This window comes from Diplotaxodon limnothrissa, linkage group LG1 (genome assembly GCF_057381915.1).
Source record: "Diplotaxodon limnothrissa isolate DT_005_m linkage group LG1, D_limnothrissa_male_GT1.1, whole genome shotgun sequence".
In the NCBI taxonomy this organism is placed as follows: Eukaryota; Metazoa; Chordata; class Actinopteri; order Cichliformes; family Cichlidae; genus Diplotaxodon; species Diplotaxodon limnothrissa.
The window spans coordinates 20,758,338-21,046,695 of record NC_140596.1 but is presented as its reverse complement, the minus strand read 5'-3'; the positions used below and the strand labels follow the sequence as shown (position 1 = coordinate 21,046,695).

The 288,358-nt window shown below is 40.1% G+C and overlaps 11 protein-coding genes across 25 annotated transcripts; 4 read left to right on the top strand and 7 right to left on the bottom strand.

Moving 5' to 3' along the window:
- The first annotated feature begins 7,843 nt into the window (after positions 1-7,843).
- btbd10b (BTB (POZ) domain containing 10b) lies at positions 7,844-18,065 on the top strand. 2 transcript variants are annotated; one of them, XM_085354866.1, is made up of 9 exons: positions 7,844-7,912; positions 8,277-8,424; positions 12,056-12,249; positions 12,662-12,977; positions 13,120-13,222; positions 14,923-15,043; positions 15,944-16,141; positions 16,227-16,337; positions 16,984-18,065. In XM_085354866.1, exons 2-9 carry the CDS (start codon positions 8,324-8,326, stop codon positions 17,313-17,315), a joined length of 1,476 nt encoding a protein of 491 aa, XP_085210992.1. In that variant the 5' UTR covers positions 7,844-7,912; positions 8,277-8,323; the 3' UTR covers positions 17,316-18,065. The 2 variants fall into 2 exon arrangements, with proteins under 2 accessions (XP_085210992.1, XP_085210991.1); XM_085354865.1 differs by having other exon boundaries at positions 12,053-12,249.
- A 56,915-nt stretch (positions 18,066-74,980) lies between these two features.
- LOC146639731 (uncharacterized) lies at positions 74,981-76,566 on the top strand. The gene is made up of 3 exons (XM_085354864.1): positions 74,981-75,668; positions 75,786-75,954; positions 76,467-76,566. Exons 1-3 carry the CDS (start codon positions 74,981-74,983, stop codon positions 76,564-76,566), a joined length of 957 nt encoding a protein of 318 aa, XP_085210990.1.
- A 2,611-nt stretch (positions 76,567-79,177) lies between these two features.
- Positions 79,178-80,509, bottom strand: rassf10b (Ras association domain family member 10b). The gene has a single exon (XM_085354861.1). The coding sequence runs from the start codon at positions 80,507-80,509 to the stop codon at positions 79,178-79,180; it is 1,332 nt and encodes a 443-aa protein (XP_085210987.1).
- Positions 80,510-83,976: 3,467 nt separating this feature from the next.
- Positions 83,977-120,145, bottom strand: tead1b (TEA domain family member 1b). 3 transcript variants are annotated; one of them, XM_085378608.1, is made up of 12 exons: positions 119,950-120,125; positions 100,048-100,112; positions 98,134-98,196; positions 97,966-98,043; positions 94,244-94,372; positions 93,907-93,953; positions 93,740-93,801; positions 93,164-93,288; positions 91,779-91,952; positions 89,194-89,334; positions 88,938-89,090; positions 83,977-86,292 (listed from the first exon to the last, which is right to left on the bottom strand). In XM_085378608.1, the coding sequence occupies exons 1-12, from the start codon at positions 120,104-120,106 to the stop codon at positions 86,179-86,181; spliced, it is 1,308 nt and encodes a 435-aa protein (XP_085234734.1). In that variant the 5' UTR covers positions 120,107-120,125; the 3' UTR covers positions 83,977-86,178. The 3 variants fall into 3 exon arrangements, with proteins under 3 accessions (XP_085234734.1, XP_085234788.1, XP_085234677.1); XM_085378662.1 differs by lacking the exon at positions 98,134-98,196 and having other exon boundaries at positions 119,950-120,145; XM_085378551.1 differs by having other exon boundaries at positions 97,966-98,196.
- On the bottom strand, positions 120,141-203,038 carry mical2a (microtubule associated monooxygenase, calponin and LIM domain containing 2a). 8 transcript variants are annotated; one of them, XM_085378356.1, is made up of 24 exons: positions 202,935-203,038; positions 190,945-191,313; positions 184,816-185,023; positions 183,317-183,424; positions 182,089-182,190; positions 180,607-180,762; positions 178,930-179,030; positions 178,169-178,426; positions 177,361-177,476; positions 175,891-176,017; positions 175,709-175,799; positions 174,851-174,998; positions 172,861-173,060; positions 172,253-172,356; positions 172,065-172,130; positions 171,846-171,980; positions 171,407-171,511; positions 169,947-170,201; positions 162,102-162,209; positions 160,980-161,160; positions 160,803-160,888; positions 160,635-160,725; positions 158,735-158,795; positions 120,141-120,202 (listed from the first exon to the last, which is right to left on the bottom strand). In XM_085378356.1, exons 2-23 carry the CDS (start codon positions 191,203-191,205, stop codon positions 158,737-158,739), a joined length of 3,066 nt encoding a protein of 1,021 aa, XP_085234482.1. In that variant the 5' UTR covers positions 191,206-191,313; positions 202,935-203,038; the 3' UTR covers positions 120,141-120,202; positions 158,735-158,736. The 8 variants fall into 8 exon arrangements, with proteins under 8 accessions (XP_085234482.1, XP_085234329.1, XP_085234254.1 ...); XM_085378203.1 differs by lacking the exon at positions 120,141-120,202 and adding an exon at positions 133,973-134,034; XM_085378128.1 differs by lacking the exon at positions 120,141-120,202 and adding an exon at positions 139,734-139,791.
- A 106-nt stretch (positions 203,039-203,144) lies between these two features.
- On the top strand, positions 203,145-213,897 carry dkk3a (dickkopf WNT signaling pathway inhibitor 3a). The gene is made up of 8 exons (XM_085354852.1): positions 203,145-203,180; positions 209,595-209,844; positions 210,071-210,142; positions 210,229-210,288; positions 211,064-211,156; positions 212,916-213,060; positions 213,146-213,302; positions 213,416-213,897. Exons 2-8 carry the CDS (start codon positions 209,647-209,649, stop codon positions 213,501-213,503), a joined length of 813 nt encoding a protein of 270 aa, XP_085210978.1. The 5' UTR covers positions 203,145-203,180; positions 209,595-209,646; the 3' UTR covers positions 213,504-213,897.
- Positions 213,898-216,180: 2,283 nt separating this feature from the next.
- On the bottom strand, positions 216,181-238,636 carry usp47 (ubiquitin specific peptidase 47). 2 transcript variants are annotated; one of them, XM_085377708.1, is made up of 29 exons: positions 238,392-238,636; positions 235,261-235,317; positions 233,292-233,486; positions 231,358-231,474; positions 229,334-229,487; positions 229,145-229,241; positions 228,907-229,052; positions 228,700-228,779; positions 226,466-226,615; positions 226,138-226,233; positions 225,894-226,046; positions 225,241-225,399; positions 224,765-224,896; positions 224,487-224,563; positions 223,954-224,009; positions 223,356-223,468; positions 223,153-223,254; positions 222,757-222,964; positions 222,438-222,553; positions 222,199-222,318; positions 221,249-222,050; positions 220,849-221,024; positions 220,683-220,763; positions 220,476-220,591; positions 220,247-220,365; positions 219,772-219,902; positions 219,618-219,665; positions 219,403-219,533; positions 216,181-217,775 (listed from the first exon to the last, which is right to left on the bottom strand). In XM_085377708.1, exons 1-29 carry the CDS (start codon positions 238,434-238,436, stop codon positions 217,601-217,603), a joined length of 4,152 nt encoding a protein of 1,383 aa, XP_085233834.1. In that variant the 5' UTR covers positions 238,437-238,636; the 3' UTR covers positions 216,181-217,600. The 2 variants fall into 2 exon arrangements, with proteins under 2 accessions (XP_085233834.1, XP_085233907.1); XM_085377781.1 differs by lacking the exon at positions 235,261-235,317.
- A 2,742-nt stretch (positions 238,637-241,378) lies between these two features.
- clec3a (C-type lectin domain family 3, member A) lies at positions 241,379-243,031 on the bottom strand. Of its 3 annotated transcripts, none has more exons than XM_085354832.1 (3): positions 242,905-243,031; positions 242,734-242,820; positions 241,379-241,776 (listed from the first exon to the last, which is right to left on the bottom strand). In XM_085354832.1, the coding sequence occupies exons 1-3, from the start codon at positions 243,029-243,031 to the stop codon at positions 241,379-241,381; spliced, it is 612 nt and encodes a 203-aa protein (XP_085210958.1). The 3 variants fall into 3 exon arrangements, with proteins under 3 accessions (XP_085210958.1, XP_085210964.1, XP_085210970.1); XM_085354838.1 differs by having other exon boundaries at positions 242,899-243,016; XM_085354844.1 differs by having other exon boundaries at positions 242,734-242,814; positions 242,905-243,016.
- A 2,079-nt stretch (positions 243,032-245,110) lies between these two features.
- vat1l (vesicle amine transport 1-like) lies at positions 245,111-259,991 on the bottom strand. Of its 2 annotated transcripts, none has more exons than XM_085354819.1 (9): positions 259,777-259,991; positions 259,095-259,224; positions 258,653-258,868; positions 258,325-258,467; positions 256,238-256,341; positions 255,526-255,581; positions 255,192-255,386; positions 251,175-251,258; positions 245,111-245,266 (listed from the first exon to the last, which is right to left on the bottom strand). In XM_085354819.1, the coding sequence occupies exons 1-9, from the start codon at positions 259,989-259,991 to the stop codon at positions 245,111-245,113; spliced, it is 1,299 nt and encodes a 432-aa protein (XP_085210945.1). The 2 variants fall into 2 exon arrangements, with proteins under 2 accessions (XP_085210945.1, XP_085210951.1); XM_085354825.1 differs by lacking the exon at positions 245,111-245,266 and adding an exon at positions 248,779-248,877.
- A 2,203-nt stretch (positions 259,992-262,194) lies between these two features.
- On the bottom strand, positions 262,195-265,189 carry bola3 (bolA family member 3). The gene is made up of 4 exons (XM_085354813.1): positions 265,052-265,189; positions 264,810-264,933; positions 263,469-263,557; positions 262,195-262,832 (listed from the first exon to the last, which is right to left on the bottom strand). Exons 1-4 carry the CDS (start codon positions 265,118-265,120, stop codon positions 262,767-262,769), a joined length of 348 nt encoding a protein of 115 aa, XP_085210939.1. The 5' UTR covers positions 265,121-265,189; the 3' UTR covers positions 262,195-262,766.
- A 1,283-nt stretch (positions 265,190-266,472) lies between these two features.
- LOC146639722 (polycystin-1-like protein 2) lies at positions 266,473-284,939 on the top strand. The gene is made up of 41 exons (XM_085346005.1): positions 266,473-266,794; positions 267,376-267,534; positions 267,626-267,814; positions 268,924-269,034; positions 269,218-269,365; positions 269,451-269,680; positions 269,769-270,179; positions 270,279-270,406; positions 270,512-270,659; positions 271,078-271,276; positions 271,374-271,485; positions 271,566-271,707; positions 271,815-272,042; positions 272,920-273,062; positions 273,168-273,347; positions 273,461-273,598; positions 274,053-274,199; positions 274,290-274,414; positions 274,490-274,610; positions 275,006-275,134; positions 275,214-275,439; positions 276,326-276,516; positions 276,615-276,845; positions 277,017-277,118; positions 277,266-277,444; positions 277,530-277,676; positions 277,780-277,979; positions 278,994-279,217; positions 279,310-279,526; positions 279,607-280,073; positions 280,320-280,416; positions 280,539-280,679; positions 280,762-280,947; positions 281,228-281,558; positions 282,222-282,355; positions 282,449-282,576; positions 282,681-282,841; positions 283,961-284,171; positions 284,306-284,407; positions 284,494-284,625; positions 284,772-284,939. The coding sequence occupies exons 1-41, from the start codon at positions 266,473-266,475 to the stop codon at positions 284,937-284,939; spliced, it is 7,485 nt and encodes a 2,494-aa protein (XP_085202131.1).
- The last annotated feature ends 3,419 nt before the right edge of the window (positions 284,940-288,358 follow it).

The window sequence follows — 288,358 nt, the reverse complement described above, 5'->3', positions numbered from 1 at the left end:
ATATTGTTTTTCCTTTTATGTGGAAGTGGAGCTGTCTTCATGTATTCATAGCCTCGCTGACAAAAAGATGCATTAGTGTTATTGGTCACCTGTAACTCACAGAAGAGGCGTTTTTATGTAATTGCACGTTCATACTGAATTTACACTAGAAACCTTCATAGTCTTAACAAGAAAAGTGGTGCATCTTGCTGTTATGATGCAATTTGTCCCTTTTTCCACTAAACTACTAAGGAAAGAAAATAAATTTTAAGGTACAAACATAAATTTTAATGCAAGCAGTTTCCACAATGTATGCTGTGAAAACAAAGCTACAGGAAGCACTATGTAGCACAAAATGTAAGAAGCCCAAAGGAGTGTGTACGGGGAAACAAAGTGAGACCAACAAGGGCGCATATAATAAAATACACACTGTGGCACTGTGAAATCACTCATATATTTATGCACTTTACACAGAGTTTCTAATACATTCTCACTTCCACAATCGTCTCATACCGACGAATGTTCAGACAACAAATTGTTGGAAACAACCAGGTAATCCCAGCAGGAGGCTTCTTTCTTTTGGACTCATAGTGGGTGGGAATAACAATGTTTTGTGCTTTAAATTCTTTGCACCTTTTTACCACAGACAACATTGCTGATATACACAGTACACACAGCAGCACACTCTGCTTAACCCACATGACAGTCTCTTCTGAAATTTATCTCGTTTTTCTCACCTGCCTCATTTCCCTCATCATGTCCCAGAAGGACCTGTTTGTGTATTTAAGATGAAAAGGCTGATAAAAGCATTTTATTGGTTAGATTAAACAAAACTGTCGGTTTTGCATGTTATTAGACAGGCTTATCAATAAACTCAGAGAAATTAATTTCATGTAAATTCTGCACAAAATGCCAATGAAGGTTGGGCAGGTATTTTACCAAAAGTTGAGAAAGTCACACTAATATAAACTTTAGATAATTGGAAAACAAGCAATGAAGTGTAAGGCGTGTTTTCACAAGGTAATTGCAGCTGACTACATTAGGGTCATTTCTTATTTTGTGGTATTTGTGCTGTTGTTGTTTTTTTCTTTGTTAATATCAGACTGAACCCTCCTGTTTTCATATTTTTATCACCCCTTTCACTGCTTTCAAATATTGTGCATCAAAAACTGTTTTTTCAATCTCATACTTAACTACAAACTATAAACTTGGTGATAATACTGGTTATCAAAGCTGTTACAGAAAGCTCTTTGGTCTGCCTGACTGAACTGCTGGATCACAGTGACCTCTTGTGGAAGAAATCTAAACTTATAATGAGCAGCTGTGAGGAAACCACTGTTTTCATAGTAACTTTCACAACCAAAATAACATTGCAGCAACTGAGGCTACTATGACACGACTTGCATACTGCTTTGATATTAAATAACAACAAATCCAAGACAAAATACTGAATGGTTAAATATTTTTTTTACTTTAGGTTAAACTGCACATATAATACCCAGAAATTTAAAAAAAAAAAAAAAAAAAGTACTGTGATTGTTAAGAAGTCGACTCCTCTGAAGCTGCTTTATATAAAGTTCTACTGTTTGGAAACCTCCCAGGTTTGAAAGTATTACTGTGTGAATAACCAGCAGAGCATAAGCAAAACAGAATCAGATTTCCTCTGGATACATAAAAGTCTTACAAAAAATGATCACTGAGCAGAATCAGACTCTGCTTTCTGTGCCTCTTGTCGTTTGTCCTTTTCTATCTAAATTTCTTTTGATTAATATCTTTTTTAATCAGTTATTTTAATTTGGTATTAACATGGTATTACCCTGAATCGTCATGATGTTTAGTGCACAAAGCATAAACTTCTAAACTTTATTTAAATTCAAGCTGAACGCAAAGACTTTCCAAAACATTTCCAGGTAGAGTTTGGATTATCATAATCATATACACACGGATTTAGTATTTGTATTAAATGGAATAGTACAGCCAACTAAAACTGTTTCAAAATATATTGTTATAAGCTAATGTGAAATTTTCTACTTATCATAACTTTGCTTGCTGTGACAAAAACATCAATGATAATGATAATAACAGGGGAAAAAAACTGACCAGTTTGCTGCCAACCTGATCCAGGTGGGCTCTTTCTTTGTAGGCCATACTGTGTGTTCAGTCGGTTAGGAGATACTGACTACTAATTTGACACCACCACCACCTGTGCTGAGTAGTCAAATGGACATTGCAAAGCTCTGTGATTGATTGATGTGAGTGGGGGAATCCACATAAAATGGCACTGACACGACTGGCGTATCCCTGCAAACCTGCTTCATGAAGGGAAAAAACATTTGGTTTGGCAAATAAACTGCTGAGCTGCTCCAGAAAGACTTGGATGGACACGCATCTGAAAGATTTATTGCAGCATTAGACTCTGCCCACTTCATAGGCTATAAATTGTTATCCAATCGGTATGAATAAAATATGCATTCTATGCATTTGTTTGGCTTCAAAAGCAAAGCTGGGATGATGTCAAGCATCTAAATATATCCTGTTTCGTTACATGATATCGTTGAGTGAGGTGACCTCATTTCATGAAAAAAGTAGGTCCATTTATAGAAGTCAGGGAGCGCTTATATGGCCTGGGTGTCCTTCCATACCTTTAAACACACAATATAGAGGCCAGTGAAATGAATCTGCCCTCTGCTAGGTCTATCAAAAATCAATATACCCTGTGCACTGGCTTGTGTTATTTTAATTAATTGTATTTCCTTCTTAAATATCACCAACTTCCACCTGAACTCAGGGTATGACAAATATAGCCTCTTAAAATTCAATGAAAGTTTGTTAAGAACCAAAATGTTAGGCCTATTTACGGCCAACATGGCTAAATATACTGTAGTTCAAAGAGATGAGTCATTTTATGTATGTTGCTTTCTTTGTCACATGGGGGTGACCCAAGTTAATGATTTGCATGCAATTCTTCCCATCAATCCCTGTCTCGTCTTCTTGCACCCTGGCAGCATACCATAACTTAGATGGCTCACATTGTGACCACATGAAGTAATGGGGGAAGCTTGGTTGAGTATACTACACGTGTGCAAAAAATCTAGCCCAGTTGAAAGCACAGGTGGTTCTTAGTGCTGTTTTACAGCATGTTGCAGAGAGCTGACAGAGATGTATATGGCAAAACATGTACTTGAGCCAGGTATACTGGCCTGTTGTAAATTCACTTTTTAATTTCTGTGATATGTCAGTTTTGTCTCTAGTCAGTCTTTGAGACTTTGCAGTACATCTGACACTTTATTAATTAGGCTGTAGTAATATGTGCTACGATTGCAATTCTGATCATTCTAGTGTAATACAACCAAACCAACCTTCGGCTTTAGAATGTGGCACTATTGCCACATTATACAAGTCAATTAATCATTAATGCTTTTTGAAGGAAAGGAATTCCTTTAAATTGTAAGAAATGCAGCCTGTCACTCCAGAAAATAATATCATTTAAAAGTGTTCAGATTGGTTAATACACCCTGTATAGATTAAATTTTGCTGGAAAATTAAATGACAGAAAGCTATAGGTCCTTTTGCAACACCTATTCTGTCAGTCATGACATTGCCATTCCTTTGCCACATTTAGAAAACATCTTTCACGGTTACCTAATGCAGCTTGTGACACCATGACAAGGTTATCCATAACCCATACCTCACAAAGTGTGATGCTACATATTTAACAGGATGTTAATTGTATGTTTTTCAAATGTCCGGTCCACTTTGATATCATGAGTAAAGCTTTATATGCAACCACTGTAGAATCTACACTCCTACAGCAGCTTTATACAAGCATCTGCAACAAATTTCTTTCATTAAAGAACATTTTGAGAACTCATAATTCTCAAAAATAAATTTTACAGATATGGGGGGGGGGGGGGGGGGGTTCTCACATAAAATGCAAAAAATAAATAAATAAATAAATAAATAAAAAATCAGTGGTTCTATACTCTTGATGAAGATGAAAATATATGATCTCCTTAGCTGATGCAAGCTACTTTTAACATGTTCTATTGCTACTAGCAAGTCTTGAAAGAACAGAAGAACTAGATCTGTAGGTATTCAGTCAATCCGTCACGTCAGAGAGCTCAGAGATTATATTAACATTATATTAATCGGCAACACTGAATGCTTTATGTCTGCGGCCTGATGCAGTTACACCTTTCTGCAAACTTTAGAGCTTGCATGAGATGAACCATAAAATAAGTTGCACTGCTAATAAATTAAGCTTGACAGTTATTGCCATTTTAGAGAGTATATGTTTTCACTGCAGTCCTGCTGCATGAGGCATATACTGTTAGAGATATACTAACCAATAAAGAGATTTGCTTGCTAAAGTGTATGCACATAGCCTGTATGTCATAACAAAAATGATTCGGGATGAAGGGTGAAAATGGAGCATGTTCAAAACCAGTGTGACAAGCAGGCCCCTTTACAGAGGTGTTGAAAGATGTGTTAGTAGTGAATTGTGGTGGAGGTGGTGTCATGCAGATGCCTGTTCGCATTGATGCACTGGAAAAGTGACATCAACATCAACAGTGAAAATGGCTCATTGATGACCAGGGGAGGGCTACACTGTATATAAAGGAGAGCGCCTTCCTAACACGAAAGACTGATCAACAAGTTTGACTTCTTTCCCAGACGGATAGAGTCCTCTAACTACCAGCTCTGACGCACTATTTCTTGGATAGAAGGACACCAGACCTGGTAAGAACGACCAATGAATATGTCTTTAAATAGATGGCTGTAATATACATATATATTTTTGAAAATATACGTAGAAAATACCTCGTCTAACTAATAGTTTAATTTGCTTCAGTTAATCGACATGTTTTCACTGAGGTTCTTGGAAATGTTGGTTCTGGTAATCCTCCTCTGGAGCATCCACACAGAGGCTAAACCACTGAGGTAAACTCTTAAACTTTCTACAGTGAAATATCATCTTTGGAATGAAAATTAATAATGCACAATTAGCTTAAATAATTAACTGATCCTGTAATTCTTCCTTGAGTTGACTGTGTGTGTTTTCTGTTTGTGCAGAAAGAGGACTGTCAGTGAGGTGCAGCTTATGCACAATGTTCGAGAACACAAACAAGTAGGAGAAAGGCAAGACTGGCTCCAGGAAAAGTTGAAGGGAATTATTGTGGCCAGCTCTAAACCACTACATGGAAAAGCAAGAACTATAAAAAATATTTTTCAATATGATGTTTTTGGATCAAAAATTTAAAAAAGTTATACAAAATATGCAAATTCAAGTGATTTAATGTTCAGTATATCTTATGAAACAAAATCCCCATGCATTACTGAAGAATCTGACTATTTTTCCAAGAGTTATTTTAGATGTTTTTTTCTTATTGTTCTTAACTTATTTTAAAATTTTGTCAGATTATTTATTGATTTATTTATGCTTTTATTGTGTTTTTTATTTTATTTTTAATTCTATTTTATTTTTTATTTTTTTCTTGTCTGATAAATGTTTTCCCTCTTTTTTTCCCTTTTTTTACATTCTGTTTTAATGTCATATCAGTAGGATTACAAGTACTACAGTCAATATCTCAGGCCGTCTGGGGAAGAAAAGGTTTTAAAATGTCCTCCTACTCTCCACACCATACACATCACTATTTACAAATGTTGTTTACTGCATATTGTAAAGGACCAATAAGATGGCTAGTCTTACATTTCTTGTGTGTGCTTCTTACATGCGCATCATATGTATGCCTTTATGTAATGACTTTCAGGAGTTATACTGTATGTTTTTCAGTCAGTCCTCTTATAGTCACTAACATGATCTCCTGAGGACTGAGTCAGATTTTCTGCTGGTGATTTTTACCCCTGCTTTAACTTTCTACAACAAATTTCTCTAAAGTGCTCTGCAGAACCTCTCTGATCTCTCTTTGAACTGCTGTACTTCATTCTTACTGTCAGGTATTGATCACTTTTACTGGGTAACTTTGTGAGATGTAACCTATACGACAACTCAACCTACATGCCTTTTGTGTCAGCAATTTCTGGATTGCGTTCGCTAGCTTGACTTTACATAGATTACATACATGGCTTTACATACAATACATTACACAATGTTTAACATATTCTTGGCGCAGGAATAACTCACACTAAGTAATGTTCTTTAAAATTTGCAAAAAATTGTAATATATCTGTCAGATTACAGAATTGATTGATGTTTTGAGTGGCCATACACGAAAATTATTCTAGAAATACTTGATAAAAAGTCATAAGACAAGATCATCAATTTTCAGTCCTAAAGATTAGAATTCAGTTGATGTCTAGTCCCACTTTAATTTTTTTAAGGTGATTTTACTGACTGATGGCTGCACACATTGCATCATATCATCATATTCAGACTTTTCCAGCCTTGTATACTGTGTGTATGTGTGTGTGTGTGTGTGTGTGTGTGTGTGTGTGTGTGTGTGTGTGTGTGTGTGTGTGTATTGTTTGCAAATCATAACAGGCTGTTTGACTTGTGTCGAATAAAGGCAAAGCAGAGAGATGTTATGATTGATGGATAAGACATAGATAAGCTCTGATATGTATCCTGTTCGGCTGTTGTGTTGCTCTGTCCTCCAGTCATGTCCTAAAGAGTTGATCTGGCTAATTGACAAGCACCCTTGCTATGACCCTGCATTTACTTTGAATAAGCAACTTTGCTACTACTATAACTATTATCTATATATTAATACTTTAAAATAAAAATGTCTTCTGCAAAGATTTGCTAGTGTGCGGTGTTTTTTTCACATCCAGTTAGAGGCCTTTAAATTAATTGGACAAAGCACCACTATGATATGAGACTACCTACAACTTAACCTAATTTTGTTATTTATTTAACATTGTTTGTTACCATAGCATAACTGTAGGCTGAACTGATACCTGGTTAGATTTATCAACACTTTGTGTTTACTCCTAGTTTTAATTAATCTTTAATCATTTTTTTTGTTATATTCTGCAGTTTTACCTCAAACTGTGCACAATGGAATATGGAAGCTTCTTTCCACCACTAAAGTTGAATAAATAAAAAATAATTAAAAACAAAATCTGCCAGGCAGAGCAAAGTTGAAAGTAAGTAATTATCTCAAAATTTCAAGTCTGGGGAGGTTAAAATTCTGTATTATGTAATTCAAAATTTCGAGATACTAACTTGAAATTTTGACTTATGGATAGAAAAAAATCATTAGTTGAAGAAATAAGCTTCCATAGTAGACAGATCAGTTCAGTGCTAATCAGTGGGAACTGCTGATTATAGAGTCTAAAATAGTGCTATATTTATTATATAATAAATTAATGCACATGTTAATGGGTGTTTTAATTATAAATGCAATTACATTCTTCAATATCTGCTGTCAGTTCTCCACATAAGCTGAGTTACATGTACATGAAAACATATATTTATTTATTTACTTTTATTTATTTATTTTGTACCTTATTTCATATTTCTTTTTCTTTCCTTTTCTCCACGGTTTATTTTGTCTTTTATAGGCTTACAAATATCGGTACTAGTATCTTCACATTTTGGATTTTTTTTCATGAATAAAGGAAACTTTAAAAAAAAAAAAAGCAATCGCACACGCAACATATCGCGACACTTGAGGGACTCGGTCATCTTTCTTTTGACTTTTTTGAAGAAAAAGAAAAACTTCTTCTATTACCTACTGAAAACAGGTCAGTCACCTGTAGTACATTTAATTTTTCAACTCTTTAACTTTTGAGACACGTTTGATCGGCGAGCGTAGCAATGACTTTGAAATGTAGTTTTAAGTGCGTCAGCACGTCGAGCCGTTAACGGTCGTCACGTCGTACGTCAGCTGGGTGAGTGTTTTGAAAGGAAATGACTGGTTAGCTGGCGAGCAAGTGGGATTATACTGCAGCGGAAACCGTAGCCAGCTAGGTAGCTGTTTTTTCCTGTATCTTTCCTGTATCAAATCATGTCTATGGACACTCTTGGAGCATGTTTACTAGCCATTCTGCGTCTCGGAAGTTTGTTCTGATATTGTTGTAACGTACCGCTGGTAATACTGCTAATGCTAGTTAGCTAACTAGCTAGCTATGCTAAAATAGCAAAGTCGTCTCACAGCAACGTCGACAACGTTTAATTTGATAACAGCGATAAACCTGACAATCAATCTTTGTTCAACTCAAGCTTGGCTGCACAACCTAGCTTTTTTGTTAACCGACAGCAGCTACCTGTGGATTTTACACTAGGCTGACCAGGGAATTAAACTGACTTGTTGATTTCGCCATTTGTCGAACAGATTATGAACGGTGAAAGATCCAGACCGGGCTACCCCCTGTCCGGGTGATGGCAGCTCGTCTGCCGTCATATGACAGCAACTCCAGTGATACAGAAAACTGGGAACGAAAAACAGCGAGCCGACCGCGCAAACTCTGCAGGCATTCAAGGTGAGCCAGGTGAAAATATATGGAGTTGTAAAGTTCACAGCAACAGTCACATACGCCCTGTTCTAGGGATATCACAAGAGAAAGTATCGGTTTGCTTATGTGTATCTTTTGCATCCGTCCTGCTTTGTATTAACTCATAGGCGTAACCCCTATGAATATAAATTTGGCCTAGCACTTTCCCTGTAACTCAATGATTGCGTGATACTGGATACTGGTGTTAGTCCACTGAGAAAATTTTTGAAAATCAAATAATATTGCCTGTTTATGGCAGTATTTAACGTTTTCAATATATGGAAATGTGATGGAGTTGACTTCCCATGGGTTTGAGATTGCCCAAAGGCTCAAACTTACTTTTCACTTATCTTTCACATATTTATCTGTGATGTTAAGTGAATAACACCAGAGGTGAGGGGAGCCACCAGGCTGAAGAAGGAGATCTATCGCTCTTGGTAAGCCTGTGGGACTCCGGAGACAGCCGACAGGTATCGACAGGCCAAGCGGAATGCGGCTCGGGCAGTGGCTGAAGCAAAACTCGGGTGTGGGAGGAGTTCGGAGAGGCCATGAAAAAAGACTTTTGGACTGCCTCGAAGAGATTCTAGTGCTCTACCTGCACTGTGTATAGTGCTGGCGGAGCGCTGCTGACTTCGACTGAGAAAATTGTCAGGCGGTGGAAGGAATACTTTGAGGACCTCCTTAATCCCACTGACACGTCTTCCGAGGAGGAAGCAGAGTCTGGGGATGAGGGGAATGACCCGCCAATTTCCGGAGGCGAGGACACTGAGGCAGTTAAACAACTCCTTGGTGGCAGAGCCCCTGGCGTTGATGAGGTCCGCCCCAAATTCCTGAAGGCTCTGGACGTTGTAGGGCTGTCCTGGTTGACACGCCTCTACAATGTTGCGTGGAGATCAGGGGCAGTACCCCTGGACTGGCAGACCGGGGTGGTGGTCCCCATCTTTAAGAAGGGGGACCGGAGGGTGTGTTCAAACTACAGTGGGATCACATTCCTCAGCCTCCCTGGGAAAGTCTATGCCAGGGTGCTGGAAAGGAGAGTTTGTCTGCTAGTTGAACCTCTGATACAGGAGGAACAATGCGGTTTTTGTCCTGGTCGCGGAACACTGGACCAGCTCTTTATCCTCTCAAGGATACTTGAGGGTGCATGGGAGTTTGCCCAACCAGTCTACATGTGTTTTGTGGACTTGGAGGAGGCATTCGACCGTGTCCTGTGGGAGGTTCTGCGGGAGTATGGGGTGTCTGGCCCGTTGCTACGGGCCATTCGATCCCTATACAACCGTTGCAAGAGCTTGGTTCGCATTGCCGGCAATAAGTCGGACTCGTTCCCGGTGGGTGATGGGCTCCGCCAGGGCTGCCCTTTGTCACCGATTCTGTTCATAATTTTTATGGACAGGAATTCTAGGCGCAGCCAAGTGGCGGAGGGCTTTCACTACGGTGGCCTCAGAATCTCGTCTCTGCTTTTCGCGGATGATGTGGTTCTGTTGGCTTCATCGGGTGAAGGCCTCCAGCTCGCACTGGAACGGTTCCCAGCCAAGTGTGAAGCAGCGGGAATGAGGATCAGCACCTCCAAATCTGAGGCCATGGTTCTCAGCCGGAAAAGGGTGGAGTGCCCACTCCGGGTGGGTCGGGAATGAGTTCCCTCTCCCTGCCAGGTCTGGGCTTCTCTCCTTAGGCTGCTGCCCTGTCCCGGCCCCGGATGAAGATGGATTGATGGATGTTAATAGGGCTGCCACAAACGATTATTTTGATAGTCGACTAGTCACCGATTATTTTTGCGATTAGTCGACTAATCAGATCATCATCCATTAGCTTATTGCACCAGCAGCATCTGCTCTTATATAACTATCATTAGCTTACAGCTTTAAGTGTTTAAGGTCTGTGCTAACTAAAAATAAAGACAAGATGATAGTTTATTAAATTTTAATGAAATTTGCAGATTGTTTCGGTGAAGTTTAATAAACTCCTTGCTATCTAAAATATAACAGGACACTGGAGTATATTCTGGAGCATCTCACACTTCTGATAATCAGCTGTCTGCTTGACGTTTATTCAGCTGTGTAAAAACTATAACTTTAATCTCAGACAAACTGATTTACTCAGGAACAAATAAAATACTAAAAAAAAAAAAGCCAAACAATAACATTTTAAGTTATCTAAGTGACTCATATATATTTAACCTGAGTAGCGAAAGACGGCGGTGGGTTTGAAAACGATTTGCGGGGAGTCCGGTGTTCTCACGGCGCTAGTGAGCCTAGCCCCCGGCTCGCTAACGAGCTAGTGGGTAACAGATGTCTCCGAAAACGTCGGAGCGCTTTTGAAAATATGTGGTGTCCTGATAAACTGAGCAGATATTTGAGGTTTACACAGCTACATTCTCGCCTGAAAATATGTTAAACGTTTATTTTGTGACCCAGAAAGAATAATAAGAGTAACATTAAAACTAACTAGCTGCCGCCATTGTTGGAAACTGCGCTGGGCCGCGCTATGAATTCTGGGACACAGCTGCTTCTTCTTCTTCTTCTTCGGGGTTTAACGGTAGCTGACATCCTTGTACATGCAATGCTGCCATCTTCTGTTTCAGTCCGTTATTACACTCTTAAATCCTGCCACTTATTCCTGCGTCTTTTGTGATCTTACAAAGTTTCAAACGACGCGTCGACTATTAAATCAGTCGTCGACGATTTTGATAGTCAACGTAATCGTGACTAGTCGACAAATCGTGGCAGCCCTAGATGTTAAGTGAATATTTACTGAAGTAATAACGTGTTCGTGATGACCACATGGAGCTCTGTGTAGCCTTTCCTTACTTTCTTGTTAACTCATCTGCCAGCCTTATCTTTATCTGCTTTATAATTTAGTCTCCTACCTTTTGAAGGCATGTTTCCTGTAGCACTTTAGGTATATAGTTATGACAGTGACTTGGTATTAACTAGCTTAATACATGCCTATGAATTTCTTGGTTATTTCTGGAAATTTGGTGAGCAAAATGAAACTCAAGCTTGAGTATCTGTGAATGGCTAAAAGGTTAAACAAAACTTTTTTTTTTTTTCCTTTTTCCCTTTCCTTTTTTTTTTTTACCCTGTAGCTCTGCTTCTAATTGTGAATTTTATTCTTTCTCTGATTGTTGTTTTTTTTTTAAACACTAAGAAGATTTGGTCTTTGATAAATTAATGGTTAGCTCTATTGTGTCTTTTTCCCATTTGAATTTTAATCTACTTTTATTTATAACTGCTCATACTGTTTATTTAGAAATGAAATTTCTAAATAAACATAAAATAAGCATGTCAAAACTCTGATATGATTTTCTTTCAAATTAAATATCAAAGGTAATAGTATCTATATTTGACTGCAATACACAATGTGCGGCTTGTTACTGTTTTATTAAAGTAGAATCTGGTTGGTCTGGTTGGTCTGGTGGTTAGTTTTAAATGTCTTTATGAAGCTTGTTGGCACTACTACAGTTGTTTGTAGGGCAAATGACCTAAGCCAAAAGCTGTGACAGCCATGTTGAGTGAAATGTGTTCCACATTGTGCGTCATAAAACTATGAAATACCAATATCCTCTGGCCTTGAGAAAGGGAGGAGGTGCATTACACATGCTTTTGTGTTTCAAAAGCAGCAGCCAAGCCCGTACGTCTCAAGTGAAGGAAGAACATAGGAAGATGAGCTTACATGGTGCCAGCGGGGGCTGTGACCGCTCACGTGACCGCCGCCGCTCCAGCGATCGCTCCAGGGACTCCTCGCATGAGAGAGAAGGCCAGCTTACCCCTTGCATTCGCAACGTCACATCACCCACCCGCCAGCACAACAGTGGTGAGTGTGCGTGGAAAGAATAGACGGCTTATATGGGTGTCATGTTGGAGTTCTGCAGCTTTTGGCAAGCTCTGTTAAACAGCTGACCAAATTTATCAACTTGCAGCTCAGACATGGTTTAGGTCTCCTGCTTTTGGCTGTGAGCAGATCAAGGCAATGCTTATCCACCTGTGTTTAGACCAAGACCGAGAAGTTTGACTGCCTACATGTCAAATGTTATGAGTGGGACCTTGTGTATATATACAATGTGTATATTGCAAAGAAATACAAAATTCTTTTACAAATCTTAGCTGCAAACTAAAATGTTACTACAAACTAGGCACTTTTTTTCTATCTGGATTTTGATCTTTGATTTGGACATTAAAACCAAAGATGATTTCTCCATGGTGATTCATTCCGCCCGCCCGTCTAGATCGTGATCGAGATGGCGGCTCGTCATCGAGGCCCAGTAGTCCGCGGCCTCAGAGAGTCTCACCCAGCGGTTCCAGCAGCAGTGGGGTGGTGAGCAGTCGCAACAGTAGCTTGTCCAGCACCGAGGGCACTTTCAAAAGCTTGGCAGCTGGAGAAATGGTTTTTGTCTATGAGAATCCTAAGGAAGGGGGAGCCGGTGGCACAGTTGGAAACCGAAACATTCGGACCTCAGAGAGAGTCACTCTGATTGTTGACAACACACGCTTTGTAGTGGATCCTTCTATCTTCACTGCACAGCCCAATACCATGTTGGGCAGGTAAAGTATATTTTAATCCTCGTTATCCTTGTCTTTAGTCATCATAGCTGTAACAACTGAAACTTAAATAAAAATTAAATATTCACGCATATAAGTATAGATCTGTGAGTTGGGGGAATAAATCAAAGTTTCTTTTGCACAGAATGTTTGGATCTGGAAGAGAACATAATTTCACACGGCCCAACGAGAAAGGGGAGTACGAAGTGGCTGAGGGGATTAGCTCAACAGTTTTCAGAGCAATTCTGGTTAGTTTCTCTTTTACATAATCCTTGTATGCATAAATAATTGTGAGGTAAATGTTGGATACACACTTATGCTGAATGATTTTTATCTGTGTCGCATTATTATTAAAAGATATTAAGCTATCGTGGGATCATTTTAGCTCACTGGGTAGAGTAGGCAACCCAAACAATCTGCCCTAAGGCCATCTACTTCCCCTGGTCTTTCTAATCTTCTCTTTACTGTCGAATCACAACGGAGGCTTAAAAAGCTCTGAAAATGTATCATAAATAAATAAAATAACACAATCAAGTCAACAAAAATCTACTTCCTTGCTCTTTTAACCAAACTTAAATATTTTACACAGGGCTATAAAGTCAGTTCTTAACAGGCTGCCTTTATTGCTTTTGTATAAGATGTAACACCAATCTCTGATGTCACAATTTTTAAATATATCAGCATTTGCTCATTAATGCTTCCACAGCAGAATGTAGAAGGAAATTGTGAATAAAACTCCCACTGGGATGTGTTCTTCCAATCTTTGTGGGACATATAACACCTGTTAGCCTTGAGCGACACACTATATTTTCCTTACCTGGATCCCCGTGTGTGTGAGGAGTTGTCTGAGCCTCTGCTGTGAAAGTCTATCAAAGTTCAATGCGGCCAGAGATGACACAAAACAAATGTGCAGTTATTAGTGTTGAATATTTTTTTTGTTTTTGTTTTTTCTACATTGATATTGACTTGTGAATTTTTAATTTTTTCAATTATTTGCGCTGTATGATCAGGATGTTGAATTAATACAGCCCCCACCCCATCCGCATGACCATTACGGATGGGGTCATGTTTAAATTACTTAATTTACTGGTATAGCAGTGTTATTGAAAAATGCATATAATGCCTGAAATTTAGAGTAGTGTACTGGTTCCTATGGTTTACTATCAAGCAGTAATATAAACAGTAGATCATAATACAGATGGTGCTGAAATAAAACTAGTTTTAAACTAAAGTAGTTTTAAATTAAAAAAATAAATAAATAAACATTATATAATACCCATAATTCAGGTAGAATATTACTCAGCATGGGCTGTTTTGTACTGTCTACATTACATCTAATTAGCGACTGATTGCTCATGTTGAAACTCTTAAGTAGATATATGTTGGAAAATTGAATTTACTTTGCGATATGGTGAGTGAGTAGTACGCAGTTTACTGAGAAAGCTGCAGTTGGTGAGTTCTAAGAAACGTACGATTAGATTAGGCTGCATTTTTGTTGTCTGATTCATCTAAAATGCACCAGAAACCAACCCTGCAGAAAACACTGCTGCAGCTATAACACAGTGCGTACCTGCTACAGCCCATTCAGGTATCTGAAGTGTATATGAGGCTGGAATGACAAAGCAAATCTGACTGATCTGAATCTGAGCTTTAATTCACAGTTTGACATTTGCATGGTGTTATCTGCTGCATCTAATTTCCTGCCAAACTGCATGTTACCTTTGGCCTACTAAAAACCCACCTCATAACAGTTCAACAGGCTCAGTAATGGAAGTCTCCTTTAACATGTGTAACTCTGAAACTGCTGTTAGAAAGCAAACTGAGATTCTGTTACCGGGTTCATTTTTATCAAAAGGGTTTTGATTTTGTTTGTAATTGTATGATTTAAGTTGATGGATAAATGGTGTTTTTAATGATTTCCTCTTTGTGATTTCTCTCTAATTGGCAGGATTACTACAAATCTGGGATAATCCGTTGTCCTGATGGAATCTCTATCCCTGAGTTGCGTGAGGCGTGTGACTATCTATGCATCTCTTTCGACTACAGCACCATCAAATGCAGAGACCTCAGTGAGTATTTCTTCTGGGACACTGAAGCTGTTAGTGTTGCATTAACAGTAGCAGCGCTGAGTATCATTGATCAGGGAGACTGCTCAGTGCCTCGTCACTTTGCAAGGCTTAACAAGATTGCAGCTAATTGATCATAATCACCAACCTGTGAGGATTTCAGATTTTTGGCTTTAAAGAAAAATACAGCTTTTAAGAACAAGCAATTTTCCCTGTACGTGTGTCTAAAACGTAGGATGTTTTATTATTATTTTTTTTTTAAGTCAGCAGGTAATTCTGGTTAATTACTATTTTCTTGTTTGTTTGTTTTTTCTTTTAGAGTTTTAGCCTATAATGAATAGAAAAACAAAATTTCTCAAATCCATATAGTCCTTATTCATGTGAAAGTGAGTTCAGGGCCACAACTTGTTGCATATCATCTATGACATTTCGTCTCCTTTCCTCCTCAACTTTTTGGGGTAAATATGTCTACAAATTTGATTCACGGTCATCTTGAGTGGGTTCTTTAAGGCTTTTCGGTGCACTGCAACACAATAGTGCCTGAAACTGATGGTTGCGAGACTGGACAGACCTTTTCTTCATTAGCACTGAAGATTTTGTAGCGGTACTTTGCTGGAATGGAGGCAAGGAAATGGTTGTTTGCTTACCTGTAAATTATTTGTTTGAATTTAAAACTACAAGTAGTATCCTGATCTGAAAGAAGCATTTTAATTAGGAATTCAGTTTTTATGAAGGCACCTCTGAAATAGCTCTGTGGTGAAAGATAAAGGCTACTTGCATGACAGTAGAGCAGAGGGCCTGTTTTTAGTTGTTTCAGGAGTTACTTGCTTACCTTTGTGCACTTTATAAAGTTTATGCTTATGATGGAAATTTTGAATTTAAAGTCTCACTCTTTGTTAACAGGTGCCCTGATGCATGAGCTGTCCAATGATGGAGCTCGGCGTCAATTTGAGTTTTACCTCGAGGAAATGGTTCTGCCTCTGATGGTGGCCAGCGCCCAGAGCGGAGAGAGGGAATGTCACATTGTAGTCCTTACCGATGATGATGTGGTTGACTGGGATGAAGAATATCCACCACAAATGGGGGAAGAGTATTCACAGAGTGAGTACCCACTAATTCAGAGCGTAGGCACACATCTCGGAGCACAGACGCACAATAAACCACCTTGTTTGTTTTCTCCTTGTAGTTATTTACAGCACAAAACTGTACAGATTCTTCAAGTATATCGAAAACCGAGACGTTGCCAAATCAGTTTTAAAAGAGCGGGGACTGAAGAAAATAAGGCTGGGCATTGAAGGTGAGCTGAATTTTTCAGTATTAAATATTGATGTCCTCTCTTTTTTTCTTTTTTTTTTTCCATTCTCATGAGTGGGAGAGAGATGTCTGACCTATATGAACAGTACAGAATATAACGACTCACTGCATACTGCAGATTTATAATTACAGATTTGTTTGGCAGCAAGCAAATTAATGCATAAAATAGCTAACAGCAGATGCCTCTTTGCAATCTGGATGTTATTAGAGTCAGAATCAAACAAATCAACTGTGGTCGGCGTGAGACAAAATATATTTTATTTAATAAAATGATATAATGGTTTTGTACCCAAACTGCTTTGTTCACTCAGTTTAACATCTGCCCAAGTTAATATGCAGTTGGAGTGCAGTATTATGTTCACATACCAGATGTAGACAATAGACATGCTGCTACCTGAATGTTTTTGTATGCTGTGACTGAAAAGACACGCCTAAAGTGGGAAGTCGATCAAACTAGAATAAGGTCATTTAGAGCCCAACACTTGGTAATGCATTGATTCCTTTTAAACAAATGGTCAGTCACATCACGTTCAGGGTGAGCCCCTCGCTTCTGGTGTTTGCTTTTTTGTATTCTGTGTTAACAAAAGTTAGCATAAACTGAGCCACTAGTGTTGTTGTCTCTCTGACAGGTTACCCTACGTATAAAGAGAAAGTCAAGAAAAGACCAGGAGGTCGTCCAGAGGTCATTTACAACTACGTCCAGAGGCCCTTCATCCGCATGTCCTGGGAAAAGGAGGAGGGTAAAAGCCGCCATGTTGATTTCCAGTGCGTAAAGTCCAAGTCGATCACCAACCTAGCAGCAGCAGCAGCTGACATCCCCCAAGATCAGCTGGTGGTGATGCACCCTGGCCCCCAAGTGGATGAACTGGATATCCTGCCTAATCACCCACCTAGTGGGAACCACTACAGCAACAACTACAGCAATGAGCCTGATCCTGATGCACCTTCACCTGCTGTCTGAGGACACGTTGGTCTTCTTTCAATGCCTCTGCCCCTCTCCTACTCTTCTAGTCCTACTCCCAGCATGCTGCAGCATGGAGCGCTAGGGGCACCATAACCATATTGCCTTGACACCTCCTTTGCAGCCTTAGAGCCTCAAGAACCTGGATGACTGTAGGAAAAAAAACACGAGGAACATAAGACTGGTGAAAATAACATTTCACTATTGTTTTCATTTTGGGGTTTTTGTTTTGTTTTTTACTTGACCAAAGGAAGGAATCTATTTTTGTTTGTGGGAAAAAATCTGTAAAAAAATATTATTAGCATTATTATTTACAATATTATTGTATCTTAATTTGATGGTTTTGACTGAGCACTCTTGTGGTGTCACTGTTTTTTCACAGGTTTTATTTCACTGATATCTTAGATTTTGATTCTCTCGGGTGGCCTAACTGCTAAATGGCTTTGATGGGGAAGGATACACAACTAGCTAAGGAGAGATTACATCTTTCTGGTCATGGAGAAAATCTGTTCTCACCACTTAGTCTCATGATCTCCAGTTGAACTCCTCTCAGATGTCTTTGATTCTTGTCATGGGATATGTAGTCATTGGCTGGATCTGATATGTGATGTTTTGCTCCTCCTGCAGCCAAGATATTAAGCAGAACACAGGCTGTTGTGGTCAGAATCTTTTATGTGCAAAGCTTGAAATTGTTGTTTAAAAATAAAACAAAATCATGAAATAAAGATGAACATTTAAAAAATATATATATATACACACAGTACAAAAATATGTGTGTATGTGTGTGTGCGTGCGTGTATCTATCTGTATATCTATCTATAGATCTAGATCTATATAGATATATAGATATAGGCAGGTATGTATATTGCATGCCTTATTGTAAAAGCCTAACAGGACCCAGGAGATGTTGCCCTCCAGAGGTAAGACTGACCAGATATGGTTAAATGCTAATGACCATTAAGAAGAAACATTTCTGCTCTATACAATTGGGTCGGAAACACTAAAAATAAATTCAGATTAATAATATAAATTTTTGTAATTATTACATTAAACCACTGATAATTCCAAATTAGATTCAATGTGATACCACAGACTGGTAACAGCAAACTGAACCACATTTAAAAAGCTTGAAGGGCTAAATATAATTTTTGTACTTACTTAAAAAATAAAATGACCTTTCTTCACACTGATATTTTTACTGCAGTTCATATACATATACATTTCCTATTTCATTTCTCCCTGAGTAGAAATGATAGCAAATAGAACCTGATAAGCTATTTAAAAGGAACCCCAACTATTATGACAAGTTACTCTAAATATGTTGCAAATTATCTCCACTACATAAAAACATACTTGAGAATAACTAAAAAAAAAAAAAATTGTTATTCATTAAATCTTTGTTGTTTAAAACTATTTTGGAGTCGCGGGAGCGGCCATGTTTTTTCGCACAATGCATTCAGGGATGATGACATGTAGCAGGGGAGATGCAGCAGATTGACCCGGAATTTATACAGAGTTCATTCCCGCCACAATGAAGGGATTTTCCGGAAGTGTTGTCAGATGTTACCTTGGTTACATAGGCCTAATGTAGAGTGGATTTTTTTTGGAAAACTTTATACAATCTGGCAATCTGAGAACAAAGCATGATGTATAGTGCAGCAAAGTCATGCTACATGTAATTAGCAACCACTTTATTAGGTACATCTGTTCCACTATTCATTGCAGTAATCCACAAATCTTATCCTTTTACATCAGCAGCAACTCAAAGCACTTAGGCATGTAAACATCCTCAAGGAAGCCTGCTGAAACCAAACCAAGCCTCAGATGAAGGAATGTGTATTGCTGTTGTTGTCAGATGGCCTGGTGGGAATATTTCATAGGAGTGGGTTTAAAAAAGAATTATAAGATTATACCTTGAATAATGTGATACTGATTCATTAAATGCTGAATTGATTTTTGAATAAATGTGTATTTTGTAAGAATCGCCAGAATCTCAGGTTAAAGCTATTTCAACAACCACTAAACAGCTAAAACAGCAAATGAAAGCAGGTAAACTTTCTTCCACACAAAGATGTAAACACAAAGTGCGGCCCGACACTTCAAAATCTGTGAGTTGTCGGCTCCACACCAGACACGCTGCCAGGGCTGAAAGCCAACATCTCACAGACTCTGAAGCTGCAGGTTTTTTTGTTTTGTTTTTCAAAAATGACCTCCCACAAGAAAGCTTAATTTCTGCCGTTTAATACAGAAAAAATTTAAACGTTTTAAATCATGCCAAATTGCAAAACGCTTAGCTGTGTCGTACAGATGATATTCAGTTGTACATCTCCTTTAAGCCCCAAGATGTTTCCAAACTACAGATTAGACTACATTAGAGGTTGGATGGCTGATAACTTTCTTCAACTTAATGAGGAGAAAATCAAAGTCCTTGTTTGTGCTCCCGATAAATTTGTGCCCAAGATTATGAAAAATTTAGGTCCTCTTGCTACATTTGGCAAATCCTCTATGGGATCTTGGAGTAAACTTTGACTCAGTTGACTTTGGATGCTCATGTTAAATCTCTGGTTTGCTCCTGTTATTATCATTTAAGAAACAGTGTTGTGTCCACTGTGTCATGCTCAGACCTCGAAATTGTCATACATGCATTTCTTTCATCTCATTTGGACTATTGTAATTCTTTGTTCACTTGTTTATGTAATGCCTCGTTGGAACGTCTGCAGGGTGTTCAGAATGCTGCTGCAAGGCTTCTGACCTAGTCTTCCAAGTACTCTCATGTCACACCCCTGCTGATCCAGCTGCAGTGGCTCCCCATTAAATTCAGTCTGCTTTAAGAATATGACTTTGACATTAGGGGCTCTGCATGAACAGGCACCGACATATATCAGAGATCGTTAATATCCATGCATCTCAAACAGGTCCCTAGGATAATGTGATCAGGGCTTGCTTGCTGGTTGTCCATCATACGAGGCTGAAAACAAAAGGTGACAGAGCTTTTGAAACTGTGGCCCCCAGAGTCTGGAACTCTCTCCATTTGAGCTTGGGATCTAGGGACTGACTGGTCTCTTTTAAAAAACAGCTAAAAACTCATCTGTTAAAACTTGCTTGTGGTTATTTTTTTGTGTGTGTGTTTTAGTTTCTCTGTAATTTTTATCTTGAAAAGTGCTATACAAATAAAATTTTACTTACTTTGTACTTACTTATTTTGCTATGTATAACGTTAGTTTTTCTGAAAATTCTAAGAAATTTCTTTATTAACAAAGTAAACTAAAAATAGTCTTTATTCTATTTTATAGTTTTAAAATTGGATTACAACATACTTGAACATGATATGATTGTGTTTTCACTGTCGGAGCTGTGGATCCATTGATAGCTTTAGTAATCTGAAAATTATTTATATTTTGATTTTTGTCGTTTTTCATTTGCATTAAGATAGGCCGATGCATGGTGATTCTCTGATGTGTATCTGTTTCTACCTGTGTTGATGCTAGCATGACTAAAGCTAGCCAAGAAGCAGTAAATATGTGAAGCAAAGGAGAAAGATATACTCATCAAATGAACAAAATCATAAGAATATAACACCAGCACTGCAAAATGTAACAAACATATGTTGATATCAAATAGTGTGTTATTTGAACTCTACATGAAACAATGACGCATCTTTTTCTTATAGATTTGTTATTTATTTTTCCCCCAATTGTACAAATTAGTCTGTGTTTGGCCTTAGTGTCCCAGAAATCATATTTATACAAAACTAAATACAACTCGTGAATATGTTTTAAATGGATGTTTCCTCACTTGATGACGAATCATCCATTTACATATTTGCTGAGAACTAAATCTGATGGCACTGAACTTATCAGTGGTTGTTTTAACAAAGCCCCCAAATCCCCTATGAGCAAGCACTTGGCGACAGTGGGGAGGAAAAACTCCCTTTTAACAGGAAGAAACCTCCGACAACACCAGGCTCAGAAAGGGGTGGCCATCTGTCGCGACCGAGTGGGGTTCAAATCTTCACTGAAATATCAGTTTTATATAAATATGATGTTGAGGCCAAAATACTAATAGGTTCATAGCTCTCACAACTCCTCTGCAAAGGATTTCCCTAAGAGAGAGAAACAGTGGTTATCAAGAACTTGAGCACATTACCTACATATAAATATATGAATAATTATAAATTTGTTGGGTTTTGTTTAACAATGTCAGAAGGAGAGAGGCACTGAGGCACAGTCTTCCGCCCCCCGACGCTCCTGCTGTGCCTCCTCCTTCTGACAGGAACACAGACAACTCACAACTTCCTGGCCCTGTCGGCTCCTCTGCAGAGGGTTTCCCTAAGAAGGTGGACCTAGCAGGGTCACCGGGGGACGGGGAGCTGTGCCTCACGGCCCTCACTTCGTCGGAGAAACCCTCATGCAGAGTTCAGAAACTTGTGTGTTGAGTATGTCGCTGTGAGCCTCCACCATTTACTGGTGGGTGCAGCCTGAACTGTCTAGAGACAGACCAGACCAGCTGCACAACACAGACACTTCAAACCTGAGGACAAAAACTAAGAGAACAGAAAAAGGAAAGGAAACTTAGCTTACAACCATGCAGCGCTACAGGAGACGGCAGCACTGCAGAGATGAGGACCGGCACCTGTTTGAAAGAGACAAATACACACAAACACACACAACAACAGACGAGAAACAAACACAGAGAGAGGAAAAAGTGGTTATACAGAACTTGAGGACATTACCTACATGTAAATATAGAAATAATTATAAATTTGTTGTGTTTTCTTTAACAATGTCAGAAGGAGAGAGGCACTGAGGCACCGTCTTCCACCCCCCGACGCTCCTGCTGCGCCTCCTCCTTCTGACAGGAACTGCCTACAGAACAAGCATGAATGATGCCTGAGTGGACAAACACAACTCACAAGTTCCTGGCTCTGTCGGCTCCTCTGCAGAGGGTTTCCCTAAGAAGGTGGACCTAGCAGGGTCACCGGGGGATGGGGAGCTGTGCCTCACGGCCCTCACTTCGTCGGAGAAACCCTCATGCAGAGTTCAGAAACTTGTGTGTTGAGTATGTCGCTGTGAGCCTCCACCATTTACTGGTGGGTGCAGCCTGAACTGTCTAGAGACAGACCAGACCAGCTGCACAACACAGACACTTCAAACCTGAGGACAAAAACTAAGAGAACAGAAAAATAAAGGAAACTTAGCTTACAACCATGCAACGCTACAGGAGACGGCAGCACTGCAGAGATGAGGACTGGCACCTGTTTGAAAGAGACAAATACACACAAACACACACAACAACAGACGAGAAACAAACACAGAGAGAGGAAAAAGTGGTTATACAGAACTTGAGGACATTACCTACATGTAAATATAGAAATAATTATAAATTTGTTGTTTAACAATGTCAGAAGGAGAGAGGCACTGAGGCACCGTCTTCCGCCCCCCGACGCTCCTGCTGTGCTTCCTCCTTCTGACAGGAACTGCCTACAGAACAAGCATGAATGATGCCTGAGTGGACAAACACAACTCACAAGTTCCTGGCTCTGTCGGCTCCTCTGCAGAGGGTTTCCCTAAGAAGGTGGACCTAGCAGGGTCACCGGGGGACGGGGAGCTGTGCCTCACGGCCCTCACTTCGTCGGAAAAACCCTCATGCAGAGTTCAGAAACTTGTGTGTTGAGTATGTCGCTGTGAGCCTCCACCATTTACTGGTGGGTGCAGCCTGAACTGTCTAGAGACAGACCAGACCAGCTGCACAACACAGACACTTCAAACCTGAGGACAAAAACTAAGAGAACAGAAAAATAAAGGAAACTTAGCTTACAACCATGCAGCGCTACAGGAGACGGCAGCACTGCAGAGGTGAGGACCGGCACCTGTTTGAAAGAGACAAATGCACACAAACACACACAACAACAGATGAGAAACAAACACAGAGAGAGGAAAAAGTGGTTATACAGAACTTGAGGACATTACCTACATGTAAATGTATAAATAATTATAAATCTGTTGTGTTTTCTTTAACAATGTCAGAAGGAGAGAGGCACTGAGGCACCGTCTTCCGCCCCCCGACGCTCCTGCTGTGCTTCCTCCTTCTGACAGGAACTGCCTACAGAACAAGCATGAATGATGCCTGAGTGGACAAACACAACTCACAAGTTCCTGGCTCTGTCGGCTCCTCTGCAGAGGGTTTCCCTAAGAAGGTGGACCTAGCAGGGTCACCGGGGGACGGGGAGCTGTGCCTCACGGCCCTCACTTCGTCGGAAAAACCCTCATGCAGAGTTCAGAAACTTGTGTGTTGAGTATGTCGCTGTGAGCCTCCACCATTTGCTGGTGGGTGCAGCCTGAACTGTCTAGAGACAGACCAGACCAGCTGCACAACACAGACACTTCAAACCTGAGGACAAAAACTAAGAGAACAGAAAAATAAAGGAAACTTAGCTTACAACCATGCAGCGCTACTGGAGACGGCAGCACTGCAGAGGTGAGGACCGGCACCTGTTTGAAAGAGACAAATACACACAAACACACACAACAACAGACGAGAAACAAACACAGAGAGAGGAAAAAGTGGTTATACAGAACTTGAGGACATTACCTACATGTAAATATAGAAATAATTATAAATTTGTTGTTTAACAATGTCAGAAGGAGAGAGGCACTGAGGCACCGTCTTCCGCCCCCCGACGCTCCTGCTGTGCTTCCTCCTCCTTCTGACAGGAACTGCCTACAGAACAAGCATGAATGATGCCTGAGTGGACAAACACAACTCACAAGTTCCTGGCTCTGTCGGCTCCTCTGCAGAGGGTTTCCCTAAGAAGGTGGACCTAGCAGGGTCACCGGGGGACGGGGAGCTGTGCCTCACGGCCCTCACTTCGTCGGAAAAACCCTCATGCAGAGTTCAGAAACTTGTGTGTTGAGTATGTCGCTGTGAGCCTCCACCATTTGCTGGTGGGTGCAGCCTGAACTGTCTAGAGACAGACCAGACCAGCTGCACAACACAGACACTTCAAACCTGAGAACAAAAACTAAGAGAACAGAAAAAGGAAAGGAAACTTAGCTTACAACCATGCAGCGCTACAGGAGACGGCAGCACTGCAGAGATGAGGACCGGCACCTGTTTGAAAGAGACAAATACACACAAACACACACAACAACAGACAAGAAACAAACACAGAGAGAGGAAAAAGTGGTTATACAGAACTTGAGGACATTACCTACATGTAAATATAGAAATAATTATAAATTTGTTGTTTAACAATGTCAGAAGGAGAGAGGCACTGAGGCACCGTCTTCCGCCCCCCGACGCTCCTGCTGTGCTTCCTCCTCCTTCTGACAGGAACTGCCTACAGAACAAGCATGAATGATGCCTGAGTGGACAAACACAACTCACAAGTTCCTGGCTCTGTCGGCTCCTCTGCAGAGGGTTTCCCTAAGAAGGTGGACCTAGCAGGGTCACCGGGGGACGGGGAGCTGTGCCTCACGGCCCTCACTTCGTCGGAAAAACCCTCATGCAGAGTTCAGAAACTTGTGTGTTGAGTATGTCGCTGTGAGCCTCCACCATTTACTGGTGGGTGCAGCCTGAACTGTCTAGAGACAGACCAGACCAGCTGCACAACACAGACACTTCAAACCTGAGGACAAAAACTAAGAGAACAGAAAAATAAAGGAAACTTAGCTTACAACCATGCAGCGCTACAGGAGACGGCAGCACTGCAGAGGTGAGGACCGGCACCTGTTTGAAAGAGACAAATACACACAAACACACACAACAACAGACGAGAAACAAACACAGAGAGAGGAAAAAGTGGTTATACAGAACTTGAGGACATTACCTACATGTAAATGTATAAATAATTATAAATCTGTTGTGTTTTCTTTAACAATGTCAGAAGGAGAGAGGCACTGAGGCACCGTCTTCCGCCCCCCGACGCTCCTGCTGTGCCTCCTCCTTCTGACAGGAACTGCCTACAGAACAAGCATGAATGATGCCTGAGTGGACAAACACAACTCACAAGTTCCTGGCTCTGTCGGCTCCTCTGCAGAGGGTTTCCCTAAGAAGGTGGACCTAGCAGGGTCACCGGGGGACGGGGAGCTGTGCCTCACGGCCCTCACTTCGTCGGAGAAACCCTCATGCAGAGTTCAGAAACTTGTGTGTTGAGTATGTCGCTGTGAGCCTCCACCATTTACTGGTGGGTGCAGCCTGAACTGTCTAGAGACAGACCAGACCAGCTGCACAACACAGACACTTCAAACCTGAGGACAAAAACTAAGAGAACAGAAAAATAAAGGAAACTTAGCTTACAACCATGCAGCGCTACAGGAGACGGCAGCACTGCAGAGGTGAGGACCGGCACCTGTTTGAAAGAGACAAATACACACAAACACACACAACAACAGACGAGAAACAAACACAGAGAGAGGAAAAAGTGGTTATACAGAACTTGAGGACATTACCTACATGTAAATATATAAATAATTATAAATTTGTTGTTTAACAATGTCAGAAGGAGAGAGGCACTGAGGCACCGTCTTCCGCCCCCCGACGCTCCTGCTGTGCCTCCTCCTTCTGACAGGAACTGCCTACAGAACAAGCATGAATGATGCCTGAGTGGACACACACAACTCACAAGTTCCTGGCTCTGTCGGCTCCTCTGCAGAGGGTTTCCCTAAGAAGGTGGACCTAGCAGGGTCACCGGGGGACGGGGAGCTGTGCCTCACGGCCCTCACTTCGTCGGAGAAACCCTCATGCAGAGTTCAGAAACTTGTGTGTTGAGTATGTCGCTGTGAGCCTCCACCATTTACTGGTGGGTGCAGCCTGAACTGTCTAGAGACAGACCAGACCAGCTGCACAACACAGACACTTCAAACCTGAGGACAAAAACTAAGAGAACAGAAAAATAAAGGAAACTTAGCTTACAACCATGCAGCGCTACAGGAGACGGCAGCACTGCAGAGATGAGGACCGGCACCTGTTTGAAAGAGACAAATACACACAAACACACACAACAACAGATGAGAAACAAACACAGAGAGAGGAAAAAGTGGTTATACAGAACTTGAGGACATTACCTACATGTAAATATATAAATAATTATAAATTTGTTGTTTAACAATGTCAGAAGGAGAGAGGCACTGAGGCACCGTCTTCCGCCCCCCGACGCTCCTGCTGTGCTTCCTCCTTCTGACAGGAACTGCCTACAGAACAAGCATGAATGATGCCTGAGTGGACAAACACAACTCACAAGTTCCTGGCTCTGTCGGCTCCTCTGCAGAGGGTTTCCCTAAGAAGGTGGACCTAGCAGGGTCACCGGGGGACGGGGAGCTGTGCCTCACGGCCCTCACTTCGTCGGAGAAACCCTCATGCAGAGTTCAGAAACTTGTGTGTTGAGTATGTCGCTGTGAGCCTCCACCATTTGCTGGTGGGTGCAGCCTGAACTGTCTAGAGACAGACCAGACCAGCTGCACAACACAGACACTTCAAACCTGAGGACAAAAACTAAGAGAACAGAAAAAGGAAAGGAAACTTAGCTTACAACCATGCAGCGCTACAGGAGACGGCAGCACTGCAGAGATGAGGACCGGCACCTGTTTGAAAGAGACAAATACACACAAACACACACAACAACAGACAAGAAACAAACACAGAGAGAGGAAAAAGTGGTTATACAGAACTTGAGGACATTACCTACATGTAAATATAGAAATAATTATAAATTTGTTGTTTAACAATGTCAGAAGGAGAGAGGCACTGAGGCACCGTCTTCCGCCCCCCGACGCTCCTGCTGTGCTTCCTCCTCCTTCTGACAGGAACTGCCTACAGAACAAGCATGAATGATGCCTGAGTGGACAAACACAACTCACAAGTTCCTGGCTCTGTCGGCTCCTCTGCAGAGGGTTTCCCTAAGAAGGTGGACCTAGCAGGGTCACCGGGGGACGGGGAGCTGTGCCTCACGGCCCTCACTTCGTCGGAAAAACCCTCATGCAGAGTTCAGAAACTTGTGTGTTGAGTATGTCGCTGTGAGCCTCCACCATTTACTGGTGGGTGCAGCCTGAACTGTCTAGAGACAGACCAGACCAGCTGCACAACACAGACACTTCAAACCTGAGGACAAAAACTAAGAGAACAGAAAAATAAAGGAAACTTAGCTTACAACCATGCAGCGCTACAGGAGACGGCAGCACTGCAGAGGTGAGGACCGGCACCTGTTTGAAAGAGACAAATACACACAAACACACACAACAACAGACGAGAAACAAACACAGAGAGAGGAAAAAGTGGTTATACAGAACTTGAGGACATTACCTACATGTAAATGTATAAATAATTATAAATCTGTTGTGTTTTCTTTAACAATGTCAGAAGGAGAGAGGCACTGAGGCACCGTCTTCCGCCCCCCGACGCTCCTGCTGTGCCTCCTCCTTCTGACAGGAACTGCCTACAGAACAAGCATGAATGATGCCTGAGTGGACAAACACAACTCACAAGTTCCTGGCTCTGTCGGCTCCTCTGCAGAGGGTTTCCCTAAGAAGGTGGACCTAGCAGGGTCACCGGGGGACGGGGAGCTGTGCCTCACGGCCCTCACTTCGTCGGAGAAACCCTCATGCAGAGTTCAGAAACTTGTGTGTTGAGTATGTCGCTGTGAGCCTCCACCATTTACTGGTGGGTGCAGCCTGAACTGTCTAGAGACAGACCAGACCAGCTGCACAACACAGACACTTCAAACCTGAGGACAAAAACTAAGAGAACAGAAAAATAAAGGAAACTTAGCTTACAACCATGCAGCGCTACAGGAGACGGCAGCACTGCAGAGGTGAGGACCGGCACCTGTTTGAAAGAGACAAATACACACAAACACACACAACAACAGACGAGAAACAAACACAGAGAGAGGAAAAAGTGGTTATACAGAACTTGAGGACATTACCTACATGTAAATATAGAAATAATTATAAATTTGTTGTTTAACAATGTCAGAAGGAGAGAGGCACTGAGGCACCGTCTTCCGCCCCCCGACGCTCCTGCTGTGCCTCCTCCTTCTGACAGGAACTGCCTACAGAACAAGCATGAATGATGCCTGAGTGGACACACACAACTCACAAGTTCCTGGCTCTGTCGGCTCCTCTGCAGAGGGTTTCCCTAAGAAGGTGGACCTAGCAGGGTCACCGGGGGACGGGGAGCTGTGCCTCACGGCCCTCACTTCGTCGGAGAAACCCTCATGCAGAGTTCAGAAACTTGTGTGTTGAGTATGTCGCTGTGAGCCTCCACCATTTACTGGTGGGTGCAGCCTGAACTGTCTAGAGACAGACCAGACCAGCTGCACAACACAGACACTTCAAACCTGAGGACAAAAACTAAGAGAACAGAAAAATAAAGGAAACTTAGCTTACAACCATGCAGCGCTACAGGAGACGGCAGCACTGCAGAGATGAGGACCGGCACCTGTTTGAAAGAGACAAATACACACAAACACACACAACAACAGATGAGAAACAAACACAGAGAGAGGAAAAAGTGGTTATACAGAACTTGAGGACATTACCTACATGTAAATATATAAATAATTATAAATTTGTTGTTTAACAATGTCAGAAGGAGAGAGGCACTGAGGCACCGTCTTCCGCCCCCCGACGCTCCTGCTGTGCTTCCTCCTTCTGACAGGAACTGCCTACAGAACAAGCATGAATGATGCCTGAGTGGACAAACACAACTCACAAGTTCCTGGCTCTGTCGGCTCCTCTGCAGAGGGTTTCCCTAAGAAGGTGGACCTAGCAGGGTCACCGGGGGACGGGGAGCTGTGCCTCACGGCCCTCACTTCGTCGGAGAAACCCTCATGCAGAGTTCAGAAACTTGTGTGTTGAGTATGTCGCTGTGAGCCTCCACCATTTACTGGTGGGTGCAGCCTGAACTGTCTAGAGACAGACCAGACCAGCTGCACAACACAGACACTTCAAACCTGAGGACAAAAACTAAGAGAACAGAAAAATAAAGGAAACTTAGCTTACAACCATGCAGCGCTACAGGAGACGGCAGCACTGCAGAGGTGAGGACCGGCACCTGTTTGAAAGAGACAAATACACACAAACACACACAACAACAGACGAGAAACAAACACAGAGAGAGGAAAAAGTGGTTATACAGAACTTGAGGACATTACCTACATGTAAATATAGAAATAATTATAAATTTGTTGTTTAACAATGTCAGAAGGAGAGAGGCACTGAGGCACCGTCTTCCGCCCCCCGACGCTCCTGCTGTGCCTCCTCCTTCTGACAGGAACTGCCTACAGAACAAGCATGAATGATGCCTGAGTGGACAAACACAACTCACAAGTTCCTGGCTCTGTCGGCTCCTCTGCAGAGGGTTTCCCTAAGAAGGTGGACCTAGCAGGGTCACCGGGGGACGGGGAGCTGTGCCTCACGGCCCTCACTTCGTCGGAGAAACCCTCATGCAGAGTTCAGAAACTTGTGTGTTGAGTATGTCGCTGTGAGCCTCCACCATTTACTGGTGGGTGCAGCCTGAACTGTCTAGAGACAGACCAGACCAGCTGCACAACACAGACACTTCAAACCTGAGGACAAAAACTAAGAGAACAGAAAAAGGAAAGGAAACTTAGCTTACAACCATGCAGCGCTACAGGAGACGGCAGCACTGCAGAGATGAGGACCGGCACCTGTTTGAAAGAGACAAATACACACAAACACACACAACAACAGACGAGAAACAAACACAGAGAGAGGAAAAAGTGGTTATACAGAACTTGAGGACATTACCTACATGTAAATATAGAAATAATTATAAATTTGTTGTTTAACAATGTCAGAAGGAGAGAGGCACTGAGGCACCGTCTTCCGCCCCCCGACGCTCCTGCTGTGCCTCCTCCTTCTGACAGGAACTGCCTACAGAACAAGCATGAATGATGCCTGAGTGGACAAACACAACTCACAAGTTCCTGGCTCTGTCGGCTCCTCTGCAGAGGGTTTCCCTAAGAAGGTGGACCTAGCAGGGTCACCGGGGGACGGGGAGCTGTGCCTCACGGCCCTCACTTCGTCGGAGAAACCCTCATGCAGAGTTCAGAAACTTGTGTGTTGAGTATGTCGCTGTGAGCCTCCACCATTTACTGGTGGGTGCAGCCTGAACTGTCTAGAGACAGACCAGACCAGCTGCACAACACAGACACTTCAAACCTGAGGACAAAAACTAAGAGAACAGAAAAAGGAAAGGAAACTTAGCTTACAACCATGCAGCGCTACAGGAGACGGCAGCACTGCAGAGATGAGGACCGGCACCTGTTTGAAAGAGACAAATACACACAAACACACACAACAACAGACGAGAAACAAACACAGAGAGAGGAAAAAGTGGTTATACAGAACTTGAGGACATTACCTACATGTAAATATAGAAATAATTATAAATTTGTTGTTTAACAATGTCAGAAGGAGAGAGGCACTGAGGCACCGTCTTCCGCCCCCCGACGCTCCTGCTGTGCCTCCTCCTTCTGACAGGAACTGCCTACAGAACAAGCATGAATGATGCCTGAGTGGACAAACACAACTCACAAGTTCCTGGCTCTGTCGGCTCCTCTGCAGAGGGTTTCCCTAAGAAGGTGGACCTAGCAGGGTCACCGGGGGACGGGGAGCTGTGCCTCACGGCCCTCACTTCGTCGGAAAAACCCTCATGCAGAGTTCAGAAACTTGTGTGTTGAGTATGTCGCTGTGAGCCTCCACCATTTACTGGTGGGTGCAGCCTGAACTGTCTAGAGACAGACCAGACCAGCTGCACAACACAGACACTTCAAACCTGAGGACAAAAACTAAGAGAACAGAAAAATAAAGGAAACTTAGCTTACAACCATGCAGCGCTACAGGAGACGGCAGCACTGCAGAGATGAGGACCGGCACCTGTTTGAAAGAGACAAATACACACAAACACACACAACAACAGACGAGAAACAAACACAGAGAGAGGAAAAAGTGGTTATACAGAACTTGAGGACATTACCTACATGTAAATGTATAAATAATTATAAATTTGTTGTTTAACAATGTCAGAAGGAGAGAGGCACTGAGGCACCGTCTTCCGCCCCCCGACGCTCCTGCTGTGCCTCCTCCTTCTGACAGGAACTGCCTACAGAACAAGCATGAATGATGCCTGAGTGGACAAACACAACTCACAAGTTCCTGGCTCTGTCGGCTCCTCTGCAGAGGGTTTCCCTAAGAAGGTGGACCTAGCAGGGTCACCGGGGGACGGGGAGCTGTGCCTCACGGCCCTCACTTCGTCGGAGAAACCCTCATGCAGAGTTCAGAAACTTGTGTGTTGAGTATGTCGCTGTGAGCCTCCACCATTTACTGGTGGGTGCAGCCTGAACTGTCTAGAGACAGACCAGACCAGCTGCACAACACAGACACTTCAAACCTGAGGACAAAAACTAAGAGAACAGAAAAAGGAAAGGAAACTTAGCTTACAACCATGCAGCGCTACAGGAGACGGCAGCACTGCAGAGATGAGGACCGGCACCTGTTTGAAAGAGACAAATACACACAAACACACACAACAACAGACGAGAAACAAACACAGAGAGAGGAAAAAGTGGTTATACAGAACTTGAGGACATTACCTACATGTAAATATAGAAATAATTATAAATTTGTTGTTTAACAATGTCAGAAGGAGAGAGGCACTGAGGCACCGTCTTCCGCCCCCCGACGCTCCTGCTGTGCCTCCTCCTTCTGACAGGAACTGCCTACAGAACAAGCATGAATGATGCCTGAGTGGACAAACACAACTCACAAGTTCCTGGCTCTGTCGGCTCCTCTGCAGAGGGTTTCCCTAAGAAGGTGGACCTAGCAGGGTCACCGGGGGACGGGGAGCTGTGCCTCACGGCCCTCACTTCGTCGGAGAAACCCTCATGCAGAGTTCAGAAACTTGTGTGTTGAGTATGTCGCTGTGAGCCTCCACCATTTACTGGTGGGTGCAGCCTGAACTGTCTAGAGACAGACCAGACCAGCTGCACAACACAGACACTTCAAACCTGAGGACAAAAACTAAGAGAACAGAAAAATAAAGGAAACTTAGCTTACAACCATGCAGCGCTACAGGAGACGGCAGCACTGCAGAGATGAGGACCGGCACCTGTTTGAAAGAGACAAATACACACAAACACACACAACAACAGACGAGAAACAAACACAGAGAGAGGAAAAAGTGGTTATACAGAACTTGAGGACATTACCTACATGTAAATATAGAAATAATTATAAATTTGTTGTTTAACAATGTCAGAAGGAGAGAGGCACTGAGGCACCGTCTTCCGCCCCCCGACGCTCCTGCTGTGCCTCCTCCTTCTGACAGGAACTGCCTACAGAACAAGCATGAATGATGCCTGAGTGGACAAACACAACTCACAAGTTCCTGGCTCTGTCGGCTCCTCTGCAGAGGGTTTCCCTAAGAAGGTGGACCTAGCAGGGTCACCGGGGGACGGGGAGCTGTGCCTCACGGCCCTCACTTCGTCGGAGAAACCCTCATGCAGAGTTCAGAAACTTGTGTGTTGAGTATGTCGCTGTGAGCCTCCACCATTTACTGGTGGGTGCAGCCTGAACTGTCTAGAGACAGACCAGACCAGCTGCACAACACAGACACTTCAAACCTGAGGACAAAAACTAAGAGAACAGAAAAAGGAAAGGAAACTTAGCTTACAACCATGCAGCGCTACAGGAGACGGCAGCACTGCAGAGATGAGGACCGGCACCTGTTTGAAAGAGACAAATACACACAAACACACACAACAACAGACGAGAAACAAACACAGAGAGAGGAAAAAGTGGTTATACAGAACTTGAGGACATTACCTACATGTAAATATAGAAATAATTATAAATTTGTTGTTTAACAATGTCAGAAGGAGAGAGGCACTGAGGCACCGTCTTCCGCCCCCCGACGCTCCTGCTGTGCCTCCTCCTTCTGACAGGAACTGCCTACAGAACAAGCATGAATGATGCCTGAGTGGACAAACACAACTCACAAGTTCCTGGCTCTGTCGGCTCCTCTGCAGAGGGTTTCCCTAAGAAGGTGGACCTAGCAGGGTCACCGGGGGACGGGGAGCTGTGCCTCACGGCCCTCACTTCGTCGGAGAAACCCTCATGCAGAGTTCAGAAACTTGTGTGTTGAGTATGTCGCTGTGAGCCTCCACCATTTACTGGTGGGTGCAGCCTGAACTGTCTAGAGACAGACCAGACCAGCTGCACAACACAGACACTTCAAACCTGAGGACAAAAACTAAGAGAACAGAAAAAGGAAAGGAAACTTAGCTTACAACCATGCAGCGCTACAGGAGACGGCAGCACTGCAGAGATGAGGACCGGCACCTGTTTGAAAGAGACAAATACACACAAACACACACAACAACAGACGAGAAACAAACACAGAGAGAGGAAAAAGTGGTTATACAGAACTTGAGGACATTACCTACATGTAAATATAGAAATAATTATAAATTTGTTGTTTAACAATGTCAGAAGGAGAGAGGCACTGAGGCACCGTCTTCCGCCCCCCGACGCTCCTGCTGTGCTTCCTCCTTCTGACAGGAACTCCCTACAGAACAAGCATGAATGATGCCTGAGTGGACAAACACAACTCACAAGTTCCTGGCTCTGTCGGCTCCTCTGCAGAGGGTTTCCCTAAGAAGGTGGACCTAGCAGGGTCACCGGGGGACGGGGAGCTGTGCCTCACGGCCCTCACTTCGTCGGAGAAACCCTCATGCAGAGTTCAGAAACTTGTGTGTTGAGTATGTCGCTGTGAGCCTCCACCATTTACTGGTGGGTGCAGCCTGAACTGTCTAGAGACAGACCAGACCAGCTGCACAACACAGACACTTCAAACCTGAGGACAAAAACTAAGAGAACAGAAAAAGGAAAGGAAACTTAGCTTACAACCATGCAGCGCTACAGGAGACGGCAGCACTGCAGAGATGAGGACCGGCACCTGTTTGAAAGAGACAAATACACACAAACACACACAACAACAGACGAGAATCAAACACAGAGAGAGGAAAAAGTGGTTATACAGAACTTGAGGACATTACCTACATGTAAATATAGAAATAATTATAAATTTGTTGTTTAACAATGTCAGAAGGAGAGAGGCACTGAGGCACCGTCTTCCGCCCCCCGACGCTCCTGCTGTGCCTCCTCCTTCTGACAGGAACTGCCTACAGAACAAGCATGAATGATGCCTGAGTGGACAAACACAACTCACAAGTTCCTGGCTCTGTCGGCTCCTCTGCAGAGGGTTTCCCTAAGAAGGTGGACCTAGCAGGGTCACCGGGGGACGGGGAGCTGTGCCTCACGGCCCTCACTTCGTCGGAAAAACCCTCATGCAGAGTTCAGAAACTTGTGTGTTGAGTATGTCGCTGTGAGCCTCCACCATTTGCTGGTGGGTGCAGCCTGAACTGTCTAGAGACAGACCAGACCAGCTGCACAACACAGACACTTCAAACCTGAGAACAAAAACTAAGAGAACAGAAAAAGGAAAGGAAACTTAGCTTACAACCATGCAACGCTACAGGAGACGGCAGCACTGCAGAGGTGAGGACCGGCACCTGTTTGAAAGAGACAAATACACACAAACACACACAACAACAGACGAGAAACAAACACAGAGAGAGGAAAAAGTGGTTATACAGAACTTGAGGACATTACCTACATGAAAATATATAAATAATTATAAATATAAGAAAGAAATAAGAAAGAAAACGTTGCTTCAAACCATGCAGGATTACAGGAGACGGCAGCTGTCTAGAGGTGAGCTTGTGTGATTCTTTTTCTGTCAGTGAACAACCTAAAAACAGGAAAAAAGAAAGAAAACGTACCTTCGAAATCTGTAGGGTTGTTTCTTCTGAGACATGTTGGAGTCTGTAAACAGCTACTCCAAAAAGGATCCAGGTGTTTCAAAATACTTCTTTGGTGAACGTTTCAATTCTGCTAACATAAATGCTGCAACTAATGAACTAAAATTCATTGCTTTTCACCCCTATTTATAGACTTTTGCGGATCAACGGATCAAAGCATCAAAGGACCAAATTTGTTGTAAGATTCTAAATATATGTGAGGCCATCATCCTGTAAGCTTTGGAGCGTGATGTCACAGGGGCGGGCCACGCCCCCCGCCACCATGACAGTAGGCCAGACTAAGGATACAGCTGCAGCTACGGTTCGTATGTGTTGTGTAGTTGGTTGCAACGTTAGATCTCACGATCGTGAAGGCAAGAAACTGGATAATGGGCTATCTTTTCATCGTTTTCCATCCTGGCGGCAACCTGAGGGATCCCATGTATCCGATATCACCAAACAAAGACGCCAGGCATGTATTGCAGCAGTGAGACGAGCGGATATCGAGTTCCGTGCAATCCCCAGCTTTTTGTTGGTTTGCTCGCGGCATTTTCTCTCCGGTGAGTTCTAAATTAATTCATATCACTATCCGATTGTTCAGTCTGACGTCACTAGCCGTGTCTGGGTCTAAACTCCGCTGCAGGTCCATATATCAAACGATCACTATGGCATTACTGAGAGTTGAAAAACTGTCTAAAGTCTTTCATCTTTAATAAAATGATCAGCGTTTTGCTCTACCAAGTGTAACAATTGAGTTTAACATCCAGGCATCCATGAAAACGGAATTTATGACATTTAACGGAGTTAGAAGTTAGCAGGGAGTTAGCTCGCTAGCTTCTATCTAAATACAATATAGCATGTCCTGACTGCGGGTTTTGGAAACAAATTAAAACGTACAGCTGTGCTATCACTTCCAGCATAAATGAAGACAGAAAACTAAACAGCAGTGACGTTTGTAGGGTTACTGAAGTTGGGCTAGCTGGTATATAATGATGTGCTATGTGACCGCTAGCGACACAGCTATGTTAGCATAATATAAACAAGCTAACTTTTTTTCCACTCGATAAAAATTAACGTGAGTGTTCTCAGTGGTCAGGAACAAATATGGCAGGATGACATTTTTAAAAAAAAGTAATTCAGAGTTGAATTTGCAGGACGGATGTGACTCAGCTTTCACTGAAACATGAATGGTAACCAACTAACTTAGAGGCTGCCAGAGTGGTTTTGATGCCCCAAATCATTATTGTCTCTTCATTAACAGAAATAAGAATGGCAGGATGCTGTAAAAGGACCAAACTTCAGCCAGCTGAACAACTGAGATAATCCATCCACAATACGAGGTTAGTCATTCATATACTGCTGCATGGGCTGGGCTGTAGTTACATCCTAAGGTTTTAAAAACTGAGCTTAAATAAATGATTAGCGGTAATAAAAGCCGAGGGAGGTCAACAGGGATCACTGACTGTTTTAGGAGCTTTTTGAGATCAAATAGAAGAAAATACATAACATTAAACATGTTAACAGCACAAAAGCCATATTAAACGCAGACTACTTTAGACCCGGAAGTAGGATTCGTCGCGTCATCACTGAACAACCGGATTAAAAGGCTTTTAGTGTTTGTTTTTTTTCCCAATGCGCTGCAGTCATAGATAATGAGATAAAACATGCTAATGTGTGATGCTGCTGCTGTAATTTATGCACATTTCTGCTGCCAAACAATAATTCCAGCAAAAATTTAAGTAGGTATGACGGTTTGCCACTTAACTTTGCCCATCAGAGTATGTTTGTAGCTGATATTCATAAAGCCAGTACGGTTTGACACTTCTTTTTACCCACTAAAGTGTGCTTGTAGGTCACATTCACAAAGGTAGCATGTTTTGGCACACAATTCTTCCTGTCAGAGTATGCTTCTAGTTATCAGAATCAGAATCGTGTTTATTGGCCAAGTATATGTGCAGACACATACAGGGAATTTGGTTCCGGTAGATGGTGGCTCTCAAGCACAGCAATGTAAATCACTCTCTCACACACACACACACACACACACACACACACACACACACACACACACACACACACGTCTATATATACACATTACACATACATACACAAAGCTGTGTAAACCAACTATAAATAACGGATCTAAACTTATATACATAAAATACAGAAATGAATGAGGTGGAATGAATACTACAAAATGTACATAAGGTGCAGCTGCAGTCTGGCAGTGGGAGCAGTGTGACAGGTCAACTGTTAAGAAGGGAGATGGCGAGGGGAAAGAAACTGTTCCTGTGTCGGGTGGTCCTGGTCTGCAGGCTTCTGTACTGTCTGCCAGAGGGCAGCAGATCAAAAAGTCTGTGTCCAGGGTGTGAGGGGTCTGTGATGATTTTCCCTGCCCATTTCCTGGTTCTTGAGAGGTACAGATCCTGGATGGAGGGCAGGGGGGTGCCGATGATCCTTTCTGCTGCCCGTACAGTCCGCTGCAGTCTGCTCCTGTCCTGTTTAGTGGCTGCTCCATACCAGACTGTGATGGAGGAGCACAGGACAGACTCAATGACCGCAGTGTAGAACTGGATCAGCAGCTCCTGTACTTCCCCAGTTGTCTCAGGAAGTACATCCTCTGCTGGGTCTTTTTGAGGATGGCGTTGATGTTGGTCTCCCACTTCAGGTCCTGGGAGATGGTTGTACCCAGGAACTTGAAGGTCTTCACAGTCGACACAGGGCTGTCTGATATGGTGAGGGGGAGCAGAGTTGAGGGATGTCTCCTGAAGTCCACTGTCATCTCTACAGTCTTAAGAGTGTTCAGCTCCAGATTGTGCTGACTGCACCAGATTACCAGCCGCTCAACTTCCTGCCGGTATGCAGACTCATCACCATCTTGAATGAGGCCAATGACAGTGGTGTCATATGCAAACTTTAGGAGTTTGACAGCCGAGTTCTTGGAGGTGCAGTCGTTAGTGTAGAGGGAGAACAGTAGTGGTGAGAGGACACATCCTTGAGGGGCACCAATACTGAGGGACCGGGTTTCAGAGGTGATCTCCCCCAGCCTCACTTGTTGCTTTCTGTCTGTCAGGAAGCTGGTGATCCACTGACAGGTAGCTGGTGACACGCTGAGCTGGGAGAGTTTGGAGGAAAGAAGTTCAGGCACAATGGTGTTAAAAGCTGAACTAAAGTCCACAAACAGGACCCTGGCATAAGTTCCCGGGTGGTCAAGGTGTTGCAGGATGTAATGCAGCCCCATGTTCACTGCATCATCCACCGACCTGTTTGCCCGGTAGGCAAACTGCAGAGGGTCCAGCTGGTGGCCTGTAATGTCTTTCAGATGGGCTAACACCAGTCGTTCGAAGGATTTTATGACCACAGACGTCAAGGCGACAGGTCTGTAGTCATTCAAGTCCTGTGATGGTGGGTAGGGCTGCTCAATTAATCGAATTTTAATCACGATTACGATCTGGGCTTTCAACGATCATTAAAAATGACTGAGCCGATTATTAGCCCCTCCCTAATTTATCCGCGACACCTTAAAGGCCGGTCCGTGAAAATATTGTCGGGCATAAACCGGTCCGTGGCGCAAAAAAGGTTGGAGACCGCTGATTAAGAGGACCCGAGGGAAGCTCGGAAAGCTAAGCAGAAGTTATTTGGAGAGTGACTGCCGTTGGTTGAAAAGAGAGTTTAAAAAAAAAAAAACTTCAGTGGTGTTGCACACTATTTTATATTATTTTTTTAAAGTCATTGTTAACCCTTTAAAGCCGGTCAGAGCAGCACGCTCCGTTTTGCGTAACTATTTTTAAATCCCTGTAGAACCTGGACCGTGTAAGCTAGCGCAATAATTTGTTTTGCATATGAAACCGGAGGAGTTGTACTTACATCTGATGCCATCAGCTTGTCCTCGGTCACGGTTTCGTTCCACATATAGCTTTGCAAAAATTGCATAAAAAGCGCTTGCAGGAACAAAAACATAATATTCCAGAAACACGCTTCGCCGTTCCTATCAGCTGTTCGTAACACTTCCCACAGTGAAATGATGCACATGCTGTTTTCTTTGCAAATCTGCATCATAGGATTGTTTTTTGTTTTTCCTGCAGTATATAAAAATTGCTGTATCTCCAAAATAAAACTATGAAGACACTCAAAATAAATTTCCTGTTGTTGTAAACTATTTTTTGCAACTTTATTGTATTTAAAGTTTTGAGGGATAAGCCTCTTAAATTTCTCCAAGTAGAAATATATGTAAACAAAACAAAAGCGATTTTCAATTTTTTTTGTAGTTTATTGCACTTTTTTGCAATTTATGTAATTACTATGGACTTAATGCATACATATTATTAAAATATGGGCTATAACAGTTGTATTGATGTATAGCAACTTGAAATGCTCCCACAAATGGCACTACAGCATGTAAAAAAAATAATATAAGCTCTGGTGGACTTGGTTTTATGGTAGGTCTTAAAGGGTTAAATAAATATCGTCAAATAATCGTGATCTCAATTTCAGTGAAAATAATCGTGATTATCATTTTTGCCATAATCGAGCAGCCCTAATGGTGGGTTTCTTGGGAACAGGGATGATGGTGGAGTGTTTGAAGCAGGAGGGAACTTCACACAGCTCCAGGGATCTGTTGAAGTTGTGAGTAAAGATGGGAGCCAGCTGTTCAGCACAGGTTTTGAGGCAGGAGGGTGAGACGCCGTCTGGTCCGGGGGCTTTCCTGGGCTTCTGTTTCTGGAATAGTCGGCTCACATCCTCAGTGTGTATTCTGAGTTTCAGGGAGGAGGAAAGTCAAGTCAAGTCAAGTTTATTTATAGAGCACATTTAAAAACAACCAAGGCTGACCAAAGTGCTGTACAGTAAATACAGATAAAATACAATAGAACACAATTTCGTAATAACACCTCGCTGATAAAAATAAAATAAAAATATATAAAACAAATAAATTAAACCTTTCTAAAAGCCAATGAAAAGAGGTGAGTTTTAAGAGCGGTTTTAAAAGTTTCTAGGCTTTTGGAGAGTCTGACGTGAGGAGGTAAACTGTTCCACAGTCTGGGTGCAGCCACAGCAAACGCCCTCTCTCCCTTTGTCTTTAATTTATACCTGGGAACATCTAAAAGCATCAGGTCGGCTGACCTCAAAGATCTCCTGGGGCGATAAGTACTAAGGAGTTCTGACAGGTAAGAAGGTGCAGTGCCATTTAAAACCTTAAAAGCCAGCAATAAGATTTTAAAATCAACCCTAAAGGCAACTGGGAGCCAGTGGAGAGAGCAGAGAACCGGAGTGATGTGGTCTCTTTTTTTTGAACCGGTCAACAGGCGAGCGGCAGCGTTCTGCACCAGTTGAAGGCGATGTAGACAGGAAAGGGGGGTGAGAGGTTTGGTGGAGGTCGTTGAGTCTGGATTGGGGAGGGTGGGGGTGGTCGTTGAGACTGGATTGGGGAGGGTGAAGGGGGGAGAGGTGGAAGGTGTGTTGGGGGTCAATGTCTGAAGCAATAATAATATATAATAACAAAGGTAGCATGTTTTGGCACGTAATTCTTCCCGTCAGAATTATGCTTCTAGTTTATAATAACAACGGTAGCATGTTTTGGCACGTAATTCTTCCCTATAATAATTATATTTCTTGCTCTTATTAACAACGGTAGCATGTTTTGGCACGTAATTCTTCCCTATAATAATTATATTTCTTTCTCTTATTAACAAAGGTAGCATGTTTTGGCACGTAATTCTTCCCGTCAGAATTATGCTTCTAGTTTATAATAACAACAGTAGCATGGTTTGGCACTTGTTTGTAGAAGGAGTCTGCATGCCAAGGTGCTTAAGTTATACAGCTGTCACCATTGAAGTGATTGGAACACCTGACTATATAAACTTTGACAATGAATTCACTCCATTATAGTTACAGTATATATTTACTGAATATATTTACAGATACATATATTTGACATTTATAGATCCAACAGAACACAGGGAGAAAGAACTGAAAAAGAAACGGTGTACAAATTATGCACATTTGTCGCACAGGTACTTGACCAGGCTGCTCTCATATTGAGCACATCCAAAATGTGCCCATCTGGAACAAAACTCGCACTGCACCTGAAGAGGGAGAAGGGGGGGGGGGTGTGTAAGTGTGCTAACCAACATTATGAATTTGATGAGAAAATAATTACTACAGTGGCTTGCAAAAGTATTCGGCCCCTGTGAACTTTTCCACATTTTGTCAGATTGCATTCACAAACATGAATCAATTTTATTGGAATTCCACGTGAAAGACCAATGTCTCTACCAGTCTCTAGCTGGTAGAGACAAACCCTAAAAGACTTGCAGCTGTAATTGCAGATAAAGGTGGTTCTACAAAGTATTGACTCAGGGGGCTGAATAATTACGCACACCCCACTTTTCAATTATTCATTTGTAAAAATTGTTTGGAATCATGTATGATTGTTGTTCCACTTCTCATGTGTACACCACTTTGTACTGGTCTTTCATGTGGAATTCCAATTAAAATTGATTTGTGTTTGTGGCTGTAATGTGACAAAATGTGGAAAAGTTCAAGGGGGCCAAATACTATTGCAAGCCACTGTATATTGCATTTGTGGTTTATTTGTTTTACCATTTCAATCATACTGGAGTCAGGATCGGCTTCCAGCATGGAACAAACGACACAGTAGTCATCAGCATTACCTAGAAACACACTGACGTTCAACCTAACAGTTTTAAACAAAACTGAAAGTGCTATTGCAATACAAAAGCACATGACTCAACTTACTTCGATGTTCTAGCAGTTCGCAAGCAATTTCAGTGCGGTGCAGCCCAATGGCTTCTGGAGTGGACAGCACCCTAGTAACCTCTCCACTCAGAAGGTAGTGTTCGGCAAACTGTAAAATATGTTACAGTAATTGCAATTGATTAACTTAATTCTAGTTAAATACATTAAATACAATTGCTTATTAAATACCTTCAACACTAAAACTGCACAACTGAAGGAGTCCATCTGCTTGTTGTGTGGCAGAGTCTCCATTTTCCAATCCACTCGGGACTCTTCCTTTCCTTTCATCTTCAGAAAATTAAGTTTTTCAGACTAACACATTTTCCACTGAAGTCATCAATTGTGCAGGGACCTGAAAAATCCGGTTCAAGTCTTCCTCCTTTTCGCCCACGTTTCCTCATATTTAGAAGCAGAATTTGATCCCCTACATTGTACACAACATTTTTGCACTTTTTCAGGGCCCGCTTGGCGTATGCAACCTTTTGCTTGTCTTGTGACTTCGCAATGTTTTCTTGTGCATTTTCTTTAACTGCATGTTGTGCTTCACTTTCAGACTGTACATAGTCACTGTACCTTTTGCCGTCTGGCAGAATGATGTTGGAAATCTAAAATTTTGTAGATATTAGCGATTAAAACAAGATGATATCATATTCATAAAGACATTACTGGGTTTTTTTCTTAAATGGTTTCAATTCTTAGTTCTAACATAGAAAGAATTTGACAAACACTCACCGGCACTTCAGCAGGCACTTCTGATGGAAATACTGCCTCTCTTCCATACATCAGAAAAAAAGGTGTGAATTTTGTTGTGGTGTGTACTTTTGACCGAAGTGAAAACAGGGTGGGCTCTAGATACAGATCCCAGTTATTCTGCTGGTCATTCACCAGTTTTCAGAGGGCTCTAAATGCAGGCATAGAAATATGTAAAGACAGTAATGAAAGTTTAATTAGAAGTAAAGAAATTAATAAATTATTAAGTAACAATTAAGTTTGAATAACATAAGTAATGTTATTAAAAACTGTTAGATAAAAATTAGGCATACCTTTTTATGTTGTCATTGGTCTTTTCATCTAGACCATTGGTCTGTGGATGGTATGCTGCTGTGACACTTCTTTCAATTTGCAATAACTTGCAAAGATCAGAGTTGAGCTTCAACAGATAAGGAATTATACTTCTTATACAAGCACACAAGAAAAAAATCTTTGACCCCAGTGAAGTAAAGTTAAAAAATGTAACTGAAAATTATTTAACACTTACTTCATTCACAAACTCTCTGCCTTGATCTGACAAAATCCTTTCGGGGCAGCCATGTCTATATATAATGGAGCACAAGTGCTGGGCTACCTCAGATGCAGATTTTGTTTTTAATGGGAAAGCTTCAACCCATTTTGAAAAGTAGTCAGTTGCAGTAAGTATATACTGGAAGCCGCTTGAAGTTTTAGGAAGAGGTCCAGTAAGATCTATACCAATAAGTTCCCACACTTCAGACACCTATCAAGGACAAATTAATAATTTGAATAACAATTTGTATAATGTACACATTAACATTGATGGTTAAAATTAGTTGGCAAACCCTCCTGCCTTTATGAATATGAGCTACAAGCATAGTTTGATGGGTAAACGGGGCATAATATTTACCTGAATACACTGCAACGGTAGCACAGCAGTCAGTGGTTTCCCAACTTTTTGACACTGGTCCCATTCCTGAATCTTTAAGGTAAAAATATTTATGGAGTTCACGTAAATGTTCAACATTCTCATTTGTAAAAAACAAAAAACAAAAACACTTAATGACATATTCTCTAACGAACAAACTATTTAGCAACAATAGTTTGTGTGCGTGTCTTCAAATCTCTGCCAGGCCTACAGGTTATTACTGTAATATCACTAATTAACCATATTTATTTTTATTTTGCAAGTGTACAGTTTCTCTTTTAACTGATATCAAAAAATTTGCTTATTTTAAACGCTATTTAACAACAGTACAAACAGTTAATACATACCCATGTTTTAATGTCAACTGTCATACCAAACCAGTAAAATCTGGAACACACTGCATTTAGCGTTTTGTGTGTGCCAGTGTGTCCTCCAATTGGAGATGAATGAAACTCATGAAATATCTTCCTGGCATCATCCATGGTTTTTACTACTCTTCTGGTTCCAACAAAGAGTTCTACATCTGCAGTAAAACAATATATATTTAGAAATTAATTTAACCACATATATGAGTTGTTAGTATTAACAATAAATTACTGACCCTTTTGTTTGAATTTTGAGGCATATCTTCTGAGGTTTTGCCTCTGAGCCTTGTCATATCCTGAAGGGTAGGAGCCCGCAGAAATGAACGCGTAAATCTCTTCCCACTTCTCCATATTTACGAATGTCAGTAAACATTTTCTTATGAGCTTCAATATGTGCAGTTAACAATGCAAATAATTTAACTTATTAAATAACGACATTACCGAAACAGCCTTAAAACACCGAAGCTGCGGACTCAAAAGTGTTGTGCAAATACCACGTGTCCAGTAACTTGACAGCAGACTTCACCAAATCTGCAAATTCGACAGTTTTGTGCAGAAAGCAGATAGCGACTTCACTTTAATATTGACAAACAATCACAAAGGCTTAAAAAATCAAGTATCAACGTCAATAAAAAGTACTAATACTTACTACTTACCTATTCTCCTGCAAATATGACAACGGAGTAGCGTGAAATCACAGCCGGATGCGCTTAGCTTCCCTTTTTGTGTTGTGCGCATGCGCGCACATGCTCAGGAACAACGGGTAGGACGGTTTACGGGGTAGGAGAAATTCCCAGAACACCGGCACGCAAGGCGTATGCAACAGAAGCGAAAAAGAGCACTCATTGCAGGTTAACACCCCCCCCTCTAAAAACAAAAACTAAATTGCTCTTATGGAACACTAATCCGCACATAACTTAAAGATGAATCACACACCTGTCATTGGATCATTGGTGTACATTAACCTTATGTCTATGCACTATTTTTATCTTACAGGCTTGATGTTCGATGAAGGTCTGACAGAAGAACAACAACAAAATAACCATGTCATGGAGGCAGTGGACAGCAGTTGTGTTGGACAAGTGGAGGTTGACGTACCAGCTGCAAATGTGGACAGTGGTGATGGGAGTGACAGTGTCATGGAAGCTGAAGGGCAGACGAAGGATTGTGTGTGCCGTCAACAGGGCAGAGCAGAAATAAACCGACTGTCTGCAGGCGACAATGCCTCCACAGTTTACTGAAACTTTTGGAAAACGAGTAGCCATCATTGTTGACTGTTTTGAGATTCGAACAGAAAGACCATCTAATTTAAAGGCACGCGCACAAACATACTCTCATTACAAGGGTACACACACCATAAAATACCTCATCAGGATTACACCCCATGGAGCTATTTCTTTCATTTCCAGGGGATGGGGAGGTCGTGCATCAGATAAACACATCACAAAGAGATGTGGCATTCTTCAAAAGCTGTTACCAGGGGACGTAGTATTGGCTGACAGAGGCTTTGACATCAGAGATGCTGTAGGAATGATGTGTGCCGAGGTCAAGATTCCAGCTTTCACAAAAGGCTACTGTCAACTTGATGCAAGGGACGTTGAACAAACGAGAGCAATTGCCCACCTGAGAATTCATGTTGAGCGAGTAATAGGTGGTTTGCGCAACAAGTTCAAAATGTTACACACTACAATGCCAATCCGATTACTCTTATCATGTGAGGCTGAAGGCACAACACTTCTTGATAAGATCGTTAAGGTTTGCTGTGTTTTTGTTAATATGTGCCCCAGTGTTGTTGTCAAACCAGGGCCAAATGACACTTGCTCCTGTTGAGTATTCTTAAAGCTGTTTTTTTGGATGTACAATACATTGTAAATAGTTGTACTTTGTGTGAAGTTGTTTTTAAAAAACAAAAAAGAATAGTATATTTGTTTGTTTTTCTTTATTATAGATCTATTCACATGTACACAGCAATCACATAAAAATGAAATGCAAACTATTTACATCGCACCACACAGCTGTCATCAATCTTTAACCACAACATGAAACATTACAGGCTATTTAGAGCAGCACGTTGTTTCGAGAAGTATTTCCCAACAAGTTCAGGAAGGCACACTTTACGAAAGAAGTCTTGTGCGTGCTTTAAGCGCGGTTTCCAGAAATCCACAGCAGGGAAGACGCGAATCACAGCAAGGTCTCTCTGTGTCCACACAACGAGGTCACAGTGGTTGGCGCCCGTAACAAAGATGCACGCATTTTTTTTTCAAAGTACCGTCTCTTGGCGTCTGGGCACAATCGGTCGCGATACAGCCCTTTGTCTTTTGCGCTGATTTTGAGCATGGTTCTGGCAGTCCCGAATCTAACACTCCAACACTGTGTGCTTGTTTTGCTTTCTGGCCTACTGACATGGCGCTGCGATCCCACAATGCACTGCGGCGTGACGTCAAGGGAGGGGGCGTGGCTGGCGAGGCGCCATTTTAGCAGGCCAAACAAACTGTTGTAATCAATGGCTGTGTCCCAATTCAGGGTCTGCACGCTTGAAGTACGTGCACTACGCGTACTATAAGTACGAGAAGTGCGGAAGTGAGAGGCTTGTGAAATGGGACGGTCTAGCCGTCGTCGTGCTGCTCAGGTTGCCTAGCAACCATGATACTAACCGCGAGAAATGTTACATACAGCTTTGTTTGACAGAAATGAAGGAGAAATGTTTTGTTGGTCATTCATTTTTGTCATGACATCACTTTGATTAGTTGAGTATCTGAGGCTGAGACCACAGGACTGTAAAACATGATTGTTGGGCTTCATTTCTGTACTGAACAGTCATTTTAAGATTAGCTAGTAAATAACAATTAGCTAATGTTGTTCATGAGACTAAAACCATCTAACTGTGGTAATGTAAATATAATATGGCCAATATTATATGTATTTGTAACGGAGGGAAGTTGATTTTTGCACAGTGTTATTAAAGGAGGAAACCTTCCTCAAAACGGACAGAGCAGTGGAGCAGCCAAGGGAATCCACACGAATTAAAAACTGTATGTCTAAAATATAATTTATTATATTTAAACAGTTAAAAATGTAAAATGAATTAAAACAACCCTGGCAAGGGAACAACACAATAGAAATCAATAAAACACAACATTAAAAATCCAGTGGCGTCCGCCACAATATAAAAGTCACTAAAAATTAAAAATCCAGGCAAGCGGTGCAGAAGGGGGAAACCCAGCGACGTCCTCGCCTTCCTGTTCGTGTTCTCCGCTCCAGCGCGCTAAACACACACACACACACACAAAAAAAAAGGGCAGCGACAGTAACTACTCTTTTAGCGGCTACCGTTCATTAAAGTGGGATAAGTCAGAAGACTTACCCCGGGTGGGCAGAGCTAATATAAATATAATATAATTATAATTATAATATAAATTCATGCTCCACCGTATCGAAGGCCTTGTAGAAGTCTAAAAATAATATGAAACCATTGCAATTTAAGAGGTCAGAATAATCCAGAATATCTAAAACCAATCTGATATTGTTAGTTATGTGTCTTTTGGGCATAAAGCCAGATTGTGTTTCATCAATAACAGAGTCAAGAACCATCTTAAGTCTGTTAGCTATAATTAGAGCAAATACTTTATAATCATTATTTAGCAAGCTAATTGGTCTCCAATTATCAATCGGTCCGGAATCAGCGTAGTCAAACCTTGATTCATCTTAGTGGGAAGCTGTTGGTTTCCTATGCTTTCTGCAAATACCTCAAGAAGAAAGGGAGACAACTCTTCAGAAAAAGTTTTATATAATTCACCAGTAAGACCATCCGTACCTGGAGATTTATTATTTTTCAATAGCCCAACTGCATCTTTGACTTCTTCTAATGAGATGGGTTGATCACATAATATAGAATCTTCTTGGCTTATAGATTTAACATTCAGCGATTCTAAGAGATGATTTGCAGCTTCCTGAGAAAATGTAGAGCTATAAAGTTCCTTATAGAAATGACTACAATATTTAGAGATTAATCTGTAATCCTCTGTTATAACCCCATTTATCATTAATTTGCTAATATTATTTATGCTTGAGTGTTTCTTTTATAAACTGAAGAAATAATGGGAATTACGCTCACCTTCTTCAAGCCATTTAGATCTTGATCTGATAAAAGCTCCTTTTGCTTTGTCTGTGTATAAACGATCTAATTTATCTTGTAATTTAGCAAGGTTCAATTTATCCTCTTCAGTTAAAGTGTCAATTTGTTTATTAGATAACTGTGTGATTTGAGAGATTATATTTTCTTCCTCTAATCTTTTGGATTTTGCATTAAGGCTGCCAACCTTCCTTAAATATTTGCCAATTTCAAATTTTAATAATTCCCAATTATTTCCATACTTTAAATCTTCTTGAGCTATAGACCAAAAGTTTGAGATCAGTTCTTTAAGCTCCTTTTTCACATCGTCTTTTTGTAATAATGAGCTGTTGAGTTTCCAGTATGTAAATTTAACAAAAGAAGAATTAGATAGAGAAGTTAGATTTATTTTAATATATATGGCTTTATGATCTGTTGCTGGAGAAGGCCAAGCACCTACATCTATGCTATTGCTGTCAAAGCTCTCTGAAACTAACCAAAAGTCTATCCTTGAATGTCTCAAGTTAGAATTGTTGCACCAAGTAAACATTTTGGACTGAGGATATTTGAATCTCCAAATGTCTGTAAGTTTCAGGCGTACCATAACAGCCTTCAATGTGGTATTAATTCTGTTCGAATGTCCTGGAGGAAATTTATCTAATTCAGCATCCATAATACAGTTAAAGTCTCCACCTAGTAATAATTTTGCATTTGGAAATTTATTTAACCAGCTAGATTTTTTTTTTTCAATCGCCAAAAATAAATGATCATTTTCTAGCTTCGTGTTAAACCCGTATATGTTAGTTACAATTAAGACTAAATCATTAAGGGACAGGGGTGGGATTAAGGGACAGGGGTGGGATTAAATAAGTGTATACTTCTTCCCACTCCCTTTCAACATGTAAATTAATCAGAATGTTTTTTTGTATGTAATTTGTATAGTATATTTTTTTTCTCTCATTTCTTTTCTAAATGTACTTGTATATTGTTCACATGTTGAAATAAATTACCAATCAATCAATCAATCAATCAATTATATTTTATGACTTGACATATGTAATGACCTGCAGAATCACATTCTGTATGTAAAACATCCCCATTATATCTGTTTTTTAGGATTGATACCCCAGCTGGTCGCTCAGTTCCATGAGATAACCATATAGAATTTCCCCATTGAGATCGCCAAAAACTAACATCATTGATAGTAGAGTGAGATTCTTATAGAAATACAAAGTCAGATTTAAGTTGCTTTGCATAAAGAAAAGTGGCTTTACATTTTAAGTTGTTACGAAGACCCCTAGCATTAATAGAAACAAAAAACAAAGAACACAAATTGACAAAGAAAAGATATGTATTAAAATGTAAATCGAAGTTAAACTTTTTAACCTAACACTGAGATCAGCACTAGAATATGAAAATGTTCACAGTATAGAGTATACGTATAAATAAAACTTTAGACGCCTAATAAAAGCGTAACAAAAAAGTTTTACTTATTTAACAGTAAGTTTGCTTTTTGCTAACATCAAAGAGCAATTTAGACAGCCAAACATTAATATCTATAAATATCAGGAACATCAACACCTTGTAAACAAACCCGAGAAGAACTAAGGGTCAGGGAATATTGAAGAGTTTGTGTGAATTTCAGCACCATTTACAAAGCCGCAACCTCCAACAAAGTAAGCAGATTTCCCTTCTTCACGTGCTTTCTTTATAATGGGCCACAGCTTCAGTCTGTTTTCTTTTTCCTCTCTCGTTAGGTCTTCAGTGAACCGCAGATGATTATTTTGAAGGAAAGTATTGTTCTTGGCAGCTTTCCACACCGCATCACGAATTCTCCTTGAGATGAACCGGATGATGATCCCTCTGGGTCTCGGGTCATTTTGTTTTGGTTTCCCCACTCGATGAGCGATGTCTAAGACCTCTGAAAACTTTTCCTTTTCCGCAGGCAGAACCGTTTGGCATATCCCAATCGCCTTTGCACGCACATCTTCTTTCTCCAACTCCGGTACCCCATACAGTCTCAGATTCCAACGGCGGTTGTAGCGTTCAACTTCAGAGATGCGTTCGTCACATTTCTGTGTAAGCGTTTCATTTTTCTCAACCCTCTTCTCAATGACCATAATCTTATCTCTTATGTCCTTTAAATCTGTACGAACTGTTCCTACCGTTTCTTCAATGGCGTCACTTCTGGTGTTGATCAGATTAATCAAAGTGTTGACCGCATCAGCTTTCAGGGAGTCGCCATCAGAGTGTTGGTTTTTTAGCCACTGGAGGCTTGGAAGGCGTAACTGGTAGAGGTGGAAATTCTTCTTCAACCATCTGCTGACACTCCATTTCTTTCATGTAGCTATGGTCGCTAGCTAGCATGCTAGTTGCATGTGGTTTGTCCGAGTTACTCAGCCTTTTCTGAGCAGATTTCGACATGTTGTTGTTATAGAATTTGGTTTCAGATTTAGCAGGTTTAGTGCGCTGATCTTCAAAAAAGTGTTGAAAGTTAGAAAGACATCAAATAGGTGTTGTAAAAATGCTTTATATCTTTCTAGTGCTGAGTAGGGCTGGGTATCGTCACTGATTTCTAGAATCGATTCAATTCCGATTCACAAGGTCCCGAATCGATTCGATCCACGATTCGATTTAATTCGATTCGATTTAAATCTGGGAAATTTTGACAGTCAGAAATATTATAATTCAGATCAGTACATTTACATATTTTTGTATCAATAAAAAGGAAGCTGACACACGCAAGACTTTATCACAGGTGTAAGCATCACAGCAGATGCCTTTGTGTCAAAGTAGCTGAAGATAAAACACAGAAAAACATGAAGGTTTTCCTGGCCTGGGATTTATAAAAATATTCTGCAGTACATCAAAAACGAAAGAAAACCATTAATCAACATATGAACATCACCTCTGAAGTTACAGCAGTTTTATTAGAGACACGTTAAACGTTTTGCATTTTGAATAATTTTAAAAAGTTTAAATTTGTTCAGTATTGAACAGCAGAAATGAGGTTTTCTTTTCGGAAGAATGTAAAAGGGAAAAAAACAGCGGCCGACAGCGCTGTAAACAACAGTAGACTTGTGCGTAACAAGCAAGCGAATAATGAAGAAAGGGAAACTGTTCTTGAAGTACAGAGAGAGAGAGAGAGGGGGAGAGAGAGAGAGAGAGAGCTGTGCATCGCGGTGGAAGCAAAACAGTAAAAGTCAGAGTAAATTCATGACGATTTTATGTGAAGCGTTTGGATCTTCTTTTGCTGCTGGTTTGGTCAATATTGTTTGGAGAGAGATCAAACTAACAGCTTTAGAATCGGCGCATAAAGGGCGTGAACACAAAACGCGGACCCGCCGACAGATCAGAATCAGCGAGCTGTCGGCTTTCAGCCCCGACTGTGAGAAAGGCGACATCTAACTGATTCTGATCCGCGGGTTGCGCTGTGTGTTTAAGTCTATGTGCAGAATCCGTGTTCCTGCTCTCATTTACTGTCTTAACTGTTTGGTGGTTCTTGAAATTTTGTGAGATGTCACCAGAGATTCTGGCATTTTGGACAAAATAAATTTATATTAAAAAATCGATTCAGGATTTTAATGAATCGATTTTACGTTATCCAAGCCAGAATCGATTTTAATCGATGAATCGATTATAAAAACCCGCCCCTAGTGCTGAGAGCTCGAAAAAACACTCCTCTTCACGTCGCCATCTTGCTCGGCCCCCACCAACGGTTGTAATGTTAGATAGCACAACCGGGAAGGGAATAAGCTGGAAAATGGGCTCTCTTTTTATTCGTTCCCCTCCTGGAAGCAACGTGAGCGAGCTCATGTATCGGATGTTACCAAAAGAAGGCGTCTAGATTGGATAGCAGCTGTGAGACGAGTTGATATCCAGTTTTCTACCATCCCCAGATATCTGTTGGTGTGCTCCGTACATTTTCATTCAGGTAAGTTCTAAATAAGTTCATATTACTCTTTATAGCCTATTAGTTTTATTTGCGACGCGCTCTGAGGTCATAGCAAATTAGAACAACAAACGCTCTCATGCCATTGGCAACCAGTAGCCGCATAAACACCAGTAGTTTTCCCTCATTCTCATGTCCTCGTGTGACGGATTGTTTTCATCTTCATGTAAACTAAGTACTGGTTGACTATTTTCATCCTCTCTCTCGGTTTGCTCTGGTTCAAACTGGAAAAGTTGAACAGAAGCCATTTCCAGTGCGCTGCTAACTGTGAACTCCATGCGGCGCAACCGTATGACGTCACTACCCAGAGTGCATTTAAAAGTAAATAACAATGGCGACCTAATGGTAAATCGGTTTTATATAAAATGTGCTTAAAAGGAAAACATTTGGCGTATTTTAATACCACACATATATATTATTGAAAGCACAGTACATATTTTAGCGCAAACATGTCTTAATAGCCGGGGTTCCTTTTAAGACAGACGCATGTCTCCTGATTAGGGCTGCCACAAACGATTATTTTGATAGTCGACTAGTCACCGATTATTTTTGCGATTAGTCGACTAATCAGATCATCATCCATTGGACATACAGCTTATTGCACCAGCAGCATCTGCTCTTATATAACTATCATTAGCTTACAGCTTTAATAAGGTATGTGCTAACTAAAAATAAAGACAAGATGATAGTTTATTAAATTTTAATGAAATCTGCAGATTGTTGTGGTTTAATAAACTCCTTGCTATCTAAAATATAACAGGACACCGGAGTAAATTCTTGAGCATCTCACACTTCTGATAATCAGCTGTCTGCTTGACGTTTATTCAGCTGTGTAAAAACTTTAATCTCAGCCAAACCGATTTACTCAGGAACAAATAAAATACTAAAAAAAGCCAAACAATAACATTTTGAAGTTATCTAAGTGACTTATATATATATTTAACCTGAGTAGCGAAAGACGGCGGTCGGTTTGAAAACGATTTGCCGGGAGTCCGGTGTTCTCACGGCTCTAGTTAGCCTAGCCTAGCCTCCGGCTAGCTATCGAGCTAGTGGGTAACAGACGTCTCTGAAAACGTCGGAGCACTTTTGAAAATATGTGGTGTCTTGATAAACTGAGCAGATATTTGAGGTTTACACAGCTACATTCTCGCCTGAAAATATGTTAAACATTTATTTTGTGACGCAGAAAGAATAATAAGAGTAAAACCAACTAGCTGCCACCATTGTTGGAAACTGAGCTGGGCCGCGCTATGAATTCTGGGACACAGCTTCTTCTTCTTCGGGGTTTAACGGCAGTTGGCATCCTTGTACATGCAGTGCTGCCATCTTCTGTTTCAGTCTGTTATTACACTCTTAAATCCTGCTACTTATTCCTGCGTCTTTCAGGATCTTACAAAGCTTCAAACGACACGTCGACTATTAAATCAGTCGTCGACGATTTTGATAGTCGACGTAATCGTGACTAGTCGACTAATCGTGGCAGCCCTACTCCTGATATTGATGTGATTTGTTGAAATAAAGTCATGAGTAGCAGAAAAGAAAATATCACTTTCAAATGTTGTCAGTGTAGACCAAATTCTTAGATATCAGCTTCAGCAGATGAGCAGCTGTCAAAATCACCTGCTAACAGATGTTGGTTTTCTTCCATCTGATAAAGCCTCAGAGCGTCTCTGAATGATCACGTGGCTCATTAATAGACGCTCTTCTGCAAATCCTACCTAATGAGTGATTATTTGACTATTATTTACTGTTGCTTTCCTGTTAGCTTGAAGCAGGCTGGCCATTCTATGTCTGGTATCAATGACGTTTACCATCAGAGAACTGCTGCTCACTGGATTTTTTTTTTTCTCTTTTTTTGGGCAAGTATTTGTAAATCCTAGAAATGGTTGTGTCGGAAAATCCCAGAAGATGAGCCATTTCTGAAGTAGTCACTTAGATAACTCTTATTCTGATGCGGTGACCCTAATAAAGTGGCTCATATGTAGGGATGGGTATCGAAAACCGGTTCTTGTTGAGAACCGGTTCCCACTGTTTCAATTCCTTGGAATTGTTTGCCATTTTTGCAAACGATTCCCTTATCGATTCCAGTCGCCCCGAATGACGTCACCACGTTGCGGAGCGTCATTTACCTGGCAGGAAACACGGCGCGAAAGCGGCTCAAACGCTCAAAAGTTTGGTTATACTTTATGAGAACGGATGACAACAGGGCAACTTGCAGTACTTGCAAAGTAGATACTTCATTTAAGGGAGGAAACACTGCGAATATGCAAAAGCATTTGCTCACAAAACACGCGATGACCTTAAATGAATGTCGTGTTTTTAATTCCGCTCCAGACTCATGAATCTCAACCCAGCAGCAGCGGTAACGTTTGCACGTCCTCTTCCTTTAATGCGGCAGGTAAATAATCAACTAACAGTGCATATTATGTTAGCGCGATCTGTCTTATTACAAAACCTGCCATTACTGTGCATTTAGGTGACCATGATGAGAGAGACAGAGTCTGTCTGGCTCAGATGCTGGCAGTTCTCGCTGCAGTCTACCGTTAGCGTCTCCTTTCAGGCCGGATAGACGAATGTCACCGAGCAGAGACTAAGTTTGTGGTAAAAGGCTGCCACAGCAGATGCCCCCGATTTTCGGTAAGTGAATGTGTTTAATTGTAGGCAGGGACATTACTGGATATTCTTGTGTAATTGCTACAGAATAATTTATGTTATACTTTGTTATTGCTACAGAAGAATATTTATTTTATTATTTTACATTTACAATTTTTTTTCCTGGGGACCCTGTGACACCCCATTGAAGAGCCGTAGGCTGGATCTCTTAAGATCTCACTGCTGGGTTTGTAAGGCCATGTTACTTGTAAATTTCTATCTTGTTCAAAGAGAAGATATAAAACAAAGTTCTAAGCTAATCGAACTTGGTGTTCTCCTTTTTTAAAAAGAATCGATAAGAGAATTGATAAAGAATCGAATCGAAAATGGAATCGGAATCGTGAAAATCTTATCAATACCCATCCCTACTCATATGTATATAGAAATATATAATAAATAACACAAGTCTTTCTGTGTCTAATAAAATAACGCAGTATAAAGTATAACCACAGGAACTGCAAGCAGAGAGAGAATTTCCTATAACAGCCTGGTAATTATCAGCTGAAAAGAGCCGTTTTTACTCACCTGACTATTGAGAGTAGAGACAATGAAAGATACAATGTTCTCCACCTCTTTGCTCCAGTGATTCATAAAACACAACCAGTAGCTTCTCGGTGTGATGAATGGCCCATGTTTTATTTTTAACTTGTAGCACTTTGTATTGATCTTTTCTTTCATTTGGAGCACTTAGAGCAGAGGGGAACAAGGACAGATAACCAATGAACTATCAGCAATAAAGATGAACTACAGCACCGTTTTCAGCCACTGCTCCATTCTATTTTCAGAAATTCAACAAAGCAGATTTGTCTACAGAATGTATGCACAGGAAGAGCCGATCATGTAGTTGGGGCAGTCTATTATGTTGTAGATATGTGCAATAATAAGGATTTTGGTAAGATGCATACCTTGCCTGTGGCATTCTGTTCATAAAAGAGTTCATAAAATAAACCCCAGCAGTTTTTTAGGAAGATAAGTCAAAACAGAAGGAGGCTAAACAGATAAAAATGATGTATGTATCTACACAAAATTGTTTCTTGTAGGGTTCTGGAGAGTTTTATATGTAGGTGTGAGTTTGTAGTGTGACATTAGAGCTACCAGATATACTCAGTCATCTTTGCTCATTGAAGACAAACTTCCCATCGATAAGATGATGTGAAACAACATCTGTAGGCTTGATCTTGATGGGATTCTGTACTATCTGGGAAACACTGTGTGGATACAACTTGTCAATAGCTATTCTAACTCACAAAACAAAATACAAGGATCCGAATTAGCTAATGTGTATGTTTACTAAAAGACCAGCACGACTGTGCCTCAGTATACAAAGGAAAGTCCATAAAGGCATGGGTGGGTGAGTTTAGTGTGAAAGAAACCGACTGGTCTGTGCAGAGCCCTGACCTCAACCTCATCAAACACCGTTGGGATGAATTGGAGCAGAGATTACAAGGCACCTCAAAATGCTCTCCTGGATGAATAGACAAAATCACAGACACAGACCAAAATCTTGCTGAAAGCTTCCTCAGAAAAGTGGAAGCCGTAAAAGTAGGCCCAGGACCATATTACTACCTATGGATTCAGAGTTGCACTCCTGTAGGTATAAAGTATTAGTGGCCCAGTACTTTTGTCCATTTAGTGTATTTCTTTAGCAGAGAGTCTATCGCCTCTTCTCACCACATGCTGGCAGTAGTGCACAGCAAAAAGATTAAAAAATCTTCACAGTTTAACAAGTGGGGAAACTGATTGACCTGTAATGTTAATTTCCCATACACCATTATAAGTTGTGATAAATTATTAAGTACTCAAAGTTATTAGCTTCCTGGCTAATCTTTACTGAATAGACTGTTAGATGTTTGATTTGTATTAGGATCCAGAGATACTCATGATTTCAAATGAAATAATATATGGTAAAATGGACTGGTTCTTATACATCACTTTATGCAACATGTCTCATTTACACTTCAGTTAACACATTGGGACCTTGCCCAAAAGACAGACTGGGGCAGGCAGGGATATAACGACCAACCTCCTGAGCTGCAGCCAACTTTCAATAGTTCTATTGATATAAGCGATTTTCTTTTGAATGTTGTACTTGAATTTCACAGATAAACAAGGACAAAGGTTGTTAATCTCTTCCTCACTATCATTTACTTTGTCTGTCGCAAGAACCTGTGGTTTTTGTTCTTTGTGGCCAAGCCAAACTTTATGAATATAACTTTCATCAAAAGCTCAACCCAAGTCTGAAATTAATACCAACAGCATGAGTGTTACAGTAGCTCCTAGATACAAGAATACCTCGCAGTTACTCAATCTAGGAAGGTTTGTGCATTCTCAAAGATGTTAACTAACGTCTTAACAACAATACCAGTGCCATTGTAATAGGATCACATGCTATAAATCCTCAAATGGTTATTGTCTCCAGCAACAGCGTCACTTCAGTCACTGAGTTCACACCCCGTCCCTTTTATTAGTGGCCCTTAGACGCCACCAGATTTGTATGGTCAAATTAAGCAAATGTGATATTCTCGAAGTGTTACATTTCACTAGATTGAATTGATTTGGCAGATGCTCTTGTTTAGCTGGGGGAAAAAACATTTTGCGTTATGGCAACCACTTCCAGGCAACATTTTAATGTTACTCAGTCTAAAAAAGGCAGCAGATTTTAGACAAGACAACCTGCTTGGATTTTATCAAACAACAAAAACAAGCAGTTATCCTAGGAACGTCTGACAAGATTTTTGAAACAAATTGGAGGTGGTCGTATAGCTCAAGCAGCACAGCTGTACAAAATGAAATGACAACTGCTACTTGAAAAATCTCAAGAAGAGCCAAATCAAAATAACTCTATTTTCAACACAAGCGACAGATTCACAAGTGTATTGCACATGTAACTGGATTATGGGTAGCTCTTATTTTTAACAGCTCGGTGAGGATAAGCTCTGGTGGCTTCTAATTTAATATAATTGAGACAGAGTGATGTGAACATGGAACATTATACTTTATTTAACTCCAACCATCTGCTCTTTTTCAGGGTAGAGTGTCAGGGCACCGTATATGGTGACATATGTGGAATAAAATGAGAAAAGAGCGGCTCATTTTAAAAGCAGCAATCCTAAATCAAATGAAGAGCCGAGTCCCTTAAGAACATTTGCACAGCTGTATTATTATTTTTTTTTTTTAATTTATGTTTGACAAGGAGCATCTCATCTTTTTTTAGATTTTCTCACTGAAGAAGAGGAGGAAGAAGAAACAGTGTTGCCCTACAATGTGAAACAAGAGACGAGGCAACAACACAGTGTGTCAAAGTTGGCTGTTGACTGCAACACGGCACAACACCCTTCAAAATAAAGCCTTGTTTCTTTATAGGTTTATAAGTCAGGGTGAAAATCTAATTCAGTGGCTTGAGTTGCATAACATTCAAAACATGCAGAAGCAATAGTGCACATTGTTTCTCTGTAAGTCCTTAAAAAGACTCAACCATGGACCACTTCAGTGTTATTTGGTGGCTGGCATGGGGGTTGCGATGTTTGGATTTCACGGTGAGATTCAGCTCAGAAGGATTAGAGATGACTACACTTTGTTATGGTTAAAATACTTTCAATGTTCAGTAACAGCCAGTGAATCACATAGTTATCTGTTCAAAAACCAGTCAAAACAGTCTCATGACTAAGTGATTTTACCCACATAAGTTCTTTGCAGTATTTCTTTTTACAGTAAACTGCATTTGGATATTTATTATTTCCACAAGCTTTTATCATCTTTACCAGGTAACAGTGTCAGGTGACAGGTATCAGTATCTGTGAGACTATCAGGAAGATAATTTCCAAATGCAAGCTTGCTTGATTAGACAAAGAATTTGCTTTGCTTATTTTGGTATGAAATTGGGTGACTGAGACAAGCCATGGACACCTCATTCATTCTGGCGGGTGTGTGTCCAAAACCTCAGAGCGTCGACTAACATGAAGAAAAAAAAGCTTGGGTTTTGATTTTTCAGTAGTATGGATGGAGCCACAGAATCACTTTGATGACTGCTACTTCTATCTAGTCAATCTTTCTGGATATCGTAACAAAACTAAACACATGAACATATGAAACCTTCCATTTGTACTGGCTTGTTTAATGACAGAGAAGAGTGTAATGGTGTGTTGTCTCCAGATGCACAACATTCTAGTGATAAGAACTTTGAAGATCAATCTTCTAGTAGCTAATTTGTTTCCCTGTTATTCACACACCCAGAGCTGAATAACTTAGTATGAGATTTGTATCTGCCAAGGGAATCAGCTGAGCTACTTGAGTCTAGGCACAGTGAGATTAACCTCCTGGATCCAGGAACCAAATTTCCTTTTTATAAGCATCGTGAGAAGGATCTTATTCCATTCTTTGAAATGGACGATCACTTTATCTGTTGTGTTGATGTTGAAGGTCTTTTGGCTGCAATGGGTTGTAAGTATGATGCAGATAAGTGTAGGCTGTTCATTAACAGCTCAAAAGCCAGGCTAAAATGTGTTCTGCATAATGGCAGTTAACCTCACCCTAACATAAATTACAAAAAAAGGCTATTAAGATTAGGTTTGCAATCGGATCCATTGATCACTATTTGTTGCAGAGGGTCACTGATGCGCTAACGCACAGGGCAGTACATTTCACTGTTAGAGACCCCCAACTGTGTGTCACTCATTGGTATAGAAAGTATCTAACAAAATGTCTGACTGTTGATGTGTTGGAGCAAGCTCAAAAGTACTTTTAGTTGGAGTCCAGCATGCCTATTCGTAACCCTTTAAAAATTCCCTGGTTAGATTTAGGCAATTGTGTGGCTCTCCTGGGAGCCACACAGGTCAGTCCATTGTTTTCAAAAAATATATGGAGTTGGTAATAGAGAAAAGTGGTTAAGGTTAGAAAAGCTGGCAGGGCTGGGTGTCTGAAAGTCTTTGTTGCCAGGACTGGAAGTGGCTGTTCAGGTCACTTCACCAGATTAGACATACCCCGGCTTTCCCCCCTCCAAACTCCCCAGGGAAAAGAGGAATTCCAGAGGGAGACTGGCAATGCAGCTCCCAGGAGAGCCTCAGTCATCTTCTGTTCCTGTGTTGCCTAAACCTGAAAAGGTCATAAAAGGTTGCAGATGACCACACAGCTCCCAGGGGAAAGGCCCCAGTATGTCTGCCGCAATGGTCACTTCGCTTGCCTCCACAACCTCGCCTTACAGTCGCTTGCATTTATACCCGCTGTTAAGGCACAGGAAGCTACTGTAGTATTCTCCTGAACAACAAGTGTCACCACTTAGAAAATATTGTGACATAAGCTCTTACATAGGAGAATAAAAAGTCAAACCTGGGGGCCAAGACTTTTTTAGTATTCTTCTGCAAAGTTCTTTTGCAGTGTTGTTCTCCTCAAACTTTCAAGTTTTCAAACTGTTCCAACATCTCCCTTTATATGTCTGTATGTCTCTGAGCTTCTGTACTGGAATATAATTAAAATGGGGATAAAAACTGACACTATCATACACTCGTATGTTCAACCGACTTACAGCGTCCACGGTTCAAGGTTACAAAAACGAAGATGTGCATGACCGGCTGAAGTGTACCAAAGACATGCGCAACACATGATGTGACATCAAAATTGCCAAGCGACACCTACGACACAGTGAGCATAATGGCCCATAAGACAACTGCACAAATCGGCACAAGCGCTACATGTTAACTTATACCTAGAAGTGTGGATTTCAGGACACAACAACATTAATACGTTTAAGGGGTTAATGTTGTGTTGATGTTGACGGTCTCTGGGGTTCAATGGGTCGTGAGTATGATGAGTGAAAGATGTTCACTGACATCTCAAAAGCCAACCTAAAATGTGTCTTACTGCATACTGACAGTTACTTTGTATCTGTGCTAACTGATCATTCTGTCCACTTACCATTTCATCGTTTTTTCTGTCCCATAACAAATCAGGGCCACAATTTTTCATCAGTTAATCAAAAAATGAAGTCACATGGTTTATTTCTTGGTTTATCCAACCCAAAGTTTAACAATTAAAAAAAAAAAAAAACAAAGACACAAGCAATTTAAAAAGGAAAAAAAAAACCCCAAAAAAACCAACCCTGCTATGATTTCCTTTATGCGGTCTGTGAATGTTAGCATTTCGCTTTTTGCGTTGCTCTGCTGTGATATTACAGCCTTTATTGTCCCCACCAAAGTTGATGCACTTCCTTCCAGCACTAATATGAATACCACTAGATTTTTAGTAACAGTATAATGTCAGTAAATGTGTCAGTAATGTGAGTAAAATGTCAGTGAACCCACAGACATTAGTCACCCTCCATATGGTTTTACTTCCAAAATACTCTTGATGAAAGCTGAAATCCTTTGGAATCTCATACAAATGTAACATTCTGGTGTGAGACAAAAACCCCACTATCATAAAGAAACCATGAAGGCAAAGTGAATGTAAAAGTTTTTGTTACTGAAGTTTCGTTTTTGCCTTTCCTTTGGGAACACGAGGCGGGTCTGGGCCCGCGCTGGAGAGTCGGCGCAGTGGCAGGATGGCTGCTGTGTTGCCTGGGATTACTCCTTATCCCCTACCCAACCTTGTTGCTGGTCACGTGCTCTATAATGTTGTACTGTGGACATTTATGTGCTTTCTGTGCAGAGGAGTTTTTTTGTTTCCTGTTCTCATGCTGTCCTCCTGTAGCTCAGCATGAGTAGAGGTCTCTTTTTTTCCTCTTGTACTTTTCCCATTGTAGTGTACATTTCAGTGGTTTTTCTGTAATGCAACCGTTCTCTGACTTGTATCCCCATGTGATGTCTGTGTTGTGTGTGTAAGGTCGGGGGGCGGGTTTATTTCACTGCAGGGCAACCTGCATGTGGCAAATAAAATTTGAACTTATAGACTGGCTTTCCCATGACTGGTCCTGGATGACTGATTTCCATGGCAACACCCCTTTTTCACCTCAAAATAGGCCCCACCTTTTATCGTATTATGGAGGTTTGCACTTGAGTGTTAAGAGGGCTCTCCTGCCTTCACATATTGATCCAGCACAAATTCCTCATTTGAGTGGATGTTTTATTTTTTCTGAATGGCTAGTGGTCTCTATGCATTTCTTTGGCTTTCATGGATGAAACTTTATTTCTAAGTCATATTATTTTCTTCCTCTGATGAGTACATTTCTAATTCCTTTTATTTCTATAGTCAAACAAAAAATAAAATACAAAATCCATTGAAAAAAAAATTAAGAAAATTGCTCTTTCCACATCTGTGTTTAAACTGCTGAGTGAGAGCAGAGTGCTAGCAGAATCCTTACTTCAGAGTCTGGACATGAGATTGTTGATGATGCGTCTTTGATCAGCACCATCTCTGCAGTTTTTTTGCTGAGTGACCAAAAATGGGGAAAGCCAAAATGTAGCTCTGTTGCTCCTAGGCTGTAATTAGGTCTGCAAGTCTGACTTCTCTATATTTGGAAAGTGTCCAACATAAAACTCACCTGGGAAAGAGTTGTGTTAGGAACAGAGATGAAGAAGACACTTTGAAATTTTATTCACACTGAAGCTCCCTTTCTTCTTTTTTTTTTTTATTTATACTTTAAGTCATCATGTGACTTTTTTTCTCTATAGAGGCTCAATCTTGAAATATGTACAATGTGTGTGGGGTTTTTTTTTCTGTTTTTTTTTTTTAATTCGACATTTCTCAAAATATCAGTTGTCTGATTGGATGGGATATCCAGATTCACTCATTTGTTCTGCCCTCTGATCTGACGAGACAGAGACAGGGCTGGACTAGTAATCTGGCATATTGTGCATTTTCCCAGTAGGTTGCCGCACTTTTCGGCCGATGGAGCTGTGCACCAGCTGTACAAGAACGGGCGGCAGCTTATTTGTTCATTCTCATTACTGACATTGGAGTGCCCAGTCAAATCTCTTTCTGTGATCAGCCCCTACATTCACTGTGCCCTCAGGCAACTTGCAGAAAAAGTTAACTGTGGATGAAGTCGTGAAAACTTGGAGCTTGAAAGTGCCATTGTGTCTGACCAGTCCAGCCCTGGTCTGAAACAACGGTGCTCAGGACTGAGAAGTTATAATGTCATGTGGCTTTGTGCATGCCAAGTAGGAATATAACCTGTGGGTAGTAAAAATGCTTTTTAAACAAAGTCACAAACAAACTTTATAAGCAGTTGTTGTCAGATTTAACAAGTGATTGTATACATGTACATACATTTTATACATTTTATGCTACAGTGACCATTGACATCAAAGTTATGGCTCTTGCACTATTCATTAAATAGAAGGTGCTGCATAGGTGCCTAAATTGCTCCCTGGAGGTGTTGCCCAATTTTGGGCATGCCTAAAAAAGATTTTTCTCTTAATTAAAATTTGCATGATTAAACCAACTTGGCTTCTTTGAGTGATAAGAACAAAGATATTTTAAATACAGGTGCTAAAACCATTTGCCATTATGGACCTAGGAGCTTGACGTTGAGGCCAGCTAAAGAGGAAAAGGGAGAAAATGTGAGACCAAAAACAAAGAAAATAAAGGTATGTTGGGAAGTTACATGAAAGAGTGATGGCATTACCTGTGTGTACATGAGAAGGAGAGTTAATGGAGGTTCCCTTCACATGGTATCATGATTAGTAGACACTATGAAAACGTCTTTCCAGACAGCCCAAATACAAGTTGTTTTTCTTTTAAGAAAATTTGTAAATTTTAAAGGCAAGTCAATCCTTTTCTCCATTGTGACTTGAACAGACAGTAATGATGACTAAGGAAAACAACATCAAACATATTTGGACTTGAACCTTCAGAGATTTAGAACAGTCAGTGTGCTTGAGTAAAAATGATCTGAGGCTGATATCACCAAGCGGTGTCTGGTCTGAGTTATTCCCCCAGTGAGTTCGGGGTAGGTATAGTGGTTGCCCCATGATCAGAAGGTTGGTTGTTCGAATCCACTGAACGGCTACCCTGAGGTACCCCTGAACAAGGGGGAAAAAACTAGTTGGAGAGAGGTTGGTCAGAGGTGTGTATAAATGTTTATATTAGGACATGCATGTATGTTTAAACTACTTACACCAAAACTAGAAGAGACCAAATTGGTTACACTGCCAGCACATTGAATTAGTTTTAATCTACACCTCGTTGTCCTATTAATGAACTACTTCTAGCTGCATAGTTTCCACTAGTTCATCTAAGCACAGCTGGGTTCCACGATTGTGAGGAAAGGCTTAGCATGTGTTGTTATACCCAGCAATAATAGACAAGAGGCTCCCACCCTCTAAGATATGCAACATGTCAGAGGTTGGGTTAACCCTCCCTTCTAATGAAAGAGTGGGCTCTGTTGAAAGTTGCTTCTAAATGCTAATCAAACCATGGGTAAAACCATCTGTGGCCATCTGAGCACAAATAATCACAGCATGAATGCTTTCTCTTCTGCCTGCTATTTTACATTTTACTAAGGTAGTGTGCATAAAATAAAAATTAAAAAAAACCTTCAAGAAACATTTTTGGCTGCAGCACTGAAGCAAAATTTTTACCTTAAAAGCAAAGTCACATTGTTTGGTACAGCTCACTCTTTGTAAACTATTTCAACCAGTGAGAGTCAGCACCTTCCACCTCTTATATGGTGACCCATAAGCACAAGTGTACATATCATCATCTAGTCGACTGGTTACGTATTTTCAATATAATTTTTTTTTCTTTTTGGGGGTTTAGTATCGCTTCTGTCAGTCTGCCCCAGGGCAGCTGTGGCTACAACTGTAGCTTTCCTTCACCAGTGTGTGAATGTGAGAGTGAATGAATAGTGGAATTGTAAAGCACTTTGAGGGCCCCGAAAAGCGCTATATAAATGCAATCCATTATTATTATTAATAAAATCCACATTCTAAAAGTTGCACCCGAAACTTTATAACGTTCAACTGTTTGGTCCCTCACAAGTCCTTCAATGAATTGGAACACTTGTCATTGTCTTATATTTCATGAAAGTTGACATTGTTCACTGCATTCCCTGCACTTAATCTTGTGTAATGTAATTATTAATGCACATATAATAATAATAATAATAATAATAATAATGGATTGCATTTATATAGCGCTTTTTGAGACCCTCAAAGCGCTTTACAATTCCACTATTCGTTCACTCTCACATTCACACACTGGTGGAGGCAAGCTACAGTTGTAGCCACAGCTGCCCTGGGGCAGACTGACAGAAGCGAGGCTGCCATATCGCGCCATCGGGCCAGTAGGCGGTAGGTGAAGTGTCTTGCCCAAGGACACAACTACCGAGACTGTCCGAGCCGGGGCTCGAACCGGCAACCTTCCGATTACAAGACGAACTGCCAACTCTGGAGCCACGATATATAAAGGTATAGGTTTTTACCTTTATATATTTCAAAACCTTCAATTTCTCTTTTACAGACAACATTTTATTTCAGTGGGGTTTTTTGTGTTAAAGGGTTCAAAACAATGAGGAACTTGCCGTTTCTTCTTCTTGCTGTTTTGATCCTATTTCAGTCTCTCACTGTATAGTGCATGATATGTGTGTTATACTGCAACACAATCCCATCTTTTTGTTTGTGAAACCAAACTTTCCCATTAGGTGATAAGGTGGAGGGATACTTCACAATTGTTCTGCTGAGAAGATCTTATAATATTTGCCTAGAGCAGAATCCATTCTCTTATATGGAGAGGACAAGGACTCATCTAGATGTCTTCAAGTTTTCCTGTAACCGATACACCAATCACACCCATGAAAAGCTGTGTTAAGCTTGATAAAAGAGGAGGTAACTATGCCTTCAGAAGAGAAGTACATAAAACAAGCTCTTTTCTTCTCTATAGGTGTGGCACTGTTTGCTGCCAACAACTTGAAGCTCTTGAGCAGCTGTAAGATTTGCCATTGTGTTTACTTTGATTAAAACTGAACAGTCCCCACCAAGGTAAGTCAGACAGAGATGCCAGGAGTTAGCATGTGCAGCAGAGATTTAATAGGGGACAGATCTTGCTTGCTGTGTTTGAGCAGCCAGCTAAAAATTATGGGTGGGCAACTTAGGACAAAGACCGAAGCTTAGAGCCCTGCAGCATTTAGAAAAACAAAACAAAACAAGAAATCAGATTTAACAGAAGTAAAGACAGTTTTTACAGACAAAAGCACAACAGTAATGATCATTACATTGCATTACGTGATTACACTTAATCTGTTAGCTAAACTGATAGGGAGAAAGATCACAACAGATGACATCAAGACATGTCAAACCAGTAGAAAAGCAGCTCCAAAATCACAGTTCACAATTGCAGAGATATTTATTTGTCATTTTTTAAAACTGTTCATCCTGGATAACAATCATCCTTCCAATAGCCCGAATGGCATGTTGTAAAAATCTTGGATGTAATAGCCAGTTAGCTTGGTAGGCCAGAATGTAGTAACAATGATAAGGTTGCAGTGCATAGTATTGAGTTTCTTATTATTTCCACTTACCTGAATGATTTCAGGTAAACAAGGCTATTGTTGCTATTGTGTTGCTATTTAGTACTTAATGATTACTAATGAGAATTATTGTTCGTAATGAGTTTCATAGTTAAAGATTATGGTAGCACTTTCTAATACAGCTCAGTAATAAAGGGGTAAAAGTAGGGTAACAAGGAGGAAACAAAAACGTAATAATGTGGTAATTTCTAAGTTATTACCACTCACTTACCTGTTGTAGTTTCTGCGTAATAAGCTGGAAACAGAGCTGCAAAATGCAAAAATGCCTATTTCTCTTTAACAACATATAAATAACCTGTTAAAGCTAAATTAAAGAAGTGTGGTTATTACCTTGAAATATCGCTTATCATGTCTGTGTAATAAGCAGGAAAGATGCAAATCCAAAACTGCTTGTTTCTATTTAATAGCATAATAATAACCAGGTAATAATGGTTTAAAACAAACTTAAAGAATAGTAATGACTGCCAGGAAACACCTGTGGTAATTTCTGTGTAATAAGCAGCAATTTTAATACCATGGTCATGATAGCTGAATAAAACAAGCATCAGGAAATCTATAATGAACTGGAAACACTTATGCAAAATGCTAATAATAAAGTTTAAACAAGTAACACAAATGAATGCATTAGAATGCATTGGAGTGTAGAGGACACTCCCTCACAGCATAGTTTATACATGGATGACAACACATAAGAAATAAATGTATTATATATATTATATTTCAGGTAGAAAAAAACGTGGAGCACATTTTTAAAATTTGCAAAACTGTCTTTTAGCCTGGTAAGATCCCTTATTTTCCGATTACATAAGTTTCAGGGTAATATTACTCAGCTGTAAACACTGTTGCTACCATGATATTACTTGGATATTACATGGTTACTCCTTTGGTAATTGCATAGTAATAACTTTACCACATTATTATTCTGTTTCCCCTTTGTTACCCTGCTATTACCCTTTTATTACCGAGCTGTAATAGAAAGTGCCACCAAAATTATATAAATAAATAGCTGACTCTTTTTACATTATTATGTACACTTTTTGCAAATTGATCTGAGACAATGGACTTCTGGAACAATCTGGAAAACCAGATATCAGAGGTTTGAGTTAAATTTATGCGAAATCATACACTCACTTACTTGGTCTTGGTACAATAATTCACTTCCTGTTACAATGCAATGGTGTTTTGTGTAGATTGTCTGTGCAGCCCATTTAATTAAAAACTCTCTCCAAAAGTTGATTCTGTTCATCTGGATGTAGTGTTTTCAGTGGGAGAAACGTTTTGTCACTCATCAGAGTGACTTCTTCAGTCTGAGCTGACTGCAGGTTTCCCCAAATCTTATAAACAGTACATTTGCATAATGACTGAAACCAGCCCACTGAAGGAACAATGGGCTGGGAGGTCAGTTCCTTCATCATAATTATGCAAATTCTCATGACCACTGATCAACAACCACTGATCAAAGAGCAATGATCAATGGCCATGGGTACCATTCACAGAGAGTTGGGGAATGGCTGCAATCACAGCATTGTAAGATGGTGAAAGATGTACCCTTAGGCCCCCTCCTCGATTCAGAGATGGTCTTTCCCTTTTCACGTAAATGGCCTCCTTGACTCCGCGCTCAAACCAGCGTTCCCCCAGGATGTGTACATCCTCATCACTGAAAGAGTGTCCACTGGCCTGTAGGTGTAAATAGACTGCAGAGTCCCGGCCTGACGAGGTGGCTCTTCTGTGTTGTGCCATCCGCTTCGCCAGAGGTTGTTTGATTTCCCTGATGTATCCTCCTGGCACTTAACAGCGTACACTATGTTACTCTGTTTGTGTCGGGGACCCGATCCTTGGGGTGAACCAATTTTTGGCGCAGCGTGTTTAGGGGTTTAAAAGCCACAGAGACCCGGTGTTTAGAAAAAATGCATCTCAACTGTTCCGATACTCCTGACACGTACGGGATCACTACAGGTTTTTGCTTATGCAGCGGTTGTCCTTCTCTCCTGGATCGGCTGGAGCTTTCTTTTGGCGCCTTCCCAGCTTTGACAAAAGTCCAGCTGGGATAACCACATTTACTCAGGGCCTTCTCTAGTCAAGTCAAGTCAAGTTGGCTTTATTGTCACTTCAACCATATACAGTTTAACAGTACACAGTGAGGCGAAACAACGTTCCTCCAGGAACCAAGGTGCTACATGCAACATAAATTTACAACATAAATTAACAGAAAACACTAAACTAGCTAACTAAGAGGCCTAGTTAGCTGGCTAGCAGAGACAAGACAGACTGACCTAACATAAATTACAACATAAATTAACAAAAAAAAAACAAAAAACTATCTAACTATCTAAGGAAGACTTTTTTTTTTGTTATCAGACAGCAGACAACAAAGTGCACGTGCAAATGTGCAAACAAGAGCAGCAAAGTGACAGAATGATAGAAAAACACAACGTAACATAATAATAAGGTTTTGTGATGATGAGGTGAGGTAGTGGAGGAACAGTAAACATTCCTTAGTGTAGCAGCAAAAATTAGGAAGTGCAGAAGAGCATTTACAGGTTGGTGTGTACGATGGTTTAGTGGTGTAGGTCAGTGTGTTTGCGCTTGTGTTGATTAGTCAGTCCAGTCTCAATGTTTTGAGGTAGTTGAGTTAAGCTGAGTGATAATGTGTGTGTGTGTGTGTGTGTGTGTGTGTGTGTGTGTGTGTGTGTGTGTGTGTGTGTGTGTGTGTGTGTGTGTGTGTGTGTGTGTGTGTGTGCGTGCGTGTGCGTGTGCGTGTTTATCAGTCAGTCCCTTTTTGCTGAGGAGACGGATGGCTTATGGAAAAAAGCTGTTGCACAGTCTGGATGTGTGTGCCCGAATGCTTCGGTACCTTTTTCCAGATGACAGGAGTGTGAAGAGTGTGTGAGAGGGGTGTGTCCGATCAGCCACAATGCTGGTGGCTTTGCGAATGCATCGTATGGTGTAGATGTGTGATGTTCTTCTGCTTCCCTGGCCGCTGTGTCTGTGGGGATGGTGCTGGCTCTGTGTTGTAGCGTCCTAATGACACCCAGTTTATGCTCCAGTGGATGATGAGAGTCAACCTTAAATGCTGATCCGTATGCGTAGGTTTCCGGTACACATCGGCTCTTGGAAAACTTGTGTACTTCAATGTGCATTTTAAACAAATATGTTCTTCTCACATACATGGTCTTGAATAATCAGGCCCCATCTTATCTTAAAGACCTCATAGTACCATATCACCCCACTAGAGCACTTCACTTTCAGGTAGCTGGCTTACTTGTGGTCCCTAGGGTATTTAAATGTAGTATGAGAGCCAGAGCCTTCAGCTTTCAGACCCCTCTTCTGTGGAACCAGCTTGGATTTGAGAGACAGACCCTCGCTACTTTTAAGATTAGGCTTAAAACTTTCATTTTTGACAAAACTAGGGTTGGATCAGGTGACCCTGAATCCACTATAGCTATGCTTTAATAGACTTAGGCTGCTGGTGGCTTCCCATGATGCACGGAGTGTTTCTCCTTCTCTCACCTCTTTTTACTCACCATATGTTTATACACCAACCTGCATTTAATTAGGAGTTAATTCATAATTTCTGGCTCTCTACCACAGCATGTTGTGTGATTTGGCGCTATATCAATTTAATTGAAGTGAATTGAATTGAACAGTATTAAAATTAATTATTATAAATGTAGACCAGCCTTTAAATTTGTACCACAAAAACGCTGATACTGTCGAGAATGATGATGCAAATAATACATCTTCTGCTGGAAAAGTTTTCCAGGACAGGGTCCCAGCTAGAACTAAACAAATATTTGAGTCAATCTTTATTTAAAGTGTTAAAATAAATCTTCTGTCCAGGCAAAGCAATAGTTTGCTAAGAGATGAGAGAATATCTGTGTGCCTCTGTGATGAATCGCTTATGGATTAATCACAAAATTAGAATTATACCAAAAAAGGCTGATTCTTTTTCAAAGAATGGGCATTCTTCAGATGGCCATGAGATCTTCATGATACCAGTTAATGTATTTTAGGTTGGTAAGCAAATAATATCAGGAAATTTCCCTACAATATTTGCCCCTGCATTGGCCCTGATTTAGGTAAGTGGAGGGTAATGAACCTGTTGGTGACAGATCTGGGCTACGTCTTCTTCTACAGGAGGTGACAGGCCTTGGAAAGGGACTGTACAGTATCCCACAGACAAGGTCCCGGGGTCACCGACCAGCTTTGCAGGACTAACACACCTGCCAGCAGCACAATGAGGTCTAATGAGCGCACACTGACAGCCCCAGTCTGTAAGCAGCAGGCCCAGTGCCCTGAATGGCTCACACCTCAACGCTCATATTGAAGTCCTGGCTGTCAAGTCAATACCTTCATTAGTGACTTCATAGCAGTTCACTCTGTGAGACTGTACAAAGGCTGCCAGGAACACAAAGGGGCACATTCCAGGGATTATGGGACATTGGCAGGTTTGTGTCATTAAAAGGAGTTCACTTTTTCCTTGAATGCAAGGAATTTAGTTTAGGAAGTAGGAATTACTATATTTCTATATAATTAATGTAACAAGGTGCTTTATCTTTCACAGTTTGATGTAGTTTAATATATTGTTGACCTGTCAAAAATACTATAGGCATAAAAAATTATGTTCTCAGACCCTAACCTCAATTAGGTTTCAAGGGAACTTTATTTTCTCCTGTGTTACATTTGCAACATTTGTGGAGTAACACAGAAAACTGATTATAAGCTTCTAATGTTTGTAAGGTTTAAGGGTCCATTGTAGCCCATACCAGTGATCTGATGTGGTCAGATTTCTATAGTTTAAGATCAATGAAAGTTGACCAGTAACCTCTGTCTTTTCTACAGTCTTCTAATATAACTTATCTCAGGTAGTAAAAAGACATTTCTAATAATCAGAGCTGCCCAGGCTAAGTCTTGACATATCAGCACTTAGGTCAATACACCACCTGCTGACATCTGAAGAGGAAATTCTTCAGGATGTCATGTTCTCTGATGCATGAAGAGTGTCCCGTACTTTTTTGTAGACTTAATTAAAGTGACATAATGATTTAGTGGCTTTGCAGAGACCTCTGTCCCCTGCTGCCTACCCCAGGAAACATTTCTCTTTAGGCATAAAGAGCCTCTGATTCCTGGTGTTTAAGCAGAAAGAGCCAGACTGCCACCATGCTTCAGGGACTTTAACCTCTGATCATGCGACCTGTGATCCCTGTGATGACCCAGAACAAAGACTACAACATTTTTCTTTTCATAAAGCTTGGCAGGTTTTGTTAGAAGTCACAGGTTTGTAAGTTGCACGTGTTTATGTACATGTCAAGAAACACACTGAAAACGCCACATCTTGGACATACAAGACAAAAAGACAGGCACTGTCTACATACAAGAGAGAAAAATAGTGTCCACAGCATTTCTCACAAACCTTCTGGCTGTTTAATTAGACTACCTCTGCAAAAAGAGAAGACGAGAACTCTTAAGATTCCTGCATTTCTTTTCAAAAGACTCCAGGGATTAGGAGACACTCAGCATAATCAAAACTTGACATTTATGCAGCTCCATTGAGTCGTGTGGGAAACAGTGCACACAGACTTTGCCCCTGACACAAAAGCCTAGGAATGAGCTTCTGTTTTCCTCTGACAATGCCACATGCACTGTTACACCCTCGCCTGTGAAAATAAGGTGTTTTTGTTTTTTTCCTTTCCCTTGATAGGTCAGACCAATATATGTTTAGTTTAGTGTAACAAAGTGGAAGCAGAAAACAGAACCATGGGAGAGTGTTGAGGATGGGGGGGGGGGGCTGCTGCGTGTTAAGAGGCAGGAAGGCTGCCACTCAGATAGCATGTAATACAGTACTTCCCCTTGTTTAACAATAATGTTGGCCTAAATTCAAAGAACAAAGGTGTGTGTGTGTGTGTGTGTGTGTGTGTGTGTGTGTGTGTGTGTGTGTTTTTCAGGATATTAACTGATATGATAATGTGTCGGGTTTGTTAAATATTTGTTTATTACCAGTGAAAAATAGGACCCAGTGATGATATTAGTATCACTTTATAATACAGCTCGAGACGAAAGGTCTAAGTTGAATTTCCAACGTATTTGACCTGAAGTAACACTGTAAATACATTTATTGACAAATACATGAATTAATTAAAATTACTTACTTAAAATTACTTAATTTTATATGTATAGCATCAAATCACAACAACATTTGCCTCAAGGGGCTTTATATTCTAAGGTAAAGGTAGTGCAATGTGCATATCACCTGAAACTGCCTTAAAGGCGGTTGTTTTTAGTAGGTAGTGCTCTGTCACGCCAGCCTGAGGGCAGCAGTTTGAACAGATTATGTCTGGGGTGTGAGGGGTCTGCAGAGATGTTGTCTGCCCGTTTCCTACAGGTCCTGCATGGAGGGAAGAATGGCACCGACGATCCTCTCTCAAGACCTGGTCGTCCATTACAATCTGTCCTGCTTCGTGACTGAGCTGAAGCAGGCTTACATTATAATTTGTTTCACAATAGGCTTTATTTTTCTTAGACCCACTGTGACAGAATAAATATATCAGACTGTAAAATTGATGCTGTTCTTTTAATAACTTTGAGTGCCTCGATCTTATCGTAACTAAGGCATATTAGTGAATTCTCAGTAAACTAAAACACATTTAAAATACATTTTTGCATGAGTATATTGTGTTTGGTTTAATAGCTCAGCACTGAAATGTCCAGTTTTGCTGATGATATCATCTTGTTGTCATTAATCCAGGTCTTCTTTTAAAATGATCATGCTTCAGCACTTGTAAGAGTCATGGCAGAGAATCGTTATATTTTCAGATTATTTATCTGTCCCGTCTTCATGACTACACTGTAAAAAAGGGCAGTGAAATTGACATAAAAACCATGTAAAATCCCTACAGAAATGTATAGTAAACCCCAAAACACAACTTTCCTGTTTCGATCACAGTGAATTATTGTAAACCTTTAAACAGAATGTTCCTGTTATATTTACAACATGAATGTGTGATTATAATCAAATTTATTGGTTAAAACTACAAATACTGTGAATAAAAACAGTGAAACACCGTAATACTCATAACCAAACAATCATGTTAATTTGACATGCAAATACTGTAAAAATCACAGTTTTAGTCAGTTTTTCTTAAAAACACATGACGTATATGTAAGTCACTTTACAACTGCATGGATGTACTGGGCCTACTTTTAACATGATTCATGAAATGATGCAAAGTCATGGATTGGACTAATAAAAATGTTTTCACAGAAGATGTCATTGTGAACCTGAGAGGTTGCCTCTCCATTTATAGGCTATATAAAAATATACAATTAAAATTGTTTACATCATGTTTTTTTCTTAAATCATTTGCAGCCTATTGTAGGGTAACCAATAAGAAATTATTATTTAACGACTAAGTAATGCTTCTGTCATAATGCTTGTATTCTTTATGTTTCTTTTAATTGCAATGTGATACTTAGACTAGAATACTTTTTTGGGTTAGGTCAGCAATGTCTCATTATTAAAGGCTAAACAAACTTACAGTGCCTCCCATAGGATCTCTATAGTGCCTCATCTCCACAGAGCTGTAAGCTACTTCAGGCCACTCACAGTTGCACTGAGCGCGCCTAATTTTGAATGTGCATCTGAAGCTCGTCTCTGATTGGATAATGACGTGAGGGCGGGAGGAGAAGAGCGCCTAGTTCACGACTATCCGGTTGTTCAGTCTGACGTCACTAGCCGTGTCTGGGTCTAAACTCCGCTGCAGGTCCATATATCAAACGATCACTATGGCATTACTGAGAGTTAAAAACTGTCTAAAGTCTTTCATCTTTAATAAAATGATCAGCGTTCTGCTCTACCAGGTGTAACAATTGAGTTTAACATCCAGGCATCCATGAAAACGGAATTTATGACATTTAACGGAGTTAGAAGTTAGCAGGGAGTTAGCTCGCTAGCTTCTATCTAAATACAATATAGCATGTCCTGACTGCGGGGTTTTGGAAACAAATTCAAACGTACAGCTCTGCTATCACTTCCAGCATAAATGAAGACAGAAAACTAAACAGCAGTGACATTTGTAGGGTTACTGAAGTTGGGCTAGCTGGTATATAATGATGTGCTACGTGACCGCTAGCGACACAGCTATGTTAGCATAATATAAACAAGCTAACTTTTTTTCCACTCGATAAAAGTTAATGTGAGTGTTCTCGGTGGTCAGGAACAAATGTAATCGCATGGCAGGATGCTGTAAAAGGACCAAACTTCAGCCAGGAGAACAACTGAGATAATCCATCCACAATACGAGGTTAGTCATTCATATACTGCTGCATGGGCTGGGCTGTAGTTACATCCTAAGGTTTTAAAAACTGAGCTTAAATAAATGATTAGCGGTAATAAAAGCCGAGGGAGGTCAACAGGGATCACTGACTGTTTTAGGAGCTTTTTGAGATCAAATAGAAGAAAATACAAAACATTAAACATGTTAACAACACAAATGCCATATTAAACGCAGACTACTTTAGACCCGGAAGTAGGATTCGTCGCGTCATCACTGAACAACCGGATAGCTAACGAGCCAGCACGAGAGAGAAGACGGGAGAAGAAAACATCGAACTTTCAGCAACTACCTTGTTAGGACAAATTACAAACATACGATTTCAAGTGTTTTTTGAGGATCTGTGTTTATTCGTCAGAAAGTCTGCACGGTAAGTTCAATATCTTGGCGACGTTTTTTCGAGATAAAAGCACCAGTTGATATTTAGACCAAGGCTCATAACCTAGCGCTAGCATGCTAGTTCAGCTGAAAAGCACAGGCAAACTTTAGAAATACTAAAAATGATCATCTGCGTCTTTTGTAAAAAGGTATTGGTCACATTAAGAGGCTATGTACTACATTGCAGAGTGCATAAGAATGAGCCTTGTTGTATTTTTAAATGTGTTGGCGCCAATTGCAGCCAAACATTCACCACGTACTCTGCTTTCAAGGGGCATTTTTATCGTGTGCACAATGCACCTGCACTTCAAGCTACTCCTAAAGCTCTTGTTGCAGATTTAAAATGTGCAGTTTCATTATGTGCCCGCCATTTTCAAACAGTGAAAGAGCTAGTGTCTCACTTAAATGATCATATTGCAGGGGGCAGGTCTGTGTCATGTCCAGTAAGTGGTTGTAAGCATATGTTTACAAAAAAGTCATCATTTACTTCTCACATGTGTAGGAAGCATAAAGCTTGTTCCCCAGATGGTATTGATGACATGTACAAGGAATCTCGTCCTCAGCCCCCAAATGACAGTACAGAATATTCAGAAAACACACATGAAACCATGGCATCTGCTAGTTCAGCCAGTGATATGCCAGAGAAGGATAGTCATTCTTATCTCAGAAACATGTGTCTCTTTTACCTTAAACAGCTACTCAGCTACTTTGAAGAGAAGGAGTCCATGCTTCTCTGTGTTGAAGATACATGTCTGGCAGATGAGGTACAACTGGAGCAAGTGCCTCTGACACCCACTATTATCATGTGTGGTAAGTCTGTTTCATAGCTCTCTCTCTCTCTCTTTTTTTTTTTTAAGTGCATTTTTTATAGAATGTCATGTGACTGCCGTGTTTATTGATATAACCTGTTAAATAATTTCTTCACAGGACAGTCCTGCTATTCCTCAAGAAGATACATGCTGAGTGTTGATCGGCACCTCGTCAGCACAAACATATCCTCCTTCATTTCTGCACTGTGCCTCATGTTCGGGAGCTACTACAATTTCAACATCCATTATCCATCTGAGCTGGCTTCCACTTTAGAGTTTCTTCAGAGGTGAACAAATATGGCTTTGTTATTTCTCATAACTGAGACTCTGGGATCTGGAGTCTGGCTTTGATGTGGTTCGAGTCCAGGTCTGGCTCTGAGTCTCGGTCGGCTTTGGAGCCGGTTTCAGTTGTTTTTTCTGTTTTTTGTTGTTGTTGTTTTTTGTTTGTTTGTTTTTTTTAAATACATTAACAGTCTGAATCCGGGTCCAAGCCTGGCCGAGACTCAGGGCTAGACCAAGCGTCAACTGACGTCTGACTACCTATAACCTTTGCTTTGGATTTTAACAATGCTAAAGTGTGACATATCACTGCAGAAGACACTCGTGAAGGGTGCCAATACTTTTGACCATGCATTGTTCACTTCCCCACAGCATTTTGGTTATACTTTGTCTTGAACGTGGTCATGGCCATGACTGTATATATATGTATATACTTAATTTTTACTTACTTTGTATGTGTATTTTAACTGATCAATTATAAAAATGCTTAATAAACTTTTATATGATTGTTATTCTACAGGTGTTTCTTCTCCATAAACCCAGAAAAAGGAACCAAAGTAGAGAACAAAAACTCAAAGCGTCGTCTCAGTGTGAACCCTCGAGTCCTCACCCTGATTTAGGATCTCGCCGACCACGAGTGGCGCTAAGCCTAAATCTTGACTCTCTGTGGACTGTTAGTTTTACTTTGTTAATTTTGTTCCACAATGTGTACTGGAACCTTTTACTGGTCGAATGCATGAAGCCAATTCATGAAGATGTTCTTTCTTTGTAGGAATGTTCTTTATTTACATAAGAAAAGAAAAAAAACAACATGCTGCTACTGCAGTGTTTCTAGACCACATGTGTAGGTTTGTTTCACCACGTGGTTTTGCTGATGTTTTCTGACCAGGGCCATGGTTGTGGTGACAGCAGGGTGCGTGTTGCGTTGCACGGTGATTATGATCATTTTTGGCACAATATGTGTTTTTTGTTTTAAAGTCTTAACAGGTTATTTAACTTTTTCTGGTGGAGGGTCTAACAAATGCTTGTTTCATGAACATGGTTCTTGCTTTGCAGGAATGTTCCACAGCTTTTATAGCCTATATTTTGATTGAATTGTGTAGTTGCTGTGTGCCTTGCATATTGTGTTAGTTGGAAAAATGGATCCATTTGCTGTCATTTTGCTAATGTGGCTGCAAAATAAATTTCCCAAAAGTGATATTTTCCTCTCTTGTGTTTTCTCATGTGTATTTTTGCATGTTTGGGTGTAGGCGTAGCAGTAAGAAATTTGCTGGGTTATGGTTAAAATTTTACATTAAAACATATAATATTCAGCATAGATTTTATGTATAATTTACAGAGCAGCTCCATTTAATATGCACAGTTTCACCGTAGTTCTACCATTTTAAATTAGTTCTTTGTACGATATTTCCCTGTTAATTTTGCAGTTTATGGATCCACAAAAAGCATTTATTACTTGTAAAAGATACAGGAAATAGTGTATTTATATATCACATCTATGTGTGAAATTAACTTCTTTTTCCTGTAGATTTAACAGTTTTAATCTGAGATTCATTCACTGTAAATCAATTTACAAGTTGCATCTGTAAAGCCTTTTTACAGGAAGTCCCTGGTAACCCCAGCTGCCAGGGTTTTCCTGTAAAAACAGCACGTTTTTTTTTACAGTGTATCACTCGAACTCTTAGAGGGACTTCCTTCAAATTTAGCAAAAAGTTTAACTTCAGCTCAAAGATCATCTCAATTGTAATTGTTGGACACCTGTTCAACTGCTTGTTAATGCAAATATATAATTTGTCAATCACATGGCGACAGTTCAGTGCATTAAGGCATGCAGACATGGTCAAGATGAGCCACTGAAGTTCAAACCAAGCATCACCCTGTGAGCAGCAGTTCTCTAGTTGAGAGTTACTTGTTCGCACCAAATGTTAGAGGAAAATTTCCAGATTGCTTTTATGCTGATAGGAAGACAACAGAAGCTCAAATAACCACTCATTGTGACCAAGGTATGCAGAAGATCACACACAATGATACACAAAGATATAGACCGTGGAGTCTCTCTTGGTAAAGGAATCTTAAAAATCTAATTTCCTAAATACATTTTAAAAAACTTATCCAGCTAACTTGAGGCTGTTAAATAAATAATTAATCATTGAGAAAGGAGATTAACAGCTTATTACATGCTGGGATGCAATGGACTGAGGAAGATTGTCAGACTATCAGATTAAAAGCAAATCTAGTTTGACGGCTCCCCGGATGTCAGGGAAAAAAGAAAAAGTAAGCAGTTATTGAAAATGTGACAAGAGCTGCTCTTGACCTCATGAAATTACAGTCTGTATATCGTATCATTTTGATTATTCTCACAGTAAAAAGGTTGTCAAGTGATCTGATAAAATTGCCACATAACCTCTAAATCTTTAAATCAGGGTTCCTCCTTAAGGGTTTCATTTTCACACACAAAAAAACAAACATGCTTGTCAGGGATTCATAAAAGATTAAAAAAGATGCTATTTTATTTTAGGGAAATAAAACCCAAAGCCTCTTTTTTTTTTTTTTTTTTAGCAGCTGGGAGATATAAACTGTGGGAGGGGGTTGTGTGCTGCCGAAAAGCAGCCAGTGTCGATGTAAGACTTGTGTCGTTCATGTCTGTGTGCAAAATGCCATCGTCGATCTGAGAGGAAAAGGTCAGCTGTGCTCAGTGAGCTGTCAGGATGTAGATCAGACCTCCCGTTTGAGCTCTGCGCCTCAGTTTTGACTTCAGATATTTTTACGTCTGACTGATTTACCAAAAAGGCTTTTTTCTTTTCTTTCTCTTAGAGTCTGAGAAAGCTACTGCTGATACTGCTGTTTTTAAACATCTTCAGAATCATCCAAAAGCCTTTGACTTTGTTTTTTCGGTCTGGTGCCCTGCTGACTCTGAGGCGAACATTATGGCAGGGGTTGGAGAAATCTGCTGCTATCCTAACTGCTACTCAAGGCTCCAAAAAACCTTAAACTATTTTTTTAAACATAAAGAAGAAAATCAAATAGAACCATGTTTGTATTGTTTATTAAAGTTTTTTTTATTGATTTTTGCGGCTTTCTTGTAAACAGAAAAAAAAGATTAAGAAAATACATTTAAAAAAGCAATACGTATATGTTGAAAGTGGGGAAAAACATTCATTTGTTTATGTCAGAGTACTTATGACCCCTGAGAATTAGAAACATAGATAAGCCAGTTTTCCAAGGAAAATATTAAACTAATGATTCCCACACAGGGAGGCTGTCGGAGTCCTGACTGTGCAGAGAACTTAAGCCAGTGTCTGAATCGTCGTCGTTCACATTGTGAGTTTTTGACAACCCCCTTGCTTGCTCCACCCACCCGTTTTTTCTCTGCAAAGTGCTCATCATCCCCGTCTTAACGTCTGCCCCGTGGCTATATCTCTTCTTAGTGTCTGTCCCCTCCTCCATGCCCAAAGTATTCACTTTCTCCAGCAAATCCCTTATCTCCCTCTCCCTCTCCCCGCAAATCTGCTCGGTCAGCTCTAAATCGCTCCTAATAGCTTCTAAATCCGCGTTGAGGCGCAGGCCGATGTATAAACTGGCATTTAACTGCGTTTTGATCCTCTCTTCTTCCAAAAGCTGCTCATTTTCTGGTGATGTTTCCACTTCGGTGGAGGGAAGGAATAGCGAGTCATCCCCAGACTCCAAGTTTTTACGTTGCAGCTCCTCCTTCCTCCGCTGCATCCAGCGGTGGTTCAGCTCATCCTGGATCTCCCCTGTGATCACGTCTATAAGGGTTTCATGCTCCCACAACTCCTCCTGTAGTCTAACTACCTCCTCACGGTGTCGGAAATACTTTTCAAGCTTGGCCAAAGTGTCAGACGAACGCAGGTTTTCCACTTCGTGGCTGGAAGCCGCAGCGACATCAACCAAATACGTATTTTGAACGTAATTGGCCCCGTGCCTTTTAATTCTGTCCATGTGCACCTTCGCCTCGCACCTTTCGATCTCTGCGTCCAGCTCTGTAATCCTCTGAATTTGCTGTCGGATTGTATGATCCTGAGAAACCACAGAATGAACCAAAGTTTCCATCTTCTCCGCGCAAGACGCGTCTCTGCGCGCCGCCTTCGATCTCTTTTTATTGATCTTCTCCAACTTTCTAAAAGCTTTCCTGACTATGCGACGCTGTTTCTCAGGTGAGATGGAACTCACGGTACACCGCGCAGTCCCTTTCATAATACAGGGGCTCTCTTTGCTGAGCACCACGCGAGCCTCTGCGCTTCGGGCTCCGTGGCTGTCCAAAGACACTTCGCTCTTCACCAGCACGAACTTGACGTTTCTCTGCTCGTCTCCCCAGGCGACCCAAAGCCGCAAAACCCTAGTTTTGTTTGGCAAAATCCTCTCGCATCCCCTCCATTTCTCCACGATGCAGTAGGACTGTGCTGCGCAAAGCCCTTGTTGGGAGTTTTGGTCTTCAAGAAGCACTTTGATAACATCAGCGCAAGTTGTGCGCGTTGACAAGCCGAGGACGAGCTTTTCCTCTCGGCAGACCCACACTGATATCTTATTCTCCTCAGACTCCATCTCGCATTTCTGCTAAACTCTATCTCTTCTAAACAATAGTAGATTTAAAAATTTAAATCCGCTCGTCGAAAGAAAAGCTCCTCAGTGTCCATACCCGAGTCCAGTGCATGCGCGCTGCGTCCTAGACGCATCTGCAAAGTTGCAGTCGGGACTGGAGGTGTCTCTGTCTGTGTCCACGGAGCGCATAAGTTAAGGAAAACACTTTGCGCGCCGGTATTCCCAGTCCTGACTGCCACTGCTGTGATCACATGACCACACACACACACACACACACACACACACACACACACACACACACACACACACACACACACACACACACACACCTTTTTTTGGTGGGATGAGCTCCACCTGAGCCTCGATGCTTTTAAGAACAACGACCAGCCATGAATTCTTTGATGGAGCAGCTTGGAGGCTCGCTGTGTTCTTCTGGTTTCTGTATCCATAATGCATCAAATAGGACATGAGTACCTACATATATAGGAATGAGTACTTTATATGGATTATGTTTTTATCTTATTTTTTTAATGACTTTGTATTTCAGATCTGGTTCATTATTAAGGTTATGTTGTTAACTTTTTCTGTAGATCCAGTTAAAACAGCGTTAAAAGACAAAAAATATGAATAAATAAATATTGGAGCTGAAAGAAAATTTCACTAACTGGCTTCAACAGGCTTTGAGGATTCTAAGGCATCTAATCATGGTAATGGACTGATTCTTATATAGCGCTTTTCTACAATGACCTTGTGCATAATTTATGTATTTTGTGTAACACCTGAAAGAATAAGTTTTACCTGCAGGTTTTCTGAGGGGTATTTTCTTCTTCAAGGATTAAATTCAGTTTATTTCCTGCTTCTTAAGTGTCAGTACTTTCAATATCTTACTTCTAATTATAGTCATCTTTCATCTGATAGAGCCACATATCACAATTCTGTGAACTGTACTCACATGTCAAACACATAAGTGAAACAAGAGGAAAAAGGTAGGAAGGCAGAAACACAAATGCTCCTTCCTGCAGTTCAGAGCAATGAGCAGACTGTTACCTGCTGCTGATGGATCACGCTTTGCATTCAGTGATCTGAATGTTCAGAGTCAGTTTGCCTGTGTTGATATGAGTGAGGGAGCATAGATATGGAACACTTCAGTTGCTTTACTTGAATTCATAATGTTGACCCTGTTAGCTTTTCCTTCGTTATGCTTATTCTTCTGATTCACTGCTTTCAAGTATTAGTGTTAGCAGAGCTGCTCTGGGCAGCGTTATGGCACGATAATCTTAAGGGAGAATAAAAAGTCGACACACATATCTCATTCCTGACGGAGGACTCTACCACTACACTTCTCCAGTGCATTCACAGAGTCGTTGCATGGTAAGACCTGGATGGGAAGTGGGCGGAGCCTTTTACCGTCATTTTATTACGGCGCAAAGTACAAACACCTGTGGACACACAATCCAACAATTAGCCTTGCTCAGTCTTGAACTCAGGGACTTTACAAAGAAAGAGAATAAATGAGTATTCAGCTATTCTGTCAGGAGATCTCTGACAGATGTATTTACCTCTAGCTTTGCTGGTTTGCTAGTGCTCATGTGACAGCATGTGCCTGGTCTTGATGGATTAGGACGTTTGTGTGTTAGTGGGTGGAAATTTTACTTTCCACATTACAATGCAAAGTCATATACATACTTACCAGCATGCAGTCCCCCAAATTAGTTCCAGTCCACATATCAGGAAAGATTACCTTCACATAAAGATAAATTTCACTTGAGTCAAACCCATGAGAACTGATTCATCATGTTATTATTGTACCAATCAAATGGAAACAAAAACATGTGCATCACTCAGGTGACATTTAAGTAGTACAAAAGTGTAAAGCTCCCATGTAGAGGTGTATTACTTTACACACTTAAACTACTAGTTTTATTGAGCCTCTCTTAAGGAGCACTAATCTTTATTCAGCTGTTCAGCAGTAGTTGGTTGGTTTCCACATGTAGGATTTATAGCAGCACCTTATTTGAGCCCCTCCATCTCAGGTGCAACATTCAAAACGTTTTGGTTTGTGTTAGTAATAATATAAAGACTGGTTACTGAAATAGTGCTTTTCTGACTGAGGGGTTATCACTGCTGGGTACAGAACCACTAAAGGCCAGCCAGGAAACCAGGGGAAAATATGGATGGACGAATAAATATGATTTTTGGAGGGAAAATAAACAAAACGCACTTTACTAATGCAGAAATCTGAATCCTTTTTATTTACATTGTTGTGTGTTGACAGTTTGTGGGGAGTGGGGCTGAACTGTAATTGGTTTCTGAAGCTGGTGTGCTGGAAATAGCTTGAGAACCTCTGATTTAAAAAGGTTGAGCAAGAAAACAGAAATCTGTAGCACTTTGATTAAATGGTGTCTCCCTCTTGTGGCGAGTCCTGCCATTACAGCGATGCACATTCAATTATGTTCTCTCACATGCTCCATCTACTGTTGATGTGAGGCCTTTGCAGTCAAGGAGTTAACAGACTCATCCACACAGCAAAGATTCAAGTGAGAAAAATAAAAGGAAGCAATCTTTTTCAGATTTATTTAACTTCAATATTGCGTACATACAAAGTATCTAGAAAGCTACAAAATATCTACTATTGTCAAGAAGGCATCATAATGTTACGGAGCAAAGACAAGACCATATGCAGAACACAAACAGAGCAGAGCTTCTTTTCTCTCCTTTGCTCCAACACTTTACAGTGATGGATATGAAAAGAGATCACACATCTGTACCAAGAAAAGCCAAGATATAATTTTATAGAAAGCACCTTTTTACAAAGGGGGTGCTGAAAAAAATCTGCACACAAAACCCAAATATGTAAATGACAGTTTACATTTCATGAGCTATATGTCAAGAATCACTTTAAAGCCAGGTACCAGTACCTACTCTTAGCAAAAGCTGATATGCTTGTAGCTGCGATTCCTTGACTTGGCGCGTCCACTTTCCGGGGCAAAGAGTCCACCAGACATCCGTGCCATCAAAGGCGTCAGTCCTGCTGTTTTAGTGTTAAAATGTAAAAATGTACCAGCAGTGCAGCAGTAACATCATTACCATCTCACTGGGCTCGCAATATTACAGATAATGTCATCACAAAACCGGGTACGACTGTATACAAGTACAATAAGAAAACAGGAACATCTAACTGTAATCGATAAATGTGAACAGATACACAAGGTAAGCATAAAAGAAAAATAAAGTCCACAGTGTTCACAGAACTGCGGCAAAAATACTGAATCATTTAACTTTATCTGCACCCCACCCCCCACCCCAAGACATTGTCTGCAATTATTTAGAGCTTTGTTGATTAAACTACTTTAAGATGATTATAATTTCTGTAAGAAATAGTAAATGTTTTGAGTAATTATGATCCTTACAATGAAAGTATACAGATTTAAACACGTAAAACAATCTTAAGTTTCATTTTTAGAGTCTGTACTGTAGAATTAATATTAAATAAACATTATTTTTTCTTTTTTGTTCTAATGGATAAAAGCTCGTGTCGGTCCCTGCCTTTTCGCCATCACAGCTGTGACATTGTGAAACCATAATGCTTCCAAAAAAAGCCTCGTTTCAAAAAAAAACTAACAAACAAAAAAAAAAACAAAAACACTTGAGCCTGCAAGTGTGCACGAAGCAGACAGCTTCAGTGTTTTTCTGTTGACATCCTGCATGCAGTCAGTGGCCGTTCAATATTAGACAAAATCTTTAACCTTAAGCGAAGAAATAGTTGGGTTTGAGAAATCAATTTACAATGTAATAAAAATGAATATCATTTATTTCTTCTCCTTAGTAACCATGTTCCCCTGCTGTCATTACAGTCCTTTGAAAGGCAATGTGGTGATTTGTTTCACTTATGTCTTATTTTTTTTCTTCTTCTTCTTCTTTTTTTGGTCTGGCAACATTAAATTTATAATTTCTGTTTGATCTTTTTTTTTAAGCTGGAAAATCTGAACCAAAGGCACTTCCTTGCTACCATGCAGGACACAACAATAATTGACTGCATCTCTGTATTTTTGGTCTTCTGTGACAGGAAAGGCAGTCAGTCTTTTTATAGTACACTCTTAGAGAAGGAAGGAAAAAAAGAAAGGCTGATATTTTAGGAACATATTACAGCGTTACAGGAAAAATAACCTGTTTCTGAGCTTAAATTTGCAAACATAATTGAATATAAGTGTACTGCCTCTTTAAAAAAAAAAAACCCAAAAAAACCCCAGCAACAACAAAAACTGTATTTCTAGGAGTGTACCAATTTCGAGAACCGTGATTTCTGAGATGTGAAGATGAACCAAATAATACATCTGTAAGTTATTTCTGCCCGTCTCACACAAAACTAATTTTAGACTTAGAAAACAGGGTAAATGCAGGATAATGAGTATACTCTAAGGCACTGTACACTTAGGCTTTGGCAGATTTGAATTGTGATTTTTTTTGTTGTTGTTGTTGTCATTCATTTATTTTACACAACACAAACACAATGTAGAGATCACAGTTTTAGTGGCATCTTTTGGAGTTCACATACAGTTTGTACGTGTTTAAGGCTCGGCAATCAGCGTAGGCCACAGAAACATGTGAACATAGTGTGACCATGAAGGCAGCAACACTCTGGCTTGGAGTTATCACACGGCGATCCCAGAGTGTTGGGTGGGGGGCAAAACCACAGCATGCTGAACGACGCATTGCTGTCTATGATTTTGTAGTGTCTCGATAGGTTAAACAGTTTTTTAGTTTTTCTTTTTTTTAAAGCGCAGAATTAACAGAATAGACGCAAGCATCACTAAGGCAAGCACAGGAAGGGAAACAAAGTGCTTTCTGACCAGATACGAGTCCGATTAGAGTCATTTTAGCAGGACTCACATATTTAAAAAAAATAAAAATAAAAAATTATCATGGCCATTGTCAGAGAAAAGATTTGTTTGCAGCGCTGAAATGCTTAGCAGGCGGTGAGACTTCCTACATTTACGGAGCGGATGCAGGCAAACTGTAGTGTTTTCACAGTGCATTCATTCTGGTGTCTAAAACTTGGGAGTGCTTCAACAGGGATAAATATTACCGAAAGCTCAGTTGTTGGCGTTCTTATGTAGTAATTTCGCAACCACCTGCTTTCGGCCACTGCACGTATAGTGTTGTTCTGTTTCTTTGGAAAGTTTAACAGCTGTGTGTGTTTTCATGTCTGCGTATCTACAGTATGTATGCTCACAAATCATGAAGTACAGACATACAAAACAGCCTCAAACATATTACACAGAACGCAACCATGCCGCTGATAGAAAAACAAAAAAAGGCCCGTGTCCTTTTGTCTTTTTTTTTTTTCCTTAGTCTACATTAACAAAGCAGAAAAAACCGACACACACATTTTCATTTACCAAACACATCCAGGAAATTCTTTAAGGATGGCCACATTTATACCCGACAGAGACCAACATATTTAAAATTCCCATATTCAAACATTAAAACAACTGTACCGCAATTCACAGCTGCAGTCAAATAACAAACACTTATATTAAAACAGATTTATAACAACGACTCCACCTGATACCTTGACCAAAGAGCGTTGTAGGTATGACTTTCGTGTAGAGGCACTGCCACTTTTGTTTTGAGGTTGGTAAGTCTATGAAAAGGAGGAGCTCCAAGCGGATTCATTCCTTCACCAGTCTGTAGATGTGATGCTGCGCGCCGTGCTCACTGTTCGAAACTTCAAACACGCACGCCATACATAGCAACGTCTCCTGGGTGTCCCTGTTTGTCACCACCTGCAAGAAAGAGCACTTACTTTAGAGGAGAAGCGCTGCACAGCGGGAAATAAACAGAGAAATGGATGCAGCAAAGGATGGTTACCGAGTTTGAAGACGTGGACGGGAAACTGAGCGAAAAGACAGACGCATGCATTGTTAGAGTTCTGAAACTGTGTGTGCGCGCACGGTTAAATGTTCAGTACCAGTTTAAAATTGGCCAGGAGAGCCACATTTTTTACTCTTTTATTTACAGGAGGTTTTAAGTGCAATTTAGACTCTCTATCGAGGGAATATGTTTTATATATACAACTTGTTAACTCCTGTTTGTTAGGCTGTGGGAAAGTGAGTTGTGTTTTTGTTTTGTTTTTTCCAAAGTAACTTTTCGTCTTTAATTTGATCCAGTCTGAAGTTTCAGAGCTCTAATGTGAAGCTGTCACCTTACAAATAAACAGCATCACTGAGAGCGCACACTCAGCAACAAAAATAATCAACTCGAATTAAAACGTTTATTCTACCGCTCTCTATGCTAAATCCCAAGATTAATGATTTTAGCAGCGTTCATTTTTTTTGTCTCATTGGCAGCTGTGCTGGATTTTACTGTTATTTATAGATTTTTATCGCCATTTTATCAGGATCATCATCTGTTAATGTCTCACTGTAACTCATAGGAATCATTTTGGGTTGAAAAGTCATATGATGCATGGAACCAACTTCATCTCCGATTATAGTTTTAGGTTTTGTCAAGCCAACGAATGCAAAAAAAAAAAAAAAGCCTTCAAAGTATCCATTGGATAATTACTGCAGTGATTAATATGTTTCAGCTGGGAGCAGATTATTTAAGTCTGATGCAGTGAACAGCTTCTCACTTCTTAAACAATCATACTGGAAAAGATATTAAGTGATCAGCAAAAAGATGTTACTGCCTTTCAGAAGGGTCGAATGACTGAGCTGAATCAAGCAAAACCACTGAGGAGATTGCTGTTACTTCTTAAATTTAGTATAAGCACGATTAAAACCTGGAAGGGCAACAGTGGGGAACAATCATCTCTGAGGAGGAAATGTGGCTGGAAAAAAAAAATCTTGAATGATCAGAGATCATTTACATGTTTGGTGACATGAAATGATTAAAAAAATATATAAATCAACAGTAGACTTCACAGCTACTGTATGTTTAAAACCACTTCCCAGTTGGAAAGGTCACATTCCAAGATAACAATAACATCGGGCTCAAATTGTGAACAAAGTGGTTCAGGGAACATTAGACATGATTTTCACACATGGATCGGACCGCCACAGAGCCCAGACCTCGAACCCGTTGAGAATCTTTGTGCACATACTGGGAGGAGACTTTTCACAGAGAACCAATTCTCCCGTCATCAGTACAAGACCTGGAAGAATTAATGCAATTCTGCATGGAAATAAATGGCATGACACTACATAGGCTTTGCATAAGGAGGTAAATGTGTCGAATCACCAAACCTACAGGTGGGTCCAATCAAATATAGAGAGTGATTTCAGAGCATCCTCGTCTTTATCATCCAAAAAAACCCAAAAAACCCCCCCAAAACATTAAAGCAGAGTTGAAAAATTCTGACAGAAATTGACTAACAAGTAATGTTTCATGATGTCTCTCTCACGTTTTTCCATTTCCATCTTACTGTACAGAAAACTTTCTACAACTGGTGTTGAAATGGAGGGAACTTTGGATGCCTCAGCACATACGCTACATTCTTTAAATACCAGCTTATGAAAGGGAATTCATTTATGCACGTCTTTTGTGCACAGGCATACTTTATACACTAAACTCTTGGACCTTGATTCCTGATATCAACTAATCTTTGAATATAAACATGTTATTTAAGGGGGAAAATGTGCAGAGCAGAATTTAATAATATCTAGTAGCATAAATTGAAACATCATGTTTCAGTAAAACCTGAGCATAGTGTTGAGCCATCCCTTGTTCTGCACAGGCCAAAATGGAACAAGAAACCAACTAACCCTATGTTTTAGGGAGAAATACACAAAATTTGCTGCAGCTACCATTTTCCCTCTATTAGGGTTACTTTGTATTCATACTGGGCACAATGGAAAAATCTGAGAAATGAAAACACAACATTAGGATTCAGCAAGAAGCAGAAGAGACAAATGTGCTTAGAAAATTATATCAATCTGTGAAACATATTTTCGGATCCTTCTTCCAGTCTTGTGCTACTTATATGTCTTAAAAGAACTGCCACACTTTTAAAAATAATCATGTATTAAGTCTGACATGAATCATGAGTTTATTTAATGATTAACACACTAAGATGGGTTTTTTGGGGGAGGGGGGCTGCTTGCACACCCCTTGGCCTGGGTGCTTTCTCTGCAGTGGTGAATGACACTTTAAGACCCCATGTGATGCCAATAACAGGGTTTCCTGCCCTCTCTTATCCTCCCTTTCCCCTGCAGATAATGAGGGTCCTCACACTGTGTTTCATCCCCTGTGGAATGAGAGGAATGTGAATCCAGGCAGAGGAACACATCTCAAGGCCCAGTGAAGTCCCCCCACCGCCCCCACTCAGATTTTTTTTAAAGCCAGCTGGAGCCACCAGCACATCCTGACAGCAGCAAGAAAAACACTCCCAGAGAGGGACGTCGCCCACTCAGGTCAGTGAGGTGATTACCAATAAGATAGTGAAGTTCTCCAGCACACTGTTCATCATATACTTCTCCGGCAGATGTTTTAGCTTATGGATGAAGTTGATCATGTATTCACACATGGGGGATCGACTTATCCGGTAGACAAAACGTCCATTTTCAAAGCGTGCATATTCAGTCTGAGGGGAAAGAAGAACAAGCAGTGCACATAAGAAATGTAAAACACACAAACAAACCCCAGGAGGTACAGTAAAAAATCCTGCTTCTCATTTTAGTTCATACCTCGACTTTCTCCACAACCTGCTTGCCAAAGGAGCAAACTTTTGTCGAACATGTGATGGTCATGTTCTCTGGACTCTCATACTGACTGGTGACGCCATAGAAAGATCCGGTATCATCTTGAATGTTGCAGTTTAAGTCAGCCTGAGGCAAAGAAAAACAACAAACACTGAGCTTCAGAGAACATTTTCTTTTTGTTACAATGTCTTTTTGTACAAGTCATTTAAAAGAAAAGAGATGAACAGTTTTAAATGTGTTTTCTACTGAAATGAAAGGCTTGGAAGAATACTTGTACTGACAGAAAGTCCAAAGGGTTGCTGCTTTTGCATAAGATTAAAAAAATCCTCATAGAAAAATAAGGCTGAGAAGCAACATTTAGAAGAAGGCAACCGTGTTTGTGCCCCGATCAAAATCAATAGGGAAAAGGAACAAACATTAAAATATTTAATGCATCCAAACCCTTAAAGAATTGTGCCATTTAATGACATTTTAATACCAAAATGGAAAGTTTAGTAGTTTAAAAATACTGGATCTCTAAATACTATTAAAATTAAAATAAAACACACCTATAAGATTTTAAAAACATTTTTTTTTACCAATACCTTTTTCATTTTAAAGGATTAAAAGCCAAGATGGTGCATATGAAATTGAAAAATGCCACTTTCCAAGTAATCTTAAAGCCAGTTTTGGCATTTCTGTGAAATTATTAACTGTATTAGAGATGTGGTTCAAGGACTCATGTGAGCATGCCAAACACATACCAATTCTAAATAGGTTACCATTTAGAACTAAAGATAATAAAGTAAGTGTTTGGAGCGCTTCAGTGACAAAATAAAGAGCGCTGTACTCCAGGACGACATGGACATAAGAAATGGAAGAACTATTCAGAGGTGAATGAAATAAAAACTACTTGCATCACTGGGAAAATTAAATTAAAATAATAACAACAATAAAAAAAATATAATAATACATTTTAAATATGTTAAGTTATCTGGATTTAAACTATAACTGCTCTTCTTAAGCAGTAAAAAAGTGGATTACAATTCAATAATTACTTTTTTTTTTACATACACCACTTCCAGGAGTTAGAGAGAAGCAGAAAGCTCTTCGTGTTTTTCCTCCATTGTGCATTTTCAACATGCACATTCAATCGACTGCCCAGAAACCAGAATGTCTCATTTTGTTAAGTGCCTCGTCTTTTCTTCTTCCCTCTTACCCTGACTGCACACACGAGAAAATGAGAAGAGGGGTCCAACATTTGTGCTTTTAGCTCCATTTTTGGTCTCTACCAACTGCTGAAAGAAGTATTTAGCTTTTTTGTTACAAGACGATTGAATACGTTTACCAGCTGCTGATAAATATCTCATACGAGATACGGATGATTTTTATCCATAGGTTTATCTTTACATCCATCCATTTCCTTATGATTTTCCAATTCAGGGTCTTTTGGGGGGGGGCTGGGGCAACCATTCACACATGGAGCCAATTTAGATTAACTAATTAACGCAACACGCATGTCTTTGGACTGTGGGGAGAAGCCGGATTACCCAAAGAGAACATGCACACTCTACACAGCTGGCCAATGGATTCAAACTCAGGACCTTCGTGTTGTGAGGCAACAGTGCTTCCCCAACGGCACCACCACGCCACTCTGTATTTGTCACTTGAATAAAAACATCTCTTTAACCATTACTAGAAATATTATGATGGTGTTCAGATATTAATTCAAACATTTTGACATCATTTTATACTGTAAGATGTGCACAGTCGGTCATGTAGCTTTCTGAAACGGCAAACATCTGTCTGATCAGGGCTGCTGAGCCCAGCCGTGCATATCGCATAAAAAATGAGAAGATCCCGGCCACATCTGAATAAGCATGTTAATGTGCCCATATTGGAAGAAAGATTCTAAAGAGGATTAAATGAAGTTACGTTAAAAGACTGATTTACAAGGTTGAGCGGGTCTGCTCCTGGAGGGCAGCCTCTCTGTGCCCTGAACATCCTGTTCATTACGGACACAAAAAGGGGAGACGTCCTCCTACAACATTCTCCTCCTTCATTAAGCAAAGCAGTTATACATTCATTATTGTGCAGATTCTGCCTTTCATTTGAAATTTAAATTTGTCGGTCACTTCAAAAGGAATTTGAGGGGACTTGGTCCAAGTGCATACGGCCCTACTTTGTTTGCTGCCGCTAGTTAGCATTTTGCATCAGGGAGGAAATGCATGCAATGTTTAAACAGCCATTAGGAGCACAACCAGGTCACTCCATTGTTTGGAGATATTACACTGAATTAGTGGGTGCTTTGATCAAAAGCTCTCCTGCTATGCAAGTCCAAATATAGCAGAGTGCATTCTGCAAACATTGAGAGCAATCTTCTCTGTGTAGACTGATTACACCCAATCACTAAGCACGAAGCAGAACACACTGTTACTAAACAGGATTGTTTGATCAAATTTTTCACAATGCGCAAAAGGTTACAGTGAAATTAATACTTATGTATGGAGAGCCTAATCAAGCTGCAACAAAGCATTTTTTTTTATCAGATACTCATCTTCTCATCAGCATTGCTTATAAATTACACTCACCCAGAATTTTATAAGGAAGAAGGAATTCTGGGGGCCTTTTGCATACAGCTCCTTCAGTCCGCCTTTCTTTTCTGGAAATTTATCGTAGATCTGACGAATGTCCACCGACTCCAGCAGGGCGTCACTGTAGGAATGATTCGTCTGCCCGATGTGCACAAACAGGTGTTTGTTGTACTGCAAGAGTAAAATGAAAAATGAATACAGATGGAAACTTGTATTAAAAAATAAAAAAGATGAAACTATTTAAAGTCGGATTCTTTTGTTTTGCAGCGTGAACTCAATAATAGCGTGCGAAAAAACCCATGCAAAAGGAGCGCGTATCAATATTCACAAAGTCATCAGCACAGAAGAGTTTACTGAAGCAAAATAAGCCAGATCTGATGTGCCAGTCCTGAAGTAATCATCGCAATAAGCAACTGGTAGCCAGGATTAGACTGATAATGCACTGGGATGAGAAACAACTCTCTGCAACATCGCTTTTTTATTAGTCACTCGAAATAGTTTTGAGCAACTTTCCTGTTTTATGACATACAAATGAGGTAATAACATTTATGTTTCACTAACCCTCAAAATAAACTGATCCCCTCATTTGTATTAAACAAAGCTGCTTCAGCCACAAATTATGATTGAGCAACTGTGCAAAACGATGTATTTTCTAAACAAAAACATTTTTCGTAGACAATCTTACCACCTTTCCTCACATGAAAATCTAAAAATGTTTCTACCTCAGCCAAGTTAAAATGATAATACAAAACAAAAGTGCTTTGGTCATTTCTTCCCTATTTGATTTGGTCAATTTTTTAAACTTTTAAATGAAAATATCTGAATTTGGTTTGACAATGTGAATAAAAATTAGGGCCAGTTAAACCTCAAACCTGTGATGGAGAGCCAAAAGTAGATGAAAGAGGAGCAGCGAATCACAGAAAAAACATTTTGTTTTCAAAGGTTTGTTGCCCTCTTTGTGACCGTCTGAAACTCTGCTGCACTTCAGTGTAAAAGCTCACAGAATGGCGTCTCCGGCACACAGCCCCGAGTGCAAATGCAATATTTTTAAGCCTCAAGTTGCATTTAAGATTAAAGGCTGTTCCTGTGTTATCAATGCAAAAGACTATTCACTAAAATGAAAAACAAACATATTGTTAAAGAAATCAAAACATACAAGGAACTGATTAATATGCATTCATTCATTATTTCTGCAGGTCTCCGTGCCTTGCATCAAGCCAGCCTTTTGCCCCTCTCAGCTTGTTTTGGCCTCTTCTCAGCTGACTCTCTGCCTGGGAAAATGTCCCAGTGTATTCATAGAGGAAAGGACTGGGTGATAAGAGGTGGGAATGAACACCAAGAGATAGTGAAATTTCATGCTTTGGTATAATGCTTTCACTCACAGAGTCTGGGTCTCTCTGCTGCTCTAGGAAGGCAGAGAACTCCACCAGTCTGAGTTTAGATGTACCGATGGAGCGGCCCTGCCATGCTGGCGCCGTGGGTGCTGGAGCTGCTGTGGGCTCGAAACCTGCAGAAACACCAGAACAACAAAATATTCATCTGTTCTGCTGGTTGTTTTCCCAGCAGAGCATGTGCATGTTCTTTCTGAAACACTAGTTCACATTAACCTCATTTCATCAGGTTTGTTTATGACAAGAAAATTAATTTAATATCTTAGTGCAGATTCACAGAAATCTGACGTGCTTGATTTGGAAGGAAATGCATGCTCTATAATATTTCATTCATCTCTAAGGAGACATCTCCCAATTTAATTTTTTTTATAGACAAAAAAAATTCTGTGGTGAATTTAAAAGATATTTCAAAATATTTCAAAACAGAAATAATGACAGTGTACCACAGATATTACATTTTTATTGGATTAAGAAATTAGGGTCGAGATATCTGAAAAGACATTTGAAAAACAAGTTACAAAGTTCATCTTTGAATGTTGCATGTTTTATAATTAGGTAAAGTCTCACTTGAAATTGCTGTCGTGACTGCTGGCTGGATGGGATAGGGTTGCTGGGTGAAAGGCTTAATACTGGAACAAAAAAACCAACAGTCATTAGGCAAAAAATGGTTTCCTTTTTGTTTAAAGAGCATTTATTTATTTCCTGAAAAAGTTGGTTCAAGGTTTAAAACTTACTCTTGCGATGATCCTGGCTGACCAGCCGAAATCATACCCTGCCATAACTACAGAATTAGATGTATAAATAGACAAGAAAGAACAAGCAACAAAGAACATCCAATTGTGAGCAGCTGTTAGTGACAAGATCAGAATGGCTCTGAGCTCCATGTTCAGTGTATGTAGTTATCTTGACTACCACTCCTTTTGATCATGTGCTTATCTGATAGGGGCAGTTGTGCAAAGCTGTGGTGTGTAATGTGATTTGGCCTGGGTTTTTGGTGTGGTTGGCCCTATCGGTGCCCTGGGTGAAGCTGGACAGGATGGATCAATAGCGGGGTGCCGGCAAGGCTCTTACCCCTGCTCCAGGGAAGGCTGGGCGAGGGATGCCTGGCAGGCCGAGCTTGTTGTGAATAGCCGTGGCAGAGACGATCTGAGCCGAGGACATGGAGGCCATGCTCTGGAGGGCTTTGTCCTTCACGGCTTGGTCCTTTAACAGCAGTCACAAAAGGCTTAGCACTCGCACAGAAGGGAGAGGAGGGGTGTGTTGCAGAGGTAGCACAAACGAGACTCTAAACAACACACTGAAAGCACGGCTGACCTCTCTCACAACAGCGAAAAGCAAGCAGGTTAAAAGAAGCAGCACTGGCATTTCTATGCTACATGCAGGCTTTATTTCATTATTTTTTTAAAGTTATGTGCTGACTGAATTCCAATATACCGTAGCTAGCAGTGGTATGCACTTAAATGAAAGTTTGCCTGTTGACTAATCTAGTTTTTTAAAAACTCATTCAGAAGTGCTTTCCATCAAGGCTGCATTTGTGTGCATGTCAAAACACATCACGTCTAAACACAAAGAATTTTTCAACTAAAACTGAAGGACACAAATCCCACTTGGTTAATAGTTTTTTTTTTGTTGTTGTTTGTTGTTTTTTTCACAACTCTAGTCAGTTCCTTTTGTTTAATCTTTGTAAAAGATTTTTTTGAAATTATAGGGATTTTAATGTGAAATACAGGGAAAACCTGTATTACATACTACATACTTTCCGCTACTTTGGCCGAAGTGTTTTCATCAAATAATGCTAAACGTCTCATACTGCAGCAGACTGCACCCATACACACTGGCAAACCCATGCAGACTCACTGGTGGCAGAAGCTACAGGTAAGCATGCTGGCAGTACATGCTGACGGAGCAGAGTCAAGCTACAGTATGCTCGTAGCATGATGACACACGGACACCAATGAACACTGCCAGCCGGTGTTGTGTTACTGTGGCAGGAGCGGAAATGCAAAACTAGAAGCTGAAGGGCAAGGCAGGTCCTAACTGAAGCAGACACGGTGTCACAAGCAGAAAACAAAATACTCACCATATTTGTAACCTAAATGCAAACAAACAAGGTTTTATTGGAAAATTGCAATTCAAACACTGCAGTTAATTCAAGAGCTATGTGTGAAAAAATATATCAGCAATACACCTTTAAATATCAGTAAAACACAACAAAGTAAATATCTGCTCTTCTTTACACAATACATGCACAGATGTGTAACTAACACTTAATCACAAAGAATTATGAAATTTGTATTTACAAATCATGTGGAGAAAGTCTTACGCTCTATAATTTTCACAATCTGATCAGTAGTCATCACTCAAGACAAAACAAGGGAACACTAACGTAATGATTGCAATTATACTAAAATGCCATAGACAGGACGAGAAGCAGCAGGTTTTGATGCCCCCCAGAATGAAGGGCACACTTGTATTTCTCTTCACGAATGAACTCTAATTTGCTTTAAATGAGAAAAGACAGGGATTCATACAAAAGCTGTCTGTTTTTCTTCAGACAGCCGCCTGTGCCCCTGAAAGAACAGGCATTCATGTGGCTAGCTGCCTGTCTGACTCTGTCTCTCAGTGTAAACGCGCGCGCATACACACACTTACACACACACACACTTACACACACACACACTTACACACACACACACTTACACACACACACACACACACATTAATGAGGGGTCATTAATTCGTGTTGAATACTGGGAGTGGAGCAAAGTGTGAAAGTCAAAACGTATAGTCGGCTCCCCAAGAAAAGAAGAAAATGGCACATGGGTGGAGTGTCCTTTGATATACAAGCATTACTTCATAAAATACCTTAAATTACAGGTCAGTATTATTCAAGATTACTTCTTTCACAATGCTCTTCTCCCATTTTAATGTGCCATTCTGAAAAGCTTTCTTCAGCGATTTTAACAGATTTCACTATTTCTGAAATAACTGACGAGAACGTTCTGAAATGACGACATCTGAACTGGGAGGAAGGAAAGCGACTGACAGCCATGGCATTGTGAGAGCCTGGAGTTATCAACAGATTGAAGGGAGAACAAGAAAGCAGGGGGGGGATATTTCAGAAACAGCCAGCTTCACTGCCATTCTCTGCTCTGAATGTGCACCACTGAGTCTTTGACGGTGAGGAAAAGTTGGGTTACATTGTCAAAGGAAGCAGAGGTGTAATCTCTTCTTCATTTTTTAAAACACGGACTCCCGCCCCCTTTGCCATGCTGCCTTTTTTTAAAAATAAAGTCTGCTTAGTAAGAGATGTAAGCAGACCCATTTCCCCGCACCTTCAGCTTCCAGCCACTCACCAAAACAGCCAATGCCAGCATGCTTCCCAACATGCACACACTTTGATTTAGACTTTAATAGAGGAAAATTTGAGCCTGACCAGCCCCCCATCAAAAAAAAAAAAGAAAAAAAAAGGGCAGACCATTGTTATTATGACCTAGTACGGAGTATGTGTTGTTGCACTACTACAGAATTTGTCATTACATAAAGACACAGTAACACATCGGCTCTTTGAACAAAATATTAATCAATCTACAAACGTTGATGCAGGATGGATTTCCACAGATTTTATGTAGTTTTCTATAGACTGCGCTGCAGATTTTGAATCCTTTTCATTTCACCACATTTTCATTTACATCCAAAATCACTCAAATTTAATCAAATTTGGTACATATGTTAATGATTACCCGGACTACCTTATACATGCGGCGACAAGTTTGAAATTCCTAGTTTGAAATTCCAGACGGTAAACATTTCCACTGTTTGTTTGTTAGCTTTTAGCTCAAAGCTAGGCTCTAGTCACACAGGCCTAGACACTAGTCACTAAGAAAACATGTATATTCCTCAACTGCTAGCAAGTGGTTGATGGAAGTTGCTGGCAGCTAGTACAAATTGGCTGCAAATAGCTATATAGTGTTGCACCAAAAATCTCCTTGTAATTGCTTTGATTGCTAGAAGGCATTGCTGCAGTCACCTGCAGGCTGTATGGTCAACTTTTCTATAAACGCTTGCCACCTACTCCCCAAGTCGTAGTGAAACTGTAACAAGTGCGATGCAGACTAGACATGAAGAAAGTTCGCCTTCATTTTAAAAGTTGTGCCTGTTTAAATGTATTGGTTGCAGCAGAATGGTGCAACTCTTTACTTTAAAGGCAAATCTTCGTTATCCGGTTGATGTCCCACTCTAGTGTTTCACACCAGTGGAACTGTAAAGTACTTACGAGTGTTTGGAGACAAGTCTGTGTTTCTTTGTGTATTTTATGCTTTGTATGTACTGGCTAAGAAATGTAGTTTTAATTAATTTTATTTATTTATTTTTAAAAACTTTTTCAATTTCAGCAAAATTACCTAGAAAAATCCAGTTCTGGTCAGGCTCATGACTAATAAAAGATTAAACATGTAGGATCCATATGTCGGACTATTTTTTGTTAATTTAAATCGCAAAAGCATGTCTTTATATATTTATACAAGATCACGGTTATTTTGTGCAGCTGCTCTCAAAGCAAAGGCTGGTGATGAAAGAATTAATGTCATTGAAACCAAGCAGACAGGACAGTGACAGCATGTTTGGGTTAGAACGAGTGAGAGATGGTCAAGAAAGTGAGTAAGTGAGATTAGAAGGGCTGAACAGAAAAGCAGAGGATTTGGGTTATGGGGGGAATCAGAGGATCAAGCATTCACTCTGTCTCTACAGGAAACAGAAAGTTAAGATGCACAGCAACCAAACAAGCCCAAAAGCAGAAAAGCGCATACCTTTAGCTTGGACTGAAACTCACGAGATTTCCTTCTGGCAAGAACCTGAATGTGACTAGACACCTGCGGAGTAGGGGAGGGGAGGAAAACAAAGGAAGAGCCTGTAACCATGGCAATGAAAAGCCCCCTGCAACTGGGCAAAGCCAGACGTACCTTAATGGCAGCTTGGATTTCTCGAACTTTCTTTCTTGCTAAGACCTGTATGTGACTAGACACCTCCATTTAAAAAAAAAGAGAAAAAGGAAAATAAAAAAACAGGAAAACCCAAAAAAGTACAAAGTGGATCACACATGTCTTTGTTTAAAAACACTTCAAGAAGATAAGGTGTATAACAGAAGCATCTTCAAACCACACACCAAGCTAACAGCCAATAAAGCGTTATGCTGTGTTGTCGTCACTTAAGTGAACTGATTAAGGAGGATGCAGGCCCCTTTAGCACACATTAAGAGCACACAGATGTGATCTGCTGTGTGCTGAATGAAAATCGGCTAGTCTAGTATCCTTGTGGGAGCTGCGAAAGGCATTTCACCGGCCAAGTTTATCTACGATGTCTATACAGTTCAAAATGATTTTATACTCTCAAATGAAACATTCATCAGTAGCCGTCTGAAAGAGACCTAATGTGAGCTGATGACAGGTTTGAGAGGTAGATTTACATTCTCCTCTGGCACTTTTCATGCAAATGAAACCCAAGCTGAGTACCCCAACAAGGGAGTGATTTAACAGGAAAGTGTTTGGTTAGCTGAGAAGTCTTTACATTATTCACAATCTTTTACATGAGTTGGTGCTTAAACTGGAGCTGTAAATGTTAGTCAATCAGTTGATCACAGTCATCCCTCATTTTTTATAATTTCTGAAGCAAAAGAGCTAAACCTTCAGGGGTTTTAGTTCCTTCGATGGAAGAATTACATTCACATCAATTAGTCCATATATATTCAATTTAGTTGCAATAAAACAAGCTGGAGCTGGTGAGAAAAATGATCAATATTGCTGTTGGTGCCATGTTAATAACTAAATCAATTACTTTCATGCTGTACATGATATTTAAAGTAACATCATGCGTGTTTATTGGTATTGCTCGGCGCAAACAACCCTCTTTTTGTCCAATTCTGTGCCAAGAAGATGAGACACAGGAGACAAACCACACCTTTCTGGTCCAGACTGATCAATTCATACACAGTGATCGAATGTCATTGTAAACACTGACTTGTTTATCACTGTCATTCAAGTCAGTAGTCATGCAGGGAAGTTCCTGTTTAGAGGGAAGATCAGGGGCTTCGTAGAGTCACTAAAGCACCATTAAAACTATTCAATATCGTGTAGAGATTGGTAGAAATAAGGCCACTAGTACTACTACTAAGTTACTTTTAGCACAAGTGCTCACCACAGTGGTTAAGTCTGCTTATTTGACTGGGCAGAGTTTTTACAACAGACGCTCTGATGAAACCTCAAATGGAATTTGACAGTACTACTACATTTTCAATTGCCAAGCAAATGTGTTAACCCAATAACCAAAAAATAAGAAGCACAGTGGTGAAATAGTTAGCAGACAATCGCATAAAAACGGTTCAGTTTGGGCCTTTTTTTGTTGTGATTTTGAGTTTGCATGTGGTTGGTTTCTGCTGATTATTCCAGCTTGATCCCACAGCCCAGAGCCATGCATGGTGAGTTAATTGGTGATCTTGAATTGACTTTATGGATCTGAAAGTGTGTGGTTGTCTGTCTCTATGATAAACTGGCAACTCCTCCAGGGTGTACCCCTGCCTCTCCTCCTGTGACAGCTCAGATAATACCTGCTTCCACAACCCATAAGCAGTGTAGAAAACCTATATATTATTTATATATTTGCCTACATTTAGATGCATAGTGTGAAAACGTAATAATCTCTTCTTGCAACACAGCAGTGACAGGGAGACGGGATCTTTGTCAGCCCTAGAAATCTTATTGACAGTTAGCATAGCCTTATTCTCTGTCTTACTTTGTTCCTCTAAAACAAAGGCAGCAGTGTGCGCACATTCAGATTTGACAGCCCTCTGACACTTATGTAACAGAGACGTCTCGTCTAACCTGCTTTCTCGTCCTCGTCTTGCCGGTCCGGAGCTTGATGTATCTCGCTATCAGCTCATTTCGACCTGGAGAAACCAGAAAATGAAGAGCAATGTAGATAAAAACCAACAAGAAGTATAAATTTCTGCAGTCTGAACACTTATCTGTAGAATTTGGTTGCTTCTGATTTTAGTTTTTCAACAATCAAACACAAACATGCTTATTAAAAAATAGATTTGAATTTAGGTTTTGGCAAAAACCAAACACTCAGATCAATCACAAGCAAAAAAAAAAAAAAAAAAGTAGCAGTTTATAATTAAAACTACCTCTTTAGGAAACACACACTTCCCCGGGCTTTCTTTAATTTATTTTTTTTATAGTGGGGTGGATTGGAGATTTCTGTACTTCACACAGTTGTTCAAATCTATCCTCTGTATCTGCATAATTACTGAAGAATACGTGCCACTGTTTAATAAATGCAGCTAATACTCTTAAAAACCACGGTATTGTACTTCTGAAAATAGAAAAATTTATGAAAATGTCAATCTGATGGATGTATACCTAAATTCATAGATAAGAATAAAATAACTTATGGTTGTAACTCTAAATATAAGAGTATGTGTACCTCCTAAACAAACCCCATCCAGTTTTTCTATGGCAACATCGTATGACATTAGCATGAATAAAGAAAACTCACAGCGGCAGCACCAAGGCCTTTAAAATTAATCTAATTCAATCTCATTCTCTTCAAAGCCTCATGCTTTGAAAGGAAACAGGCCTGGCTGTTCATACTATTACAGAAAATAATGGCAACTGAATACATTGGGCTTAAAACAGTGCTGCTCTGACTAAATTATAATTGAAGCATAGCTTTGTAGAGATTTCCAATTAACAACAGCCCCAAACATTCTTCTGCCCTCAGCTCTGCTCTAATTGCTGTCGCAATGCACATGACCCCTGCTTAGCCCTTTCATATGGTAATAACATGCCGCCAACCAAAACTATTACACAAATTATAGGTAAGGAGGCACTCTAATTATGTGTCCAGCTGTAACTAACCAATGCCATGGATTTGCTGTAGTTCTCTATGAAATTCAACGAACCCTCAATATAATGAAACATTTTTCTACCTTTCTTCCATTATCAATTAAAGGTCTTACTTTTGTTATGACACAATAGACCGCAGCATTCTGCAGATGTGCTAATCAGCCGTATCTAAGCGAATTAGGGAGGGAAGCCAATTTGTTAAGAGCAACGCACAGGAGGCTTCAAAATGTGATGGCGCACAAGTGTCAATCTTAGAGGTTTAAAGTTGAGACAAAGCCACATCGTGAAGGTTAGTGAAAGATATTTTTCTACCTATCTGTAATGACAAAGCGAAAGTCTTATTTTGAAAGGCATCAACAATTAAGTAACAATAATAACAATTAATTCATTTGGAAAGTTTGAATTACAAGACTAAGAATGACTAACTGGTTTTACAAATTAATTAATTTATGCTTGATACAGAAGATCTTTTTTTTTTTTAAATCACAACTTCACACAACTAATTTAAAAGTTTTGTTCTGTTGTCTTGTATTGCCATTTCATTTCCATATCTTAATATTTAATATGGTTCTTTAACTTGTTGCTATCATTCTTTCTGTCACGGAGCAACTGTGACGATGTGATTTTCTCTGAGAATAATTAAGTAGTCTGATTCTGATTGATTAAAAACTTCTTAGATAAAATATTTTGTGATTTTTTTTAAAAACCATTTTGGCTAAAAAGAAAACTAATTAAATCATTTAACAACTGCTTTTGCTATAGTTTAATATGTAATAATAGACTAATCACTAATGTTTTAGCTCCACCATTTAGTTATCAATTATTATCAATCATACCTTTTTAAACTAAAAGTTTATATATGAATTAATCGGAAGTTGAAATGAATGACTAAAACTGGCTTATCATATAGCATTGTATAGCCTCTTGAATAATACAGTAAGAGACCCAGCTTTGTAAGTTTAAATAGAAAGAAAAACATACTATTCAGCAACCAGAGCTCTTTAACACTTTAAAATACCCATCTCTGTGCCACACCTTCACATTTTGGTGCAAAGAGAAGCTTGTGATGTCAACCTGTAGTTTGTTGCTTGACCCTGAAGTTCTTTTCACACTGAACACTTTTGCAGCAGAGGCCCAAATAACCCTTGCTGTGTGACCTCACTCTACACATTAACAACATCTAGGGATTTACACATCCATCGTGTCTATCCAGTGTGCCTGCCGTGTAAACTTTATCAGATAAAGCAGGGACCTGCACTATTTTCAATAATTCACGCACTGTGGCAGCACAACATGACAATACAGGCATTCATGCAAACTCCTGATTCCCAGATCAAAGCACACAAATGACCAGCTGAAAGCTTGCTTACTGTTGAATTATTCATTCTTTTCACCAGGCTGGAAAAAAAGCTCAGTGGGCCCTGGCTAGTCTGCGTTCTTTTTTTTTTTCTTGCTTGTGTTTGTGCTGCAAAACAATTGTTAAAAAAAAAAAAAAAAAAAAAAAAAAGTGACCCGTCTACATTTAGGACTAAAAACATTTTGGATGCAGCTCTGCTTTCATGCCTGAATTTCACCAGGTGCAATATTTTCCACAAAATAAAGAAAAAATGCTTTCCACAGGAGAAAAAAAGACTAATGTTTGAAGCAAATTAAAATTTGTGGGGTTTTTAGGTTGAGGATATGCTGATCCAATAATTTACAGCACTAACATTGATTTGGTAAATCCACTTTACAAAGCTAATAAACTGTTTAACTGAAGTCCTGTTATGTTAATTTAATTTGCACTGAGTTCACATGCATTAAGGGAAGTAAAGGCAATAAAGACTCCCTCTTGATTCTTCTGCTTTCAAGCACCCATCTCCAATGGGCACTGTTAATTTACATACACAGGTTAGAAAATGTAATACTTAAAACATCTGCTTACATTTCTTTTATGCCAGATTTGAAGATAAACAATAAATTTTATTTAAGATGTGAACCTTGTAGTTATTGTGTAGGATTTTCTTTTTTTTTAGTTTTTAAATCAGCCTAATGATTTTACAAATATTATTGATAGGACTCTGGAAATACCCAGAGGTGGAGATCTTTTTGTCTGTATGGATTCCTGTCTTTTTGTTCTTAGCATTATGAGTTTTGAGAGTGAGCCTCTAAGGCTTAAGTAAAGGCCTTGTAGCAAAGCTGCGAGAGGGCTAAGGAAATTAACTCTTTATGGGGTGTTTCTGTCAATCAAAGTAAAAAAGCAGAATGGCAAAAGGATTAAATATTTATAGCATTACCCCTGAGCAGATTTGTTCTGTTCAGCAGCTGGAGCCCTAAAACTGGTCAGAGTGAACCTTCCCTCTGAATCTGAATGACTCTGGAGGATCTGACACATATGAATGGCACTCCAGCAGAAGCCCCACAAAGAGATGGCGGCTCAACTTTCTCTGGATCGTCCCCAAGTAGCTGATTCCTCGTTCTGTCAGAAATCCAATTTGGCGCTCAGCAACCTTTCTCCAAGAACCTTCGGATAGACTCCCTCTTTTGTGAATAACAATGGGGTGCATTATCACAGTCCACTACGAACCAACCTCAGAAAAAGCAATAAAACTGCCACTTTTTAAATCAACATTTAAAGACTTAAACTTTACAACCGTAATAACAGTAATTGTGGTTAAAATGAATGAGCCCAGAATTATTTGTGAAACTAAAACTTAAATTCTGCCCTGATATATTGTTGTTTGTCTTTCATTTAATGTATTAACTTTACAGAAAACTAAAAAAAAAAAAATTTTTATTTGTGAAAATGTTTAACTCAGTTGCATACCAGTTACAGTTCTGGCCAAAAAGATATGAAATTTACTATTTTTCAGTAGAAGAAATCATATAACCAAATTCCCTTATATTTAATATTTTAAATAATTATTTAAACTGTTGTATGGTCGAATGTTAAAACCAATCACATGACGAATATAGCAGTTTAAGAAACTGAACACACTTCATAAAGCACTGTCCTCTGTGTCTCACTAGATTAGCTCTGATTAGCTTTAGAAAGAGTGAGCTTTGACACAGGCAAACATATTGATATGCCATTATCTGAGGTTGATATCTGTGGGGTTAATGAAACCAGTGTCTTGACATTTAAAGAAAGGTCCACAACGAGCACGACCATCAAAGACACAAACACTAAGATTCTGGCCGATAACGTCTTGTTATCTTCACTATTAACTCTAGCCAAAAGCAGTTATGTCCTGTACTAATAAAGTTGTGCTTCTGTGTGTGTGTGTGTGTGTGTGTGTGTGTGTGTGTGTGTGTGTGTGTGTGTGTGTGTGTGTGTGTGTGTGTAAAATTGAGAATAACAGATTTCGAGCATTAGTCAGATCAAATGTAAGAGCTGGAAGAGGCACTATGTGGCTTTTTGTTACATTATTTCATAGAAAAAATAATAAAAATCGATTCCCTCCTTCAGCCTTTTGATACAAAGTGCCTCATAGAAGAACATGAATGAATTTGTATATGCACATTTCAGGCTTTGCATTCTTTTATCCCACTGAACAAAGCAGTATTTACAGACACTTCTAGAATGTCATTCACAGCACTTGAAATCCAAACATCATATTTAAAAATGAAAGTCTATAGAAAAGCTGGAGTTCTAAAGGAACAGACAATAAAAACCGGTCTTGCTGCTTCAGAGAGCTGGATACTGGTGGATCACCAACACTTAAGTGACATCTGCACATGTCCAAAGTATCTCAACCTTATCTCTTACTTTGCCTCCAAACTGCTCAAGCTGAGCTTTCCTTCTGACTATAAATGCATAATTAATTTACCAAAACAGTGGCAAGTTAATTTCCTGTCAAGTGACTGGAGTGGTGAACTGACCAATTGTTTGAAGAATATTTGAAAAGCTTTTCTTCAAATCGTAAGGTTAAAGGAATTAGGATTATTGATATAAATGCAATGCAGAATGAGATGCAGACCTAATTTAAGGAGTAAGACAGTTCCTCAGCTAAAATTCATTTTTCAACTAACATTTGTCTTTAACCCATCCTATCAAACCAAACCAAAAAAAAAAATCCTTATGTCTAAACATAGTAGAATTCCACGTGATAAATGTTCAGTGGCAATCATAAGTACAGCAGTGCTGAATCTTCACTGGCAAATAAACATGAAGGTTTGTCATTGAATATATTACCATAACCTTTATTAACCTGTGTAACAAAAATACCAAGCTAATTTTAGTAATGGCATATTAAACATTTTTACCTGGCTCGATTGCAACCTCCCGAGGAGCAAGAACAATAGTTTACAGCTCTTTGTGAGTTTTTTCCCCTTCCTCTTTTTAAAAGCTTTCATTTCCTGTAACAGCACTTTCCCCCCTCTCTCATGCAGGCACAACCACAGTCACATCTGGCCCAGCACTTTGCCATGAAACAGCGGCGGGCTTGGCAGAGAAGCAGTCGGCAGACTGCCCACATGTGTGTGACTTCTACCACTCGACTGTCTGTGTTTAGCTAGGCCTTGACCAGGCAGCCTCACAGAACAGAAGGCAACACACAGTACTGACCAGCACATTACGAAGCTACATTAATAACATAGATTAAGGCTGTAAATTAGCAGAGGCCATATTAATAACACTGAAATCATCTCTCAGTGGATCTGTACGCACTTTTTCTTGTTGGACAATTATTTAAGATGCTTCACAGCTTTTGAAAGGTAGACTTAGCGCAAGAACAACTAGTTGATCAGCAATAAACCGAACACAGAATTACTAATCAATAGCATCTGTTGACAGCTTTTAATTGTCTCATAATTACTGTTTACATTAGCGGTTGGTGAAATAAGACATCTGGTAAAATCTTGTACCTTTTGTGAAAAAGGCTTGGGCGTATTTGACCAAATGATTAATGAATGAAAATAATTAGCTGCACTAACTGCATCATTCAATGCACCTCTTATTACTGACAAGCTATAAATCTTTCCATTAGCTTTTTGGATTAGTTAGTTATTTAGACTTCTACGCAGTCGTGTTTGTTTCCTTATGTGCACGTGTGTGCGCCTGTGTCGTGAGCCAACACAAAGGCCCCAGATTTCCTGTCATCTGTGATAGATGACTCAAGGGTCTCAGGCAGACATTAGCATCATAATAGACTAAACCAACAATATGAAGGCATTCGTCCCAGGTTTTGGGAATAGTAGGCAGGGGCAGGAAGCCTTTTACTTGAAATATCAATGGGAAACCACAGCTTGCCAACTGAAGGAGAACCTGAGACTTCAAAGAATAATTGACAGTGCCCTTTTTGCAGGGGAAACAGCATGCTATCAGTTTAGCATTATGTTAGCCCTTAGCGAGAGGTCAAAGACTAGGCACACAACCTCTGCGATAAATAATCTCAAAGGAACAAAAATCACACGCAACTGTTATGGCGAGAACACAATACGTCAGTTATGTAAGCTTAAACAATTACAACTAAATATAAAATGCCTGCAGCTGGCCAGACCTGGCAGGTGTTTCCTGAGGAAAGTGTTGCACCAACATTTACAAGTTTATTCCTGTCCATTTGATAACAATCCAGGTCATAGCTCTGCTGCAGTCGAGCCTTTTCAGCTATGAAGTCTCTTGTAGAAGACAGTAGATAATATCAGCTCATCATAACATCTGACTCCAGTCCACCAGCTGCTTGTACAAGTGCTTTCCCTCCCTGCATTGTTAGGCTCTCAGACTGGCAGTGCGAGTCCATAAGAAAGACTTCAAGGCCAGACACTGCATGCGTGACGCCACAATGATCGCAAACACTACTGCCATTCTCTGTGACACAATAGAAATCTCTCCTCCTCCTACACACTCGCACTGTCTCACAAACACAAACCATCCCAGTGCCTGTGGGCGAAAATGGAAAGCTTTAAGCTTCATCTTCTCATAAACTGACACTCCATGTATGCGTTTTATTTACTCACTAATTATGTAACAGGAAGTACACTGCACACAAATAAAAGGTTTTATTGTTGTAGTATACGCAATGTATTTTTGTTATGCTCTGGATTTGAACTTGTTTGAAATTAACACTTTCTTGATCCAGTGGAAGGCGATTATTATGGCAGTCTCTTAACATACTATAATTTACACATAGTCTCTAAATTCTCTCATAAAACTCTCACAGGCTTTTTCAGTGCTGGCCTCACATGAACACGGGTGTTCCACCCATATTCACAGGAAACAACTCAATTCAGTCTGCATTTAGACAAGAAAAGCAGGGATGTAAAAATAAGAAAGCCTACAATTAAGAGCAATTCATTTACTTCAAAGCCTGACAATTTCTAAACTGACAGAGAGGCAAAACACTGAGTGGGTTTTCTATTTTATGTGACTTTATATAGTTTGATATGACCATTTGTTACACACTGAGGCACTGCTGAGAGTCTTAGTTCTTAAATGTGTGTGCTAATTTGAAATGGACTGAACCACCACTCACAACCACTAGCACTTTATATAGCCTCTGTAGGAATTATATCTCACTTATCTTAACTGCACTACTGTATAGCTCTGTGTAAATAATCATTCTGTACATTCGATAATTTTTAATCCTACAACTGTTTACAACTTGCATAGTTCCCATTTCTGTATAGCTGTATATCTCAGATTTCTGTAAAGTTATTTATTTCATATTCTGTATAGTTTTTCATATTTATATCCTGTTCATAGCCTGTACATAGCTTGTACTCACTACAGCCTGTGCATACTTATAGTTATAGAATATTCACAACATACTTCATACCGTGTACATTATAACATACCATAATAGACCCATTTCTGTAATATACTCACATATCTATATTATTGCTAATATATATTGTAATATATCTATATCACTAAAGCACTTCTGGATGGATGTAAACTGCATTTCGTTGCCCTGTACCTGTGCAATGACAGTAAAGTTGAATTCTATTCTATTTTACAGAAAAGGTGAATGACGTCTTGACTGGTTAAGAAAGTGTAAATGTACTTTGTGAGTAAATACAAAGGTTACAGACAGACAGACAGACAGATACACACACATATTTACATAACTGTAAATTCTTTCACCAAATCTTGCAGTGCAAATTTTTCATAAAGTTGGAAAAATAAAATTGAGCTAATGTGTAATTTCTTTTCACCATTGTTGCTGTGTGAGAATATTAGGAGTATAGACTAAACTATTGGTCTGAAGCTGATCAAGTTCTGCCTGTGTGTGAGGAAAGTCGAGCAGGTCATACTATTATATTAGTGGACCTTCACTGCATTTGTGTTTTTTTCCTACTGAGCTGGTGAGTGAGGTGTATCTGGAAGTCCTGTAGCTCTATGTACTCTGTATGTTTGTTTGGCTTTTGGAAAAACCACAAATTCAATAAATGTAAAATTTCCCCTCTGCTTTGCCATCACACAGACCTTTCCTGCAGATTCCTGATCTGAAGTGGATTAGATGATCTTATCTTTGCACCATCCATCATGACTGTGGAATTTTACATTGATAACTAAAGAAGTCTGTAAAGAGTTTCTTAGCTTGAAAAACAGCATCTTGGTTTTAAAAGTTGCATACTGCCCTTCTTCAGCAGAGCCACACTCAAACTGTAGATGGAATAGAGTGATTTCAATTGCCAATAAACAACAACAAAAATCCTCCTCCCAGCCTGAACTAAAATACAATGTTCATATTCAACTTCTGCCATATTTGTGTTTACTCACTTAAGTCAAGTCTAGTCAATCACAGGCAGCTGTTCATGCTTTTAGTTTGACACTGGGGTGATTATTGACAGCAAGTCTTAGCATCCTAACGTACGGCATAACAACATGGTATGCAGGGTGCTCAGCTGCAGACAGGAAAGTACTGCAGAGGGTCATCAACACAGCCCAGAAGATCACTGGCTGCTCTCTGCCCAGCCTGGAGGTCACTGCAAACTCTCGGTACCTCAGCAGAGCTGGCAATATCATCAAGGACCACTCTCACCCCAGCAACCAACTGTTTGAACTATTACCGTCAGGCCGACGGTACAGGTCACATAAAACCAGGACAAACAGATTCAGGGATAGCTTCTTTCCCAGAGCTATCACCGTAGTAAATAAGCACAAAAACAACTGAACCTATTCCATACCGTCACTGTCATTATATTATGCTGCTATTCATACTGTCATCATATTAATGCTGCTATCCTGTATATATTGTACATACTATTGTTTGAGTACTTACGATTGTTTTTTTTGTACTTTTTATATTTTACATTTATATTTATTATTGAAACTTGCACCAAGGGAGTGGCACTCCAATTTCGTTGTACTCTGTACAATGACAATAAAGGCTATTCTATTCTATTCTATGTTAATAAGATGTCCTGGGTAATAACCAGCCAGCAGCTCACCTTTGCCCACAAAGTCAAAGCTGTATGTTGTTTCTTAAGCAACTTAAAGTTTTATTTCAAGTGCAGCTGACAAACCTTTTTTCTTTTATTGCATCTTGACTACGCTTCATGCAATCAATTGGGAATCGGTATGATCGACTGGCTGAGCACCAGTGATGACAAAGGGGAAAAAACAGAGCCCTTGATCCCCACCAAAGGCTTAGTTATGTTAGGTTATGCTCACTGTTGTTGTCATGCAAAAGAGTTACTACTGCTTCTCACGCACATCCCAATTTCTGTAACCTACTGTGTAACACATGAAAACTAGAATGACTGAAAGTACAAACCTGTGGCAGTTTTGTCTCTTTTGACACATTTACACTGCATCAGTGAGGGAACATAAGATTTCTAGAGACTGGTATGGATGAGACTTCAACTCTGTAGAAAAGGGCACCATTGCGTTTGAAAGATGTGCTTCCTGTTAACTACCTCTTCTTCAAATTTAAATTCAAATTCAAATTTTATTTGTCACGTACACAGTCATACACAGTACGATATGCAGTGAAATGCTTAGACAACTGCTCGTGACCTAAATAAAAAAAGAAAAGGCTATGAATAAGATAGGAAATACATATGAAAATTAAAAAGGGTGAATTTAACTGGGAAGGAATAAAATAAAATATAAAAATTAAAGTTAAAAATGAAATAACTGTACAACACAAATTAGAGTGAAGGGTAAATTTAACTGGGAAAGAATAAGATAAAATATATAAATTAAAGTTAAAAAATAAAATAACTGTACAACAAAATACACAGTATAGAACTATATAAGAATGTATGAAGAAATATATATATATATATATATATATATATATATATATATATATATACACACACACACACACACACAATAACAGCAGCTGTACAAGTATTAACTGGAAATGAAGAAATAATGTCCAGTGTTGTGCAATCCACATTTGTAAGTGTCTTGTGCAGTGCAAATATGCTTAAAGTGATGAAGTGATGAAGTGAAAACAATGTCCAGAATGTCCAGTGTGTATAAGACCTATATGTGTGGGTCAGTACTGTGTGGTGGTGTGATTGAGAGACCGTATAGCCTGCGGGAAGAAGCTCCTCCTCAGTCTCTCTGTGTTGGTCTTCAGGGAGCGGAATCGCTTTCCTGACCTCAACAGAGAGAACAGTCTGTTGTTGGGATGGCTGAGGTCCTTCTGTTGATATTGTAGGGGTATATGTCTGTCGAAGCACCAGTGCCACCCCCGACACACACAAGTTAGGAGTGTTGGTGAATGGTTTGAAGGGTATAAAAATGATATGAATCAGTATCCCCACGCTACGGTGTTCTAGTTATGAGAATTTAGAGCAACTGAAGATCTACGGGAGGTTTGGGGCTAACGTGTTAGCTGTCTCAGCCAACAACTGAGTGAATATCTATTTGAAGAACGGCGCTAAGTTGCTTCAGCAGATCACCAGAGACTTGTAGAATCAATGCTCTGGGGGTGACCTCACCGTTTTCTTTTTTCCCCCCATTTGGTCTGTCACCTTTCTGTACATCAAAATTAATTTGAGTCCGTTTCCACTGCACCTTATTCTCATCGGTACTTTTCTCACACTAGCCAAGCATAAAATCTTTATGTGAAATTTCAAGTAAACTGGATTCAGGTTATTTCCTGAATTTCAAACTGACCCGACCGAGGTTTAAAAATCCAGTCACGAAAATTAAGTTCTCACTATAATGCAGTGTTCAACTGTAATTAACAGCTCTTTAAAAATCCATTTTTCTCTGGACACCAAAAGAAATCAATACTTAACTTCAAATGACCTTATTGAGCTAGATAAAAGGCTTTATTGCAGGGGCTGGGTCAGGAGCAGTTGAGCTAATGTGTTAGCTGAGCAGTGGGGGATTAAAGGTGAGGTGTTCTCTCAAAATCTTACAAGACATCACAAAGCAGCAGGTCACTAACCTGAGCCTTCCTGGAGACACTGAGGGGATTACAGCAGCCAACCTCTGCTGAACTGTGCCTGCATTCAGAGGAAAAGACAGCCTCTTTATCACTCAGCAGGTCCAGCCCATTTTATTTCCTCTCTCCTTGCTCTGCGCCTTTCAAACAAGGCCAGAGCTGAAACCTGCTAGTCCCAACTCTGTGCAATATACTCACAGGGGACCAATTTGCACAGCTAGCCCTTGTCTGAATCACTCTATCAATTAGGATCCACTGTGTTTATCATCACATACATTATTGTAGAGGCTGGCCTGGTCATTGTGTTGAGGTCTGCCTCTCGGGAGAGGGAAAGGGATGAAATAAATGACCAGGGAGTAAAGCCACAGTTGGATAGGCTGCTGGACTAATCTGAGAGGACGGCTGTAATTATGAGTCTCCCGAGGAACTGGCTGTGTGGCAAGTCCAATGTGTGAACACGGTGCTAACAGTCAGGAAGGTACACTGCCCCCCTTCTCCACAACAAAGTAAGACGCTGAGTCAAATCAATATTTTCAATCTCTCAGGATCAATTCAGCATCTGAGCACAAAGGAAGACATGTTGGCTGTGGCCAATATGTATAAATGAAAAGTCAAACTTTGTGGTCATGATGGGCTCTTATATCTCACCTTCTTTGTAATCATGAAGACAAGCTGAGAGAATTTTGACTCAAAGTTATAATTTATCCGAGGTTTAAAGTGAAATGGTTTAAATACAAAATAGGTACTGAAAATAACACAGAGAGGCACCGGCTGATAAGTATGCTCTTATGTCACATTACAAGGTTTATCCATATATGATATTAGAGTCAGGTCGCAACATAACATCATTAAGTGTGATAATTTCATGGATATAGCTGCTGTCTTCTTTTGTTTCCAGGGATGCTGCTCAGTGTTGAGAGACCTTTCTCCATTTCACTAACAGCAAAGAAAGAGATGACAGTCTGTGTTAGCACTGGAGTGTAGTCCCTGCGCGCTGGATGAGAGCATAACAGTGGCATTCAGATTCCATTCATATGTTGATTACACAAAATGGTCCTATCAGTATGAGATGATCTCATCAGAATAAAAGTGTTTCATCAATGGGATAAGATGTAGTCAGCACGAAACATTATTTTTTTCTTTAGGAGCACACTAAAAAAGTGACACTGCATCTTTAAGAAGCCCAGAGTCTCACTGTGTTTTAGTCAAACAAAGGCAGCCAATTGGGAACATGCAACCTGAAACCAGAAGCCTGGCTCAGAGGGCCTCACACAGACCTCAGAGCAGGGACACACCCCATGTACTCCTGATTCAGGCAGGCACTGAGCCACAGCCTAATCTAACCATTCAGTGCAAACACTTCCAAACATAGGGAAAATTAAAAACAGCCTCATGAATCTGTTGGTTAAGTCTCTTTCTGATGCAGATATGGGCAAACATGAATGTGCACAAATCTGAAATGTTTGGGGTTTTTGTTTAAGGTGATAAAATACACTTTGATCATTAAAACATTGGAGTGAGGTGTACAAAAATGCCTTTCAAAGTGTTTCTTTTCCCGTGCTTGCATGCCTTGCAATTGTTCATTGCATACATGAATATATCAAATAGGCCAAAAACTAACTTAAAAAAAATGCACTCTCTGGCTTTGAAAGCCCGCTCTTCTACACAAAACCCCTCTCAGTAACATCTCCTCAGTCTCCTTGGCATCAGCGCTGCTTATACCTACATTTTCTTATTCACCTCAGCGTGGGCTAAGCACCCCTGTGAGGCACGAACCCCCCAACCACAGGAGGCTGTGAGCAGGAGACGGTAATCTCACGCAAGTCACAACACGTTATGCTCGGTCACCGCAACACGGACACGACTGTGAGCTGATATCTACCCTCCGAAAAAAAACTTACAAAAAATAAAAAATAAAATAAAATAAAATCCACTTCAAAATCAATTTTGCTGCTCAGCAACAGAGTAGCTCTAGATGTGGGTCCAATTTTAGCCCGATTCTCATTAACTGCATTCTCGGAGTCACCGAAACATGCATACATGCGATGCAGACGTGTAGGAAAATCTAAAATTTTCAGTGAAATAATCAGAATCGTCAGTTATCTGGATGTTCCTGCTGGCTCTCGTCCATACACTTGTTTGACTAGTCCGCTGTTCACAATAGACCCATCCTGTTCAGAGTGCAAAACAACATGTGCAATCACCAAAAGGCTTACTGAAAGAGACAACAGAAAAATGGCTTGAATTACAAAAGACAACTGCTGTGTGTGTCATTAAGGAATAAATAATGCATGTGCCCAAACTAAAGAGGCAGACCTTTCATACCCCAAATATGATGCTTTTGGAACCAGTAAAGCCAACAACCCATACAGATCAATCATATAAAACTGCTTTCACAGGCTAGTCTCTTAATGACGGCTTGTTACACACCACAGCTAAATGGCAACATTTTGGAGATTCACACTACTCATGAGTTTCTCTCACATGTTCTCTTTGTTTCTTTATTCTTCAGCTGTTGTCACACATGACCTTGAGAAAAAGGCAGGAGAATCAGCGCAGGGCAATATCACAAGTTGTTCCCTATCACATGAAGCACTCAGCATGAGACAGTTCACATCAGTTCCAGATATATACTCTGTCTGGTTTAGGCACATACACCTGCTCCTAGTGACTCCTGACAAGTGACTCCTAGCCACTCGTTTCTTCTTTTAGATTAGCTGAATTATCAATAGAAACGATTGTTTCTGACTGTAAGCTCAGAAAAAACTGCTGAGTGGAAGAGTGTTTTCCTTCTTTGACAAATCGAGCTGCTTCATGTTAGGTTTTCCTCCTTTTACTGGGTCAGTCTAAAATATATGACTACTTAGTGAACCATGATGAATAAATAACCAGTTTATAAAAATCTGACGTTAAAAAAAACCCTTAAATCTTCTTGAAACTCAAAATGACTTCTTCCTTCCATAATCATACCTGCATCAATACTATTTACACTTTCAATAGTTCCTCCTTTTGAGAGAGACATAAAAAATTGGACTTTTTCACTGTCGTGTGTGAAAACACAGTAGTCTTACACTGACAATGGCAAGGGAACAAATGAGGGATTATTCTGGAGGTGTGTGATGCCTCTCCTGCAATGAAGTTCCTCACACTCCATTCTGAGTGAATGCAGGTGACTCAGGGAGCCTGAGCTGATCCCAGAATTCCTCATTATCCGCCCAGCAGGGAGGATCAGGTCCGCTCGCTCTGTCTCAGAGCATGCTCGGCCCGATGAGACGAGCCCCAGAGGAGCACAGCGCTGGGCCATCGAGGGCAAGCCAGGTCTGCTCATTATATCTAACTCATCCTTGGCATCCCTGCAAACCAAGTGCCACTTAGTTCCCACAGGAGGGGTCTGGGCTGGATCACTGACGAGATGTCAGAGCAAACAGTAGAATGGTAATAGGAAAAGCTTTACATCAACTAACACATGCAGATGGAGGCACCGTGTCCTGCAGCCCACCTACAGTGAGAACATTACAACATATGGTTTTTGGTCATTTACAGACTGTGTTTGCTATTTTTAGAAAAATAAATAATGGTATTATTGCTGCTACTGTTTATCAAAACCAGCAAGACGCAATAATACAAGCATAGGGAGTAGTCCAAATCTCCAAGGTAAGTAATTAAGTCTCCATCAAAAAGCCTTTAAGCTATAACAATGTATTCAACTGTGAAGGACCAGTAATAATATAAATATATATATTTAGGTGTTGTACAGCCTACAAGTAGAGTATGTATTTGCATATTTATTTGTCAGTAGGTAGAATAAAATTCAGGTCTTTATTATTTTTTTTTTCCCCAAACAGTAACTGAGAAAAATTCACCATTGTCATTTAGCTTGCTGGGTAGTGCAAATACATAACTCAATGAATAAACATACAATTTGAGTGAAGCGTGTTGTTTCATTTATCAACTCTATTTCTGGGGTAAATGAATGCAGCCTAGCACAGCAGGTGAATTACACAAGTATAGAGTCGTAAGCCTTTGGGTAAGGGCCAATGCCCTCCATTTCCCTTTGTTGTTAAAAATATTTGCCAAAGTCTGAAGACATGGCAAATGCCGGCGATGCAGCCTATGCAGATGTAGCATCTCCTGTTGCTGCCACAATTAGCCACTGAGAATAGGCACAGTGCCAGCCAACACTAGTCTCAGCACATCCGAAACACTTCAGGTAAACATCACAATAAGCTAGGAAGCAGAAATTAGAAATTGTTTTGTACCGCAACACAGTTGCTATAGAGACTGTTGCTAATTAACTACACTCTACCCCAAGATAACAAAGGGCTTAAGGGCACTCGGGGCAGCTCCTCTTGTGATGAGCTCTGTGCATGGAACACTATGCCATCCCCAGGGATTCTCAACTACAAAATACCTGTCTCCTTGTAGCCAGCTTTCATCCAAGATGCCATGAGAGCATTTGTGTAGAGCCTGTCTGCGTTTCTCTTGGTCTTCGACAGCATCATATTAGCCTCTCCCCTTTTAAAAGACAAATCACTGGACGTTTAACACGAATCAATCCCTAGCAGCAGCACAGAGGACCGCTTCATTGGTCACTTGTCTTTGATGGTATTCCAAAAGGGCGTACTCTTAGCAAAGACTATAAATGGAAAATCTGAGGAATTTTGCACAAAAATTACATTCAAAGGTATAACATTCAAACTCAGCAGTTTGGATTTTGATTGCTTCCTCTCAGTTGACTTCTCTAGATACAAAAAAACTTTTTTTCCCCCAAAACAACAGCACATGCCATATACCTCTACACCACAGTGAGCAGGACAGGTGTACAGTGTGTACTGATCCTGCCACAGGTAAAGGTGTGGATCGCAGGACTTGATAAGGTCCTGGGGAATAATGACATAATTTAAACCAGAAGTGGTAGCAGTCCACACACAGCTGCCATGGTTGGGTTCCTTCAGAGTTAATAATAGTTTCACAGTTCTATCATTAAACAATGAATTGCAAAACAAACAAGGCATGGGTAACACCTGACCTGTTGATTTGGCAACGAGCTGCACTATCCATTGTTGGTTAGCTGTACAGCTAATGGTAGAAATGACTGTTTAGTTACATACATCCAAAAGGTTTTGAGCATTGCTAACATCAGTTCATTCATAAAACTGGACATGTGTTGCACGAATCCATGCCTCGATCCATATCAAATTTTGGATTCTTCCTTTCCCCATTTTCCACCTCGCCAACAAGATCCATGAAAATCAGTTTTTGCACAATCGTGCTTAAAAAAAAAAAAGCCACACAGCAAACAGAAACATTACCTCATAGACCCTTAATGAGCTCTTCTTTTTCATTAAGCTTTCACCCAGAATGCTTCTTAGAGAGCTCTGGAGTGGGACCAAGTGTACTCAGGCCTAGTCTTCAAAACTTCCCAACCGTAATTATACAGTCATTGTGAAAAATGCCCATTAACCTCAAATAATATATTACCAATCACTTCACCTGGACTACTGTCACTGTGTGTGTTCTTTCTCTTCTATGGATGTATGAGAGAGTTCATTTGGCTTAGGCTCACTACACCCAAACCCTGCTACGGTGGGTAAAATATTTGTTGCCTGAATTACTCATGACATTCTTATCTAAATAAACATGCTTGTAAACACAAAGGAAAACATTACGGCCATGTCCATACAGGGTACAATAAATAGGTCTGTAATAAGTCTGTACAGAGGTTAGCGATTAGCTTAAGAAGAAAACAATCCTCCGTTCGAAACTACTGGCCAGTCGGGGCTTTTTTGTGTAGAGTCCACATGTTCTGCCTGTGTCATCGTGTTTTTATTTCTTACAGGTACTCCGGCTTCCTTTCACAAGTGGGTAAGTACAGTGCTGTTAAAAGTATTTGTTGTCTTAGGTTTTACATAATTGATCTTTCAGCCTACTTCACTTTGTCTGAAAGGTTCTATTTAAGTGATTTCTTGATTCATCTGGCCTGGCATTTATCAAAGATAATTTATGATTTAACATGGGGGGGGGGCAATTACTCCCTCCCCCCACATAGGACCAGGTAGATTTCTCTCTTTTTTCTCTCTCTTTTTTGTCTAAAAAAATAATAAATAATAATTGAAAACTTCATTTTGTCCAATATTACATTTTGTTTGATGATCAGAAATGTATGGCTAATATGCAAAAAATCAGAATGGCAAACGCTTTTTCATGGCACTGTGTACATTTGAGGATGAACTGTTGTCTGCGTTCCCCCTGCAGTAGACTTGATCAGGGTGTACCCTACCTGTCACACCCCATGACAGCTAGGACAGCCGTGAATTGGATAAGCGGGCAAGAAAATGAATGACTGGTAAATAAAGACAATTATTGTGACAGGCATTACTATATAACCATTACTGATCCTTGACTGATTTGGAAAAGTCAACAATAGCCTTTCCTATACATATCCTATACATAGATTCTTTCTTGGGTGGCCCGCAAGGAATCCATATTAACAGACAAACAAGAATAACTGTTAACTTTTTTTTTTTATTATTTCATGTTCAAAAGATCTCCATCCATGATCAACATAATAGTGGACAATCTGTTACTCTCATTTTAAAAACTTCAAACCTCGCTAACCTGCTAGCCTCATGTTTCATGCTTTAACCACCAGCTGGTTCACCCGCACTCGCTCGTGCACGCACGCCCACGCTGCAAATCGAAGTCTGTGGGAAACACTAAAGATTGTTATGAAAGTAATGAACTCCTGCAACCTATTCAAATTAAAACTATTTTCTTTTTTGTCTTTAAGTGAAACCCACAGTGGTTTTAGGAAAGTCACATTGGCATTAAAAAGCAGCAACACATTGAAGGGCTGAAGAACAAGCATTGCCACTTGAGAAAGCACCAGTACAAAAGACCAGCAGCAGTGTGCTCCCCAGTGAAATCGGCAGAAAGATATCACCAACATCATATTTTTCAGGTACTGCATCTTCAATTATTAAAAAAATGAAAACATTTTCCCCCAAAACTGAACAGAAGCATTTAGCTCCTTTTTTGCTACAATTCTGCAACATTATCATGCAGTAGTAGCCGTCCCTGCCAAACCTTTTCAGCATCTACACATGAAAATCATTTTACTTCTGTGACAAACAGTTCTCATTTCAGTTAGACCAGGGCACAGCCCAAACACTCAGCTGCTGACGAGCCATCTGTAACCAGATATGGAGCACATCTGGCAGGCCCAACCGCTATTCAACCCTGCAGTCGCTTCTTCAGCAGATTTTAAGGTGGGTTCAACACCACAATAGCAAAACATTTGTTTGGATTTGTTGCTGGGGTTTCGTAATCTATCTTAGACAATAGCCTTGTTGGGAAATGTAAAAAGAAAACATGCTATGGGCAGCGGCGTTTTGCGACGGTTTGTGGTAAATCCATACCAGTGCAAATAATTTTATTAATTGGCACAACTTACATATAAGATTTTGTAATTAAGCATTTGACACAGGAAATGAAAATTAAAAATTAAAACTTGTCAAAAAGAAGAAATCAAAAATACCACAATCTGAAGACATTTCAGAAAAACATTTTTATAATACTGAGAATGTCAACTGAATCGAAAAGAGGCTTACACTTAGCATTGCTCATTTATAACTCTAGAAAAATAATTTTTCATGCTTTAATCCACAGCAGAGGGGCAGCTTCTCTGGCAGCCTCGCTCTGTGTGGGGACCAGGGATTTGGAGGGAGAGACAGTGGGGAGGATCCCGTTGTTTGAGCCCACATCTTTGTAGTGGCAACTGAGGGGATTCGCTGCAACTCCTAGAATTTACATTTTGTTTGGCCGGAGGGGTCACATGACAGCTGCAACCCAATGCTCAGAGGAGCTTTCTGCTTTCACTTGACACTGACAGGCTGTGAGACGGTCCAACACCGCAGAGAGAAAATATTCCCTCTTTCCATGACATCACCCAGGCCAGCCAGGAACAGGGGGGGAGTGGTGGGAGGAGAGGGGGCACAGCTGGTGGCAGCCGTAGTACCATCTGCTACTGACTAATAGTTCATGCGGCTTTACTTATAAACTTGCACTTCTGTGAACCAGAGTGACAGCTCCATGGTCATAGTCACCATCAGTCTTACGTTGCTCGGCACAGCCATAACTGAAGCATGTCTTTCCTTTTTAAAGGAGCAGCACTTTGGAAAATACCCTTACTGACAACTGATCCATACAAACACTCAACAGGCTGGTCTTGATAAGGTTTATGAGCAAGTCTGAATCACTTCCCACAAAATGCCTGTAAAAACACAACTTGTCACCTTAATTACATTTAATTCCAGGTAAATGTTTCCCTATGGTGATTAGCTGCTGATACTAGCTTTGTATTTAGATATGATATATATATATATATATATATATATATATATATATATATATATATATATATATATATATATATATATATATATATATATATATATATATATATATATATAGTCCTCAAAACTAAAAGCAGCAGAGATAATGAATGTGAAAACTCACACTTACACATGCAACAACTTTTACTCACCATACATCTTTCCCTCATCAGAGAGGATGATTTTCCTGCGCCCACAAGGAGGATAGATGGCCAGGGCCTCCTGGAAGCTCTGTTCAATGTCAGGGCTCCACACCCCCTCTGCATCATTGTCCACAGGCTTGTCTGCCGAGTCGCTCATCCTCTCCATGTCCTCGGCAGGGCTCTCGCTGCCGCTCCAGCTGCTGGGATCAATTGTGGCGGTTGAGCTCTCCAAGCTGAAGCTTGGAGCAGACTAGGGAGAGACCTGGAATTCCCAAAAAAAAACAAAAACCCGCAGATCATGACTACTGCAACAGAAAAGCAGAGAACCATCTTCAAAAACAGAATGCTTACAGTTAGTAAAGAGCACAATATGGAGTGGAAGCAGCTAAAGAAGCTTGGACATCACCAAGAAAGTTGTTGAATTGATTTACAATGGATGTTATGGGTTTAAACAGCTGAAGATTTTCTCTCATGGACTTCTTGCTAATTAAATGGCAATGCACAGTGTAAAGGTCTGGGAAATGTATTTTTTCCCCCTTTATTCAGCACCTGTGCAACTGCTCTTAGCTCTATATATTCCTATGAGCTGTAACAAGTACAAAGTCAATGCTGTCAGCAAAGTTGCTAGTTTGATTCCTCTAGGGAAAAAGCATCGACATGCCTCATTACCACCGGCGCTGAGCTAAAGCGCCCAGTCTCAAAGTCTTTAGTGGACAACAGGAAGACTGTGGTTGTAGCTGGCAGCTTGAAGGTGTAAATGTGTATACCAGTGACTGTGAAGAGAAACATTTATATGAAAACAATAATAAATGAAAGACAAAGAAAAAAAACAAAACATTGTGACTACTAACCCGTAGCGCTAACATCTCCAGTCAGCCGCAGCAACTATGGTGGCATAAGGGAATCAGACATTTGAGCAACACATAGGAGCTGGAGCCAAGCTGCTCACACAGCTGGAGAAAGTCTCATCTCACCAGTGGCTACTGACAAGACCAACAAGCTCCTGGTGAACATGCAGCTAATAAAGAGGCGCCTGTCATTGTCCCAAGACAGCAATATCAAGTAACGTGAAACCTGTAACACAAACTATTCTATATACTATATACACATTACAACATTTATGAATGTTCTGACTGGTATTTTAAAGCGTAATAAGATCCAGCACTGTGGTCAGTATGAAACGTTTTGCCTTCTTCTGAAAACATTCAGTGACATCAAGAGCCAGCGTCTGATCAAGGACTCCAAGGGGCGTTTGATGAGGTGGTTAAATAACCTAAAGAAATATCAGAATTCAAATACCCATTTGTTCTGTATTGAGCGTGGGCAGTCAGTCTACAGGTTCCTCGCAGATCATTCATTATGTAAAGGATGAATTTATACTTGGTATGTATAAGAAAGTATGATGTTTAACAAGCTAATAAAGAGCAAGAACACAAAACTGTAAATGTAGACTTTAAAAGGGAACAAAGACAGACCTTAACCTTAATGCTAACCTTAGGCAATTTAAAAGTCTTTTTTTTTTTTTATTAAACGTTTTTCCCAAGTTTTAACAATCAGAATGGAGACAAATAATAATCCTGAAACACATTTAAAAAACTAGTCCATTTGGCCTTTCTCCAAAACATAGAGTTAGGGTATGGTTATCATCTTAAAACATTAGAAGACTGCTAATGTCCTCTTAGAATTTAGTATTTTCCAAATGTGCTAAATCATTGACAGCATCACAGCTAGGAAGTCAAACACAGCTCAGGCAAACAGGTTAGACAGCATGCATGGAAGAAGAAGACATCCTAAAAGGCAAGCTATATAGCAAATTCCTTGAAAGATATACTTTTCAGATAACAAATAGTTAAACCACTGATGAGTTTGTATAGGTCTCGTATGACGGATAGGTGACGAGGAATGACCCTGATAGGCTGCATAAACCAGACTTACTTCAGCCTTTTGTATCCAGATCAATGCAGTCGTCTACACTGTGCTTCTGCTTCAGTCAGCCTGTGTAAAGTGCTTCTTTTAGACTTCACTAAAACATACTAATTCGATAACTGGATATTGGGCTATGGGCTCAATAAAGCAATACAGTACTGTGAATCATAAATCCAGTGTTTATACTCATTGAGTAAAAAGTGTGTCATCCCTATACATCTGTTGTAAAAGTAAGCAAATTCGGCAGTGAGCAATTTTCTTTCTTCTTCATGCCTCAAAGAACACTTTGAAAAATCTCAGTGTATGCTTAATTCACAATCAAAAGTAATTTCACATTTGACATTATATGCTAACAACTGACTGAGGTTTCTCATGGCCCTAATCCCTCCACACTTTCCAGACAACTGCTTCCTCCCTGAGCAAGATCCTATTCAAGCAGCACAAGCTGTCAGGAAGTGGGAATAGTAGCATATGTTTCTTCCAGCATGTCAGTTCATGAGGGGGAAAGGGGGGATGGGAGCAAGCTGTTGGGGAAAAAAACTCCCAGAGAGCAGAGGGAGAGAGAGCTTTTACTGAATTCCGTTTTTGTGTGCTGACTGCTGACGCTGCAGAACCAACTCACAAACTGATGAGGGAGGGGAAACGTTCCCATTTCAACCACTAAAGGGCTGAACCTCTTTCTGGATGTGCTCCTCTTAACCCAACCAAGTGATTATCTGTGCTCATAATCGAATCCAGCTTACATTTTTATGGCAAAATATCTTTCTGAAGAAAAACGCTCGCCCGTGTCCTCGTGAAGCTCGAGCAGCAAGCGCCCAGTCTCCTCATATCTAGTCTAATGAAACATTCTTTCCAGATTTGTAAAAGCACAACTGCAACAAATCGAATCCAAGTAAAAATAAATATACCTCAACTTTAAAATCTAATCCTCTTTCATCAATAAGCTGACATGGATGTTTTGTGTCTTCTGTTATGTTTTGTAGGAACACTGGTTCTCTGTTGTGGTATGCTATGGTTGGTAAAGTGATACTTTAATCAGTCTTTAGAGACAGTGTGGTTTTCTCCATCATGCTTCCCATCCTGTGCATGCGCCTTCCTCCAAACATTGCAAAGACCAAAAACGTTTGAAGAGCTATAATAACATTATATCAGCGATGCCTGATGGAAAATGTTGGGCTTAAAATGTATAAATATGAGCTTCATGAAAGCCTATAATGCATTTACAATGAGCACATAAGGGCTTTGTAATATCTTGTAACATCTGTCATCGTCAACATGGGAATTAAAAAAAGAAATATGCATCTGGATGAGAATCTATTGAAATTCACCAAATTACTAACAACCGAGGACACATCTGGAATGGGAATAATTAAAGTTAGTGTGGTGTTTAACTGCTAGGACAGTGAGTACTGACAACATGGGTGATTTATTCTCAAACCAACTTCTGAGTCAACCAAAGCAAGTGTCTATTAAGGCTTCTGTTACCACAGTTTTGTAGTGAACAATATTTCCAATATTATAAAATTTGTTTATGATATTTCAAGTAACTGCTACTCTCTATTCTTACTAATAATCTCACTTCTTGGTGCTTTCTAATACATCAATACACTCATCTTAGACACTAACGCATGAATAATTTAATTAAAATAACTTTTTTTTTACTAAGTAGCTTTATTTTCTTTACTTTTTCTATAACTCTTTTTTTTTTTAAATAAAAGCACCATCTGAATACATCTGACAACAAATGGGTAGAAAATCAGGCCAGCTCACAATCATTTATCAGCACTTTTCCTGTGATGTTCACAATATCAGCGAACTGAGGGAGAAGAAAACAAACACCTTAAACCTGAACATGAACTGCCTTATTAAAAGCATCAATGTGTCAGAGTTCAAACCTGTGGAAGAAGAGCCTATTCTACATTTCAATTTTATTTCTATAGCACATTTAAAAGTCACAGGTACAACAAAGTGCTTCACAGACGAGCCATACTTGCAGGTTTACAGCAAAAGAAAACAATTAACAACAAAGAAATACAGTTATAGGATGGTAATATTGCAACAAGCACGAACCGGGAAGAAATTAAGCTAAGTAGTTTGAAAGGCGAGCTTAAACAAATGGGTTTTTAACCGTGATTTGAAAGATTGAATAGTTTCCGACGCACGGACATCAACCGGCAGGCTGTTCCAGAGTTTTGGTGCAGCAAAAGCAAAGGCACGATCCCCCTTCGTCTTTAGTCAAGACATTGGTTGCATTAGGAGCCCCTGATTAGAGGATCTGAGTGCCCTTGGAATAAAACCACAAGTAAAATGTATATCTCCATTAACCTTTTGATTATTAAAAATTCCAGACTTAGCTCTTATTAACAGAGAAACAAAATAACAGCTGGATTCATTTGCCCCGCCCATACTTTGAGACATATTTAAATGCATTTAGAGAGGAAAACTAATTTTTTTTTTTTTTATATCTTGAAGCTGCTGAAATTGCTGAGCATGTCTCACTCTGCGGACAAGCATTAATGCTTCTTTTCTGCAGAAATTACTCCACTAACAATGTTTTTCCACAGGGCTTTTTCATAATATGAGAGCAAATGTGTCTTCTGGATGCTGATGATTAGCTGAGGGAAAACAAAGTAAGTCAAGCAGCACAAACAACACGCCGAACCTGGCAACAAAGAATAAAATGAGTTTAAACTTCAAGCCCACTCTCAAAAGAGAGGGAAGAGTGTCTAAAGGGCACACAGAGGCTCTAAAACCATCACTTTTAGCCAGAAACTATGTAGCTGAGTGTTGATCTGCATCTTCCTTCAGGTCATCCATCCAAAACTACTGGCACAGGCTGCTGGCACACAGCACTATCTAGACGGATTTACAACAACTTTAAAAGGATCTGAAAGAGAAAAAAAACAACAACCCCAAACTGGCTTTTACCTTCTTGTCACTTTTTCCGGCGGCACGAGCAGTTTTATCTTTGTTCACCCGTTTCGAACAGAATAATCGGAGTCATTTCTTGCTCTTGCTTTTCTTGCAAATCTGTACAAATTTTTATTCCAATGCTTTCTTAAACATGCCTAGTAAACTGCAAAGCATTATTAATGCCATCACTCTTCTTAGAAACTTCCCTTAACTTGAACTTGGCGGCTGAAAATGACAGATGTATGGTGGCTAGATAAAGAGATCATTCAGGTTCGCCAATGCTAAAAATATCCATATGCACACTTACATGAACACCACATACACACACTGCATAGAAATGCTGCGAATTCTTGTACATATTGTAAATGTATTCTATATGCATGTGCACGCTGTTTGCATTTCGTCATTTCATTGTTTGAGTAATGTACTTTTTAATGACAATAAAATTGAATTTCACCTAAACTAACATATAATTTGATAAGTTAAACATTACTTGTTAACCCTCCAGCAAACAAGCTATAGTAACTATACTGATTTTATATGCTATCCATTTCACATAAAACGTCATCATAACAGCATGTCCTTTAATGTAGCAGCTCTTCTAAAACTTTCTAAACAATAAGCAGTCAACATTTTCCATCATTTTTATCCAACAATGAATGAATCAGCCTGATTGTTTTCATGATCACTTTGGCTGTTAAAGCATCGGCCTCTTAGCCACAGGCCACAGAAACACTTGACCATGTAATGATGTAATGTTAAAAAGCATACATGTATTTCCAAGGTGATAAATGACCCCACTCAATTTTCCCCATTTATCTTGCCACATCGATGGGTCAGTTTTTGTAAAAACTATAAAAGATCATAGAAGCAGACTGAAAAATTCAGGGTAGGAAACACTTTTTAGAATTAAAAATATCAGAATGACCCATAAATATATGGCTGAGGTCATATATGGCCCCGAACAGTCACATGGAAGTTTATATGAAGGGTGGGTTATCTGACTGTTTTATATCACAGTGTGGAGGTAAACAGGATGCTTTTAAAATCAACTAAGCAAAAGTGTTATTGGTTGTGACATAAGGAGAGAGGTGGTCAGGAAAAGCACAACAAGTCTTTTAACTTAAAAACAAAACTGAATGAACGACAGCATGGTGACCAGCATGAAAGAAACATCAAAGCTCTGAAGATGAAATCAAAAATGAAATCAGAGTGAAAACAGGATGCATTAAGAGATTTTTGAGCTGGCTCTCTAGCCCTGAGATGAAATGACCGCATTTTTTTTCAAGCTACCACACAGATAATTAATCGTATGAGCACATACATTCAAACTAAACCTGCAGGCAGAACTGTAGTCCATAAATAAAGAAAAGATACACTTATAGGATAGGTCGTCCGTGGTCTTTAGGCCAAATTGACATGTTTGGACCCATGAGGTTTCAAACAGGTTATGTGAAGCTACATGACACTCGAATGTGACGAAACACAAATAAACCTAATGCCCTTATCACCAGTGTGCTGCCAAGATCTTTCTTTCAGTGTAAATGAATGCTTTTATAATGATTAAATGTACCATAAACTGCTGATGTGCAGTCTGACATGTTAGCAAAATTGTTTGAAAACAGTCAGTTCTGAACAAATACACCGATGTGCTGCAGCTCAAATTACCTGGCTAAACTGCATGCAAAGGACTAGATAGTTTTGCTGTGTGAAAAATGTGAATAATCTGGCAGTTGTCAATGAAGACGGTCTCTTAGTGCCTTAGAATTTGAAGACTAATTACGCCTGTCAAAAGAGGGTATGAATGTCACCCGTAGAAACACTTTTGGCTTACAGATAATTGCATACTTCTGTCTTTGCAGGGTGTACACCATAGAAATGGTCTTATTTGTGAGATGCAGGGTAAAGATGGCCTGCAATGCAATAAGTGAATGTGGTAGCTAAGCAGAGTAGTAGGTGTGACATGGAATTATGGGAAATTACACTTACTGCAAGATTACATAAACCACTCACCAAGCTGGAATTCAGCTCCTTAAATTAAGAGAACCCATTTCACCCATCAGACAGAGCAAGGTAATGAAATAGCAGATGAGAGGTCTCAAATGTAATTTTCCATGTGGAGTTCTTTTGTGCCGTTATCTCAGAGGGTGCAATAATAATTCTCTGAATGACTTTTGTGCACCCCATAATGGCCCACAGTAGCTAAGGCCACAGTGTGTAAAACTATAATTACCATGTGATTTCAAAACATTTTTAGCATGCTGTGAAGACATATTCTGGCCCCTGCGTAATTATTACAGCAATGTTAAAAATATTCCAGGCAACACGCAACTAACTATGAACATTTACAAAGACAGACGTTATTGAAATTCCACATTCAGTCATTAAAAACAAATTAATTACCTTGAAGAAGGCATGTTTGTGGAATGAAGTCTTTCACAGCAGGCCTTTGAGGACCTTGAGATACAAAACACACTAAAATAAAAACTAACCAGCTCGAAGTGAAGTGGATGCATGCACTGACTGTTCAAAGTTCTTTCAAATCAACTAAAGGGTTGCAACCCAAGTCCAAACTCTAAGCGGAAAAAAGGGAGGAATCAAAATATTTAAAGGCAACCTTACGAAATAATTAAAGAATCCGAGTGGGGTTTTCATTCAAGTTTAATTGATAAGTCTCAAAAAACATTTTTAAAAAGAATAAATAATATCAATTTCCAAAGCTTTCTTATGCTCCCTCTGTTATTGGCAAAGACCCAGTGTTTATTTCTTGCCTCTTTGAACTTCCAAGCTTAAGTGCTGTGAATCTGTCTGCTATCATCTCTCTCAAATCTGAGGTCTTCATCCCACTACCCAGCAACCATCAGGCCACTGTGGGATCAATCTTTGTTTGAGATTGATTTACAGGTTCTGTCAGAGCAGCCCTCTCTACCTGCCTCAGACTGTGAAACAGGTAAAAACAACAACATGATCTGGACAACATCAGATGCGTCGTCAGCCGAGAAAAGAGGCAACGCTAAAGGTCTTCCACTTGCACAGCAGAGGGAAAATTGACTGTAAATCTCAGAGACAAAAATCTCTCCTTCTGAGGACACATCCCTGCTCTGCCAGTAATATCAAAAACATTACATATAAACAAAAAGGAAAAAGAAAACACAATTTACCATTCAGACACGAAACGTAATGAAAGCTCAGGGGACATTTGCCTATCAAAAATTTGCAGTGCATACCAGACGGCATACACCCATGTCAGAGTGGTGTGGAGTGCGAGAGGAACACATAAAGCTCAGGAAATTAAAGCTGTAAATAAAGGTTCGTCAGATAAAGGATCTCCTGACAGTTATGAGAGCAGAGCAGGCAGAGGGCTGGCTGCTGGCTCATCCAGGACGCGTGCGGACGGGCATGAAAAAACAAATCACAGTGATGAGCATGAAGGCCACCATTTGCATTTGGCGCTGCCAATTCACACCGACTTTCATCTCTTTTCTTCTGCATCTCCAGTCTTCATTTGTCCCCTTATATACGTTTCTCCTTTTTCTCTGTTGTCATTTTTTCCTCTCCTTGACAACTCTTGTATACCACACTGGACTCCCCCTGTCAATGAAGGTGTCCAAAAAGGTATAGAAAGTGTTGACAAGCCAAGAAAAATGTAACTCAAATGTTCTGTCTTTCAATTTTACAACAGTCTTTTGTCCTGTGACGGCTGGGATGGGCGATCTCCTCGACGATACTGAATGGATGGATAGATTAACCCCATCCATACAGAGATTGTATTCAACAGGTAAACTTTTTTTTTATTTGATGCTATGATTTTGCGTCAGTGGGAATTTGTCAGGTTTTCTTAACTTTCTTATTTAGCTACATCCTAAAATGTTCTTTTTAAAAAGTTACATTTTTCTTGTTCTTTACAAATGTCTAGGATTAATGCACTTCGACTAAACCATTTAGAAATCTATACTTCTTTCATTGCTTATTACAAGGAAAACACTACAGTAAGATGCAGTCTTCCATATTTGTACACCAGAAAACAAGAACAGGCTAGTGTGCGAAGTCAGAAAAATCTTGCAGTTGTTGCCATGCAATGTGAATACAGGCGAATCAGCGTTTTTGTGTTTTCAAATATTTAAAAGCAAGGAAAAAATTTCCAACAACTGGGATTGAACTGACGCCGCCAACAATCAGCAGTGGAGGACAATTTCACTGACGGTGTTCGAGGGCAAATGGAGCTGTTTGGTTTAGCTTCACTTTCAAACAGTAGTAGGAAAAAAAAGGCGAGAGCTTGGAGAAAAGTGAGTCAAAACAGAGGACTTTACAGTAAGATATGAATATATATCCCTGTAATTTGATTCCAGCTATTGGTTGTACTACTCAGGGGTGGGAGTTTCTAATGCAGCTGCATTTATGTGAGTATTACTTTGGTTTGGTGTGAGGGCATGAACTAAGACAGTTTGAGTTTAACCTTGTCTTTATTTATGTTTAAAAATACTGTCACTACATACTTTCTCGTGGTTTACTGAAAGCTGTATTGTTCGCTAATAAACCCGCTTCCATGTATTAATGATGTAATTACAATTAAACACCTCCTAGTTGAAAATGTCCACTATTTGGGCCAATTCAAAAGACTAAACAGACACACACACACACACACAAAAAGTTTGGACCGCACTGCTCTCCACTGCAGCATCCTGGCTCAGATTCCAAACTAATTTACCGGGTACAGCCCGCATATTAATGTTGGGAGCTTGCCTTCCAATCTACGTGTGCCTTCTCTGAATCCAGGGCACCTCGAGGGCAGAAAAAGCCTGGCTGATCTGTGTCAGTCACGACACTACTACAGCGACCATCGAGGAAAGGTCTTGTGAGAATTTATTACAAGAGGTACCTGGGGAGTATGAACAAAATAACCCACATTTGAATACATGCCACAAATTATACACAGTTTCAGTAAATGAAGTGACAGTGCGCCTTTGTTCCATGGATTTCCTTCAACTAGCGGAGAAGCCGAACACCACTGCCACTACTATGGTCGGCACTGAGAAAGGAAGTTGTTGAAGCCGAGATTTCCTGCTTTCATTGCGGTTAAGAGCAAAAAATGTTTATAGTGGTTTCAGAAACTGACTCATGAAATGATTCAGAGTACATATTGCTTTTTGTCTGTGTTTTACCATGAAGCAGAGCTCATTTGTCTTTTTTTCCCCCTGCTTTCATATAAGAACTCCAGACAAAGTCCAAGTGTCTAAGAAACACATCAATAACGAGCGGTTATGACACCGTGAATTCTAAATGCCTTTTTCCAGAACTAATAATTGAGATTGCCATATGGTAAGCATTATAAGACTGCAATATTAAAGTGGTACGACTTCAAAGGGTGAGAGAAGCTCAATCATTCGGTGCTTTATTTAAAACTACAAAGCCTGAGACTTGCCTTGTTCTTTTTGAATGAACAGACATCTGCTACTACTCCGGCAAAATGTAAGTAAACTTAAACACAGCCTTCCATAAGTAAGGAACGGGGGGGACTGTGTTGCACTAAGGTGGTTGACAGGGCCAAAGTGCGTTCGGTAGCTGGCAGTCATTTTATGGCTGCAGTACTGAAGCAGATTTACTTAGATGACGTCAGTGGCTTTGAGCCAGCTTTTCCTTTTTGGTGGCACTCTCCGCTGGCCTCAGTGGGCCCTGCTCAAACTGCTGAGCAGCAGCGCATACTCTAAAATTCCCTTTCTAGACCAGGGTTTACCTCAGGGCACACACAGTCTGGAAGCCTGCAGGAGTATCCTCTTTTTAAAGGGTGTTTTGACCATGGAAAACGCTGATGTTTTGATGCGATTCAACTCCTGCCACACATCACATCTAATTACACAATTAATATCTCCGTGTCTAGATTCAATTACAGATCAGAGATCTTTTTCAAGCCTAGAATTTTCATAACAAAAAAAATAATAATAATAGTGTGTATTAGCATTTCAATTAAAAATACGGGACACATAATGTGATCGCATTCCCATGAGCATCTGCACAGCCACAAATAGAAAGCATGCCTCGTTGCACTGTTGTTTCTACATGTATCCCTTTTTCATCTGTACTTTATACAAATGGAAAAACAAACATACAAAAAAAAACGAAAAAGAAAAAAAAAAAAACACCCAAGCATGAACGAGAGCATGTAAAAGACAAAATTTACATCTATGGATAATCTTTTTTTTTTCCTTTGGATTTGCAAAACATGACCCTTTATCTCAACAACACACACACACACACACACACACACACACACACACACACACACACTAGTAAACAACAACTGCTGGAAGCCATAGTCTATTTTTTTGCGAAAAATAACACAAAAAAAAAAAACGCTGATCGTTATTACACTGTGTCAATGCCACTGAGGTACCAAATAACTATCACCATGAATTCAGGTTGGGACTACGTGACTACATGTGGGAGTGCCGAAACAGTGAACTGGTTCCAAACTGTCCATCCTTCAGAATCCCCCAGCCTTCAAGCTTATCAATTCCAAAGCCTTTTCTTTATCAAAATAAGCCATTGCAAAATGCCGACATCAAACTTGCGGCCATGGCGCTTTTTCCCCACATGACTCGCATGCAAGCTCTCTCTCTCTCTCTCTCTCTCTTTTTGTAAATCTTTTTCTAAACTGCATCGATACAATCTTCCACCTCTATCCGTGATCATTTGTAACCTAATGTATGATTATGGCTCTGTTTGCATTAGGACTCTAATAAAAGCTATTTATAAATCAGATGGCATCCAAGGAAGCTAAAAACATTGATGCTCTGTGGCACAGAGTACACAGGAACTTCTCTCCAGCAGTCAATTAGCAGTGACTGTATCGCTTAATGTGCTATTAATCCAAACAGTCAGGAAGCATTTGAGATTATTCTCAAACTGAACTGATTATTGTAGTATCAGTGAGTAAAGGCAGACCCGGTGCTTCTTCTTTAGCGAAGAGGGCCTTTCTGTTCTGCATCACTCTCGTAACCTCGCAGGCTGGATCACCACAGGTAACTGCAGTTATAGCTGAAGTACAAGTGTCATGAGTAATTACGGTCATATTCCGTCACTATCAAGGCTTCATGGGAGACTGTGTATATGCATGACACCAGGCTCAGCTAGACCATTCATCAGCGACAGGGAAAATTTAATTTTTGAATTCATATATACGTCATAGTTTCTTGTAGACTGATGATGTGACAAGTGCTCAGCCAAAATTCAGCTCTCTGAAGGTCAACAGAAGAAAAGAAGAGTCTCACTTTGCTCCAGAAGTAACCCTGTCCACTGTGCTTGACAAAAGCACATTATTCTGTCCTCACTTCACAGCAAATAGACCACACTCTCTCCAGTCCTACCCTCTGACCTCAATAAGGCAGCGGAGAGCAACAAAGACAATATAGCCAAACAACACTACTCTCAATAGGATAATTATCTGCATCTGCTTAAATTTCACCTTAATATGAGCCACACAATCCTTACATGCTTCCTGGGCTAATTCCAAATGTTTAAAAAGTATAGACTGATGCTGATGCACTGAAAAACCTGGCTGTGTGCTGCAGTCTAGCGATCAACAGGTACTGCTTTCTCAGCACTGTGGTGGTTCAAAGCAAAAAGGGAGTTTAAAACCTGCCAGTTTCATATGTAAAGCTTCATTGGGTCAAACAAAGACAACATCCTATTCTTGCACAAATGTTATGCAGGCTTCCGTCCAACAGGTCCACTGGTTGCATAAGCTGAAAACAAAGCATCTTTTTCAATCCCAGATTTTTTTTCTTCCAAGCAAGCAGATTTATACTGTGACGTGTGTGTGTGTGTGTGTGTGTGTGTGTGTGTGTGTGTGTGTTACACCTCACTGCATTTAAACTGTTTCCATTAAATTATAGCAGCCCTTTTAGATTAATTTAATAAATAACAGTCTCTTTTTCCCGTGTGTTTTCGGCCCTTTATTTGCAAAAAGTTACACCGAGTTTGCTGTGAGAAAATGCTTGTTTTACATTGCGAAAAGCAGAGTGCATGTGCGCTTGTTATAACCAGCTGCTTTCACATTAAATAGTGGAAAAGGTGGAAAGAGGTGGGAGGCTGTAAGTGCTTCAGCCAGAAACTTGTAGTAGCAGTAGTAGCAGTAGTGATGGAAAGTGGATTTTGTTCAACAAGCTATTTTTAAAGCTTTGGCAGGTTTTTTTTTCACCCATTTTCTCAGTTGTCGCCTCTCCTGCAAAGCTTACAATAATACAAATCAGCTACTTTGACAAAATTAGCTTTTTCAGGAGGCAATTGCTTCGTTATTTTCCTAAAGCTGATCATAAAATACTACTGAAGCCAAGTGATGTCAAGAGAAGTGAGACACAAAAAGGGCTGGAGATCTCACGAGAGAATAAATTAGAAATTTCTGCAAAATTATTACAGTAGAAGCACCTTCACTGACTTGTGTCAACACTATCAGAGTTGTGTCAACTGTGGTCTGAGGACCAGTTTGTCCTCAGACCACCATCTGAAGCAGCAAATGCTGAGTAGACAACAAAGTGGAAACAAATCAAAGTATTTTAGTGCAACTTGAACCTAAGATAATGAAAGCTTTGATCTAATTCTCATCGCTTTCTCTGTATAAGGGCCGTGTTCCCATCCAGGGAAGTCCAGAAAAAGTTAAGTGGATGAAATCATTGTAAGGAGTAAACTCCTCCAGCTGGCCTGCAGTTTTAGCTGAGCAGGCATTTCCCAAATTAAAGGAAGGGAAGGGACAACAATAAAGGAAACCCCATAAATGTACACAAACTCCAGCTGCTAATTCAAGATCCTTTTTAAAGACAATTTTCATTATTAAAAGCGACCTTTTAAGGCTATTTTAAACCACAGTAAAGCGCTCAAGTGACCAAAAAACTACATATTATTACAGATTTTTTTCAGCTTGGTAGTTTTGGAGGCATAAGTTGGCCCTGGGGCTCTCCAGAGGAGCTTTAATGAAGCCCTCAAAATGAAAGAATAAAAGGAGTTTGGGTTAATCTTTCCCCTCCGGTTCAGCAATCGGTTTCCTCGGATAAAGTGACAACATGGAGAGCACCACACCAACAAACCTTTGAAAATAAAAAAATAACATAAAAATAAAAAATACTTACACAAAACTTAGATGACGATTCGAAAAAGCACCGTCAAACGCGTTGAAGCAACAAGTCTCGCCACAGTGTTTTCTTCTTCGAGGTGGTCCGAAAATGCTCCGGTGAAATCTCCAACAACTCCCGGCTGAGCCAACTACGGAGAGGAAAACAGCAACGTTTTCAACCGTCATCTTGTCCAAAAACTGTTATTCGTGCAGTGTGTTTTTAGTTCATCCCGAATCCCACTGCGAGTTTCTGACAATCTGACACGGGGGCAAACGGCTTCCGAGGCTTTTATAGGGGCGTATGACCAGGCTTCTTTTCAAAAAATGTGAAAAATGTCAAAGATTTTCGCTGCTGTGTCAAAGCCATAGGCTACAACAGTGAGTGTTCAAAGTGAGCACCCTGTTGCAACAGCGGCCATCTATCTCCGCGAAGGAAACAAACGACCTAACGTTACTTCACGCTGTGGGATAAATATTAAACAACTAAATAAAGCCAACATTTTTAATACACTGTGCAGCATTTCCAAAAAAAGAGAAAGAAATACGTAAACTAACCCACCCCCCTCCTCCCCAAATGAACTGAAGTCTACAACCCACTTTGAATGCCTGTAACTACCATTGAAACTTACCTCGTAATTGATATCTCATATAAAATTGCCCCTTTCTTTTGGTAATGTAATGTTACTGGGTATTTTGAATACTATGTCAAGTTATTCTGATGTTTCTGGGCCAGCCAGGAAGGTGTAGGTGAATCGCTTCGCGCACTGACAGAGATGCGAAGAATGCTCGGAATGAGAAGAGGAATGAAATGAACGCAGGGAGCGAGTTTGCGCCGGGGCGGAGCGAGAGGTGGCGTCATCCCGAGCCCAGCAGCCAGCCTGGGCAGCAGGCAGCAGCAGCGGGGACAGGGAGGGCACTGAACATCCCAGCAGAGGGGAGCTGACGCCTTCAGGGACGCGAGGAAAATCCGATTTCACAGTTTCGCAACCCACTGGTCACACAGTTTCAGACCTCAGGCATGTCATGCTTAAGCCTAAATGATTTTCAACAGGTAATCTTAAAAGGCAAAAATGGTTTGCGGCTGTATAGTCTTTACAGTGCTGTGCAAAAGTCTTGAGCCACCTGTCATTTCTTCATTTCTCCCAAGGAGCCAGACTTTCTTGTAATTTTTAATGTGGTATTGCGCAATAACTCTTCAGGCTTTCTGGAGGTTTTGTGCAGTCTTTCTTTGGGATTTTCAGTTTCAGTCTAGTAGTTGTACCTGGCCATTTTCAGAGGAATGTTTATTTGTAAGCCACCTAATACAATTTCATACTCGAATAGTAAATCATTCGAGTATGAAAAAGGCGACTAATTCAAGGGAGATTCAGGGTTGTGTCTACACATAACAGACAGCTTAGAAATAGAAAAATAAATCCAGCAAAGACCTGACACAAGACCCAAGAGATACATCTTGCCCTTTAGTTTTCCAAAGCCTCATCAAGAAGGTCTCAATCGAAGTGTGGCTGTCAAGAAGCCAATTTCTGAGGAAGAGAAATGAGGAGAAAAGGCTGAGGTATGCCAAATTACACAAGAACTGGCCCGAAAGTCAGGGGCCACAGGCCTCATGGAGTGATGAATCCACATTTGAAATGTTTGGTTCAAATCTGAGGAAGTCAGAAGAGAGGTATACAAGTGAGTGGCTATACAGCCATCTGTAACACACAGCAGAGGAGAATGTCCTTCAAGGAGATTGGAGAACTATGACTGACGACTACTTAAAGAAATTACAAGAACGCTTGCCTAAGAGGGTTCACGCTGTGTTGAAGATAAAGGTGGTCATACCAAATATTTACTTTCAAGTAAACAGTACAAACTCTTTTCTTGACCTACATATTTCCATGTGTGTTTCCATACATATGTTAATAAAAGGCAGTAAAAGGCTAGCAACACATAAAGAAACGAGGGATTTCACTATCTAATCTGTTTCTGTGATATTGTGACATATCATACACAGAACCAAAACAAAAAGTTAAAGTCAGCTTTATTGTTATTTCTGCCATATGTACAGGACATATACAGAAAAACATTGTTCACCCGGCCCATGGTATGCAAACAAAGACAAGCATTAACAATAAATAAAAGAAAGAAAAAAATTATCTATACAAGAATTATGTATATTGCCGCAGTCTGTGTACATTACAGTGCCTTTCAGTGAAACAGTAGACAGTGAAAGGATTCAGTGGTTTAGTTATAATGCAGGGGACATTCAGCTGCCACTGACACAGACACTGCAAACAATTAGAAAGCTGTTCTGTGTGGATACATTTATCCTTTAATAAAGAAAATCTTTCCTGATGGGGTATCATCTCTTTTCCATCTAGGCCCCACAATGGGTCACTGTCAGCTGCGGATCTAGAAAATTTTACGTGTGTGTGTGTTTGGGGGGGGGGGGCTGAGGCAAGAGGGCAACTGCCCCCCCTTGCCCACATGTAGATCCACCCCTCGTCACTGTATAATTTAAGCTTGAAATGTATACAATTGCTCCCACACCTTAATTTGATTCTTCATATAGATTTTTTATTAATTTATCAAGCACCTGTGTTGGAAATGTGATGAATGATATCAACAAATTTATTTCAAATATAAACAGTCAGTGCAAAATGCCTAATAACACACGTGGAAATTACCACTGACACTTTCCGACATGCAATGATTGACAATTCAGCATCAACCATGTGGTGTGTCTGTTCAACAGCAATATAGAAACATGGGGCGGGAGGCATATATTATTACCCAGAATGAAAATCCTAGTGCTTTTGGATCATGGTGGAAAAATAAGTAAATGAATAAAAATGCAATATAAGGAAACATGTTAAATAAACTGCAATTTCATATAATAAAATATAAAATTCTTATATGCACTTGCACGTAGTACCTTTATGTGGCTGTTTTAAATAGTAACACACCACTGCTGCGTCTCCCTTAGATTTCCATGATTCTCTCAAGCACCATTTCTGCAATATTAGAAAATAACTACAACAGAGCCACCGCTGTGTGACAAATAGTGGGCATTTACCTTTACCTAAATGCTTTTCTAACAAGGGACATTTATGGTTGCTACACAGACACCACTGTTTTATGTCGTTCCAGCTCACATACAGTATATAGTGATCCTTGATCCTTGATACAACACTTAGACGTTATTGCCTGCCTCCAAATCAGCCATTGCTAATTCTTTGAAATGCATTTTTTTGTTTATTTCCCCCTCCCTTAATATCCTGTCTCTTGGATTATTGGACATTGTTACACCTTTATGTTATCTGTACTGTTTAAGAGGAGCTATTCAGAGGTTATTAACACCATTCACAGTATAATACAACCTAAAAACATTAGACTTATTTTCAGACAACAGCTGTTATCAATATACAAATCCAGTGTGTTTGCTACAAACCACCACTTCAGCTAAGATTTATGCATTTCAAGACATGTTGTATGCTCAAACTATAGGCACATTTTTTGAAGGTGGAGTCGGCCAGATTTACAAGCGACTGCAAACAGTTATAGATAGAAAACAAGGTGAGAGACACCAGCACAGACATGTCTGAACAAGTCATCCATTAGGAGCTAGTGTTCTGACACCAGTCCTTCAAAAGAAAGGGATCTATGAAGATGAATGACTGCTGCTCTGAGGACATCCATCAACACCTTTTAACATCTGTCTGTGCACGTTTAGCAGAGAGAGAGATACAGTGAGGTGAATGATTTGAAAGGGGGCTTTATACCTTGTCATTTTTCTATGCTTTTTTTTTTTCTTTTTACAGCTGGCCTTTGTATTTCATAATCTGTTGCACTTCACGCATCACACTTGGAATAGCTTAGCTTTAGCCACATTCAAAGCAGTTGATATTAAATCAGCCACAACAAGGACCTCTGGAAATTATGAATCATCAAAAGACAGGCGTGTCTAAGAAGTGGCTAGTCAAATTTAAAAAAAAACAGCAGCACGTAACTTCAGGAGCTCATAAGATACAGCTGGTATTGTTCAGAAGCAGCATTTTAAACATGACCCCAAAGGAATATATGAATTCCTGAGGTTTTCACCTCTGTATTTACAGTACAGTTGTACAATTCTTTCATTGACATGTGATGTGAAGGTGAAAAAAACAAAACAATGTTTGTTTACTCCAAAGCACTAGTTCATTCACAAGTCCCACCAAATTATTTATGCACCACACTGCCAGAGGTTGTGTAACAGGGTGTGGCCTCGTGAGCGTGCCATACAGGTGGCAAATAAGACAAGGCAGATAAACGTGTCAACAGGTGATGAAAGAGTTAAGTAACATGTTCAATTTATGTTTCACTTAGAGATGGCTGTGCAAAGTCCTTGCCAGTGTAAATACACAAAACACATTTGTCAGCTTTAACTCTTTAAGAGCAAAACTGTTGTGTCCCATTTGTTATCTTTTTTATACGCCAAGATCCTTTGTAGAATTCTATAATCTACTGTATTTAGTATGGATTTTTAAATTTTAAAAAGTGTTTTGATAATAAATACATCCAACAAAAGTAAGATTTATTCCCTCTTTCCTTTTTTGTGTCCCAATTCAGAGGTCATATCTGACAGCTGTATGGCTCAAATAACCTTTTACTCTTTGGACTCTGTTGAGCTCCTCACAACAGGACCTATGGATTTATACAGGACCCTCTTTACTTTTGTTTTTGTTATAGCACATATTTTCAAACAGCCAGGTTAACAGGGGGCATTTTTATTCCCAAATAGGAACAGAAATGGGTTAATGGGACTCATGGGTGTCATGAACATGCTTGCATTCAGGACTGCATTAAGACTGTAAAAACAAACACTTTCTGTCTGTACAACATGCCTCTGTTTTCAGGCCTTTCTGTACTGATTTGATTGCCAGTGAAGAGCAGTGTTCCTTACTATAAATAACTAATGAGCATCATGGATCCAACACCAGATCATGAATTAGCCTGGTGCTTTCTTTAGAAGTGATGGCTTGCAGGATGTGTCTCTTCGTGTTTTTCCATTTGTAGTGATTACACTGTTGATCATTTAAATAATTAATTAATCCTCAGTAATGTTAAGATGCTGCTTCCAAATGTGCACAATGTCTGCGTGTAGCATATGTGTCATTGTTAACGTGTAGGCCGCAACAAAGGACAGAGTCACGCCACTAATTGAATAGGGATTACTAAGGGTTTATTATGATGATCATGATGTGTGTAAGTCCGTGTCAGTGGTGTAAAGCGGTGCATGGATGAGTTGGCAAATATGTGGCATATGATAGTTGTGCAAAAACCAAACCAAGATAATAACTAGTGCTGTGTGGTTCTGTAAATGTTGGCACTGATCTTATACCAAGTAAAGACAGGTCCAGTATTACCATACCAATAGTGGAAAAATAAATCTTTAGGCTTTTCATGTATTTTAAACTGGATTTTGTTGTGTTTTTGTAGACTTGGAATCTAAACATGTCTGTCTCTAAAGCACAGTGGGTCACCTTCTGATATTTAAATGTGCTGAAGGCTGTAAATAAAATAGATGTTACAGTCATCACAAAAACATTCACGTTTTTCATAGTGCATATTGGAGGTATATTTTTTTCATTTAACACAGTTTGGTGGGCTGCATCCTCAAGTTCAAGGCTACAAACAAAGTATCCTATTGCGCTAGTATTGATCATGCATTGGTATCGGTACTATACGATATTTTGATCAGTCTGTCTCTAATAATAACCTCAAATGAAACCATGACCATGACCAAATGGGGGTGCTGTGGCATTGAGGTGGTGCAGAAATGGTCACAGGAAAAAGGCCTCAGAAGGTGTGGTTGAAATAGAAATGCAGAACACTTGCCTGGTGTCCTGCATTTCCAAAAGTCTCTTGCATCATACAGGACACTCCTGAAAAACAAAGCACACACACACTAAACCCCACAAAAAGCCTGGGGCGGTAACAGTTATGCATTCCTTCAACTGAACACAAGAATTAGGTTTGTATTATGCTTTTGTATTATGCTTTATTATGAAATTTCAGGTGCATGACGTGGGCTGCAGTGATGTAAAATCTGTAATCTTCGTTTTTAATCTTCTTACATTTTTATCAATGTAAATAAAAGCATAACACAGCCTAAAGTCGTGTTGTGTTTCTGTGCATACAAAAGTCTCTCTCCTATGCCTCTGCTCTCACTCTCAGCATTCACGCCACTTTAAGTTGAAATACTTCGGTCAGAGGACTCTTATTCGTAAGCCAATTTGGGAGCTTGGGGACACCGTAGATAATAACTTCTTAATCATTAAACGCATGCTTCAGAGAACACCAATCAAGTGCTCTGACCCAGTGAAGCTGCAGTTTTCTCTACTGCAGCCTTCATTCTTGTCTCCTGGCTTGATAAGGTTGGTCTGTGCTGTGGCATTGCTTTGATTTGAGCCTGCTCCCTCTAAGGGAGGCCATGGTGCAATAGAATGAGCCTGCTTTAGTTTATTTTATTATTATTATTATTATTAACCTTTATTTAACCAGGAAAAGTCCCATTGAGATTAAAAACCTCTTTTGCAAGGGAGTCCTGGCCAAGAGGCGACAACACGTTGAAATTACAAAGTTACATACATATTATAAATAACAATTACATTTTAAAAACATTTTTCTCTGGCTCTCTCAATCTGGACTTAAAAGCATTTAATGAAATAAGATCTGCTATCTTCCAGTCTTTTTGCATCATGTTCCATGTGAAAGGGGCAGCATAAGTAAAAGCCCTCTTTCCCAGTTCAGTTCTGGCAAATGGAACATTGAGCAATAAAAGATCGCTTGAACGCAGGCTGTAAGAAACAGTACTTCTCCGTGTGAGAAGATACTCCATATCTGTCCTGCTGCTGCCAGTGACTGGCCTGGTCTGGTTCAGCTTGGCCTGCAACCTCTTCTAATCAGATAGCCGAGTAAGGCCAGGTGCTTTCCTGCCTCTCTGCTTTGACTGCTCAGCCAGCCCTACTGATTCACTTTATCCAGAGATAAGAGAAGGACTAGAAAGGGCCACTTACTGGTTAACTGAAAAGTTGCGGGGGAGCTACCATCTCCACCAACAAAGTCTCTGAATATTATGCTGCATTTGTGTTTCACTGCCTGCATTTGCTTTTATACATACTTTATACATCTATGTGAAAGAGTACGCACAACCAGAGGCATCTATGGCAAACATTCAGTCCTCTATTTACTGTATGATGTACCATACTTCATAGCCCTGTTTCAAAGTTCCTCTCTTTAGGTCTATTTGTCACTACTTTTATACAGTTAAAATGTTCTAGTTGTGATTTGTATCGCTTTATAATTTTTTTTCTACTATTTATATTACTTATCAAAAACTGCACCAAATTACATTAAGTGAAATAAAATTGAAGCATTATGTGTAAGACTCGTATCTAAACAGGTTTTGCAGACATTATCTCTGGTTAGAATTTTAAGATGCCAAAAATGGAGACTAAAATAATAATTACATTTTGCAGGTTTGCAATCGCTATTTTTCTTCTTATGGCACCTTATTTGTAAATATGTAAATATGACAACACAAAATTGAGCACAGCGTAAAATACTTCCTCACTGATCTGTATGAATTTATAATAACAGATAAAAGTAAAAGCTGTAGAAAGCAAATATGTAAATATGAGTGACAAACTGAAATGAATGCAGTGATGGAGATAATTACATGACACCCCCTTTGTTCTCGTTTCTTTTTTTATGTTAGGGTCTTTTCTCTTTGCCTGTGCCACTCTTGCAACCCAGATTTTACTTGTAGTACATTGCATGTATAGGGCATCTTCTTTGATGTGGACGTCATCTGCGTGGCTAACGGAATATTTAAAAAGTACTTTGAGGTGTAAAAGTAAGTATAAAAAAATATGTACATGCCAATCTTTGTGTACTTCTCTCGGGACAAAGATGCCATTATATTTCAGATGAAAGCTGCAGATTCTGTACAGAGAATTAATTTGTAAAAATCCAGATTTACACTGTCTGAACTTTACTTAATGGCCTGTACTCCACACAGTATCTCCAGTGAGATTAATTATCTTCCCTTTTGAATGAAAAGACTCAGACTTCAGCTGGTTAATTATTCCCCAGTCTGAAAGCCACAAAGCTTAGGTTACCATGGTGTTCCCCACTAGTCAAAATGAGACATCCTTTCAAACTGAAAGTTTGAATCACATGTTTACTAATCGCTTGTAAGCCAATATGTGAACATTATCTAGATGGGTGTTTTAAAGTTTCCAAGGATGTTATTCAAACTTTTTAAACGATCCATAAATATGGTGTTTTGTGTCAACAAATATTATTGTGGCTGCTATAAAAACTGAAAAATAGACAGGCAGGATGTCAGTGGCATAAATCACAAGACACTGAACTTAGAGGATGTAGTCTATTGTTTGGGTACGTTTAAGCACCACAGATTATGGTTTTTAAAAAAATCATGGTTTAGGTTGAAATATATTGAATACGCAACATCAGTCCTGTATGCTGAAAAATACAGTCAAAGGAATCCAGCAGGGCTGGACTGATAATCTGGACTACCAGGCATTTTCCCGGTTGGCTGACGCACTTCTGGGCCGATGGACCGCCCATAATAGCACTGACAGCAGCCCATTGGCTTATTTTAATTACTGAGATTTGACTGTCCAATCAAGTCTCTTAATGCAACTGGCCCCTACCCTAACTTGTAGATAGGTTTAGTGCGGAGGAAGTTGTGAAAAGGTGGAGATGAAAACCTAAGAAGCTAAAAAGGTGTCAAGTTAACCAACATGTTAGCTGCTGTTAGCCGCTGCACCATGAGCAGTAGTACCAGCAACAACTAGTAAGGCCTCACAGTCGCAGGAGGCTCCTGCTGCTAGCACCAGCTGTAGAGAAGGGAGGAAGATGAAATTAACGTAAGAAAATAGCTGCAGGGCCGTAATTCGGAAGAGAGAATGATTCAAGGACATTCAGGTAAAATGAAAGCCATTGCTAATAGTTAAAGTGTCGCTTTTAATTGTTGTCACATGTTGCATTGCAGCTAAGAATAACCCACAACAACTGTACCAACCTGATTAAAACCTAATTCAATATCTATAATCAAACAAAAATGAAATCTGTACATAATTTCTTTCTTTGTTGTTTTTAATCATGATGGGCCGCCTGGGCAAAAATGCCAGAGCCCTAGTACCTGGTGTGCTAAAATGTATCCATGTGCACTAGTATGAGAGTAAGACTAGTCTCACAATTAAGACAAAAGAAAATACAAAAAATTAATTGCACACTGTGGTATTCCAACTTTGCACCACAAAAAAAGCAAACCCACCATCCCTTTTTAAAGAGCAGGTGTGCAACCTGTTGATTTTTCCTTTCTCTTTTGCTTGTTTTTAGCCCAGCACAGCCCCTCTTGCAGTGTGTATCATAACTAGCAGTCGAGAACTCCTGGTTTACATTTATTTAACCACAATTGTAATAAATAAGGTGTCTACAAAGTTCCTTTGTTGTCTTTTTTCATATTATAGATACTGCTTCACTTTCGTCACCATGGTAAATAATAGTGCATCTCGACCATGTTACAAAGATGGGACTGATACCTAAAAACATGCTATCTCTGTCATACCATCCACTGATAAATTCACAGCTTTCAACTCAAAGGTCGATTAAATACTGTTAAACTGAGCTAAATTGACATAATGGCCATAAAGCATGCTGGCAGGGTGCCATGCTTTCACAGAGTCACTTTTTGCCAATGATAATTTATTTTATTACAGGAAGATAAAATAAATGTCAGTAACAGAACCAGTTGCCCACCACTCTGGCCATTAAACAGGACTCCCTTTAATAGCTGGTAGGTCTGTGGTTGACCATCAGTAGACTTAATAAATGAAAATCACTGCATGGAGTATTATACATTTCTGCCCTGCAGACCAGTAATACAGCAGGAGTACAGGAAGTATTGGCCATTGTAGCCGGTCACATTTAACAAACATATGTCCATACATTTTTGGACAATGAAATTTTTGCCTCTGCACTACCAAAAAGGTTTTTAAATTAAAAAAGATTTAACTGAAGTTCAGACTTTAAGGTTTAATTCAAAGTGTTGCATTAACTATTTAGGAATTAAAACTATTATTAGACATAAAAATGTCTTCAGAGACTCAAAAGGAAATATAATTATTGTTTTTAATACTTGAGACACAAATTGCCTTTGGGGTTGTGTCGGGAATGGCGCCCAGCATAAAAATCTGCCACACCAAACATGCGGAACTGCCCACTGTGGTGATCCCCCAGGACAAGAGAGCAGCACAAAGTAGCTTTTTTCAAAAAACAAAAATATTTGAGTGAAAATCCCTTGCAGTCAATGACTGAACCCATGAGCATCCCCATATGTTGTGCTTCCTCCTTTACAATGCTCTGCCAGACCTTTACTGCAGCCGCCTTCATTTGCTTGCTCGATTGTGGGTTTCTCTGCATTTCGTTTTGTATTTAATAACTGAAAAGTTGCTCTATTGGGTTGAAACTGGGAGGCTAACCGGGCCATTGAAGAATATCCCAGTCAATCAGACAATATTTTTTACAGTCAGAGTAAAAATATTGTAAAGACACATCAGACCACATCAGTGTTTTTAGTTCTCATCGTAAAGTGCACAACAACATCACATGATATCAAACATTTCACCAGACAGTTCCTCCAATTGCTGTAGTCACATATAACATACAGCACGTCTATGCTTTTTTACTTCCTGTTTTGCTCTCTCGAACGCGTCACATCTGCAAATTCTGCTCATACAGTCATCACAAACTGTTTTTGTCCCATCATTCAGTCCCATCAAAGTTTAAAGACCAAAGGCTATTTTCAGCTGTCTGACTTTGATCCACAACTAAGAGAATGAGCCAAATGATTTGGCTTCTTAACACTTCTTTCCAGTATGTATGTCTTACAATAAATTACTTTTTTACTGTTTCTTTTAAAGCCTTATGTAGTCTCCTAGCTACATCTCTGATGTCTTGGTACAGTATGTGCCAGTACATACTGTGAGATCCTCAGGCAGATGTCTTTTGTCTGTTCCAGGGTCGCAGCTGCAAACCCCCCTTGGCTCTGGAACAATCTGCCAGATCGGTGAGTCAGTATCATCTTTTAAGTCTGATTTTAAAACATACTTTTATTTATGAAAGAACCTCCTGCTTTTACTTAAGCTTTCTTTATTTTCTTTAGGAATTTCTGTAACTTTTCTTATCAAATCATTTTTTGTGTACTTATAACGTTTGACATTTTTGAATTTTTTATTATGTTGAAAAACTGTGAGTTTTTTGCCCTTAATAAAGATCATTTACTGATCATACGGTGTAAAAGCAGCAGATTTAACTCGCTTTTACTGCAGCTGCTGCACCTGCTGTGATAGGATTTCATAAACATTCATCAATAACAGAATCAAACATTTAGTTGTTTCTACACAAGCCATGAATCTAAATCATCCTCATATGCAAACATACCATACATACATACAAGTGCATAGTATGCAGAGGCCTAACAGATTGTGAAGGAGAGTGATAGCGAAATGTGTCACTCGTTGGAATTAAGTTGTCACAAAATCCTCACTAATGCAGTTCCAACTCAGATATGCCAGCGCAGCTGTTTGGGTGTTTTTATCACTATTAAACAGTGTGAGTACCTGCTTGTAGCCTACAAAGCTCTTTATCTTTGTGGCAGCTCATTTCAAAGGCCCTGCCAGCAGGACACAGACATTAAAGACAGATTGTTGCATAACCAATGTTTAAAATGTGATTATGACCAGATGTGCACTCAGATTGTATCTGAGGCGGAGGATTTTGTGATATCGCACAGATGCATGTTTTTAGAGCAAAGCTTTATGTCCTGCCTCTCGAAAACAATCAGTTCGTGCATTGTTAAATTTCTGCCATCTGGCAAAAAAAATGAATAAATAAATAAATGTTGGGGTTTGAATGAATTATCCAAATGTATATATATATATACACATATCTGTTGAAATTATGCTTGTTTGTTTGTAATGTAGGAAAATTGTTTTAAAAGGTACAACAACACAAAATCGTAATAGTAATTTGGATGCATTTTCAAAAAATACTAAACACAAATATGCATGTCCAAACACAGAAAGCTGTGCTGTGATTTAAAAGGTCTGATAGTGGCAGAGAACACAGGAGAATAGGATTTTATAAATTCTCTTGTTCTGGAGGCCTAGCATAAATCAATAACAAACGCGTCATACAAGTTCACAAACCTAAAAGACACAAACTACTCATGGTCAGTGTCAGCGTTACCAAACGTGTCTTTTTTAGGGTGTTTTTCTTAACTGCTGCCAGAACTGCTGTTGTAGCGCATAAAGGACAGACAGGACTATGGTCTTAGTATGTGGAGAGAGGCTTATTTGATATGAATACTGTGGTATATAAAGGCAGATACAGGAGTGTAATTACATCTAATGGCTGGAAATGCTCCTGTTCAAGACATCTTGGCGTGTAATGCCTGATTATGGGTGATCATTTTCTGCTTTTTGGAGAAAAAGCACAGCATCTAGGACCTGGGCTTTTTTGATGATAGTGGTTCAGAACAATGGGCTATTGAAATGTATTGTTACTGTCCCAGCTTAAATGTCAGAGGATAAGGTTGGAAAGAAACTCCAAGGCACGATTTATACTAGCGTCTTCAAACAAAAGTAAGAGCAGCTGATATGATGCTGTGACCTGGAACTACCGTTGAGTAGCATTTTATCATGGACTCAACCATATACATACTCTGGCTACAAACTCAGGAGTTTCACCTGCAAAGAAATGATTTATTCTCGTCATCTACTGTCCACATATGACATGAAATGCTAATGATATTTTAAAGGAGAACTGCCACACAAAAAATATCCCTTCAGTGGTTAAAAGTAGGATACACTAAAACAGAAAAAAGCCAGGGTTTATTGAACTCTCCATCCATTTTCATCCGCTTATCCAATTCAGGTGCCCATCCCAGCTATAGGACGAGAGGATAGGACGCAGCAAGGCTAACATAGAGAGAAAGACAACCTTTTATACTCACATTCACACCAATGCCATAACATGTTCTGTCATAAGTGTGACAGAACATGCTGCAAGTAGACAGCATACATAAGTTTATAACATTGTAGCTAGAGATAAACATGGCCCTTTGCAACAGCAAGGATCTTGGACCATATATATATATATGTGTGTGTGTGTGTGTGTGTGTGTGTGTGCGTGCGTGCGTGCGTGCGTGCGTGTGTGTGTGTGTGTGTGTGTATATGTGTATATCTTTAAAGAGGAGTAAAGGTGCCCAGGTTCAGTGACTGCAAAACAAGCCCCCATCATCACCCCTCCACCTCCATACATGACAGCTGCTGTGAGGTGTTTGTGCTCATATGCTGTGTTTGATTTATGGAACTGTATATTATTTTGGTCTCATCTACCTAAGAGACATTATTTAGTCAGATGCAACCCTTGCAAACAATGTTCCTGTAACAGCTGCCATAGGGCGAGGATGATAGTAATAATAATTATAATTATTTAGCTCAAACTAGAAGTGTATAGAGTTGTCAGTAGACCACCCTCACTACAAAGAGGGCATGTGAAGGTACTCTGTGTGATAAATGAATACATTTGTGGCTATGTGGCTAAAAAGATTATTCAATTAAAGTCAAGGAGAAATGTAACTATTTGTACAAGTCTCTCTTTGTAAGACTATGAAGTCATGCAAAACAGAAACCTAATGACAGACAGCTATCACTGAGGACCTGCTGAACCAGCTGCTGAGGTTCATGCTGCTGGTTTACGGTCAGTGTTTTTAGTAATGAAGAGCAATCTCTCCATAAAGCTGTTCAGGACAAAAAAATTGTTTCTGCTTGTGAGTTTATATTGTTGCGTATAGTTCAAAGTTCGACTGAGGACAAACCTGTTCTTCTAACACTGTACACATCAGTAAAGCTAATGGTCTTCTTTTATGTTTTTCATCATAGTCGACTGCATTTGATGAATTGTACATCAACTTATGAGCCATGCAGGAACACAGAAGAGAGAGGAGAGATTAAATAAATAATGGCATTTTGATCAGCCCGCCAGAAAGGCCAGACGTGAACAAAGAGGTTTGGAGAGCTAGATTTAAAAATTTGTGTCAGGGCTGATGGATATGTGGTCATCTTCTGCTTCCACAGTAGAGGAAGAGGCATGCTTATGCAGCCAAAGCCCACATAGTCCAGCACCAAGCCAGCACCTCCTTGCTGTATTGCGCTAATCTGATTTGCTTTTAACACTGAAATTTGCCTTGAATAATTAAGGAAACTAAAATCTCATTCATACAGGAAAAGCTAAGCTTTGTGTGTTCTTTTAATCATTCAAGTGATGGAGAGCAGATGGTATACATCAAGTGTGAGGACTTTCCGTGCAGCACTTTCATTTATCTATTTATCTATCTATCTACCTACCTACCTACCTACCTACCTACCTACCTACCTACCTATCTACCTACCTACCTACAAACTGAAGCAAAAATCACATCCAGCTGCATATTTCGCATTAAAGGACAAGCTGCAGAGGCTCAATTTGAGCAGGTTGATGGATTTTTTTTGGTTCAAATAAAGGCAAAAAATTTTGAAGGATTTTGTTTCGCTGAAGGCTGTTTTAAAAATGCAGTCCCGGATGTTTGTGTTATGCTTCGATCACCAGTTAAATTCAGAAGAGGCACCATACAATTTGTTCAAGGATATGCCTCAACCTTTTGTTTTGTTTTTTGTTAAAACATTCAGTTAATAAAGTGTACACTGCTTATTTTTGAACTGATGCGAAGACATTTTAAAGAAAGAAAGAAAAAAGGAAGTCCAGTTCTTGGCTGCAAAGCAGATTATTGGGTGAATTTAAAAAATGTAAAAAGAGAGAAATTATTAATTATGTGCATCATAGTTTTCTTTTAACTATTTTTTTTACCACCAATTAATTGAATTTTTCCCTTTCATTCCTTAACATTCCTGCTTCTTTGTAGTTCTGTAATTAAATGAATTAATTTCACAATTTGCAGATAAAGTTTTGATGCATTTGGCTCTATATATTCTGAGGCTTGGCAAATGGCAAATACCCTTTCACTACGTTTTCCTCCTTACAGTTTATTGATGAACTGTAAATTATTTTGCATAATTTGATGAAACTGAATTTCAGAATTGCAGACTATGAAGTAGGAAAAATGAAATCCTATATTCCAGGTTTATTAAATAACTGATCCAGAAACAGTCTGAATAATTTTAACATTGAACAGATTGAAGATCACATGTCCCTAAAAAAAGGAAAGAACTATGCAGCATGTAGTTTTTCAAGATACGTGAGTATTAAGTGCAGCGCTCCAACTCCAGTTAGGGAAATGCTTCTTTTTCCAAAATTGATACAAAAGCTGTTCAAGCCTGGTTTCTGGTCTGTGATGACTGGCTCAACACCACCTACAGTATATAAACTCAGCTTTGGCCTGTAGATTATAAATTATAGATGAGATTGAAAACAGAGTTTGGATTTTGAATTTTATTTAAACTCTTCTAGCAATACGAGATAGGACATTGCAAGTTTCCCACTCACTGAGCAGTAATATGTGTATACCATGTGACTTTGTCCTGCCATGTGATTGTGATTTAAGACATTATGTTTTTCTAAAGGGCATTTCCTATTGGCTTTTATGTGTCTCATCAAACAGGCTGAAGCAGAAGCAGGATACAGACACAGAGGAGCCTCTTTGAACGGCAGCATCGCCGCGCTTAAGACAACAAGCACTGCCTTAAATGCATCTCTCAGTGTCCTGTTATTTTCTGTGGGAAAGTCAGACTGGACCCAAGATGCTGCTTATCTGAGGTTTCAAATTTATTGGATTAGTCTGTTTTCTTACATATGACAATATGTAAGCCATAGCTTTTAGTTCTTTTGTTGCGCTGTAGCTGTTTGAATCCTTTTTTTCTGTGATGACAGCAGCTTCTTATCAATTTTCAATTTTTTACTTCGAATTCCTTCTCAATAACTATATTAAAAATGTTGAAAGTATGGGGAAATCTTCTAAAATGACAGCTGTTTGCTCCACTTCGTGTTGTAGAGGTGGATTTTCTTCTCAGAGGAAATGTAAATGTTCAGATAGTTTATTTACTCTGGCAGCCTGGCGTATATCTCCTCCGTCTGGTGAATTGCGTTTGACTGTTTAAAAGGATGATTTGCGTGAAAGGGCTAAAATAATGGCATTATATTTTTAGATTCATCTCGTCCCGGCTTTGCTGTTTTTTTTCATCAACTTTCACAGCTTCTGTAATTTCAGTGCAATTTCAGGCTCTGATTGCTCTGTTGCTTGAATGCTAATCATTGCTAGTGTATAACTTCATTTCTTTTTGGCTCTTTATGCATTTAAGGAAATGTCATTTAATAAAGAAAATGAAAAAGTTCGAAGAGGTTTGTAAACAGATTGCACTCCTCAGAGATGCGCACACAACAACGACGCGGGGACGTCTGCTTCTGCAGGACCGTGCTTTACAAAACAACTCTTCAGAGCGCTGCACCCCAGCTGCCTATTTGATTTGATTTTTTTTTTTTCATGAAAAAAAATGTTCTGTGCCTTTATGAGGACATCTTGGCTGACATTTGTCTGAGCGTAGGCTTTTTTTAAAAACATTTTATCAAAGGTTTCTTTCAAATTTAATTGAAATATTTAGTAAATATGAGTTGTTAATACACCTTGACTCCTCAGAGCTGTTTTTGATGTTATAACAATCACATAAAAATAATTAAATTGAGCTCTCTCAAACAACTCCCTTGGAGCTTCAGCAAGTAATCACATACTGAACATATTTCTGCTAATGACAAAACCCACTGAAGCTTATTATGTGACCTTAGTACCTGCGCTATTGTCCGTGTCCTGTATTCAAGTATTTTGTGTGGCTAAAAGTGTGTGTGTGTGTGTGTGTGTGTGTGTGTGTGTGTGTGTGTGTGTGTGTGTGTGTGTATTCTGTGCTCACAGTACTTATGGCTGCAGTATTTATATTTGTGTCCGCTAGGGGGCAGCAAAAATGACACACACTTATTGAGCAGCACTCAACTCCTTTAAGGTCTTTCACTCTGATCCTTATGAGCAAAATTATAATTTTACTCTTTTACTTTTTAAATGTTTTTGCTTTATTTGAATGTGTTTATTGCCTAATAGACTTCCGAGAGATCTATCTGATTTTTTTATCTCCTACATTTGACATTTGAAATCACTTTTTTTCATAATTAATTTGTTTCATTGTTTAGAATTCGCTTTAGAATTAAAAACTGTTTTTTTGTATCACATTTCCACACAAAAACACAAGATAAACATTTTTCTATGGCCCTCAGATTTTTGTTAAAATGAAATGTGCAAAGAGTTTTAATTTAAACATGAGAAAAGTGTGTCAAACCTAAAATAACCAACAAGTTTCAAGAAGTTTATCTTCTTCCCTTACCTCAAGTCTAAATATGAAAGTTGACCTGACATGCAAACAGAATTTTATGACATTTCAATGATCTTGTTGGCATTTTTTTTAAGTGTAATATGTTTTTATTTTCAACGAGGGAGAAAAACAACATATAACTGTAAGATGTTCCTGCTAGGTAGACCTGGGCAAATCAGAAAGGATCAGAAAGTGACCTAATTTATATGGCAGTAAAACGTCCAAAGAAAAATACAAAAGAGTCAGTGAAATATAAAAATAAAAATAAAATATGTAAGGAACGCATGAAAACCGGAGAGCAAAGCAGGGGAGCAAAATAAATATGAATGAAGGACAAATACTAAATACAAAAACAAGAAAGACATTACATGATCCAGAGGAACTGCGTGGACTGAAGAGGTGGGAATAATAAAGCCAAGATAGAAACCAACAATAACACAAAAAAGAAACGAATCACAGAAATAATAGTCAACAAGAAGTCAAAATGTGCAGAAAAAAATTCAAAGAACTTGAATTTTCACTAATATAAACCAAACCACCAGACTGCAAACCACAAAATCATAGCAAATTCCAGAGATCACGATTCTTCTAATCTGTATAATTGAATGTGTTTGTGTAAAAAAAAAAAAATCACATTGCACACACTTTATTACTCCAGTGGGCCATTCTGACCCATAGCTATGGGGCTGATTACTGATAATAAGACCTATTCAGTGGACCAATAACATTCAGTGCGAGCTCCAATCGAAGTATTTTCACATTCCTTTACAACATTTTCACTCTTTAAAATTCAAGCTCACATAAAGCTCTTATTTTTTGTCTATGCGGAATCGCTCAGCTCTTTTTTTGAAAGCAGGGGTTTAAAGTGCTTACAAAATCTATGAATATTCAAATAGAAGTATGTTAATTCAACATGTTTTATACAAAGAAAAAAATGTCATCTTTAAAATGGGATTAAATACTATTATTATAAAGTTATTCATAAATGATAATGTCACGGTGCCTCTCAAATGTTCAGTATCCATCAAATTAAAGATTCTCTGACTGTCAATGAAGCCTCTACAAAGCAAAAGTTCCCCATTTTTTCCTGTGCAACAACACACTGACCTTCTCTGTCCTAAAATCAATTTACTCTAAATTACTTTTCTGTTCCTGTGTAATGGCTCGTGTCCATCTACTGTTGTGGCTTATACCTAAGTAATTGCTAAGTAGTTGTGAACGTAGTCTTTGCCCTTTATCTTTTAGTGAAGCAACATTTAGAAGAATAAAATTCCACATAGTGATATGTAAAAAGAAAGCTTTCAAGGGATGCAAGTATGACCTTACTATTTCCATAGGAATAAAGAGGCTAAGTGATAACTAAATGCACTTGATTAATTGATCCTCAGTAAGTGTGACCGTCTGTATAAAAGCAGATGTTTTGGCAGTTTGCTGGTCTGGAGAATTCAACATGTCTGTGAAGCACAATGGCACAATGTTCCCAGGAGTGGACGTCTTAGAGAATTCAACGCAAGGTCAACGTTCAATTTCAGAACTGAGAGAAACTGCAAAAAAAAAAACCAAAAAACCCCAAGAGCTACATCTCAGGTCTCAATTAGTCTGAAAAATGTGGGACAAACAAGACAAAAGTGGAAATGTTTGGCCATGATGCACTGCACCAAACACAATGTATCAGCACAACCTCATACCAACTTTCAATGTTCTGGGTTTGGACACCTTGCAGTTGACAATGAACTTCTCTGTATACCAGAGTATTTTAGAGTCAAATGTGAGCTGTCTGTCTGACAGATGCCAAAACTGAGTCAAATGATCCAGAGCAGAGCAGCGTGTTGCAATGACCCAGCCAAAGTCCAGACCTCAATGGGATTGAAATGCTGCAGTGGGAGAGCTGTGTATGAATAAATGTGTTTAAATCTCATAGAACTGAAGCTACGTTATAAAGAAGAGTGAGCCTGAATTCCTCCACTGATAAAATCACACAGAAAAGGATTGCTTCCAGTTTTTGCTGCTAAAGGTGGTTCTACAAGCTACTGAATCGTGCAGAGTACTTAGTTTTTCACAGGGCTTCAAACATATCTATGAAAAGCTGTTTTTAAGATTGCATACATCGCTTGTCCATCGCCCACGTCTTACACACCACTCTCAGCCACGTGGACAAGAAACAGGGTAACTATGTGCGAATGCTGTTTGTTGATTACAGTTCAGCGTTTAACACAATAGTGCCCTGCAGACTGTTCACAAAGCTGAGGGATCTGGGACTTAACAGCCGTCTGTGTGCATGGGTGTTGGACTTCCTCACTGGCAGAACTCAGGTGGTGAGGGTGGGCAGGTGCTTCTCCAACAGCATCACCATCAACACAGGAGCCCCTCAGGGATGTGTCCTCTTGCCACTGCTCTACTCCCTCTACACTTCAGACTGTGTGGCCACCCATGGCTCCAACACCATTGTGAAGTTTGCTGACGACACAGTGGTGTTGGGTGCCATCTCCAACAACAATGAGGCGGCCTACATGGATGAAGTGAAGAATCTGGCATCGTGGTGCCAGGACAACCACCTCCAGCTGAACGTCAGCAAGACCAAGGAGCTGGTGGTGGACTTCAGAAGGGGTCAGCACAGAGACTACAAGCCCATTATCATCAATGGAGCACCAGTGGAGAGGGTGCAGTCCTTCAAGTATCTTGGTGTCCACATCTCCTCAGACCTGACATGGGCTGCCCACATTCAGGTCCAGACCAAAAAGGCTAGGCAGCGCCTGTATCACCTACGACAACTGAGGAAGTTCAGGGTCTCTCCAAAGATCCTCAGGATTTTCTATACAGGTGCTGTGGAGAGCATCCTCACACAGAACATGACATCGTGGTTCGGGAACAGCTGTGTGAAGGACCAAAAAGCTCTCCAGAGAGTGATCCGTACAGCAGAACGCTGCTGCAGGATTGCTCTCCCCCCGCTTCAGGACACCTACACCAGGAGATGCCGGACTAGAGCAGCGCAGATACTGAAGGACCCGTCCCATCCTGGCAACAAACTGTTCCAACTTCTGCAATCTGGTAGAAGGTTCCGCATCTTCCGGGCAAGGACAGAGAGACTCAAGAGGAGCTTCTATCCCCAAGCCATCCGTGCCCTAAACACACACACCCGCCCTCTCACATCATCTATAATTGACTGAGACAGGACTCTTCCAGACACTAAACCAAGGCACAATGTACATTTCAATTCCTTTAATTTTAAATATGTTTATATTGTATATCCTGTAAAATAGTCAGATGTCTATTCATATTAATGTACAGAATTCACCTGCTTGCTGCTACTACTGCACATTCACCCATATACTACATATATATATATATATATACATATATATATATATATATATATATATATATACGATTCTGCCCCCTCTCCCCTCTCTCCTCCACGGTCTCACTGAACTCTGTCACACACACACACACACACACACTCTGACTCACTCACTGGCCTGCACCAGTTACCAGTCACTTTGTGGAGCATTGGACTGCCATTACCTCATAAGACTCTGTTGTTACACTATCTCTTACCGTACATTACTAAATCTCCATTTGCACTATTTGCCTATTTGCACTACTCTGCCTGGTTTACACCCAATGTCATTTACCCATTATATTGTATATTGTATAGCTTTCTTGTTATATGTAAAATTGTATTGTATTTATTTAAATTTTTACTTTTTAATTATTTTACCTGCATTTTTTAATCACTCTTATATTTAAATGTTCATTTGCTATTTTATCTAGGGATTGAGAGTAACGTAGTTTCTATTCTCTGTATGTCCTGTACATGTGGCAGAATTGACAATAAAGTTGACTTTGACTTTGACTTTGATAAAACAAAAAAACACCCAGCACGCCCCTGCGGGCGGTTTATCCTTCAAGCTCGGGTCCTCTACCAGAGGCCTGGGAGCTTGAGGGTCCTGCGCAGTATCTTAGCTGTTCCCAGGACTGCGCTCTTCTGGACAGAGATCTGTTATTCCCGGGATCTGCTGGAGCCACTCGCCTAGCTTGGGAGTCACCGCACCTAGTGCTCCGATTACCACGGGGACCACCGTTACCTTCACCCTCCACATCCTCTCGAGCTCTTCTCTGAGCCCTTGGTATTTCTCCAGCTTCTCGTGTTCCTTCTTCCTGATATTGCTGTCATTCGGAACCGCTACATCGATCACTACGGCCATCTTCTTCTGTTTGTCTACCACCACTATGTCCGGTTGGTTAGCCACCACCATTTTGTCCGTCTGTATCTGGAAGTCCCACAGGATCTTAGCTCGGTCATTCTCCACCACCCTTGGGGGCATCTCCCATTTTGACCTCGGGACTTCCAGGTTATACTCGGCACAGATGTTCCTGTACACTATGCCGGCCACTTGGTTATGGCGTTCCATGTATGCCTTGCCTGCTAGCATCTTGCACCCTGCTGTTATGTGCTGGATTGTCTCTGGGGCATCTTTACACAGCCTGCACCTGGGGTCTTGCCTGGTGTGATAGACCCCAGCCTCTATGGATCTTGTGCTCAGAGCTTGTTCTTGTGCTGCCATGATTAGTGCCTCTGTGCTGTCTTTCAGTCCAGCTTTGTCCAGCCACTGGTAGGATTTCTGGATATCAGCCACCTCCTCTATCTGCCGGTGGTACATACCGTGCAGGGGCCTGTCCTTCCATGATGGTTCCTCGTCTATATATATATATATATATATATATATATATATATATATATATATATATATATATATATATATATATATATATATATATATATATAATGAATGTTCTTCCTCTACACCCCCCCCCCCCCCCCCTCACTGAAATGCAACAGGCTTCTTTAAAGGTGACATGCTATGCTCATTTCCAGCACCCTCCTTTGAATTATGTCTACCGGTGGTTCTTTGCAAACACGATTCACAGTTCATTATGTGTTTTACACTGGATCTTCGCTGCCCATTGCAAACAGAAGGTGTGAACAGCAGGTGGCTGAGGCTGCTGTGCTCACAGACAGAGATGAGTTAATAAACATATTTATGATATTAGATACAGAGGCAGTGGTGGACTTGTTTAATATGAGCATTGTGTGAGTGCTCAGAAGCTATATGACAAAAAATAAGGAACGGTGTAATAGGTCAGACTTAATTTTGCCATGTATATATATATTTATAGCAGCTTTAATTGCTTTATTTTTAGTTTGTTTAATGTTCTTTTGTTGGACTGAAAAGATAATGCCTGATATTAGAAGTCGTGCTGTCAGAATCACTCTGGCCCATTATGACATGGATACAGGATGTCTGGCACCAGGATGTAGCACATTCATGTCCTGTGGGTTGTAGAATGGCTCCTCTTTGGATCCTGCTTGCTCTTGTGCATCCTGCAGCACAGTCTGATTAGTATTTGGGAAATTTGGAGGCACTACGTATTTGACTGGCTTGCAACAAAGTTTAGGTGGCTGATGTGAGTCTAGGGACCCAAAGTTTCCCAGCAAAACAAAGTGTACACCATACTGACTGTATGTGACCATCAAGGTAGAAAAACATTCATCATATCAAAAGTTAGCAGTCACTACTGTGTATTTACTCTGCAATAGAACCTGCAATAAAACTTGAAGTCCCTTTTTAGTGATGAGTGGATGAGGTGATGGCTTTCTTCTGTGGCGACTTCTTCAAGTCAAAGAAAACAGACTTTTAAAAAGAAATCTGCACATGCCCGGCTGTTCTTTATAGTCTGCAAGTTCAACTGATTCTGAGTAGAGAAAAACTAAGACATATCTAAGAGATCTTTGTACACTTTTATGCATGCATGAAAAAGCTGGGAACAAGAAAGAAAAATAGCATTAATTTAACAGCCGTTTTTTCAGCGTATAGTGTTGTGTTTGTCATATCGGCACTAATAAATCAAAGAAAAGAAGTCTGCTTCTAAATCTCATGAACTGAACAAGAGAATCTCTCTTTAACAGGCATTACCGTGTACTGACAATAATAAGAAAATGTGCCTCATCCATCATTATCATCCTAAAACAAGCTTTTAGAGGCCGACCAGCAAAGAGACATGTAAAGGGAAAGATATCACTTATTGAGAAAATTTGTTAGTTTGTTGCCTGAGACTTAAGGTGTAGACCTCAAAGGGATTTAAAAAAAATTCTTATTCTTTACTAAACACACAAACCAAAATTACTGATGAGACTAATATGCATGACTCTGGCTCATCCACCATGGTGGATTAGAACGTCAGTTGCTTATCTGTGCCTATACCACAGTAGGACTAGGAGTAAGGGATATGATTATTATTAGTTAAATGAACAACATTTCTCTCAAACGTTAAATACGTTGGTTTGAAAACAGATCGTAGTTCTTTGCCCCTGTTGTCAGATCATCATGGAAAGGCTTCGAGAATAATGCCTTTATTACCAGTCTGATGTGATGCCATCTGGAGCTGGAGGTTTTTGAAGCCTCACCTTCCGGCCGCCACTGCCAAATTTTAGGTGTAGCTCTCATGGACTCATTCTACAGTAACTGCATAAACACATGAGTCAGCTGTGTGCTTTTCCCTTTCTTCCACAGAGGAGGAATCACGGTCACAGTTTGGATGCTTGTGTTGCTTGCACTTCAGGTATGTCGCGCAAGTGGTGGATAACGTAGCATTGAGCTGCCCATCTCCAGCGGAGACGGGAAGAACAGGCTGAAGAGGTCTTCCCAGAGTACTTCTCTTTAAATCCTCACTCACATTTTTTTTTTTTTAAATCAAATACATCTTTTGATTTAATCGATACTCATTCAAGTGACAACTCTTGCCGGTCTGGAGCTGGAAGGGATATTTTTCACACTCCCCAACTCCTGTAAGGAGACGCTGATGGAAGCTCGCCTTTAAAATACAACATCAGCTCAATGAAACATAATTCCAAAAAAAGGGTGCACTGTTAAATGTTGACTTTAGAAACATTTAATCTCACCTCAAGGTTCAATATGTACAGAAGCTATTCTGGAGCAACAAAAGCAACACTTTTTCCCCTCATGTTTAGATTAAATTTGAGTTGGAAATGTTACTCTTCACCTTGAAAGCAGGAGTTTATTTGAACGACTAAGGTATCCATGAGAAGAAGAAGAAAACACTCCAAAAAAGACTAAGACCTTGTGGTGAGATCAGAATAAAAAAAAGTTACATGAACTTATTTGCTCTTTGCTTCTTTGCAGAGGTCTCAAACCATGCTGAATTAGTACTAGTTCATTCCCAAAACTGTTGATTAGTCCTGACCTTAGCTTAGCTTAAACTTAGTGTCACTTCAAAGAAAATATTATTTCAGCACTAAAACCGCTGATGTGTGATATCAGCATCTACAGCCTCACATTGATGCAACCATGCAGGTGATCACCTTTAAAAAGTCATTTCTCCTAACCACCCGATTGTCTCACAGGCTTCATAAAAGGCGTCCGCTGAATGAGAGGAAAAGAGAAGCACGAACTGATAAAAAAAAAAATGACAACATGAAGGCAAATAAACACAGCACAGTGCACAAAGATAGAAAATGTTTATGAAAACGATGCACAATACTGACATTCAGAGTTAATGCTGGCACCGTTGTGCACGTTACAGTTTGCTCGACCGTCAACTTGCTAAACAGAAGCAAGTCCAGTTAGTTTGCTTGAAAACTGTTCTTTGGTATTAAAAAACAAAACAAAACATGTTTTCCACCTGCACAGCACGGAAAATAAGATCACACGATTCTGTAATTTAACACAAACTATAAGGCAGCAGAGAGCAAAACACAAACATAGTGTCATCAAACGCTCACGATAATGCCAGACGATTTTCAAATCCTTAAAAATTACTCTAAAGTGCTTCACGAGCATCAATAGATTGTCTAAATAGGAAGCAACTATGTGGCTTCTAGTCAGAGAGGTTTACAGTTGATTGTCCGACATCGTGCTTTCAGATTACAGCAAGAGCGACAAGCACATTCAAACGCATCACAGCGTGCTCACCGCTTCTATTGTCTACAGCAAAACGGAAAATCTCTCCGTTCCGGTGGAGCCACCCTGTGCTGCTGACCCTGTGTTTCCTGTTTTTCCTCAGTTAGACCACATATTAACCTGTTCGGTTATTTTAAATTTAATTGCGGCTATAATTTTACCACATTTCTATATATTTTGTTCTGAGTGAACAGCAGATGGCAGCAAAGTTGAACTAAATATCTAAAAGTATTTAGGACAGTCCATAGTGTCAAATATCCTTTGGTGTTATCCAAAAAAATAATAAAAAAATAGTTGTTGAGAGTAAACAGAGAGTTTGTTTTATAAAGTGATAGTAAAAAAACCTGCTTACATGACTGTTAAAAGACATGCCTGCATACATATTAAAATGTCTTTAGTACATATGCATAGTCAAATGAAAGCATGCCTTGCAGTCACTGTTAATATGAGAACAGGCTTTTGTCAAATGTGACAAATGTGTCTGCTGCTACATTGATATGGCAGTTCTCAAAGTTAAAGTGCATCAAGTTAGTCAGTCATAATCCCAGTTAACTGCAGGGCCAGTTTCACGAGTAAGTTTGTAAAAAGTTAGCCTAATAGGCTCCAATGTTCTGATCATGGCTTGTTTGATTTACTTGCCTATTTACTCTTTAACCTATGTGTCCAATATATTATAACAGTTCACTCATCAAACCCACTGCAAAATTATTTGGTGCAGTTTTCCTTGCTTGACAAACTACCCCAAAGTAAACTACTAAAAGTAAACCAAAATTCTTTTTGCATAAGTAGCCTACAGTGTGTCTTCTTTGGCTAGTGCACACCCAGCACACCCACACATCTAACATCTACCTACAGTGTCATCATAAAAAGTAAGTAAACATCAGGAAGGTGCTTGTGCACATGTACAAAATGATAACAGGTTGAGGACGCTGCAACTAATGAACTCCTCGGCCTCTGGTTTAATGTTGAGGGTTAAATTTTTGCAGCTGAAAGTCTAGATTATCCTCTGCCTGATATGTTCCTGCAGCCAAAGCAGTAAAGGCTCTAAAGAGCTCGGCCCATCAGGCACAGCCTCTGTGTACATCTGCAGCAGTACTTCTTGTAAAACAAACAGCAGTGGCAAGCTCATGCTCAGTAGCTCATACAGCAACGTGTAGTCCTGTGCGTTGTCTCTCAGGTGGCCGGCAAAGGCCCGTGCCGCATGACACGCACGCTGGGACAGATACCGGGGGGCGTTGCACACAGCACGAGTCACACTCAGAGGCCAGCTCAGCTGTTTCCTCATGAACGAGCTGAAGGTACCTGCTGCGGGTTCACTCTGCAGGTCTGCCGGACTGCTGGAGGGGGTGATATCTTCATCAGTAGGACGGTGCTCCTGAATGCTATCACGATTCTAAGAAGGAGGTGATGGGAGGAGAAGTTAGACACCTTGCATCCATCATTATCAGAGGAAGGTGGATAAATACGCACAGGTCTCACTGAGGGTAGAGAGAAAGTCCTCCGTATGCTCGTCCCATTGTTCCGCTGATCAAAATGCAGTTTGCAGTAGAGTTTCCCTGTAAGATCAAAGTGAAGGTCAAGATGAGCCATTTCAGTTATTCTGTGCCATGTAGGTAATATGTGGCTACGCCATTTGGAGAAGCATACCCTCTTCAGAGTGGAAAGCATGCGCTCCCTGTCGAAGAACAGAGCTGCAGGTCGAACAGCGGAAACACTCCCTGTGGAAGTAAAGCCCCTCGGTGCAGATCCTCTCCACCATATAAACACGCTTCTGACACGAGTGACACTTGTCACCCGACGGGGGAAACGCCCTTCGTACTGAGCCGCCCTGGGAAAACAGCAAAATCATACAAGTGAATTTTAGATCTGTCACTATAACTGACACACTGAGGCTGAGTCTCAGCTTCCTTTTCAATGATCCTGCCCTTATGTACTTACTTACTCATGTGTACCCACTGGTTGTAAAACACAAATACTTGATTATAATTACCTAACAGGAGTTGTTCCTTTATACTCTACTAGTGTAACTCTTGCTATAATATCTGGCTGTTATAACGGCATCCAATTTACATATTTTTCTCTCTGGCCTGCAGCGCTCCTTTTCCACCTCCAGCAGTTTCTTCCCAAGCTACAATGAAATACGTAAATGGATTAATCCTGTACCTTTCAGTAGAAAAGTCGGAAAAGGTAGCGTCAACACACAACAGTGACTGTGCAGATGACCAATTTTAGCTTTTCCGTTGTTTACGTTCCCTTATGCTAATTTGGATTGTAAAGTTGGGGCTGTTCTGACTTTCTAAACTGGACTTCCAACTTCCAACTATAAATGGTGCACACCATATTAACACTACAGGCCAGGAGTAAAACACATAAACTGGATATTTGGGGGGGTTGAAATGGGCTTTTTAAGTTGGAGACAGCTTTTTGGGGAAGGGTGGAGCAGAGAAACCCTAAGAGTGAAACCACAAGAGTACACACTTCTGTCCTCTGAGGACTGCCAGTAATTAAAAGCAAAGGGCAGAAACAGCAGTTCAAGCAAAGCTCTCATGCAAAGCACATGACAATAATAGAAATCTGAGGTTAAAGTACTTCTTTTTTTCTATTGAAACAAAGAATAAACACACTAGAAAACTAATGAACGATGGAGAGCACTGCAAACATGCCACAACTGTGTCCTAAAACACGTGCAAATGAGGACACTTTGAGGGGCAGGGAGCACAGAGACACACAGGATAGTGTGGGATCACACATCAAGCTGGAGATATTCACCTTAAGTACATCAGAACCGTTTCCTGGGAACAACCCGCTAAGGTGGACGGCTTTTTCCTTTATACTCTTTGCATGAAACTCTCTAACCTGTTGTGTCTGAGCTTTTTTCTGCAGGATGGCAAAAGAAAAGTCATCAGTTCATCCAACAACCCTTTTTGTGTGCGCAGGCAAAATTAGGCAGACTAATAAATGCTTAATAAGCACTGCGCACGTAAGTGATGACAGACCTTTCTATCGTCTTCTCAACGAGAAGCAGGATTCGACAGCTAAGGGTCTATTGTCAAGAGGAGAACAAAGACGTCGCAGTTTGAAAAGCCGCCCTATTATATTAATTTCACACCTGAGTTGATGTAATTACTCAAACTGTATGGGAACAGAAAACCGGGATAGTCACACAGTCCTGGCAGAGAAATGAGAGACTAGTATATGAGTTCAACCAAAGTCATGAATGAAAAGGACAATTACTCATTTTCAGATTAGACTAAAATAATGATGTAATTTATCTCAACATTAATAACACAGGCGTGGGTAAAATATCTGAAGCCAGCAGCTTAAAGGAACATTTTCACATAGCGGCTGACCTATATTTGAAAATACACATGTCCAAAGCAGTCAGATTGGACATTAAACAGTCTCTAATCAGTCAGTTCCATAGTGTAAAGTCTGTATGATGTCTGAACAAGAGGCGACACTTAAACCAATCAACATGTAAATAAGGAAAACGTCACACAGTTTCTGTGGCTGATTCTCTTGACATTAGTCAGAGTTTATGTGTTGAAATAGCGTCATTGTTTTTACAATCTCAAAATCAGAGGCGCGTCAGTGGACCATTCATGTCAGTCTAGAGCTGGATCCAGGGGGTTAGCTTAGCTTAGCATAAACAGTGGAATGAGGAAAAAAACATCTCGTGAATTCATATCCTGTTTATTTATTTATATCGCGCCAATTCACATCAGTCGGCTGGAGAATCTCACATTATTGGAGAAAATCCCAACAATCAAGCAACTCCTCTATGAGCAAGCACTTTGCAACAGTGGGAACAAAAACCTCCCACAGAACAGCTGTAAGTTCTAATATCTTCCTGACTCTTGCTAAAGAAATAAATCAGAGATTGTGACTGCGGTCAAGTGAGCCCTCACTTACGAAGTCGCAGTCAAGCTAGCCGCCCCGCCAGCCGCACCTAAAATGTTGTTGCACTACTCTTACGCATATTACGGTATAGGTGCCGACTGGCTTAGAAACGCAGTGTTTTCTGTCCTGACACTATTTTACTTCACAATCCACTCCCAGTTTTGGTTAATCTCCACTTTCACCCCTGTGATCCACAGCCCAAATTACTGTATGATTCAGAGAAAATTAACAATAAAATTTACCCAATTTACTCAACTATACTTTTAATGTCCTCATCTTTGAGCTCAGATTACAGGAAAACTGAAAGAGGTGACGCAGATATCTCACTGGATTCTGACTCTGGGTGACCCCCACTCTGCATGCTGTGATCCACAGCCAAAATTACTGTACAGTTTTTGAGAAAATTGATAGTAAAATCTTCCCATTTTGCTTTACTGTACTCTACATATTGACATCTTTGATCTCCGATTACAGGAAAACTGTAAGAGGTGACGCAGATATTTCACTGGATTATGAATCTAGGCCATCTCCACTCTTCACCCTGTGATCCACAGCCAAAATTACTGTACGGATTTTGAGAAAATTGATAGTAAACTTTGCACAATTTACTCTACTGTACTCTATATATTCTCATCTTTGAGCTTAGATTACAGGAAAACTGTAAGAGGTGACGCAGATATCTCACTGGATTCTGACTCTAGGCTGTCGCCACTCTTCACCCTGTGATCCACAGAAAAAATTACTGTACGGTTTTTGAGAAAATTGATAGTAAACTTTGCACAATTTACTCTACTGTACTCTATATATTCTCATCTTTGAGCTCAGATTACAGGAAAACTATAAGAGGTGACGCAGATATCTCACTGGATTATGACTCTGGGTGACCCCCACTCTGCATGCTGTGATCCACAGCCAAAATTACTGTACAGTTTTTGAGAAAATTCATGGTAAAATCTTCCCATTTTGCTTTACTGTACTCTACATATTGACATCTTTGAGCTCCGATTACAGGAAAACTGTAAGAGGTGACGCAGATATTTCACTGGATTATGACTCTGGGTGACCCCCACTCTTCACCCTGTTATCCACAGCCCAAATTACTGTACGGATTTTTAGAAAATTGATAGTAAACTTTGCACAATTTACTGTACTATACTCTATATATTCTTATCTTTGAGCTCAGATTACAGGAAAACTGTAAGAGGTGACGCAGATATTTCACTGGATTATGAATCTAGGCTGTCGCCACTCTGCACCCTGTCATCCACAGCCAAAATTACTGTACGGTTTTTGAGAAAATTGATAGTAAAATCTTCCCATTTTGCTTTACTGTACTCTACATATTGACATCTTTGAGCTCAGATTACAGGAAAACTATAAGAGGTGACACAGATATTTCACTGGATTCTGACTCTAGGCTGTCTCCACTCTGCACCCTGTGATCCACAGCCAAAATTACTGTACGGATTTTGAGAAAATTGATAGTAAACTTTGCACAATTTACTGTACTGTACTTTATATATTGACATCTTTGAGCTCAGATTACAGGAAAACTGTAAGAGGTGACGCAGATATCTCACTGGATTATGACTCTAGGCTGTCGCCACTCTTCACCCTGTGATCCACAGAAAAAATTACTGTACGGTTTTTGAGAAAATTGATAGTAAACTTTGCACAATTTACTCTACTGTACTTTTAATATTCTCATCTTTGAGCTCCGATTACAGGAAAACTATAAGAGGTGACGCAGATATCTCACTGGATTATGACTCTGGGTGACCCCCACTCTGCACCCTGTGATCCACAGCCAAAATTACTGTACGGATTTCTGATAAAATTAAATCCTATTCCATTACCAAACAAAATGAGTTCATTGAAGTATTTGCTTAACTACAAGAAATGTCTTTCCACACACAATTTAAATTTTTCAAAATGTCATTCACACACCACCTCAAGTATCAACTTCAGTTTTAGACATTATTTATTCAGTGCTTAATCACAACAATAGTCAACTTAAGGCACTTACATAATAAGTTAAACCTTACAATAATACATACAGAGAAAAACCCAACAATCATATGACCCCCTATGAGCAACAGTGGGAAGGAAAAACTCCCTTTTAACAGGAAGAAACCTCCGGCAGAACCAGGCTCAGGGAGGGGCGGCCATCTGCCTCAACCGGTCAGGGTGAGAAATTACATTTCTCAGATTACTGATTTCTCATATTACTACTACACAGTTTAGATACACTCAACAAAAATATAAACGCAACACCTTTGTTACTGCTCCCATTCCCCATGGGATGGACGTAGAGACCGAAAATTCGTTCCAGATACACAATATAACCATCCCTCCCAAACAGTGGTCACAAATCAGTCCAAATGTGTGGTAGTGGGCACATCTGCCATATTGAGATAATCCATCCCACCTCACAGGTGTGTCACATCAGGATGCTGATCTGACATCATGAGTAGTGCACAGGTGTACCTCAGACTGCCCACAACAAAAGGCCACCCTGGAATGTGCAGTTTTGTCTCACAGCAAAATGCCACAGATGCCACAAGCAATGAGGGAGCGTGCAATTGGCATGCTGACAGCAGGAATGTCAACCAGATCTGTCGCCCGTGCATTGAATGTTCATTTCTCAACCATAAGCCGTCTCCACAGGCGTTTCAGAGAATATGGCAGCACATCCAACCGGCCTCACAACCGCAGACCTCGTGTAACCTCACCAGCCCAGGACCTCCACATCCAGCAGGTTCACCTCCAAGATCGTCTGAGACCAGCCACCCAGACAGCTGCTGGAACAATTGGTTTGCACAACCAAACAATTTCTGCACAAACTGTCAGAAACCGTCTCAGGGACGCTCAACTGCATGCCCGTCGTCCTCATCGGGGTCTTGACCTGACTCCAGCTCGTCGCCGTAACAGACTTGTGTGGGCAAATGCTCACATTCGATGGCGTCTGGCACGTTGGAGAGGTGTGCGCTTCACGGATGAATCATGGTTCACATTGTTCAGGGCAGATGGCAGCTGAGAATGTCCCAGTTCTTGCATGGCCAGCATACTCACCGGACATGTCACCCATTGAGCATGTTCGGGATGTGCTTGACCGGCGTATACGACAGCGTGTACCAGTTCCCACGAATATCCAACAACCTCGCACAGCCATTGAAGTGGAGTGGACCAACATTCCAAAGGCCACAATTGACAATCTGATAGACTCCATGCGACGATGTGTTGCACTGCATGAGGCAAATGGTGGTCACACCAGATACTGACCGGTTCTGGGTCCCCAGACCCCCAATAGCGCAAAAAACTGCACATTCCAGGGTGGCCTTTTGTTGTGGGCAGTCTGAGGTACACCTGTGCACTACTCATGATGTCAGATCAGCATCCTGATGTGGCACACCTGTGAGGTGGGATGGATTATCTCAATATGGCAGATGTGCCCACTACCACACATTTGGACTGATTTGTGACCACTGTTTGGGAGGGATGGTTATATTGTGTATCTGGAATGAATTTTAGGTCTCTACGTCCATCCCATGGGGAATGGGAGCAGTAACAAAGGTGTTGCGTTTATATTTTTGTTGAGTGTATCTAAACTGTGTAGTAGTAATATGAGAAATCAGTAATCTGAGAAATGTAATTTCTCACCCTGACCGGTTGAGGCAGATGGCCGCCCCTCCCTGAGCCTGGTTCTGCCGGAGGTTTCTTCCTGTTAAAAGGGAGTTTTTCCTTCCCACTGTTGCTCATAGGGGGTCATATGATTGTTGGGTTTTTCTCTGTATGTATTATTGTAAGGTTTAACTTATTATGTAAGTGCCTTAAATTGACTATTGTTGTGATTAAGCACTGAATAAATAATGTCTAAAACTGAAGTTGATACTTGAGGTGGTGTGTGAATGACATTTTGAAAAATTTTAATTGTGTGTGGAAAGACATTTCTTGTAGTTAAGCAAATACTTCAATGAACTCATTTTGTTTGGTAATGGAATAGGATTTAATTTTATCAGAAATCCGTACAGTAATTTTGGCTGTGGATCACAGGGTGCAGAGTGGGGGTCACCCAGAGTCATAATCCAGTGAGATATCTGCGTCACCTCTTATAGTTTTCCTGTAATCTGAGGTCAAAGATGAGAATATTAAAAGTACAGTAGAGTAAATTGTGCAAAGTTTACTATCAATTTTCTCAAAAACCGTACAGTAATTTTTTCTGTGGATCACAGGGTGAAGAGTGGCGACAGCCTAGAGTCATAATCCAGTGAGATATCTGCGTCACCTCTTACAGTTTTCCTGTAATCTGAACTCAAAGATGTCAATATATAAAGTACAGTACAGTAAATTGTGCAAAGTTTACTATCAATTTTCTCAAAATCCGTACAGTAATTTTGGCTGTGGATCACAGGGTGCAGAGTGGAGACAGCCTAGAGTCAGAATCCAGTGAAATATCTGCGTCACCTCTTATAGTTTTCCTGTAATCTGAGCTCAAAGATGTCAATATGTAGAGTACAGTAAAGCAAAATGGGAAGATTTTACTATCAATTTTCTCAAAAACCGTACAGTAATTTTGGCTGTGGATGACAGGGTGCAGAGTGGCGACAGCCTAGATTCATAATCCAGTGAAATATCTGCGTCACCTCTTACAGTTTTCCTGTAATCTGAGCTCAAAGATGTCAATATATAAAGTACAGTACAGTAAATTGTGCAAAGTTTACTATCAATTTTCTCAAAATCCGTACAGTAATTTTGGCTGTGGATAACAGGGTGAAGAGTGGGGGTCACCCAGAGTCATAATCCAGTGAGATATCTGCGTCACCTCTTATGGTTTTCCTGTAATCTGAGCTCAAAGATGAGAATATATAGAGTACAGTAGAGTAAATTGTGCAAAGTTTACTATCAATTTTCTCAAAAACCGTACAGTAATTTTGGCTGTGGATGACAGGGTGCAGAGTGGCGACAGCCTAGATTCAGAATCCAGTGAAATATCTGCGTCACCTCTTACAGTTTTCCTGTAATCTGAGCTCAAAGATAAGAATATATAGAGTATAGTACAGTAAATTGTGCAAAGTTTACTATCAATTTTCTAAAAATCCGTACAGTAATTTGGGCTGTGGATAACAGGGTGAAGAGTGGGGGTCACCCAGAGTCATAATCCAGTGAAATATCTGCGTCACCTCTTACAGTTTTCCTGTAATCTGAGGTTAAAGACGAGGATATTAAAAGTACAGTAGAGTAAATTGTGCAAAGTTTACTATCAATTTTCTCAAAAACCGTACAGTAATTTTGGCTGTGGATCACAGGGTGAAGAGTGGCGACAGCCTAGAGTCAGAATACAGTGAGATATCTGCGTCACCTCTTACAGTTTTCCTGTAATCGGAGCTCAAAGATGTCAATGTATAAAGTACAGTAAAGCAAAATGGGAAGATTTTGCTATGAATTTTCTCAAAATCCATACAGTAATTTTTGCTGTGGATCACAGGGTGCAGAGTGGGGGTCACCCAGAGTCATAATCCAGTGAGATATCTGCGTCACCTCTTACAGTTTTCCTTTAATCTAAGCTCAAAGATGAGAATATATAGAGTACAGTAGAGTAAATTGTGCAAAGTTTACTATCAATTTTCTCAAAATCCGTACAGTAATTTTGGCTGTGGATCACAGGGTGCAGAGTGGGGGTCCCCCAGAGTCAGAATCCAGTGAAATATCTGTGTCACCTCTTACAGTTTTCCTGTAATCGGAGCTCAAAGATGTTAATATGTGGAGTACAGTAAAGCACAATGGGAAGATTTTGCTATGAATTTTCTCAAAATCCGTACAGTAATTTTGGCTGTGGATCACAGGGTGCAGAGTGGGGGTCACCCAGAGTCATAATCCAGTGAAATATCTGCGTCACCTCTTACAGTTTTCCTGTAATCTGAGGTCAAAGATGAGGACATTAAAAGTATAGTTGAGTAAATTGGGTAAATTTTATTGTTAATTTTCTCTGAATCATACAGTAATTTGGGCTGTGGATCACAGGGGGGAAAGTGGAGATACACTAAAAATGGGAGTGGATTGTGAAGTAAAATAGTGTCAGGACACAAAACACTGCGTTTCTAAGCCGGTCTTCACCCATACCGTAATATACGTAAGAGTAGTGCAACCACATTTTCGGTGCGGCTGGCGGGGCGGCTAGCTTGACTGCGACTTCGTAAGTGAGGGCTCACTTGACCGCAGTGAGATAGTGTCTGTTGGCAGTCCAACAAAAAAACAAAGTTGCGTGTTTCTACCCCTGCGCTCACTGTTTATGCTAAGCTAAGTTAGCGATCTTCTGACTCCAGTCATGGACAGATTTGAGAGTGGTAATAATTTGATAGCTAGTTAGCAACAGTCTGATAGCTCTAAAAAATAAATAAATATGGATTTCAAAACTTTTGTAAGGGATCATAAAAAAGACTAAATTAAAGGCCAAAAACTTCCAACAACGCTAAATATAGCGTTAAATATGTAAGACTACTCTTGCAAATTTTTGTCAGGCTGGATAATAAAGGGGCTGACTTCACCATCAGACTGCATATTACACGAGCCTAAATGTATAATCAGAAAATGATATAAATCAACATTCACTCCTTGTTGAGAAACGCAACAATCACAGTGATTTAGAAAGAGGACAGAATGAAAAAACAGACAGAAAACAGGAGTTAAAGAAATAAAAGAAGAGGCACTGTTCACCTCAGAGATGTGTTCGTCCACCTCCTTGAGACGATGGAGGACTCTTGTCATGAAATGGACTGCTGACTGACAGGAGGAAGGAGAAACAGGGGGCTCTGCACCCTCCAGCTGAGGCTTCGTCTCAGCATGCGCTAGATCGACATGTCTGAGCTTTACTACAGAAAATGGATGTGGGGGCTGAAGCTGGGGTTTGGGCAGAGTCTTTGGAGGCAGGCGGACTAACTGTTGTGCTGCTTTTCTGATACTGACTCCAAACTGAAAGGGACAATGAACATGTGAGCTCTTATAACTCGTCACTAAGCAAACAAACAACGAATCCTTTGTTTTTGTGTGCATCCACTCAGAGATCAGATACTGTAAAAAGCCATACGGATGGTTTCAACCCATTAACTAAAAATAATCAGCCATTTTAAAGCACAGCACAAGTTTTCACATTGATTTCCTGCCCCCTTGGCAGACATTAGTCATGCTAGCACAGTATGAAAATCAGCCCGCATAGGTAATATATCAATATGGGCCTGTTTGCTTTATGTTTTCCCAGAGTTATGTAACCATCTCGTGGTCATGCATGTGTAAGAAGAACCTGTTTTTAAAGAAGATTTATTTGGGGGATGCTCAAGAATTGGAAAACCAGCCTGACATCTGAGACTGCAAGTCAGCAACCGAAGACTCAACGTGAATGAAAGAATTTATGACATTGCTGACTGTTGCTTTTTGCTGGTTTTCCAACAGCTCAGCTAATGAATGCAATGCTTTGACTTCAGCAGTGGCTGAATAGGACACAATGGTTTTTTTTTATCTCATTGGCTACGACTATTCGCAAACATAATAAGCAGCCATCTTGGAATGTAAGTAAATGTATGTGAAATTCCAAAAAATGTTCAAGTGACTTTAAAATTTTAAGTTTTTCTATCAAAGAGTTCTTGTTTGTCCACAAACTGCTTCATCCTGAGCCTGTTCAGTGACTATCTGTAATACAGGCGTGGATCTTATATTCATATAATGTGTGATTCTGAATATTTAAACATATATCAAATGTGAAAATTAAATAAAGCTTGAATTTAAAGCTAACTGCAAAGTAAGCATTGTTTACTTGATTTAAGTAACAAACAGATGTCTAATTGTGTATTTTAAATTTTGAGATTTCAGTTTTGTGCCAGCTTCACTGAGTGTGCGTGTGCAACATGTGATTGCAGTCAAGCATGAAGGCATTTAGCTGGTTTATGGAGTAAAATTAGGGACCGTGTCAGTCAGACCCAAAGAAAGCAAAACCACAAGTATGGCCTTTTAAAGATCCCCAAAAACCTCTGTTTTGGAAGAATTCTGCTAGAGCCTTATACAATAGTGGCATCTGTTACTAAAATCCACTACATGAAGTACATATATGCTGTAATTTTATAGGTTTTAAACACTTTTTTCAGATGCATTTGGTTTGTCTAATTTGTGCAGTTCTGGACTACCTGTGTCACAGGAGAAGGTTTGGGTGGGACCGGAGGTCTGAGTTTAACGGGCAGACCGTCAGTGAGGTCGAGAGTACGGAGGAATGAGGACTCCTCCAAGTCTGACTGTGATTTTGCAGAGGGTTAGTAAAAAGAACAGAAACAGAAACATATGAGTAGATTAAATACCAGCAGCAAAATCAGACAAGAGAAGATTTTGAGGCACTAGCAAAAAGGAAAGTTTTGTCAGATTAAAACCACAAGCCACTGTGAATCGAGCTCATAACTGGGGAAATTTAAATCATATTTATGATCCATGAAATAAAAAGAAAAATTCTATGGCGATTTTACCATTTCTGGACTGTTGTTTAGATAAATGTAGTGCATACAGTACTTAGTACTCAGGAAATAAAATAAAATCTACATACCATTGCGAGACATATTGGTGTATAGTTTCTACCTGTGTTTTGCGGATGGTGTAGTTCGGTTTATTTTCAAACTTGGCCAACAACTGCGTAGCCATAGAGCGCACTTTATTTTCCTTTGGATCCGGCCTGTCTCGAACTGTGGAGCCATTACTGGCCAAGTTAGTGGCCTAAAGAGAGACAGACAAAACTTACTGCATAAAAAAACCTGCAAAATGATCAACTATGCACTTGCAAAGTATATGCTAACAAACCTCCTCCAAATAGAACTTCCGCCTTCTTTTGTAAATGGGGTCTGTACCGTCTAGCTTCTTCTCTTCCTAAAAACAAAGAGCAAGGAAAAAAATCGGAATATGTGACAGTCATGATTAATCAATAACAAGTGGGAATAAAGCAAACCGAAGGAACAAACAGAAAAACTTGCACTTCTGCGCAGAGTTACCTTTGGCACCCGTTTCCTGGTCAGTGCAAAATTGAGCACATTATTATTACTTTTGACTTCCTTCGACGGATAATCTTCATTGTTTTCATCCACTCCTCTGGAACCTGCAGAATAACACATGACTGCATTAACAGCTTCACATTTTTCAACCGTGAACAGCCAGTAACGTCACATTATTGTGAAATTCCCTTACAGATCACAGAATATGTAAGAGTGGTTTGGGAGAAAAGAGGACACCCCCTTTCATTTCCCTGAAACAGTGAAGCTGAAGTAAGAAGTTGGGGGTTAAATATTCCAAAAGAGTTAAGGCAGAAATTTTAAAAGCACTTCTGTTGAGACAGACAGCTGTATGCTGTTGAGAATCTCAGACTTGTGCAACCTCGCAGTGCTGGTGCAGATACACATTCCTCTCATACCATTACACTTGATTAACAGGATGGAACAACATGCGAATTTTTTCACAGAAAATCCAAAGAAATGTAAGACCTTCAACACCGATGGAATTTGGTGTAAAAGATAAGGAATAAAAACAAAACAGAGGGAGAAATATTACGAATACCAGGCTTCAGTGGCTATAACTAACAACACAGAATAATAGAGCAGGGCACCTGATGCAGGTAGAGGCGTTCCGCGGAAGAGCTCGTAGAACTTGGACAGGTAGTTGATCATCTTGGTTTTATCCAGCTCCTCCTCTTTACTCAGCTCCTTCGCAGATGTGAATGGACGAATCCCAAATTCCCGCTCACTGATGTCAAATGCCAGCTGGAGGTTTGCAACGTGGTCCTCGTCGTTTAATGAGTCAAAATCTCTGATGGAGGCAAAAACAGTCACACTGAGTATTAAATAGTATAAATATATTATGTGTTTTTATTGTAATTTAACACAAGTGGTCAGAGTTTTTTGACTGTTTTGCTTTTGTCTGGTACTGGTTTACAATTTCCCAAATCACTCCTCAACAAACACATAAAAACTTGTTTTTAAAATATGGGTATTACGTTGACTTACAGTCAGTGGCCACTTCATTAGGTACATCTGTTTAACTGCTTGGTAATCAAGATAGGCAGCCAATCACACGACTAAATTTAGACACAGCCAAAATGACCTGATGAAGTTCTAACTAGGAATCATATTATGGACACAAGATGATTTAAGTGACTTTAAATGTGGGATGATCTGAGTAATTTAGAAACCGTTTTGGGATTTTCCCAAAAAAACCCATCTCTATGGTTTACAGAGAATGGCCTGAAAAGAGAAAATTTGTGAAAATAACTTGTTGACACTGGAGGAAAATGGTCAGAATACTGATCTGAGCTAACAGAAGGCCAACAGTAACTCAAAATAAGCACTTGTTATAACAAAGGTATGCAGAAGAGCATCCCTGAATGCACATGAAGCAGATGACCACAATAGGTGCTTACTCCTGTCATCTAAGAACAGGAAACTGAGGCTCCAACTCACATGGGCTCACCAAAATATTATTATATTATTTAAGATGCACTGCGGACATGTGTGGTGTGTAAGTGACATTCTTTAAGGGAACTGTACATTTCATGTGACTGACAATGACTACATGTGCAAAGGAATGACGTCACTCAGAAACACATTTTTATTTCCAACACAGCCAAAGAACCGCTTTCCTCAAATGCAGGAGAAAATAGCAGCCAGTAGCCTCTAATGGGGGAAACGGCATCTTTATGTCGTCACCTAAGTGGACAGTGTGCAGACGACTTCAGAAGTAATGAAGTAATGTAAAGACAAGAGCGGTAACCTAGCAGCAGAGCACACAAACTCTGGCATTATTCGCTAAGTGCTCAGGCTCACTTTTTTCTGCCTTTCTCTTCTGTGAACCTGCTCTGTCTGCTGTCTGCTCTGCTGACAGTCATGCATATGGAAAAGAGGAAAGGGGGAAAAATGCCAGTGGTTCCTGGAAACTTACAGGACCAGATGAAATTGTGGTGGCATGTGGCAAGGTATGAAGGCACTAATTAAGGGGTTAGAGGATAAAATTAGAGTTACTAAATCCATGCTGTGAGAAGCAGTCTGATCTGAAACGTGGCAAAGAATGAAAGTATGGCTTTTGTTCTTTGTTCTTGATTAGCTGTTTTTCTCCACAGCTCTGAATCAATAGAGAGAAAAACTTGGGTTTTTTTTAGAATTAAATACAAGTCAATAGTAATTCTGTTGGACACACATTGCTATGGGTACTGGAGCAGCTAGTATTTATTTAATTTGGCTTGACATGTATGAAATTTACACAGCTGCACACTCCTGTGAGCACCCAGCTAGTTCGGGGACAGCTGTGCATGAAGTATTTTTTACCCATCTATCAGCACAAGTTTTAAGGAGGTAGAGAGCAGATCAGATAAACACACATATAGATCAGTGCCCTTCATTGCATACCAAGCATATTTAGCATTCCATTTTAAGATGTGAATTTCCTCACAACTAGTTGTTTTTGAAGAGCTCATGGAGTTCATCTTCTCAGGAAAACAGATAACGCTCATGTGAATACATGCATGCTACGACTATGTTAACGCAACTGGTTTGGGATCAGTTTGTGGCTCTGCAGGTTGATATTATCTGACAGTTGATACGTACATCAGCTGAGGCTTGAATCTGTGGATGAGGGCACAGAGGGCGATACCATTTTTCCAAGAAGACGCCAGGTCTGTGATTATCACATTCCTGTAGCCCTCCGTCTGCTTCTGGCACCAAGTGAGAAGCCTCGCTGGTCTGACCTCTGAGTCTGCCACAGAAGCACAAAAAAGACGATTTTTTAAAATGATCAAATTCTTAAAAAGCAGTGAAAAGAAGGCAGGCTGTGTTAGAAGAAAGTTTCGGTGGTTATGATGTCAGATATGATGTCACGACGACAAACCAACAAATAGTGTGCTGTTACATAAAGTGGCAAGAAGATGTTTAGAGTGGGTGCTGGGGTTTGTACACAAACCTGTAGAAACAAGTACGTGCTTGCTCATAAGAGCGAAGGACTGACTAAAGTGGCTTTACTCAAACACACAGAGTAGTGCGAGAATAATCAGACTAAACAGAATATAACAGAATTCTGGCACCAATGTTTACTTTTCGCTTCGGGTTTCAAAATTTTGTCATTGATTTTTTTTTTAAATGTTTAAACGCAGGGTTGTTTTATGGACGTGACATTGAGTTTTGTTGATATTGGAGAGGGATGTATGTGTGTTTGACTGTTTCTTTCATAGTTTCCTCTCTTCAATGAACCCACATGTAAAAACAAACCTCATATCGTGACTTATTCCCTAAACTGAAGTTAATTCTGGCGACTTACTACTTCTGTTAGAAGGGAAGGAACTGAATGGGGGAGATTTAGGCTACAATGATTGCATTAGGAGCCTTTGAAAGGAGAAGAAACCCTATTAGTTATAGTATTAGTGAATAACCGGAGATGACTCAGTGGCATTCAATTCCTTTAACCCTTACCACGTCTGGAGAGATTGACAGGCCGTCGTATGGTAGCGGCACGCTCGAGAGAGCAGGGGTTAAGCTGTCCGCTAATGTACAAATGACGCACCTGAAACAGAAAGGCAAAGAAAAAGCTGTTGGAACTGAGATATTAGTATTAGTATTTAAATGATCCATTGACAGATTTGCTGACATCTCACCTGGTGAGGCCTGATGCAGGTAGAGTTGAGGTTGGGGTATCGAGTTGCTGGGTCTAGGGTGTACTGCTCAAAGTTTTTGGCAATGTTTTCAGGGGTTGTCTGTGGTAGTAGTCGGTAAATGCTCTCCCTGTACCAAGACAAGAGGCATTACTGCATCACTTTAATGCCAGTGTGTCAAACCTAAGGCCCGGGGGCAAGGATCAGTCCCCTTCAAGAAGGCCAACGGGACAGTTTTGGAAAATGTGAAGGAGGATATAAACTTTTAACTGTATTTTCATAGTTTTATAGCTTTTCCTGCTGATAAAGACCGAAGTAAGTAAGTAATAGATAAACATTTAAATAACAATATTTTTCACTTGGTTCAAAAATAATTAACAGAAATATTGTCATGGTCCTGGGTCGTGCGACCCAGTGTTTTGTGTTTAGTCTATTTTGATGTTTATTGATTGTTTAGGTTCATTAAGTTAGTCCAGCCATCTGTATATACCACCCTTGCATTACGTCTCCCTTGCCCTTCGTGTGTTCATGTCTGTGTGTCTTGTACTGTCAAGTTCATGCTGTCAGTTATGTCACCTCCCCCTGTACTACGTCTCCCCGGTTCATGTCTCATGTTTCCTGTTTTACTTTGAAGGCCTGCATTCACTGTCAGTGTATTCAGTTTCACTCCTCCTGTCCTGTCGTTAAGTTCATGTGTGTCAGCTGCGTTCCCATGTGTGGCCACTTCCCCTGATCATTCCTCATGTGTATTTAGTCTCTGTGTTTCATGTAGTCTGCGTCGCGTCGTCTGTGTTCCCACCCTCCATGTTTCCATGCCCGGTCTGTTGTATTCATAGCCTTACCTTAGTTCATTCCCAGTTTAGGTTTCTGTTTAGTTATTGCTTTTGAGCTGCCCTTATTCTTGTTTGTTTCTCTTGCGTTACCAGCCACAATAAAAGGCTCGCTTTTGTTTAAAGTTTACTCCCGTGTCACTCGTGTCTGCACCTGAGTCCTCCACGCACTCTCCACACGGTCTGCCCCGGCGGTCCGTGACAAATATTCCATTTTATAATTACAGGAAACTCAACACAATGAGCTAGCAGAGTTTTTTTCTGTAATGTTACACACAAATGAATAAATAAATGAATGAATAAATAAATAACAATAATGCATTTTTTTCTTACAATTAAAAAGATTTATTATTATTAAGCCCAAAGCATTTCTTTATCATGTAGAAAAACTGACATGTACTGCTAAAGTTGCACTTCTTATATTAAAATATTAAATTAATTAAGTTAAATTAAATGTGTAGTTAAATGTCTTTACACTGAGAGAAAGGTGAGTTTCACTGCTCCGGCCCACTAAAGATCAAAGTGGGCTGTTCGTGGCCCACAACGTAAAATGAGTTTGACATGCTGATTATGTGAACAATGTGTTTGAGTAGCACAGATTTATAGGAGGCGCTCACTAATGCCCAACATAAAGTGTGGGTACCTCTCTGCCAGCACTTCGAGGACCGGCTGACCCTGCGCCCAGCTCTTTACCATCCAGGCCGTGTCGAAGGCAGCCAGGAAGCCTCTGGCGCAGCCTGTTCCCATTGGCCAGAAGGGCTACACAGCAACACACAACAAGTTTGCCAGTTATTGTTAGAGGCATCGTGCCGTGGCTTTTAGTCTGTTTGACATACTTCTTCTCTTGGTCATCGGGGGATATACAAAAAAAGGAGACAAGCTTTTTGGATTCCAGGTCATAGAAGTTGAAATAATGGAAAAATAAAGTCATGCTTAAGCAAACTGCAAACATGAAGTGTTAGGGGGTGATTATGTTTTCTGAGTGCAGATTTCCTTTTACAGAGAGACTGCTTACACAATAAAAAAATAAAAGTGATGGGAAACCAAAGAAATGAGAAAAATGTGGCTCCATTAGAGAAAAGTTTGGTCTTGTCTGGAATTTGGGATGTCTTTAGTATTTCTGTTGTTGTTATGTTTTACCCTGTCATGTCACATACCAAAGCATTGACTATCCAAGTTTGAATATCTTACACACTTTCCTAAAAAAGCTCAGGTTGCCCATGTCTCTAAATAGATTCCTGAAATGTCCCTGTGTGCTTCTGGACCACCACCATTGTCTCAGAGCACAAAAATTCTGCTCCCTTAGTGATTCCAGACAACATCACCATCAAGTTTGAGACAGAGCAAACTGTAAACGACCGCTTTCTACCGGTCTTCTGCCCACAGCAATTGGATAGAGGAATTTAAATATCCATGCCATGAATGCCGGATTCTGCTACTTGCTGTCTTACCTCAAGCAGACTGTCGCCAACCAGTGCTACCAGCAACTGGTGTCCAAATCTCTCCCTGACCAGAGCAGCGTTCTCAGAGGCGTACATGTTAGTGAAGTCAAACATTGCTACATCTGGCTGCCCGCAATGGTTCATGGCAAAGTCCAGTGTGGGAAGTTGGTAGTTTGTGCCAAAGTCAGCAGCCTCTCGGGCGTAGCACAAAAGAGCTTCCTGGTTGACGTTTTCACCACTCAGCAGCATCTCTGTGTCTGAGTAATCCTGTCGGACCGAAGCAGTCAGAACAACCACAATGAATTTGTGTGCAAAAGCGAAACAAAAGCTCTCTGTTTATGAAAGAAATCAACGGAAGACAGTGAATAAAGAAAAGTAAGTAAGAAAAACTGATGAGCACAGATTTATAAATGATAAAATCAAATCGTTCTGAATCGAAATCTCTGAAGCATCAAGTTCTGCCAACATCTGTCTGCATCTGTTAGCGGTTATGGTTCTCCTGAAGCCAGTGCTTAGGGCTAAACAAATTACAATACAATGAATTTAACACATGACCGACACAGTCTTAGAAATAAACAAAAGATTTGACGATTTCAAATTTATTGTATTTTACGATATTAATTCTTGGAATAAGAAACCTGAACTGTAAATTGTCTGTAATATTCTTTATTTTTAAAATATAAGATAAATAACAATAATAATAAAAAAAAAAACCAGACAGCATGAAATAAGATTACAGCAGATCTGTGGAGCTAGTGTATTTTGCTCACGTTGATGACGACTCCCTTGTCCAGCAGGCTTTGTTTCTTGGCAGTCATGACAAAGTAATGTGTGTTGTCCTTGTAGTACACAATGTTCTCCAGATCAATACCTGTGACAAATGACAAGTTTGCGTTACGGCTACAATTCATAAAAATCACCAACAAGCTTTTTCCACAGAGATGAAAGCTTGAACTCGCTTTTGTATGCTGAAAGGGGTTTAAATAAATGGTTTCTTCACACATCAGTGTCTCTTTCTGATGAACAGACTTCTTATTTTTTATTGCTGGAGGCTCAGAATGATCCCAGTGAAAATAATGAAAACAGTCGCTGCACAACATTCTTGATATTTCTTCAGGTATTGAGAACACTGTGCAAAATATCCCTGAAACTTTTAGTGAATTTGAAGATTTTAGATCTGATTTTTGCTGCATTTGGTCTGTAGTGACTTAGTGGTCTCACAGAGAAGTTTAATCTAAACAGCTTGGTTTTCATCTAACAGATAATTGTGGCTGATCCTGTTGGATCCATTATTATGTGTGATATTTAAGACTCATCCACTGTTGAAAAAAAATTGAAATGCAAAAATTGGATGATGTAACATGCATTTTCTTTAATTGCATGTGTTTCATCAAATATTTAACATGCTTTTAAAGTGTCAAACTGTAGCAGTTTGACAACCACCGTTCTCCTGCCAAATCCAGAATCATCCATCTGATTACCAGACAGAGAAGTGGGATTTGCAGCTCCAGAGAACACGTCTCCACTGCTGTCCAGTGGCAGCAGGCTTTACACCACAGCAACCGCCACTCTGCATTGTGTTTGGTAACGTAAGGCTTGGATGCAGCTGCTCAGCCATGAAAACCCATTCCATGAAGCTCTGTAGGCACTGTTCTAGAGGTAATCTGAAGCCCACATGAAGTTTGTAGGTCTGCAGAAAGTCGGTAACCTCTGTTGACCCTACTCTGTGAGTTCATAACTGAGTTGCTGTCGTTCTCAATCACTTCCACTTTGTTACAATACCACTAACAGTTGACTTATATTTAGTAACGAATTCCTCACTAAATTCACTGAATTCACGGAGCTGCAGGTGTAGGTGCTTGATTTTATCCACCTGTGACCATGGAAGTGATCGGAACAGCTGAATTCAATGATTTGGATGTGTGAGTGAAAACTATAACAACACAGTGTAACACCCAGTTTGTAATCTTACTATAATACACTAAATCTCCTTCTGTCTGTTTGCTTGCCCACAGACTCCTCCTACACTATCAGGAGTCGAGCAACCAAAATTGGCACACAGGTACATCTTAGGCGCCTAAGGGCTTTTCTCTATGTCACATATCATGATGTCATCATGTTGCCTAGCAACCATCTACCAACAAAATGACTCATTTGTTGTGTTAATGCACCTATAACACCTTGTGAAAGCATAACATTGTTTTTATTTCACAATCGTAACATCACAAAATCAACACAAAAATTTCAATATGGATGATATGACATCATTACGTTACCTAGCAACTACCCACCAAGGGGATAAAAATCATATACCAAACAACAATAAAGCATTGGTGATACTGGACTCAAGACAATTCAGCATGAGATACTGACTAACTAGGCATTTATTCAAATTTAAGCCTCTGAAATTGCCAGGTTTAATGAGTCTATTTGCACTCCCTTCCCACCTGTCTCTTCTTTGAGGTCAAGAAAGAACTTCTGGTTGAAGATGAAAGCCACTCCACTGATTTCTTCTACTTTGGCCTCTGCGGTGGTGTTCCTGTTGATGAAGTTGGCTGTGATGGCGATTGCCAGTTTACCCCTGAACTCCTTCCTTTTGAAACCTGGGAGAATGGAAAAAATAAAGACGGAAGAGAGAAAGAAATGGGGATGTTAATCTTCACAAGCAAACAAAGGCCTATCATCCTTTCCAGAGGAAATCTAGCAGTAAACCACAACTGCAAGGAAGTCATTTTAGGATAAGAGGCAGCTTGCCAAGGTGATTCTTTTTAGCGACAAGGAAACAAAAAGCTATGTGTTGTAAAAAGCCCGAAGAAGTAAACTGCCAAACGTATCATCAAATTAGCCTTCAGAATCAAAAGTATGTGGCATTCTTTCATTTTATTAACAATGTATTCAAGGTGTAAGAATTCAAGTTCAAAAATAGTTTTAAAAGTATCTTTGTGGAATCTAATTAAATCTTTTAAATACAAAAGTAGCAGAATAGCTCTGCTGATGACTGCCAATGTCAGATCTTTTGAACAGAAATGGACACAGGAAACAAAAAAAATAAAAACATCATGCATTCTTCAGTCCCATAACCAAAATAACTCAAATTAAGGTTCAACATTTTACTGGCAAATCAAACTATTTTCTTTTCCAACCTGTAAATGAAAGACTCCCAACTATGAGTGTGTGAAGGCTACGAGGAAGGGGGGAAATCAAGTGGTTCCATATAACAAAGTGATGTGTGCAATAGTGACGGTACAGAAGTGATGCTCTGAGCATGTGCTGCAGCCTCTCCGCACTGTCACTGTTAAATGTCATCCGTCACTTCACTGCTCGTTTCCAAAACCAGCAACAACAAACGGAGAGCATTTTGCTCTATGTTACCGTAGCTAAGACACAAAAGCAAGCTCACTGCAGGGAAAAATTATTTCCCCCAGGAGTCTTCATAATTGGGGAATGAGCTAAACGTTTTGTTCTGCCCCAGAATGCCCTTTTTAGGAATAAGCATTTGTTGCGATTTGGTCGTTAGATGACAGCATTTTTAAAAGAGAGGAGACGGATGGAGATGGGATGATGGAACCGATCCAGGGGGAAAGCATCAGCTGCTGCGCTGAGCCCCAGCTCTGCTCTATTTATGTACAGAGCTTTGGCTGTTTTGTGTGCAGCCGGTCCCACTGGGAGAGATCAATGGCTCCGTGCAAGTGCAAGTTTGCAAAAGGTGGGTTTCATTTATAGCATTGTAATAACGTGCCTCAAGTTTATTTAAAGTGAGAGCCCAGAAAAAGTCTGGAGGAATGTAAGGGCTGTAAAGTGCACAATAGGTCTGCTATTAAACTATTTTTGAGCAATTTCTTAGTCGCAACAGGTTCATCAGGTCTAAAAGTACAGTACATCCTTGAGGCATCTATACTCTTCATCACTTTTGTTTGCCGTCTTCTCACCTTCCAGGGTATTTCTGCGTCCGTCAGCTCCCACCACCACATCAAACTCAAAGTTAGCCACGGGGTGATCAGCAGGTTGGATTGCAGCCCTCCACCCAACCCCTGAAAGACAGAGTAAAACTGAGAGGGCCGAAAAGCCACATAATATAAATCCTAGGACAACAGCCTTTCATTCCTATTTGAATATTCCACCACAGAACAATAACACATGCCATGGGGAATGTTACATGATAAGAACACCTTTTCTTCCTGGATCGCTCCGCCGCCTGCCATGCTTGTGCAACTCTAAAGTCATCAGCATAGAGTGAACAAAAGGAGAAATAGAGCTTTATGATGAGCAGGAAAGTAAGAGACTCAAAGCATAAGGTCAACTGCATCTGGCCTGCAGACCATCAGCATAATTAAAGTCTGAAGTACTCTTTCAACTTTATTATGACCCATTTTAAGCGTGCAAGTGGGAGCTACAGAAGTGTGAGACCAGCACAGGAACAGCTTGGCAAGTTGTGCAATATCATCATGTGGAAAATGCATTCCATGATGTCAAAGGCACGGCTAAGTCCGTCGCAGCAGAGCACAGAACACAAGTTTGTGTCTAAATTTAGGCCAGGCTCTTCTTGTTATCACTGCATTGATATTACAGCTGGAGGAACAGCACAATAGCATGTTCGCTATTTTCTTCTTCAGAGCTTATAGGGAAATGCAGGATGTGAGGGTCAAGTAGTCATTTACGAAGCAGCGCTCAGTTAATGCCATTAAGTTGGGAAAAAAAAAGGAAAGTGATACTTTTATTCTCACTGCTTTCTAATACATGAAGTCCTCCTGTATCAGATATGCATTTGAGCAAAATAACCGTTGCTGACCTCATCCAAATATGATAGCAAAGTACTTCAATGCCAATGTTTATCTCGTGTTTACCGGTGGCTGTCAAGGAAATTAAATACTGCAGGATGAAAAGTCTTTCGCTGTCTAACCAGCCTTGAATATGAGCCGAAGCTGCAGAGCAGGAGGATTACTACAAATCCTCCAGGAAGCTCCACAGTATAGATCTCTAAAGAAACGTCTTCATTGAGCTTAACACATTGTTAAAAATCTCAACTTCACCTTATTAAAACACCAAGCTGTACAATTTCAGCCTTTTAAATCTCCCCAAATCTTGCGGCTAATAAACAAACTGTCAGCGAGTGAAGACAAACTCGCTGTTAATCTGTTGTTTGGACATGAAACCGACCTTCATTTTCCTGAGGTTCCAACAGGTTGACAAACTCCACATTGATGTGAAACTCCACGGCAACAATCAGGGCAACCTTCAGCAGGATCAACTGCAGCTGCTGAATGCCTGCAAGACAGATTCAGATTAATGTTTGGACACAGATGTAAGCCTGCCAGTTTTTACACCATCTTGAGAGGAAACAGCTCATTGTTTGAAAATTTGAAAGCTTTATACAAAAGGAACGTTGAGATCATGGATTGCTTCTTTTGTACAAATTAGTTTTATACAAATGATTAAAATTAAAGATGCACCGACTGACTGACCAGCGACCACCGGCCAATCAGACTCACGTGTCCCTTTTATGCATGCACAACACACATGCAGTGGTGAGGAAAACACCCAAAGTAAACTGCGAGGTGACCACAGACTCTTACAGACTCTTGAATCACCCTCACCCGGCTGAACACGGACATTTTAAAAAAAGAGAACAAAGGGAAAGCTCAGAGCAAGCCACGAGCTAGCAGCCTCGGTATGAACAAAGAACCAAAGCAGTTATGAGGAAGATTTATGGAGACAAGTGAAACTAGAAACTAATATAATTACCCAACATTAGTTTTATTACATAAATCTGCTGCACCTGCTTTTATTCAGTAAGGTAAAATATATTAGCTAAAGGTGGGTGTACAGCAGCTAATTTTCAGTTAATTATCCGTATATATAAAAAATTTATTTAACTGAACTAAATTGAGTTGAAAAACCTAAACCCTGAAGCACAAAAGGTTATTTTTTTGTCCTTTTTTTCCCAAATACTGCAGTTTCTGTGCTTATCTTTCTAGAAAATGAACAGACTGTTACTGCTGCTTTCAGTACAACTGAATGAGCTGAATCAAAACATTTAGTGCCCAGTGGACAGAAAAGGTAAAAAAGATGAGCCCTCAACGACACACATTTAAAAAGGTTCTATCTGTCCAACAGCCCAACAGGTCTTTTTTGTCACTTTGTTTTTATTTGTTTTGCCAAACTTATCAGAGATGCAGGCTTTTAAACTGAGCTCAGGTAACAACCCAGGTGGTTCCTCTACTTTATAGTCCAAATGATGCAATTTCCATGTTTTCCAAAAAGAATTGTAAATTTTGATTCATCTGACAACAGATCAGTTTTTTAGTCCTTAAATGAGCTTTGGCTCAGAGAAGCCTGTCTGGATCATGTTCACACGGCTTCTTCTTTGCATGATTCCTGAAAGTGTTCCTGAACCCATGCAGTGATTTCCATGACAGAATCCTGCCTGTTTTCTAATGCGCTGCCACCTGAGGACCTGAAGATCACAGGCATACTAGTTTTCACAGGCATCCAGTACCCTTGTGCACAGAAATTTCTCCAGACTCTTGGTAATATTATGTATGTACAGCACCTTAATGTCAAATTTTTTGCAGCATAAAGCACTTTAAGGTTGGAGTTAATAATTTGTGACAACAGGTCAAAGAAAAGCAAAGGCCGGTGTAGTTTCAGATACTCACTGATGTGGTCGATGGCTCCGGCACAGAATTTTCCATAGAACTTTTTGGCCCCCAGTCCCCGCAGGTCATGAATGGTATAGGGCCAAAGATGGAGCACGTTGTTCCTGGAAAAAGAGTCCCTCTTTTCAATCACCACCACTTTAGCACCCAGTAGGGCAAGTTCAATGGCAGTCCGCAGGCCGCAGGGACCTCCTCCGATGATGAGGCACTAAATAAGAGGGAATGACAAATTGACCTCATTAGCAACACAAGGAACCAAGCAAAAATCTCAGTCTTTGTACAATATTAATAGCAGAAGGCTGAGAGTTTTCCTGCAGAGTCCCAGATGAAAAATAGTTCACAGCCAACTTGTTTATAACATGCCTAGAAGCATTATGACATCTGCATAGATCACGATAGAGAGTACCATTTCACTGCACCACTGGACCATTTAGAGGCTGAGTGTCTTACTTAAAGACCCTAAAGGAAGACTGGCATTGACTCAGAGAATTATTGTGTCTTAGGATAACTTCCCCAGACCACCCGGTGTGCGTGAGGATTGTTAATAAAACACATTAAACGTGAGAGAGACAGATTACGGGTGCCCAAAGTGGTGCATTTGTCAGGAACTTCCCAAAAATGGATATTTGCGAACAACTTCCACCCACCTAAACCAACCTTTGCATATCTATCTCGTTATTCACGCACCAGCCTCTCCCAAAAATGCATGAAGTCAGTTCACTGAGGCTACTGCGTGTGTCTGAGAATGTGCGGTTCAAACATGACATCATTCCTTGAGTGATAGATGAAAGAAGTGACGCATGTGTGCTGGCAAACTCTCCTTTCCTTATGAGCACATTAAGAGGCTTTACAGAGGCAAGCTCCGACTCCTGCTGGGTGCAACAAGGCGGACTGTCTCCTGTCTCAATAGCCTCACCACATTTTAAATGCTGAAAATATCTTTTCTTTCACTTTTCTTGGAAGGTTTGCCACTTATCCAACACAAAGATCTATAGCAGCTCACTCCCTGCCATCCTGAGTCTCCAACAACTACACAACCAGAAAGAGTGAGGAGGGTTAATATGTATCAGCTCTGTGAGACAATCCGACATCATGACCTAATCGACTTCTTTCCCTGCGCCAAAAACAAGCAGCTGGGTTTTCATCACTCAGCACTGTCTCTCGCATTGAGCAGCTGAGCACCAGGTGTGATGAAGAACACAATGTTGAACCATGAGTTGCCCGAGGTTATAAAAATGAGGTATTCTCAGGTGTGGAGCACAAACAGGTGGTGGAAGCATTGCCTGGACAAGCCTACTGGCAAGGTTTGTTTTCCTCAACAAAGAGGAAGTTAAGCGAACCAGCTATTTTCACAGCCAGACCGAAATCGAGGATGCTAAAAAAAAAAAAGAAGTAAAAATTAAAATAAAAAAACCAAAAAAAACCCCACGATGTCGCAGCAGAGCAGCGCTAAATCGGTTTGTTCAGATGTGTCGTCACAGTGTGTCCAATTTTCCTAAACTCACATCACCGCTTTGATCTCTCCAGCAATAATTAGCAAAGATGTCCCCTTTGTTTGACCACTTTTCCATTCGCTCATATATTTTTCCAGATATGAGGTTTTTCCTGAGGGCCAGCTCCACATCTGCCGAGTCAGGACAAACGCTTCCTTTCAGCTGCCCACCTGTGACCTCATTCTCATCCCAGCCCTGACATCTGTCTCCTGCCTTATCACCGAGCCCAGTTAGTCTGGTGATAAACTCACAGTTTGGTGTGAACGCACAGCATAGCCAAGAGGCCTCTGCTCTGTCATCGGGAGAGAATCAGGAGGTTATTTATTCATCTTCACATTATATTGTCAACTCATTTTTATAGGATCAAAACAGTAGAAAATAGCAATCAGAGCAAAAGTTAGTGTTTTCATTTTGTGCATTTTGCAAAACTCAATTCACGTCATCATCATATTTAACCTCCAGAGACTTGACCTCTCATTTGGTATTTTTTTCATTTCTATCTGCGATTGTTTGGAACTGATAAGTAAAAACTAAGAATTTCTTTTATACACAAAGTATTATGTCCTCATATGGGGACAATAGGCTTATTTTACAGCATAACACAATAAAGTCACTATTGTTTACAAAGCCTCAAACACTTTATTGAGCAGTACAAAAGACGAGGTGCCAAAAAGGCTAATCTTGATATATGAGGATACAGGACTGAGGAGGTTAAGGAAACAGAGCAAACATTTACATTTCTAAGATAAAGCAACTTCCAGCTGCTCCATCACTCACAGTGGCTCACCACAACAGATAGTGACAAATGTTTGACTTGACAGATTTTTTTTTTTCTTTTTAATGCAACCCCAAAGGGATCTGTGTCTCCTCCTGGGGATCTTTCACTCCTTAGGCAAATCTGTAACCCACTACACTACGGAGCCACCAGCATTTTGAGACATCTGCATCATCAGTGCAAGTTCTTTTCCCCAAACCCTTGAAAATTGCACAATACATTTTAACTAATAATTCTTGAGCTATAAGTTGCAAAAAAACAAAAACAAAAGCCAAATATATAAAAAATTATAGAAACGAAAACTCAAAAATAAAACTGATTTTTTTTATTTGTCAGTTAAAACGGGAAAAAAACATAATTTTTTGGCAATTATCTCATAGTTTAGTTTTTATAGGGTTAAAACCAGCCACACAATTTTTGCATATTGAAATGAATGATCTCTTAAGGTAAACCCACACAAACAAACCCTGGACCGTTACGCTGCATTACCGCTCTTACTGGTAAGGCTGTTTGGTCTGACCACAACATGCCAAAAGATTTACAGTTGCTCCTTTTATTAGGGGAAAAGCAGATTAGCGACAGTCACCTGAAGATAATACAGGCACGCGTTGGAGTTTTGGACCTCTAGCAGCATTTTAGATTTTGTGACTTTTTAGTGTCACAGTCACAGAGGAATTTTGTATTGCTGTTGTCCATCTGACCATCCCTTTATTGGGAGCATGATTTCTAACAAACAAGATTGAAGGCTTTTGTTTGTTTGTTTTAAATGTGGCACAAACATTTACTTAGACTCGAGCATTAACTAATTTGATTTTGTTGGTCAAAATTTATGGTCAATTTGACCTCTCAAAGTGCAATAATTCCCATGCTCATGACAAAATACCACACTAATGCATACAGGTAATAACATAAAACAAGGAAGCATAAAGGGAGATGATTATAAAGTGCAATTTGACTGTTTGAAGCAGACATACAAAAGGGAGGCGGTGACTCTGGTTTTGTTTATTTTCCTGCGTGCGCTCACAGACAATGCAAAACTCATGTAAAAGAAACATGTAAAGGTTTCCAGGTGATTTCTCTGATGTGCAGGTGATGCTAATGCGCTGGCAGAGTCATGCAGGCTCATGTATACGCACAATGCAGTTTGGAACGTAAAACTGGAACTGAAGAGAAGCTACAAGAAAAACTCCTATATGTGTTTAAATCAGGTGTAATTATAAAAAAAGATCTGTGAGGTGCACTGAAAATGTCTTTGTCTATATTAGGGTGTCAAACTTGAGGCCCGGGGGCCCGAATTGGCCTGCCGAAGACTACAATCTGGCCCACTGGACAGCATTGGAAAATGTGAAGAAGGGCATGAATTTTGGACTTTTAACAGTATTTTCATAGGTTGTACAGCTTTTCCTGCTGATAACAACCTCCTGCACAGCCATTCATACTGCACCAAAGTAGTTAAGTAACAGATAAACAATTGCTTTGGTCTACAACTACATTGATTCGACAGTTTAAAATACGATGAGCTACCAGAACTTCTTACCCTTTATGTCAGGCTGACATATTTCATTTACCACAGCTGGATTTCTTTAGCATGTAGATAAACTGAGTCATAAAGTTGAAACTGCACTTCTTTTTCTTATATTGAGATATCACAAGGATTAAATGTGTACTTAAATTTCTTGACAATGACAGAAAACGGAGTTTTGCTGATCTGGCCAACTTAAGATCACAGTGAGCCATATGCAGCCCACGATGTAAAATGACTTTGACATCACTCGTCTTTTTTATGAAAAGATTCATTCTGTTGTAGGCAGTAAAACTTCACGAAAAAGACACAAGCTACAGCCACATGTCACCTCAGCCAGCTGTGTCCGGTAATAAAACCCAGATGACATTACATCCTTTTAAAAAAAGTTACTGCTACAGCAGCAATAAGAAGACGAAGAGGTGCTGAGTGATATCACATCTGTCAGTGTTAAAGAGCTGCGCTGTCATAAAAATGACTCGTTACCTCGCGGTTCTCAGAGGAGACGCTTTTAATCACGTAACGGCAGACCGCCTGGCCATGAGTAATTAAAACATTGTGCAAGTGTACCTGGCTCATTAAATCTCTGGCATTTGCACAATCACAAATTCACTACGCACCACTCACTGGCTAAGCGTCTACATTTTATAACACAACTCTGTGGATTGTCAGAATTAACAGCTTTGGCTCAGAAGTTTAAGGGTCACACTTTCTTCAAAAAATATTTTTTCCTTCTTATTACCTGTTTGGGCGCCGGCTTAAATCAGGCAGAACGAGTAAAACCGGGCTCACATTTTAAAAACACATTTTCAATAATAACGCGGGCCTGGCTCCAACCCTTTGAGACGAGCCCAATTTTAGTAACGCTGGGGCCAAATAATCACAGTTGCTGACTGATGCTGTCTGCTTCTCTGGGCAATAAAACAAGCTCTCTCAATCTGAGCGCTGCTGATGGCTGCAAGGTAATCACACTCCTCTGGGTTTTTCTACTTTCCGTCATCACCTTTACTGCCCCCACGCCCGCATACACAGGATACTGTACACACACCCTTTTTTATGGCTCTTTTGTCCCTTTTGCAAGTTGTTTTTCATCATGCACTTCAAGACTACCCCCTGAATAGCGCTCTTATTGCACATTTAATCTGCTGTCTGAATAGGACTGAATCTTTACACGACAGTCAAAAAAAAGCAACACACAGCTGTCTTCTTGGTTTCCCCCTTGTCTTTAATAGTAATAAAATGCAAATGCATGCAATTTATATTTTTTTCTGCTGGCTGATCTGTCTTTGTGAAAATTTCAGGATGTATTTATTCCAGTTTTGTCATATAACACCTGTCTGCAGCAGAAAACATTTCCTGCCCCGTCTGTTGAGAGCTGTTAAAGGAGTGAAAGAGTAACTGTCTGGGCAAGTAGAGGTTAAAATAAAGACTACTTGAGCTATAGCACTCTGTAGAGCACTTTAGCAGGGTCTCAGTGAGACTGCCCCTGAACTGAGGTACAATTAAAAAGGAGTCATGTGAGACGAAACCATAAAGATACTTCCTAAATCATAAAACATCAACTTTAATGATGCATGAACCAAGCTTTGTGATCATTTTTAGACTTTCAGGCCAATCAACACATTGTTAGCTTTCTGCGCATACCGAGAATAAACTGAAAGATACATGCTTGAGATAGAAACCCCATCAGACTAAACATTTTCCCAGCTTTACTGTTTTTAACCACTTTTAACTTTTAACTAGCTTTATTTCAGCCACTAAACTCAAAAGTGAAGCTTAGAGTCAAAATATGAGAGCTGGCTGCTGAAAGGTTTTGTCAAGCAAATGAAAAACGGTGTGAAAAAGATGACGTCTATCGTTGTTTCTTCTATAAAAAACCCCAACAAAACAGCTGCTGTCATGCAGTAGACTCTGCAGTCTGGGGTAAAGGATCCTCGAAACCACTAACAAGGAGACTTTTTAAAAATAGCAACATGGCCGCAGAAACAACACATCAACAGAACTGTCCTAAACCAGATTAGAAACGCCTCTTGTCCTTCTGAAGCTAGAGAATACATTGTTTTTAACTGATTTTTCTGGTTTTAAATAGATGTGATAGAGACAAGAACAGGAAATTTGGGGGAAAAGACCAGGGGAATGAACTGCAGCATAGGCGGGGCCCTCTGGGAATGTTATGAACACTAATCGCTCAGCCATCAGGTCACTCCAGGAAATAATCAAAGAATTTATGGGGCTGTGGAGAGCAGTTGATAAATATAAACAGAATATATCATGTCAACACCTCATATGACTTTTTTGCAGTATGTACAGTAGATGCACAAAGATGTAATCAAACCAACCTTAGTGCCCGCACAGGCTTGGCCTTTTCTGTACTCCTTATGGGACATCCTCTTGTCGAGCTTACTCCAAAGCGCTTTTGCTTTCCAGGAAGTAACCTTTGCCTTCAGACTGTTGTAGAAGGTGCTGTGCTCTGCGGGGTCGAGGTTCTGGCATCTGCAGAGGACGTTAAAGGCCTGAAGGGCTCCTTTGCAGGTCGAGGCCTGGATGAAGTTCTCAAACAGCTTCCCTACATTGTCCCTCTCCTCCTCTGTCTCTCCCATCTTCCCAGCTGCAGTAGATGGTCTGGTGTACGGAGGCGCCTGCTTAGTTCAGCGGTCTCTGCCAGATGTGGCTACACCCTCAGCTTGGCCCGCACCATCATGCCCCGTCTGAGGAGGCAAGACACATAAGAGCCTGACGTCATCTTATGGCAAAGAGTCTCTCATAGGTTGCTTTAGGCAAATGACGTTTTTCCCTGTTCTGTTATTAGAATGACTAAACTAAGCATTTTCCTTATGTTACATCGAGCTCTTTTAAGGGTTTGTAAACTAAAACGCTGAAGTATTTTAAGGTAGGTTGACAACACAGCTGGATTCTATCTACTGCATGACTCCGGCTTACCATAACGAATTGCTTTAAATTACAGGACAGTCAGTGCCACTCCACACTAAGTCAACAGGCATTTTGAAACACAGTAAGCTTACACCCACATCAACAAGATAAAATTTCAAGCACACAGGAGGATTTGAGACAAACACTAGAGAGAAAACCGAGCACAGAAGTAGAATGAGCCAGTCTGTCAACATCGGGCAGCTGTTGGAGCATATTTACTACTCGTGCTTTATAGAGGCATAACCATGGGAGCCTGTAAATTGAGGTCTCTGTGGTTTTGTGTAGTACGTCCTGGTACAACAAAGAGTCAAACTTTTCAGCAGCTTCAAGTGTGTTTGACAGCTTTGCAATAAAGAAAAGTTTCAATTTTACACAAGAACATCGGCATGAAAATAATGTAACATGCAACTAAAACTGTAGCATGTTTTTGACTGGGATTCATTTTGATACAAGAAAAAAGAAAACATTTCCATCATAGCCAGTTTTAAATTGAGTAACTAGCATTTATATATCAAACACCAATGAAGCCCATCATGGGCTCCATTCCCTAAAATAATAACACAATAAAGTGAAGGTGCAGCGATTTGTTAAAACATGTCAACATAAATGTAGCATATCAGGTGCGAAACGGAGTTTAAAGAATTGTAACAATCTGGATTATTTGGTGTGACGATCTTTAGATGGCTGCCGTTCCCTAAGACTGGTTCTGCCAGAGTCTTCTTCCTTGTTACTCATGGTTGTTGGGGGCATCTCTGCAGTGTTGTAGGGTCTAAACCTTACATTATGAAGCACCTTGAGCCAACTGTTGTTGCGATTTGGCATTATATATTTGTTCTGTCTGATGATCCCACACTGCTTCAGTAATGTTGGGGTCCGGGTTGTGGGGAGGCCAATCCATGACTGATAGAAAAACACACAATGGAACACTATTTGGGTTTGCCTTTACTGTATTGGCACTGTTTTTGGGATCCACCTTTGCCAATCAGTTACTTTCCCAATGTTACTGCATGGTGGATCAACATCTGATGGTGTGTTCGTAATTCCATCAATTTTGACAAGATTCCCATCACCACTGGCTGAAATCCAGCCACAAACATGACAGAGCATCCATCAGGTGTTACAGATGGCTGTGAACACTCACTGTTGGACCTCTTGCCTGACCTCCCATCTGATCAGACTTTTTCCCTATTTCTTTAGGGCATGACTTTCAAATACAGTTCATCTGCTGTGGATAGTTTTTAGGCCTGTCACTTCTTCTTTTATCCTCCATTTTTCCAGTTTCCTCGAAAACTATGAAAGCCTGGAGAACTATTGTTCAAAGCTGCTTAAAAAATAATAAAACAAAGTCTGGTTCCTTGGAAACAAATTATAGAGAAATGAGGGCGGCTCAAGACTTTTGCATATCACTTTATTTATCTTGCGGTATTTTTCGCTCCACTAAAAAACCAGACAGTGTTTTTGGAAGGAAGAAAGAGGTCCTTGAAATTCACTGTAAGGAAACGTTAGACTAACATAGGCTGATAGATGTGATTAGGTATGCACGCTTTATAGCCCACCTTGTACTCAGATATTTGTATTCATTATGCGCCTGCGTGTGAAAGCGATTGTTAATAACACATGCTTGTGTCATCGCAGAGCTGAACTGACAGAACAAAAAAAACCTTCACTTCTCTCTTTCTTCCAAACAACCATCAAGCATTTTGAAAACCACGCCACAAAAGTCTGTGCCAGGGGTTCAACATCAAAGCGAAATGTGAAAAATGTCTGCATTAAGCATGTGTGGGCTAACTTGGGTGGAGACCACAGCTTCCGTGAGTTTTGGGCGAAGTCTGCCTTTGGTATTTTAATGTCTAATGGAGGGACATAGGCATGGTTTGAAAAGAGGTCAGTCTACAAGTGCAAGACTTGGCCAGAGCTAAAGAATAACACAGTCTTACTATCAAATCCACGGGCCCACGGGCCTACATGAGCGCGACTGTCGTAGGGAGCTTAAGTCAGAAACGAAATTAAAAGAATAAATAAAAAACAACAACAAGCAACCAGTGAAATTTACTCACATTCAACGACCATTGAACCCTGGGTCAGGACAGTTTGGATTGTGTTTTGAATGTGGTGAGATTTTGAATGTTGCTACCACAGCAACAACAGTGTCCCCAGGCTAAAATTAACATATTCATTTGCAAAAGATCCTGTTTGGCCCTGTGTTTGCATCCTGTTTTGCTGCTCCTGTCGGTGTGGCTTTACACTTTAGAAACCGGCTGGGAAAGGGAACATTGTCAAACCAATTGAAAAGACGTATACCATTGTGTGTGCTTCAAAAAGCTCCTGTCCTGTCAGTAAATCTCATAGACCTCTGAGGCCTTCACAGCAAACATCCAGCCTCACTCAGTGAGCTGGCATTCCTTTGCCACGTGGCTAGAAGAGCCCTGAACTGCTCCATCAGCATGAGTTCAACACTCACACTGCTAGCCCTCTGGCTTCACCAGCCACAACTCGCAGGACCACCTCCACAGATTTTTGGGAAATCTACTCTTAATTGTCAACAACTGACAAGCAAGAACTACGATGAGCGTGATTAATGATACACAAGCTTTAATCCTACATGCATGGCAGGAAACTGTGATTGGAATATTGTTGTATATTCATGGGGTTTTTTAAGCTTTTGTAATGTCTTCCATTGCCTGTATTTAGTCATTTTCTTTGACATTTGCATTATAATAATCTTTTGGGCTGCTAAGTTATACCACAAAATGAACAAAAGAAATTTCCATTGTCATCACTATTGTCTGTTGCTGTATTTTCTCTATGCAATGACATCATTTTACTCTAAACTTTGGTGAGTGTTCAATAAGCTCTCATGCCCTTGGTGGACGGCTCAGTCAAAGAGATGTTTACTGCATTTATGTATTCACATTACAGTCTAAGCAAAGTGGTAAAACAGGCACCCTTATTGGAAACATCTGCTATAGGAGCCTGCGAGGACTATTGAAAAGGTACCACTTACTGTCTTCAGAGCCAAGTCGATGCTCAACACTCTAACTGCACTGTCTCTGGCAGAGTCCTATGACTTCACCATCCCTGCCTGACAGAATGGAAAGTCACTTGTGGGCCGACACAGTGAATCCGCAAAGCAGCTGTAAAAAATATAACTAATGACAGATGAAGCAGGCTGAACGCACATGCACACACGCCATACACGTCTTATGTCTAACCATATAATGCTTAATAGGATTGGAGATTTTGATTGCATGTAGGTTTAAGTTTCCTGTGTGTTTAGAAAGGAGTATAATTAAGTGAAACTACCTTAGTCCTGAGAAGATCAAGGGAAGTGATTAATTGTAAAAAGGCTGGTTTTTATATAGAAATAGCTTTGGTTTGTTTGTTTTAATTATCAATCCAGGAAGTACTAATATCTGATAAATTTTCAGTGATGTCACAGTACTTTGTGCAATCATTTTGTTGTAAAAAAAAAAAGAAAGAAAAGAAACAAAACTCCTGAACAACAAATGCTTGTTTGGAACAGTGGCCAAGAGAAAGGCTCTTTTCCTCTTAAAAAAGAACTTGTAAGCACAGCTTAGGTTTGCAAAGTCGCATCTGAACAAACCACAAGACTTCTGGATGAATCTCCTTTGGTGAGACAAGACCAAAGTGAAGATGTTTGACCATAATTCCCAGCACCACATCTGGGAAAAACCAAACACAGCATATCAGCACAAACACCTCATACCAACTGTCAGCCAAAGTGGTGGAGGGGTGATGATTTAGGCTTTTTTTTTTTTGTTTTTTTGCAGCCACAGGACCTTAGAGTTATTGAGCCCACCCTGACCTCCTCTATATAACAACTTGTTCGAGAATCAAATGTAAGACTAACAGTAAGCTTGGCCTAAACTAGGTCATGCAAGAGGACAATGATCCCAAGCACACGGCTCTCATGTTGGGTCACTGGAGCAGGTAGCTCTCCAAATTTGATTTGGAAGATTCTTGTAAAGAAAAGTGGGACAAAATTCCTCCACAACAAATTGACAGAATGACACAATCCTACAGAAAACAATTACTTTAGGTTCTTGATGCTAAATGTGGTTTTTCAAGCTACTGAATCATGCGATGTACTTTGTTTTTCACAGTACTGTGAGAACATTTTATCTCATTCCTGCGTACGGATGAGCATGCAACTGAGTGTCCTACATATAAAATGAAAGCACTGACGTGTCTTTGAGAGACACCGCCAGGTATCAGTTTTCAGTATGATAAAGGAGGAATCTTAGGAATGTGAAAGTGTACCTGCAACACCTACACAACAAAAATCTTTAAATCTTTATGTCCTCCTACACTACTCTATAAGATATATACTTTCTTTGTCTGTGGCCCTCAGGAACATGTTAATTTGTTACTAGCAAAGCCAGAAATCATTTTTTAAAAAGAGGCATAAACAAAATATTTTGTACCCTATGTAGTATGGCCTTTGTATACTTGTGTATCTGGAAAAGGAAAAATGGCACCAAAGAGGGGGGGAAAAAGCAACAACGATTCATTTACTTGTGACTTTATGGTGTCAGTCTGTTTGTTTTTTCCTTATTATTCAGTTGAATCAATTTTTTCTCTAAATTTTCATAGATATGGCATTCACACTGGCCACTATTTTCCCTACTGGCAACCCTTTTTCTTTACTTTAAGTCAGTTGACTTCTGTTTGCTTTGGCTTCATTGATTTGATGAGTCTGCTTAGTTGAACTGGCAGTTTAAATGATCTGCATGTTGATGTTATAGACTTTGGGTGGATGTGTATATACCACATGAGGTAAATGAACAAAGAAGGAAAGGAAAACAAACGTTCAAAACCACCATGAGAAAACTACAAGGCTTCAAACATAAATCCTTTCAACTAAACAAAAATGTGAATACAAAACTAATAATAATGTTGCGCAAAATAAGTAAATAAATAAAAACACTTTAACCCATGACTATGCCATGCCATTTTGGCTCTTTCATCTATCTTTACGTGACATCCCCTGGTGACTAATAGGCGAGCAGGATTTTCTTTCCTGTGTTGCTGTTTAGGCTCACATCGGTGTGATGTTTAATGGCCCGCAGTGAGGAATTAATAACTTCCCTCAAATGACTTAAAGCAAAATAAACAAGGCCATTTTGAAAATGTAAGGCGTGAAAGTAAACACTTGTCAGAAAAATCACTACTCAAGTAAAGTACAGAGACATAAAAATTCTACTTAAGCACAGTAATGAAGTATTTGTACTTCGTTACTTCCCACCTCTGCCTAGTGGTGGCTGAGGTTTGCAGTATCAGTTTCTCAATGAAGAGACCTCCACTCAGATAAAAAACAAACAAACATGTGCACACTAAGGATGTTCCTGTCAATTAATTTCATAGTCGACTAAACGAAGGGGGGGAAAAGTAGACTAACTAGCTAGTCTAAGACTAAGAAACACTCAATTATGATGTTAAATTCGAAAACTATTTAATGGACTATGTCAAAAATTGATAAGAAAACAATTTTAAACCATTTCAAATTCAAATTCAAATTTTATTTGAATTTTATTTTATGACATTTTTGGTGTTCATATCGCACTTTTAGACTCTATAAAAGCAAACATAGACCCAGAACCATGGACTGAACTACCAAGCTTCTGGTAGATCTAGCTCTACGTCATGACCAGAAAATGACATCAGTGCTCCCACCAAAAAAGTCATCAAGGAGGTTTGATTCACAGTCAAATATTCCAACTTCCACTTTAAGAAGAAGAAGAAGAAAGTGTACTTTATTGGTCCCCGTGGGGAAAATCCCTCTCTGCATTTAACCCATTCACTCAGTGAAGCAGTGGGCAGCCATTGGGCGCCCGGGGAGCAGTGTGTGGGGACGGTACCTTGCTCAGGGGTACCTCAGGGTAGCTGTTCAGGGGAATCGAACCCCCGACCTTCCGATCATGGGGCCGCCACTCTACCTACTGAGCTATCCCTGCCCAGCGAGCGTGCAGTGAGTAACATTTAGCCTATCACAATCTGTGATTAGTGGTCATAAGTGGACGGATATCCTCTGAACATGTGCAACAGTATTAGCTCATTAGCTCATAAGCCTTTTTTCTTTTTACATGTAAAATTATTAACGGGAACAGTAACCTATTAAGATACATTAGATAACTTGATGGTTGAGAGAAAGACAGGATCTCCAAAAGGCAAACATCAGCCAATAATAACAGTGAACTGATACATCGTTCCGACTCTAGTGCAGACTGTTTGGAGGTCAAAGAGCGAGCTATATCTGGGTATTAGCTACACAGGCAAAGCTTGTTAAAAAGATCAATTCAGTGGCAGATTCCACGGAAGTCTGACAGCAAATAAGTACAGAATATCAACATTTTTATCTCTAAGAGATACTCTTAACTCACTGAGTGTAAGACAATCAGTGATTGAACAACACCATGTGAAAACGGTTGTGCTTTAAACCTAAAGGCAATAAATACAATGTAAGAAACTGGATCAAGTGTCAATGCACTGTCTTCATTTGTTTCTGCAGAGCACGGAGCTTCTGGCTATCAGGATACAATAGGAAGCTGACAACACAAGGAAAACATTGGGAGTGCTGGGAAATGCACATACTGTAGTGCCGTCAGCCAGCAACAGTAATTACAGACTGGATTGAAGAAAACCAGGAAGGAACCCTCTGTAGACCTGATAAGCAGGCAGCTTGCCTCTGAAAACATTGCACTCATGTGGACTTCAGCCTGTGGGCTCTGCCCTCCACCAGGCCCCAAAGCTCCACAGTATTATCTCAGCTCTCAGAAATCTGGCTGCGTGTTCAGGCAGCATTGCAAAAACAAAGGAAGATTTGTCATGAGATAGGTAGAAAGACTGACAGATCACAGTATACATCAGTCAACTTCAGAGGGGGAAAGGTCTAAATTCACTCAAACGGGAGCAGACTTGTGAAGCTTCGGGGCTGCTTTTTGGAGGCCCATTTGACCTGCAAGGCGTGTTCTCCACATGGCTCTATCAGAAAATAATTTATCAAGAGTCGCACTGACACCAACAATTTACAGGAGCAATTATTACATCTACCTACACGTTATTAGAAGTCCCTACAGTCTCCTTAATAAACCAATAAATGGACTCACGACAACCTAACATTACATATCAGTGAACTTGGACCACTCACACCACAGAGAGGCACATTAAAGGTTTGTACAGCCGTGTATCACTGCCTGGCAGGAACAGCAGCTTCTGTACGCCAGCAATCATGAAAGCTAGTCTTGGAATAGACAAGTGTCATGTTGCAAAAGAAAACAGCACATGATACGAAAGGACATCGTCACAAGCAAAAACATGTAAACAAGAGACTCTGTAAACTAGATTAGCGCCAGAAAAACCCACAAAATTGCACAAAGTTCAACCCAATAAGAGTCAGAGTTTGGTACCATCAGGCTAACGCTTCAGGTGATGCACCGCACCGCAGTAAAATTACTACAGCTGTGTCGGTCCTTCAGTGGCTCCAGCTTAACTGTGTTTATATGCGATATGTGCCAATGTTGCAATGTAGAAATGGGGAAGCAGAAATGTGTTTGTTTGCTGTCCTATTTTAAGCTGACCTGAAGTGGCAGAGATGACTCCTACGAGTCAAATGGGAACTTTAACCATGGCGCAGATGATTAAGCAGCAGACCACACGGAACGACGGGCCGCACCTATCTCCCAGAGCTCCTGTCTCTTTTAGTGTAGCTGATGCCTGGACACATGTGCCTGTTTTTTATGCTGTGGAACAAGGAAGGAAACATATTGCAGAGAGGAAGGAGAAAGTTTACAACACCTCCCTGGCAATAATGACTACAAGCTTCCACTTGTAGTGTTTCAGGCTGTGTGAAACTCATTGTTTTTACTGTACCTCACATATTTTTAACAATTCAGTTCACAAAGACATTCAGTGATTTTAATACTCGACAAGCTCACAAGTAGATGTCTTGATGACTGTAACCATCTAACCTAATCCTAACCAAGCAACAAACACTGTTTCAGAGGCAGAACTGGGTCGAAACACCATGAACTGTGAAATGTATTAGCACAATCACGACCTTCACAATCATTAATATGACTCAAAAGTCCCACAGTTTCACCAATCATTAATACTAAAAAAGGAACGAAACGATTTTTTAAAAAAGGAATGGAGGAAAGCCATCCACTGTGGCAACTCGTTAAGGGAGCAGGGGGCAAATTTCCCTTCAACTCAACCTGACTTCATATTTTTCACCTGGATGCCTGCACACCACCTGCAAGATAAGCCCCTGTTGCACAGATCTAGAAACTGCTCACCAACCCTGTTCCACCCCAAAGATCCTTGCGGCCTCTATCAAAGCTTGACCATGACCCTGATCAGGTGACCCTGAATCCTCCCTTAGTTCGCTGCAATAGGCCTAGGCTGCCAGGGGCTTCCCATAATGCACTAAATGTTTCGTGTTCACTCACCTTCTTCACCCACTATGTGCTTCACACCACTTTTTATTTAATCATTAGTTATTAATCTCTCTTCCAGAGCAGGTTTTTTGTGCTGTCTTCCTTCCCTCAGCCCAACCTGTCATCGCAGATAGCTGGCCCTCGGTGAGCCTGGCTTTTCCTGTTAAAGGGAATTTTTCTTCCCACAGTCTAGCATTCACACACTTACACTCCAGTAGATACATCTTGCCCAAGAATACTTTGGCATGTGGAGCGGAGGAATCAAGGATTGAACCACCAGCCTTCTGATCACCGAGCATGAGCCACAGCTCAGGCCAGTGGATTTAAACCCAGGCTCTTCTTACTGTGAGGTGATTACTAGCGCTTACTAGTGTTGACCATCACACAACCATGCCACCCACTGTGCGTATATAAATTGACCTGTTTTGTCAGGCAAAGGTCTTAAAACCCTGATAACTATCCTGAAACTAAAGATAGACTTTGGTCTATTAAATAACGTTTCTTTTAGATCCTTCATAAGGACCATAAAACTGTAGTTCCTCAGTTGGCACCATGAGTCAAGGGGGCTGTGCAGCTTTCTGCACTCACTGAACCTCCAGGGACTGTTGTTAGGTTAAACTCCAGTAAAGCTGGTAATTGCAAACTAAAAATGAAATGCTGCCATGGGAATTTGCAATGTAAGCTACTGAACCCTGTCACACTCATTTTTTCAACAGTAAAGTGGCAGTTTACAAATGGGGACGTTTGTATGCTTCCGTTTCACCAGTCAGTTTATCGCACTGGTTCCTCATGTGTTACAATGGTTCAAGAATCTGACGTACAGCCCCTATTGCTGCTTGATGTTTGTGTATTCTTTCAGATGTACAGTACACTTCAGTGCTAAAAGGAGACAACCAGGAATCACAGATGAATCTGTCATAGCTCACCATGTTTGGCGCACGAGCGTCAAAGCCACTGAGACAAGAATATACAGTTTACTGTTACTTCCAACGCATTTTACATCATAATGCATGAAGCCAAAAAAGGGTAAATGAAAGGGGAATTCGAGCGAGAGGAGAATTCTGCGGTCGCACTTCGATGTTGATGCAGAAAGAGGTTGTTTACTATAAAATATAAAGTCCAGCAGGGATTAAAACAAACAAAAAAAAAAACACTCTTTCCATGCTGGAGAATAATCTTTCATTCTGTCTGTGAAGGTTCTCAGTCATCCAGGTCATCGTAGTCAAAGGAGCTTGCAAAGAAAAGCGTCTGGACTTCTTTAAGTTACTTTTAGACGTTTCACCTCTCATCCGAGAAGCTTCTTCAGTTCTAAGGTCAAATGGTGGAGAGTCCCAGATATAAACCTAGTGGGAGTAACCCCCCACAGAGGGACAAAAGGACCCCCTGATGATCCTCTAATCGTCTGAGCCAAGGTGTGAAACTGGGTGTGGGTCCCAATCAGCCAGAGTTTCAGGTGAGTTCATTGTGAAACCTGGCCCCACCTTATCATGCGAATTCCTGAGATCAGATGGCCCAGGATGTGAGTGGGCGTTAAGGCGTCTGGGGAGAGATCTCAGAACTGGATTATAGATGGCAGAGAGTTGGTGTCGTAAACCACCGCCTCTGTTCAAAGATGGTCGCTCACAGTGGACATAGATGGCTTCTTTCACTCCTCTTTCAAACCATCTGTCCTCTCTGTCCAAAATGTGAACATTGGCATCCTCGAAAGAGTGTCCTTTATCCTTAAGATGCAGATGGACTGCTGAGTCTTGTCCTGTGGAGGTGGCTCTTCTGTGTTGTGCCATGCGCTTGTGAAGTGGCTGTTTGGTCTCTCCAATGTAGAGGTTTGGGCATTCCTCGCTGCACTGTACAGCACTGTACAGCAATCTTTCATTCTCACAGTTCGATGGGCAAACCTAAGCTGTATCTAAACTTCACATTCTTAAACTACACAGGAAATGATTGCTCACACAGCACTGGGAAGGAGCGCTACCGCTATTTGTATGACTCTTTAGAGCTTCCAGAAAACTGTGTCTCATGAATCATCTCCCAAGCCATATGAAACATAGCAGCCGGCGAGCTCGTGCAGTATGTTGAAACACATGGAAGAAGTATAAACAAATTAGTCTAGGCTGAAGGGCTTTTTCCTGCTTCATCAGGAAGACCTGCTAGATCCTAGGTCCAGCTGTGTATTAACTTGTAGTTACACTGCAAAACATTAACAGGTGGCTTCTGCCTCTCATTGAGCTTCTTTTTAGTAGCCGGCCTGTAAAGGCTGCCAACACCACACCTTTCTTTATAATGCAACGTATGTCGGTGTGCAGCTCAAAATAAATAAAGCCTGAGGTGGTATTTAGAGTCTAGAAGCCACTGAGTAGGTGGTTATGAGAGGAAGAGTTAACTAACCAGCAGCTTTACCTTTTTGAACTTCGATGCATAGAAAAGATCTCATTCCGGGTTTTAAATAAAGGTCCCTGGAGTCATGTTTGACAGGCTGGCACACTACACACGATTTATGGCTTACAGCAGCACAACAGCACCAAAAACAAACAAAACTAAACTAAAGTAGGCTGGGCGAAGTGCAGATAACCTTTTTTGTTATCAGAGAATAGGAACGAGCCTCTGTCAGATGTCTGACTGCTCTCAGGCAGCCTTCAACCGGGAAGCGATATGATCACGCTTCAGTTTTCGGCACCAGTTCAGAAAGCTCCAACGACATGAGAAACAGTGATCGTGGATAAATCAGTAAACAAACGAAACAGCATACAAAGTAATGACTGGAGTGAATCCTGGATTTCTCGCTAACAGCGTGCCTGTCATTCATTCCCGGTGTAATAACTGCTAACTTTGATCGCGTTGCTTAACAGGATCAAAAACTTCTATCAGGTGTCTCACGGTCACACCTCCCACAGCTGGCACTAATGACATCAGAAACGTACACAGCGTGAAAGAGCAGAACTTACCTTGTGCGCCTTTCTGCCTGAGTCTTCGGTTAATCGAGCTGCGGGACTGCTGTGGAAAGTAAAGTGCGTCCTAAATCAGACTGACAGGCAGTAGTTTCTGTGCAGCTGCGTCCAGCGATTAAGGGGCGGTGCTCTAACGTGGGACACATCCCACGTGGGCACAGCGCCTGTGGCTGCTGTTTAATCCACACTTTCTCAGGGAAGGGCACCGCTCCGCCGACCACCTGCTGTCTGCGCAGAAAGCAGGTGAGAGCTGCCCGCACAACACACTGGATCCACCCCTGAATATTAAAGGATTACCAACGTAAATAAATACTTCAAATCAAAAATGCTTTTATTTAAAAAGATGATTAAGTCATTATTACTGAGGAAGATCCAAATACACTAACTAAACACATCTAACTAAACCTGTAAATATCAAAAAAGTTATTCGGGTGGAAGACGAGACTACGAGGCGCCAGAAACTCCACTTAGTCAACACTGTGGGTCATGTTTTGCAGCTTGTCAGCAGGAAATGTACAAAACCACAGCACCGTGGACAAAACCTGTGAGCAAACCATTTGAAAAAAGGCTTAAAATAGGCGGCAAGGACGGATATAGGTTTATTTTTAAAGTGCGTTGCGCCATCTTGTGGCCTGTTTTTGAAATAGAAAGAAAACTACCACGTCTCACGCTTCTGTTTGAGCGGGTTTCCACTGGTACGCTGGACCGGTGAACACCGGGGTTGGTTGACAGGTTGCTTGTTACTGCCACATCAGTGTGCAGTGTGGATTTCTGTCACACATATATCACACATTTGACCTGACAATAAGCCCATTTTGCAGTTCTGTTTGTGGAAAACTTTGAGATGAAGACATATTTTGTCAGTTTCTTGGATCAGAGTGATTTTTTTGTGCGTGTTGTTGTTGTTGTATTTGTTTTAATAGCTCTTAAACAAAATTAGTCATTTCAGGGGAGACTTTTTTGAAAGAAAAATGAAGACAAGACTAAATTATTTATTTTATTGTGTGACTCCTTTTTTATATATTCATTTATTTTTGCAGGACGTTTTGTGGCGAGCCCAAGAAAGCAATGTCTATCAAAACTGGTCTTTTTTAAATTTTATTTTAATGCTTGCCTTTTTTTTTTTTTTTTTAAAGAACTTTATTGGACAAACAGTGAGTATACAACATACGAACAGATGAAGTATACAAAAGAACAGAACATGAACACACAAAACCAGGGGTAAAAAAAAATAATTATATGGATACACACAAAAATTCACATATATATGATGTTTTAAGAGCTTTTTTGTTGGTGGAGTCTGATACTGATTGGATGTACAATTCCACATCCTTAAGAAAATGACAGAAATATGGTGTTTTATAAGTAAACTTACATTTATGGATAAAAAATTTAGCTAAAAGTATTAACAAATTTATTACTGCCAAAACTGATGTCACAACGATCGTACCCCTGGAAATCGAGGGGTTTACGTTTGTCATGACTGACTTGTGTGACTCTTACATCAAGACTACCAACATTCAAATATCCAAAGCGGGTGTTTAAATGTTGGTAGTCTTAAACAAAACCTTTGTTATTGGATAATTGCTTGGCAAAGTGTCAAATTTTATTTAGACTTTTTACTTGCCTAAAAGCTATAATCCTACTGAAGAAGCCGAATAGTGCACATAATTAATCATCAAAATGCAGTCAAGCAAAAAAAAGAAAGAATACTAATTAAATTAGTAATGCTACCCAGTCATATGGAAAGATTTAGGGCCAATGTGTGACACATCTTTATTTTATTTTTTTACATTTTAATGTACATAATGATTATTTTATTAGATTTGTATTTTTAATTTTTGTTTTTACATTGATTCCACCAAATACAAACACAAATTAAATATATGCTGACTTTCTAGATGGAAGTAAATGTAAATTATATAATCTATAAAATGATGTAAAAGTATTTTTTTATTGCTTACAAGTACATCCATCCATCCATCTGCTTATCCCGAGCCGGTTTGCGGGGAAACAGCCTAAGCAGAGAAGCCCAGACCTCCCTCTCCCCACCCACCTCCTGGATGGCCGAACTCATCAACCTTCAGAGAAAGCTCATTTCCGCCGCTTATTTCCGTGATCTCATTCTTTTCGTCACTATCCACAGATCATGACCACAGGTGAGGTTAAGGATGTAGACCGACCGGTACATTGAGAGCTTGTCTTTTACTCTCAGCTGTCTCTTCACAACGACAGACTGATACAGCGGCTGCAGTGATGCAGACGCTGTATCACTGCAGCCTTCTCCCGTCACTTGTGAACAAGACCCCAAGATACTTAAACTCCTCCACTTGGGGCAGGAATTTGTCCCTGTCCCTGACAGAGTCCAACACCCACCGGAAACAAGTCTGACTTTTTGCCAGCTGTGCAGACCAAGCTCTTGCAACAGGTTGCATAAGCATTTAGCTTATACAAACTGCTTAAAAGTTCTCCCACAGTCCAAAGACATCCAGTTAGTGGGGACAGGTTAATTGATCAATGTAAATTGCCCATAGGTGTAAATGCGGGAGTGAATGTGAGTGGGACTGGTTGTCTGTCTCTGTGCGTTAGCCCTGCGACAGACTGGCAACTTGTCCAGGGTGTACCCTGCCTCTCACCCCATGACAGCTGGGATAGGCTCCAGCGCCCCCGTGACCCTGGAAAGGATATTCGGAAGCGAATGGATGGACTTTTCATAGTCACTTTGTTAATGCTGTCCATTTAAATGGTCTTACCCGTACACACTGGCTCCTGTTAAGGATCCTCCATCTGAATGATGATCTGAACACCCTTCTGAACAAACTAGCAGGTGTAGAAGGCACTACTGGCCCATATCTATGGGGCTGATTTCTGCTAATAATGCCCATTGAATGGAATGATGACTTCTGAAGCAGGTGTCTGGTGAGTAGCGCGGGAGTTTGGGATTCTTCATTATTCATGACACAGAGGGAAACTTTATTAATACTTTTGCAAAGTACGTGGCTTACCTCTAATAGTTAAACACATTAGGTCAATGACTGGATGAATTAGACTCATTAATGTCACGTGGTATGAATAAGCCAATTACATTGCAAACTCACTGAGATCAAAGAGCCATCGAACTGTGACGTCATCAGAAGAAATGCTTATAAAGAACCCGCGTTCAGTCTGACCCTCAGTGTTTTTGTGTCCGTCAAACTTTAACTAAACTTCTCCTGCGAAGATGTACTGAGAAGAAGCATTTTTACACATTTTCAACTAGTGTCCAAGAAGGATTTCCACTCGTCTTATCGCTAAGATAGAAGACAGAATCTAGTTACACTCCAATCCAATCCAACTTTATTTATAAAGTACTTTAAAATAGCCAGCACAGGACCAAAGTGCTGTACAGTAAATAAGTTAAGAACAATAGAATAAAAGTTACAAAAAAAAGTTAAACACATAATACATAAAAATTAAAACAGCCCTATATAAAAAACAACATAAAACATCATAGAATCAACAAAAACAACTAAAATAAAGGCCAACATCTCACTAAAACCAACATCATCAGCTCACTGCAGTCAAGTAAAAAAACCAACATCTCAAGTGGTGTCAAAGGCCAGGGTGAACAAATGGGTTTTTAGAATTGATTTAAAAACAGGCAGAGAAGAGGCCTGTCTAATCTCTAAAGGCAGATTGTTCCACAGTTTTGAAGCTGCTACAGAAAAAGCACGATCTCCTCTAAGTTTACGCTCAGTCCTGTTTACATTCAGGAACAGGTGATCAGCTGACCTGAGAGCTGATGATTGTATAAGGCTGTAGCAACACAGAGAGATATAGGCTATGGAGGGCTTTAAAAGCAAATAAAAGAATTTTAAAATGGATCCTAAAAGGAATGGGCAACCAGTGAAGTGAAGCTAAAATAGGGGAAATGTGCTTACACTTTCGAGTGTTAGATAACAGACAAGCTGCAGTATTTTGCACCCTCTGTAGATGAGTAATGTATGAAGCACTGACCCCTATATAAAGTGCACTACAGTAATCCAGCCGAGTGCTAACAAAGGCGTGGATGCAAACTGCATTTCGTTGCCCTGTACCTGTGACATGTGCAATGACAATAAAGTTGAATTCTATTCTATTCTATAACTGTCTCCAAGTGCTGCCATGAAAGAATTGGTTTTATTTTAGTCAACTGCCTCAGCGGAAAGAAGCTAGATTTTACCACTGCCTTAATCTGACCGTCAAGCTTCAGTTCAGAGTCCACTTTGACCCCCAGGTTTGTGACAGTTGGCTTATTATACAGGGCCAAGGAATCTAAATACACATTGGGGGTCTCAGTGGGGCTACCAAAAACCATCACCTCAGTCTTTTTGTCATTGATTTTTAAAAACTTAAGAGACAACCAAGCCTTAATGTTATCAAGACACTGAAGTAATGGCTGTACGGAATATGTGCCTTTTTTCTTTAGAGGGACATAGATCTGACAGTCATCAGCATAAAAGTGAAATGCAATGCTGTGTTTTCTCAATATAAAACCAAGAGGGAGCAGACACAAAGAAAAGAGGAGGGGCCCTAGAACTGAGCCCTGTGGGACACCGCAGAAGAGATGAGCGGAGGACGACACATGGTCACAGAGACTGACACAAAAAGTTCACTCTGCCAAGTAGAGCCTGAACCACTCCAGTGCTGTGCCTCTTATGCCCACAGTAAAATGGCACGATCCACTGTATCAAACGCAGCTGTCAAATCTAAAAGCACAAGAACAAGACAGTCACCAGCATCAGTAGCTAAAAATATGTAATTAAAATTTTTTCAAATGGCTGATTCAGTGCTATGTAAGGATGTAAAACCGGACTGGAAAATCTCTAGTTTGCTGCCATGTCCCAAAGAAACAATAACCCCAGACACCCACGAAATAACTGTGCTAATCCCAACGAGATCTCCGAGGGAAAACTGCAAACTGCGAGAGAGTACTTACATGTTGAGGGGTTGCCTCAATGGACTCCTCAACAAAAGAAGGAATTTCCTTCATGTTGATACCTTTGCCGATTCAGAAACGCAACTTGAGGAAAAAAAACAAACATCTGGAGGAGGAAAACCAAATACTGAAGAAAGAGAACATGGAGGTGGAAAACATAAAAAGCCACTATGCACAGCTGGAGGAAAACAAAAAACCTAAACAGCTGGAGCACAAATATGAAATAATGGAGAGAAAGATGCATCTGAAAGTGGCAGAGCTTAAAGAAAAGCTGAAAGATGCCCACTTGATAACTGAAATAGAAAATGACTACAAGCAATATCAGCTAAACAAACACATGGAAGCCAAACAACAACCGCAGGAGAAATGTCAAGAGTTTGAGCTGAAGAACCAAAGGCTGCAGAACAGAAATGCAGAGTTAGTTAGAGTCAGTTAGAGTTAGTGTTAGGAGTGTGTAATAATAATAATCATCCTCTTGTCATTGGGTACAGCTACAAGTGTGCTTTCAGGATGTAGCAGATGTAAAAGCTGCATCTCAGACACTTCAAGCATCAGTCAGCATGTTAAATGTTAAAGTCGATGGCAATAGGTGAGTAGGTGAATTTTGTCAAAAAATGTGTGCAACTACAGGACAGTCCAGGGATTATTTTTATTTTATTTATTTATTTATTTACTTTACGCACGGGAAATTGACAGATGGATTGGTGCTGCCCCTGCAGTGATGCGGACACTGTACCGATCAGTCGTGCTGAAGACTGTGGGTAGTGACGTGAGTAGAGCCACTGCTGCTCCACATTGAAAGAAGCCAGTGGAGGGGGTTCGGGTATCTCACTAGGATGCCTCCTGGGTGAGGTGTTCCAGGTATGCCCACAGGGCAGACCCAGGACACGCGGGAGAGATGATATCTCTCAGCTGGCCTGGGAACACCTTGGTGTTCACCCGGAAAGGCTGGAGGAGGTGGCTAGGGAGAGGGAGGTCTGGAGGTCCTGCCCTGGTGGAGTTTCTTAATGGAAAACTCATTGTTGCAGCCAGGGGCAGCACAAAACTGATTTTTAGTTTTAGTGTCCTCGTTTTCCTCTTTGTTCTCGATACTGTCAGTAGTTAGCTAACATAAACTAATGCTAGTCCGTTAGCCGCAGTCAACCACATGATGTCGTGTTCCCTACCGACAGAAGATGGCGCTAAACATGTTTTGAAAACTTTCTCAGCTTCACAGAGTGAATGTCCGTTTTTGAGAACAGGGCTCAATGATGACAGTTTACAATTTTTCGTAACTGTTTTAGCAGCTAAAGTATACTTCCGCTTACATCACCAGCTTCTGTGTAAAACTGCAAGCACACCTGCGTTTAAAAAAAAAGTCAAGTTTGATGTGTGTTTTTCCATTTTATTTTTGTTTTTAACGGCAGAGAAGAAAAACCTCGTCTCTGTTTACCTGGGCTACGCTTACTCACTGTTTACCTCGCCTATTGACTTCGAATAGTGGTTAAACCTGGCCGGAACTATGTTTGAAGTGCGCTGTTAAGTTGGTAACACACAATTAAAATAATGCGCACATTATCAAGTCGGCTTATTTTTCATTTTATGTATTATTTCTATTGTTATTTCACCTGTTAAGGGGCCGTCATGAATGTGGAGGTTTGATGGAAAAACCCTGCAGTGACGGAAACATCAGCTGTGGTGACGCTGTTTGTGTTTCTCAGCATCACTGCCACACCCTCCTCGGAGTGCAGCAGCAGCATCCTCAGCAGCAGCATGGTGCCAGCCATCCTGCTCGTTTTGGCTGTCACAGCAGTCTGCAATGGCATCCTCCCTGAGATAGTGGACCCGGGCATTAGTCACATCCTGGAGAATGACTCTGCACAGGGACAAGCGGAGCCGGACAGCGTATTTGTGGAAGTGGAGCAGCTGCCAGAGGATCCACAGCAAAAGCCCGAGGACTCGTTTCACCAAGTAAGCAGCCAGTTGCACCTCTCACTCAGCTTTTTACATGACATATAGCATTACCTAACTGCCTGTAGTATGTAGGATCTCAGTGGGTTGTATGATGAAAGTATTTTTTTTAAAACACTTCAATCTCTGGACAGAAATGAAGATCAGATGCAGCAATAAAGTAACATCAGAGTTATGCATCTTTTTTCCTGAAATCTGGCTTTGATCCTCTCCAAAATCCTTTCAGATAAATGAGGAGAACTCTCAGTCGAGTCTTCACAATGCAAATGCTTCTGATAAAGTGACTGATAAAGACCAGGTAGGCTAAGAAACAGTAAAGTAAAGTGAGGCACTGTTTGTTTCCCCTTGTGATTGAAACTTAATGTATGTCCCATCTTCACCCAGGAGACAAACAACATTACCACAGTCGACAGTTCTAACGACCTGGAGAACAGAGTCGATCACGTAAGCCCGTCCTGTTTACCTGCACGTTCAAAAAGAAATCTAGCTTTTGTAGGACCTTCAGCTGCTCGGTTATCATCACTGAAGAGGTTGCATAATGTCTTGGTGCACCATCACAGCCACTGACTTGGCACTATGTCAGCAAACGAATCAAAAGCGTACTTTTGTCTCCATTCGGCCCTTTTCCTGTGTACAAATAAGTGGTAAAGATGTCAATTCTCAAATGGTCTACTAGGTTTGTCATTTTTAAATAAGTGATGATTACGTGCTTTAGGACTAAAGCTGCAAACACAAAGTGAGGTTATGTAACCAAGCACTTTTGGACATATGGTGATTAACTGTCAAATCCAGTTGGGTAGCTTTCTGATAACTCAAGTTTTGTGGCTCGGGGTGTCACAGTGCAACTAATAAAAGCATCAGTCCAAAATATCAGCCTAGTTTTTCCTGTATGAGTAAAAGAATCTCCATTTATGTGGTTAGCATCTTGCTACATTTACACGCTGTCTCACCGTTTATTTTGGCAAAATCTGTTGGGTGATTTGATGTTAGACACAGAACAGAAAAACTAGGTCAGGCGTCAGTCTAAATAATAAATAAAACCAGAGAAGGTGCCGCATTAATATATGTTTTGTGCTTCAACACCTTCAACTGTACTGTGTTGTGAATGTGTATTCAGTTAAGGGTTTCTCTGACTAGAGCTGTCAGACCCATATTTAATATTTAAATGTAATTAGAAAAACGAGCTGGCCTGATGTAGTCTCGCCTCTCTCGTATTTAGGGATGCATCAGTGACGATGACTGTGGAAAGGGAAGGTACTGCCTTCACGACCCACATAATGCCAAGTGTCTGCCATGTAAAGCGCTCGATATGGTGAGTCAACCTAAGAGACTTTTCTGTGGACGTCTTCACTGTTTTCATAATTCTTCTCTAAAACGCACTGTTTCTCCTGTCTGACGCTTTCCAACACGCACAACACGATGCGCTCTTACATCCAGCCTGCTGAGGTTTCACACTGACTGCATTGCAGTGCGTCCACAAGTGTAATTGGAGTGTGCTGTTTCCAAGCACTCTGTCCTGTGAGCATCTCATGAAAGGGGGGCAGGTTAAATATGAGCTCTTCCCTTCCATCTGCTCTCTCGGAGAACATAGAGAACAAAAGCGATTCAAATCAAAGTCCTCTTATCTCATTGGTTTTATTCAGGACTCTGTTCTACCTGTGTTGCTTGTTCAGCTGAGTCTCAATTGGATATATTAGTGTTGATGTTGACGTATGAAAAAAGCAGTGGAAGATGATGGCAGCCTGCCAAACAAGGGTAGAGGGAGGATAAATGCACAGAGGACAGGATCTGTGTCTTCTCAAAGTCGCTGACGTGGAAAACTGTGACTTTGCAGTGTCTTAAAGATGTGATATTAGGATCTCTTTCCACTGCAATCACAGATCAGCTGACCTGCTGATCTCATTTATATATTTATATATATTCTTTAAGTCAGCAGGATTGGAGAATAATTAACGCCATTTGTGCTCAATACAATTCAATTCAAATTTATATGTACAGCGCCAAATTACAACAACAGTTGCCTTGAGGCACTTTATATTGTACCTGATCCAGCCCTAACTATAGGCTTTATCAAAAAGGAACGTTTTAAGCCTAATCTTAAGAGCATAGATAGTGTCTGTCTCCTGAATATAAACTGCTGGTTCCACAGAAGAGGGGCCTGAAAACTGAAGGCTTTGCCTCCCATTCTACTTTTAAATACTCTAGGAACAACAAGTAGGCCTGCAGTGCGAGAGTGAAGTGCTCTAATGGTGTGATATGGTACTATAAGGTCATTAGGATAAGATGGAGCCTGATTATTTAAGACCTTGTATGTGAGGAGCAGGATTTTGAATTCAATTCTGGATTTAACAGGGAGCCAATGAAGGGAAGCCAATATAAGAGAAATATGCTCTCTCTTTCTAGTCCCTGTCAGTACTCTTGCTGCAGCATTTTGGATCACACGAAGGCTTTTCAGGGAGTTTTAGAACATCCTGATAAAAACAATTTACAGTAGTTCAGCCTAGAAGTCATAAATGCATGAACTAGTTTTTCAGCGTCGCTCTGGGACAGGATATTTCTAATTTTAGAGATATTGTGCAAATGGCAGAAAGCAGTCCTACATATTTGTTTAATATGTGCATTGAAGTACATATCCTGGTCAAAAATGACTCTAAGATTCCTCAGTGTTGCTGGAGGCCGAGGTCATGCCATCCAGAGTAAGACTCTGGTTAGAAACCGGATTTCTAAGATTTTTAGGGCCGAGTACAGTCACCTCAGTTTTATCTGAATTTAGAAGCAGAATGTTAGAGGTCGACCAGGTCTTTATGTCTTTAAGACATTCCTGCAGTTTAACTAATTGGTGTGTGTTATCTGGCTTCATGGACAGATAGAGCTGGGTGTCATCTGCACAGCAATGAAAATGTATCCTGTGCTTTCTGATGATACTGCCTAAAGGAAGCATGTATAATGTAATTCTCCCAGGAATCTCAGTGTTGTTACAGTGGAGGTGCATGTTCTTTTAAAGCATCTGTGTTAGGAGAAGGGCTGCCTGCTGAATTGTTGGCTGTTTGCTCAAATGCTACTTTTCTTAGTCCTGCACTAAGGATGCAGAGTGCTGTGGCGAACAGCTCTGTGTGTGGGGCCAGTGCAGCCAAAATGCAACCAAGGGAGAGGCCGGAAGCACTTGTCAATACCAGACTGACTGCAGCCCAGACCTCTGCTGTGCTTTCCATAACGGTATGTAGTACAGCATGTGTTTATCAGTCACTACCTACACACCCCCAGAGAACTTACCTTTGTTTTTGTTTTGTGTGGTGATTAGTCCTCCTCTTCCCCGTCTGTTCGGCCAAGCCTATTGAACGTGAGCGCTGCTTTGGTGCCTCAAACCACCTGACTGAGTTGTTGTCCTGGGGCCCGCAAGATGAGGGACCCAGGAAATATTGCCCCTGTGCAGGAGATCTCCACTGTCAAGACCTGGGGTGAGTGCAGTACATATAATCACATAAAACAGATTAAAATACCGGTACCCCAAAAATATTAAAGTTTTATGTATGTATGATGCTGTAGTATTCTCTTTTTTTTTCCTCCACAGAAGAGGGTCAATGTGCCTGAAAGGAGAGGACTCGAGTGAAGAGGACCTGGCAGACACGCTGTACTCAGAGATAGACTACATACTTTAGGCTCGGCTCGATTTATTAACATTGCCTTGTAAAAAGCTAGACAGACTTCTGAGCTTTTTTCTTTTTTCTTTGCAAAGAGCACTTTCTATTTGCCGGCTTCTGTCAAAGCAGTAAATATTTAGGGCATGGGAAATGGATGGCAGTATATGTAGACTAAAATTTTAGAAATACAGACAGGTGGCACATGAAAGGAAAAAAACTGGCGGCTTATCCAAACTTGACTCAGCTGGTATTTGGATGATTTGAACCATTCACCTCCGTAGAAGAAAAACGCCACAGCGAGTGTCCAAAGCAAAAAGCAAGCCACAGCCTGAGGAGCTAGTTGTGTCATCGGCACGTTGTTTGATGATTCTTTAATCTTTGTAAGGGAATTCTGGGCAAGAGGCACTTGAAGACAGCCACTTTGTAAAACACCTACTTGGCAAGTTCTTTGATGCAGCTTCATTTCTTTGTTGTTGCAGTCATCACAGTGGGGTGATGAAGTGCCTGCCCCTGTTTTCCTGGCATGGCTCATGTCCCCTTGGATTGTCGGGTTGCTCGAAATCAATATGAATTTGTTTGTGTAATCTCCTTTATCCTAGGATGAAACATGTCCACCATGATGGGAGTGGTTCTCTTCCAAGATTACATAATTACCCTAAATCCTATCACCCGGCGGTGATAGGATTTAGGGCAGGACCCCCAAGAGTCTAGACCCTGGTGGTGGCGAAGATGAAGACGAAGCTTGGTTGGAGCGCTGACTGAGGTGTCTGTAAGGTGGAAATGGGGGTGGTTGCACAAATGAGTCTGAAAGGGAGAATGACAGACAGCACAGTTTTAAACCATGGAAAGTGGAGGTTGATTGGCTCAAAGAAGGCAGACAAGAAGATGATTGGACTAGAGGGAGTGATGCAGAGAACAAAAAGCAGCCTAACACAGGTTGATGAGCAGATCTTCCTTGTTGAAGTTTCACGTTAGGCTTTCCATCATCATTTAAATACTAAACGAGGGAATAACTTTTGGGAAGAGGTTTCATCCCTGCAGCAGAGCTCCGGAGATCTCAGGGCACGCTGAGGCTACTCTGGTTGGTCATTTAAACAGAACGGCCTTATTTTGGTTTTGCCTTTAATTTGTCATTCTTCTGTATGTAAATCGTGATGAAAGAAAAAACAGGAAGAGTGTGCGTTTGCAGGCCTGTCTTGAAACGACAATTTACTTTCTTACCCTCGACAGCAAAATAAAAATAACTCTAGACTTTATAAGCTGCTCACTTCGCTGATTATATCTGATCACAGCAGATTGGAGTTGCTTCATGCACTGTATGAAAAATAAAACAGTAGGCATGTAGTTAGAACTGCTCTGCGTATAATGCTGGCATATTTTCAGTATGTGGCTTCTTCTATTCCTGCTAACATTTCAATAACTGCTGCCAATGAGTCTTTAAAATCTAAGAAGCTTGTTTACTTTTCTAACTGTAGCTGCTCGAAACTTGTACTAGTTTCTTAAGTTGAGAAAGTCTTTTTTTCCCCCACAGATGTGTTCTTCTCACAACCTAGCCCTCAACATTTACATTGCAGAGACGACATAGAACATAACCCAATGTTTTTGTGATCTATATTATACAGTTGTTCCTTTCTTTGATGAATCCATGGTGAAATGTTACCTGTGAGATGCTAAATTAAACTGCAGTGATGCTGTGTGTTCAGGTCATCTGAGCAGAATACACAGAAACTAGGAAAACAAATAATGTAGAGTCTCATGCAGTCAAGTTACCCTGCAAATCATTTTGCTGGGATTGTTATACATACTGAATATTAATTACACCAAAATTGAAGTAATTTACTGCTTCCTAGTATGGGATTCATAACAAAATGCCATGTAATCAATAAACTGATAAACCACCATCAAATGTACTTTATAATCGCTCATTCACCAAGTACAAAAACCTGAGCTCAGGAGGGAAAGCAACTTTCTTTTTTTCTCCTCTTTTCTCTATTTGAAGGCTGGAACTACCCTGATCAGATATCAGGATGATCATTAAAGATTGACCAGAATGCAGACTCCATTTGAAAGTACTCAGTAAGACCGAGCAACGTTTTATACATTATATATTCCATAATATAAAAGAAGTGTGATATCCCAGTACGGGTTTGTGTTTTGGTAAACTCTTCCAAATCACCACTCAGGGTACTCTAACACCTTTTCCTCCCACAAAAATGTTTAAGTCCGTGTGGACGAGCTGCACCATCTCGGTTGTGTGGCACGGTGGTGCTGTGGTTAGCATAGCATAAGCATAGGCCCTGGGTTAAAATCCAAGAGTTGCATGTTCTCCAGCTTCCTTACATAATTAGCCGTAGGTGACTGTGAGCGTGAATGGTGGCCTGTCACTCCAAGTATCACACGTCTCGCACTATAACAGCTGGGGTAGTCTCCACCATGACCATGGATTTGATAAGATGAAGAAAATGGGTGGATTTTCTGCAGTGTAGAGGTTGACAAATTCACCTTACAGGGTTTGAGAGTAAGTGACAAACCCAGCCTCAAGGGGTCACAGTGCAGCAGGAAGGGCATCCAGTGTAAATTTTTATAAAGAAAAAAAAAATGTGTCAAGCTGGAAGTACAGCTAGTATAACATCCTAACGTGTTTTTATGAATTGGTTAGCAGTAAGAGAAAACTGCAGTTCTGAAAAAAGCACTTTAATTCATTTCTAAAATCATCTTAAACTATTTCCACACAGGATCTGAAATCTCAAAGAAATAAACAACAACAACAAAAAAAAGGTTCTCTTCTGATATTGGCATTTCTACAGTGAATAGCTGGTGGCAGCATCAGAGGCCCGGAAAGGAGGCCGTGATGCTGAGCTTTAGTCCTCAGAGCAGTTGCACAGGCAGACTGAGTCCAGCAGGCTTTCTACACCCGCTGGTGTCAGTCTATCAAGCAGCAGCAGGTAGAAGCGCCAAAAATCCAACCTCTGACTCTTGCCCAACACCCAGAGAGAGCTCTCTCCTCTCACACCACACACACACACACACACACACACACACACACACACACACGGATGACACGAGACATGTACTGCAAGTTTCACATGGTGCAAGAAACAGATAAAGATATCCAATTTCTAAATTAAAGGTTAATGCAGACAACAGATGAGTGCCTGGTGCTTCACAAGACCTCTCTAAATGATTAAGTCTGAAGCAAAATAATAATTTACAAACAAACAACAAAACAAGGAGATTCTTAACATCGTCTACTTGGTTTTGTTTTATTATATTAAGTTTTAAAAAGGACTGATAGCCTATGTATCACTACATCTAGTGGAAGTGATGTGACAGAGGCAGAGCTCCTATAAAGCACATAGAGCAGCAGTAAAGACAACCCATATCAACACGTTACTCTGGCATTATAGGAGCATTAGAGGAGAAACAACTTTAGTTTACAATTTATTAATTGTTGCTTTTTCAATTCATCAATTCTTGAGAATGAATGGTTTCTCAATTTGTCAGGCAGTCTGAGTGAGTGAGGTTTGTCTCGGCAGAAGAGGTGAGACTGAGGAAGGCTGGATAAGTAGTTTTTTTTTGTTTTTTTTTTAATTTAAAGGAAGATGTTCAACGTAAGATGATTCAGATTGATTTCTCCAACAAAGTGGTGCTCAGAAAGTGTGAGCACATGGATTTACAAGACGGCCACGGATGAATCATAATCAACACTATTGTCCAAAACACGGAGATGAACACACAGTGACGGGGAGGACAGTGAAAGAGCCTGATGTAAAAGTAGACTGGAGCCTTGAATAGTCAGGATGGATGCCTCCCAGACCGGTTTCACAGTCCTAGACTCTCCGCATCCATCCCTGAAGCTTTCACTTTTAATTGATTTGTCTATACAGCATCCAAATAGCTTTTGTACTTCCCTTTAATCTTTACAGTACAATACACTATAGTGCACAATAGGGTTTCTGAGCCTGGAGCTCAGGGTGGAGGGTGAGAGCACATAATCCTCACAGCGCTGCTCGATTTCAAGTCACTGTCGGGCCCGACATTCAGAGTCCCGCAGCCTGGATGCTCTGCTGCAGCACCCAGGCAAAACAAATAACCCACGAGTGTTTCTCCACGCCTCAGTCCTGCCCTGGGTCCTTTGCAGGGCCGCCGTCCAGGTAGATCTTGAGGGCCTTCTCTTTGCGTGGCGAGTAACTGACACGGTGTCCGGTTTTAAGCAGACGGCTGCTTTCCTTCTTCATTAGCTCGTTGCGCTCATCCTCTGACAACTCCAGAGGTTCTTCTGTGCTGTCCCTGCGCAGACAAAAGAGCACAAAAACATTGATGGAGGTCACAAATACTCCTAATATAATAAGATCATTAGAAGAACTCCATGGATGTCGCCATGTTTTAAAATTTTAAGGGAATAATGAATGAATGAAAAAAAAAAAAAAGAAAACATGTAAACTGAACTGAAACTTGAAGTCTTTTTTTTTAAGCTTAGTAGCTGCTTTCTTTAAAATATCTCTACTACTAGATACAGTTTTACAATTAAAGCCTGGATTACAACATAATTGGTTCAGAACATAGTAAGAAAGCTCAAATCTGCACTTGTACCACTGCCTTTTCAGTCATTAAAGAGTCAGTGATGGAAATCAGACCTGTCAGCACTGACCTCATGCGGTCTCATTTATTAGCTGCATTGATTTGTGATTAAAACAATTTTTTTTACCATCACAGCAAAGACAGATACAACTACCTGTACCTATGTCCACATTATAGGCAGAAAATTACATAAAAAAAAAAAAAAAGATTAATTACTTAATATACATTCACTAGCCACTTTATTAGGTACACTTTCCACCCCACTTTGCCTTCCTAACTGCCTTAATTCTTCATGCAGTAGATTCTACAAAGTGCTGAAAGATTCCTCAGATTTTGGTCAATACTGATATGACAGCATTAAAAAGCTGCTGCAAATTTGTCAGCCATGATATGCGCTAAGAAAATATCCCCACATCATCGCATCACCACCAAAAGTTCAGTTTTGGTGAGCATGTAGCCTTCTAGTGTCATTTGACATGCTGCATTTTTCTCACACGCTCTCATGATTACCTTGGTGTTGGTTGCAACATGTAGTCATTTGAGTTATTGTTGCCTTCCTACAAGTTTTAGCATCAACAAGCTATTTTTGAACTTGAGAAACTGGATATTTTAAATTTTCTCAGGCCATCCCTTTGTAAACTTAAAGAGATGGTTGTAAAACAAATAAATCCCAGATCAGTTTCAGACAAGTCTGTTTGGCTCCAACAATCACATCATATTGAAATCACGCTTAAATCACTGTTCTCCATTCTCTGTTTGACCTTCACCAGACCATTATCTTCACTGTGTCTACCATAGCCAAAATGACAGAGTTGCTTACATGTAATTGGCTGATTAGATATTTGCGTAAACGAGCACGTGAATAGGTGTAACTAATGAAGTGGCCAGGGATTGTATTTAAGTTTCAATCCTAAACTGAGACCCTCTTGACTGAAAACATTTACTGATTCATTTGTGGTATTAAATGTATAAATATGAGAAGTCAAAAGCTAGGGGAAAAACCTAAAAAACAACAATGCTTCTAATGCAACAATATCATGTTTTATTCATTACTGAGTCAAAGCCAACCTGTAAAGCCATGTGTATAGTTTGCGTACATTTGTACTTTATATTAGATATTGAGATTAGGTGTTCAAATATTAAAGTTGTCTCTAATTCATATTAGATGCCAAAAATTCAACTCACATAAACATATTGAGTTTTTAATAGTCCGAGCGAATGCATGACTTATGACTTCTACTACAGTCCTCTCTGTTCATGAAATGATTTCACAAAAATACCAAAGACACAAACGCTGTATTTGAATGTGGACTTGTCCCAGTTTGTTTTTTTTTACCTGTAGAAGACCACCGCCCCATCATCACAGATGTAAAGAGGCCACACATTAAGGGTTGACACCTTGGGGTTCCAGTCTAAATCCTGATGGATTTCCAACACAGAAATATCACAAGGAAATGTCCCCCTACCCTGCAGAGACCAGATAGCAGTGTCATCAATACAAACATATTAGAAAAATCGGGTCCCAGGTTTCAGGTAATTACATCCACCTACCTTTGCAAACTCCAGGTTTTCCAATGGAATACCACTGATTTCACTAAGCTGCCAACAGAATAAAAACATTAGACACAGGAATACAACAGTTTCCCTCAGCTAAACACTGAACACAAGCTATGAGTAAAACACATTTGTCATGCAGCAGACAAACCTTCTCCTTGAGTTCCTCCACACTGCTGCTCTCCAGAATCACTTCCTGAAAAGGCCCCAGCTTCATTGTAGACGGGCTCCATCTCCGAGTCAGAACGGCCAACTGTGACATTGATTTCATCTTCTCTGGTTCTGAGAAACATTAGAGGCTGTGGATCAATCAACTGCACTTTAAATGAAACTTCAGTGAAAACAAATTTTCCTTCACTCTAGAACCAAATACACGTCATTTATTAATCTGTCTCCATGTGGCGTTTCACAGCATGTTAACAATTCAACAATCTGTTTTTTGAGCCCCTGGAAACAGATGATTTAATGTTTGTTTTCTGTACCTTAAAGGAAATTATTTACTATACCTTTAAAGAAAAAGTTTATATTATTAGAACAGAACAAAACTAAAATAAGGTAGTTGAGGTACCCAAAGAAAAACCGCATAGTGAAGCAATGTTTAAAAGAAAGTGAAAAACACAAGTTACCATCAAGGACTTCAAGGAAAACCTCCCAGTTGGACGAAATGCTGATGTCTTCCTCATAAACGTGGTAATCCAAAAACACTGTGCCCGGATTCTTCCACGTCTTTTTCCTGAGGCGAACCCTGACCACACAGAGATAAATAGATACATGCTGTTTTGTACACATGTTCATTTTACCTGAAGGGAAACTGTATCAACAGTCCTCTGAACTATGCAAAGCAAAGAATCTTACCTGTCAATGCTGAGGTCAAGTTTACACTGCTCTTTTAACTGAGGAAGCAGCTCCTCTTTAGACTGTCTGACAGTCATAGCCTTGGCAAACACCGTGTCCACTAGGAACTTGCAGGGCTGAGAAAACACCACAATTAATATATTTTATAACATAATGCTGTGCAGCTGTACAACAGTGTATGAGTAAGAAAAGTCTGTCAGTTCTTACCTCTGGTTCATTGACTAGTAGTTGATACACTTTCACTCTGTATTCACCCTTTTTAAGGGCTCTGCCTAGTCGAATGGTTATCTATGGATAGTGGCACAGTCTTTATTGAGATATTTCCTTACTCTCAAGCAAACGACTTTAATCAAAGTAATACGTTTAAACTGACCTTATTATCGTCAGAGAACGATGAGAGTGTCTCGTTGAGCCGTACACTCTCAAACTCCTGGTTGTTGGCATACACCCTAAACACCTTGAACTGGGTCGAGGTGACGCCGACGTAGGGCTCCAAGTTCAGCTTAAATGCTGCTAATGTTATTCTCTTGTCCACATGAACCACCAAACCTGATGTAGATCACAAGAAACATCAATGTACCTTTTCTTTCCTTTTTAAAAAAAAAGAAAAAAAAAAAAGATATACGTCAAGGATGCAAAACAGGTAAAGAATGTTTGCAATCCTCCCCCTTGAATGGAAGTAATTGCCCGTACCTGATTTTAAATGTAATTAAAACATAAATATACTAGCTATGGATGACAACTGCTTTTAAATGCATAATAAAAGTTTGTACATTTTTGTGAATTCCACGAGGCATCATCCTGAGAACAAGGCTCTGCTCTGAAGTACAGGTACTGGGCCTCTGCCTTGCTCTTTCCATTGTCGTCATATTCGCTGTCAGTTCCAGAGTCTTCCTCTGCAGTGTCCCAGGTCTCTTTTTTGCCCTCGTGGGCTTTGGAGCGCCGGCTACTCGTGATGCTGTGCGAGTCCAGGCCATTGGCCAGCTGGATTGGGCCGCTGTCTGCGTTACACAGCGTGTCACTGCTGTGACTGGAGCTCAGGATGTCACTGTCCACCGAGCTGGTGCTGCGGTCATTGTTCACTTCTGAGTCCGACCGCTCCTCACAGGCAAAGTGGTTCTCAGGGTCAGAGGAGGCGCCGCCGCTACCCGCAGACGTGGCCCTGATCCGATTCTCTAACTCTCTGTTGTCTGCAGCCACGCAGAGAGAAGAGTTTGAGTCCGCCTCTTGGGTTGGGGATTCGATATGTTCAAAGTCGCTGGCGTCAGAGCTTTTCTGGCTGTCACTGGTGCTGGAGCCCTGCTGCTGCTGCAGAGACAGATTCTTTAACTTTTCTGTGCTCTCCTCCAGGATAGCCTCTACAGATTTCCTGTTACCCTTTGCCCCCTCAGAGAGCACATCAGAGTCACTTCCTACTTTTTGGAAAAGAGTTCTGTTTGCCAAGGTACCAGGAGACTGCTCTGGTAGTAAGACTAACAGGCGGATCGTATTCCCGTGCCGATCCAACAGTTTCCACAAGAGCGAGTCAGTGAAAGGAACCTGATGTTCGGTCAACTCAGAGCTCTCAACGAAAACCTGGTGAAAAACAATGGCCAACAAACAAATTAGCTAATTTCATGTAATAATAACATATATAATAAGACTTTGTGAAATTTAAAACAAGACTGAAACACAATAACGCACAAGACAGAACAACTGTCAAAGTTAGAAGAAAACAAGAGACCTTGTTGCTCCTGAAGAATCCCTCAGCCTTCAGTGTCTTGTTTGGGACATAGAGAAGCCGGAGGTCATTATAGCAGCGCTCCAGAACCACACGCATGGTCTCTGCAGAAAGCCCTGTAGCCTGGAAAGAAATGCACACAAAAACAGGCTTACATTAATATAACAGACACCACTATATTTGACAGTTTCCTGGGTAAATGGTTAAAACAAAACACTGTGAAGAGGCTAAGAGTAAGAAACCTGTGCAATAAGCTGTTTGAATTCAGTGATCGTCTGGTTCAAGTACGCCCGAACGCTGACGGGAGACGCGATGGTCTCGCTCTTCAGATTAACAACATGAACCTTCACCATCACCTCTGTGAACAAAAGAAGAATCATAAACACACCCACGCAGATAAACAGCAACTAAGTTGCTTGATACACACACTTACACCTGTCACCGGTGTGTATTTGTTTCTGATCATCACAGTTTGTCTGTTCAGACTCTGGCAACTCAGCTTTTATCATCCTGAAAACAGCACTATGTACAACAAGCAGTCAACAGTAGAAGATTACCGACCTCCAGGTTTGTAAGGCTGGAACACTTGATCTGGCCTGCGGGTTTCTAGAAGCAAGTCAAACATGTATGAAGACTTGACTCCTCCAAGGAGGAGGCCCATTGGTGTGTCCTCCTCTCCTTCATAAGAGCGCTCCAGGTACTCATGGAACTCATCATATTTTACCAAGCGACAGCAGTCCAGAGGGACAACTCCCTCAAGCTCCATCATCTGACATACAGAACACCCATTAAAGAAATTAGCAGCAAGTTTTGAAATCCAAACTCTAAAGTGAGTTTCTTTTCTTTTGCTATAATCACAGTAATGCTGTGTTGCAAAGTTAATGGAAGAAAGAAAATTGAATGCACCAAATGTCTTTCAAGATTCCTCCAAAAGTAACTGAAACAAATCTAACAAACCTTGTAGGCCATTTCTGTTGCTTCTCTGAGAGTTTTGTCTTTGTGCACTTCCAACTTGCTCTCCATCATCATCTTCACAGGATGCATGCAGAAGAGCTTGATCTAAAAAGTAAAGAGCATAAGACTACCAAAAAAAAAAAAAGAAAAAAAGAGAGAGACAGGGTATTAAATTATCCTTATAAATTAGGCAAACAGCCCAGCACCTTGCAAGTGTTGCGTTCAATCTCCCTCTGTCTCTTTTCTTGCTCTTCAGACTCTTTCTCCTTTTGAACCAAACGCTTTATGTGGTCTGGGAAGTCCTCCACGGCTAAAAACTCTGCAGACAATTCAGAGATTACACATTAAATCCAGTGGCATGAGGAAAACTACAGAGCTCAGGGTATGTATCAGAGTATGAAAAATGGGAAAATTATGACCACAAGACAAAGGCAAGAGGGCAAGCTGGTTCCTTTGCAACTGGTGCAACACAAAGCTTTAAAAATAAGTTGCAAATACAGGCAAAAGCCTGGACAAGTTTAGTTCAGATGGATGGCAGATAGGGCACAGTGGAAACTTGTGTAAAGGATCTTCTTACGTGTAGTAGGTATCAGAAGACAAGTGAAATTGTTTTATTTAAACACTTTCCTTACAAAAAAACAAGTTAACAAAAGGCCAAACACATTCACTAGGTTACGACGAAAAGATGAAAACCTGTGACTTTTACAGTTTGGGAGTTTTTAATTCAGAAATGTGGAAAAACTGTCATTCTTGCTCTAATTTTTACATTTTCCTTAGCAAGACTTAATTGAATGAATTTCTTACTTGCATTCCTTGAAGGATCTTTCAGTCTATAAATCAGCATATATGCGTTTGTAGAGCTGTTGGGAAGGTAAGAGGAAGGAGAAAACTATTACTTCAATAAAAACAAAATTACAAACACAAACGGGGGGAAAATAAAAGGTTTCACATTTAGAAACAGATGTGAATAACAAGATAAACACCATTCGTTTTCCAAAGTCAGTGTATTGGAAGCATTTGATGTGAGGGAGTCCTCTATCACAAAGTCAGCGACTCCTGGAAAAAACGTGCATTCCCTGACCAGTCGGAAAGTGGCTGCTGCCAGCCACAAGGTGAAACAAATCGCATGGAGATACACGGTGCTGCTTGAAAATCATCTCAAGATTGCTTTCTGCACAATATGATCGACCAAAGCAATGACATGGAGGTTTTTGGTACAGCACGAGCCTCCAGCAATCACTCACCACCTAGCCAAGAAATAGACATTTTTTCCCTGGGGCCAACTGGGGGTTGCCAACTGGTCTCAAGGCCTGTGACTGCTGTGGAACACAACTGACCTTGCAAAGGCACCGGAGAAATAGCCTCTGCTCCCTGAGGATCCCCCATATGTTTTCCTGATATCATCCTGGGTGATCTGTTTGACAAAAATGAACACAATGAAACAAAAAAAAAAAAACTATTCAACAGAGGTTACCACAATGACAATAAGCAGCATTTTAAATGGCAGTTGCAGTTGGCAGTTTTTTTTTGGTCTAGTATATAGAAATGGCAAGCACTGCCTGACATTTACTTTCAGTAGGAAGCCAAAACGTGTCACTCAAGAGCAGAGACTGACCTTGCTAACATGCTGATCGTTGAAACTGTACCACTGGCCATCACTGAAGGACTTGATACAGGCATAATAGTGCCCGCCCGCAGCGCTCCCAGAATGGACCATAACAGAAAACAGCTCAAAGGTCAGCAAACTCTGAGAAGAAATAGGGGAACACTGTTCAGTTAAAACAAATAATTGTGTTGCAGATTTCACTGTCGACATACTATATTTTTAGAGATACACACGTTCCCATATTTTGCCACTTTAAAGCAAAAATAGAGAATAATCACACATCTTTAGAACACTGTAAATAAAAGACGAATTTATATATTTAACAAGAACAGAGAAGTATAACATTTTTAGCTGACACTTGCAGAATAACAATCCCTCTTATCACTACACCGTTGGCAAATCAGGTACTTCCTTTTAATCTGTTGTCAGATACATTCTCACGTACAAACCAAGCACACCAAATCCATCTAAGTGAGGATGATCACCTTTGGCTTCAACACCCTCTCTGTGCTGCTGGTGCTGTCCAAGCAGATGCCCTCATCCACACAATCATCGGTGGAAAAATCGTTGCTCATCTGGTCGCTGTGGCAACTGCCTTCATTCTCTGCTCCGCTGTCAGTGCAGCTCTCGGTCTGAGGGGACTTCTACAGAGTAGGCAATTTGAAAAACAACACCAGAGTTAAAGGTGAATTCAAAAGATCAATTAGAAAAGAACTAATCCAGCGTAGAAATGTAGGACATTAAGAAACCAGCAAGCTGGTTAACATCTCAGTTGGTCAACATACACAAACCATGGTTTATGGCTGACTGAAGCCTGTCATGGCAGGACACAGCACAAGATTACACACAGGGCACCTTGACCCTCAACACTTGGAAAAATGTTTTTGTGGACTGATGAAACTAAGGTTGCACTGTTTGGGAAAAACATACAGCCCTACAATGAAGGCACCACATGATAACACAAAACCCATAATCCTAAGGTGATGCAGAGGGAGCGTCACTGGTTCTGCTTTGCTTCCTCCTTTAGCAGTCATAAAGGAGAAAATGAATTCCAAAATTGATTAAAAGGCATCCCATAGGATGAATCCAAATCAGTAATGACAATGACAGAGGCAGGTAAATTCAATGGTGCTCTCACCTCATCTTCCACATCAATAAATGGACTCATGTCAAGTTCCTCTGGGAAGGTCATGCGGTCATTAAGTTTGATGCGATGCATAGTGGTGTAGTCGAAATCAAACCTTTTCAACTGTAATGTCAGCAGGTAAGGAAAGTGCAGAAATCTCAGCCCCTGCGTGCGATGTCAGAAAATGAGAAGAGACATTAGCAAAACACTGTACTCTCTAATCATGACTTCCATGTTACATTTTTAGTATACTTACCTTACGGGCATCACATTTCTTTTTACAGCGTTCACAGAAATACTGGTTGGGCCCATCGAGTGTTTCTGGTTGTATGAATGCCTGTAATGCTTCCTCCTGTGACATCAAAAAATAAATAAATAAATAAATAAATAAATAAAATAAAAAAATCATATCATGTAAATCAAATCAATTTAGAATAACAATTTAATATCAAATAGTTTGAAACTGTACCAAGTACTGAATTTAAAGTAACCTTTAAGCAACACTGAATTGCAAAGAGTTAATAAATGTTAAGTGCTGCTGTGATAAAGTATATGCTTAGAAGAACAAAGGGTGAGAAACACACCACACTGCCATAGGCTTGGCTGGCTCCAAAGGGTCTGATCACAAGAGGGATGTCCAGGTAAGTATCAATCCTCCAACTCTCATAGCCACACTCCAGACAACGGACATAATCCTTCAGCTTTCCCTGGTACAACTGGTTGATCAGGTCAGCCTGAAGATAGGGAGAGAACAGTCAGGTTTCTCTGCCACATTTTACTTTAAAGAAAAATCAACTCAGGATACAAAATGGTCTGCTACCAATTTGCAACATTAGCTGTGAGACAATTTCTCTCTACTTCTGGAGAAGCAAGTGCTGACAGCAAAATGTAGTGGGATACAGAATAATTCTACTTGTGTTTAGATTTGTTTCCCATAAACCTTCCTTTACCATACAACTCCGTCGGCAACTGCATATGAAAGTTTCTCAGGATAATAAAACACAACAGACAACAACAGGCCAAGGAGAGTATTTCTTTTTAGTCAGTTGCCATCTGTAGCTTTCTCCAGACAGCTGAAATGGCAGACACTGGACGAACCAGCGTAACTGTTAACACTGCACAACAAGCCCTCAACTTATCAGTTAGAGAAAGAAAAAAAATACTCAAAACAGAGAGTAACAGAAACCTAAAGTAAAGAAAGAATGAACCCAAGAGCTGCAGGAATGATTTTTATTTGATTAAAAACTTTGCTCTGGAACAAAAAAAATGTATGTCATTATTTATAAAAGTCATTAGGTATTAATTCTGGTCATGATGGTTTTGTCCCATTATTGAATCAAGAATCAATCAAACCATTTAGAAACGGTAAAAACACTTGTGTTGTATATTTAATATAAGTCTTTTCTACTGAGATTAATAAATATGGACCAAGATAGTTTTGCATTTTTTCATTAGTTTGGTTTCCTGAGAGAATTTGTTCATTTTCATTTGTTTAATTATTTTATTTATTGCCCCAAAACATTAAATGTTAGTTTTTTTTATTAGTTTCAGTCTTTTCCTGTTCTATACTTCTTAAATTGCACATTCTGATAAAGAGTCACATGGACATCCCAGTCTCTATAAACTGCACCATAGCCTCATTTTGCTGTGTTAACAAATTTATTCAAACTAATCCATCCATCCATCCTCCATTTATCATCTTCTTGGATTCGACACTGTAAGCAAAGGTGGCCCGACTTCCGTCTTTTCAGGCATCTCTTTCAACTCATCCAGGGAGAAAAAAAAGCATCCCCAAGCCAGCAAAGAGATGCAATCTCTCCAGCGTGGCCTCCTGGTAGGAATTACCCTAAACACCTCACCTAGGAGGTACCCAGGAGGTATTCCCAGTCTGATGCCCAAACCACCTCAATTAGCTCCTTTTGATGAAGGAGAAGCATTTCTATTTCGAGTTCCTCACTCTACAGGTGAGAGTAAGATCGCAGATCTACCAGTAAATTGACAGCTTCTCTGTCATTCTCAGCTCTCTTCTCCACAACATATCGGTACAGCCTCCAAATCATCACCACACCAATCCGTCTCCCCTCATTCATGAATGAGATCCCAAGGCACTTCTCCACTGGGGGCAGCAATTTCCCTCCAACCACCCACCTTGGGCATTCTACTTTTTTCCAGCTGTCCAAACTGAGACTTAACCATTTTGTGTATCTTTTAAATACATTTTCGTTAATTTTGCAGGTACTTTCTTTTAATTAAAATGTGTTTACAAGCCAATTCCTAGTTTTTAGTTTAGTTTTAGTTAAGTATAATAACCGTGTTAGGATGCCAAAATGGAATTTAATGCAATCATCACTTATGGTTCACATGGCACATGTAGACTGGGGGAAAACTTAACTGTTTCCAGATATTTATGAATATATAAACTAAAGATTAGTAGAAGAAGAAAACTGGAGCTTGAAAGAAAAAATGTATAGTTTATATATCCTGTCATCAGTTTACTTTCTATGGCTGAAAACTACAAGTAAAAATCCCTTGTGGTATGAGATTTTTTTTTTATTTAATTTTTTTAAATAGCATTCACATGTACTTATGCTTGCGTTTACAGACCACATGGCTGCGCATTCGTACACTGGTCTAAGTGTTTGCCGTTTATAGCCTATTCCCGAGATAAGAAAAAGCTAACCCCAGGGCTTACTGGCACATTTCACTTTTTCCACAGTAGGCCTTTTGTTCCCATTCTGGGGGGAGCCTGAGCCTGGATGCAGATTTTTTTTTTGTTGTTGTTGTTAATAGTCTGAGAAAACTACTTGTTTTCTCCTACCTGCTCTGTTTGCTTCCACTTCTGCTCCAGGGCATCGAACATGACCCTGCACAGCTCCTGGACGTCATGTTGTTGCCAAGCTAAAAGCAAAAGCACAAAGAAAGAAAAAGTATAATTAAGTGTACAGACAGAGGCACATGGTCTTGTCCTCCATGAACATGCAAACCAGCCATGTGAGCCTACTCACAGGCAAGTACATAAGCTCACCCTCACTGCTGTCCCAGCCAAAGCTTCGCGTCACATCAGTAGTCTCAATTGCCCGTTTCTTACTAGTTTGCAACAGAACAAACAGTCTTTGCAGCTGGTAGGGAATACTGGTGACAGGATCCTCCTCTTGCTCCTCAAACTCCCAACTGAAGTCGAACAGCAGATATTTGAGAAATCTAAATCTATTATATGTGGCAAGAGAATTTTCACAAAGTGATCCATAACCATGATTTCTTACTTGTAGAGTGCATTCCTAAACTCTGGGGTCATGAACAATGTTTGCAGCAGACTGTTCAAATAGCAAGTCATCGCTTGGTTGACCAAGCCCACATAACCTGTAAAGGCAGCAAGAGACAAGTAGTAAGTGATCGGTTGGAGATGTATAAAAGGAAAGGTGTCACATATTCAACATGTAACCAAACCTCACCCGTCTCAGACTTGCTAAGGATGGACGAGTAAGAGTAAGATGGACTGCTGTAGTCACCACTGCAGCCAGGAGTCCCATCTCTCAGTAGGGGTCCAATAAATCGTTCCTGGGAACTGTCATCTAGTCCACTGCTATCTGCTGTTCCTGACTCATCCTACAAACACAAACATGCCTTGTAATAACATCTTTCGTTCCCTTTCAGTCGATTCACTCGGTAAGTATGGGATATCGCGCCCTCGCGTGTCCTGGCTGAAGAAACCTTTATTCACGCCTTGAAGGCAGATGATGTGTGATGACACGCGCGCGGCCCCGCCTGCACATATAGCCGCTGTCATCACAGTCATCCCTCAGTTCTTACGCTCTTCACCTCGCTGAGAACACCTCTGCTGAGTTGGGCTAGCTAGCTGCTGCTAGTTAGCTCCGTTGTCTGCCGACTTGAACTTAGCTTAACTGCCCCTGTTGGTGTTAGCCTCCGCCGCGCAGTTGGTGTGTAGGCTGCCCGCGGAGCGCTAATTTCAAGTTTTTCCTGTGCAGTGTTTCGCTTTGCGTTTTGGAATGGACTCCAAACCTAGCGAGCAAAGCAGAAATCTTCTGTGCGCCCCTGTCCTCAGGGATGCGGTTTCTCTTTGCACGATAGCGACCAGCACAATGCCTGCCCTGTCTACCTTGGGATCGTCAGCGCTCTCCTAGCGTGGACGGAGCCCGAAGCCTGTGCACTTTGCCGCCAGCTCCGGCGCTCAACCCTGGAAAGACAGGTGACGTTTGTGGAAAAAGTGCTGGGACGCTCGGCTGTCGCACGGCATGACCCTCTCCTTTCCGAGTCCGAAGACGAGGATTTTCCGGTCGATGTCCCCGCAATTAGCTGGGCTGACCACATGGAATACGTTGACGGGTTAGCTGATGACGAGCCGGAACCATGCAGGAGCGATGACGGGCTTCAGCCTGGGTTGAAGCCCGCCAGCGCTCCCCAGGAAGACGATGACGTGCTGGACATCAGCCTGGACATCCATGGTTTGTCGGAGGATGAGCAGGAGAGCGCATTGTCGGCCCAATGTGTCGCCGCTGCCGCACCGGTCGGCCACGATGACACCTCTCTTTTCTCCCTGTTTTGCCGTGCTGCTGAGAAGCTGCAGGTGGACTGGCCCTCTCCTCCTGTACTAGAGGCTTGTACGCTTACAAATGGCGAGCCTTCGAGCAATGGTACCAGGACTGCCACACGCTTCCATTTCAGTGCTCTATTGTGGATGTTTTGACATTCCTGCAGGAGCTGCTGGATAAGGGCCTTTCATTTTCGACAATTAAGGTTTATTTAGCCGCTATATCTGCTTGTCATATTGGCTTTAACGGGGTGACACTAGGTGCACATCCCCTCGCCATACGTTTTCTGAAAGGAGTTCGCCGGCTGAGGCCCGTGCTTAAGTCCAGTGTCCCTGCTTGGGACTTGTCTTTGGTGCTGGAGGCCCTTTGTAGCCCCCCGTTTGAACCCATTCAGTCTGTGGATATGAAATTTCTTTCATATAAGACTGAATTACTTCTCGCTTTGGCAAAGCGAGTGGGTGACCTTCATGCGCTGTCTGTGCATCCCTCCTGCATACAGTTCTCTCCTGATGGCCACAAGGTCGTATTGCGTCCAAATGCTGCCTATTTTCCCAAGATCATGCCACAAGGTGGCCCCACTGAGCAGTTTGGCTCGGTGAAGAGCAGCTATCGAACTGAGGGATGACTGTGATGACAGCGGCTATATGTGCAGGCGGGGCCGTGCGTGTGTCATTACACGTCATCTGCCTTAAAGGCGTGAATAAAGGTTTCTTCAGCCAGGACACGCGAGGGCGTGATATCCCATACTTATGTGTTGTACCTCGTTCCTCTCCTTCAGGGAACAGAAGTTACAGACATAACTATTCGTTTCCAGTTAGAGTGTTTAGCGTGTTAGTAGATTCTGTAGGGAAATAATTATAGATTTCTTTTTAAAGATTATTTAATAAATTATGAATCATTATCTTAATTTATTCTTAAACACTCACAGATGCAATCTGGGGCTGCTCTCCATCTTTATCTGTAAGCTGGAGGAAATTCCTCTTACCACCAGGTTCAAACCCAGACTCTGAGAGGGACATCTCACTGCTATGGTCAAGCGGTGCCTAGAGAAAGCAAATAAACACAATATGAACAGACAAGTTTCACAGAGGTCAACAATGCCTGGACAGCAGTAAACACATGCAATCTTTTTTATTCGATATTTAGTTTAAGCAAAATGTCAACTTAAGTCAACTCAGTCTACTATACATAAAAAGACCTTACAATATTATAAAGACCAAACAAACTACTCCCTTTGCGTAAACAGTGGAGCAGAAAACCTTCCTTTTAGCACCAAGAAAACTTCAGTAGAACCACTCTACGGGCTAGCAGCCATCTGGTTTGAACGGTCAAAGCAGATGGCTGCAGGCTAGCTGTTTACAAACTATAAAGTGGATGAACTCACCGGAAGAGTTAAAGTCCTACTGAATTCATTTTCAGCTAATTCCATGTATTGTTGTTAACAAGGAAAGCCTCTGCAGCCAACATGTGAACAACGCTACCTAGGTTTCTCTGGGCCAAGCTGAGGATGAGCAAGCAAAGTGCTGCAGTGGGAACAAGCAGTGGCTTAATCCACTGACCTACTCAGTGAGATAACAACAGGCAGCACCTGGGCTTTGGCCTGGGTCAGCAACAGGATTAGCATGGGCTCATTTAAGAAAAGGGAATAATGTGTACACACAGATCCAACAGTACAAAACTCATCACTGATTAAACATATTAGGAAAGTCAGTTTTAGCAACAGTATTTTTACTTGTTTGCATTTTGTAGCAGTTGTAAAATGTAAATTTACATGTAATGACAGGGTACAAAAATCTATTATCAGCTGATGTCGTGGTACTGTCCTAGCAATAAAGAAGGTAAAAGAGCTACATTGTGTCTCAAATGAAACATGCGTGAGAATAAACTATAAACAAAGATTGGGAGCCATTATTATGAATCACATCAACGTTCACCAGAATTAGTCAAGCTACACTCAAGTCACTTTAAAGCTGCTGCCGATATTTTCTTTTTGGCCAACTGGAGGGCAACAGAGGTTGAAAGAAAAAAAAAGAAAAAGAAAACTGTCACAATAAACCATGATATAAAAGTGTTTTTACCCAACAAACTGCCAGTTTTCTGCATGTTGCACCACTGCCTTTTTTTTTTTTTTTTTTACTTGTTTCATTAAAGCTGTTTTTAGTCAAGTGACAAATGATAAGTAAGACAAATAAGTCTTACTATAATTTCTTATTGACTCATATTTTACCTCTTTTGTTTTAACTCTGTCATTGTACCCAAACAGTAGAGAAGCACTGTGGGATACCTACAATTACCCAAACTGATTTTTTGTGTGTGTCACTGACTGAAAATCAGGTGCAACAGTAAAAGTTAATGAGAGGAGTGAAACTAATTTTGTTTGGTCTGTTTAAACTGATCTCTGGTTCATTTTCCCTTTTGATGTAGTTAGTTGGTGCAGATGCGAGCACAATAATCGCACTCAATGGAGAAGAAGTGACCGTCAGAAGGAGGTGGTTCCTGGTCTGATTTCGAATGAACTCCATCCAGGGAGGCTCATTTATGGTGAGAATGTCAATCAACCCAACTACCACTGCAAGTTTGAGCTAAACATCTTCCTGTAGCGACGTATGCACCAGGGTACCATAGATATCCAGAGACCACAAACTATGGTAGCTTGCCTGCTACACAGTTTTACCCAAGATAAACACGATAAACATGAATGAGTAAATATTCAATGTTATACACTAGTTCCGAACACAGCACCTTAATCCTGCATTTACTTTTATTTCTGCTTTTTCCAGACACATCTGCTAATGTCTGCTGATGCTAAACCCACGTTACTCTCCATAGCAAAACAAAGCTAAACTGATGAATTACTAACCATGTCTTGTGTATTTCCCCATGCAAGTCCAAAAGTGCCATTTACGTATCCTGCTTTGTGAGCGACATCTTCATAAAGTTTGGAGAGGGTGGTGGAAGCAGGCAGGTTGAGAGTCAGCCGTTCGTTCACCGTCTTCGCGCTGGTGATGTCCTGAATTATACACAGCGCTCTGGGCTCCTCGGCTGCATTTTGGATCTGCAAATAAATAAAGAAAAAGATATAAACATTATTTTCTGACTTGTTTGTTTTCCAATGAAGAGCTAAACATTTAAAAAAGAAAAAAACAACACAAAAAACGTTAAAGCTGTGCTACAAAGGTCATTAATAACATGCCAGTTAATGCTCGGTTTTGGTTTTGTTGGTTGTAATTTCATGCACAATATTAATTTTTTTTTTTTTTTTTTTTTTTAAAAACACAAAGTACCCTGCTGTGGATTTTCAAAGGATTTCCATTCCCATATTTTCACCACACCTGGATCACCATGTAGTGTATTGAGTCCAACTCACCTTTCTACCAAAGTATAATGGATTCACTAAATCATATCAAATTAATAATATAATTATCGGGCATATATTAGGAAAAGAAGAAGATATTTAAAATGTAAAAATAGATTTTTTCTGTATCTTAAAGGCCACTTTAACACTGGTGCTTTGAGTTATACAGGTTATTATTACAATCGGTATAAAACATGTTTCAAACCTAAACTAAAAGCAATTAAACTAACCACCGTTGGAATATTAGTCTGTTAAAAGCTCTGAGTTTCTCAGTTTTTATATTAAATACTTCCAACAGAATTACTTACTTGCTTTCTTCTTCAAAATTAAAGTTTTGAAAAAAAAAATCTATAACAAGATAACAAAACAACAAAACTGATGTGGTAGACATGCAGTAATTTGACTTCAAGTATAACAGACTTGCAAAAGTAGCTCTTGTTCTCTTTTTTGCAATTGTGGTTTATCAGGGCTCGATACTGAAACCGCTTTACTGAAACCTCTTTTCAAAAAGTGTTTACGACACATGACTGGCTGATTTTTTCTACACTAAACCTCCCAACACATGACTGGATAAGGTGGGCAGTTGGTTGATTCCGGTGGACAGAACAACCACTTGTCAGATTTCTCCTACATACTCCACAATCTGCTTCAACAACATGCCATGCAATCGCTCACTCATGCTTAATTTTAAAGCAAAAAACAAAAACAAAAATAGTCAGGTGGAACAGGAGTTTCAAGAAGCATTGAGTCATTTCAACTAAACACTCCTCATAGTTTGCTTTGTGACTGGTCTGGTATGTAGTGTTCCCAGTCAGGGACAAATCACCTGCAGACTAAAAGCCAACCTTTCTTAAGAACTTGAGCAGCAAAATCTGGCAGAAAAGGTCACTCACCAAGCAAGAAAAGGTCTAGGCACTGAAGAGTAATGCCAAAGTGTTTTAGTTTAGCTTACTTACCTGTTAAGTATCAAATGAAATAAAACAACTAGGTTAAAATAACATATAAACCCCTTAAAGTTTCAGATACGTTAACTGGGAGTGCAGACTGTAACTGTTACATTTTAAACAGTAAAAGCTGGCAAGTACCACCCCGCCCAAAATGACAAAGTTTTCATTTCTATTACCAGATATTGTTTAGATATTAAAACAACACAAAGCGAATGCACTAAATTATATTTCAGAAAAAGCATTTACCAGTAGATAAAAGTGACACCAATTTATGATTAAAATGCAACACGAAATTATTTAGTTTTCCTGTAAATGTGCACCATGCTAATAAATTATTTGTCTGCTAATCATTATTTAATTCCCTTTCTCTTTGATTATTGAAAAAGGTGGTACTTGTTTAAGCTGGTTTCTAGTTTAACAACATGCGTCGAGCTTTGTTCTAGTATAATAGTCATCATGGCTACTGCTTCATGCATCCATTTACCACCATGCTCGATTGTGTACACACTCTCCTATATCAAACACACCTGAGAAATCCTCTTCATTTCATCAAAAATACTTTGTCTGCAACTCCAAAATACACCCTGATAATATGTGGAGATAGTTGAGGGTGAAGAACAACTTAAAACACATAGAACAAGTAAATTAAGTTGTAAAACATGTCATTTGGTTGGAAAACAATTGAGCTGTTTTCTAAAAACCTACAAATGCAACAATAATAATAATATATATTCAAATAATTGCACTTTTTGCAGCCTTTTTGTATGTGTGATCTTAGCAAAATGTGACTGCCAGCGCCTACAAAGACGCTGCTGCAGCTGACAACACACAAGTGTATTATGAGATTAAAGGTTATTTTTACCATGGATATAATCACATGAAGCTACAGGTGCAGCATAACACAGGCAGCATATTACAGAAATATTTTAAAGACACAAAAATTAGACATTTGAAAAATGAGGAAATCAGTACCTATGAACTAATTCAGTAACTACAAATGAAGGTTACTTAAATAAAATATAAAGTCTTCAATGAAATAAACAAAGTGAAATGAATTTAAATCCACATTTCTAGTAAACTTTAACAAGTAACCATGAAGTTAGACTACAGTGATTTTTTTTTGGTTCAACTGTTATTGGAGAGCTATGTCAACTGCCAATTTATAAATCATATTTGAGAACTGCACCAAAAAAAAAAAAAAAAAAAAAAAGGAAAAAAAAGACAAGAAAAGGGCTTGGTTGTCAACCTTCATCATTTAAATGCAAGTATTATACCCACTGTTTATTGTATCGGCAAAGGGATCATTGGGACAGTGCTTTTTGTTATAAGTCTACACAGCAGAACTATTAAATACCCCAAGCCATTCACTTAACATTTACCACAGTTGACGTAGAGCTGCATGTGAGTGTCATTACATGAAAGAGGTGGTTAATTAGCCTTTTCTCCTCACTCGTGTTTTATTTAACTCGAAACAACATATAAATAGAGTTCCCTCTGACTTCCTTTATCCCAGGATATCCCACCTCAACTTCCACCTATTCTCAATGCCAGCTGCAGTTTACATTACCTTCACCACAACAGGCCAACATACATCTCAAATATATCTTAATATTTTTATGGTCAGGATGCAAGTTTTAGATGCAAAATACTCTTTAGATCCAAAATGCACAAAGCTGGTTATCGATTCACTAATGAAGGAAGATAGAACTATAATATTTGAAAACTATGAAGATTAAACGCATAATACAGACTAAAAGAACACAGCAGCTGCAGACAAAGCAGCAGTAAGTGATGAAAAGCACTGCACGGCAGTTTAGTATTAAATGTGTGAGCACTTTAAGCACTTTGGCCAACAAGACTGGAGATGAGCTAGCAAATCGGCTAATAAACTTTAGCCAATTTGAAATCAGGATAGAAAGCAAGAAAAAAATACCAACTGTACAAGTTGACAGCCTCATCAATATTACAGTACATAATGGTCTAGAAAAGCAAATGTTTGATTAAATTAATGTTTAAAACATAGTTGGAAAAAGAAGACTCATTAAAAAAAATTCTAAAACCTATCCTTTCACAAAGATCCAAGGATCTTCCAGGAATAGTGACACTATTTTCCTGAGATTTGATCAGCCAGTGGTTGGTAATTTCATACTTGTTGGTTTTTAATCTGGAATCTCACCTGTTCCCAGCACAAGTAACCATGACGTTATACATCAGTAGGAAGTAAACCGCCTTCACAGTACAAAAGCCCAGGGTACATGGATAAGCAGAAACCCTGCTCCATCGTACATTGCTCAGGCACCAAGGAGGTATAACGGCAAAGAAATAATGGTTACATTATTAACCATTATTAATAATAATGGTTACAGTATTTCTTACTGAAGAAATACTATTTCTTACTGAAAAGCTACAGTCAACCTTATTGTCAAAAGACTTGACTTTACTCCAAAAGGTGTATCATTACTATGCGAGAAAATAGGCTGTAGGCTCGCTTATCAAATAGGGTCCTAATGTTAAATGGACGCCTGACAAATTGCTCTGAGCCCAATATAAAAGAAACAAAGTAAAAACACACCCTTAAAAATAATGGTGTAACGCATTAAATGGATATGACTGCTATGTTAGCAGTACGGTATATGATGTTTACCTTAACCCATCCTGTTAACATGTGAGCTAACATATCAGTAATCAAATCTGACTACCGTCACTGCCGTTGATCAAAGAGACTATTCATTTTATTCCTGTTTGAATAAGAAGGCACTGCTAATGTTAACATTAAGACTTTGCACGTTAACTGAGCTCCAAACTAGAAACATAAAAATTCTAAGTAACTTATCTTCAGCAATAAAAGAGGTTATCGACGATGTTAAAAAATAAACAAAGAACGATCAATTTATTCTGAGATAACCGCTAATGTTGTTAAACACATCTATCAGTAGCGTAGCTAGTCAATTCCGCTAACATTAGCGTTAGCTTGTCAATTTGTCTTGCTAGCACTGACGTTTACATTCAAAGTAGAAGTTTTACTTAAAAACAACCTGTAAATGATTCCAAGAAGGGTTTGAAATATATATCTGTAAAACTATTGTTTGGGGTCGACGGGGTTTCAGCACTGCTTGCCATTTGCAATTGGTTGGGGAACTTCAAAAACATCTAGATTAGCCGGAGTTGTTGCCACTGATCAGATTTAAGAAGCTAACAGCGCTTGCTAGCTAAATCCCACAAGCTAATGTTATGCTAGTAAGCTAACTGATGTTGACAAATGCCTTCGTTTGACGGGACAACATAATGTCATTAGCAACAATGGAAAAGGTTGGGTATTTTAGTGACCATAAAGCCATGTCTCGAGTCTAAACAGTTAAATGGTAATTATGATAACGCTTTTGCTACCTAAAATGTTCTCCGTCTGAAATGCATCGAAAGTAGCCGCTAACTAACGTTAGCAGATGCGTTAGTTAGCCATGTCATGATAGGCCGTCCAAGTCATATTTGGCTAACTGTTAGCAGCTCAGAGATAGTCAATTAAAGACGGGGTAAGATCGCAAACTTCAAAAGTGCTGCAGAAAGTTTTGCATCATTAATGTGCATGGTCTGTAAAGGTGACAGCTAATGCCCAGAGAGGCTGACTCTCCGACCTGGACACGGTCCATAATAACCTCACCTCTTTGGGTACGAACTGGTTCTCCTCGCTAGGCACCATTTCCATTTGTGCGACAGTTTAGACAAGCATCTATCCGGACAGGGATGTCAGCGAACAAACTTTGCAGCGGTCAACACAAACATTGTTTGTGGTCGGTTTGTTAGAAGTTTGGATGCTTAAATACCAAAATTAAACTTGCCAAAACTTGTAGGCTTATCAAAGTGAAATCGCAACACTCTCGGTTACACTACCCCCAGCACAAAGTGTCGTGCTATAAATGGAGAAAAATGGCCGGTGTTTTTACTCCGCGAGACTTCACTCAGGGAGCTCTGGCGTCACTTTCCATACAGATAAGCGTGCGTGATGCGGACAGGATGACGTCGGCGAGTGTGCGTGTTTTCGCTTGTTTTCGTTAAAGGGCAGAGATGACAGATATACAGTACAAGCGCACAGTTTGTGTATGAGAGAGATGTGTGAATTTAATTTCTACTATGTAATATATTAATTGTCATGTTATTATCAGATTAAGATAAAAATAGCACAAGATGTGCCTACTTTTATGGTTTAATAAATTCAAAACTTTATTGATATTATTTTCACTCTAAATGTAAATGATGGCGTGGGTTTGACTGTAGGCTCATCTGCGCCACTTGGCTTCTAATAATCCTCCCATGTAGAATCTCAAGCCTGTAGCCTGTTGGGCCTAAACTACTAATATAATGAAAGGATTTCACTATACAATTGTGCATACATATATATAATGACATAGTGGGGCATCAGCGTGGTTAGCAGTGGTTCCTTCACAGCAAGAAGGTCCTTGTTTTGAATCCACCAGGCAGCTATGCATTCTTGTATGAGGTTTGCATGTTCAACCAGCTCTCTCCAGGCACTCCAGATTCCTCCCATAGTCCGAAAACATGAATAGAGTTAAGTTAATTTTTTATTCTAAATTGACCCTTGGGGATAAATAAAGTCTTTCTGATTCTGATTCTGTGATTGTGATTCTGCTCCAGATCTCAACCTGAATAAAACCCCAGACCCAGAGATGAAATTAATAATGAGCAGAATCGACAGAATCGAGTTAAGATTACTGATGTGGCCCAGTCCCGTTTTCTCATGTGGCTCCTTGGAAAAATGAACAGCCAACCCCTTTGCTTTGTTCTTATGTTTCTTGTATTTTGCACACCTCTGTTGCTTGTGAAGCTTGCACACAAGAATTTCATGCACATGTGCTGTACCAGTGTACCAGCGCATGTGATGTGACAATAAAAGTGATTTGATTTGATTTGAGCTTGGTGGAGCTCAATGACAACAAAAATCACAAGGTGCACGCTTAGTATACCTGTCTGGGGATGTATTTGGCATGTATAAATTTATGTTTAGTTGAATTACAACACAGCAGCCCTGCAAAAGACTGGCGAACTGTCTAGGGTATACCCCGCCTTTCACTTTACTAGCAAACTAGATAAGAAACATGCATAGATCAGTAAATATGCTACAAATATATTATGACACACCATTCTAATCTGACATTCCATTCAGTGTTATAAAATATAAATATGATTGTGTAATTTGTATAAAATACAGATGTTGGCACTCATGGTGTCCTCGGCAATGTTTGTGCAAAGTTTCAAGATTGGTCCACTTGTCTAGGAGGAGATAGAGAACACATAATGTATACACTACAGTCATTATAGTATGACGATAGCTGGATAAAAGGTTAGCAAAAGGGATGGATGGGTTGGTACACATCAGTTTTGGCCAGCACTCAGTCTACAGAAAAGGGGTGGAACAGGTGTTCCCTTTTCTGTAGCTGCTCGTTTTTGCCTGGGGCTCTCTTTTAGAAATGTAATAAAGCTGTCTCCATATACCGCAGATGTGAATTCATCATTTTTTAATAGCTTATTGTGGGGAGGGATATAGGTGCTCATTACAGATTGAAGATTTAGCACAAAAAGAGGGAGAGAGACATAAATGTCCCTGCCTTGAACCGTGGTTAGTCGCCATCTCAACCATCTCAGCTGGCTGTGACTGAAGAGCAGATGTGGCGGACAGTGACACAGTAGTTGCTGAACTCTCATCTGTAGATTGTTAAACTGGTGTTTTGTAGTTAGATGACCAAAAATATTTTTCCTATAACCGGACATCTGCACTGCAGTGTGGCAGCAGCAATTCGGAGCAAACAGGGGTAAATATTTGACATTGTCACCTCACGAAGGTTCAAGGTGTGATAACGGCTCTATTCTGTGTCACTGCAATAAAAAATCTGAAATGTTGAGCACAACTGAGCCTGCAACTCCAGTTTTATCACAGCCCTGCTGTGTTGCTCAGGCCTCTTATAGATTGTAGCCAGGAAATGTTTAAACGTTACTCAACATTCAGAACTGCTTGTGCTACTTTTTTTTAAGTCAGTACATTTTATGACTGTTGTGCAACAAGGGTCCCTCAAACATGTTACATTTCCCGATAAAACAAAATGTTATCATTTTGTGGGTTTTGTTGCAGTTTCACACCAATGAATGTGAAACAGTCAAAAATACTTCATGAGAAGTTGAAGTGTGCACCGAGGAACTTTCTCATACTTATGTATGGAGTTGCATTAATGTAAAGTGTAAAATGATGAAATTAATAGACTAAAGCTAATGTAGAAAAGTAATGGTGAAATGAAATCATTTCCAGGAAACAACAGAAGCTTACATTTTTGTTTATTTCAGTGAAATTTCACTCATAATTTTTAATTTCATGATCTGCTCAGTCGATGTCCAAGCCATTGGGAATTGCTTCATGTGAAGATAAAGTTCTTGTATCACAGAGAACTCATATAAAATCCACCTATAGTTACTATTTTGAATATTAGGATTGTTTTAGAACCCAATTAATAACCACAGAGAAAAAAACTTCCTATCATAGACACAAGGGTTTGTACAGTTTTAGTCAAATAAACCTGCATCAGTGATCATCAAATCGTCAACATCCTTTTATTTAATTTCTTCTTTCCACTTCTGGCTTCAGGGAATGACATATTCACAGATGTACTTTTTCAGGCTGCGACACACCTCATCATACCACTTTCCTTGTGCAGCCACTGAAAGAGCAACACAGCTCTCCCTCTTCGTTCCTGTGGGCTGCTTCTTGGAGCGATCCCAGTTAAAGAAGCGGACTGGCTGGCTGTTGACATCGACATACTCGCCTTCTTTCACTATGTCTGCCACACCGATCCAGAAGTCCTTAGACCCGGGAGCACTCCTCTTTGCATAGTCTCTCAGTTCATTGTTTTCCAACATGTCCCGCGGTGTTGCAAGAGTTCCACCTTGTGCAATGCAGTCTTCATTTGCTTCATGGTAATGTTTGGGTTCCTCAATTGTAAGATAACACTTTCTATGAACTTTGATGCCCCGGAGACACACTGAAAACACAAAGCATTTACTTCATGAATTAATGAATGGTAAAGTAACACTATAAACTAGTCCCATCAAATTACATTGCAAGAACTATTCATGTAACCATCATGCAGCTTGCAAGTGAACCTGTTACTTTGCATTTAAAGGCTTCTTGGAGTGTTGCTGCCCTCTGCTGATAAGCTGGCACCATAAGGTTCATTCTACAATTAGGGGTACGCTTCATGTCTGCAGGCTGTATTGATCAATTTCATTAAATATTAATTTCAAGAAATTATCAAGTTTATATTCAGGCACATTTCTCTTTAATTAATACAGAAAAAGTCAACAGTTTTCATAATTTATATAGCAGAAAATTGGTATGCTATATCAGAATTAGCCTTTTGAGTTTGTGTATTAATTTAATTTTTATTTCTTCAAAGTCTCTTCTAACCCATTGATTTTCATTAAATCATTCACTTTGTGTTCAAGAAATCCTTGTTAAAGATTTAAATTCCTTCTGTTGAGGGAATTTGAAATGGTCAACTGTAACTTGACCTCAGTAGCTGATTAAAGAATAATTTGCTCTTCAGCATCCTCAGCAGCCTCTTCTCGGCCACAGAAAATCCAGTGCTGTTCTCAGACTTCAGATTTTGAAATCAAATAGGTGGAAAACCTCCCAAGAGACTCGAGGACTTTCTATGACACTGCTAATATCTGACAAAATATTGAATTTAAACATTAGCACTTAAGCAGCAGTTGATGGATTTTACACACTATAGGAGTATGTTGTGAAAGCGTCTCGATTATTATTTTTTCTTCCTTTTTTAGTTGATATGAAATGTGCGTCAGATTACAGAATCACTCTGACTTTTAAACTCTGGCTATTAAGTTATAAATGCAGCACTGTTCACACTCTTGCTCGTCTTACTTGCCTGTACATTAATATTAATTTATCAGGAATGCAGAAACGCTCTCACTAATACCTGTCTGCAGTGCCTGCATCTCTTTCAGAGAATTGACCTCCTGCCACAACCTCTGGAGCTGTGACATCACATCCTCCTCCTCTGTAGCTGCACAAGGAGGAGACAATTAAGAAAAAAACACACACACACAGGTCAGATAAAGCCATGATTTGATAGGATTTATACAATTACCTCCAGACTGGCGAGGTGAAACAGCCTTCCTGGTGCGAGATGGACCGCTGTTGCAGATGTGGAGCAAGGAGAAGCTGAGGACGAGGAAGACAGGGAGGCCCAGGCGTGCCATGTCTGCGGCCAGCATACAGGACACAGTGGCCCACGTTGTGCTGCTGTGAAAGGAACCAAAAGCTCTGCAGGCTGCTCAATATATACAGGTCCTCTGTATGCCTTTCCCTGTATTGGCTCTAAATGTGTTTGTTTTTGCCCAGACATCAGGAGGAGGTGAGGGAGGTTAAAAAGGGTGGAGGCCAATAATGATTTCCTTGTGTCGAGTTATTTTTAGATAAATATTTACTTGGGACAAGGTGCGCTAAGAAGCATTCACTTTCATTTCACAAACAAACCTGAAATCCATTGACTGCTTCAATACTACAGAGTGTTCTTCCTCTTTTCACATGTTAAGTTTGGACGTAATCAACTTGAGACTTGAAAACTTATACCACCTCTTAAGTGTCAAATGATGCAGCCTGGCAGTGAATTATCATTGTGCTCAGGAAAGGTTTAACCAACCACTTCAATAAATTTAAGCAACTAAATATACCTGGTACATCAATACAGCCTAGCTCTAGGCCTGTTTCAATCACAGGGACAGTTATGCAATATTTGAACATAAGGCTGCTATTAGAAGTCCAGTTTACAGCTTTAATGCAGGCGAGTTATTTTTAGAGGGAGATGTATACAGATGGGAGTGGGAGCTAAATAAGAAAAAAAAACTATTGGGCATATTTGCTCAATATAGCTATTCAACTGTCAAAACCAGTTCAAGCACGTTTTCCTATTTTAGAATCTCAAACTGTTTTTTTAATAATACATCCACCCCCTGAGTGACATATTCTCTGGAATAATGCATTCCAATTATTTATTAAGAAATTTAATACATATAGATGCATATATGTCAACATGATGCGGCGAATGTGTGAGAAACAAACAATCCTACAAAATGAGCTTTTATAGACTTGTTGCTTAGTGGCAGGAATAAAGTTGTGCAAGCACATTAATGTATGATGTTCGAATGCAAGCTACGTAGCAGGTTATTTCTGGTTTGACTAATAATTGCTCATTGCTCAAGACCAAATGTGTGTGAATCTTCAAATAAGGCGGCGTTTGCAGCAGTTTTGCCTAGAGTGCACTCCTGATTCTGACCAAACAAACTGGGGGGAAATCACAGCAAAAGCCAAAATGAAACGGAGTAATGTTCGACCACCATCGTCATTAGACACAAGCACAATTGTCCTCCTCTGAGATCCATATGTTCTTTAGCAACACAACTGTGTTTCAGCTCTCTGTTTAAAGAGAAATCCCTGATGCTGTTGTCATCTTGTGCAACACTGAAGGCTTACAAAGAATCTGATTTACTTGTATGTCATGAGTTTTGTGTTTCAGATTCCTGTTAATATATTTTGATATTATGTTTCAGTTTTTGTTTTGTTTTGGGGGGTTTTTATTCCTTTTTCTATCCTGGTATATCATGAGTATTATTATTTTGAGTGTAGTCCCTGCTTTGATTTCATAGCCATCTCCTCATGGGTTTCCCTGTAAGTCCCTTTCCCCTCTTGTGTACCTTTTTCTTCTCCTCTCGGTCATCCGGTTACTTCCTGTTTTACTTTCAAGGTGTTTTTTACCTGCAATTTTTCTCCTTTGTGATTCTCAGCCCCACCTTGACTGTCTTCACTTGTCTTGATTAGTTTCAGCTGTGCCCCGATCCCCACCTGTTTCCTGGTAGTGTATAACCCTGTGTTCATCTTTGTTTGCAATGTTCATTCCTTTTTGAATTTCTTCCTTGGTGCATTATTTACTTTCATGGTGTGTTATCCTGCTGTAGACCATCAGATGGGTACACTGTCGACATTAAGAGATGGACACGGCGTGGTGTTTAAATGATGCTCAGTTGCTACCAAGAGGTCGAACATTGTGCTAAGAAAATATCCCCCACACCATTGCACCAGCAGCAGTCTAAACTGTTGACATGAGGAATGCTCTCACGCTGTTTACACCAAATTCTGACCTTACCCTTCAAATGTCACAGCAGAAATCAAGAGTTGTCAGACCAATTCAATAAAATTTTATTTATATAGCACCAAATCACAACAACAGTCGCCTCAAGGCGCTTTATATTGTACAGTAGATCGTACAATAATAGATACAGAGAAAAACCCAACAATCATATGACCCCTATGAGTAAGCACTTTTGGTGACAGTGGGAAGGAAAAACTCCCTTATAACAGGAAGAAACCTCCAGCAGAACCAGGCTCAGGGAGGGGCGGCCATCTGCTGCAACCGGTTGGGGTGAGAGAAGGAAGACAGGATTAAAGACATGCTGTGGAAGAGAGACAGAGGTTAATAACAGATATGATTCAATGCAGAGAGGTCTGTTAATACATAGTGAGTGAGAAAGGTGACTGGAAAGGAAAAACTCAATGAATCATGGGAATCCCCCAGCAGCCTACGTCTATTGCAGCATAACTAAGGGAGGATTCAGGGTCACCTGATCCAGCCCTAACTATATGCTTTAGCAAAAAGGAAAGTTTTAAGCCTAATCTTGAAAGTAGAGATAGTGTCTATCTCCTGAATCCAAACTGGAAGCTGGTTCCACAGAAGAGGGGCCTGAAAACTGAAGGCTCTTCCTCCCATTCTACTTTTAAATACTCTAGGAACAACAAGTAGGCCTGCAGTGTGAGAGCGAAGTGCTCTAATAGGGTCCTACAAGGTCATTAAGCTAAGATGGTGCCTGATTATTTAAGACCTTGTTCGTGAGGAGCAGGATTTTGAATTCAATTCTGGATTTAACAGGAAGCCAATGAAGGGAAGCCAAAACAGGAGAAATATGCTCTCTCTTTCTAGGCCCTGTCAGTACTCTTGCTGCAGCATTTTGGACTAACTGAAGGCTTTTCAGCGAGTTTTTTGGACATCCTGATAATAATGAATTGCAGTAGTCCAGCCTGGAAGTAATAAATGCATGAACTAGTTTTTCAGCGTCACTCTGAGACAGGATATTTCTAATTTTAGAAATGTTGCGCAAATGGAAGAAAGCAGTCTTACATATTTGTTTAATATGTGCATTGAAGGACATGTCCTGGTCAAAAATGACTCCAAGGTTCCTCACAGTGTTACTGGAGGCCGAGGTAATGCCATCCAGGGTAAGAATCTGGTTAGATACCATATTTCTAAGATTTTCAGGGACGAGTAAAATAACCTCAGTTTTATCTGAATTAAGAAGCAGAAAGTTAGCGGCCATCCAGGTCGTTATGTCTTTAAGACATTCCTGCAGTTTAACTAATTGGTGTGTGTTATCTGGCTTCATGGACAGATAGAGCTGGGTGTCATCAGCATAGCAGTGAAAATGTATGCTATGTCTTCTAATGATGCTGCCTAAGGGAAGCATGTATAATGTAAACAGAATTGGTCCTAGCACTGAACCCTGTGGAACATCATAATTGACCTTAGTGTGTGAAGACGACTCTCCATTTACACGCACAAATTGGAGTCTATAGATATGATACAAACCACTGCAGCACAGTACCTGAAATACCTACAGCGTGCTCTAATCGCTGTAGCTATTTCAGGCCAGGCAACATTTTTCCAATCTCACATTGTCTAATTTTAGTGAGCCTATGTGAACTATATCCTCGTGCTCTTAGCTGACAAGAGTGGCTCCCAGTCTGTTCTTCTGCTGCTGTAGTGCGGCTGCTTTAAGTTTCAATATTGTGGACATTCAGAGATGCTCTTCTTCATACTGGTTGTAATCAGTTATTCACATCTGACATGAACTAGACATTTTCACCCAACAAAGTATTTCTGAAATAGTCAGCCCATCTGTGACCAAAAAGCACGAGTTCAAAGTCACTTAAATCACCATGTTCACCATAATAACCATATCTAGATGCCTACATGAATGGAGTTGCTGCCATGTGATTGGCTGATTAGACATTTGCATTAACGAGCACCTGAACACGAGTCAAAATCGCAAGAAATGCTTTGCAGATAAATTTATTCAAGTAAACAGAGCAGTGCTCAAAGAAAGTACACAACAAAAATGTGACAAAAATATATCACAGGTAAACCATAGTTTGAGGAATTTTGTGAACACACTACAGTGCTGAACAAGTTGTACACATTTCTTTCTTTTGTTTTTTTTAAACGAGGCAATATGAATACACATACAACTGTCTCTCTCACGCACACAGACACTAACAGGGACATTGAAGGCATCGAATTTTAGATTTTCTTCCCCAAATTGTCTAAATAACGCCCTAAATTTCAAGTCTAGGATATAATTTATCTGATCACTTTAGTAAACCCATTGAACATCTTCTCTTCACTGTTTATCACATTCAAAGCATGCAGTGTTTACTCATAACTTTTAAGCTACACATTGACTAGTTTCTACTTCTTTCAATTACAAAACACTGACATCCTGTGTTGTTTTTGTAGATGAGCCTAAAATGATGAAGGATTCAGACAGCTAGCCGATACAAACACACCGAGTAAGCAAGGTAGCGTAATTAGAGAAATTGAAATAGTGTAGCAGATTCTCACAAGTTTCAAAAATAAAATCGTCTGAGTAGGTGGGTGTACTTGCAGAGTAAAGGCAGAGCTTGCCATACTTAACTAAAGCGCTGCACAGTGTTCCTAAATCAGCCTCATACACGAGCTCACTGTAAAAATACGTCGTCAGTTATGGAGTTTTACGGCACTTTTGTTGTGAGGCACCAGCAAGTAAACAACTTTGGTCAGACAGGCAAGCTAGAGACTCTAAATACCTTAAACTGCAGTCTGAGTCCGACTAACTACTTAATGCTCAAGAAAAACCAGGATTTTGACGCAGGTATAAATTGAAATTTGTCCTGTTCTACTCAAGTGTTTACAAATCTGTTCATGGTTTTCTGATCGGAAACAATAAATGTTACAATCGTGGTGTTACACATTATGTAAATTCTGAATATACAGTTCAGTGGGAAAAATAAGTCCAAATCCCTCTTATTACATGATCCAATGATGTTTTTGTTTTTTTTAAACAGATCACACTTCATTTTCCACCTAAAAATAACTTTTTGTTTGTTTGTTCAATGTGAACTGCACATAAGGAATACATTTCAAGCATTTTACACTTGTTTGTAGCTCAAAGGCACTAGTGATCCCATAATATAAGGTTGGCACATTAGCATAAAATGTCATGCAAATATCTACACTCAGTCTTTTCTGCCTCTCCTGGCTTACATATTAGTTAACACAACAAAGGGATGCACTCCCTTGATCGGAACAATTAGAACACTGGGGTCACTTTCTCAAACCTATTTCAGCTGTTCGCTTTTAATTCTCACAGCCGAGCACAGAAAAATACTTCTTTTTTCCCCCTGTGCTGTGAAATATTTAGAAATGTTTCCTTGTTACTATTTGACACTTAGGCGCTTTACTTAATCTATTTCATGGGGTGCTAATCATAAAACGAGAATAGCAGGTCGGCAGGTTTAAATGCTTATGTGGTTTGCTGTTAATTTAATAAACTGTGGGCAGATGCAGTTAACTATAAAGTGAACACAAACCTATTCATATTATTGGCTAGCAGGTAATTACTTCATAGTACAGCATATAATGTAACACTGTGTTGAAAATGGCTCTTGCACATTGTGGCATCCTATCCTTTGCTTAGACTAATCAATTGACACATAATAGGAAACGGACAAGAGGCACTAAAGTATACTGCACATACATACATTCATGCATACAGCACATGCACACAAACACACACGACTGGGGTTGTGTTGCTCTGGTGAAACTGTGCTGCCTCTCCAGTGTCTCTAGGTGTGCTGCAGTGGGATTTTGTCGGGTCTAATGGATAAAAGGCATTCGCTCCTTGCTGTCGTTGTCTCCCTCGGGCTCCTCTTCTTCCTCTCCTGCTTCACTGGTCTCCGTGCTGTCGCTGGCCATCTACAGATAAAACATTTTTTACTGCCACCATTAACCGTTTAGTGGAAACAGAGGTGGAAATAAATGTGAGCTGACATCAAATCACACAGCGAACTCTGCTAATGGGCAGAGGATGGGCTGACATGACAATGGAAATGAAGAGGACAGCAGGAAATCCAGCTCTCACAATCCTGACATGAGAAGAAAATGTGCAGTTACTTATGTGGTTTGATATATATATATATATATATATATAGGGGTGCAACGATATTCGTATCGATATTGAACCGTTCGATACAGTGCTTTCGGTTCGGTACGCATATGTATCGAACAATACAACATTTGTAATTTATTTTTATCAATTTTCCTTCTGACGATGCTGTCTGTGTGGAGCGCTCAGTGAATCTGTGTTCGACTACTCCGCCTAGGCTGCACTGTCCAGCGCAGATCCACTGAGCGCTCAACACAGACAGCATAGTCAGAAGGAAGAGCGCAGGGCAAGCTAGCGAGACAGAAGTTAAGCTCTCCTTTTAACATGGACCTCCCCCACCCTCATTCAGATCTGGCGTTTGGAATTATTTTGGTTTTCATGTGACTATGACCCTGAAGGTAAGCGAGTCATGGACTAAAGTAAAACAGTATGTTGGATGTGCCATGCAATGCTCAATTACATTGGTGTGAACTAGTGTGCTAGCGCAGTTAGCTCGTTAACGTGTTGGCCGTCTAGCCCCATGCACGGAGCGATCGGCGGTAGCTCGTTAACGGAGATTTGCCGTGTTGTGGCGTTAAGGTCATTTCAACGAGATTAACCTGAAAGCACTAGTGGGAACACGACGAATATGACTGCACATTTACGCCGACATCATCCTAGTGCAAAGACAAGTGGAAGCAGACAAAAAAAAGCAAGCATGCTACTAACTTTAACCGAGTCATTTAGACAGCTGTTAGCACATGATTCTCCTTATGCTGCTGAGAATATAGCCCAGAAGAAGCGGATAGTATAGCTTTTATTTTGGAAAGAGCCATTTCTCTGTAATAAACTCTCTTTTCCAAAGATGAGTGATTCCTCAATCAGATACAGGGCTTGCAATATCGCTAGCCCGACGTCCCGGAGCTAGCGATTTTTTCAGTGGGGCTACCAAAATCTATCTCTGCCCTGCCCGTCGGGCTATTGTAGGAAAAATATATGTCAATGCTTTTGCATTCTTTCAGAAATGTAGCTGGGTAATTATGTCATTGGCATCGGTGAGCCACTGTCAATATGTGACATATTGAAGTCGCGTTTGAATTTGCGCTCGTTTTTTTGCTTTCACTTTGCAATCGTGCGAACTGTGTATAGAGAGCGACAGTACTGATCTGTGAGTGATGATCATTTGTGCACCAATTCCTCTGACATCGTCTTATTAATCGTTAGCTTACTATGCAAACATGACAAGTGAAATCTCCCGCAGCAAGCTTAAACATGTGAGAGGTTGATCGCGCAGAGAATCGCTGAGCTTATGTGAGTGAGTGTGTAAAAGCATTTCAGTTCTGCTGAGCCAAATAAGACAGGTCAGGGTGAAGAAGTGACAGCCAAAGAAAAGCTTACCACAAAACGGAGAAGTTATGACAAATCAGACTATAAGGCAAAAAGAAAGTGCAGCTTTATGGTTTCATGGACAAAAGAATTTCTGTGGCTGCAATATGATGAGCTAAATAACCAGGGCTGCACATAAGTGGTCCGCAGGTGCGCATTCGCTGTCAAAATAAAAAACACGCACAAGGGTTAGGGTTAAATTTAAAAACTGTACTTTTGAGTTAAAATATATATTTATAATTTTAATAAATGACAAATTAAAAATGCATGAACATTTTTTTGTATCGAAAAAATATCGAACCGTGACACCAAAGTATCGAACCGAACCGTGAATTTTGTGTATCGTTGCACCCCTAAAATATATATATATATATATATATATATATATATATATATATATATATATATATATATATATATATATATATATATATATATATATATATTGTTTTACTACAAATGCCACTTTGTATGTCAGCTAGCAAATGAAGTGTGAGAAGAATACCTTTTGCATTTCTAAAAAAAATCATTTTCATTATAGATTTTCTTAAAAATGTGGACTTGGAATTCATATTTATCCAATTTTGCATCCAGACAATCCTACATAAACTACAGTAGGCTTGAATATAAGACCGATCCATACGGAGAAATTAAAACTCTTAACAGCCATGTCTGTTTATGTATGCAGTCTGTCACCTTTTAAAAGAGAAAATGTCTATATAGCAATAAAAGCCTTTCGTACCAGAGGGGTGGGAGACTTCTCAACATCCAGAATGAGTTTTCCTATGTTGCCTCTGTCATGAATTCTCTGCATCGCCTCTTTTACCTGAGAAGAAAACATAAGTTTAACCTCTTCTTAAAAAGCCGCACAGATCTTATTCTCAACATGTAAAAAAAGCTGGTTTAACAATAAAAGATCTCTAACAGAGAGACTGCTGTAAAATTGGATTAAAAAAAAAACACCAGCTGATAAAATTTCAAAATCACAAAAAGATTCAATAATTTTCTGCAGATTGTAGACACGGGATCCATTTTTAGCACAGCTATATTACAGACTTCCTGTGCGAGGAAAGTTAATGGCCTTAACGGTGACAAAATGATGCTGACTCACTCTGCTGGCTGATATTTGACATCACGCTGAACACCTCACTGATGCAAGATCTATAGCAAGAGATTGAATTGAAAATCTGGCAGGGAGGGACAGGCTCTAATAACAGATACATTAAGAATAACTGTTTCTGCAGTCTTATTCCAGAAATGGTTTATTCTACACTGCAAAAAATCTTAGTCACATTCTGCAAAATAAATAAAGTCTCAGACCACACCTCCTAATAACCTGGCTCACTGTTATCCCCACATTCAATAGCTACAGTAGATAGAATTAAAAATAAAGAACAACCCTTCTAGGAACTGAACCAAGGACTCCAAACTCAATTAGGCAGCTACATCTATAGCACACATTATGCCGTCTTCAGAGATAAAATGTGATGCTGTGCACTACACTGCAGAGTAAACCATAGGTGACCTATCACGTCTGTGATATAATAAAGGACATCATGTATCAACATGATAGGGCTCTTAAACTATCTTTAAATGAAGATGAGGCTTCTGCCACTCGGCTGTCTGTGGAAAAATACCATGACACGTTCAAATTCAGCAAAACCCCTCAATTCAGTGCTCCTGCTAGGAGAGCAAAACTGAGTAAGACAGTGAGTCAGAATCTTTTAGGTTTGTGTGATCTTTACTGCCAGCTAAAGAAAATCAGAAATAAGGTGTGTATTGTCGGTAGACTGAGGCAAGCGGGCTGCTGCAGAGAAATCCCTGTGCACATCATCAGCGCCTGTAAACAAAATCCCAGAACACTAAGCACTGCGTTGTGGCGAACTCTACAGCTTGCATTCAAATGAAAATAATTCAATATCCAGTCGTGATGCAGCAGTTGAGGCAACAGTTTGCCATGCACTGACAAGGCTCCTGCAAATGTACACTGTTTTCGAAAAACCCACACTTCATATGCTGTCATAAAACATCACGCTCGTGTTCACCAACACGGCCTGGGAGCAATAAGAGGCACAACATGTGACAACGAGCGACGCTTTCCGGTTCCGTGTTGCCATCCAGCAGGCAAAAGGAGACCAGAAACAACGTTTATGAACGACTGCTAGGCCATTCAGTCATCATTATTTATTTTGCTGTGACAGCAACTTACTTAACAGGTTAAAGAATCAACTCTGTTAGGCATGGTGCTACTGATAAAAGGGCAAAAATAAAGTCAGACCCACCACAAAAGATTACCATGCCATATCATGCACTCACGCAGACGCAGCTGAGTGTATGCCTTTGTCTGGAACCCGTTGTGTCACAGAAATCAAGCCAATAGGAAAAGTGGGTCATAAACCTGTACAGCACTTTGCTGTTAGGTAGCAACTTTCCAGAAGAGGTTGGGGGTTGGATAAATTCCGCTTACATTTTGAGCGAATTAGGTCTCTGTGCATAATGACCAATTTTCATGCAACGTGGGTTCGATTTTGTTTTTCAGGATTATTAATAGCATTCAGCGTAGAAGCTGTACAATATTTTCCAGACTGAAACTAGCAGCGATTAGAAAAACTCCCATTATTCTGTCCCAGCCATGCATATTGTCCAACTTCTCATTCCGGAAAGAAAGGTTGCTATGGTCAGCATGTAAACTAACCTCTCCTTCCAGGCATATAAACAACCGAGGCAAGCTGTGCCCCTGACACTACATCCCACGCTATCCTCCCCTCTAATGAGATTCTTCATGGGCAATGGTTCCAGTGAATAGCCTGAACAATCTGCCAAAGTAATGACAACAGTGCATGGAAAGTTTCCCATGAGAAATCATTTCACAAAAATATCTCTCCGACTGTAGACAGAGTCTAGAATAACTTACAGTAAGCTTTTTGTGATTATTACTTACACTGCCTCTGCTTTCATCTAAATTCCTGAGGTATTTTTCAGTATGAAACAAAGTCCAAGGATAAACTTTCTGCTTCTTTTTCCAGTAACCAGAAAATCAGTGGACTGGGGTGGCCATGGCTCAGGAGATAGAGCAGATTGTCTACTAATTGGAAGGTTGGTGGTTCAATCACTGCCTGCTCCACTCTGAATATTATAGTATTCTTGGGTTGCTCCCATTATGTTAGAGTGAAAGTTAGATGTTGAAAAAAGGGCCCGTTTTTTAAAGTGCTTTGAGTAGAAATGCACTATACAAAAACCAGTCCATTTAGTCTCAAGTCCCCAGCTGCAGGTTCTTCATTGATTCTGGCGTTTGTTAGGTCTGAAATGGTGCAGAGGTAAGTCATTCAGAGCTGCAAGGCTTTGCCGAATTCATTAACCTACAAGAATATTAAAAGTGCAGCTTTTCCACCCCACAGGTGCAGAAAAATGAATAAATCAACCACCATCTGTACAGCCCACACATTCCTTGTTTGCAAATGGTTTAATTAAGCAAATAAGAGAAAACAGCTGTGGCGATGGGCCATGGTTGTCCCCATCTTTGTGTATCATTTAACTACAGACGAAAAACACAGAACTGTTCCTGCCTTACTCCGATCCCCGTTTTACTGTATCCACTGCAGGTACACGTGGACATCAGAGGAAGGATCACAAATATGAAAAAGGGGTTAAACTGAAGCTGTTCTCATGAAGGAGCCCAGCAGTGGTCAAATGCACACCGGCTAAACCCGCATCACAAGCCGGAGCTTTTATGGATAAATATGGGGATTAAGTGGATGAATAAGCATGATGGCCCTGCATACAGTTAAAGTAGTGAGTGTGTGTTACCTTGTATAAAACAAATCAGTGCATTTTCTGTTATTTCGGACCATTTTAATAAACAGAAATGATTATTATGCTTGGACAACTAAAACCCCCAATTAGCAAACTTGCTTTATAAAAAAAAGTATTTCATTACGATGCCGGTGATTGTCCTTTGGCTTGGATTTAAGCATTTTTGGGGGGCACTAAAAATTCTTTTAGGCAGGAAAAACCCTGTAAGTAGCATAGGTACGCTCTCTTAAAGTGGTACTTTTCCATTAGGCTTATGTACCAATGGGGATGTGAGCCACAAATGCCCTTGTAAAAATATAGCAGAGCGAGCAAAGTAAAAAGAGGAAATCGAGCATAGATGTGGTAATATTCATCTGTCTGTAAAATTGCCTATGTGATGGAAAGAGTCTGGTTTTCAATGCTTCAATATGTTCTACACACAACCAATTGTGACAGTGTACTTATGAGTCTCTCTTTTTCCAGTCATGGGTCTTCATTTACTACTGATGTTCCCCTGAACTCAAATCCCTTTTAAATGTTGCACAATGCAGGAAAAGACTGATCCGGATCTCTTAATGTAAATATCAAATTATTAGAGGAAACATGCATCTACTGTACAAAGGTTCCTGAGAAACTGAATGATCACAGTTATAGGAAGACTTAAAGAGTCTGTAGAAATCGAGTGTCAAGTGCTTGATGTATGGGCTGTTTGGCTTTTTGTGTTGGTGTGACATAATAGTTGAACAGGAAGATTCAACCTACCCACCATCTGTGGAAGAATGTCCAAGGACAGCTGACAACGTTCAGCAGCGACAAACAACACATTATATTCTGTCCAGGATGTTTAAACCAATTCTTCTTAAAATCTTTTCTGGCATCTCGGATTGCCCGACGTGATCGGGTCATTTTTAATTTGATCCTCATCGATCTCTGTGTCTTAAACCCTCTGATTACTTCAAGTTCTTACCTCCTCCAGCGCCCAGAGGGAGTCCACTACAGGCTTGATCTTCTTCTCTTCATACAAACACAGGAGTTTGTCCATCACTGATTTCACGAGGCCACATCTCCCTTGTTTGAAGAGCAGGTTGAGGAGCGAAAATCCAGCTATGACTTTGTTCTCTTCGTATAGCTTAATAGGGTTCACCTTCTCCACCTGCCACCACTGTAAAAACAAATAAACAAGCAAACGAGGGTGACGGATGTGTGCGTGCGTTTCATTTCCTGTGACTTATAATTGATTGGGCAGTTACAGGGTGTAGTTTCCTTTCAAATATTGATGATAGACTGCATCTCTGACTCACAGATTTTGCAAAGCTGAAGAAACTCTTTGTTTCCCCAGTTACCATGTTTGACGCGCCTGAAAAAACAAAAATAAAAGGATTTCTGTATACTGGACAGAAGTGACTAGTCAATAATTGGCAGCCATGAAGCATGAAGGGAGAGTGGGGGAGGATCAGCTGGCACCTTTAGCCCTTTAGATCTGTGCAAGTATGCCTTTGCACATTTTGAGTATGGCTGCAGATAATGAATTAATCTCTCTGTAATCATGTTACTTGATTCATGAGGCTTGACAGAAGCTAAAGTAATTAACGGAGACCAGATAAGACTGGTTGCTGTGAAGGACAATACATTCAATTTGCAGGCTCTGGAGTATATATTATTCAAATGACACTCACTATTTTGCGACTAGATCTGTGCCACTCTTATGGGTGTGTGTAAAAATTGAAGCTGCAGCAAGAAGACAGATTGCCATGAGGAATGTAAAACAGCTACTCGGGCTCTGTGCAAAAGTAACAAAATCCAACTAAAAGTACCTCTAAAGCTTCTTTAATCCACACGCAAACTGGTATAAAAATCTCTGCGTGTTCGTGCCAGACTGCTTTTTTGGGCCAGGGAATTTGACTCGAGAGTGAGACTGTACTTCTCAATATTTGAAGTAAGATTTAAAATGTAGTTATTTTGACTTTGAAGCGATACATTTTTGCACAGTAAAGGAATACATATCATCCCCACCATACAGGATGTAAGTTCCCAGCGGCTTCAGCAAACTCAGGCCTTTGCCTGTGTTCTCCCCACACAGGCAGTCAAGCACAATGTCCACTCCCTCTGGAGAAATCCTGAAACACCAAGAACAAAGGGACAGTTAAAAAATATTCAATTGAGCTAATAAACATGCAACATGCAGAGATTTAAACACTTCATTAGAACCAGTAAATTATTTGAATGTTGTCTCATAAATGAACAGATTATTTTAAACACAGATTTGAGCTGAAACATTTAGCCTCGATGGTAAGATTAGCAGAAAAAAGATTTGGACACATTTTGGACAAATTTGAATCGATTTCAGACATAATACTTTTTTTTGCCTTTTTAATGTAGTATTCCACTTTTGTCTAAGAAAACAAGTGATTTAAGGAATGGAGGCAGTTATATGAAAGGTTTCTACTCTTACTGAGCCCGCAAGAAACTTAGACGCTACAAGCCACATTCACACAGCACTATATTTTATCTGTCACCCCCACATTCATTTTGGGGTTAAGCATCTTAACGTTTTGAAAGGCAGACCGGAGGAGCTGCGGATCACACTACCCACCTTTCAGCCGGCGGATAACCCACTCTACCTCCTGAGTCCCAGTCACCCAGATTTAGAAAGCTCACAAGGGTAAAAATATAACCAGTAGATTAATCTAAAATCCAAATAACAGGCAACATTCAATTACCATTAATCAGTTAAGCAACTAATTGTTTCAGCTTTACTGAAAATGTCATGAAGAATTCGAGCAGTTGAGTTAAAGTACAGTGAAAGGCAGAGATATGACTGCACTGGCTTGTTTGTGTCCACAAGCACTAAATGTAAACGTGCAAAACATACTCTGTAAGCATATATATAGATATATGTATATATAAATATATATATAATTTATTTATATGTGTGTGTGTGTGTTTTCAGCCTGTGATTCATGCTGGAGCAGCTTCAGGTTTTGTCTAATCATGGATTCATAAGATAAGGAGCTTGGTTCTCTGGAGTATTACTCTGAGAAAAAGTTGCAGCCCACGTTTTCTTATACAGGGATTATTGATGTGTTGCAGTGCCCACGTAGCTCCTCATCGGTAACATATTTTACACTGTGTTACAAAAAGTTTCTGATCTCATCGCACACAGAATCAGCCAGTGGAAAAAAAAGGGCCATAATGAGACTTTTTAGAGTACGGTATATGAAAGAATGAAAGGCATGTTATTATCAAGGGGACATTAAGTCCATACTTTCTGCCTTGTGGCCCCAAACACCCGGCTGGCTGAACAGCTTGGTGGTCTTGTGATTCTCATGGTTTTTTGCCTTTTGTAAAAGGGCTAATTTAATTGTACTTTGCACTTGATCCTGAGAAGAATGTGTGGACCAGTGAGATGAAAGGCATATTAATCCACTACCACTGCTGACATGTATGCAGAAAGCACTCAACATCATTTCCTAATCAAGCCATTTGCATCTGTAGGTACTACAACGTGGCAAATATGGATTTTCATACATCATACTAATGCGCATCTACCCTGTTTCTAGTATAGCCACAGATAATTACTGCCAGAGCTCTGTGAAGCAGAGGAGGCCGTTTGGTGATGAAATAATCAAAAGCTTTGCAACATCGTTAGAACTACATGAAACCTCCGCAGATTAATTGTAGTAGACCTGTGGCATACCGCATCCAATCCCATGAACGTTTGCAACCAGCGGTTTCTTTGTAGCGTAAACCGTCTCTGATGTCAGTGTAACGTGTAAGAAATCGCTCCTCTGGCCTAATTGGCTCAGCTGTTCCACATTGCCGCTACAGACCTCCACCCTACACAATGCTGCTGCTTGCTGAGATGAGCTGTGAGTTGCCATGGTGACCACAGCCACACATGACCAATAAAGCAAGCAGTAACATCTGCATCCTCCAGCAGGCCTCTTACCCTCTGTTAACTAAGCGTTGTCACGTTAGTTTAAAGGGGTAACCGGCAACATCTTCACCTGACTACATCTCCACATTCAGTCTTGACTCAATGAGTGAATGTTGCCAAAATTTGTCAAAAAGAAGTAAAACCACTTACACAACACACTTACTTTTTGACTTCTTGGATGTAGTCAACATTTCTGTCAAAGAGGTGAGCCACGGAGTCTCTAATGGCTGCGTGTTTGAAACACGAAGCGATCCCAAACACAGTGACATTAGGCACGGTGGAGCAGAGCTGAGCCACAGCTTGACCCTGAACATAATAACAGTTATATTAATGTATCAGTGCCCGAGAGCACAGAGGATAAGGAAAGCAGACATAAACATAAATCATACCACGGCATAAATAGCACTATTAACAGCGGGGATTAAACAACAATTCCATATGTGTGCATTTGTTTAGAGGGTGTGCACTAGTCATATGAGAACTGGACTTACTACACCACCTCCTACTGAGTGGACCAACACTGACATCCCTTCTCGCAGATTGGCAACCTCAAAGAGCATCATATAAGCAGCCACAAAGTTCAGGGAGAAGGCTGCTGCTTCAGCGAACGTCATTTCATCTGGCATCTTGTAGACAAAATCCACGGGTGCACAAACCACCTCCGCCCAGGCGTTGTAATTCACAAAAGCCATGACTCTGTCGCCTATCTGAAAGAAACATGTGAGGGAAGGAGGTCAACACACGGCAGACACTAACGTGAGCCCGTCATGTGGCAGTAAATGTCATCAGATTATGAATTAACAGCAGTATATTTCTGATTGTTACGCTTACAGCACTTATTGCAATCTGCATCCTCTCTAGTTTTATTGGTGTACTTCTCTGGCAGCATGTACTCATAGAACAACTGCATCAACAAGCTGTAATTACACTAACCTCAAATCCCTTTGTGTTTTCACCCACTGACTCTACTATTCCAGAGCACTCAAATCCAGGGACAAGAGGGGGTTTGGGGGGATTATCGATAGTCCCCTGACGTACCATCAGGTCCAGGAAATTCAAGCCACTGCAACAAAGAATAATTCTTGTTTGTTTACACTGGAATCCATCTGATTCGATATCTGGATGACGACCATGACCCTGAACAGTCTCTAACAGCTTTTTAATATCAAATATTTAGCATGAGGTGTTAAGAGATGTAGGGATTACCCAGCACTGTTTATTGCATTATTATGAGCAGTGAGTCACAGGCTTTTCCTCTGTGGATAAACAGTACACTTTAATTTTCCCAATGTCACACTGCTAACACTGGCAAAAGCTCAGCTGCAACCTGGGGAAAAATGACTTGCTCAATATCTTGTAAACAAGCGCTTAGAAAATAGAAAGTGTGACATAGAATGACTGGAAACTGTGGCATCAGATATGCTTGTTATGAACATCAGCCACCCAACCTCCTGTACCAGAAAAGACCTGTGGATTCATGACTGCGAATTTCTGTGTAAGCCTTGTTGATCAGCGTTTAGACTTCACAAAAGCACCATGCAACGTGGGAGTAAAAGACCAGATCAGACCGCAGCTCACAAGTACAAATGAAAAACACTGACACCCTCATATTTACCATGTTTTCACGCGGATCTTCACTTCACCATCCTGAGGCTCGGGCATTGCCTTCTTGGTCACCCTGAGTTTGTTAAGACCCCCAAAACCTGACAATATCACCGCTCGCATTTCTTTGGCATTGCCAGACGTCTCCACGTTGTCTATTTCTTTCTTCACATTTTTGTCTATCATGTACTCGGTTTCCTCTGTCATGTCTGCTCCTTCTTTAGCCATGTCGAAGACCAGCTGCTCTGCCTCCCCGTTCCTAGTCGAGAGTGATTTGGGCGTGCAGCCGGTGCAGCCTGCACACAGGCAGGCGCTGTATGGACGGTTATCCACAGTGGAAGCTGAATCCTCATCATCTGCAAGCGACGTGCACTCACGCAGGTTTAAAGTTCCAGTATTTTAAGTCTGACAGATGGCGATTAATTCAACAAAAAAAACTTTGCTATTTCAAATCAGGAAATTATTTCATCCTGGTGAATTATCCTTCCTTGCGCCAGTACGACTTATAAAGTGCACCATCTGGTGGTGAAGCGCCCGCAAAACTTTTAAGTCTGATGAACTCCTTCAGATGCCCTCGGCAGCACAACCAAGTAGGATATAAATAAATAATCGTTAACCTCATAATAAAGATTCAAAGTTTTATAGTTTAATGGGATGTTTTCTTTTATTCTCCTTTAAAGGGTTAAACTATAAAAATGACCAGAGGAAACAAAACAAACAAACCTGGAAGAATTAGCGAAGAATTAACAACAATCAATCATGGTATGCATGATTGTGTGCGAGTGCAACATTCCTATTTAAAATAATGTATTCGTGACTTGTAGACTTGAAGTTTCTTCGAGGCTATAATTTTTTTTTTTAAATTTGGATACATTTAATACATATATAATACATATTCTTTTACATCCCTCGAAATCTCTGTTTAAATTAACTATTAAACAGGGCTAAACGATGTTTAAATGACAATATATAATAAATAAATAACTAAAAGACAGATTTTTTAAAAATTTATAAATCTGTCAAAATTGACTTGAGTAACTCAAAATGTCATATTATTAGTTTATTAATAATAATAAATTATTTATAGATACATAACCCCAAATTCTGAGATTAAAACCTCAAAAAAAAATTTTTGAGGGCAAAAAAAATCTTTTTTCTCCTATTCGTAAGTCAAGATTGAGATAATAACCAAAAATTTGTAGATAATATTTTTTCCCCCAGTGATGGAAACAAGATTCTGTATTTAAAGCTCGTGAATTAATTTCTTAATTTGTATATCACACGGTTGCAACCTAAAAATAAGGCTTTTATTATGACTGTAAAAAAAACAAAACAAAACAAAAAACCCCAAAACAAAACAGTGAAAAGCATTTCACTATACAGAGGACACTATGAAGTCTTTATGGCTGGCTGAAAAGGTTTATAGGCCTCTCTTAGATATGGATAAACATAGATTCAAGTAGCCTGGAGTGGTTCAATGTCAGGTGCTACAATTAATGAGAAACTAGCAAAATGCTAATTTATCATATTCTTTAACAAATTTTGTGTGTTTGCTACCTAACACAAAACCTAATATGTAAAAGTAAAAAGCCTTTTCGCAATAAAAATTAATAAATCAGGTGGTGTAATATTTCTAATGTTTTGAAATTGACTTCTAATTTTCTTTGTAGAATAAACTCCATGGTCATGGAGAAAATAACTTCATCAACTGTTGCCAAGGTTACGGTGTAACCCTGTAACCCTGGCAACATCTTAAAACAACCTGCTGACGCATTCAACTTCCTGCATCATAAATTGCTACACTCGCTCCTAATTTTATCGTAACTGTTTTCTTTTATAAACGGACCTCTTTGCAAAAGGTTTAATCTAAAATTTCTCAAACACAAAAAGAAGCCAATGATATGTGCCAAGCATAAATAAATAATAAAATGAAAAGTTATTATAAACGTTACTGCTTACTACACATCCTGAAGAAGCCAAGACGCCATAATAACACTTGTCTAACATTCACTTTTTGTACTTCTTTGAATATCTGAGCTCAAGAACATGCTAGCTGCTAACGTAGCTAACTGCGGCAGCCTGCTTAAATAACAGGAAACTCCAAAAAGGAGCGGAAAGATTTTCAAACAGATTTGTAGAACTACAGATCAGAGCGATGAACTTCCATCACTCAGCTATACACTGGTTCAGCTGAAATGATTTAAGCCTATTGTTTAAGGCTTCCACTTGCTTTCTGCCATCATTTTTCAACATTCAACAGCAGCAAAGATGTTATGAAAAACTTCATATTTTCACTTTTAATCCTCAGCGTGATTAATATTCGATTAATTTGACAGGCAGTAATAGTGAGCGCATTTCCTTTTTTATATAAATGGATTTTTTTTTTTTAATTTAAGCAACAAAAAGAAAACAGTCAACAAAAGTAGCTTCCTTTTATTGCAAGGTACATTAGAAAGGAATAGGTAGCATAAACACAGGAGCAAAGTACAATCCAATGCCAGTAACCAATTTTGAAATTAATCATCTTAAGCTAGACGGTAACACAGACTGTGGTCAGAGTTAATGATATTGCAAACTAATGCTCCATAAACAGATCCCTCCCCAGTTAAAAATAGAGTCTGTAGCTATTCTCCACCATTACGAGACTGCCCATTATTACACCAGCATCACCATCAGCCCTCAGGAGACCCCACAATGGGAAGAGCCTACATGACTTGACACTTTGCTAACAATTTAGCAGGCCATTTTGTGCGTATCACAGCTTTCATTGGTTCAATATATTATCTTAGAGTACATGATAACTCACTTAGCAATCATGCATGTTTCACACTGTCAGTGTTTAACTGCTACAGATAAGGTCTTGTGCGTTTCTGCCACTGGTACATTAACATCTATGTCACAGGATTAGTTTAGTACATAACAGCTTTTTTTCCTCCCAGTTGTGCATTCATACTAGAGAGGGTGAACAAAGGAAAGGTTTGTGGGCCAGAAATAGGACTTTTTCTAATGTTGTGGGACATCAGTGAATATTCGTAATCCATGCATGTTTTGAATCTCATCTTTGAGTGCCTGTGGAGGACAAGACATACGCAATACTTGTGATTAAAATATCAACTATTGCAAATATAAACTACAAGTTTTTGTTAATTGAAGCCAAGACGACAGACTTAAAAGAGGACATGAAACACTAGATCTATGGAGGTTAATTTACCTCATGGAGTGCTATACAAACCCAGACACTGCAGCTAACAGATGGATTTTCCCATTTCAGTGCCGCTAGCCAAGTAATGAGAGCCAAATACTGCTAGAGACAAGACGGTAAAAGTGGACAGTATATCCTTGGTTTCTTAACATAAAACTCATTGTTATACCCAGGGGCAGCACAAACCTGATCATGATTCTGTCACTGGTTAGCAAACATAAACTAATATAAGACTATTAGCTGCAACCCAGTGACATCACGTTCCATACTAACAGAAGATGGTGCTAAACATATTTAATCCAGCTTCACAGACAGAGTTACATCTATGTCAGTTTTTGAGAGCAGGGCTCCATGATGTAAATTATCCTTTATATGTGTAGCGTTTCATGTCATCTTTAAAAAAAACAAATAACAAGCACATACAAGGTTCAACACAGACTAAATAAAACATCAACAATTTTAGATTTAATACATCAGTTTAGACAAGGTTTCTAGGGGTTTACCTGATTGACTAACTGGTGTTGCTGAACAGTCCTTTTTCCTTTAAACTCACTGGATTCTATGTGGATCTCATACATGGCCCCACAGCCACCTAATAACAGAACAGAAACACAGAAACAGAGAATCTTATGACTTGCTTTGCTTGTTTGTTTGCTTCCTTGGCTTTCAGAGTTTTCCTCAGTTCAAATGCACGGCTTCAGGGAAGACCTACATGTCCTACCAGGCAAATTCAACATAGTTGGGATTTCTTTGCATTAGCTGATTCTGCAAACCTAAAACCATATGAAGTGGGTGGGTATCATGAAGGCAGTTAAAGACTTAACCTGGGCTTTTTACTCCAAGACATCTAAAAAGTGGTGTCTGCTGCATCATTTGAGTCTTTAAGCCTTTTCGAGTGGTTGATAAACAAAACAACAATAAAAAACAAGGTATCAGAAAAGGGCCACATTATTGCTACAAAGAAGTTGAGAATAATACCACAGAAAACCAATTATTTTTGTGAATTTTGACTTGATATATTGATTTTATAACTCCATGTGCTCTGTGTGTAGTTCAAAAGTGATACACACATCAAAGGATAATCAATGTAATCAAGTCTGACATCGTCTCGCAGAGGGTATTAATAAGTGGGTGACCAGATGAAGGTGAAGTTAATTTTACTGACTGATTGTTCTTGGTATTAAATGGGCTACAAATACTCTAATCTGTTGGATGTTATTTGCCATCCATCAATTTAAAACAGACTTAGCAGCAGAGTACGACCAGGCAAAAACAATAACCATAAATAAATTTTATTTATTTATATATATATATATATATATATATATATATAATCCTGCATCGGAATGCATCCCTCTGAGGGTCTTTTGAGTTAGCTGACTCAAAAAGCTTCAAATCAGTGATAATGGGTATCACATGATATAAACCAGGGGAAAGTATTTATCCACTGTGTATGTGCAAATAACAGAAAAGTTATTTGACACGTTTACACAAAATTAACAAATCAAATACCACCAACCAGAGTTAAAAGGAGCAGATCGGTTCCTTACAATAAAAGGAAATAAGGGTGTTGCTAATAAGCAAAGAGAGGGAAAACATGTAATCCTGTCAATCTGGGTGATGTCTTTGTTTTTAGCACCGTCACTGCCTGTCAGTAATTCCTCATGTGGCAGCTGCACAGTAGATGAATCCTTAAAAATTTACTCAAGGTCTGACACTGCCCCCACTGTGTATGAACCAAAAGTTTTGTGTAGCTTCATTTCCAGCCTTGTCATTTCCCACGTGTTAAGCCGTGCTCCCGTCTTAGGCGGATCAGGATCATTTCCGCGGATTTAAGTGTTTACCTGATATATCCACAACTTTGAGTGACGAGGCTGAAGGGAACTTCTCCTTCAGTATCTTTGCGATGCGGACCTCCCCGTCGGTTTGCGTGGACAGAGGTCTTTCCAGCTGTCCAGTGACGGCAGTCTGAGGAGGAGGAGATGAGTTTAAGTTCAGCAGACAGTTTCTGCAAACTGGCGGCTAGCATTAAGCTAAAGCTTGACCCTCTGAAATGCACTGCTGGTACTGCTAAAGGTGTTTTAACCTGATTACTGCGCAGAAGACGGAGTGCAGACACCACAGCGCTGTTCAAACTGCGACTACAAGCAAACATTGTGAAAACGGAGGCACAGCTTGATCAGGGGGAGTTTGTGAAACACACACCGGTTACTTAACTGTCATGTCCTCAGACAGCGCGGTCCCTCAAATATGACGTCACACATCCGGGTCACAAATCACTTTGGGTTTTTTAACACATTTGAGCGCCCTAGTTGTTGCTATTTCTAATATTGCCATGGTATGAATATAAAATTAATATTTTGAATGAATACAAGATTCATACATGTCATTTTTTAATAGATTATATGTTATGTATTAATACTGATTGCTATGAAGGTCATACGTACCATTTAGTACAGTTCTCTTTTCAGTCTTACATTTTATTATTTTATTTTATCATTCTTATAAATAAAATTATACATATTATTGGTTGTATGTGTTTTTAAAGTCACTATTTCTATTTTTATTCTTTAACAATCATGATTATTTTCTGTAACACAGCAATTTAACACTGTAATCCACATGTGTCAAACTCCAGGCCTCAAGGGCCGCTGTCCTGCTTGTCTTCCAACTAACCTGCCCTTGTAGCTTTTTATTGGCAAAGCACACACATCTCAAAAACAAGCAGGATGCTGGCCTTCATGGACTGGAGTTTGACACCCCCTATCTATCTATCTATCTATCTATCTATCTATCTATCTATCTATCTATCTATCTATCTATCTATCTATCTATCTATCTATCTATCTATCTATCTATCGACATTTTAACTGTTTCCGCTCTCGAGGTCCCTTCACATGTTACCTATGTACATGGTTGCACACACTAAAAAGTAATTATTGCTTTAATTATTCATTAAGTGAATAATTCCAGGTATTTTCCACAAAATACATTTTGACATGTCACAGCAGGTAGAAAAAGCAAACTTACTGTTTTGCTATGACTGTTTGCCCTTGAAGAGATGGAAGTCATTGTCAGTGTGATTCGTAACAAATTAAAATCTCAGCTCTCAAGAATACAGAGCTTTCTGTGCAGGGGAATTCATTAGTGTAGAATTGCTCCGATAATTTTTTTTGATTATCCTTAAAGGTGTGTTTTAACGTGAACAAGTCTGAACAAGATCAAGCTCACAGTGACGGGGGTTACATCAGGTATGACTGTGAGGCTTATCTCACTGTGCAGGTTGTGAAGCTCTGCAGTAATGGAGACAGAGGAGCAATCTGGCTGTTGACAGTGAGCTTTTAACCCTTTTCACTGCACAGGCAGGCTTTGTTTGACTCCAAGGATTATGGCCACATACAAAGCTCTGCACCCATCAAGAAAGCCATCCCTGTCAGAGCTACTGACGTCATTACTCTTTAAAAACAAGATGCTACCAGAGAGTCTGAAGACTGTTCAGCTTCAGAGATGGACAGAACCGCTTCAGCTACGCTCACTTTGGTGGTTTTCTTCCTCTGCTGGAGTTGTCACGCCAAGGACGATACTGAAGCTCAATCCTGCCCAGAATACCAGGAAGGTTTCGATGGCTCGTGCTACGAGTTTGTGGATCTGCAGCGATCCTTTCGAGGTGCTGAGGAATGGTGTGAGCGAGGCGGAGGACACTTGGCCTTTATCCTGAACGATGAGACGCAGCAGTTCCTTCAGAAGCACCTGAAGCCTGACAGGAACTGGTGGCTCGGAGTGGCACCTGCTGCTCCCAACCTCACGCTTGACTCTGCTGCCACTGAGGGTGAGAGGAGGCACTGAATGACTTCTTATGACTGTATGCATTTCAGTGCTAACATAAACAGTTAGAAAAAAGGTTTTGCAGAAAGTTAGTAAAATTATTGCTTCTTTAAAATAGACAAGAACTTCTTTGAAACACACTATAAATATTAAGTATTCTGGTGCACTTATTGACAGAAAAGAAGTATAAGTGATCAATGATTATATTACAAAGTGCACCATAAATTTCAGAAATGAAGGCATTATAACCTCTACTGCTATCTCACTGGGCAGCTTGTGTGTGCATTGTAAATAACTGTGATGTGTTTGTTTACTGACATTCGCAGTGAAAGGAGCCCAGTTGGATATCTCAGCCAACAGGTGTAATGGGAGATAATTGTCACTCTTTTGAACTATTCAATAGGGTGGCTGTCACAAGGCCTGATTTACAGTGGTGTGTTTGTTTCCCTTCACAGAGGACAAGACTTTACCATTTATTCACCCCGTCTGTTCTTTACTGTCAGAAAGAAAACAAATGGGCATGCAGTAATAACATTTCCACCGCATTTCGCTTGATTATCAAAAGTAATTGTTGTGCTTTTTCAGGTGTTCTCGCTTGGTTGGACAGCTCAGATGTAAGTTACAGTAACTGGGTTAACTTGCCAGATGATCAAGCAGCCTGCGCGCATGTCCTGAGACACTCAGGCTTTCAGTGGGAAGCTACAGAAAACTGCAGCCAGGAATTTAACTTCATTTGCCAATTTGGTACGCGCGCTTAAAAAACTTCATATATGACAATGCAATTATGCTGCTTCTTTTTCTTATGTAAATTTTCTTCCGTTTTTTCTCCCTGCAGATTCTGGGAGATCAATTGCATGTGATGGCCAAAACGCTACACTGCAGTGTGGTTCTGGTCAAGTTATAGAGATTGATGACAGTTTTTACGGTCGTAAAACAATCCACTACTGCCGATCCCAACTTACACCCTCGCCCACGTCTTCCCAGGAAGAGTGCAGCTGGATGGATGTAACAGATTATGTAACAGGTATTATGGGTCACATCTTTTTAATTGACTTGATCCAGCTTTTGATGGCAGCTATGATACAGAAACAGAAAAACATGTTTACAATAGGTTGGGCTACTCGTCATTTACTTAACCAGTTATTTACCTCGTTACATTTTAGAATGGTAAATTCTGCTGATGCGTGCAGTGTTTGTCTTTATTAAAGCAACATCATCCAAAAGCCAAGAAAAAACTTAGTAAAATCAATACTATTATGTTTTTGTTTCTCGATTCGTGTAAAACATAAAAGCCATCATTGCTCTGTGACTGCAGACAAAGGGGTTATACTGCCAGAAACTAAATTCGTGTAATCCCTCCCTGTTGGAGGTGAAAGATGGGTAGAGTGAATCTACATCCATATTCATAGCAGTATTAGTTATGCTGGAGGGGTTAGTAAGCTTCTCCCTCTTTAAAAAGCTTTTATGCAGTCTCACCAGAAGCTTGTAGATACAGAAGGAGGATGTTGAAATTTGATAGTATGAACATTAAATAGCAGCATTCTTTTTAAACATCCTTACCAAAAACAACCTGGGCAAGATTTATTTAGATTTAAATCCCATGTATGGTAGATGCAAGAAATCTGATTGGAACACTTATTCATACTTTTTGGGACCTTCCCCGTCTCCTTAAATTCTGAAGGGAGGCCTTTAAAATCTTGATCAGTCTCCAATAACTCCAGTATTTGAAATATTTGGTTGAAATAATATGCCTTCCAACATATAGGTTGCATTTGCTACACAAATAGCTAGAAGTTTAATGCTTATAAAGTGGAAGGATGAGACATGTCCCAACCACACTCATGGGATCAGAGACTGAGTGCATTTCCTGGACTGACTTTGAAGAGATCAAGTGATAATAGCCATTTATCTTGGTGAAGAATGCCAATTTCGTGACACATTTATTTAAAATAATAAATATTTATATCTCACTTGTTTATCTAGCTAACTCAATTTTAGCATTTATTGTTTTTATTTGCTTTTTGTGTGACTTTTTCTGCGTTGCCTGTAAAGTCTTATCATTAATGTGCAAACCCTAATAAATAAAGTGTGTTTTATTGCCGTTTGCTCGGCTTGCTGTATGTGTTATTGCAGCTCACTGCCACGGACTGCAGGCTTGCCAGGCTGGAGTAGATCTGAGCACTTTTGGTGAACCATGTCCGGCGCTGGGAAGTTACCTGTCTGCAGAGTATCGCTGCAAAAATGGTCAGATGCACGATTTCTTGTTTTATATACACTTTTTGCACTAAACCCATCAGCCTAAACTCAACCTAAATTCATAAAGACCAGCTGATCAAAACAGATTCCATAGTGCTTATGATGTTATGTGCAAAGATCTTTGACTGTATGTTTCCACAAGTCTAATTCAGTGGTGTGATTTCCTCCTAGGGCTTCAGCTGCTGATGAGTAAACTTGCAGCTGTCTTCGATAATGTCACCATCACCGTGAAGTGGCTCCTTCATCCATTCCAGGGAAACTTAACATGCACAGTGAATGCTGGGGATGGCCACACTATTGATCCGTACAGCCCAGAAGAGTGAGCAAAGATTTGCAGTTGACCAAATATGTTAGATGGATCTTAGTACTTTATTTATATCACAAACACTGCTGCTTTTTCACAGGATGGAGAGCACAATTATACACAAATTCACACATCCTGGTGTCTTCCTGGTTGGAGTGGAGTGCACTACCAGTGACTGGAATATCGCAGCTCAGAAGTCTATAACGATTCAGGAGCCAGTTGGAGACTTCAGTGTGATCATGTGTAATGGCCAGAATATGTCAACAGGTGGCACTAAATGCAATGCCCTCTTCAATGTTCCAGTTCAAATCCAACTTGCAGTGGAGGCAGGTGAGTCAGTTTGGCAGCACAAGGGGTGCGACGATACGTCCATTTCTCAAAAATAGAAGATCATTCTGTTCTTATTTTCTGTAACTAGGTACAAATGTTTCCTACACAATTCATCATGAAGCCCATTTAGTCGCAAATCAATCAGTGGGCAGCGGAAAAATGCCACACAATATTACCCTGAATGCAAGCATGGTGGAGAAGCTCGGTCATGGTTGCCACAACTTCACCTTAGCTGCATCTAACAGGGTCACAACCCGCACGGTGTCTGCTCATCTAGAGCTGTGTCTGCTGCATCCCGTTGAAGGCCTGCAGGCCTCTGTGATTGCGGAGGAAGACGTATGTCCCGACTCTGCTGATCTCATCATTAACATTTCACTGGAGCGAGGAGCCCCCGTGGAGCTGCTCTTCACACTCACTGGAGCTGAGGACACTCTGTCGGAGAGCAGAGACATGCTCGCTGATGGCTTGCAAACTTACACATTCTCCAGCCCACTTAAAGGTACTTAAAGCTTGAGTCATGCTCCTGTTAAGACAAAACAAGTACCAGTTATATAGGATTTGTGCCCGATTTGGTTAAACATGATCTCTTTTGGTAAAGGATCTTTGCAAGTGAACGTAAGAGCCACCAATGGTCTTTCATCCTCTGATGTCGATGTGGACTTAGACAAGATTCTTGAGGCTTGCCAGAATTACTCTGACTTTTCACCGAGCACCAATGAACATACAGTATGTAAAATATCATTTTAAACAGAAATAATCTGGGAACTTGTGCAAAATATGTAGCCTGTTGCAGAAATGACTGCAGCACAATGACTCTGTTTTCATCTCCAGGCAGATAATGTGAGTGACAGTGACTCTGCTGACTTGAAAATAATTGCTACTCCTGACACTTTGGTTGACTACACTCAGAGGGTTACACTGACAGTAACTGGAACTGAATCACTGCCTAGCAAAGAACTGGCATATGAATGGGAATGCAGTAAGTACAACACTAATTCACTGATCACTAAATTGTGATATGATGCATGGGTCGAGGGAAACCTGGTCATTCAGATCCTTGTTGAAACCCCACAAGCTCTGCCACTGCATCATCGTGAAATTTGTTTTGGATGTATCGGGAAAATACGTAATCACACAACAGTACAATCAAACTGCAACTGTAATCTGTGATCATTACAAGACAAGAAACACCTAGAAGAGTGCATTATGCCCTAAGTCAAGAAAATTTGCACGGAAAATAGTGTCAGATTGCAGTTTTAGCAAACAGAGCTGATGCTGCACTGCATTGCTTATACAAAATGTTTTATGCTTCATCTTGCTATACCACAGCATTATTATGACATCATTATTATTGTGGTCTTATATTGAGACTGTTTCTGCTTTTTTTTCCCACACAGGATATTGCAAATGCAAAAACAAAACAATGGATGAAACTCATGTGATTGAACGAGAATGCCTCCCAGATCCATTTGAAATGTTCAGATACATTTTAAGAGTAAAGAGAAGGACTTGGTTTAGGAAATGGGCTGAACTTGGAACAGCTTCTAAATGTGTCTCTGTTGTTCCTTCAAAAGAACTCACAGATGTCACCATCAGGTAAAATGGGTTTAATTAGAAACAATGGTATTTGTACAGGATTGCAAAAATGCATCAGGAACTACAACCAGTTACTTTATGTTCTTAATTCTTGCAGCTGTGATAATTGTGCTTCAATAAATGTGAATGACCAGGCAAAGCTAAGACTGAGCTGTTTGACGACTTGCCCGCATGTAGTTTGGTATATTGAGGACCTTAAACCTTTGACAGTAAGTCTGAAACAACAACAGGAAATGTGGCTAAATAGACCGGTGTGACAAACAAGAAATAACTAATGAGTTCTCCTCAGGGTAGCCTCGGTAGATGCTACTCCAAAGTGGGAAGACGGCCCCTTACGGAGAAGCACGATGGCAACATTGAATATACCGTTCACAGCCAATATCTAAAAGTCTCAAGGGGCATGCAGCAGAACATCACTGTAATTGCTTATGGTGTGTTTTCATGTCATAGATAGACACAGAATGTGTCTTTTAAAATACATTTTTGATCAAAGTCTAGAAAACAAATTATACCTGATTAATTTTTTTTTTTTAAACAGACAAGAAGGAGCCGGGGTTTGTCAAGTACACACTTCCGATACCAGACCCCGAGCCAACTGAACCACCTACAAACTCAGGAGTCACAACTGATGCACTGATGGATCCCTCAGTGCCCTCATGTAGCATCTCCCCACCGTCAGGAACTGTGCTCGATGCTTTTGGCATTACCTGCAAAACAACTTCTTTCTGCTCTACAGGCTGTCTCTATTGCTTCAAGACCAACACAGGTGAGAGTGTGGTGGAGTGTAATTAGTGTTATTGATGAAAGCAATCTCACAGCTTTTTTGTTTTGATAGTTTTATTTAGCTTTTTAGCCCTTGCCACAAGAGGTCACCACAGCAGACAGCAACCACATGTTTGATTTGGCAGTTTTATATCTGGAACTAGTGACCTTTTGTTTGCCAAGTGAATATGTAAACCACTACACTATGGGGCCACTAACTCATGAGCAGAATATAAATAAAGCTTTTGTGGTATTTTCGGGCCACGTGCCAGCATCAGCTGCTGCTTTATCAGTTCAAACAAATTGTACAGCTCAGTTGAGAAATGTTTTTTTGTTAGATCGTAGCGCTTTAAAATAAAAAATCTCAGTAGGTGGAGTCGTCGTGGTCTGGGTCAGCTGACCCAGCATTTCTCAGTTTGAACTTTCTAGTATTTATTTAAGAGTCTCTTTAATTCCAGGGTTGCTTAATGTTTATGGTTTTCTTGTGTTTTCCTCTTTGCGTATTCAGTTTGTTCTTAGTTCCTCATTCCTTTAGAGCCATTCCTCTTTCCTGTCTCAAGTCTGTGTCTATGATCTTTGTCTTGAAACTTACTTAGTGCGTGTTATTAGCTTTAGGTTTACAGTTTTCAGTTTTCTTAGTACAAATCCCAAACATAAGCTATAAACCTGCCAACAGCCTACAATAAATGGTTCACAGTCTGCGTTCAGGTCCTCACACTACTCTCCACTACACATACTTGACAGGAGTGGTTCGAAAAGTTGGTGGTTGACTCCCCGGAGAAAGTAAATTAGTTTTCATTTTGATACTTTATCAACCAATGTGTAGGTACGTAATTGAGAATCAAGTGCAACCGTGCTAAACTGCTTCTTTTGTCCTTTAGGCACACATCTACGATGCAGTACTTCAAATGAGGTGAGGTCAGTCTTCTTGCCTCTCGGCGATGCCAACAACAAGTACAGTTTGTCTGTTGTGGTGACTGTGAAAAATGAGCGAAAAACAGCAACTTCAACTGTCATCACTCAGGTTGGTCATCAGTCAATTATTACATTTTCTCAAATACAAAAAGGAAGATTAGAGAAATGCTAATGATTAATTAAATAACCTCAGTTATTGTGTTTCTACCTTAAGGTACGGAAAGGTGACTCCAGTGCCTCCGTTAGCACTCTCCAGTCTGCAGTGGAGGACTCTGTGAGTCAGTTAGAGGAGCAAGGTCTGCTCACCGGTGAGGCGCTTGGACAAATATTTGCTTCTGTTTCCGATATGCTGAATACAGTGAGTGGCCAACATCAGAGGGACGAGCGGTCAAAGGTAACAGAATGCAGTTAATGTTATAACTGGACCGGATAACACTGCTGTGATGTTTACGAGGCCCACAACTTGCGAGTGGAGAACATGATAATCATCGTTTCCTTCTCTTTCAGCTGAGAGAGCAAATGCTGACCAGAATGAGTACAGTTCTGCAGGACTGCCCCAGCAACACGACTCAGGAAGTGCAAGTGACCGCCAGAGCTGTGGCTGGGCTCACGCACCGCTCAGAGGAGCTCAGTCCTGCTGCTCAAGTATAATACATTAGATATGCAATAAAGTGCAGTGCAGACCACCTGCTTTGATAAGGCTGTAACAATACCTGCTGTCTGTTTGCATTATTTATTTAAGGATCAGTCTGAAGTCTTTAATCAGTCAAAGCTGATTAAAGACTAAAAATGTGACGTTGGCACAGATGTGTAAAACACAGCAGGATTAAGTGAAACCAGTATTCAATCATGCAAAGTCAGTCAACTTCTTGAGTAGGACTCTTGAGAACAACTGTTGAATTTAACTGTGCAATGAATATATTTTGCAGCAACACCAAGCTAAAAAACAACAACAAATTAAGTTTAAATACTTAATTTGGGTAGTTTAAATACCCATTTAAACTACAGGTTTAGTGTAATCATAAGCCTTTTTTGTAGGCTTAAGGCAAATCAACACTGACCCTTTTGTGGTTTCTGCTGCTGCATTTCCTCTCTCCAGGAAGAAGCGGGTTCTCTGTTGGTAGACCTCAGCTCCTCCCTCAACAGTATCAGCATCAATCAGCAGAGCACAGATGATGTAGAACTGGTGCAAGCAGCTGAACCCATAGTTGAAGCAGCCAGTAATATTTTGAATGTTTCATCAAATGTGAGAACAAAATTATGACATATCATGCTGGATGTCATTCCTACGTCCACTGCGGTCTTTACCAAACAAGATGTTGTATGTTCTCCTTAGAAAAAAGTCTCAGAGTTTCTTCTGACTGGGATAAATAATGTCCAGAGTGCTCTGCTGAATAACAAAGAGCTGAACGGAGAGCCTGCCATCATTGACTCTGGTCAAATCAGTGTGTATGTGAACAGGTAAGACATAACAGGCTCTGACTTGGACATGTGCTCAAGAATTCCTGAAGATAATTATAACACCGTCTTCTCCAGGATTTCGCCAGAAAGCATGCAAATGCTGGATATAAATGCTCAGAAAAACAGCTCCTCGAGTTTTTCCTTCCCTGCTCTTCCTCCTCATATTGTCTCTCCAGATGAGCCAGTGGACGTCAGAGTAAGTGTTTGCACGCTGGAGGGAAGTGGACATCATCATCAGTATATTTTTGAGATTTTTCTCTGTTTTCTGTTCTAGTTTTCTTTTTTAGTCAGCATTTGTTTTTTCCTATAGCTGAAAGTCCACAGTTTAGATTTGATGAACGTATCATTTTAGCTCCAGCAATAAGAGATACAAACAGACCACCTTATTTGTAGGGTTATCTCTCTTTTCTGGCTTTGTAAACTACAAGATGTTGGAACCATTTAAAAGAATTACAAACAAGTAAAATCATAGAAATAAAAGCGAGAAGGAAAAGGTGTTTTCAGAAAGCAAAAGCAAAGTTTTGTAGATGGAAAAAAAAGGCTTCACCAAAATCATCTGAGCCTCTATTTATTGTATTACCTACTTTCTAGATGATGAGTTTTGAGAAGAATCCATATTCTTGGAAGGAGGAGAACATCACAGGAACTGTGGGATCCGTTTCCCTCACCAGAGTGAATGGCAATGTCATTCTTGTTGAGAACTTACCTGAAGAGATAGAGGTACTATTGTATAAGAGATACTTTTATTTACTTTAGTTTAAGAAGCATTTGGGGCATGATGTCTTTTCTGGAGTTTCAGATTCTCCTACCCCGGCTTGACAGTGGACAGGAGAACAGCACAGTCCTGGACCTCGCCAATTTCAGCACATTAATAATTGACGTTCCCTCTCCGGATGTAACACTGGTGCTGAAAACTGAGCCTTCTGAAGACATTTCCTTCATGCTCTTCCTGGGATATAAAGATTATCCAAGTGATAAGGATTATGTAGCCAAGACAAAGATCCCTATAGAGAGCGCGAGAGAAGGTCAGTATTTAGTTTTTAGAAAAGAATATTAGGGTTGCATATAATTAATGTAAATTCCTTTTTTATCTGGGCTTCTTTTTCTTAAAATAACCGACATCCCTAAGTATCATGATAACACAAACACTTCTTTTGCGTACTGCCATGTTAAAGTTTAGGACAGCACAATTAGAAAAAGACTGAATGAGCCTTTTTAGCTTGTTTTGGAGGGGTTTCCAGGAGAAAACCTCTTCTCTCAGAAAGAACATGACAGCACAGCTTAGGGCGACAAAGTTTCATCTGAACAAACCACAAGAGTTCTGGAAGAATGTTTAAAGAGATGAGACCAAAGTGCAGCACCATGTTTGATTAAAACACGCAGGATATCAGCACAAACGCCTAAAACCAAACCTCAGCCTGATTGAAATGCTGTGGTGGGACCTCAAAAGAGCTGTGCATAAACTAATGCCTAAAAATGAAATGAAGAACCATTGTAAAGAAGACTGAGCCAAAATTACATCAGAGATCAATGAAGCCTAGCAGAAAGTGATTATTTTTAAGTTACTGCAGCTAAAGGTGGTTCTACAAGCTCTTGCCGGGCGTGGTAGCTTTCTTTTTCACGTGACTGCAGAACAAACATCCTTTTCATACTTTGCAGATAACAAATAACAGTAGATCCCATTCCTGTGTGGTCATGCATGGTGAATAATGTACTGTATAGTATAATGTAGATGTAAATCTGCATTAAGTTGAAGATAGCTCTCAAATTGTGGGAACCAGAGCCACATTATGAGGGCATCTCTACCTCATGAAGACAAGGATTAAGCATTAAGGTTATGCAAGCAGTAATTATGGTTAAAGTTAGAATGAGTCTTCTTAAAATTATCTCTGTCTCTCTGTTATAACACAGAAGAAAAATTTACTTGGGTGCTGAGTCCCAAAGACAGAACAGATGATGTTGGTGTGCACTACCTTGTTATAAAGCCCATTGTAGAGCCAGGAATCAAATCCATCAACGCCAGTGTCACTGTCATCTCCATCGCTGCCCAGTGCAAATACTGGAATGAAACTGGGTCTTTTTGGAGTGAGGATGGCTGCAGGGTAGGTGGAAAAAAATCACATCCAAACTGATTGCATTATTACTTCCTTAAAATGTGGAGTGTGAGGTTTGATCACCTGGCTTCCTGTTTTGTTCACAGGTTGGTCCACTCACCACACCTTTGGTCACTCAGTGTCTCTGTAACCACTTGACTTTCTTTGGCAGCTCCTTCTTTGTCATGCCTAACTTAGTGGATGTGTCACGCACCGCTGAACTTTTTGCTACATTCACAAACAACCCCGTTGTGGTGTGTTTTGTCGGAGCCATTTTTTGTGCTTATCTATTGGTGGTGGTATGGGCGCGCAGGAAAGACATGCAAGATTCAGTCAAGGTAAAGTAGAGCTTCACCAGTTTACACCTTTTGCTTTTAAGAATTTCATGCTAACCTTCAATGTTTCATCTTGATTTTACTTTAATTTTGTCTTGAAATTAAAATTTTACCATCATGTTTTTAAAAAAAAAAAAAAAATCCTAAACGTTGCCCCATTGCATCCACTTCCAGGTCAAGATAACAGTTCTCGAGGACAACGACCCCTTGGCTCAGTATCGTTACCTGCTGAGTATTAACACAGGACACCGACATGGGGCATCCACTTCCTCTCAGGTCAGTGATGTTGATGCAGACTTGGATGGACTCACAGCAAAGGCAAAACCCATCTGATGTTTTTGTTGAACAACGTATGATTGCGGTATTCTGATGGCTCTCACCATCCAAGCCTCGACTAACCATTTAGTTATTTTTTTATTTTAGGTAACCATAACTCTGCTGGGTACAGAGGGAGAAAGTGAGCCCCACCACCTGACAGATTCGGAGAAGCCTGTGTTTGAGAGAGGTGGGGGGGACATGTTTCTGCTGACCACACACTTTTCTCTTGGAGAGCTGCAGAGCATAAGACTGTGGCACGACAACTCAGGAGATCACCCTGCGTGGTACGTGGGTCAAAGGGAAAAAGGCTAATGATAAGCTTGAGCTTTATCAATATTTTTGAGGATCTATACTTCAATCAATGTGCAGGTATGTTAGCAAAGTGATGGTGCAGGATCTGGAGACTGGTCAAAAGTGGCACTTTCTCTGTAACTCCTGGCTGGCTGTAGATATGGAAGAGTGCACTCTCGACAAGGTATTCCCAGTAGCAACGGAGGTGGATCTAAAGAGATTTAGGTGAGACTTGTCATTTATTCAAGGGATTTTGAATCCACTCTGTTTTTGGAGTTTGTTTTCTTGACTTTAATTTCTTGAATCACTTTTCTTAAAAACTTTTTAGTAATCTGTTCTTCATGAAGACAGCCAAGGATTTCCGTGACGGCCACATCTGGTTCTCTGTCATTAGTCGACCTCCGTGCAGCACTTTCACACGTGTGCAGCGAGTGTCCTGCTGTTTTTCCTTACTGCTGTGCACCATGCTGACCAGCATCATGTTCTGGGGCATCCCCACAGACCCCTCTGAGCAGACGATGGACCTGGGTAAGTAACAAAATGTACACAAAGCTTTCACAAAGCTGAAAAACAACAGTAGGTAAGTAATTTTGTAATGCAAAGTGTTTAATATTTAATCCAAGAGTTTTTGATACTTCTGCATCATAAGTGTAATTTTTTATTTTGTTAAAAACTTTATGAATACAATCAGACACATGCAGCAAATTATGCAAATTAAAATTCATATATGCAAATTGATGTTTAAATACTTTTTGTTAAATAATTTGTTACAAGATTCAATAAACACAACAGGTACAAATATTTTGATTTTGATGTGAAGAGAAATCTCATGGTTGATGTGGAGTTTGATGCTCATGATGCTCATGTGAGTTTTGGATTCCTGCATTCATTTTATTACACTCTCCATGAATTCTAGTGTTTTGTTTCTTGTTTGGTTCAGTTTTGGGGGCCCTGTTCCCAGTTCAGGTTTTAGAATTGAGTGTTACGATGTGTTTCAGTTTGTTCTAACATTTTATTTCAGTTCATGGCTTGATTTTAGTCTGTTTCCCAGTCTGTATTCCCGTTTCTTTGTTTATGCGCTCGCTCCTTCTGCATCCCTGACTTCCTGCTTAATGGAATCCTTTATGGATGGATCAGGTCTGCTCCTCCCTGATTTTACCTGTTGTTAAAAACTTTCTCATACATCCAGCCCTCACCTGTGTCTTGTTTGTCTATAACTCTGTTGCATATTTGTAGCCCCGTCTTCGCTTTTTTTGTGGTTTGGTCCCAGATTACTTTGCTCACTTGTTTGTTTGGACTTACACTTAGTTTTCAGTATTAAAAGCTTTTCTTTAATTGCACATTTCCTTACCTTCAAGTCTATGCATCGTCAAAACTGACAAGATTTACAAATTTTACATACGTGCAAACGAAAAGAAGAATATCTGATTGATTTTTTACAAAAGATTTGGTAGCAGGAGTAAGTAAGACCAACATAAAAAGATTTAATCTTTCATCAGTGTTCCTTAAAACCCAATTCAAAGTAAGACTTTAACTTGGCAGGTCACATCGAGTTTACCTGGCAACAGGTTATGATTGGAGTTCAAAGTTCAATCATCATGTTCCCCATCAATCTGCTCATCGTGAGTATCTTCAGAAACACTCGTCCTCGAGAGAAAACCACCAAAGCAGATGCAAAACAGGGGAAGACTGCCCGAGTTTCTCCCTCACAGACGTCGTCCCCACAGAAAGAGATAAAGGACATCACACCAGATAACGTGATGAAGGTGAAGTTTATGTTATTTGTACCTCTTCAGTGTAGTACCAGTAAATATTTTGTTCTCCATGTCTGAAGAGCTTGGTGTGGTTTCTTGATTAGGACATAAAAAGAATTGCTCAGTCTCTCTCAAAGGCCATGAAGAGCCCACTGCCACATCTGGAGCTCCATCACGGTCAGCAGGCTGACATCAACAGTCTGCTGTCTCTGGTGGAGGACATCATCAGACAGCAAAACCAAGCCGCTGAAGACTTCTACACTGATTCTTCTAAAAAAGATCAAGCTATGATCCTTAGTTTGGGTGCGGTGAATCTGCAAGGTAAACTGCACTATAATATTATAAATGCTTTTAAATTCTATATATAATTGATGTCCTTCTTTGTGTGTTTGCTTGGACAGAAACCAGTGTGTGGGAGGGCTCTGAAAAAACTTTAGATCTAGCCCAGAAGAAGAGCAACAAGAGCCGGTACCTGTACAGGCAACTGCAGCTTATCGAGAAGGAGCTTGGTATGTTGGGACCTTCTCAGTTTCCAAATCCAGACAGCTACAACCGAGCCATGCAGCAAGTTCATGGAATGAAGGGGCTTCTGGAATACCACCTACCCATGTCAATCCTGGATGGAGACAAGCTCAGCTGTTTCCCCGGGCCAGAGGAGAGTCTTGGTGGGAAGAAGAAATGCTGCCAAGGAGGGCTGCCGTGGTGGTTTGTGTTTATCGGGTGGATACTGGTGATCGCAACCAGTGGTGTGTCAGGATACTTCACTATGATGTATGGGCTGACTTACGGGAAAGACCGTTCTATAAGCTGGCTTATTTCCATGGTGGTCTCCTTTTTTGAGAGTCTTTTTATCACCCAGCCTTTAAAGGTGAGAAACATTACAGTATATGTAGGAGCAGAAGATTTTAGCCCACTTTAGAAGATTTTTTTAACTGACATTTTATTCAATTTTAGAAAATTACTAAACAATATCAAATCCGTTTTTGTGCGAAATACTGCACTGATTTACCTGTATACTGCAATTACTGTTACATTTTCTGAAGACAATCCACTCTAGACAAGCCATTTTTAAATGGGAGAGTCTGTAGGTCAATCTCTCTATCTTTTGCTGCAGGTTCTTGGATTTGCTGCTTTCTTTGCCCTCGTCCTGAAGAAAGTTGACCAGGAGGAATACGGAGAACCAGCCATAGAAGAAAGTCTCAGAAGCCCAGGTAGTTTTATTTTGTATCCTTGTTTTTTTTTTTCTTTTTTAATTTTGCATTGCATCTTTTGCATTGTTTTGTGTTGAAGAACAAAAAATGCAATGCATCTAAAATCTAAAATCCTTCCCCAGACAATCCGGATGCAGTCCAGGCAGCAAGAAGAGACAGCACCTGCAGTTTCTATAAACCACCACCTCCCACTGATATCGAGAAGATGCGGAACAACATGATTAAAGAGCAAAAAGTCTTTGCACTCATACGGGAGATTGTCGGTGAGGAAACCACTTTGATTCAAAGCAAGAACAGGAACTAACATTTTAACAAACTGATGTAAGGGATCTGTTTTTGTTGCAGTCTATACGGGATTTATGTGGATGTTACTCCTGGTGGCATACGGTCAGAGGGACCCCAACGGCTACTTTCTGACTCAACACATTCGCAAGAGCTTCAGCAAAGGCATCTCAGACACAATGAGCATTCAAGATGTGTTCAACTGGGCAAACACGACTCTGCTGAGCAACTTGTTTGGAGAGTACCCAGGTCAAATATCAGTGACGCTAATTGGCACACAGAATGTTTTACATGAATCCCTTATGAAATTTGAAAATCTTTTAGTTTAGTTTTGATAGTTTTTTTTAAATAAATAGCTGAAGCTTATCTTAATTAAAAACAATTTTAAAAATGTAACAATTAAATACAAGATATTAAACAACTCCTGAGAATTTAACAATATTACCCATGTGAAACTAACTCTATATTTATGTAGTAAAGCATAAAGATTCATTAAAATTTCTTCTTGTCATTTGGAAATTGGTACCAGGATTTATCACTGATGGAAACTCAAGGCTTGTGGGCAACGCTCGTCTCCGCCAGGTGAGGGTGCAGAAAAACTCTTGCCACATAGCTCGATCCATGCAGGAGTCTATCCCGGACTGTCACACTCCGTACTCATGGGAGCTGGAGGACATGGGCTCCTACGGCCCAGGTTGGACTCGACCTGTAGGTCGTAATGCTTCAACGAACATTCACGACCCGTGGAAGTACAAGTCTCAGCGTAAACTGAGGGCCTACCCCATCTGGGGCAATGTGAAGCTCTACAGAGGAGGAGGGTTTGTGATGGATCTGGGGCCAGATTTCCAAAACTCCAGCAGGTAGTTAATTTTAATTGCGGGTGACATTATTGCACTTAAATGGTATAAAGAGTAAACTGAAAATATTTAGAATTCAGAGCATTTATCAAATAAAAATATTAAAATTAAAATATTGTTTCATACATAATAATTGCAGTTGTAACTTGTGGGTTGCAGGTTTAATTACTCTTATTAAGACAAAGTAAACTTAAATGTATGATGAGTAGACAGGAGCCATTGCATTGGTCTCCAGAAATATGACTATTATGACCAAATAAGTAATTTGCTTCTCAAAAAAAGATCCACATCCACATGGCTCAGCTGATACTCTTCTCAATGAATATTCACTTTATAAATCACATCTATGCTACACTTTGGGCTACTTTAGCCTGCTCACAGTTGCAGCATGTAGCAGCAGGCAGGTTTTCAACCATCTCCTCCTGAGCTGACTTAATCAGTGTCATATCTCTTAACACTGATAGATGCTTTGCCCTTGCTGGTCAGAAGATCCCATTTATACTGGCAAATCTAAATTTCTGCAGATAGAAAAAACTATCTTATCTTGAGTGTCCCTGACTGGTTCTGATTTGTCTTTTTTATCCTCGTAGGAAAGAACTGTTAGTCTTGAGTCACGTTTTAAAGTACAAAATCTGTAAATTACTTCGTTTATCGTTGCTGCTGTAGAACCCTTCAGTACCTTTATGAGAACACCTGGTTTGACGTGTACACCCAAGCAATCTTTGTTGAGTTCACTGTGTACAATGCCAATGTCAACCTCTTCTGCATCGTCACACTCATGCTGGAGACCACAGCAACAGGTAAGTAGACCAGATGTAGATATTCTGTGTGAGTTGCACAAATCCTCAACCGTTATGAGAACCACCTAATCTGTCATACCGTGTTTCTAACAGGAGCGTTCCAGTTCTGCAGTGAACTTCAGACTGTGCGTCTTTACCAGTCGACCGGTGGCCTTCACATCTTTGTCGTGGCTTCTGAAATCATCTACTTTCTTTTCATCATCTATTACATGTTTGTTCAGGTGCACAAGCTTTATCTTTTCTTTGCTAATATAAATATAAGTTATTACAAGTGAAGTTATACAGTAAATATGCTCACCTGATTCTGTTTCCTATGTGTTTACAGGGAAAGTTGATGAGGAAACAGAAATGGACTTATTTCAAGAATAAGTGGAACCTGCTCGAGTTGGCGATCATCATTCTCAGCTGGAGCGCCCTGTGTGTTTTCATCAAGAGGACTTTACTCGGGAACAGAGACATGAACTATTACCAGAACAACAAAGAGCAGTAAGCAATAAGAAATGCTGTGAGTTTATGAACCACTTATGTATTGCTCTGCCCACCAGGAGCTGCACAAATCAGGTTTTTTTCTATTTCTCAGCATGCAAGGTCACAATTTAGTGGCTCTCCAGTAGCATGACCATGCATTGATGAAACGAATTCACTTTGGCAGAGAGTGCATACATCATGCTGTGCTACTGGTAGTTTGGGAACACTAATTTTAGCTAAAACAAATCATTTGTGTGTGTGTGTGTGTGTGTGTGTGTGTGTGTGTGTGTGTGTGTGTGTGTGTGTGTGTGTGTGTGTGTGTGTGTGTGTGTGTGTAATCCCTGTGAGCCAAAAGCTCAGGCTTCAGGTTTAAATGGTCTGTTTCAGAGAGTTTTTTATCTTTATAGGGATGGGAAAGGGAGCTAAAATTGTTTGTTTTTGACAGTGGATGAATTGAAGGGCTTTACAAAGGTCTAGTGTAAAGCCTTGAATATATCTTCCCCATCTGTCCCCCAGGTCTGCTCAGATCAGGGTGAGGACAACCTCATCATTAGACAGCGAGCGCTAGGGTCTGTGTGGATGTTTGTGTGTCTGTCTGCTTTTTGTGACCACGTGGGCTCGTCCATAGAGAATTTACATTACACCAACAACACATCCACCCCGGGTGATGGATTTCAAGCGGACTTCAAAGAAATATAATAGGGATAACTACTCAGCCGAAGAGTGTCCACAACAAAGACTTAACGTGTGAGAGGATTATTTTTAACTGTGAATCAAGTGAGGCTGTCTAAATAGAGTTCAGGACTGATGTGGAGTTGGAAATGAGCATCAGAGGTCCACTTTAATTCATTTTTAACTGGTAAGTTTTTAATCTTGTGTGTACAAGATGACATAACAAAAATAACTGGTGCACATAAGATAAAAATGTGTGCAGATGGAGAAAGATCACCTTAAGGAAACGAAAACATACATGCAATCCACATCAAGAGTAACTGTGCTATATGACATTTTAAATCTTGATTTATGATTGTGATGGTGAAAATATTTATTTGTATTCTACAGTGAGCAATAAAGGCTTTAAAAATAAAACAATTTAAAGAAAATAAGTCATTTTCTTTCTGTTTCTGCTCTGTCCAGGTTCGTCAGTTTCCATGAAACAGCCAAGGCCGATGCAGTGCTTGGATATCTGATTGCCTTTCTGGTACTGCTGGCTACAGTCAAACTGTGGCACCTGCTGAGACTGAACCCCAAGCTGCACATGATTACAGCCACACTGCAGCGAGCTTGGACTGATATTTCAGGCTTCCTGGTGGTCATGACCATCATGTTTCTGGCCTACTCTATTGCTGTGAGGAGTTTCCCACGCTTAACATCAACATGCTGCTGGAGTCCATGTTTCTCTCTCTGTTTTATGTTTACTTTGTGAAATAGAAGTAATTTAAAGGTGGTCACTGACACAGAGGTGAACTTTCTATTTTCCAGTCTAACCTGATGTATGGCTGGAAGCTGTACTCCTATCGGACTCTGCTTGATGCTGTGCAGACCATGGTCAGCTTGCAGCTTGGTATTTTTAACTATGAAGAGGTCAGTATGAGACAATCATAATTCAACCACAGCTCACTTTTGCTGCTCATCCTCCTTCACTATAGTTCTTGCTTCTGGTCCCACAGGTACTAAATTACAATCCAGTGCTCGGTGCTTTCCTCATCGGGTCCTGCATCGTGTTTATGACCTTTGTGGTGCTGAACCTCTTCATCTCCGTCATTCTGGTGGCATTCACTCAGGAGCAGATACATCACAAGGTAACTCACCCACACCATGTCTGAAATGCTGCTGGTGTTATTGTTCAGTTCCAGTAGAGACCTGATTGTTAACATGTTTTTGTTTTTAATGACCTGAGATGAATTAATAATCCTTGAGTTATACTGAATGCTCACTGTTCTTGCAGCCGTCAGAAGAGGATGAGATTGTGGACCTGATGCTAATGAAAATCTGCAGTTTGTTTGGAATCAAATGTAAGAAAGAAGGAGACGGCCTGACCGGGACGCCAGACACGTCGTCTGCGCCGAATAACACACTCTCAACTATTTCTTCTGGGAATATTCATGATGGATGATAAGTGGGACAGGGATAGAAGGTTAACATTGTGATACCCATCAAATGCTTTGCTTTAGTTCCTGCTTGCCTTCATTAGCATGATTTAGTTGTCATGTTGTTGTTGCTTTGTAACGCAATATTTTAACCCTTCCAAGTGTCTGTATTAGCATTTTTCTGTGCTGCTGCAGAGCTGGAACCATTGTACGAGAAGCTGATGCACTGCAGATGCTAGAAACTGAGGCGATCCTTATTTTATCCACATATGAGGCATTGTACGTAGAATGCAATTTGTTGTGATAAAGGAAATAAATTAGTATTTATGTGACTAAATCGTGGACAATATGCATTTATTCCATATAGGTACTCATGGATATTAGTGGAAACTTGCACTGGCATTACCCTGGCAAGGCTAATCAATACTGTCATTACTGTCCAGTAGTCAGCAGCCATGCCCAGTAGTTAATAGTAATATACTGAGCACTGTGTTGTGCTTAGCATTATATCCCCATGACCAATTCCTGTAAGAGCATCTCATATAACACAAGTTTAGACAACATACACAAGAGAGCAGAGCACAGAACATTCCAGTTAATGTGCAAGTTCTTTAGACTGCTCATAGCATCTTCAAGACCTCTTAAAGACGTTATCGCGTGAAGTCTTATCCATTCAAGCTACAAAAAAGGGAATTTAAGACACTTCAAACCCACATAATGTCTTCTTCCACACAGTGCATATGGTAAAAATCCATAGATCAGTGAACCATAAATACCAGTATGCAGTTCATATTACCGGACAACTGAAATTCTTTTGTTGCTCTAATGTGCATTAATGTAAAAGTCAAATTTTCTTTCTCTCCTGTCATCTAGTCTGGGATAACTGGTAGTTCTACATCACCTGCAGATGTAAATTTTGTCTGTCTCAGCTCTTTGAGTGAGATTTATAACCTATGAATGGATAGATAGACGGATACAGACTACTTTAGACAATTCCTCTGTCACTGGGTCTTTACCAACAACACCAAAAATGTTAAAATGAGAAAAAGAATCAAATATTACATTTAAAATGTTAAAGTGTCTTTTGAAAACATGCCAGCAACGGTACTGATGACTTGAAGACCTGAAGGTTCCCTAGGTGCTGTGTGCTTGCTGTAGCTGACCAGGCTTGATTTTAAGCCTTTGAATTGAATTGTGGCACTACAGGGATCCTCAGGGCTGGAAGCAAACAAGCAGCAAGCTGCTAAGGACTTTTCACTTTCTATCAAGGCCAGAAGCCAACAATATGGAGATAGTGGGAGAGGAGCTTGATGAAGGATAGGATCAAAATAACCTGGAAAGCTTTTTGGCCCCACCATACAACAATTTGCATATAAATTGGGTCAGTATTACATCAGAGATCATCTCTATATATATATATATATATATATATATATATATATATATATATATATATATATATATATATATATATATATATATATACATATATATATATATATATATATATATATATATATACATATATATATATATATATATATATATATATATATATATATATATATATATATATATATATATATAAATAAAGGATATTGTCACATCGATATTTTTAAAAAACTCGATATATCGCCCAGCCCTATGAACTATGTATTTGGACATATCTCCAGAATTGATTACGCTGCAACTTATATAACTCTACAATTTTATCAAAGCTTAAAAAACATTTAGTCCCACAGTCAAATAAATCTGATACATTAAGGATGCCTGCTTTACGCCACTGTAACCAGTCAACCGATGTCCCTCCAATTAAAATTCTTTTATTACTCCATAAGGTTGCCGAAGGTGATTTAATAAAGTCCCAGCGACCTGCCCTATGTAATTTAAACCACAATGTCTTTGCAATTATAGGATTGGTAGTTTTATGACTGCTATCAAACAGCTCCCTCCAAGGAGAAATACCGCCATTAACTTCCATCTCTGTATGGGACCAGATGGGTTTAACTGGTGCAGTAGGTAACCAAGCTCTAAGTTGTTTCACGTTCATCACCCAATAATACCATTGGAAATTAGGCAATGAAAAACCTCCTTGTTTTGCACTCACTTGAAGTTTCTTAATACTTAAACGATGCAGTGAGCTACCCCAAAGAAACTGCTAGATTAAAAAGTCTAGATCTTTGAAATACTGGAATGTGTAATGGAATATTACATAAAATATAAAAGATCATGGGTGCAGTCATCATCTTAATACAACTAATTTTACCCCATATTGTGAGACGTACTCTGGACCATCTACCAAATTCCATTTTTATTCTTTCAAACATTGGCTCCATATTTGCTCGAACCATCTTAGTGTAATCCGAGGTAATTTGTATCCCTAAATACCTCAAACCATTCACGGACCACCGAAACTCCCACTGTTTAAATAAAGTATGGGGGCAGTGTCCTGACATAGGCATTGCCTCTGATTTATCCCAGTTGACGCATTCTAATAGGGCTGGAATTGACTTCCCAGGCTGGGTCATAAGTAACAACATATCATCTGCATATAATAGAAGCTTATGTTGACTATTACCCATTGAAATTTCAAATATATTTACATTATTTCTCAGTTTTTGTGCCAGAGGCTCTATAGCAATTACAAAAAGACCGGGGCTAAGGGGACAACCCTGTCTTGTGGATCTCTGTAAAAGGAATAGGTCTGATATGAGCCCATTCGTCAATACTCGCGCTGAAGGCGAATCATATAATATCTTTATCCACCTAATAAAATTGTCACCAAAACCAAACTTTTATAATGTCTTAAACAGATAATCCCACTCAACACAATCAAAAGCTTTTGCAGCATCCAGCGACAGGGCCACTGTTGGATATACTGAATCATATACATAATTTTGCAAATTAACCAACCGCCTAATATTATCTGAACCATAGCGGATTGGAACAAAACCAGATTGGTCTGCATGAATTATTTTCACCATTACTACTTTTAATCGACCCGCTAAGACCTTTGCCAAGATTTTTTGGTCAGAATTCAGCAAAGATATGGGGCGGTAACCACTTGGGTCTAAAGGGTCTTTTCCAGTTTTAAGAATAAATGTTATAAGTCCAGAGTGCATTGGCTGCGGTAATGAGCCTACTTTGAACGCCTCATTATAAACATCGAGCAACAGGGGACTTAACATATCCTCAAATGCTCTATAGAAATCCAATGGTAACCCATCTAATCCTGGAGCTTTATTAAGTGGCATACTGTTAATTGCACGGGTAATCTCCTCCACTGTAATTGGAGCATCTATAATCTGCTGGTCAGTAGTAGAAAGCTGTGGCAGGTTTAAATCAGTAAAGAATGCTTCGAGTTTCTGTTCATCTAAACTACCTTGTGTAGAATAAAGATTGTTGTAAAAGGCCCTGAATCCATCATTTATATGTCTAATAGAAG

Coding starts and splice junctions, on each gene's coding strand:
- clec3a (XM_085354832.1), bottom strand. CDS start 243,031: ATGCTGGCCGCAGACATGGCACGCCTGGGCCTCCCTGTCTTCCTCGTC. Junction 242,821..242,904: donor TTCACCTCGCCAGTCTGGAG/GTAATTGTATAA, acceptor CTCCTTGTGCAG/CTACAGAGGAGGAGGATGTG. Junction 241,777..242,733: donor GATGCAGGCACTGCAGACAG/GTATTAGTGAGA, acceptor TTGTGTTTTCAG/TGTGTCTCCGGGGCATCAAA.
- LOC146639722 (XM_085346005.1), top strand. CDS start 266,473: ATGGACAGAACCGCTTCAGCTACGCTCACTTTGGTGGTTTTCTTCCTC. Junction 269,035..269,217: donor AGAGTATCGCTGCAAAAATG/GTCAGATGCACG, acceptor ATTTCCTCCTAG/GGCTTCAGCTGCTGATGAGT. Junction 275,135..275,213: donor ACTTACCTGAAGAGATAGAG/GTACTATTGTAT, acceptor CTGGAGTTTCAG/ATTCTCCTACCCCGGCTTGA.
- usp47 (XM_085377708.1), bottom strand. CDS start 238,436: ATGGAAATGGTGCCTAGCGAGGAGAACCAGTTCGTACCCAAAGAG. Junction 229,242..229,333: donor CCTTAGCAAGTCTGAGACGG/GTGAGGTTTGGT, acceptor CTGCCTTTACAG/GTTATGTGGGCTTGGTCAAC. Junction 226,234..226,465: donor GCCAAGCCTATGGCAGTGTG/GTGTGTTTCTCA, acceptor TTGATGTCACAG/GAGGAAGCATTACAGGCATT.
- bola3 (XM_085354813.1), bottom strand. CDS start 265,120: ATGTTTGCTTGTAGTCGCAGTTTGAACAGCGCTGTGGTGTCTGCACTC. Junction 264,934..265,051: donor GTCTTCTGCGCAGTAATCAG/GTTAAAACACCT, acceptor CCTCCTCCTCAG/ACTGCCGTCACTGGACAGCT. Junction 262,833..263,468: donor AACACCAGTTAGTCAATCAG/GTAAACCCCTAG, acceptor TGTCCTCCACAG/GCACTCAAAGATGAGATTCA.
- dkk3a (XM_085354852.1), top strand. CDS start 209,647: ATGGTGCCAGCCATCCTGCTCGTTTTGGCTGTCACAGCAGTCTGCAAT. Junction 210,289..211,063: donor TGGAGAACAGAGTCGATCAC/GTAAGCCCGTCC, acceptor TCTCGTATTTAG/GGATGCATCAGTGACGATGA. Junction 213,303..213,415: donor CTCCACTGTCAAGACCTGGG/GTGAGTGCAGTA, acceptor TTTCCTCCACAG/AAGAGGGTCAATGTGCCTGA.
- vat1l (XM_085354819.1), bottom strand. CDS start 259,991: ATGGCTAAAGAAGGAGCAGACATGACAGAGGAAACCGAGTACATGATA. Junction 256,342..258,324: donor TACATCCAAGAAGTCAAAAA/GTAAGTGTGTTG, acceptor TTGGTGTTTCAG/GATTTCTCCAGAGGGAGTGG. Junction 245,267..251,174: donor AGAAGTCTCCCACCCCTCTG/GTACGAAAGGCT, acceptor TCTCTTCCACAG/CATGTCTTTAATCCTGTCTT.
- tead1b (XM_085378551.1), bottom strand. CDS start 120,106: ATGGAGAGGATGAGCGACTCGGCAGACAAGCCTGTGGACAATGATGCA. Junction 93,954..94,243: donor CAGCCTTCCCTGGAGCAGGG/GTAAGAGCCTTG, acceptor CTAATTCTGTAG/TTATGGCAGGGTATGATTTC. Junction 93,289..93,739: donor AGTCACGACAGCAATTTCAA/GTGAGACTTTAC, acceptor GTGTTTCTGCAG/GTTTCGAGCCCACAGCAGCT.
- LOC146639731 (XM_085354864.1), top strand. CDS start 74,981: ATGATCATCTGCGTCTTTTGTAAAAAGGTATTGGTCACATTAAGAGGC. Junction 75,669..75,785: donor ACCCACTATTATCATGTGTG/GTAAGTCTGTTT, acceptor ATTTCTTCACAG/GACAGTCCTGCTATTCCTCA. Junction 75,955..76,466: donor ACTTTAGAGTTTCTTCAGAG/GTGAACAAATAT, acceptor GTTATTCTACAG/GTGTTTCTTCTCCATAAACC.
- mical2a (XM_085377892.1), bottom strand. CDS start 191,205: ATGGGAGAGACAGAGGAGGAGAGGGACAATGTAGGGAAGCTGTTTGAG. Junction 179,031..180,606: donor TGACCTCAAAGAAGAGACAG/GTGGGAAGGGAG, acceptor CATTTGTCACAG/GTATTGATCTGGAGAACATT. Junction 172,131..172,252: donor CCAGGAAACGGGTGCCAAAG/GTAACTCTGCGC, acceptor CTTTGTTTTTAG/GAAGAGAAGAAGCTAGACGG.
- rassf10b (XM_085354861.1), bottom strand. CDS start 80,509: ATGGAGTCTGAGGAGAATAAGATATCAGTGTGGGTCTGCCGAGAGGAA.
- btbd10b (XM_085354865.1), top strand. CDS start 8,324: ATGGCAGCTCGTCTGCCGTCATATGACAGCAACTCCAGTGATACAGAA. Junction 8,425..12,052: donor AAACTCTGCAGGCATTCAAG/GTGAGCCAGGTG, acceptor GTGTTTCAAAAG/CAGCAGCCAAGCCCGTACGT. Junction 15,044..15,943: donor CATCAAATGCAGAGACCTCA/GTGAGTATTTCT, acceptor CTTTGTTAACAG/GTGCCCTGATGCATGAGCTG.